General features: G+C 34.6%; 34 protein-coding genes, 1 long non-coding RNA gene, 3 other non-coding genes and 3 pseudogenes across 55 annotated transcripts; 23 read left to right on the top strand and 18 right to left on the bottom strand.

Moving 5' to 3' along the window:
- Window positions 1-3,577: 3,577 nt before the first annotated feature.
- Window positions 3,578-8,094, top strand: LOC149392808 (uncharacterized). Its single transcript, XM_089617829.1, has 4 exons — window positions 3,578-3,726; window positions 3,909-3,998; window positions 5,211-5,888; window positions 6,335-8,094. Exons 2-4 carry the CDS (start codon window positions 3,993-3,995, stop codon window positions 7,724-7,726), a joined length of 2,076 nt encoding a protein of 691 aa, XP_089473955.1. The 5' UTR covers window positions 3,578-3,726; window positions 3,909-3,992; the 3' UTR covers window positions 7,727-8,094.
- A 2,618-nt stretch (window positions 8,095-10,712) lies between these two features.
- Window positions 10,713-12,860, top strand: LOC149392807 (dynein beta chain, ciliary protein). The gene is made up of 3 exons (XM_089616539.1): window positions 10,713-11,103; window positions 11,417-11,541; window positions 12,405-12,860. Exons 1-3 carry the CDS (start codon window positions 10,899-10,901, stop codon window positions 12,675-12,677), a joined length of 603 nt encoding a protein of 200 aa, XP_089472665.1. The 5' UTR covers window positions 10,713-10,898; the 3' UTR covers window positions 12,678-12,860.
- A 658-nt stretch (window positions 12,861-13,518) lies between these two features.
- Window positions 13,519-16,555, bottom strand: LOC149392806 (mitochondrial thiamine diphosphate carrier 2-like). The gene is made up of 8 exons (XM_089616386.1): window positions 16,423-16,555; window positions 16,112-16,254; window positions 15,900-16,016; window positions 15,671-15,782; window positions 15,345-15,472; window positions 15,104-15,256; window positions 14,713-14,862; window positions 13,519-14,097 (listed from the first exon to the last, which is right to left on the bottom strand). Exons 2-8 carry the CDS (start codon window positions 16,241-16,243, stop codon window positions 13,879-13,881), a joined length of 1,011 nt encoding a protein of 336 aa, XP_089472512.1. The 5' UTR covers window positions 16,244-16,254; window positions 16,423-16,555; the 3' UTR covers window positions 13,519-13,878.
- Window positions 16,556-22,280: 5,725 nt separating this feature from the next.
- On the bottom strand, window positions 22,281-23,292 carry LOC149392805 (ADP-ribosylation factor GTPase-activating protein AGD12 pseudogene; annotated as a pseudogene).
- LOC149392804 (spermidine synthase 1) lies at window positions 22,862-26,129 on the bottom strand. 3 transcript variants are annotated; one of them, XM_089616434.1, is made up of 10 exons: window positions 25,749-26,129; window positions 25,177-25,253; window positions 24,941-25,063; window positions 24,712-24,816; window positions 24,540-24,612; window positions 24,390-24,461; window positions 24,077-24,272; window positions 23,512-23,607; window positions 23,248-23,364; window positions 22,862-22,958 (listed from the first exon to the last, which is right to left on the bottom strand). In XM_089616434.1, exons 1-9 carry the CDS (start codon window positions 25,756-25,758, stop codon window positions 23,334-23,336), a joined length of 783 nt encoding a protein of 260 aa, XP_089472560.1. In that variant the 5' UTR covers window positions 25,759-26,129; the 3' UTR covers window positions 22,862-22,958; window positions 23,248-23,333. The 3 variants fall into 3 exon arrangements, with proteins under 3 accessions (XP_089472560.1, XP_089472558.1, XP_089472559.1); XM_089616432.1 differs by lacking the exon at window positions 25,749-26,129 and having other exon boundaries at window positions 23,512-23,583; XM_089616433.1 differs by lacking the exons at window positions 22,862-22,958; window positions 23,248-23,364; window positions 25,749-26,129 and having other exon boundaries at window positions 23,521-23,599.
- A 1,963-nt stretch (window positions 26,130-28,092) lies between these two features.
- Window positions 28,093-29,121, top strand: LOC149392803 (protein SRC2-like). Its single transcript, XM_089616435.1, has one exon. It carries the CDS (start codon window positions 28,163-28,165, stop codon window positions 28,979-28,981), a length of 819 nt encoding a protein of 272 aa, XP_089472561.1. The 5' UTR covers window positions 28,093-28,162; the 3' UTR covers window positions 28,982-29,121.
- An 8,395-nt stretch (window positions 29,122-37,516) lies between these two features.
- Window positions 37,517-37,587, bottom strand: TRNAG-CCC (transfer RNA glycine (anticodon CCC)). Its single transcript has one exon. It is a non-coding gene; the product is annotated as a tRNA-Gly (tRNA).
- A 9,403-nt stretch (window positions 37,588-46,990) lies between these two features.
- LOC149392801 (flowering-promoting factor 1-like protein 3) lies at window positions 46,991-47,784 on the top strand. Its single transcript, XM_089617473.1, has one exon. It carries the CDS (start codon window positions 47,078-47,080, stop codon window positions 47,387-47,389), a length of 312 nt encoding a protein of 103 aa, XP_089473599.1. The 5' UTR covers window positions 46,991-47,077; the 3' UTR covers window positions 47,390-47,784.
- A 13,265-nt stretch (window positions 47,785-61,049) lies between these two features.
- VAMP724 (vesicle-associated membrane protein 724) lies at window positions 61,050-63,236 on the bottom strand. The gene is made up of 5 exons (XM_089617369.1): window positions 62,917-63,236; window positions 62,004-62,145; window positions 61,797-61,917; window positions 61,555-61,617; window positions 61,050-61,462 (listed from the first exon to the last, which is right to left on the bottom strand). The coding sequence occupies exons 1-5, from the start codon at window positions 63,104-63,106 to the stop codon at window positions 61,313-61,315; spliced, it is 666 nt and encodes a 221-aa protein (XP_089473495.1). The 5' UTR covers window positions 63,107-63,236; the 3' UTR covers window positions 61,050-61,312.
- A 2,951-nt stretch (window positions 63,237-66,187) lies between these two features.
- LOC149392799 (L10-interacting MYB domain-containing protein-like) lies at window positions 66,188-68,683 on the top strand. The gene is made up of 3 exons (XM_089617047.1): window positions 66,188-66,291; window positions 67,652-67,984; window positions 68,057-68,683. The coding sequence occupies exons 1-3, from the start codon at window positions 66,271-66,273 to the stop codon at window positions 68,681-68,683; spliced, it is 981 nt and encodes a 326-aa protein (XP_089473173.1). The 5' UTR covers window positions 66,188-66,270.
- A 2,071-nt stretch (window positions 68,684-70,754) lies between these two features.
- LOC149392798 (uveal autoantigen with coiled-coil/ankyrin) lies at window positions 70,755-74,103 on the top strand. Of its 2 annotated transcripts, none has more exons than XM_089616520.1 (7): window positions 70,755-70,908; window positions 70,989-71,027; window positions 71,198-71,251; window positions 71,355-71,408; window positions 72,102-72,155; window positions 72,276-72,341; window positions 73,612-74,103. In XM_089616520.1, the coding sequence occupies exons 1-7, from the start codon at window positions 70,855-70,857 to the stop codon at window positions 73,741-73,743; spliced, it is 453 nt and encodes a 150-aa protein (XP_089472646.1). In that variant the 5' UTR covers window positions 70,755-70,854; the 3' UTR covers window positions 73,744-74,103. The 2 variants fall into 2 exon arrangements, with proteins under 2 accessions (XP_089472646.1, XP_089472645.1); XM_089616519.1 differs by having other exon boundaries at window positions 73,606-74,103.
- A 5,221-nt stretch (window positions 74,104-79,324) lies between these two features.
- LOC149392797 (uncharacterized) lies at window positions 79,325-80,882 on the top strand. Its single transcript, XM_089617652.1, has 3 exons — window positions 79,325-79,477; window positions 79,584-79,659; window positions 80,043-80,882. The coding sequence occupies exons 1-3, from the start codon at window positions 79,427-79,429 to the stop codon at window positions 80,720-80,722; spliced, it is 807 nt and encodes a 268-aa protein (XP_089473778.1). The 5' UTR covers window positions 79,325-79,426; the 3' UTR covers window positions 80,723-80,882.
- A 1,740-nt stretch (window positions 80,883-82,622) lies between these two features.
- On the bottom strand, window positions 82,623-88,070 carry LOC149392796 (Protein phosphatase 2C family protein). The gene is given in 5 exon segments (XM_089617340.1): window positions 82,623-82,768; window positions 83,613-83,877; window positions 84,827-85,328; window positions 85,622-86,246; window positions 87,914-88,070. Coding segments are annotated over 4 exon segments (1,497 nt in total). The 5' UTR covers window positions 86,224-86,246; window positions 87,914-88,070; the 3' UTR covers window positions 82,623-82,640.
- A 9,937-nt stretch (window positions 88,071-98,007) lies between these two features.
- LOC149392795 (threonyl and alanyl tRNA synthetase second additional domain-containing protein) lies at window positions 98,008-100,205 on the bottom strand. Its single transcript, XM_089617230.1, has 8 exons — window positions 99,986-100,205; window positions 99,752-99,907; window positions 99,495-99,613; window positions 99,292-99,384; window positions 98,704-98,806; window positions 98,546-98,620; window positions 98,353-98,448; window positions 98,008-98,253 (listed from the first exon to the last, which is right to left on the bottom strand). Exons 1-8 carry the CDS (start codon window positions 100,070-100,072, stop codon window positions 98,194-98,196), a joined length of 789 nt encoding a protein of 262 aa, XP_089473356.1. The 5' UTR covers window positions 100,073-100,205; the 3' UTR covers window positions 98,008-98,193.
- A 106-nt stretch (window positions 100,206-100,311) lies between these two features.
- LOC149392794 (small ribosomal subunit protein eS21y) lies at window positions 100,312-101,724 on the top strand. The gene is made up of 3 exons (XM_089617844.1): window positions 100,312-100,468; window positions 100,572-100,704; window positions 101,466-101,724. The coding sequence occupies exons 1-3, from the start codon at window positions 100,419-100,421 to the stop codon at window positions 101,526-101,528; spliced, it is 246 nt and encodes an 81-aa protein (XP_089473970.1). The 5' UTR covers window positions 100,312-100,418; the 3' UTR covers window positions 101,529-101,724.
- A 3,378-nt stretch (window positions 101,725-105,102) lies between these two features.
- LOC149392793 (APO protein 2, chloroplastic-like) lies at window positions 105,103-109,574 on the top strand. Of its 3 annotated transcripts, none has more exons than XM_089616604.1 (6): window positions 105,103-105,262; window positions 105,349-105,427; window positions 106,096-106,298; window positions 106,944-107,287; window positions 108,090-108,446; window positions 108,949-109,574. In XM_089616604.1, exons 3-6 carry the CDS (start codon window positions 106,194-106,196, stop codon window positions 109,427-109,429), a joined length of 1,287 nt encoding a protein of 428 aa, XP_089472730.1. In that variant the 5' UTR covers window positions 105,103-105,262; window positions 105,349-105,427; window positions 106,096-106,193; the 3' UTR covers window positions 109,430-109,574. The 3 variants fall into 3 exon arrangements, with proteins under 3 accessions (XP_089472730.1, XP_089472728.1, XP_089472729.1); XM_089616602.1 differs by having other exon boundaries at window positions 105,349-105,440; XM_089616603.1 differs by having other exon boundaries at window positions 105,349-106,011.
- Window positions 109,575-110,026: 452 nt separating this feature from the next.
- On the bottom strand, window positions 110,027-112,437 carry LOC149392792 (small ribosomal subunit protein eS21y-like). 2 transcript variants are annotated; one of them, XM_089616605.1, is made up of 4 exons: window positions 112,308-112,437; window positions 111,841-111,934; window positions 110,982-111,114; window positions 110,027-110,360 (listed from the first exon to the last, which is right to left on the bottom strand). In XM_089616605.1, the coding sequence occupies exons 2-4, from the start codon at window positions 111,888-111,890 to the stop codon at window positions 110,295-110,297; spliced, it is 249 nt and encodes an 82-aa protein (XP_089472731.1). In that variant the 5' UTR covers window positions 111,891-111,934; window positions 112,308-112,437; the 3' UTR covers window positions 110,027-110,294. The 2 variants fall into 2 exon arrangements, with proteins under 2 accessions (XP_089472731.1, XP_089472732.1); XM_089616606.1 differs by having other exon boundaries at window positions 112,291-112,420.
- Window positions 112,438-113,477: 1,040 nt separating this feature from the next.
- On the top strand, window positions 113,478-114,098 carry LOC149392791 (rapid alkalinization factor 23 pseudogene; annotated as a pseudogene).
- Window positions 114,099-115,771: 1,673 nt separating this feature from the next.
- HSBP (heat shock factor binding protein) lies at window positions 115,772-118,278 on the bottom strand. Its single transcript, XM_089616887.1, has 5 exons — window positions 118,160-118,278; window positions 117,054-117,107; window positions 116,925-116,948; window positions 116,780-116,822; window positions 115,772-116,230 (listed from the first exon to the last, which is right to left on the bottom strand). Exons 1-5 carry the CDS (start codon window positions 118,160-118,162, stop codon window positions 116,070-116,072), a joined length of 285 nt encoding a protein of 94 aa, XP_089473013.1. The 5' UTR covers window positions 118,163-118,278; the 3' UTR covers window positions 115,772-116,069.
- Window positions 118,279-129,938: 11,660 nt separating this feature from the next.
- On the top strand, window positions 129,939-130,543 carry LOC149392789 (translocator protein homolog pseudogene; annotated as a pseudogene).
- Window positions 130,544-137,039: 6,496 nt separating this feature from the next.
- Window positions 137,040-138,923, top strand: LOC149392788 (xyloglucan 6-xylosyltransferase 2-like). Its single transcript, XM_089617033.1, has one exon. It carries the CDS (start codon window positions 137,299-137,301, stop codon window positions 138,679-138,681), a length of 1,383 nt encoding a protein of 460 aa, XP_089473159.1. The 5' UTR covers window positions 137,040-137,298; the 3' UTR covers window positions 138,682-138,923.
- A 1,961-nt stretch (window positions 138,924-140,884) lies between these two features.
- Window positions 140,885-141,544, top strand: LOC149392787 (putative xyloglucan 6-xylosyltransferase 1). Its single transcript, XM_089617046.1, has one exon. The coding sequence runs from the start codon at window positions 140,885-140,887 to the stop codon at window positions 141,320-141,322; it is 438 nt and encodes a 145-aa protein (XP_089473172.1). The 3' UTR covers window positions 141,323-141,544.
- Window positions 141,545-147,343: 5,799 nt separating this feature from the next.
- Window positions 147,344-152,246, top strand: PRMT4A (protein arginine methyltransferase 4A). 5 transcript variants are annotated; one of them, XM_089617562.1, is made up of 15 exons: window positions 147,344-147,739; window positions 148,170-148,232; window positions 148,319-148,415; window positions 148,510-148,653; window positions 148,830-148,933; window positions 149,055-149,153; window positions 149,273-149,342; window positions 149,616-149,712; window positions 149,924-149,978; window positions 150,238-150,321; window positions 150,551-150,628; window positions 150,717-150,820; window positions 151,164-151,336; window positions 151,432-151,556; window positions 151,901-152,246. In XM_089617562.1, the coding sequence occupies exons 1-15, from the start codon at window positions 147,551-147,553 to the stop codon at window positions 151,988-151,990; spliced, it is 1,572 nt and encodes a 523-aa protein (XP_089473688.1). In that variant the 5' UTR covers window positions 147,344-147,550; the 3' UTR covers window positions 151,991-152,246. The 5 variants fall into 5 exon arrangements, with proteins under 5 accessions (XP_089473688.1, XP_089473686.1, XP_089473684.1 ...); XM_089617560.1 differs by having other exon boundaries at window positions 151,426-151,556; XM_089617558.1 differs by having other exon boundaries at window positions 147,347-147,739; window positions 151,408-151,556.
- A 955-nt stretch (window positions 152,247-153,201) lies between these two features.
- Window positions 153,202-162,647, bottom strand: OVA2 (tRNA synthetase class I (I, L, M and V) family protein). Of its 2 annotated transcripts, none has more exons than XM_089617121.1 (22): window positions 162,453-162,647; window positions 160,652-160,847; window positions 160,029-160,183; window positions 159,841-159,942; window positions 159,588-159,657; window positions 159,206-159,318; window positions 158,994-159,062; window positions 158,686-158,793; window positions 158,163-158,304; window positions 157,678-157,909; window positions 157,307-157,593; window positions 157,044-157,180; window positions 156,620-156,767; window positions 156,342-156,473; window positions 156,106-156,234; window positions 155,724-155,851; window positions 155,458-155,622; window positions 155,205-155,330; window positions 154,836-154,909; window positions 154,454-154,703; window positions 153,754-153,933; window positions 153,202-153,670 (listed from the first exon to the last, which is right to left on the bottom strand). In XM_089617121.1, the coding sequence occupies exons 1-22, from the start codon at window positions 162,546-162,548 to the stop codon at window positions 153,422-153,424; spliced, it is 3,288 nt and encodes a 1,095-aa protein (XP_089473247.1). In that variant the 5' UTR covers window positions 162,549-162,647; the 3' UTR covers window positions 153,202-153,421. The 2 variants fall into 2 exon arrangements, with proteins under 2 accessions (XP_089473247.1, XP_089473248.1); XM_089617122.1 differs by having other exon boundaries at window positions 162,443-162,520.
- Window positions 162,648-162,729: 82 nt separating this feature from the next.
- Window positions 162,730-162,803, bottom strand: TRNAN-GUU (transfer RNA asparagine (anticodon GUU)). Its single transcript has one exon. It is a non-coding gene; the product is annotated as a tRNA-Asn (tRNA).
- Window positions 162,804-164,248: 1,445 nt separating this feature from the next.
- On the bottom strand, window positions 164,249-164,443 carry LOC149392783 (U2 spliceosomal RNA). Its single transcript, XR_016299960.1, has one exon. It is a non-coding gene; the product is annotated as a U2 spliceosomal RNA (small nuclear RNA).
- A 9,328-nt stretch (window positions 164,444-173,771) lies between these two features.
- Window positions 173,772-176,410, top strand: LOC149392782 (ABC subfamily C protein). The gene is made up of 4 exons (XM_089618393.1): window positions 173,772-174,969; window positions 175,082-175,176; window positions 175,612-175,791; window positions 175,880-176,410. Exons 1-4 carry the CDS (start codon window positions 173,817-173,819, stop codon window positions 176,018-176,020), a joined length of 1,569 nt encoding a protein of 522 aa, XP_089474519.1. The 5' UTR covers window positions 173,772-173,816; the 3' UTR covers window positions 176,021-176,410.
- Window positions 176,411-177,476: 1,066 nt separating this feature from the next.
- Window positions 177,477-179,162, bottom strand: LOC149392781 (ARM repeat superfamily protein). The gene is made up of 5 exons (XM_089618462.1): window positions 178,835-179,162; window positions 178,652-178,758; window positions 178,433-178,580; window positions 178,034-178,228; window positions 177,477-177,941 (listed from the first exon to the last, which is right to left on the bottom strand). The coding sequence occupies exons 1-5, from the start codon at window positions 179,048-179,050 to the stop codon at window positions 177,699-177,701; spliced, it is 909 nt and encodes a 302-aa protein (XP_089474588.1). The 5' UTR covers window positions 179,051-179,162; the 3' UTR covers window positions 177,477-177,698.
- Window positions 179,163-179,620: 458 nt separating this feature from the next.
- Window positions 179,621-185,724, bottom strand: LOC149392780 (Tetratricopeptide repeat (TPR)-like superfamily protein). Its single transcript, XM_089617811.1, has 5 exons — window positions 185,383-185,724; window positions 184,703-185,306; window positions 183,399-183,971; window positions 181,228-182,353; window positions 179,621-180,401 (listed from the first exon to the last, which is right to left on the bottom strand). The coding sequence occupies exons 1-5, from the start codon at window positions 185,408-185,410 to the stop codon at window positions 180,036-180,038; spliced, it is 2,697 nt and encodes an 898-aa protein (XP_089473937.1). The 5' UTR covers window positions 185,411-185,724; the 3' UTR covers window positions 179,621-180,035.
- A 128-nt stretch (window positions 185,725-185,852) lies between these two features.
- On the top strand, window positions 185,853-192,357 carry LOC149392779 (BTB/POZ domain-containing protein). Its single transcript, XM_089617397.1, has 12 exons — window positions 185,853-186,256; window positions 187,492-187,675; window positions 187,775-187,843; window positions 187,954-188,052; window positions 188,409-188,488; window positions 188,585-189,413; window positions 189,948-190,630; window positions 191,107-191,191; window positions 191,268-191,319; window positions 191,428-191,477; window positions 191,824-191,871; window positions 191,972-192,357. Exons 1-12 carry the CDS (start codon window positions 185,970-185,972, stop codon window positions 192,146-192,148), a joined length of 2,643 nt encoding a protein of 880 aa, XP_089473523.1. The 5' UTR covers window positions 185,853-185,969; the 3' UTR covers window positions 192,149-192,357.
- Window positions 192,358-192,796: 439 nt separating this feature from the next.
- Window positions 192,797-196,192, top strand: LOC149392778 (ubiquitin-like-specific protease ESD4). Of its 2 annotated transcripts, XR_016299862.1 has the most exons (10): window positions 192,797-193,794; window positions 194,314-194,390; window positions 194,480-194,573; window positions 194,667-194,765; window positions 194,889-194,975; window positions 195,053-195,172; window positions 195,318-195,421; window positions 195,522-195,594; window positions 195,710-195,985; window positions 196,073-196,192. XR_016299862.1 is itself a non-coding variant. In XM_089617661.1 (9 exons), exons 1-9 carry the CDS (start codon window positions 193,012-193,014, stop codon window positions 195,770-195,772), a joined length of 1,500 nt encoding a protein of 499 aa, XP_089473787.1. In that variant the 5' UTR covers window positions 192,797-193,011; the 3' UTR covers window positions 195,773-196,192. The 2 variants fall into 2 exon arrangements, 1 of the variants encoding a protein (XP_089473787.1); XM_089617661.1 differs by having other exon boundaries at window positions 195,710-196,192.
- A 547-nt stretch (window positions 196,193-196,739) lies between these two features.
- Window positions 196,740-203,530, bottom strand: LOC149392777 (kinesin motor protein-like protein). Of its 2 annotated transcripts, XR_016299719.1 has the most exons (15): window positions 203,343-203,530; window positions 203,147-203,216; window positions 202,772-203,020; window positions 201,783-201,998; window positions 201,438-201,623; window positions 201,189-201,293; window positions 200,997-201,074; window positions 200,463-200,544; window positions 200,001-200,163; window positions 199,566-199,895; window positions 198,692-198,910; window positions 198,005-198,608; window positions 197,530-197,595; window positions 197,170-197,415; window positions 196,740-197,066 (listed from the first exon to the last, which is right to left on the bottom strand). XR_016299719.1 is itself a non-coding variant. In XM_089616748.1 (14 exons), exons 3-14 carry the CDS (start codon window positions 202,961-202,963, stop codon window positions 197,233-197,235), a joined length of 2,424 nt encoding a protein of 807 aa, XP_089472874.1. In that variant the 5' UTR covers window positions 202,964-203,020; window positions 203,147-203,216; window positions 203,343-203,530; the 3' UTR covers window positions 196,740-197,232. The 2 variants fall into 2 exon arrangements, 1 of the variants encoding a protein (XP_089472874.1); XM_089616748.1 differs by having other exon boundaries at window positions 196,740-197,415.
- A 9,941-nt stretch (window positions 203,531-213,471) lies between these two features.
- LOC149392776 (translationally-controlled tumor protein homolog) lies at window positions 213,472-215,717 on the bottom strand. Its single transcript, XM_089617075.1, has 5 exons — window positions 215,566-215,717; window positions 214,933-215,006; window positions 214,234-214,362; window positions 213,964-214,121; window positions 213,472-213,873 (listed from the first exon to the last, which is right to left on the bottom strand). Exons 1-5 carry the CDS (start codon window positions 215,591-215,593, stop codon window positions 213,756-213,758), a joined length of 507 nt encoding a protein of 168 aa, XP_089473201.1. The 5' UTR covers window positions 215,594-215,717; the 3' UTR covers window positions 213,472-213,755.
- Window positions 215,718-219,645: 3,928 nt separating this feature from the next.
- LOC149392775 (binding protein) lies at window positions 219,646-226,132 on the top strand. Its single transcript, XM_089617452.1, has 9 exons — window positions 219,646-221,117; window positions 221,811-222,503; window positions 223,056-223,550; window positions 223,701-223,792; window positions 223,903-223,990; window positions 224,073-224,187; window positions 224,291-224,417; window positions 224,505-224,679; window positions 225,445-226,132. The coding sequence occupies exons 1-9, from the start codon at window positions 219,651-219,653 to the stop codon at window positions 226,084-226,086; spliced, it is 3,894 nt and encodes a 1,297-aa protein (XP_089473578.1). The 5' UTR covers window positions 219,646-219,650; the 3' UTR covers window positions 226,087-226,132.
- A 3,514-nt stretch (window positions 226,133-229,646) lies between these two features.
- LOC149392774 (DnaJ heat shock amino-terminal domain protein (DUF1977)) lies at window positions 229,647-232,425 on the top strand. Of its 3 annotated transcripts, none has more exons than XM_089618405.1 (3): window positions 229,647-229,809; window positions 230,069-231,242; window positions 232,006-232,425. In XM_089618405.1, exon 2 carries the CDS (start codon window positions 230,226-230,228, stop codon window positions 231,234-231,236), a length of 1,011 nt encoding a protein of 336 aa, XP_089474531.1. In that variant the 5' UTR covers window positions 229,647-229,809; window positions 230,069-230,225; the 3' UTR covers window positions 231,237-231,242; window positions 232,006-232,425. The 3 variants fall into 3 exon arrangements, with proteins under 3 accessions (XP_089474531.1, XP_089474530.1, XP_089474529.1); XM_089618404.1 differs by having other exon boundaries at window positions 229,698-229,809; window positions 230,147-231,242; window positions 232,009-232,425; XM_089618403.1 differs by having other exon boundaries at window positions 229,698-229,809; window positions 232,009-232,425.
- A 3,594-nt stretch (window positions 232,426-236,019) lies between these two features.
- Window positions 236,020-236,923, bottom strand: LOC149392773 (uncharacterized). The gene has a single exon (XM_089616537.1). The coding sequence runs from the start codon at window positions 236,734-236,736 to the stop codon at window positions 236,365-236,367; it is 372 nt and encodes a 123-aa protein (XP_089472663.1). The 5' UTR covers window positions 236,737-236,923; the 3' UTR covers window positions 236,020-236,364.
- Window positions 236,924-246,065: 9,142 nt separating this feature from the next.
- PRL1 (pleiotropic regulatory locus 1) lies at window positions 246,066-250,276 on the top strand. The gene is made up of 17 exons (XM_089617372.1): window positions 246,066-246,364; window positions 246,470-246,494; window positions 246,594-246,687; window positions 247,012-247,090; window positions 247,198-247,260; window positions 247,381-247,465; window positions 247,566-247,658; window positions 248,069-248,132; window positions 248,238-248,323; window positions 248,412-248,513; window positions 248,601-248,684; window positions 248,831-248,891; window positions 248,977-249,043; window positions 249,177-249,254; window positions 249,517-249,581; window positions 249,693-249,770; window positions 249,858-250,276. Exons 1-17 carry the CDS (start codon window positions 246,231-246,233, stop codon window positions 250,028-250,030), a joined length of 1,431 nt encoding a protein of 476 aa, XP_089473498.1. The 5' UTR covers window positions 246,066-246,230; the 3' UTR covers window positions 250,031-250,276.
- An 849-nt stretch (window positions 250,277-251,125) lies between these two features.
- Window positions 251,126-256,050, top strand: LOC149392771 (uncharacterized). The gene is made up of 6 exons (XM_089617041.1): window positions 251,126-251,730; window positions 252,228-253,337; window positions 253,434-253,746; window positions 253,829-254,376; window positions 255,292-255,794; window positions 255,867-256,050. Exons 1-6 carry the CDS (start codon window positions 251,467-251,469, stop codon window positions 256,048-256,050), a joined length of 2,922 nt encoding a protein of 973 aa, XP_089473167.1. The 5' UTR covers window positions 251,126-251,466.
- Window positions 256,051-256,428: 378 nt separating this feature from the next.
- On the bottom strand, window positions 256,429-257,516 carry LOC149392770 (uncharacterized). Its single transcript, XR_016299948.1, has 3 exons — window positions 257,287-257,516; window positions 256,769-256,854; window positions 256,429-256,679 (listed from the first exon to the last, which is right to left on the bottom strand). It is a non-coding gene; the product is annotated as an uncharacterized LOC149392770 (long non-coding RNA).
- A 1,502-nt stretch (window positions 257,517-259,018) lies between these two features.
- LOC149392769 (eukaryotic translation initiation factor 2 subunit gamma-like) lies at window positions 259,019-263,218 on the top strand. 3 transcript variants are annotated; one of them, XM_089617031.1, is made up of 10 exons: window positions 259,019-259,111; window positions 259,146-259,176; window positions 259,466-259,598; window positions 259,709-259,770; window positions 260,059-260,171; window positions 260,257-260,359; window positions 261,082-261,309; window positions 261,394-261,612; window positions 261,710-261,970; window positions 262,622-263,218. In XM_089617031.1, the coding sequence occupies exons 3-10, from the start codon at window positions 259,493-259,495 to the stop codon at window positions 262,922-262,924; spliced, it is 1,395 nt and encodes a 464-aa protein (XP_089473157.1). In that variant the 5' UTR covers window positions 259,019-259,111; window positions 259,146-259,176; window positions 259,466-259,492; the 3' UTR covers window positions 262,925-263,218. The 3 variants fall into 3 exon arrangements, with proteins under 3 accessions (XP_089473157.1, XP_089473158.1, XP_089473156.1); XM_089617032.1 differs by having other exon boundaries at window positions 259,033-259,111; window positions 259,475-259,598; XM_089617030.1 differs by lacking the exon at window positions 259,019-259,111 and having other exon boundaries at window positions 259,118-259,176.
- Window positions 263,219-265,361: 2,143 nt separating this feature from the next.
- On the top strand, window positions 265,362-266,551 carry LOC149392768 (phylloplanin-like). The gene is made up of 2 exons (XM_089617756.1): window positions 265,362-265,614; window positions 266,059-266,551. The coding sequence occupies exons 1-2, from the start codon at window positions 265,428-265,430 to the stop codon at window positions 266,355-266,357; spliced, it is 486 nt and encodes a 161-aa protein (XP_089473882.1). The 5' UTR covers window positions 265,362-265,427; the 3' UTR covers window positions 266,358-266,551.
- The last annotated feature ends 12,676 nt before the right edge of the window (window positions 266,552-279,227 follow it).

Here is a 279,227-nt window from a genome sequence, read left to right as displayed (position 1 = left end):
CGTAAAGTCCAAAGACTTCACCATCTCGCTTCCATCTCAAGAAGTGAGGCTCACTTGAAGCAACTTCTGTTGCAATTTTTACGCGCGCAAGTGCACGTGTCGCCCAAGTAATATAGTGAATTTAAGTACGAGTGTCGATCCCACGATGAACAAGCTTAATTAACAAACAAATCACTAGCACGAATTGAACGTAAAGGAAAGATGGAAAGATGTCACAAATTAATGACAAGTTTTAAAGCAATTAAATAACAAAATACTTAAGCAGAAGTTGTAAGCAGAAGGAGAGGCTAAGGACCAAGGCTTCACGGGTTTATTCAACGGTTTGGATACATGACTTTCACGCACAAACAATAATCACTCACTACTATTTGCTAATCATACTCACAGAATGATATTGCTAAATCTCTCTCGAGCATCTAACAACCTATGTCAGAATTAGGAAAATCTTCTCTCGATCTCAATCCCTAACAAAAACATGCATTCATAACAAGAGCATTCACACGATTCTATGACAACCTAACTATCTCTAGCCTAGGCATGCAACATAGTAATTCAAACCAAATCGCTAACAACCTAATCTTTCTCAAGCATCAAGTTGAAGTATAAAATCATGAACAAGGTAGCTAAGCTTGAACAAGCATTAAAAATGGATTTGAATTAAGCAAAGTAGTAGAGAATGAGAATTGAATTTCAATATATTAAATAATATCCATAACCGAATCCTAAACCCGCTACGCCATAGTCCTTAATGGAATTAGTTCATGGCGTAGCGAGAAAACAAAAATAAAATAAAAGAAAAGGAAGAACAAGAAAACATACTTGAAATACTAAATTGAAAATTAAAATAAGGGAGTTCAAGAGAAAAGAAAAGAATAAAACTGTGATTGGCGCCAGATTGATGAAGAACGGGTCTCCTCTTCTCTTCTATCTCTCCCAAACACTAAGAAAAACAATGAAAAAGTGCCAAAAGTCCAAAACAAAAGTTTGAGAAGTGTATTTATAGGCTTAGGTCGAAATTATGGTGTTTCCTCTAATTTTCGGAGTAGACTGGGTAACAAAACTTGATCCGACGGCCCAGATCGCTCCAGAAAACGCGTTTCCTTTCTTGGATTCGCGCACCTCGCGGCGCGCGGTACAGGGGTCGCGGCGCGAGGTAGTATTTCTCGGGAGGTCGCGTTCCGCGCTTGACGCTCGGGGATTTTCGACGCTGAAATTCTTCGACCTCGCGACGCGAGGTAAACAATCCCACACCCTCGCGGAACGCGCCAGCTGCTCGGAGATGACTCGGGAAGCTTTTTCAAACCTCGCGGCGCGCGCTAGGGAGGTCGCGGCGCGAGGTCTGGAGTCTTCTTGACTCCTTCTTCATTCTTGCCTCGTTTTTTTATCTCGAATGCCTCGATTTGTACGGATTTGCCCAGAGTATCATAGAAATCCCATTTTTGACCTGAAAACCTTCAAAACACACGAAAAACCTCAAAACTACCCAAGAACAAGCTCGGATTTAGTTGGGATAATAGGAGTTTTCTACGTACGACACGCACTTATCAACTTCGCTTCCATCTCGATAAGCGAGGCTTGCCTCCACCTTGCATGAAGCAACCCCGCTTCTGTCTCGATAAGTGAGGCTTGCTTCTACCACAACAGGACATGGCCGGCCTCAACCACGTACCTGGAAGAAGAACCCAAGTAAATGACGAATTTACCCTAACTCTCATCATCTCACTATAAATACATAAGACAAACACATTGTCAAGGGCTAACTTTTTATCTTTCTAACTAGATTATGCCAAATTTTCTACTCAACTATGTCTCTCATAAAAAACATCATTGAGACTAAAATCAAGATCAAAGAGAAATCAATGTCACTCCCTCCACTCATACAATTTCATTAAAAAAAAAGAGGAACAATCTACTATTATTATGTACAATCGCTACTAATTTTTGTTCTTGATATAAAAATAATTTTCAATATAAACAGTGTTTTTTTTATATTTTATTTATTCGATAAAATAAAATAAACGTGATAAAATAACAACCCTACTACTATTTTTTATTTTTATTTTTTATTTTTATATATAACGTGGTAAATGATACGTAGAGTTGAAGTAATAGACTCTTTAACTTCAAACATCGTCTCTGGCTAGATTTGATTAAGAAAATGTCACACTTAATATATTGCACATAATTATTTATTTACGTCAGTGATTGCAAACAATATGATTTAAATAATGTTTTTATTATTTATTTATTATTATTTTTACATGCAAGAGTTGATATATCACGCTAATATATTTATATTCCAGAAAAAATATAAAACGACTGCAACTTTAACATAATATATCCAAAATTATAAAGGATATGGAGTCAAACATACATTAAACTTTAAACCATACTTTGCCGGGCCAAATTATCAACCACATTTCTTAATATTTTTTTGTTAAGTATTGTTAACAAATCTCTTAGTTCCATAAAAATAGTAAAAAACATAAATGAATGAAACATTTACATTTATTGGATATTAGACCTTTTGATTTGTTTTCCCATTTCTTTCATGATTTTTTTAAGTGAGAACCTCGTGCATATCGAATAAAAAAATGTGAATAATATCTTATTTACATATAGAAATAAAGAAAAAAATAAGGAAAACATAACAAACTTTTGTCAATTAAAAGAGTCTTTCATACTATTCGCCAGATATCACTCGCTGATAGTTTTGAAACGGTCGTTTAATTTTTTCTAAACACGTTATTGGTAATCATAATAAGAAGTGACTCGATACAATTCACCGAACTCCGGTCATAAAGAACATATCGATAAACGCTCTTAATTCCCAAGACGAATATTAAGGGGAAATTAAAAAGGCAAAAAAATATTTAGAAGGAATTAAATCAATGTAAATTGACTAGAAAGAGATCTATTTTTTTTTTTGGTTGCAATTTTTTATTTGTTACTAAATGAGTAATGAGCCCTAAAAAAAAAACCCTACCTAACATCATATGTTTTTCTTTCTCTCTTCAATTTGAGGCCTTGTGGTTAGCCATATTGGTCACACACACGACTACACAATGACTTGGTTTTGGTTTAAAACTCACAAACAAAACAATACCCAAACTTTCACGTGGATAACAAGCTTGACATTTCTTAACAATATTTATAATAATAAATAAATAAAATTAAAAGAAAACCAATCCGGAGGTTACTTTTGTAATTTAAGATATCAAATCCAATCTGATGGAGCGAAACCCATGTTTGTTTTATTGTATCCGTACGCGCGTGACAATCGAACAAACAAAAAATCCCCCGCAACACAAAGGCTTTCGAAACGACAAATTAGCCCGAAAATTGCCCTAAACGACATGTCGTTTTCTAAAACAATGACGTTTCTTGCGAAAACAGCCCAAATGTCGGAATAAGACAGGTTATCCGAATCCCGTTACGATAGCCCAGCGCGTACAGGATTATACTAGAAGAGAATCCAAATCGCGCGTGGTTTCAACCGCCTAAGAAGAGCGTGAAGTTTATCTCTCTCAAATCCGCTATATAAAAAGGACCAGAACCCATCTTTCTCTACGTATATTATTTTCTCTCTCTCATTCTCTCTCAAAAAAAACAAAGGAACGACTTTGCCTTTTTTTTTTTCCTCTCAATATTTTTTATTTTTTTTTTCTCTCATCGAATTCTTCTTCGTATCTGCCATGAAAAAACCTCAGCTTTTGTAAAACCCAGGTACGGTTGTTAATATTTTTGCTTATTTTTGTACATGTAAATATTAGCATATAGTTTTTAATAATATCTAAAGAAAACTGTTTATGTTTGAGAGAGAGAGAGTTGTGTATATATGTGTGTATATATTATGTGTGCTGTTCACGTTTTGTTTATTTCTAATCTGTTATTTTCTTTCATCCCAGAGTTGGTTCGTTCGTTCAATCGGTGAAAAATACTCGAATACCCATTTCACGTGGCTTCGATTATTATTTTCTTTTTATATTTCCATGGAGGTATGTTTATATGTATGTACAGTTTATTTATTTCGAAAATATAATTAAAAAAATAAATCTTTATTGCTTTTATATTTTCTTTCTGTCATTTTATTTTGTGTTCTCTGTACGGCTTTTCGAGTATAGTTCTCTCTTGTGTGGTTTAACGGTTCTGAGTTGTAGTAGAAACATCGAATTTTTGTGGATCATATATATTGGAATTTTCACATTCGAACGGTGGTTTTTGTTTTTTCTTTTTCTCGTTATTTTCTTGTGGGTTTGTTTATTTTCTCTTGTAGGGTTTATTTGAAAATTAAACTGGGTGCTTATTATAATTGCGCTTTGGTTCGTGAGAGAAATGTGCTTGACGAGCTTTGGTTTTATTTTATTTTATTTTATTTATCTATTTGTCAAAGGTTTTTGCTCTTGAAATGTGTTTACTTCGATTCTGGTTTTGGGTTCTTGAAATGAATCTGGGTATAGCATGTTTTACTTGTTTTTTATTTTATATTATACTGTAACTTAATAATCTTTTTTTTCTTCTTCTTGCGTAGTTATTGATTAAAGCACTTGTAGTATGTTCTGAAAGTAAACAAATTAGTTTCTTCTGTAGAAATATAATTGCTGTTCTGTTTTTGGATTTAGTATATTATTTTTTTTCATATAAAGATTTTTTTTTTCTTTTTTTGAATCTTGTTAAAGATAGGGAGAGAAAATGTATAATTTATAATTTACTTATGCAAAAAAAAAAAAAAAAGTTTATGTACTAACCAGGCTGAATTAGTCTTATTTTTTTTGGTTCTGGGATTCGAATTTATCTTTCTCTCTTTGAATGTATTAGCATATGAGATTTCACTTTATCAGACTTATTGTTTAATGTAGTAAAAATAACAAATAATAGACTGTTTTGAGTTAGGAAGATTTCAAGAGGAAAAGAAAAAAAAAAGGTAAAGTAACAAGCTTGAATTCATAATTTCCTTTTTTAGGGCTCAGATTATTAAATGAGAGTGGCCTTTGGTTTATAGATGGATTGCTTTCATTACTATTCCTATTGAGAGATTTCATATCATAGAACAAAGCTTGAATCTTTACTTGAATGGATTTCCTTCATTACTAAAAGCTTGAATCTTTTTTCTTATGAAATCCCGCTTTGAATAGTTTCATAATTCATAAATGGATTGCCGTCATTACTAAAGCTTGAATCTTTATCTCATGAATTCGTGTTTTCGATAGATGGACTCGATAGACGACGCGAACGGCCACACAGTTTTGCTCGAGTCCGTGTCTCTCTCCGCGTCTCCCGAGAACTCCGCTTCCACGGAACTTTCCGGAAAGTCGGGGATCTACGGAGAGCCCGGGATCCTCCCGAGAGTCGGGAGCGCTTTCCAAGCCGACATACCCGATCTCGAGCCCGTGTCGAAGAGCCGAGAAAGACCCGATACGGCCTCTGCGAATTCCATACCTCTGACGTGGGTGATAGAGGAATCCGAGAACGAGGACGCGGATTTGAGGTCTCGGCGCGGCAGAGAGGCTCTCGGCTCGGAGCTAGCGGACCCGAAATCCGGGGTTTCGAAACGAGGGAGAGGATTTCGGCTCGTCCCGGGCTGCTCGGGAAACAGCGTTTGGAGCGAGATCGAGAAGGCGAGCTTTCTTCTCGGGCTGCACGTTTTCGGGAAGAACTTTGTCCTGCTCATGAGGCTGAGCGGGGTGGAGCGAATGGGAGATATAATGTCGTACTATTACGGGGATTTTTACGGGAGTGAAATGTATTTGCGGTGGCGGGGTTGTGGGAAGACTAGGGGGCGGAAGTGTAATTACGGGCAGAGAATCTTCACGGGGTCGAGGCACCAAGAGCTGCTCTCTCGTTTGCTCGTCGACGCCACCGAGGAATATCGAAACGCTATCTTGGAGGTAAATTTTTAAAATTTTGTTTTTCTTCATATATTTACTTGCAGATATATGTGACTGTGAAATGATCATGTCTTTCTGGTACTTCAGAGCTTCTCAGTTAGGATTTTTTTTTATTGAATATCAAAGAATGGTTTCACATGTGAAGAACTCTAGGAACTTTATTTTCGAATGTCTGTATTTTTATGTTATTTAGGATTAGCAAAAGAAGAATTTGATTAGAAGTTTTATTTTTCAAATCTCTGTATTTTTATGTTATTTTGTATAGGAAAAATTATCGTATTACGGCATGAATTTCTGCCTGCGTCTCGAGATCTCGTATAACCGGAATTTTTTTTGTTTTATCAATAAGACCTTCTCGATTTTAGCCAATATCTTATCACGAATAATTCCGACAACTAATAACATGTTTACTCGAATAATTTTTTTTTTTTTTTTTTTTTTCGCAGATGTCAAAGGCGTTCAGCGAGGGAAAGCTATTGATCGAAGACTACGTATTTGGCCTGGAAGGCGTGCTGGGCCTGAGCGCCCTCGTCGAGGCCGTCGGGATCGGGAAAGGGAAGCGAGACCTGATCGGAAACCCGCCGGAGTCGGCTCCCCGGACCCGCCGCGAAATCCCCGCCGGAAAACCGCTCTCCTCGCTCGCCCCGAACGAGATTCTGAGCATCTTGAAAGGGGATTTTCGGCTGAGCAAGGCCAAGGCGAGCGACATCTTCTGGGAGTCGGTCTGGCCTCGCCTCCTCGCCCGCGGCTGGCACTCCGAGCAGCCCGGGACCCACCTCGTGTACCTCCGCCCCGGGGTCGAGAAATTCTCGAGGACCGAGCTCTCCAAAGGCCGAGACTACTTCGACTCCGTGACCGACGTCCTGAGCCTCATCGCGGGCGATCCGGACCTCCTCGAGATCGACGGCTGCACCGGCGAGACCAAGCGGGACCCGCCGGAGGCCGCCGCCGACGACCGCCGGTGCTACCTGAAGCCGCCGCGGAGCAGCGGAGCTCCGACCCGGGGCGGCGGCGGCTCGGAGTTCACGGTCGTGGACACGAGCCGGGCCGTGGTGAGAGAGCTGCGAAGCTTGCCGGCCAAGGCAGCTCCGGCGAGGAAGGGCCGGTCGGAGGAGGAGGACGACGACGGCGACAGCTCCGAGGTTTTCGACGGAGACTCGGCTCCGAAGAGGGCTTTCTCGGCTCTCCTCGCTCTCCCCGCTCAGGCGAGGAAGGTTAGGAAGCTCAAGCTGGCTCGGAGAGAAGAAGGCGAGGAAGGTCTCGGCCTCGTGAAGCGGCGAAAGAAGTCGTCTTCTTCTTCGACCGGCTCTTCGGGCGTCGTCGCCGCGGTTGTTCTCGACCCTCCTCGAGAGAAGCCTCAGACGAGGACGTTCATCGACCTGAACGTCCCGGTCTACCAGAGCGTCGTCGAGATCGACGAGGTCTCGGTGATCGACGCCGCAGAAGTGACGCGAAAAGTAGAAGGGGACGAAAAAGAAGAGAGAAAGGCCGATAATCCTCCTTCTCCGCCGCCGGAGAGATCGCCGGAGAGGTCGCCGGAGAGATCGCCGGAGAGATCGGGGCGGAGGCAGAGCACGAGGAGCAGACCGCCGACGACGAAGGCGCTCGAGGCTTTCGCGTACGGATTCATGGACGAGAAGAAGAAGCGGAGAAGGAAGACAAAAGGCTCGCTCGGCGACGATGAAAACCCTCCTCGGCCCAGGAGGCGGGCCCGGACGAAAGGCCCGCTTGAGCTCGAGCCGGTCGCGGTGGATTTTCCGATGGACGAGAGCCAAAGCTCGGCGCGAAACGCCGACGACGGTGGCGAAAAGCTTCGCGTGGTTCCCGAGATGGGTTAGGGATGGTTTTTTTTTTTTTCTCGCTTGCTTGTGTTACAAGTCAGCTTTTACCGGGAGGGAATCGAGCGCCGCCGGATTCGGCGGCCGGCGATACACAGATGGAGAGGGAAAAGAGTCGAACTTTTCTGGCTCCGAAGAAAACTGACGATGAATTTGAAATCAAGTTCGAATCTTTGCTGTGTTTTTCTTTTCACATTGTAGAGTTCACCATTGCACACACAAGGCAGGTCCTGATTATTTTTTTTGTTGTCACATAAAAGAAAAAATGTCAGAAACCTGTTAAGCTATAGTTTCTAGAAGAGAAAGCATTCACATTGGTTGGTGAATATATAGATTTTTTTTAATTCTTTTTTTTTTTTTTTGGTTGTCTGTTGACTTTTAAGGAAAATTTTTACTATGGTTCTGTTGAGCCAAATAGAATATATGGTTTCTCAGAAAATATAAATATCTCATTCTTCAATTTTTCCCCTCCTAAAGATAGAACAGTTTTAACCTTGACTTGAAAATTGAAATGAAACAGCAAAATGCAGTAATATTATCAATGTATGCAAGATATTTTATTTTGTTTGAAGAGCAAGCTATAGATATAAAGCCATAAAAGAAAAAGACATACTTTCTTTCGCCAATTGTAGGCGTTTAACTAAAAAGTCAAGGAAATAATTGAAGATTCGGGGGACTCGTCTTTTTTGTTATCTTATATTATTGAGGAGCTGAGATTTATAATCTATCTTAAGTTTTATTTACTGATATGTATTAGTTTTCAATAATAACAATATTTTACATTGTTTTAAAATTAGTGATAAAAATATATCCAATAGTGTTGTGTCCTGATAAATGAACTGGTTTATCTGTTAAAAAAAAAACTAGTTTCTTTTTATATTTCTTTCCAATAAAGCTGATATATATAAATATAAGTAAACCCCGAAATATGTCACATAAATTCACACACACACACATAAGACAGGACGAGAAGAGGCAATTTGTATTACGTGTGTGTGTTTTGCATGATTTTTAGCGACCCAAAATGCCAAGAATTTGCCAATATTGTACACGAGAAAGCTTAGTTTATATGCATATGGTTTATTACATACATAGCCTTTAGCTATATATATATATATATATATATATATATATATATATATATATATATATATATATATATAATAACCAACGTTCTTCTGGACATGTCATCCTAACCGTAGTTTCTAATCACTTTTTTTCTTACTGAAAAGAAAAGGAGGGACAAAAATAGTGCATTACACTAGGGACGGAAAACTCTAAAAAAAAGTGCGAGTGTTTTATTTATTTGGTAATGGAAATCAATAGTTTTTTTCATGATGTATAGAAGATATTTTAAGTTTAACCTATGATTTTTAAGCAAATAAATAGTAAACTATATCGGGGGACCATTTGCAATTTATATACGCCAACAAGGAATTCCAGACTGCCATATTTATTGCTTCTTTATATTATATTCGTTACATCAATGGTGGTTATATAGTTATTGTGGAATTAATATATTTTGCTTCAAATAATTGTATTATATTTTTTTTCACACCAAAGCGCATATGTGTTGGAGAACTTTAACACGAGCATCTACTTCTATTTTATGGGATTAGTAAAGATGAGAAGCTTCAGTCTCGAATTTTATGAATAATAAAAATCTAATTTAATTTTATATTGTACCTCAAATTCTTATAGTTAAAAGTTCAAAATCACGCATGTTAACAAAGAAAGAGATTGGATATAGTAAACAACTTCTCTTCGATCAAATAAAAGAAGAATATGAATTCGAAGTAACGGCTAATTTTTTTTCATATAAAAAAACAATACACTATGCAATAGAACGTAATCACAAGGACTAGAAGGCAAAATAAGAGATCAATAATTGCTTATTCGAGTTCAATTACGAGATCCATGTAATTTTAGGTGACACATAAATTTGAATTGATTTTCTCTATCCAACTCGTGAAATGTGTCTCTCTTCGACCTAGAATGAGCGAGGCGGATGAGGAAACAACATTTGATTTGTTTTCATCTTCCGAGATCGAACATTCCACTAATAAAGTTTCAAATCATTTTCCGAGCTGATTGATCTTTCGACGATCTAGCCTAAAAGAAGTCTCACTCTTTTAGCGTGAATGGACTAGACCGATCAAATCTACTTCAACAGATTTGAGCCATGAGTTCAAGCACTCGATATTCGAAAATACTATTAGTCAAAAGAGACAAAATTCTAGGCCAACAAAAAGTTATTATATACGTATCTATCAATACTAATAATGAGTTTTCTAAGTAATTGAACTATAAATTGAAATAGTAAGGCACGGCACTACATAAATGATAAGAAAATAGAAAAATTATATAGGTAAATATTGTACATAACGTATCAAAGCTTTACAACTATCTTATTTAAAAATTTGGAAACATGACAATTTCATTTTCCTTAAATAACTAACTAATATATTCATTTAAAAATTGTTATGTTGTCAAAATTTTCTATTATTAACACCAACCATGATGGAGGGCATAATTATAAACGAATGATACAAAAACATATATATAAATATAAGGGCTGGACAAAGATAAGAATCTATACTACGTTGTTTATTATTATTATTGTTATTATTATTACGATATTGATGCTTTAATATTAGCAAATCATCAACAAGCACTATATGTAAAAACAGAGAATTTTGTTTTAGCATGAATTTTTTTTTTATAATCATAGTCACCTCACCACTCACTCCAATCTCCAAAATTCCAAATACGAAAGTGACAGTTTTATGTTAAATTAGTTTGTGTGATAATAAGAAAGTGATAAATGTTTTTTCACATTAAAAAAAAAAGAAAAAAAAAAAAGAAAGCAAATTACAATTTTACGATACATTTGCATCGCCGGGAGTGCCACGGAATATGAATACGTGGCAAATAAAAACCCAGCCACGTGGCAGTACATTTGGTCTCTTGGAATGAGCTATTTCTTTTCATTTTTTTTTTCCATGGTTTCTCTCGTCTTCTTCTTCTGCTTCATCTTCTTCGACAGCTCTTCTGAGAAACCCTAATTTGGAAACCGTAATCAATCTGATCACCAATGAAATTGGAGATATCATAGATACGTATACTAAGAGAGAGAAACATAGAGAGAGAGAGAGAGAGAGAGAGAGAGAAAATGGGACAAGCGTTTCGTCGAGCTTCTGGAAGAATCCGAGCCACATCAAGCTCCGATGCGACAGCGTCGAAGAACGTAGTCGATCGAAAGCCTGCGAAGAATTCGATCGCCATGGAAGAGGCTTCAAATCAAAAGCCTACAAAGAATACCGTCGCCGCAGAAGAGGCCTCCAAGATCGAACAACTCGGCGATTCCATGGATTCTGGTAATTTCAAGCTTCGATTTCAATTCTCTCTTCAATTTACTCATGAACTTTTTTATTCTTCTGAATTCGTAATCTTTTTCCATTTCTTTTCTAGGCTTCCGAATTGCTATTAATAGAATAAGAAAGAACATTATTCATTTATTTATCTCATTCTCTTGTTATTCCATTGAAATCAATATCAACTTTGAAATTCACTATAATAGTTACACAATTCGACTTATCAGTGCTTGTCATATTTCTCTATATTATGTACATAGTTGAATAACATTATCTTTGTTTCTTTTCAATGGCGGTTTGTAATCCCTGGTTTTAGATGGTACATTGGGTAGGAACACCGAAAAGGATCACGAAGAAAGAGATCCGCAATACGACGCGATGCTGAATCTCATGGTCGGCCGAATCAGAACGAAGCCCGGCGGAAAATCCGAAATGGGCGAGGTCAGCGAGTCTTTTTTTTTCTTCTACGAATGTTAATTCAAATTTCAAACACAGGATTTCACTGAGCTAGACATGATTGCTGTATCGGATTCTCTTTGCTCTGTAGTGAGTGAATTTTGATAGCCTCACTAAAAACATGGTGTCCAAGAACTATAGGCTGTTCAGGCGGATTATCGACCACTTAGTTTTGTAATGAGCTAAGAAACTCTGCTAGTCAGTTCTTCAAATATGATCTCTGAAAGAGCTAAAAATAGAACATACCTTAGCCCATCATCTCACCTGCTTTCAAATTATTGCGCAAAAATATCAGAAAAATCGTAAACCTAGACCTAACTCGTTTCTGTTTCTCTTTACCTCCATATTTTAGGACATTGAAACTCGTCTTTCGAAGTCAAACTTGTCAAATTGTTGACAAGCTTTTGTTTGTTAGAACTTATGTGGCTGGGCTTTTTTAGCCGCTTCATTTAGTTTAATTTGTTATTAAAAAAAATTAGGGTCCTACACAACCGGATCGCACCCGTAGGCGGGATTCTTTAAAAAATTAAAATAAAAATTAACCTGCAACTTTTACTAAATTTTTACGCCTAAAATTATATGATTTTAATCATATTCACCTCACCTGAATAATTTTTTCCATACCCATCCCGGGAAAAAAATTAAATCATGCCCCTTCAGACGCCACTGACTTCACCGATCAGAAAGACTTTGGTCCATTTCGATTTTTTTTTTTTTAAGAATCTTATTTGGTTCGGTCTACTCTTAGTAAAATCCAATATTTTAAATCGGTTTTAAGACCAGTTTGGGACGTCCATATTTTAATTTTTAGAGTCTTTTTCTAAGAAAATAGAAAAATCATTTTACAGGCATCTGTGGTAGAGAAGTATAGAAGACCGCTCCCAAAGCTCCGAAACACGAAACCGGATTTGAACAGATACGAAGAAATGGCCACTCCCGCGGGAACCCTAAACGTCGCTCAGCTTCGCCAAATAATTCTCCTTCACGAAGGCAAGTCGGAGGATCACGACGGTCCGATGGAAGTTCGCCAAATCGCTCAAAGATTCAGAGTCGAAGCCGAGGAGATTCAGAAGATTTTGCAGTTTGTATCACTGCCTCAAGAGAATGATAATAAAGATTGATTTTCTAACAATACCTTATCGAATAAGGACATGGCTCGTGAAGGGCTTTTGAAATTTTTGAAACCTGAGATTTGTTAGATTTGTTTCTCCTTTTTTTTGTAGGAGTGTGAGTACTAAAGTGGATGCATGTATTGTAAACATGTAAAAATATTATTTTAAGATTGTATCTTTCTTAGCATGACATTTGAGGGAATTATTTTTTTACCCTTCGGATGTGGAGAGATGGGGACATAATTTACCTTTTACTACAGATAAATTCCAATTTTCCAATTTTCGGTTTGGGAGATTTACCCGAGTAATATTATACATAGATCATGGACATAAATATCAACAATTTTGGAATTTATTGACATAATATCAATGAGGTGATTATGATTACGCTTTTTTGATTAACCTACTTTTGCTATTGACATTATTGTATAGTCCTTTATTAAATCATGATTACGCTTTTAGCTGATTTTGGGGGAGCCCTTCAATTTTACTAATATTCAGGTTTGAATCCCAAAAGCCAAGCAAGAAATAGAAGTAAGATGGAAAATTTGGAAGTACATACAAATCTATAAGAGATAATAAAGATGGAATTAATTTTGTTTTACATGCAAAGTGGAAGTAGTAGTAATTCTAACAATCTAACTTGGTGGTAATTTTACACCATCTTTATAGTAGATGTCGTGAGTTCAATCACAGAAAATGCACTTAAAATTCTTTATCCTTACCTTTCGGAGTCTCAATCACGATTTATTTTTTGTATTACTTGATCAAAAGTACCATAACCAATTTAATAAATTGGGTTGAAAATAAGATCACAAGGACTGGGAAGACAAAGAAACAAGATCACAAGGACGAGAAGTTCACAGGCATTGATGTTATTAACAAGTCCAAAATTCAAGGCGTCACATTCTGTCACCATGTCTAGTACAGACATCTATATTACATTTCAGCTATGAAACAGCTGTACTTTGATTTGATCAATAGTAAAAGCAATAGTGAGTAAAAGACAGTACACAAAAATGGATATTGTTTCTTATTGCCACCTTGAAAAAAAAAAAAAAAAAATCCAGCCACAATTCCAGTGTGTGGCCAATCTTTGAATATGAGCTCTACCTATTGACATTTACCCTTTTGTCATTCCTATCACTACATTATAATATTTGGTCTCACCAAGTAAAAATAATAATAATAATAATAAAAAAAAGAATCTTCACGTCGCAACGGATTCTAACCAGTCGGAGATGTATTCGTAAGACACGAAGGTTACGGCGCCAGCTGGCGCGGCCTTGACGGTGGACGGGACAATCCCTTTGTAGAGACCAGCCATACCTTCCGAGCGCAAGATTCTCTGTAAAGCATCGAACATGCTGCTATAATGCCGATGCTCTACCCGAGCCCCGTACCGTGGATGCCTCTGTAATCCCTCGATCTGCGGGTCCGATTATATCCATAATTAGTAACAGGGATTTAGTTTCAGACGATTATATGAAAAAAAAAATTGGGGTTCGGAAGCAATCCCAAACTAATTGACAGCTCAATGCCTTTCACTAATGATTCTCCCCTATTAAAAATTGAATATATTTCTGCAATATTTTTATTTAAAATTCGAATGCAATGTATTTCTTTTGTCAACCACGATTAATGACAAAAAATTAAACACCTATCATAAATAAGTCTTCACCGGTGTCTCGAAACAACCACATCGTTACCAAATTTGAGAAAAATGGGTCATGCTTAGATAACGAGTTATGCATTTCTTTAGATTTAATGAAGAGAGAAACAAGATTTATTTAATTAATATAAGCTCTCTACACATTTAGACATTGATAATTGGACTTGTATCCAAATTTCTACTAATTGTTACACCTGCCTCACTCCTAAAAATATCATCAAAATCGAGTTCTAAAGAGCGATGTTTATGCTAAATACAAACAAATCAAAGAATACTCAAGTATGACGGAATTTGAATTAGGTCATAGCACGCACGGTTTTACCATTGAGTTATAATGGTGTGAATGAATACATGAACTCGATTTTTTTTTACCTGGAACCTTTTCTTGACAACATCGAGTGGATGGCAGGCAAGTTTGGCACATGTTCCAGCGGCTAATCCACAGAGAAATATTTGAAAGCTTGTAAGGCCATCGTGTGTACCGGTCATACCTGAACCATAAACAGGGGATCGGTTCCAAGCCTGCATCGACCGACAAGAGTAAAACATCAAGTTTAGTTTTTCTGTCTACTTGAAACTTATCTGTACATAAAAGCAAACTAAAGAATTGTACATTAAAAACCCATACTTCGAGTCAAATCTGTAAGAGCTTAAATCTCAGTTAAACATGGAACTATTTCAACTAATCATATGAAAGGGCATGTGTTCGCTAACTAAACTACAAGATATAGGCAATATGAAGCGCTGCAAGATCAAAACTCACCATTGCCCAGCGTTTAAATGTATCGTAGGTCCCAAACTGCAAACCCGCGTACGGAACAATCTCAACCAGTGTCACAGACAATCCAGAATACAATCCTCGGAAACCTTTGGTATTAACTATATCAAGAAACGCAGACCTCATGTTGGGATACACCTGAATTTGCACACACGTTAGTCAAAAGCTTTATATAGCAAAAAAAAAAAAAAAAAAAAAAAAAAAAAAATGTCATCAAATATTGTACCTTAGGTTCTCCCTGAGAAGCCAATATAGTCCGCAAAAGATCAAACGGGTACGACCCAACAGTGGCTGCACAACCCGCTAGTCCACCGCTCAGATACGAAAGGTACGGGCTCAAAGTAATGTGGTCCTCTGTGCAAGAGAAACAAATCAACAATAAGACTAAACAAGTTCGAAAAAGGTTGAAGATCCTCACTATTATGATACCATCACACAATATTCTACTTTAGGCATTGAGGTACAGTTTATAAGTATCTCTTTTATAACAGAGTACAAATCATTCATGAATCATGATAATAGAAACATGACAGTAATCAAAATTTTAAATACCTGATTTAGAAGAACCAGAAGCCAAAGTTTTCAACTTTTGTAATACAGTAAATTGGATAGCAGTGTATGGCATAACCATAAGCAACGCAGGGACATTCCCACGCCAGAAACCCTGTGTTAAAAACCAATAATTTTCAAATAAATTACAAACAGACGGTAATAAAAACAATCATATGTGAACCAAAAAGAGGGAATAGCTAATCCAAGACATGTGTTATGTGTTATTTACCCGAAATCCTTCTTCTCTGAAGATATCTTTAGTGGCTTGAAACATTCCAGAGTATTTTGACGGTGCAGCCAAATCTCTTCGCAGCATAGCCCATGAGGTCGTAGGCTCTAGCTGAACCTGTTAGAGAAAAGGAAAAAAAAAAAAATCAATCAGCCTAAGAGATATAATCGTATCAGTAGCCAAAAGAAGGCATAAAGAAAAAAAATCTAAACCTGAAATCTGATCTTGATAACGTCAAGCGGAGAAGTGACAGTCCTAGAAATTCCTCCGGCGACCAGCCCCGCCGTGGCGTCTATCGCCGCACGCTTTAGCTGTCCAGAGCCCTCCGTTGACGACGGAATCATAGCTCTATGACCTAAAAAGAACAGCGAAACCAAATTTAGCAATCTCAGGCCGAAGCAAATCCTCACAATTTCAAGCTAGGGTTTCACGATTCGTTCACAAGAAAACTAATACAAGGTAACGCTCGTATCCTTATGATACATAATATCCATTGTAATACAGTTTTTAGAGAGAGAGAGACCTGTAGAGAGAGAATGTAGAGGGAGTTGAATGAGCCGCCATGGCCCATGGAGAGATTTATGGAGAGAGAGAGAGAGAGAGAGAGATCCGATTTTATTTTATTTTATTTTCTTTTCTTTTTGCCGCCCTGGATCGATGATTTGGGAAAGTAGAGAGAGAGACTTGGCTTTGAATTTTGTTTATTTTTTAAATTAAAATATATTATAAGATATTTTGTTCTATTTTTAATTAATATTTTGCCCTTGAAGCGTTGAGATATATACACGTGAGTGTTTCTATGTCACGCAATAAATGGTTATTTGTCTCTTCTCCCCAATTTTTTCGGTTAAAAAGGGCAAAAAGAAGTGACGGATCATGGAATGTCCATCTATACCATAAAGTTGGAGCTCAAATGAGATTTTTTTTTTTGGACAATTGATTTATCGGAAATTCCAATGAAAAAGGGAAACATCAGTCAATTTTGAGAAAAATAGAATATGTGTGGTTCGTCGTAACCCAATTTGAATAGTCAATAATTAGCATTTTTATCCGAAGTCCAAACCAACCCACTTTCTACGAAATATGATCGTTTTAGAACTAAGAATTCATTGTTGTGACATATTTTGGTCAAATTTGAACACCGAACATTAATAGAATATCTAAAAACAAGTGAAATTCGAGTTCCCTTCTTTTTGGGAAAGGAAATTTGAGTATTTTCTATAGAATGTGAATTGTGTGTCTTTTCTTATTGTTGGAGTTTGATTTTATATGTCCTCTGCAATAATTACTCGATCCCGTGTAATTTGTTGATTGTGAGAATTAGTTTACCATTAAGTATTGATCATAAATTTGACCTTGTGATCTCATCTTGTTATTCTATTAATCTCAGATTAACATTTGGTTTTTTGTAGATTTTCCGAGACGTATTTTAAAATTTATGGGTGCATCGAAGAGGGACTCGGTGTTTGATGACGAAGATCGAGAGATGGGCCGGGTAAATAAAAGTGGACATAAAAAATATAGGGAAATTGCCACAACTACTACCTATTTGATAATTTTTTTCTATTTTCCACCAAAACTTTAATTTGGACACCAATACCACTAACACCTAGGTAAAACTACTCATTTACTCTTCACTTTAAATTTTCTTATTTGGCTCTCTCTCTCTCTCTCTCTCTCTCTCTCTCTCTCTCTCTTCGCATCAGTCCCCATAAAGTCTGACTCTCTCCTCTCTCTCTTCGCGTCAGTCTGGTTTCTCTCTCTCTCTCTCTCTCTCTCTCTCTCTCTCTTATCTTTCTCGTTCTCTCTTCTCGTCAATCTCTCTCTCTCTCTCTCTCTCTCTCTCTCTCTCTCTCTTCTTTTTCACATTCTCTCTTCCCATTCTATCTCTTTCTCCCACTCTCTCGTTCTCTCTGTCCCCTCGTCGGACTGTTTTTTTTTCGATCTTTCTATTTCTCTTTCTCTTTCTCTTTCTTTACCCCAAAACCACCAGACCCAAAAAACCCAGGAGCTCGAGAACCAGCTCTCATTCTCGCACCAGCTCTCTAAAACCCGAGGACCAAAACGCCCACGAGACCCAAGGTTGCGCACAAGGTTCGTTTCGCTTTTTCCCTAAATTTTATGGTTAAAATTTTAGAATATTGTTTGGGTATGTTAAGAATCTTCAGAGTTCATTAGTTGTTGACATTAGATGTCAACAATGGACGTCAACTGTTGACATCTAATATCAACAACTGATGAGAGAAATTGACGTTTAAACTCTACAGAGTTCATCAGTTGTTGACATTAGATGTCAACAATGGACGTCAACTGTTGACATCTGAAATCAACAAATAATAAACGTTGTTAACTCTAATATTGTAAAAAAAACGCAGAAATGTAAAAAAAAAACACTCCCTTGAATCTCCGGCAACAAGCTCTGATGACTTCGAGCCCCGAAAGAGAAAATGTTCTAAAAATGAGGTAAATTTTGATGCCAGACAAAGTTGATTTTTTGTTATTATTTTTTGTGATTATAGATGTGATTTTTAATTTTTGGTTACTAAAATTGTAGTCAATTGATGCACAACTCACAGAGTTCCAAATGAGCCAGGCTGAGTACATATGGTACTTGGATACTTTTTCTAGTGAGCCTGGATCGCGTGTGATCATCAGTCTCAAAAGTGTTATGAAAGAAGTCTTTGGCAAGGAATCAAATGTCGTTTTCGTTGCCGTTTTGAGGGCTCCTGATTTACGGAAAGTCGTCATGCCGATGGAAAATCGAACTGAAAAAATGTGGAAAAGGGCAAGTGAAATGCCGTTTTCAAATGTCGTTTTCCATGGAAAACCGACGTGCCGATGGAAAACCGAACGGAAAAAATGTGGTAAAATACATTTAAAATATATATATGTAATACATACATATATTTTTAATTTTTAAACAGATATAAAGAAAATACATTATGCATGTAATATTTTTTAATAGAAAATTGTATATATATAATATTTTATAAATGTGTGCTATTAATAATATTTAATATATATAATTTATAAATGTGTGATATTATGTATTAAAATTGTCTCATAGTATATGTGATATTATATATAATAGAATTGGATACTATATATAATTTTTAAATGTGTGATATTATATATTAGACTATGTGTGATATTATCCATTTAATTGTGGACTTGAATAAGGAATTAAATGGATATGACCCATTTGCAACAAAAATTAAGGACCCAAGTTGCAACAAAAAAGTTAATTTTGGGTCAAAAGTGAAGCTTAGGCTACAAGCTGAGAACTTAATTGAGCAAGTAACCAATTCTTGCTCAATTACGTGTGTTTTCTTCTTCTTCTTCCTGTGCGCAGAAAAAAAAAATCGCCTAACAACTTCGATTTTCTCCGAAACTTTGCTGAATTTATACCTCACTGTGACGAAATGGAAGGAAAATCGCCGACCCACGCCCTTGTCGCTGGAGATTGGTCCGGGTTTAGTCGATGTGGAACTTCGTTTTTTTTTTCCTTTTCGGTCGACAGTCGCCGAAAACAGACAACATTTTGACGCTTTTATACGTGTCCGTGAACGACATGCGACGACAAACATCAAGCGAAACGGCATGTCGTTTCTTGGAATTTCGAACGACAACTATCGAAGAAACGACACATTTGACTGCCGGAGGCCGTTTAGTCACCGGCAACGACTTTCCAGCCGAATTTCCTGGAATTTCCACGGCATTTTATTCCTTGGTCTTCGGAGACGACTGGGAGACTAAGTTGAACGAAAAGGGAGATTTTATGGAAGTCGTGCCCATGGGGACACGACTGTTTATGCTGAAAAGCCAGAGAGAGGATCTCCTCTTCTAATGGAGGATGATGATTAACAAGAAATGACCCTTAACCTGAATGCTTGAAACTTCTTGATATTTATATTTGTGTATGGGGTTTTGTATGACTTGAATGCCTTAAACTTCTTAATATTTATATTTGTGTATGGGTTTTTGTATGACTTGAAAGCCTGAAACTGCTTAATATGTCTATTTACACTATGTTTTATATATCTGTAATGTTGTGACTTGAATGCCTAAGTGAAGAACTAAATTTAAATTCATCAATTAGATGTCAATAATTGATGTCAATTGTTGACATTTGATGTCAACTGTTGACGTCAATTGTTGACATCTAATGTCAATTGTTGACATCTAATATCACATCTCATGGGCGTTTGAGTATTCGAGTTTTAAAGATCGACGGCGAGAAAGAGAGAGTAGGGTTCTCAGGCGGGCATTTGGGTCCTGATTTTAGACCCCGACGGTGAGAAAGAGAACTGGTGCGGGAAAGAGAGAGGAATATTGGCGGGAACGAGAGAACGAGAGAGAGATAGAGAGAGAGAGAGAGAGAGAGAGAGAGAGAGAGAGAGAGAGAGAGCCAAATAAAAAAAATTAAAGTGAATGGTAAATGGGTAGTTTTACATAGGTGTTAGTGGTATTGGTGTCCAAATTAGGGTTTTGTTGGAAAATAGGAAAAAAATTATCAGATAGGTAGTAGTTGCGGCAATTTCCCAAAAATATAATCTGGGTTCAATACTGAGGGTAGTAGTGTATAGATGAATTATGGATGCTTGTATAAATTATAAAGATTTGTGCAAATTGTAATATATCTTTTAAAACGAATAGTGCATCTTCATATATGATTTTTATTTTTAAATGTTGAATCGATCACCGGAAATAAAAGTTAAGTGACGGAGCGCTCTCCTAAAAATGTTTCGAAGCTCTAAGAAAAATTAAGCAATCAAGGATTAAACAACCCATAATATCTTATAGGAATTTCTACACAAATAAACAGAAAAGTGCACACCAAAAGTGTACAAACATAGAATGCACAAAAATCTTCTATTGCCTAGTATATATATTATTTGAAAAAAATGTAGGAAGAAATGTTGTGCTAAATATGAGAATTTGATCATAGCGCAAATGTGTGAAATAAAACTCATGTTAGACATAAGACATAAGACATCTATGTATGTAGTCGCTAAAATTGACGCCGGAAATCAATAAATATCTTAGAAGTGGATGAGTGAAAGTTGGTTTGATTAAGTTGTAGTTAGAAATCGTTAACGTAAAGCATGTGTGATAGACCAATTTAGAAAATGACTTTTTGAAGTCTTAGGATTTAAAAAGTTAATTAATTTGATGAATGTTTTTTCTATTAAAAAAAACTATACATCGGTCGATCTATCTAGCCGATGACGACTCTTTATGGAGATGAGCTTATGTCTGTCTTATATAAGTCAAATTCGGAGACCTAAACTATTTAGGAAATACTAAGACGTATAAATATCCATGCTCATAAGTTTCTTGTGTAGGTTTTAATTTTTTATTTCTTTTGTTAACAAAAAAATTTGTGTGTAGATTTTTTGTGGAGAGGAAAGAGAATCAAAGTCCTTAAAAAAATAAATTTCAACTCTCAAAATTCACAAACATGCACGCGTGTGGTCCAGCATAGAATTTTATTTCTAAATCATAAACCATGAATAAAAATTTCTTATTGTGACGATCAAACTTGTTGCCAGGCTGTGCGATCATGAAATTTATTATACAAAACACTCTTCTATTTCCATTGAAATTGTATGATTATTCATTTTTCTACCATATACTAGTGGTGGTTACGCGCCACGCGCGAATGATCGTATATTGAACATGAGTATGTATGAAGAAATTCAAAATCGTTCTTGTAAGATAGCGTTGTAGTGAACGAAACTATGCACTTACCAACTAATTGAACATAATTGTACTTCTATATAATTGATAAACTATCAAGTAAATGAGGAGACTATAAATATCATGAACATAGTATAATTATATACTTGTCATTTTCAAGTTCAAAATGTTGGTAAACATACGTCCAACGATCGATTTTTGACATATCACAAAATCTAGATCGGCAACCGAAACATTCGGATAATACAAGAAAAAAAATTCAAGAGCAGCCCACATTCTATATCTATAATCAAAAGAGTGAATTTAAGGGCAAGTCATCCAAAAAACAGAGTTTGGTTTCGACAAAAAAGTAACACGTTAGTTGGTTTTTTTTTCTTCAATTTTTGGCTTTTTCTTGAGCTTGGTGTTCAGATTTTCACGGTTAGAAGTACCGTTCTTGGAGGAGTGGCCATCACTTTGTTGTGCCTCAGGTTGGTATGTTGTAGATATGACCTGCTCTTTCTCAACGGATTTTGGAACGGAAATGTCATTCAATTCTGTGTTTTTTGGCTGACCTGGAACATCTGCAGATTCTTCTTCGATGAGTGCAAGAGATGTTGAGATCTGACTTATTAATATCGCACGATTTTCGAACAAAGAATAGTTGATTTTTTTTTTTTTATGTGTGCACGCAAGTACTTACTACTGGTCAAGAGGCATCCACTCGAGTTCTAGCTCCATTTCTCCGGACTCGACATTCTGGAGCTTGAGGGTCAACTCCTGTTTGACTTTTCCGTCGGCGATGTTGACTGTGCTGTCCTCTTTGAGGGCATTGTCGTGAGACTTCAGACACTTCCCGATTTGCATGTTCCCAAACATACCTGCGTCTCCAAAAGCCATCGCCGAAGTAATCAAGGGCTGGAGATCGATCTCCGCCTCTCCCATTATGTCATCCGCCGAAAACGTGTCGTGATCGAAAACCCTGTGTCCACACCGAAAACCATATTGCGTTTTAAGATTGCCAGAAATGATTTTCTTCATCACCCTACAACTTTAACTATGATATGTTTTTACTGTAAGTGGTGTCTCAAATACCCGTTAATCTTGTCCTTCAGACTATTTTATCAATGAATATTGAACATCAATTTGTTCAATGGTATCTAATCACATTGTTTGTATGCATAAACAAATAATTAAGGCGCTTTAGGTAGGAACAGATTTCTCGTTAGAATAATAATTTCTTTTTCCACTACTATTTAAAAATAAATAAATAAATTTGCTTACCAACTTTAAGGCTCCGAAATGCTGAGGAACTGATAGCATGAGTTCCTCGGTCCATACTGGATTCAAATTGCCTTTGACCACGATTGTTTGAACGGTCTACAATAACAACAACACTTGATCATCACCAATTCATTTTTTTTTTTTTTGCATCAATTGATCATCTAAATGTAAAACTATGCTAAGAAGACCTTTAGGGACATCAAGCTCTGAAGCCGGAGGAGCAAACAAATCAAACTAATATTGAAATTTAATCCTAATGCAAAAATATTTCTCCAAAATGGATGTTTCTTTTTCCATGGCAATCACTAAAGGGACTTCAAATGCGGGCAGTACTTCTATTTATATGATTCTCAGGGACATGAAGACAAAAAGAGAAACAACAAACCTGTTGACCAAGAGTCAAAACAACATAAGGATCGCTGGACAGCATATCTCTGATAGCTAAACCCGTTCCTTTAACCACTTTTACCTTCAATAGTCCGATAAACTCAACCACGCGTTCCTGTCACCACGTCAAACGTAAGATCATCAAGACATAAATTTATCATCTACATAATTATCAATTAGCCTCCTATATGAGCCAGATTATTACAACTAAAGTTTTATGAGCCATAAATTTCACGATAAAAAGAAATTGCATTGTCCTTACAGATATGTCATGCTTTCAAGTCTCTGCAAAGCACTCAAGATAGTTCCATTAAGTCTGTTTCCGTGCACATTCCTGACAATCAAGCTAACTGAGACACTAACAAAATAAATTTGTAATAAAGCAATATTTTATACGGTTTTCAAACTGTATAAAATTCAGAAGCAAAAGATAGGGCTGTAATAATTATTTTTTATGTTTAACAAAAATGAAGAAATATTTTTTTTTTCAACGCACAATATTTATTAACTTTTTAAAGGAAGGAGACAAATATATAGGTAAGTCTGGCTTTCAAAAATAGAGTTTAGTCTCACTAACGGTTTTTAATAATCACTAAAGATAAAAAAAAAATAAAAAAAAACAAAAAAAAAAACAGTATTTTCAATGCACATTATTAAATAACTTCTAAAGGAAGGAGACAAATATATAGGTTTTACATAGTTTTGAATAAGTTTAGCTTTCAAAAATAGAGTTTTCAGTCTCACTAATGATTTTAATAATCACTAAGTTGCCCCTCTTCACAACCATGTAGCTTTGTCAATGTATGTATGTATGTATGTATGTATACATCGGGTAAGTAGGGACGGTGGTCCAAGCATAGTTGACCGAGCCTTTGAATGTCTGGCGACAGTTTGAGACAATGTCCTCGATGATGTGCATGTGCAGCCAAATGCTCTCGGCCTGAGTGCACACAACTCCGCCCGGTCGTAGAGCCTTCCCCACCGACTCGAAGAACGGCTTCTTGAAAAGCTCTTCCGCGGGACCTGATACGAGCCACACACAAAAAAAAAAGAAAAAGAAAAAAGATTTCAAGCCTGAATTTCAAAGCAGAGAATGCGGGTTTCGAAACGTGGTGTTGGTATTAATATTATTATTATTACCGATCGGGTCAGAAGAATCGACGATAACAGCGTCGTACGTTCCTTCCGGAACAGCTTTCAGAAACGCAACTCCTATGTTGATCCAAGAAAACACACGATTAGAAAAGGAAAAAAAAAATGGAGAGAGAGATGTAAGAAAGCGATCGTTACCATCGCCGATATGAAGGTTCACGCGCGGGTCCCCGAACCCGATGGCTACTTGAGGGAAATATTCTTTCGACACCTGAGGGGAAAAAAAAAAAAAAAAACCAGAATCAGCAAAGAATTCACTCGAAAAACTAACACTTTTTTTTGTTGTTGCATAAACAAAAGTAAAACTTACATCAACCACCATTTTATCGATTTCGCATATATCGATCTGATCCACAGAGGCGTGACGAGCCACTTCACGCAAAACCCCGCCATCTCCGCCGCCGATAACCAACACCTATAAAACGAGACCGGTTTTTTTTTTTTTAATCAGTGAGAGAGAGAGTTCATGCTATAGTTAAAACTACGATTTACATTCTCTCGCTTCCTTAGATGGTCAACCATTTGGCTTCTGAACTAACCTTCTTCGGGTCCGGAATCGAGCACAAGGGAAGGTGGGTAATCATCTCTTGGTACGCACACTCGTCTCTCTCAGTGAGCTGAATCACACCGTCCAAAACAAGAACCTTCCCGTACGAGGCCGACTGAGAAAACCAAGAGAATCGCAGCATCGGTGTCAATAACAACGAGACGTAAATAATCGGAGCGAAATCTTGTGAAACATGTTTTGTTCTTATTTATTATTATTATTATTTACCTGGAAGACCATCACATCCTGGTAGTCAGACTTTCCTCTGAATAAAATCTTCTCCATCTTCAACGAGTGAGCCTCTCCTGTGAAATTCAAAAGTATGCCAAACCATATTTTAAAAATACAATAATCTTTTTTTTTTTTTTTTTTTTTTTTTGTAAATAAAATATCACCAATAGACTCAGTTCCAACGTGATACACAGAAATCAATATGCAAAATCCAAGCTTCAAAGCATCTTAAGGTGGAATATTTAGGCAAACAAAACAACATAATTATCAGTCACAAACTCTTGCCACTAACGTAGTAAATAAAAACATAGCATAACGGTTTTGTATGCTCAATCTTGAAAACTGAGAACACCAAACCACAATAAAGATGCGATTTCGATTCATACTCAGTTATATGTGCGTATTATACAGTAAAAAAATTCAATAATCAATACGAAACCCAAGCATGTTCATATCAACAAAAAAAAATATATAAAAATCCGTGGTTTTAGAAAGGATTAAGACTTTATTTTATTTTATATTCCTTTCTCTGAAGCCAAACAAACAAGAGAAAAAGGTGAGAATCGAACCAGGCCACATTGGGCTGATCTCGGAGAACCAGCCTGGGATTACGGATGGAACGGAATCGGCGTCCAAGGGAACCGCCGGAGTAGCAGAGACTCCGTTCTCTTCCTCTTCACCGGCAAATCGGTGGACACGGCGGCGAACTCGTCGGCCATGGCTCTCTCTCTCTCTAGAAAAAAAAAACAGGAAAACCTAAAAAGTTCTGTTCGATATTAGAAAAAGAAGAATAGTGTGAAAGTATAGATGAGCTATTGAAAGGTCACACAACACACTGACACACACACATCAAGAAGTAAGATAAATGAATTTGATTTTAGAAGAACACGAATCGATGGCGTGGGTTTTTAGAAGAAGACGAATCGATGGCGTGGGTATCGAATGAAGCTGAAGAAGGAAGAGGAAAAGAAAACGCAAGGAATAGGCCAATTTTGCCACGTGTCGCGCAAAGAAGGTGGCAAATTTAGCCACGTGTCGCGCAAAGAAGGTGGCAAAGGAGTGCCACGTGGCATCCGCTGGATAGAAGTTTAAGTACCGTAGATTCTTATTATCTATGGTATGGATAACGTGTCTCATTGTCACTTTACGACAACATTGGTGAAATCCAACAAGTACCTCAAAAATATTAAAAAAACAAAAAACAAAACAAAAATTCAATAAACAACAATCTTATAAAGATTACCAGTCAAATTAACAACATTAATCCATTAAATACACACACACACACACACATATATATATATATATATATCATATGTATATATAATAATAATAATTTCGTTTGACATTGATGTGCTTCTAAAAAAAGTGTTTTTAAATTTGTTATAAAATTGTTTTCAAAAGCAGATAAATGTTTGATAAATTATTGTAAAATAACTGTAACTAATAGCAAAGAAGATTTAGGGCATGTTTGGTTGACAACAAATTAATGGAATAGAATGGAATTCATTCCTCAAACTCATCATTACATTGTTTGGTTTATTTTGAAACCCTGTAATCATGATTATTTTGAATGATGATTCAACTGATTTGATTCTTTAATAAATGGACTGAATGGATCATTACATTGTAGAATGAATATTTTTTTACCAAATTAACCTTTTCAATAATCTTTACAATTTTTTTTATCTCAATAGTTTTTCCTAAAAAAAACCAAAACCAATGTTTTTTTTTTTTTTTTTTTTTTTTCTCTTCTGAATCACTGTGTGTCTTTCGACAACTTCACTCCGCCGGGAAACTCACCCTCCTCCGCTGTAGCTTCGTTGCCCAAACCACAACACCCATAACTTAGAAAATAAAAACCTTGACACAGTTACCTTGTTGATGACTTGAGTTGAGAGAGAAGAAAATTAAACCCTAAAAAATTGAATTTTGGATTTAATTTTTTATTCCTAACCGATAGTATCACCATTGGAACCATTGACGGCATCGAAGGAGCTAAAATGTCGTTGCCAGAACCAAAGAAATTACTGGCGACGGCGAAGAAACCAAACCCTTGAGAACCGAGAGTGCCGAAACCGGTTCGTCGTCTTCGGCCGGAAACACGCAGGCGTAGCCTACCATGTGGTTGTACGACTTCCAATACCGCCGGAACCGGTTCGTCGTCTTCGGCCAGAAAAGCAAAGCCAACGTCTGGAGCGAGCCCGGAACCACCGCCGCAAACCCGAGTTTCCGATTGAGCGAGCCCAGACCCATCGACTTCCATTTTTGGTCGATGTGGCTCTGTATTTTTTTCCTGGGTATATGATATTTGAAGAAGAGGATGGTATAAGGATATTTTTGTCAATACAAACTCATTCCATTTATTTTTGTTAATGATTCAAAAATTAAACCAAACGAGTTAATAGTTTTCTCTTTACATTTCATTCTCATTCCCATTCCCATTCAACTTTTATTTTTCAACCAAACATGCTGTTTTGGTAAAATATATATTAATATTTGTAAGTAATAATGATTATATAAAATATAATTAATAATAAAAAAATTGGTATGTAAAAAATATATTAAAATAGGTATCTATTGTAAAAAATAAATTATAATTTTTGGTGATATCAAAAAAATTATTGATTAAAGATTATAAAGATAATTAAAATAAGATAATAAAAGTTAAAAAAAAAAAATACAAGTCAAAAACAAAAATAATGTCCAAAAAATTCAAAATATAATTTTTAAATTTTTAACTAAAATATTAAAAAACAATTTTCAATTTTTTTAAAAAATAGTTTAACAAACACTTTATTATAATATGATTTAACTTTTAAAAAAATCAAAAGCAAACTTAATAGATAAGTAATCGCAAAAAACAGAGCCAATGATTACATCAATTACCCTAAGAAAGAGTTTTTTTTTTTAAGTATTCATATAAGTAGATAATGCATTTTGCCTGATCTTCCGATTATTTTGTTCTTCATATTCATCTCTAATGGCGAAACGAATCAGATCTCTAGAGATAACCCTAATCTCAGCGAAAGACCTCCAAGACATAAACCTCATATCCAAAATGGACGTCTACGCCGTCATCACAATCTCCGGCGACCCAAACAACCCTCATCCAAAAGTCATCACCGGCGTCGACCGAGCCTGCGGAACCAACGCCACGTGGAACTTCGCCGCGAGCTTCGCCGTCGACGAGTCTATGATCAAATCGAACCGCCTCACGCTCTCCGTCGGCCTCGTCTGCAACCGGAGCCTCGGCGACAGGGAGATCGGCGAAGTCAACGTGCCGGTCAACGATCTCCTGAGCTCGGTCAAGGGGGATTCGAATTCGATCGCCGCGGCGGCGAAGTTCGTGAGCTACCAGGTCACGACGCCCAACGGGGCGGCGAAAGGAGAGCTCAATTTCTCCTACAAGTTCGGCGAGACGGAGATCGCCGATGAAATTCCGGTACCGGAAGAGCCGTCTTTTTCCAATTTATACCCACCTCCGGCTCCGATTGCGGGGTATAATTGTAATTATAACGAACAAGAACAGCCAGCCCAGCCTGGATATGCGACGCAGTGGTATCCGAATCCGAACCCGATTTGGCCTCCGAGTCCGGATTTGACGTATCCGTATCCGCCACGTGGCACGGAGTTCGGGTACGGTTATCCTCCGACGCAGCCGTGGAGTAACTCGGTGGGAGGGGTTTTGACAGGTGACGTGGCGTATGACGTGGCGGCTTATCATTATGATTGCAGTGGTTGTGGCTGTGATGTTCCCGGGTGTGGTTGTCAAGGTGTCGGCAGATTTGACTTTCAATAGAGTTTGACTTTTATTTAATTAATTATGTATTAGTTTAACAGTTTAGGGGTTGTTGGTTTGTTGTAACTAGGCCTAGTTGTAACTTTTAAGTTATAAGATGTCATGTGTGTATTTTTTTCATTTAGCGGTTTAAGGCTTAATCTTGTGATGGTGGTATTATCATATGTTTATTTATTTTTTTAAAACATAAAATTTACTCGGTTGACAAAAAAATTTATGTATGTTGTCTTAATTTGGACCTCGTTTCAAATGATAATTTTTATAAAACAAACCGATTAAAAAGAATAATAATAGATTCTCGCAATTGTATCAAAATAGACCTATATATTCAAATGTTAGACGAATATACTTTTCACCAAATCGTTTTATATGTATACTTTCATATAATGTGGTCTTATGCGGTTAGGTTTTGCGTTATTTTTTTTTTTATTATTTTTTTTTTAATAAGGTTTTGCGTTATTTTGTCAGGACGTTTTTTTTAAGGGAAAAAAATGAGAATTATTTTTTGAATGTTAGGTTTTTATGTCTCCTTCACATTTGTCTTATAGTAATGTCTCATATTTATATAGATTAACACTAAAAAAAAGTATTATTTTGGCCGTTTAAAAAACTAAAATGAGCTTGTGTCCTAATCTCTGTGTTTAGTGTCTATAGGCATTGTTTTATATCGATATTTGTTGTGTGGTGTTGTTTCTCGTCATTTGGTGACGTGGCTTATCGCTTGAACTCCAATTTTTTTTAAAGAGTCGAGACACCGATAAGACCGCGATAACCCAAAGAAGCACAATTCACATACGAAAATGGATTAGGCAATTGAAAATTTGAAATCCACAATAATTTTCAATCAAAGAAACCGAATGAACTTTTGAGTTGTGATCTGATTTGAGTGATTGAGGACCACAGATTAAAAAAAAAAATCAAATATTTGTTATATTATATTCCAAAGAGTCTTTTATGATGCATATGTATATAATTTTATCTAAATTATTTATTTGCATAAAATTTATGCATATCCAATTTTATAAGAATATCTAAAATATTTATTTGCATAAAATTTATGCATATCCAATTTTATAAGAACTCCTCAAAAATGAAGAAAACATACTCATATAAATATATTTTTAAAAACTTGCACATTTTTATCTTCTTTTTTTTTTTTTTGGGGGTTGTCATTGAAGACTATCATTTAGGTCTAATAATTCCATGTTTTTTGAGATACGGATCATTGTTCTGTATAACAAAAAGGAACAAAGCCATGTTTATGCACTAGCAAGGACTAGGAAAACAACCAAGTTGAACCGATTTACACCTTTGAAGAAAGCCAAACAAAAACCGGTTAAGTTTTGCATTTGATCTCCAAATTCGCCTCTTGATAACCCGAGTTTAGAAGAAATCAACATTTGTGTTTGTCCGATTAATTATAAACTAAAGAGCTACAATGGAAATTTATGGATAGAGATCCATGGTGTGAGAATACAAATGTATAATAAGATATTTTGTTCTATTTTATTTTGTGTGGTATTACTTGATTAGTTTATTTATTTTGCCTTTCAAATTTTTTTTTTTTTTTACCTTTCAATTGTGGGGCTATTTACAAGTGAAGGTGATATGTCACACAATAACTGGTTATCTGTCTCTCTCAATCTCTATTTTTCCCAATTTTTCCGTTAAAAAAGGAAAAAGAACTGCTGGATCATGGAATTGTTAAAGAATCTATTAACTTTTCAGCGAAAATAAGGATACAGTATTTTATATCTTTTTGACAGAAATAATAAAATGAATACCATAAGTAATTAAGTATACCATAAGTTGCAGCTGAAAACAGAAATTTTTTTCGAACATATACTCGTGATCGAAAAAAATCCGTTGAAAATAAGAAATATTCCAAATTTGAGAGAAAACAAATTGGATTGTTCAAATAAAAATAGAAGTGAGAAAATAAATTGGATATGTAGTTCATAGGGGGCAAATTGAATGACCAAGAACTAGTACTTTTAAGTTTTAACGTATTTTTTATATGAAATTTTAATTAGACATAGTTGTGAAATTCTTCTTTAGAAGGAAGATACATCAACATGAAAAAGTAAATGTTTTAATGCATCGAATCTCTTGGAACTCTTGCACCATTCACAACGGTTGCCTTTGATACATTTTTTTGTTTGGCCAACTGTTTATATCGAATTCCATTTTTGTTAAAAAATAAGTCCTTCCGTTAATTTTTCCTCAATTTTGTTAGTTTTTGCATCACGTGTTTCGCACATGTACTTATTCTGGGTAATTTTTATGGAATGCCCTTAGATATAATATGTATATAAGCTATGCTTGATTCAGCATTCGGGATTAAGGTTCAAAAAAATCAATTTTCCCCAAATTCTAGAATTATACTTTTATGAGACCTAAATCACCAAATCCATTATCCTCAAAATCTAGCTCAGCGAAGAACATGGAAGCCTATAGCTTGGAAGTACATGGACTAAGAGTCGAATGTCTGCAGGAAACGAAGAAGCCCAGATGAAGATTGAAAATCAAGGAACGTCGAGATGCTATTGTGGATTAGTTTGCTATGAGCGGAATTAATGGGGAATAATTAAATCCTAGAGGAAGGTTCTTTGAAGTTTTTATGTCGTTCACTTTAGGTAGAGTGGGTTAATTTGCTTGATGATGTCAACAAAATTTAATCTAAAATTATAATTTTGATTCTTGGAGAAAAATAAAAAAAAATGGTGAATTTTTACAATAGATGGACCCTAAAATGTGCGGTAGGTCACTTGAAATTATTCCTCGATTGTTGAAAAAGATAAATAAATTTGAATACATAGATTATGAGAACTTTGACTTCCATTGCGTAATATTTACTAGTACACTTAGCAAAGAGATACAAAACCTTATTATTTTATTGGTGGATGAAATATAGTTTGAAATTATTGTTATTTTTTGCTGATATATTCGGAAAAAAAATCACACAGTTTATTACACTTAGAAGACGTGATCTGTTGAATCTGAGAGAATTAAACATACCGAGAATTCTGAGTGGTTTTGATGTAATAAGAGTAGAGAGAGAATTAAATGAGAAAAGATGGAGAATGAAATAGCGAAGAAGTAAGAGCATAATTTAACAAAATAAGTAGTCATAAATTTGGATTAAAATGCAATTGATGAATTTTGGTGTATATATATATATATATATATATATATATATATATATATATATATATATATATATGTATAAACTATTTATATGGTCATGGTTTTGGATTTATCCCTTATATTTTTATTTTCTTATTCAGTAAGTTGACTTGGGTCATAAAGCCCTTTATTATATCAAGCTCAACTACAACAGGAAAGTCCAATGTTATGTTATGATATTCATTCTAAATGTAAAAAACGAATTACACTAAGAGTACCTCTAATAGGGGTGATTATGCTTAGATGGGACGCAGGTATAAAGTAGCTAAGTAGTTATTGCATTATGGACAATTTAGAGCGCCATAATTGTTAAGGCAATGATGCTCATATATGCCACCAATGCTCACTAATATTTTAAACATAAATGAACATAAATAAAGATAAAACAAATAAAAAGAAATAAAATTTAGTACAATGAAATATTATTCCCATATTATTATGATGGGCAACTTACAGATCGTTTAGAAGGTTATGGTTCTCCCATCAACATGTCCTTACTGGTTCTGTTCTACCCTTGGCCACTGATTCTCACCTCAGGTACAATTCCTAAAGGAAATCACTTTTCATTATATACTTCTATTGGTCTTTTACAACTTAGCTTATTTGTCAATGTGGGACAAACACAAAGCTAACTGATTTGTTGTTCAGCTTGTGTTCGTGTGTGATTATTTTCACTTACTCTTATTGTCTGTCAAATGGGTGACTTCATGTGACATGACGTCAAGTTATGTTTAATCCGCTTGAGGTAATAAACCATTTGCGAAATTGTTTTTGGGTTAAAAGGAACTAAAGGAAATTAAGACTTACAAAGAAGCTATGCAAGTTATGTTTTTTGTGCATTTTTTTATTAACTAAAAAATTTCCAAATCAATTTTCTCTTTTTTTATTTTATTTTTAGCTTTCCTAGTCTAGATTGGAAGCCGAATAATACTTTAAATTTGTTACCGAATCAACCAATGTATATTTATATCTTATATATTGCCCTTTTAAATTTATCACTCATCTTCTTCTTCTTCTTTTTTTTTTCTTTTTTTTTTTTTTTTTCTTTTCAAACGTACATTTGACAGGCAAATTCTCGTGCCAAATCCATACACTTGTAAAATCAAAGCTGTCACTGTCATTGTTAATACTCACTGTAGTAATATGGCCCAGTTCTAACGGGCCAAGCACGGCGTTTTCGTAACCTGCCCAAACAAAGAGCTGCCTCATTTATAAGAGGGATAATTTCACAAATGCCTAAATCAAGATGGTAGTTCCCTAAATACGTCAATTTTTTAATACTTCATACATGTATCATTTTCAGATTGCAAACAATAAAAATAAAATTATATGTAAAATAAAATTAGAGACAACAATACAAAAAAAATAGTAAAAAAATGATAAGTTAGATATTCTTGATATTTTTTATAATTGAGGTAGTAGAGTATTTTACGCATATATGAACCAAGTCTTAAGTCACTTAGGCAATGACATAAGGCCTCGAATTTTTAGTGGATAAAAGGCTAAAATATATATATATATATATATTTTTTTGTTATAACAAAAGCCTCAAATTCCTCTAATTGTTGGGAAAGAAAGTAGTACATGTTTAATTTCTTTATAATATATTTTATATATTTTTAAAAAAGTTGATTTTGTTTTCATTTTTGTGTAGCTAAGATCTCATAATGTCTAAGATCGGCCTTGATTTTACGAGAAGTGATATAGTCTTGACTACTTTTAAAGTGAGATAACTCTAAGTAATTTGTGGAACAAAGGTAAGAAGTTGGGTTCCATTGACTTTTAACAAAGGGAGATAGACAACACTAGGACTAAAATGGAGGACATTTACCTATTCCTATAAAAATGAAAAATTTACCATAATATGACTAGTCAAAGAATACCTCACCTGAGTCAAAGGAAAGAGAATTTTTTTTTTTTTCAATTCTAACCTCAAGTTGTATATTTAATTACATTCCATTTATTTTTTCGAAACATATTTATTACCTCATCAACACACTTTCCACCAACTAAAAGATTCGTTTTTTTTTCTTTCTCCACATTTCTCATCTTCTTCTCTCTCCTAAAATCACACGGCCAAAACATAATTTTTGCAACTTTCTCTCTCTTCATTTCTCTCTTTGCCAAGCCGAAACTCTCTCTTCATTCATCTCTTTGCTCGGCCGAAAAACCCATTTTCTATTCTTCTTCGTCGGGTGCCTTCCTCTCTTCCTCTCTGTTACATATCGACATGTAACTTCGTTTGGTGTTCTCTTTGGTCTAGATCTGCATGACATTCCATATTTATCAAGGTAAAGTATTGTTTTTATGTTTAAACGTTTGTTGAGTTTAGGGTTTTTGTATTAGTTTAGGTTGTCACCTAGGTTAATATGAAAAATATGGTTAAAATTGGTGTTATTAAGTTTGAATTATGAAAAACTCGGTCAAAATAGTGAATTTGAAATCTGGGTTTCGTTTGAAGAATTAGTGACAAACATGTCCCTAAAAGCTTAACAAGCAAATATAATGACAATATTGTCAATAAATCTTCAAACAAAATTTGGGTTTTGTTTAAAGATTTAGTGACGAGTTTTTCACTAAACTGTCTGTGTTTTCGAAGACAATGTTGTCACTAAATCAAAAAAATAAACCCAGTTTTAGTGACCAATATGTCACTAAAGCTACATAATTAATGACATTAATTTAACTAGACTGTGTGTTTATGGTTCTTTATGTGCAGTGATGAAATGGTATATTTGTACGTTCCTCTAGCATATCGGTCAATGACTGAGAGATGAGTATTACCATCCCGGTGGGATGTATAAAGCCATCATATCGTCGACGACCAACTATGAAGATTTCATGAAGTTATTGTTTTCGTGTTCGAGGAGAAATTTCAAACCATAAACTCATAAGCTCCAGGTTAAATACGAGATAGAAGGGGTGGTAAAATTAGTGGCAATCGACTCCGACATGAGTTTGACATGTTATTTGTATATTCGGAAAAATATATTGAATATGAACAAACTTTCACTAGTTTTGGAGATTCATCCATTGAACTTCGACCCCATTTTCAACTCTGAGCGCGTTGGGTCAACTCCAAATACCTTTGAGAATGGTTGTCCCAGAACTGAACTTGCACACCAATAAACATTTAGAGCCTACATGTCAAGAAACTCATGCACAATTTTAACCTGCAATTCATCACATCAGAATCATCACAACTGTCACTAAAGTGAAAACCATTTAAGGTTTAGTGACAAGAGTGGGGTCAGGGACAGCCAGAGAAACTCACTAAGAGGGCTAATTTGAAAAAAAAAAGTTTTCAGCGAGGTTAATTTGTAAATTTTCAGGGTAAAAAAACTGGGCCAAAAAGTGCAAAAAAAAAAAAATTGGTGGGGGAGTCACTAAATGTTCAAAAGTTTTCACTTTTAATGGCACTAATGTCAGTAAAAGCAAAACACTTGAAGATTTAGTAACAGTATTGTCACTAAATCTATGACATGTAACTATAGCTTCAAAAGTTTGGAGATTTAGAAACTGAAGTGTAACTAAAACTTGCAAATTTGAAGATTTAGTGACCAGAGTACCACTAAATCTGCAAACATATAAACATTAAGAGCTAATATGTATTAAATACATTTCATGTTTTCTAAACTCAACACATCAAAATTTCATAACATAACCAACACAACAGAATTATCGCAAACCTTCCCGTGACACTTTAGTAACAAATTTGTGACACTTTAGTCTAAACCCAATGAGGAATGTTATTCAGCCCGAGTAATTTCAGTAGGTCTGATCTAACGATCCATTCAATATGTTACAACTGTCATATAATCACACTTAATCTTATTTGTAAAAAATTAATATTCTCTTCTTTTTATAGTGTTTAGTCCAATTCACTCTGTAAGTTTGTTTAAGCGTTAAAAAAAAAGATCTGTTTAAAAATCAAGCAAACATAAAACCTTTCCCCCAACGCTATGGTCATCACAACGATCGACTTCTTCATTGTGGATGGAGGGCGAGGAATGGCACTACGAAATACGACGGGCGTGTGAAATTAATACGACTGCAATAATATACCATCATTCGGCGTTGTCCTTTCACGGACAATCTTCATCTTCTCCGGCGAGGTCTTCATTTTCGCCGGAGAGGTCTTCATCATCTCCGGCCATTTAATATGACAGCGATACAATGGCCATCGTTCGGCGTCGTCCTTTCACATGCCCATCTTCTTCTTCGCCGGCGAGGTCTTCGTAAATATTAATTAAAGTCATTTCATGAGACACGTAGACTCGTGAGTTTAGCCCGAATTAAAACATCGGGATAGTTAGCCCAAATAAAAAATGCTAACTATCCCGAGGTTTTAATTCGGGCTAAACTCACGAGTCTACGTGTCTCATGAAATGACTTTAATTAATATTTATTTTTCCGTTTGTTAATGGGAAATATCATCTTGAGATTTGTTGTGGTTTTTAGGGTTTGTATGTTTTATGGAGACACAAATTGAAGGAAAAAAAGAGCTCCGTAGGCGAAATTGGTTCAATGGTATCTTTAGGCCGTCTAGTATGTTCGTCGGCGTTTTCTGATGGTTTTGTGGTGGTAGAATAATGGAGGTTACGGTCTCCGATTGAAAAGTTGAGAAGGAGAGAAGAGAGAGAAATGGAGAAGAAGAAAGAAATGGAGTGGTGAAGTGGAAGTGACAGTTGTGGGATAGGAATGGTTTTCGAAGAAGGGAAAAAATGAAAAAGAAAAAAAAATTGCAAAAAATAAGAGGATATGAGTAATAAGGTAATAACACATTTTAGGTTCAAATGAGCGTCTTCATATGGTAAATTGTTCATTTTTATAGAAATAAATAAATGTCCCCTAAAGAGTCTTAATTGTGGCAATTTCCTTTTAACAAACTAATGACTCAGTTATGATACTATGTAGTGTTGTTGTGGTAACTAATTTGTTCTAATGGTAAACTCACACATAACTCGACGGGGAGATCTTGGACATTGCATAAATGTATGCTCTTTACATGTGGATGATTTATTTTCATTCAGCTTAATACCTCCTATAAGTTTTTGGATATTAAATTATGTAATCTTGACTAATAGTCACTTGCGTTACATTTATAATATATCATGTAGCATTGTTTTTGTGTAATACTAATAATATCCCGTGTGAATTAAAATCTTTCACTTTTTTGTCTTAGTTTCTCCTAAGACAGCATAATTGCTACTGATGCAACTTTGGAAAGGATATATATCATATTCTATATAATATCTTGTAGTGAGTCGTCATCATACTTGCTCTAAAGTACATAAAATGAAAAAAAAAAAAAAAAAAATTTCGTGAACGAAGAAAGGAGAAAAGTTCTGCGCATCCGGGGAATCGAACCCCGGTCAGTACCGTGGGAGGGTACTATGATACCACTACACCAGATGCGCTTTGTTGCAAGTAATGGATTTAAAGCAATTTGTAACCTTAAAGTTTTTTATTTCCGATAGGAGAACAAATACCCCCACCCCCCAAATTTTTTTTTTCTTTTTTCAGGATCAAGCAAAAAAGTGAAATTTATTAACTGTATTATAAACGAATTTATAACTTGGAAAAAGTATTAAAGTTTATAGATTACTATATAGAAGTAAAAAATAAAAAAAAAGGTACTATAGAGTGGGGAATATTGGTCCATTGAAAAAAAAAAATTTGTTTTGCATCCGTCGGCTAGCTAAAACATCTTTCAAAAGTCTAATAGTGATGCTATGTTTTTTTTTTATTTTTTATTTTATTTTTAATATAAACAATGAAATCAAATTTCATTTGAACAAGCTAGTGGTTTTATTTATAATCTCAATTAAGCAGCTATTTAATTCCGTACATGAGAACCAAAATTGTGTCATGCACAAGCTAATGATGTCTTTTTAATAAAAAAAAAAAATTTAGGAATAATATTATTCCGAATGATAACGGAAATCGAACAGGGATCGACGTAGACTCCTCTTGACTTGCCGTAGGAATATCAATAGTATATAGTGATGTTTACAAAGTAAAGCAGCTTGGATTGCAGGTTTTTGCCGATTCCAATTGATCTTTATAATTTATATTCATTACGAGTCATTTTCATGGGATAAACTCCTAATAATTATTATAAAGGGAATCGGTTTTTTCCTAATTTATTGTTGTGATCAAGGGAACTTATCCTTTCATTCCTAATGTTTAGTACTTTATTCTCAAAATCGACTAAAATGGACTCATTACATTGTTTTTTTTAATCAAAGTTAGGTATAATCAATCTAATAATCCATAAGCAAAATCATTCTCTAATAATTATCTTTTTATTCTATTCCCTTAATAGCAAAGTTCTCACATCTTATATCCCAGTAGAAAAATTCCCAATGATATATGCCACCCACAATTTAAAAAATATTAACCCATATGTATCCTTTTAGAACACCAATGAGTTTTTTCTTGTAGTATTATACTACAATGGAGAATAAATTCATTGATACATAGAATGGCCAAATGAAGCTTAAACTATTATTAAGAAAGAAAAAAAATGTGGGATAAGTTATACGACACGGCATTACTTCACTTAATTTAAGGGAAAAAAAACCGCTATCAATTATGGCAAAAATATATCTCAAGCTTCTCTTACACTAATTAATTGCGTGGATGATAACAAAAAATATTCCCTTTAAAGCCATTAGTTTACTAAGATTTTATGTAATAAATCTTAGAATCCGGAAGCTATACCATCATATGTGGCTTCAAAGTTAATAAAGTAAGATTTTGAGAATTACTAGAAAACTATAGCCAAACAACACTAAACGATATTGAAAATACCCTTCAAAATTGTAACATTAGATTATTATAATAATATTAACCGTACGACACAAAACTTACACAAATATAAATTTATAGCGATTTTACAAGTTCAATTCATAACTAAATAACGTATTATTCTCCTAATCTTACTAGTATCCGATCCATTTTTCCACAAGGATATTATGTAGGAATATTAACCCCATATCATTATTTCAAAAAGATCTTCGTCTGTAAAAGAGGTGGTATGTAAAAGCAAAAAACGAATAGAGAAGATCGATCAGCAGATGAATATTTCTCTCTCTCTCTCTCTCTCTCAAAACTTGGACTTTTAATCTTTGATGTCGTCGTCACCCTAAGATATGGAGACCAATAAAAAAACTCTTGACCTAAGAGACGATAATTTTTATTCTTATTTTTCTCTTCATGTTTTGTTTTTCTTTTGATTATGTTTCAATATTTTAAACTTATTAAATATAGCTTTTGTACCGTCCGATCTTTAACGGAGTGGTTTTGAATATTTCTCCAGATCTAAATCTCAAATCTAAGCTATGATTTTCTTTGGACGTAGATCTCAGTCGAGCAAGACCCCTAAAACTGCAATCAACAAGCGAATACCGATGTTTTCGTTCGTGATTCGTGTAGTAATCTTATGATGACTAATAATCTGCATAGATGGGTAACTCACATATTATTTTGTTTTGATTGTTTGTGGTTCACTTTTCATTTTCTTCATGTATAAATTTTTGAATTTCATTTGCGCTATTCTTGTAATTTAAACTTTTGAATTTTATCAATATATTATTTTGAGCGGCTTTTTATCCAACAAAAAAAAGAAGGGTATATAAAGTACTATCCAACCTTCTACAAATATAATTATTTCAGGCATCTTCAAACTATGTATATACATGTAGTTCAAATTAAAGTCGACTTAACCATATTCACGTCAATAAGATGGCTGGTTGCTTTACTTGAGGAAAGGAGAGGTTATAGTCATACACATCTGCAGAATACGTGTATATTTATATATACAGAAAAATTATTCAAAATAATTATTTGGAATTAATTGATTAACAAAATAACTAGAATTTTAAAATTTTAGCAAAATAGCTAAAATTATATTGTCCAAAAAAATTTACACTATCAATAATTTTTGTACATATGTATAGCCAATCCAAGTAAAGTACGTACTACTATAAAAAGAAATCATTAACACAATAAAAAACGTATTAACACATCGTACTTATATTTTTTTTTAGAATTTTTTTGCTATATATTTCACTAATTATTCACGAACTTTGATTCTGTTGACATATCAAAATTAAGTAGTTCATAGTTGGTTATTTAGCAAAAGAACCTTATATATATACAATATACGTTTGTTGTTCATGTGTATTTGTATATAAATTTCTTGAATTGCTTAGTTAAGTACGAATGTATGATAATAGTTGACGTGAGAATCCTCTCGCCATAACGGTCACCAACTTTCGAACAAAGCCTAATTTAAATTTATGTTTTATTGGCCTCAAATTTTCGCCGATAACATTCAAAATGATATAAAATACAAAATAGTCCTGAAGGCAGCATTAAGTTAAATGGGTTGGTATTTAACCCACTATCGTATTTTATTGAGAGATGGACAAAATTAAGAGTAAATTAGGAGTAATTTACTATATAAGGACTTTTTAGTTACGAGTTTGTCACTAATTCCGAGTTTGTCACTAATTCCAGTGATTTAGTGACAAACTCGTAACTAAAGAGTTCTAGTATAGTAAATTTTTGGATAGTAAATTTTTGGTTTTTTTTTTATTTTTATTTTTATTTTTTTATAAGTATGTAAATTGTCTCCACAAAAGTCTTAATCGTGCCAGTTTCCTTATTTTATTTAAGACGAAACCCTTACACCAACAATGAATAAGTTTCGGCCTTTGTGAGCTTGAGAGGAACAAATACAATCACACATACGGGATTCGTTTATGTTGTGTTCCCGATATTTTATGAGAGAAATAAATTTTATGGTTTTGTGAACTTTGCATGTGTGGATTTAAAGCAAAGATTTCTGACAAAGGCTGTCTATGAATGACTATGATTTTTGTTTTTCTTTTTAAACAAAATTAAAACATTGAAAGCTATGTATGTCCCAATCAATATTTAATAATAAAAAAAAAGAATTTAGGTAGTTAGCCAATTATAACGTCTGAAATTGTAATACAATTAACGTTTTGTAAATTTTAGGTAAATAGCCGCAAACAAGACGTGACATTCCTGGTTTGTCCTTTTGTAGAAATAAAATGATGAGATATTTATGTCATTTTATGCGTGTAAAGAAATGGACGTGACTATTTACCTAAAATTTACGAAACATTGACTATATAAGAATGTGAAACTGTAGATATGCATATATATTTAATGGACCCTATTTAATATTTATATATCTTAATATATTTCATCATAAAATGTTATATGAAGGGTGAAGAATATTCAATATAAACTATTTTAATTATCTACACACACAAAATTACCCTAATTATGGTGTTATAGAAACATAATAAGTGAGATATTATTAACTATATGCATCAATATCATAATAATTAGCTATAATATTTGCGTTTACGATATCTATTTAAAGCTTTAACTGAAGATTATTGGGGGACACGTTCACTTCCGCCTAACTTCGTCGATGTCTACATTTATATCTATCATATCTTATATATTTCAAGAGCATCGTTCATATTAAGATAGTTATCTAATATTATATATATATTCTTCAAAAACCCTATAATAATACGTCTGTTATAAAGTGCGCAGATGTTTTTTTTTTGTTTTTTTTTTTTATTTATATAAAAGTCATGAGCATATGACGGACCGGAGGATCATATGATTTGACAACGTGGCACGTATTAGACCTCATAGTCCATTATGTTGGAATTTTGAAGAATCAAAATTTGATGTCGGAAATGGACAGTGAAATGTGAGGTCGGAACCGTTATGTGATGCCACGTCACTCTAGTGGTGGTGGTGGGTTTTTTTTTTCTTTTTTTTTTTTTTTTCTGCAAAGTGGTGGTGGTGTTGTGAGTCATATATTGGTCGTCTAAAGAGACCGTGAAAAGTAAATTTATGTTTATTCTTTCCGTAACAAACAAAAATTTGTATATGCGTTGCATGCATTTTTCATCATTTGTCGTCATGCCTTCTATAATAACTGATGACATGATATTTATACTTATTTATGCCGTCACAATATATAATTATATATGATTTGCATTTAATATTAATATTACTAAATATATGTTTCTTAATCACCGAATAATATGTTCGCTAATACGTAACGAAATTACGCATATTTTATAGTAAGTGATATTGAAGGGATATAATTTATAATTAATTACCTGTTTTTATTTTATTTTTTATTATCGAAGAAGATTTATAAGTTAGTTTTTGAAACTTGAACCTATGTATGTTCAAATTTCAAACACGGTCGTACACATGCAAGGACGAAGCTACTCTTTGCTCAGGGAAGACTTTAGTTCCTCCTAATTTTTTTTTTTTTTTGCACTTTTTGCCTTCTTTTTATAAAATTTACATTTTTTATTTTAAAAATTTATAAATTAGTCCTCCTGAATTATTTTTTGAATATTAATCTCCCTAACATGAATACCTAGGTTCGTCCCTATACACACATGCAACGAAAATATTAGGTACCATGTGTGTGCAAATGATATAGTATATATATAATGTATACACGACAACAACGGAATTCTATAACTTTTATACACATTAGATTTAAAAATAACATATCATAAGAAGAAATACGATGAGTGCGGGTATTTAGTCAGAGACGTGTAATGGAAAGAGATACTAACTATAGAGAGGAATAATAAGACCGTGGAATGTTCAACAAGATGAGAAGATAAACTTATACAAGACGCAAAAACAAAAAAAGATCATTATCAAAGAGAAAACAGTTTAATATAAAATTATATAACATCAATAACTAAAAAAATAATTAAAAATAGTCAAAGTGATAAGTTTTTTTTTTTAGCAAAATGGTTAAAGTTACATTTTCGAAATTTTTTTGTCTAGTCCATAAAAATATTGACCCTTACATATAAATAATTTATCATTGTAAAAAGATTTATTGACAGGTGTCAAAAAATTATTGACCCAAACACTTGCACATTTATAAACAAATTAACTATATATTTCACTAATTTCATATAAACATTGTCTATTTTCAAATCTATTCGTTTAATCACTTATTTAACTACAACATACTTCATAATACTGCAAAATACCAATAACAAAAAAAAAAAAAAATCTAGCTTTGAAATTATATTAATGAGGAGTCTCAGTCATAGAGGACCATACGTGCATAAGGGTGTGGCAAAATCTAGCAATAGCAAGATCACAGTGCTGGCAAAAAGGAGAGAATGTCTGTACTTAAAGGCCTACACATTTTAAAACTTAAAAATAAATTTAAAGCTTATTTAATGGGTTTGGTTTGGCATTATAATTTAGATCAATATATCACAATTTTTTTAGGTCCTCGAATCTTCTATATGTATATATTTAATTTGTTAGTTTCTTATTACCTATTTATTATTATTTTTTGTGGACTTGCTTTGCTCTAGAAATTTGACATGTATTAGTTTGTCATTAATTTGCAGATATAGAGAGGACGAGACAAAATCCACATTCTAGGGCTTTCCCTATATCTCATGGTCTAGAGAGAACAATCCCTATAGCCTATACGACTTCATGTCATACACGCGCGCATATATATATATATATATATATATATATATATATATATATATATATCATGGCTAATAAATTTTATTGTTAAATCCGAAATATAATAATTTGGTAATGAAATTTCATATGAAATCCATTTTTTCCTCTAAAAGTAATGTTATTATGTATGTAACACATTTGAGATTCTGTCAAAATATAAGCGAGGGTTGTCAAAAAAAAAAAAGAAGAATTTTAAAGGCTAAAAAAGAATATTGTATCGTTTTTTATTTTACGGGCAATATGGCGAACCGGGCGCGGCCTTAAGAGGTTTTAAGGAAGTGGACCAATGTTGGAAATTTTAGTAGAAAACAAATAATGAAGTTGTTGTTTCAAGAGAACTTTGATTTTTCATAGAGGTGTCAAATGAGTTTCTGACCCGGACGATAATAATCACGGAGGAGCTTTTGAAACTAGAAGAACGCGAAAGTTTATAGAGGATAAACTCCTATTGAAGATTGGATCAAGGATCCAAGAAGTGAGAGTTTCCCTATACATTAAGATGATGGGTTAAAGGAGGGTGAATGGTTATGGTCATAAAAATCGCTATTTGATTTCATCAACAAAACTTTTGAAGATTTCCTTATTTTTTGTTTCATATTTGTATTTTTTATTTATGTTTTTAGTCCAAAATTATATGACTTTTCATATTTTCCCTTCTTTGAAAAAAAAATATCTTAGACAGCCCCATGAGTTCAAAGATTGGCTCCGCCACTAGTTAATACTTAATACTAACGTAGACAGGCCCTCTTCAACTTTTTTTTTCGCATATTAGCTCCCCTAAACTTGAATTCCTAGCTTCGTCCCTGAATGTAGATATGTTGCATATGTCAAACCAAAAGTGGCAATGTGGGATTAGTGACCTTGAACTCAGCATGAAATATATTTTTGATGTGACGGTGAAAAATCTTGGTTGGCTCACGGATGGAAGCAGAGCTCCTAAGTATTTATTTGGCTGTTTTTTAAGCCAAATTTTATAATTTGCATGAATAGCTTGTGTTCACACAAAGGTAGACTACTCTAAACTAGTAGTTTATATCCCACCTCTTGTGCAATATGGTTTGGTTGTTAAGGGACGTGCCTAATAGACATCTCTCTCTCTCTCTCTCTCTCTTTTTTTTAACGTTCATGTGCTTCAAATATAAATAAATCATTCTTAAATTATCTAGAAAACATAAGTTGGATCTCTACTAATATATATAAATCATGGTCGCTTTATTAGTTTGAAAATTTAATGAGGAAAAGGTCAGCGAAAAAATTCGATGAAATGGTATCTATGAATCATTATTGAAACGTGAGAGATAATAAAGAAATAAATAGTAAATTCATTAGCTAATTATAGTATTACTAAAAAACCAGAGTATAGATATAAGATTTGAATAAAATCAGATGATTTATAAGATATTTTCTCTTTATAGCTAATCATATACGTGGTTCTAAAACATGAGTTTTTTTTTCCTACATACACTGAAAATATAATGAATATGAACCAAGAAACATATGAAGATATATAATAACACTATTTAGTTATGTAGCCTAGCTTAGTATTTGGAATGAGATCTTGAGCAATTGCCTGCACATACCAATACAAACCAAGAGATCAAAGAGAGAAAAATGAAGACCATATTATATTGCATATATTACTAAATAAAACAACCCGTCCAATTAATCTCCCGAAACCACCTCAAAAGATTTTCTTTGTGTGAGGCGTGAATTTAATTTTTAAAAATGACGAAATATCTTTACTATTAAAGTTAAAAAAAATTATTTATAATTTGTATATAAATATTCTGTAATCAATTATACAATATACGTAAACATGAAAAATAGTAGAATAAAATATTCCCAAAAGTCCCAAGAAATTGATAAGAGAATCCATTTCTTTTTTAGTCTCAATCTAATCTACGCCCACAACCCCACGTACTATCTCCCTCCTTAAGCCTTTCCTTGTAGCCAATCATAAATTTTGGAAATAAACCATTCCTTTGAACTTTTCTATAGCACAAAACCAATGGGCAAGGATTAGGGAATCCCCACCATTAGTTAATATTCCAAGCCATCTAATCTTCCAAACTTAGGTCCATACATGTTTTGACCGTTATAAGTATATAGCCAGTGAAAGAAAATTACTCTTATGTGCTACATTTGTTCCTTGATAGACAACCATTTATTGTCCTTACAAATAGCCGATGGTATACGATTCTGATAGATTAGGGCTAATGTGTAAAAAAAAATCTCAAAGGGGTTAATTTATAAATTTTAAAATAAAATAAAAGAAAAAATTGAATGATTTCAGAAAGGTGAACGTAAGTAACACAAAAAAGTTAATCTTAAATTAAGTATAGAATCAACAAATGATAAGGGCACTAGAGCCAAAGATCTTATTTAGGTATTCAGATTAATTTTATTTTCATAAATATTATTCATTGTAAATGATGTAGCTGGAGTGACACAAAGTATAAATTTTGATAAATTAATGAAGCTTTTAAGAAAAACCATTAATTAATGGTTAATTTTATAAGCTTTGGAACATTTTGGTTTAACCAAGTAAAATCAAATATAAAACAATAGGCAGAAAAAATTAGGTGTTTCCATTTATGGAGTATGGATATGGAGAGCGAAACTTAGCACGTCTCTGCTCAGCAGAACAACTCTAGCTTGCGATAATTTTAAATACTTAAAACAATAATAATAACGAATGTTATAATTCCCAAACTATCCTTGCAATAAGATGAAGGAATTGGGGCAGTCATTTAAAGTTGGCAAACTAATTATTTGTACACATGGAGACACAACTCAAGTGGGATTATTAATATTATATGTTTTATGAATTTCCCTTTATCTCCAAGATATTTAGAGTTCACGTATATATTATACATCCCAAACTTTCTTTCTTTTCGTAACCCTAAAAAAAAAGACAAAACAAAGATTCCCCTAAATTGTGGGGTATTGACACTATAGGGGAATTGAAAGGAAAAAAAAAATAAAAGAAATATGGATTCCCTTATGGGTATGGCATGATATGCCCACACATAGATGATATGGTACATTGTGTCCCAAACACTCTCACCATTTATGTAACATGACAAACCTCTGTGGACCCCATTATTCACTATTTTCTTCTAAATACACCCCTTATTTATCCTTAGTATAGAATTCACACGCCTTGAACCTAACTTTCTCCTTTTTCCAACCATATAAATACCACACAATATAGCCCCTTCCTTTCCCACTTCATCCCAAGTCCTCTCTCTCTCTCTCTCTCTCTCTCTCTCTCAAAACTATAGAAAACCCTAGCTAAAAGCTAGGCAATATTGTCAATATATGTCGGGGGTTTGGGTGTTCAAGAATGGGGTGGTGAGGCTAGTTGAGAATCCGGGTACGGATTCCTTGAGAGGGAAGGTTTTGGTTCACACGCCGAGCAATGAGGTCATAACGTCTTATAGTGTGCTCGAGCACAGGCTATTGTCGCTCGGGTGGGAAAGGTACTATGACGACCCCGACCTGCTTCAGTATCACAAGCGCTCCACCGTCCACCTCATCTCTCTCCCCCGCGATTTCAACAGGTTCAAATCCATGCACATGTATGACATCGTCGTCAAAAATCGCAACTTCTTCGAAGTTCGAGACTCGTAACTATTATTACTACTACTACTACTATGTTTGTATGATAATAATAACTACATGTATGTATGTATGTATGGTGTGTCATGATGCTTTGTGTTTTATGAGGCTTTGCTTTGTTTTGATTTCTTTTGTAATTGGGTGGGTGTGAATTTGAAATAATAATGATGATTGTTTAGATGATCATATTTATAGAGAGAAAGAGAGAGGTGTTTTAATCAAGTTTAATGAGTTAAGTTAGCCTAAGATTAATTTGATCTATTACTGTTCGTTGTTGAACATGTAATATATATATATATATATATATATATATATATATATATATATATATATATTATTTCTGCATGGGTGATGTGATGTATCATATTTTGTGTAAGAAGTGTTCTGTATTTTATTTGAGTGGTGATGATATCATTGTGAATTTCGTATTTGGGTTTGTTCATTTCTCTATTCCCACATTTTATACATTTCATGGTATTAAAAACGACAGCATAAAACGTATTCTCTATATTTATACACAGAGATATTAATGTAGAATCAAATGCGTGATTATATTAAATATGGTCATAGAATGGATATAATAATCCATATATTCTTCAGGATATCAATATTATGTAAATAATATATAAATATATATATTTACCATCGAGAGATTAATACACATTTTACTCATTCAGTCATTACTTCTTAATTATTTGTTTTAAATGCATTACTTCTTATTAATGAATCACTACTTGCCACAACTTACACACTTAGCCACATATTATTGACTACAAATATAGTCACTTTTTTTTTTGTAGCAACCACAACTTGTTAATATGTAAGTTTAATTATTGAACCCAATAAGTTGTGAATAAAGTAATACAATTTTGTTACTATACTTAATGTTGTAATAATATAAGCCATGCAAATGGACGTCGTGACTAGCTAAAGTAAAATTCTTTTGATGATATAGTAAATAATATTAATTACTTCATAAATCTAAAAGCACGGGTTGTTTTGCTTTTCTTCATGCACGCACACGAAGAAAAAAGAAAAGGTATATACATTTTATTGTAAATATCATTTCTGCCATTATCATTCAAATGCTCTTTGTATATAAAAAAAAACAAAGACAGCAATAGTAATGCAATTTGAAGTCTTCAGCAATATAATGGGTGAGGTGAAAATGGTATATAATAATGGGTCATGCGACTTATTATCTGACATTTCAAAACACTTTTGTTTCTAGCTAAAGAATATATGTCACCTCAATTACTTTTTTTTTTTGAATGATTGGTGACTCGAACCTAGAGAGAGAAAAAGGGCATCAGTAGTAAACGTTGAAGAGTTGTAACGAATTTTGTTCGGATTTGGCCAAAAAGCAAAATCCAAATTTTGATCCGGTTTCAAAATTTTCCGATTTGTATATTTTTGTGTGCAGTGTCGGGAAATAAATTTTTCCGGTACTAGATTCATTTTTTAAATTTGGATCCTAGAGGATAATTAGTTAATTTTTTTTAATGAATAATATTGAGACGCAATATTTTGTTTCCGTGACGACTAAAATAATTACGGTTCAAACAGAGCAACTTTCTTGTTCAGAATGTACGCCCAAGTTTAATTAACAATCATTAAGTTTGGGTTTCCCATGTAACTCATGGTTACCCGTCATTAAACTTTTTTACTCGTAATCACTAGTAATGATTTTCATTTACCATTATACTTATTATTACTTACCATGATTTACTTGTCAATATACGGTATACCTATCAACTTTACGTTTTTTTTTTTTTTCTCATAAGTGTTTATTTATGTTGTTTTATATCTAATATTACCAACTTAAAATTGAATAACCTTAAATATTTGTATAACCGCACAACTTCAGTTTTTATTAAATCATTATAGTTTAGATTATTGACATTATTATATTTTTTTTTAATAATATAATGAATTGAACATATTAAATATAAGTTTTTATGCCTATGTTATACTGACATATTATGTTTAAAAGTTTTTTCTTTATATTTGTAGTTGAATATCAGTCGAGTCGATTTATCTATCCTACAATACGCTAGTACAATAAACAATTCACCCATCAATAATGACATCTAGTGATTTTCAAGTCTTGAAAATCATATCATAAAATAAAACATCTATTAGAAAGCAAAAGAAATGTACTTGTTGCTTAGACATGAAGCCATTATTCTATTGATCAAGAGTTAAAGTGAATCCCTCATCCATTAAAATATCATTCTTTAAATGCTGTCGTTGGAGTACCAAAAAAAAAAAAGTGGATATCCAGATTAATTAATTATGCTTTTATTCCAAACCATTTATTTTTGTTATGGTTTTGGCACATTTTGGTAAGACCAAGCAATATATATATATATATATATATATATATATATATATATATATATATATATATATATATATATGGCCAAAAGATAAGAGGCCTACCGTGCTATCTGTATAGTTGAAGAGAGAGGATACACTTATATTTTCACACCCCTCACCGAAGGGCTCAATCTAAATTATTAGTGATGCAATAATAATAATAATAAATTAAACATCTCACAAATCACAATAAAATGACATTGACAAGAGACGAAAATTTAGGTGAGTCATGTGAACTGTGAAGTGGAATGTCAATGTGGTCTCTCTTGCCATCATTTGTGCATGCAGAGAGACAAGCTTAAGTGGGATAATCTAATCTTTACGTGTGAGACAAATATAGAAATTATTACTATGTACAGAAATGGAATTGTTTTTAATGGAAATAATTCAAGCCGCCTACTCTTACCCCAAATAGAATAAACTTAGTATCAATAAATATATTGTTTTAAGCTCTGTTCAAATTAAATTATTATTTTTGTAATAAAAATATTTGCTATCAGCTTTTTAAAAAATGATGTATTGTAATGCCATCTTACTCTTTCACAATATTTGTGTGCACACGTTTTAGGTGAATAGGGTTGTGGATTGGTTTATTTAATTTAAGTATTTTTCGTGTTCATCTTCTCTTGCTTTATTTAATTATATGTTTAATACTTGTGTGAGATTCGCGACCTTGTTCATGAATTCTAGGATTGGCTTGATTTTTTAGAAAGATTAGGTTGACCGTGCAATTGAATGAGATAATCGTAGTACATTCCTATAGACTAGATATAGCTAAGTTGTTATGAACTCGTGTGAATGCTCTTAACCGTAATGTTTGTCCTGTTTTTTAAGAATTGAGATCGAGAGATGATTTTTCGGATATTGACATAGGTTATTAGATGTTCGAGAGAGATTTAGCGATATTAATACGTGAATGTGACTAGTAAAGAGAGAGAACAAAAAAAATCGTGCGTAATTATAGAAATTCCGACCATAGGAAAATTAGCGAAGCCGTCGCTCTGGCCTTCTACATATCCGTCCTTAGTCGTTCTTGAGTTCAACTCGTTTAATATTTGGTTAAACATAATTCTCGTGGAATCAAGTCGTACTTACGATTTACTACTTGAGTGACTACGTACACTTGCGTACGAAAATATCTCAACAGTGAGATTTCACAAAACATTAAAGTGTAATTTTGAAAGTTTAACTGTTAATAGTTTGAAAATTTGAGATCAAGAATATCATTGTATTTGTATATCAAGTTACCAAGGTCGGCGTTGTTATATATTAAATTTCGTAAAACACATAGACGCACACAACTCATTAATATATATATATATATATATATATATATATATATATATATATATATATATTATATATTAATATATATATATATATATATATATAGTAGTAAAAAAAAGATCATATGGACGTGAATAGATCGTGATGACATGATTTGGTGATGTTCGGTATATTTGGTAACACCTATTTGCTTAAATAATTTATTTCCCACCATTATTTTAGAAGTCTGTAAATCAGATAGAATGTAAATTTTTCAAGGAATTTTTGCTCAAGGCAAATAACAGCATTTTCATAAAAAGAAATACGTCAATCTAATAATGTCGATCGGACATGACAATAAGAAAAGAAATGTTACTTTTCCAAGTGAAAAAGATAGCCATACAAAGAAAAGAAGATATCAAAAAATAGATGGTCCTAATAAGATTGTGAGATACATATTATTACTGGAAGCCAAAATCTCTGAATTTGGCTCTATATCTTTTGGTATACATGAATTGTCCCCAAGTTGCCACTTGTATTATTTTTTAGTTTTTATTTATTTTTTTGTATACAAATACAGTGGATACGAATCGTATGACGCATCTTGCCATGTCGATTCAGGCCATAAAAGATAAATTGACCAAACTTTAATGCTTAGGCAGAGTCAAAGTCAAACCATTCATTGATTGGTTAAAATTTTGTCGGCCAGCGATCCAATTGGTCAATATCTTCCAAAATACAAGACCTTCTAGCTACTTGGTGGATGGGATGGTACTTTAAATTTTTTTTTTTTTTTTTTTTTCAGGAAGTAATTTAAGTTCCAAAATATAAGGAAACTACAAAAAGTCCTAAAACTAAATTGGCTAGACCAGCCAACACTGAAAATAGTATCGTCTTAGAAGTTAGAACCACCAAGATTTCAGCGAATGACTTAACCAGCTCGTTATTTATCTAAACATTTCTTTATTTCATATTTGGAGATAACTCCAACAAACTCAATGACAATAACATGAACAGTGATCCAAATAACAACCAGTCAATAAATATCTTTCGTCCTTTAAAAGGAGGATCACCTCCTCAACTCAAAAACCCACAAATAAAGCATAATTTTTTCGGATATCGATGCTATAATCTTTTGATTTTATTGAGATATCGGATACGAACATCAGTGACGAAGCCAGAAAAACCCATCAGGGAGGGCTAATTTGAAAAAAAAATTTCAGGGGGGGCTTGATTGTAAAAAATTTATAAAAATTGGGCCAAAAGTATAAATTTTCAAGGGAAAAAATGTAATTTTTTTAAAAAATAGGCAAAAAAGTGCAAAATTTTTTTTTTTGAGGGGGCTTAAGCCCCTGCTGAGCCTATACTGGCTCCGTCACTGCGAACATATACACTAACTTATATATTTAATAGTTATTTAAAATATCAATATTAATTTATTGATCAAAATTGACTAAGATACCAGTTACCTACATACGGAAGAGTATTTTATAAAATAATATAATTAGCATTTATATATCAGTACATAAATAATACTTATTTATCCTACTTAGGGGGAAAAAAGAGTGAGTTATAGACTGTATTCCGCACAAGAGCCATTAATAGCTCAAGCATTAAAGGAAAGAAACACATAACATTAACGAAAGAAGAGAAGCGGAAATGGGTTGCATTCCCATTACCCATCCTCCGGTTTTGGAATGTCAATGAATGATGAATAATCGTGGAAGAGGGTTTGTTTTTTCACCACTAATTTGGCTCTAGTAGTTGATATGAATCCGGATCAATCTTAGGTCGTATGAGGGTTCGCCGCAGTTCATTGCTGTGCTTATTACACACTCGGCTGCCCTTCTCTTTCCTTTATAACTAAGCTACGCGGGACCACCTACCAATAGTCTTCGGTCGGGATTAAAGGGACCGAAACCCAACGAACGTCAGATGCAAAGCGAAATTAAACAAAGAACTGGATCGACCAGATCATACATTTAAAAAGCCAAGATAAAAGTAAGTTGATAACAATTCAACGGCACAACATGAGAGCTCTTTTTTCCTTGGAATGTCCTTATAAATTAAATAAGTAAGAGGGAGAGGGAAACTGGTAAAAACGATTCCTTAACAACTAGCTTAGTCAACGGATAGATACGGTGGATAGGCCCCTTCTTCCTTTCGAACTCCCATAAAATTGAGAATATGTGATTCTCGACTTTAAACAAGATCCAAATAGCAATATTGAGGATCTTCAATAAATATATTATGTTTTTAGCAAAAAATTAAAATTGAAAATATTTATGACACGTAAATTAAAAATTGTATTAGTTATATATCGTTGCTGATTTTTTATTATTGAGAATAAAATTTAATTGAGCTCCATATCGACTTGATGTCAAGAAATACCAACTATATCTTGAAGTTAAATCTTCGTTTGTGTTAACTATAATCCCATGAGTATAATTTTTTATGAATAAATTATAATCATGCAATTATAATAGACACCGTACTCACGAGTATATTGTTTCGGAAGTAGATATATATAAAAAATCAAATTCTTGTAATGCGACAAACAATAATGAACATGTTTAACCCAACCGAACCTTATAATTAATGTGTTTTAACGTTCTATAATTCATGAACTTGGACTATAATTTCCTCTTACCTATACACTCTCTTTAGGATATACTATCTATCCGTTTTGAAAGTGATAATTGCGGACATATAATATATTACATACCTATATCTTCCCAAGAAATTCGATATTCATCAAAGTCAACGAAACTAGATAATATAAGAGTATAAAATATTAGTCCATAATTTAATTTCATGCCAAAAATATATGTATGCATGCATGTATAAATCAATTAACATGTGCTTCAAAAGCTTTTACTGGTTATTTTCGGCGGACTTTAAACACTCTATTTATTAGCTCTTGCTGATAAGAGTCTTATCGACACAAGAATATTATATATATATATATATATATATATATATATAATGTATAAAATAAGGTATACAGATATATATCCATAGTTCCATACAAGAGTGCCAGTTTGTAAAAGCCCATAATCTGTGTAAGTATGGGACGTAATTGATTTGTTTCATTGTATAGTCAGTTCCTCAAAATTGTGATATAAAATAAATAAATGCATGGGAACTTACTATCTATAAAATATACATGTACGTACGTATATATATATATAGCTAGTAATTGATGATATGATCTCCTTTAATCTTCATCTATGTTATCTCTCTCTTTTTTTTTTTCATGTTCCCTATCCAAAATATATTGGCCAAGAGAGATCCCATTTTGTCTTTCTCTTTAGCTTTGATATTTGATTGGCTTCAAAGCTTAGGTCTTGTCATAATCCATGCATTATCATCACTCACTGTTCATATAATTTCTAGTACCTTCACATATCTGTACTCCTCTGCATGGATTTTCTTATTGTACAGTTATATACTTATCTCCTTTGCCATATTTGTCAAACAAATCAATATTTTTATCTTTATCTTTTTCTCTATTTTGTATTCTCTATTTTTTCCCCCCAAAATGGGACTTTTTAATTAGTTTGACGAATAAAAACTGAATGGCCAAATTTTTAGGCATTCACATACGTATTCTTTGAATAATACCATTAGATTGACTTTATATACAAATCTGACATTTGAAAATAACCATTATATCTATATTTTTTTTTTATAAAAAATTCCTCATATGAATAAATTGATAATATATATATATATATATAAAAATTAAGCTCAACGAAAATAGTGAGTGTCTTTGTAGCTAATAAGAACCACCACCTATTGTCGATTGCGTTGACCTCTCCCGTCAGCGATTCACGTCCAAAGAAAACAAACCACATCTCAGCTTTAAGGTTTAGATCTAAAGAATGAAATTCAAAACCACTATGATAAAAAAAATCTGGTAGTACAAAAGTTAGATTCATCTCTTGATTTATTGAAACGCAAAATTAAAATAATTAAAAAAAAATCAATGGAGGCGCTCGATCAATATTAGTGTATATGACAGAGACGGACTCGTAGTGATGGGAATGACGACGACTCTCGGTATCAAAAGACGACCGCAAAGAGTCAAGAAACTCCATATATGACGATAAACTTGACGAAAATCGACAAATTAGACACGGTGAACACAAAAAGAATACCTCATAAAACGAAAACTTTCTGGTAATTAAGATTACCGGAGTCTCAAGCCCCAAAAAAGATGACAGCACTAAAAATTTTAAACCCAAATAATTTTTTTTTATTATATATATATATATATATATATATATATATGTATATTGCGGTGATTTTCCTCAAATACTATAATTATCTATTATTTAATTATAATATTTTTATAGCTCAATTTTTTTTTTGTTTTTTTTACTTTTTTTTAGCTAGGTTGCGTAAGGATCTATATGTGAACACGTTACAAATTTGGTGGCCTATAGTAAACGAAAACCTAATTTTGTATTGTAAACATTATCTTATGTAAAAAGACACCCACGACAAGTAATTTAGTGCTGTTAATTCGTGGATTATTCTACTAATAAGTCTTCAAAAACCAGTCACAAAATGTTGACTTTTCGACAATATACTGAAGCATAGGCTAGAACTAGCTAGGATGACTGCATAGTGATTATACTAGAGCTTCATACGTAGAAATTACTACAAATTTATAATATAATTTGGCTTAACAAATAGAGCGCATTGTAAATTAATAATGAGACACGTTTGCATGACCAAAATAAAGTTCAGTCCTGTTATAAAAATAAAAAAAAATAAAAATTACTCTGACGAGATGTCAGTACGTAATTAATAATTACGAAATATTGATCATATTTGCGCGTCACGTGGCCCAACTTTATGCATATAAATACTAGTTAGTCTTGCATGAATATGTATGTAATATGCTATTCTTATATATATTTAACAAAAAGTACCATTCGTATAAGAAAACGAGAATTTGTTATAAGCATATTTCTGTACCGCCATCATTGTATTTTAACATTATTAAAAAACATGCATGCACTTTTTTACACGGGCATTATCTGCAACGCCTACCATGTTTTCATGGAACTTAATTAATATAAAGGTTTCAATAATAACAATAATATATAAAAGCCTCGAAAGGTGTTTTGCAAAATATTAAAGAATTTGACAGTGATCATATTCATAGTAAGTTTGGCAAGCCGTGACTTTTGTGAGGTTTAAAAAGTTGGCGTAAGTAAAGACCCTATTGTATATATTATAATAATATATAGTTTCCCATGCGTTGTGATTCCAACAATCAAATTCTTGTTCCCACTTTTTGCTTGAACTTATTACATCAACAGAAGAAATAGACATTTAACAGCTATGAGCAATCCAGCCAAAAAAAAAAAAAAAAAGAACATATGTCTCTTTGAAATTTTAAAAATTAAAATTTGTATTATAAATTTTATCATTTTTAATCTAAAATAATTAAGTATTTTTTTTCCACACCTCTTATAAAATTTAAAATAATTTATTTAAATTAGCTATGAATCGCTTTTTCACGTTAAACTTTATTTTGTAGATCTACCAAAAAAAATTAGTATGTTAATAATATATATATATATATATATATATATATATATATATATATATATATGTTCAAAAGCATAATAACAATAATTATAATAATAACTAAAGAATTCCTCTCGACTCAAACTATTGTTAAAAAAAAAAAAAAAAATCCTAAGGAACTTCGTTGACCAGCCAATCAGAAAATAGCACGTGGAGAGCATACATACATATCTGAAGATGTGGTGTGGAAATAAAACTTAAAACGAAATAATAATAATAATAATAATAATAGAGGGTTTAGTGGTAGCTAGTTTGGTCTAACGGTAATCCCACACACACCTCGATATAGAGGTCATGAGTTCAAGCCCCCATGTGATACAGAAATACATGTCCCTTAAGATTTATTCTAAAAATGATGTAATCTTGGTCAATAGAGCCACCTACTATGTAATCTTTACCGATAGTGCCATCTGCGATTTGCACTGTTAATATATCATGTAATCTTGACCGATAGTGTCCTTACTAAAAAATAATAATAATAATAGAGGGTTTAGGTTAGGGTCTCCAATCACCATATTTATGAGAGTTGGAGACAGGGAAAATTAAATATTAGTGGTGGTTTCATTTCATGTATAGCATAGGTACCAAATTTCTACCATCTAATTACAACTTTACTTTAAGACAAAGTTAAACTTTTTCAGGCATTATTTTATATAATAATCTTTTTTGTTTATTTTTTTTTAACAATGTTAATAAGGTCTTGTAGTCTTTCATGATATTTCTTACTTAAATGCTTCATTATAGAGATTTGTAAATTATTAGTTATTTTTTAGGGGTAATTTAAATTATTAGTTATTTCCAAAATATTCATTGGGTCATTTTTTTTTATCGTTAACTTTGAATCTCTTCTTTATCCAATACATACTTTGATGCTTAAAAAAAATATTTAATACCAAACAGAATAATTATTTATTATAAAAGAGAATAATTATTCATATTAGATTAATGAATCGTTAAATCCCATTGTTAATATAATTAAACATGAATTTTGGTTAATATTATATATTAATATCTTTGTATCATTATATTGTGAATCTTATGCAAAAGCTATAACAAATCGTTGATAACAAGTTCATAGCCCTTATAACAAACAGACTAGCCTGACATTTTTTTCATAGAAACAATTTTCTGAATAATATATTACATCATAACAGTGACTATTCCGATTAATTATATAAACTATTGTAATATCTTTGGATCCAAAACTTTGAAGGCGATTTGAGATTTTGTGGCCTTCGTAATGTTTTTAAGGTTTTAGTTTACATTTGAGTGACTTAGGTTTGAATAATTTAGTTTAGGTTTTAGTTTTAAACCATAGTATTTTAGAAATATTGAAGTGTTATATTTGGAGTTGATTATTCTCTTATATAAATGATATTAAGGCTAATATTTAAAGAAAGTAAGTTAATTGGGCTCTACACTTAGTCCACCATTTATTTTTTAGTTGGTTACTACAAGTTTGTTTTCGGATAACTTTTATTATCTATTGTCGTTTGTGACACTGTTTTGTCGTTCGCAGATATAAGCGACTCATTTATTTAGTCGTTTCTTATTGCCTGTTTTAAAACTTTGATATCATCGTGATTATTTCTTTTTCGGCCAATTATATAGTATCCCAATTTAATATCTAAATATTAATCTATTTCCTCATTGTTAATTTCTTTCCCTCGGATTATAATCTTATTTTTTGCTCAATAGTCAATACACAATTCACAATTTATGAGATCTTTTGGCTCTGCAATTAGATGTCATTTTTAAATTATTGTTGTTTTTTTTTAATGCCATTTTTTTTTTAATGCCATTTTTTTTTTAATGTGATGAGCTTAGGGTTTATTATCTTGAGGTTTGGGACAAAATTGGCATCTTTTTTTTAGAGTTTACGTCCCATTATATGAGCTTGTCGCCAAAATAAAACCTAAGTTTAGTGTTTGATTGCTAACATATCCATCCACTCTGGTCGCCCCAAAGAGCTAGGAAATGTGATGATAGAAATGCAAAAGCGGAGCGAAATGAGATGAGAGATTAAATAAAATTAGGAGAATGTTTAATAAGAGGAAAATGATAATTAAGTATCAAATTGAGTCATGAATTAAAACAAATTTAAATGGCAAGAAAATTGAGGCATTAATTGACAATTTCTATATCAGCATACGAACATGTATTTTAGCATTGGATTTACTATTGATTTGGTAACAAACTTAAGGTCGAACATAAACCGCTATCACTAAAAAAAAAGGACAATTTAATCCTAATTCCGAAAACAGTTGAGGCAAGAAAAAAAAAAGGGGGGGTAGTAAGTATATCATATCTGCAGGGTCTTAGTGTTCTTACATGTTCTCACTTTCAAGTTCCAACCTATTATTGTTACACATCTGTTGGGATTTCGTATGCAAAGATAATAAAAGCGGTCGAGCAAAGATAAAAACGCAGAACTGAAAAATTAAAGAGACACAAGACTTATATCGATGTTAACAGGAATAAAAACTCTGGCTAGTCCTCGTTGAGCTCCGGCAGAGAAACTTGTCCAACACTATTATCGATCTGATTACACGTTCTTGCAATTTTAGAGTACAATCAAGAGAGTCAAATAATATGAAAAATAAACTAAAGATGAAGGCTATTGAACGGATTTATATGAGGCCCAGTGACCCTCTCAATTTTTTATATATATATTTTTGGCCCATTTTTAATTTTTTAAATTATCCTAAAAATTTACAATTTTGCCCTTTCTGGATTTTTTTTTCAAATTTGCCCCCTGGTGAGCTTTTCCAAAATGAGCAGCTACAACAAGGACATGTTGAACAACACTTAAATTTAGGCGGTTGGGCATCACATTCCAACAATATCCATCCCTCACTTGTTAAATATTGTTTAAGAAGAGTGAATTGTACAATTAGGCAGCTTTTTATGGGCCATATTGTAAATGCACTGGCTAAACCTACTAATGGTCGAGGTGATTTTTTGGCTTTTGAAGTTTCTTCTTATTTTGTTGTGCTCAACAGTCAAAACACAGTTCATATTTATTTTACATTTTTCCTTTGATTTCTACATATTTTTAGTTTTTTTCGAAGGTTGTTGATACTATTTTCTAATCAACACAAATATTGAATTCCACGTAATACTTTGTTATAAATAATGAAATGAACTTTACAACGTATATCAACGCGGACCGTCGGTGTTCATTGAAGAGTACTCCCACGGAGGCATATCGACAACTTGGTCAAATTGTAACAAAGATTACAAGAAGTTTGTAAATGCACAAAGGCACTAATAAAATTGGGAGAACAAATTGTGTCTTCCGGCTTGCCATCAAGTTGGATTTTATAAGATTCCAATCGAGATGAGATATAACCCTCCATTCCACTCATGATTATTCTTGAATGTGGATCATAAATGGAGCGCGAAAGTAGTGGAGTCCAAATTCTCGGAGATCATGCTTTGGATGGTTCATCCAGGCGTAACATGTTAACTGTTGACACGAGAAATCACCTCAAAGCAAGCTCAACAATTCTTGATGAAAAAAAATTATTTGAATTTTTTTTACGGGCCACATAATTGCATAACGAGATTAAATCCAATTCGAAAAGAAATTGACAAAATATATAAGTAATTAAAATGAATGATAATATGATCGAAAGCTGGCTCTGGGCTTTTTTATTGAATAATTGTAACGATGTAAATAGAAAAGCAATTGAAATAACGAAAGAAAGCTATAAATCACAAGAACAAGCGAGCTCAGGTCACAATGTAAACGTAGAGAATCGGTAAATAGGAAATAAGTTCGTAAAATAAACTCAAGGGTCTTGTATTTTATAGCTGCTGAGTATGATTGGCAAACACCAATTCTTCAAGGCCACGCCGCACATCAGAAGCGGTCCTTGTTGCTCGTCTGGTGGCCACGTTTCACCTTTGACCCGGTCTTGGAGAGACAGTTGTGGAATTCGTCTGTTGACGATCTGAGTTGTCTTGATTGTCAGGGAAGCCGTTGAAGGAATGCGTTGTCAAGCAAACCAAGCTAACACAAAGGCGAGCTCGGAGAGTATTGATGCGAACTGACACAAGAGGAGCTCGAGTAGGTAGTGTTTCATGATACCGAGCTAAAACTTGAAGATGGAGCTTAGCCTCATAACTATTGTGGGCTTTCATCCGAGATTAAAATTTCTCTTTGGGCTTATATTAAATTGACTATTTTGGGCCCAATAACTAACGGTACTACTCTATCCGTGAACATATTTAGCACTTCTCTCACTATTGTCATTTGATACATTATTCATTCAACTTTTTGGACGTGGTTGCCGATTCATTACATTATGCATTATCACTTCCCCACTATGCTCCATTTCAAAAAAGTAATGTCAAGTCAACACCTTTTTTATTATTATTTTTTTTTTAAGAAACATCAGGTATTATGAGATCAAACATAAAAAAGACGTAAAAACCTAAGATGTAATTAGTGCAATTTTTTTCTTCGTGTATGTCTAATAAAGAAGCCTCTATTTTTATACTTTAACAAATTGCTACTATATGAAAGCCGAAGCAAATAATATTCTACATTACCATTTTAACAAAAGAACTCTCTTTGTCCTCTCTTGACAATCACAAGCTATGAATTCAAACCTCGGAACCTCTCCAAAGTATATAAACTGAACCAACTTATCTTCTCTTCTATGGTCCAAAATTTCCGAACTAGTTTGTGCAGTCGAATCCGTGGCAAATCGAAAGCCATATCACGAGTATCAGCAACACTAAGATCCCAAACACAACCAGCTTTATCTTCATGTTCTGATACCACATTTTCCTTCTGATTTGCGTCCCTTTAGTTTTGAATTGTTGTGCCTAGAGATTTTTTTGTTATTATTAAAACTCTGTTAGATATGATAACGAGAGAAGATATATGTTTCACAGATATTTTCCGTCGCTCGACTCACCTGAGAACGAAGATCTTCGGTCTTGTCCGCGAGAACAGTAAGATTTTCCCCTCTATCAATAGCCTAACATATAAATAACATGAAAATTCATAGGAAAATTCAAATTACTTCTATGAAATTCGAAAGAAACATTTGATTATATACGAAGCCACATTTTGATGCAATTTGACATCAACAAAGAAAAGGGTAAGACAACATGCTATATAAAAAATGGTAATATGTATGACTTATAACTTTCTAACCTTATCGATATTCTCTAACATAATGCTTTTGACCTCCGAAACTTGGGCCTTCACTTTCAGCAACTTCTCTATCTCTTCGGCGTGATCGATTATATACTTCATGTGCTCCTTCATTACCGGTCTGCAAAAAAATTCAACGGCTTAAAAGAAAAAGCACCAACACCAACATTGCAAAGCTTCTTTCTTCAAGGACTAAAGCGCAAATACCCGAATTCCTTGTTGAGGCTTTTCGCAGCGGCCGTGTCTGCTTTACCACCGCCATATTTCTTCTTAAAGTCCGCTTTTATTCGTTCCAAGAACGCGATCGATATTTGCTTGCTCACAGCTTCTTTGGCCACAACACAATAAGCTGCGAAATTTCTCACATGTAAAGTTAACCGATACGCACGAAGTAATATTTGTTCGATTAATTAAAATATAAACGAAACGAAATGCAATAGTTGACATCGGACTTTTCAAGAGGTCCGTGCTCTCCCAATAGAACTCTCACTCTCACTAGTTTTCATACAATTTCCATACCTATTCTCTACTAATTTTATCTTATTATCATACTCACACTTGCTATATAAACTTTCATAAGGTCTGTGTATATTGAGATTCATACAACAACTACTAATAAAAAGAAGTTCTTAATTGAAATCCAGAACATCAACAAATAAATAAAATATCTTCACATTGAGCTAAAAAGAAGAACTGATTATTATGATAAAAAAAAATAGAGATTCTCTATTGAAATCCACAGATTGACCACAATTAAGGCTCAAAAGCCAGAACATTTTAAGTTCATAAATTTTCTCCACATTAGGAAAAAAAGAAAAGAAGAAGCTTATTTCCACAATGACTACTCATGTTGCTTATGAGAAATTAAGCTTAAAGAATTATCATAACAAGTGAAATCCAGTACTTAACCACAATCAAACCCAAAATCACGAGCATCGAGTGAACTATCTGTCACAAAAATGAGCAAGCAAAAAAGATGAAGCCTTAAACTTTTGGCATTCTAAGCTAAAATCAAAGCACAAGCAAGATCAAACTACACAGTCACGAACCAGATCCGACAGTCTCCGCGTGAAATTCGGAGGTCTCTAAACGAAAGAGAGAGAGAGAGAGAAATGGTTACCGTAACCATCGTCGACGAGGAAATTGAAGGTGTGGTGGTCGCAATTGTAGGTGAACTTGTTGTTTGAAGAAGTGAGTTTTTGGAGGCACTGAGAAGCGATCGCCGGGAAATTTCCGGTGAACTGTGTGTACTCCGACAAGATCATCGTGCCTCGAGCTACGAAGCTGTATATGAAAGCTTCTTGGCTCATTGATTCTTCTGATTTTTGGTGTAATTGATCTCTTCTGAGAGAGAGAGAGAGAGAGATTGCTCTGGTTCTACGTTAAGAGATTAACTGAAAAGCGAAGTGTTTAGAGCTATCTGAATGTAATTATTATCTTCTTTTCTTTTTCTTTTTCTTTTTCTTTTCTTTTGAATGGAGAATTACTTGTGTTGGGTTTATGCTTAATGCTTATGTCTTTATTATTTGTCTTGTTACCATAAATGAGCAATTTGTCTAATGAAATAAATTATATTAAAATCAAATTAAGGAGGGATTAAGAAAGTACACGTCATAGTGTTTATACTTTGCTCCACACAAACCACATTTTTAGGGTTTTTTTTTTTTAATTTGTATATAGTAAATATCACACTTTAAGTTGAAGTGAACTTAAAAATATTGGAGCTAAAAATAACCATGATATTTTTTTAAGGAGGTAAAGATTATTTGAAACTAGTCAAAGCAGTGTAAATCTGAACGGTAAAGATTTTTGTCACGAGTTCACGACTCACAACTCCCCCTACAAAAGCAATAAAGCCTAAAAACTATTTAAAATTGTTTCACGTGTCACGCAATGTATGGATAGTAAAAAATCGTGAGTGGTGTAAGATAGCAATACTCAAATCTGAAACAGCACTTAAATTGTATAATTTTTGCAACAACGAGATACACTAATAGCATATAGTACTGTTTTTATCAACTTTGTGTAGTGTATATAGTGTTTTTAATGTGAACGCATTTGAGACATGGGCTAGCTAGCTAGTAGCTAAGACTAGAATTCAATTTTTTAGGAAATGTTTAATTGAAGTATACATGTCATTTTCGATTTATTGGTGGCCATATGGGATCCCGCGGGACCCCGTTTCCCGTATTATTGGTATCATGTGGGAAATGGGAAAAACCCATATTATAAAATATGGTACCGGGACTTTTGTCCCGGAACCATCCGGGAAATGGGACGGAACCGGGATCCCCGTTTAGCACCGTTTAGTACCGTATTTTTTATATTGTATTTTTTTAATTGAAAATATATGAATTTTTATTTATTTTTAAATGTATTTATGATTAAAATAAAATAAAATAAATAAATATGGGAAATATGGGAATCCCGGAACCGCGAAATATGGTACCGGGAATTCCCGGTACCGTGGAAAATGGTTCCGGGATTTCCCGGTACCATTTTTTACGGTCCCGGGAGTCCCATTTCCCGCAAAATATGGGACGGGACCAGGGGATCCCATTTCCCGGGTTCCATATGGCCGTACTATAAAAGACGTTGCGTCTAAATTATACCAATTTATGATATGTACATTAATTACAAATATTAGGTCTAAAAAGTAATGCACATTTGATCATGCAAGGAAAATGCGCATTTGATCATGTATAATGAGTTCACTAGTAGACCAAAAAAAGACCAAATAATCAAATACTATTCAACGAGTCAACAACTACTACATTGCCCGGATTTTCTTCGAGTTAGGAGTTACCACTATTAATTTAGAAATTTCATACGACATAAAGGGCATTATTGGATGTATATTTATTTAAATAATCAAAATTTATAACTTACAAAATAAAGGAGTCAACAATACCCACAGTACCACGCATTTATGTCTTCCCATTCATACATAATTATTTGCACTTCTGGAAAGTGTCCACTACTATATATATCTTCCAAGTTCCAACATATACCATTTTTTTTTGCTTTGTTTTAGAAATTAACAATTTTTTTAAAAAAATATGCAAATCATTATATTAGAATGTGTAGAACACTCACAAATTAAAAATATATTTTGGTATAAGACACAAATGTATTCAAGTCGAATAAAATATATTTATTATTAATATATAATTTTTTCATTTGTAAACAATCAACATAATAATTTTTATCATATAGTAAAAATGACACATATATATCATCTGTTTTAATGAAATATCGAGTTTAACTTTTAGTTTTAAAAAATGTCGAGTTTGTACCATATGTTTAATTAAAATGATGAATTTATACCCTAAAATAAATAACAGTGTCATGAATATTCCTTTTATTGAATTTTCATTGATATTGACTATAATATTTATATCTAAACCCAATTTTACCCTTATTCATACGCACTCTATGTATAATTTATTAAAAAAATAAAACAACAATCACTGAATGATGGATAATAAAAACATAAAAATGATAAAAATCGACAGTTTATAGTCATCAAAATCACTTATGTCAAATTCAAGACTCGGAGTTAATTGCAACTGGAAAATGGAAGGAAACCATCTCTTGTAACGTATGAGTTTTATTAATCTATTTCGATTGAAGGCTATTTTTATTTCAAAATTAGGAATTTGAGATTTGGGGTACTAGTTTTAGATTTGGTTCAATTTCTTATATCAGAGTTAGCATTAATAAAAATTCAATAAAAAGAATATTTGTAGCATTGTTATTTATTTTAGAGTATAATTTCATCATTTTAATCAAATTGGACTCGACATTTTTGAAAACTAAAAGTTAAACTCGATATTGGGCGTGTTTGGTACAGATTAAATTCTCTAGTTTTTGTTTTTAGTATAAGCAAAACCGATTTTGGGTGTTTGGTAAACCTGCGGTTTTAAAAAACTTCAAAATCGCTTTTGGATTTTATACCAGATTCGGAAAAGCTACTAATCGTAGCTTTTTTTTAAAGCGTTTTTAAAACAGCAAGAGAATTACTTTAATATCCTTAGTCAATTTTTGAAATCCCTAAATTATCTCCTAAACTTTCTAACTAAAGAAACCCAGTCACAGAAGAAATAAATACACGTTAAATCTGCTTACTCATTCAGATTACACAACCGGGAATAAAAAAAAACTACCTTCTATAAAATAGCAAATATTTGAATTGATCTCTTATATACGAGATTTACTCATTCAGATTACACAGCAATAAATACCCTATACATGCGTATTTACAATTGACTAAGCTAATTTGTTCCTAAAAATGTGATACACATATTTGACTTCAGATTTGATCACGTCCAATTTAAGTATTTGGAAACAGTTGCAATTAATTACACAAACCTGTGAGGAACAACGCAGTGAAGCAAGGCGGTCTCATTTTCATCTCTGCATACATGTTTGGGGAAGAAACTGAAAAGAAAAAGAAATTGAAGACGAACTTACGATGAGTGATTCCACAAACAAGGTAAACTATTTTCCAATTCAATCCATTATGTTATCAGAAGAACTCCTTTTTTTTCAATTCATTTTTAGATAATAGACAGGAACATCAACGTTTAGTTCTAGTAAAAATAGGTGCAGTGACATAAAAAAGGTATCAATTTAGATGTTAGCCCGAAAACAGAGTCTAGTAAATTACATTTTCTGTTATGCAATTCGTTCAAACATGAAGATAGGCAGCAAATATATATATGAAACTTAATACATTTATAAATATAATGGCCTGGCCTAGCTTGAGAATTGATCAGAAATGGCAGACAAAGAGATGAATGATTTCAAGCCGGCCAACAATAAATCATGTCAAAACTCCCCTATTAATTCCTTCTCCCAATTCACCTCACACTACCTAGCTTCCACAGAAGAAGAAAAAAAAGTCCTACCCGCTAGAAAATCCAATCATAAGCTCAACACTAATCCGAGGCGTCGAGATAAGCTATGGCTATTATAAAAAAGAAAGCTCAAGAATCAAAACCCCCAAAACTACAAGCAATGAAATCTATTTTCAAATCGAACCTCGTACAACCGGAAACCCTATTTTCAAATCAAGAACCGAAACCCCCAAATCCAGAAACTATAAATTTGTATTGAAGAATAAGTTGATATCTTACCTCGATCGCTTACCTCTGCCGTCGTTTCGCCGGAGCTCTGTGTCTCACGCTCTCTAAAGCCCCGAACCCCCAGCTGACCCAAACCGGAAAACCTAGAAATGTAACAACTAAAATATCAGCTCAACAGAGTTAGCGAACTTGAAGAAAAACAGAGTGAGACCGATTGAAGAAAAAATACCTAAGGATCGCTCGCTAAGAATCGCTCGCTAAGAATCGCTCGATCGCTAGGGTTAGAATCGCTCGATCGCTCTCTCTCTCTCTAAAAAAAATGTCGATGAAGATAAGTGATGTCTCCAGTCCACCGAGTCGCTTTTTAGAATAAAATATGTTTCCTTTCTCTTACAACTTTTATTACTCTTTAGAATTAATATATTCAATTTTCTAAATTGAAAAGAAACTATTAAGAAAAAATAAAACTTATAAAAATCATTCTTAAGAAACTTATAAAAATCAATATAGGTATGTACACACCACATTTAAACCACATTTTCAAATAGATATTGATTTTTATTGAGCTTTTGATAATTTTTTCAATACTTATTTTATAATATTTTATAGCGGAGTTGATTTTTTCAATACTTATTTTCAATATAGGTATGATTTTTAGCTTTTGAAAAAAATTTCAATACTTATTTTATATAGTACAAATAATTCTTGTTTTAAAGATTATTTTATTATTTTTGTAAAAAATTATATAAATTCAATGTATACTTGTAGATGCCTGAAAATCAAGAATCACGTCCTCGAACAAAAGCAGTCTGGGATAATGATGCGGTTGAAATTTTATGCGACGTATGTATTGCGGAGATTGAAGCTGGAAATCGACCGGGAACAAGCTTCACCAAAATAGGATGGGAGAATATGGTGAAAAATATTTCCGAGAAAACACAAAGAGGTTACGATAAAGCTCAATTGAAAAATAAGCTGGAATTATTGAAAGGTGAATGGAAACTCTGGAAACAATTGATCGGAAAAGAAACTGGCCTTGGATGGAATGGTAACAATAATACCGTTGACGCAAGTGAAGAATGGTGGCGTAGTAAAATAAAGGTTTGTATCGATAATCAAATAAATTTACAAACTTCAAATTTAAATTATAACAAAGAAAAAACTTTTTTGTAGGAGAATAAAAAATTCGGAAAATTTCGCAAAGAAGGCATTTCTCCGGAGTTCGAAGATAAACTGGATACGATGTTCAAAGATATAGTTGCAACTGGAGCGTATGCATTTTCTTCTACAACTAACCCTCGTCATTACGGTGGTAGTGAGGCATTTCCTAGTGCTGACAACTTAGAAGAAAGAAGTGATGAATCGGAGGATCCTGTATGTCAGCCGAATCCTCAAAAGAGTTTGAATAATAACAACAAAAATCCCCTAGACATCAATAATTTTCCAAAGTTTAAAAAGGCTGGTGGACGGAGCAAAGTTAGTGGAGCGGCTAAATTAGCTACTCAAATCGAGCGTCTTGTGAAGGCAACAGAAGAGCGTAGCGACACCGTATATGTAGTACGCAAAGAGATGCCTGGTACTAGTATCGCTGAAGTAATGGAAGTTGTTGTGTCACTGCCTGGTATTGTAATCGGAGATCCAACGTGGCTTTTTGCGACCAAACTATTTCAGAGTCGCGAGAAGAGAGAGATGTTTGCAACGATGAAAGATCCACATATTCAAAGTTGTTGGCTCACTTACGAGTATGGTCTACTTTATGGCTCTAATCCAGGAGCAGCTCCAAATATTTCGCGCGTTTGAATTTTTAATCAATTGTATTGAATAAGTGTTCTTATACGAGAACAACATTCATTGTTTTGCATTTGTTGTTTATTTTGTTTTACTATAATAATCAAACAATACGAGAATGTTAGTCTCGTTTATATTCCTTGGTTACTTATTTTTTTAGCATAAATAATGTTTACATTGAATGTTATTTAATCTTATGATATCACATATTCGTTTTCAGGAACAAATGGATACCACATCAGATGATGAGTTCGACATTGTTGCCAAAAAGGAACATAACGAACACAATGTTCTTATACGGAAAATTGCTCATTTGATGCAAATTTATTATGATACATACGTACATAAAGTTCCTTGTATGGATTAAAAAAAAACGGGGCATATTTTTCTTCAAGAGATATTGAGGGGAAACAGAATTCGGTGCCAACGACTGTTCAGAATGGAAAAAGAGGTTTTCACAAGTTTGTGCAATAACTTGGAAACAAGTTACGGTTTCAAAGGTTCAAGACATATGACTGCATTGGAGATTTTAGGAATGACTCTAATGATTCTAGGACATGGTCTAGGAAACCGGTTAGTGCAAGAGATGTTTCAACATTCTGGTGAGACGATAAGTCGATATTTTTCGGAGACGTTGGATATATTATGTCTCATGGGAGCTGATGTCATAAAACCTGCTGATCCAGAATTTAAGAGTACTCCCAAAGAAATAGCAAACGATCCAAGATATATGCCACATTTTAAGGTATTATACTCATATTTTTGTTATTTATTTTCATCGATACTCTGTATAAATTAATTGAGATATTTGTTTTTTTTTAGGATTGCATTGGTGCTATAGATGGTGTTCATGTTCCAGCTTCTTTACCTCAAGCAGATCAAATACCGTTTATCGGTAGAAAGAAGATTCCTACTCAAAATGTTATGGCTGTATGTGATTTCAATATGAAATTCACTTTTGTGTATGCTGGTTGGGAAGGTAGCGCTCATGATTCAAGGGTATTCTCTGCCGCTCTTCGTGATACTGAGATTAACTTTCCAAAACCTTCAGAAGGTATGACTTTTATTTATTTATTTTTTATAGCTTTTTCTTGTATACAGTTTAAACTAAATCATTATATTCAACTTGATATGTCACAGGAAAGTATTATCTGGTTGACGCTGGTTATCCTAATTTGCCTGGATATCTTGGTCCGTATAAAGGTCAAACATACCATCTGGAGCATTTTCGTGCAAGAAGAACTCAACCTACTACAAGCAAAGAAATCTTCAATCGTGCACATTCTTCTCTGAGAAGCGTCATCGAGCGGAGCTTTGGAGTGTGGAAAAAAAGATGGAGAATCCTGAATGTCATGCCGAGTTATCCATTCAAAAATCAAGTAAAAATAGTTATCGCAACTATGGCACTGCATAACTATATTCGAATGCATGCAAGACAAGAGATGGATTTTGAAATATTCGACGAGACAGAGGGCGATGGCGAGGGGGATGAAAACGACACAACTGAAGATCAAGATGAAGATTGTCAGACTTCTTCGAGTAGTATGGACAAGTTAAGAGATGAGATTGCTGCAAGTTTAGTAGAAACGATAAATTTGTAGTTTACATTTTTGTCAATAATTAAAAAACTTTATATTAAAAATAAAATAAATTTGTTTCGTCCATATTTTTCTAGTTTGTAATTATAATTCATATATATGCATATAAATAAGTATATAAATAATTATTATTTAATTTATAAGACCATGTCTATTTTAGTCTTTTGCCCATAATATATTTATTTTACCAAACGCTAAATCAGCTTTTGTTACCAGCAACAACTGTTTTATAAACAGTTTACCAAACACCTGTCAGTTTTAAAAAAAAACAGTTTTTTTTAAAAACAGAAACTAAAAGCACTTTTTTAAAAAACAAAGCTGTACCAAACGGTGCCATTGTACTTCAACAAAAGATATATATGTTATTTTCTCATGAGTATACGAACAAAAAAAAAAAATAGTAAAATAAATATGAAATAACCCGCCCGATAATTATTTTTAAGATTTATATATATATATATTTTCCCGACAATACATTTAAATTTGAAGATTTTACACTAAACGGTAACAGACAAACAAACAATCAAACGCTTCAATTAAAAGCACAATCTTCTTCTTCTTCTTCTTCTTACTCTCTTCAATTCAATGGATCCCTCCGATTCCCCTCTTCCCCCTCCGATTCTTCCACGATCTACACCGGTGAGTTCTTCATTTTTCATATTTATCTTTCATTTTTTTAGTTGTTGATATATAGTTTTTTTTTTTTTTTTTTTTCGCAGAATAAGGAAACTCCGGCTTCTTTAAGCTCGAAGATCGCGGTAATTCCGTTTTTTTGTTTCTCATTCGGAATATTTTATATCACCAGTACTGTGTTTCGATGTTACGAAGTTCAACGGAAATGCATTGTATTATAGTTCTTTCTCGGTTTTATTTTTTGTTCTTAAAACCTAGATTTATTTCGGGGCGGTTTTGCTGGTTTTGGTATCAGGAATTGAGCGAATCCAGGTCGGAGTTACTTGGTAGAATTCAAGGACTGAAACAGGTTCCTAATTTTTTTATTCACATTTTTCCCCCAAATTTTGTTTGTTAAATTTACTGTCTTTTTATAATCTCTTGTAATGAAATGTGTTTATCGAATGCAATAGGACCTGCAAAGTTGGAGATCGAAATTGGACACTCAAGTGAAGGTTTACCGCGACGTAAGTATGGTTTTTGAGTTCTCTTTTTGTACTAATCAGTGATTAGCCTCGTGAAAGTTACATTTCAGTGATTAGTGATTACCTGATACCAGCTTAAGCTAGCAAGAATTGTCTTCACGAATATTGATTTTCACATTTTGGAATGTTCTGATTTGTGTTTCGAGAACAAATACCATTTGTTTTCGAACCCAAGATTATGTAACCTCTGCGTGGTTTAATGGATTTTTGAATGGATGATTGCCTTTGAGCTTTGAACATTGTGACTAAACAGATTTATCTTTTAAGATTCTGAAGCTTTGAAAATCGGTAAAAAAAATGGTGGTGGTGAGTTTTGAAATATAAACGCTGTTCCTGGTATTGTGTTAGGGCTTCAGATATCAGAGATACATAATCATGAGTAGTTAATGGAATAGTTATTACAAATCACTTAAGAGGTTAATTAGTTAATTTGAAGAGAATATCATCATGAAAATTCTGTGAGAGGACAAACTTATGGAATGTGTCGTATCGACCATTGTATTTCTTATCTTTTTTTTTCTTTTTTTTTTTTAATATCTCAAGTATTACAAAATATACAAGTAATGGTCTATAAAGATCTTGGCAACACATACAACAAACAGGCTTCTTGTGAAATTTCTTGAGCTGTAAAAGCGATTTTTTTTTATATTATATATACATATACCTATATTTCAGGAGCTTCAAGAACTCAAGAATTCACTCAACAACGAAGTGGTGATTCTCCAAACCGTAAGTCTTGCTTCGATATCTGCTTACTATCATAAAAAATAATGGTAGCTACTGATTTAGTATATAATCATAGGTGTGTGTGTGTGTGTATATAATAATCTGAGCACTCAATATATATAGGAATTTAAAGATCTGAGGACCACGCTTCAACAACAACAGGACGATGTGGAGGCCAGCCTTAGAAATGTATGGGTTTCTTGTCTGATCTCATCTAAACACTCTTTGTTTGCTTCATATTATTTCTATTTATATTATACCGAACGGATAAAAGTTGATCTACGAATAACTGATTCATCTTCCCCTAAAGTGTCTAACATGAAGTTAACACATTAACCTTGATCTTAATTTTGTTGGTTACTGGTTAACCAAAATAATTTCAGTGCATGGATTTTTTTGGCATATGGCCATATTTTTTTGGGTTATTAAGCTATATAGCCACACGGATATAGTGGATTGAGATATAGCCCACCTTTAGTTAATTTCTTGTAAATAGCCAAGTAAACTTATTAACAGATTAATAAAAGACTTATTTAACACAGTCAAACATATATTTTAGGTAGTTAATAGGCTGCCACATATGCAAGTTGGCTATTTACAAAATATTTACCAAAGGTTGGCTAATTTACAATTCTTATAGTTTAGATGACTTATGTAGCCAATTTTTTGTATTTTTTTTGGCTTTTTGGCGTAAATAGTCCCCGAACGTGCAAGAATGTGCTATTGGTCCATTGACCTATTAATTTGTAGCATTTGGTCTTTTACAAGGCCTTTAATACTGAAACAACTTAAAACATATTTAAAATGCTCCATTAGGAAAATAGCCAACTTAAACATTTGATATTGCTAAATAGCCAACGTTTGGTAAATCTTAGGTAAATAACCATTTTCATGTATTTACATATCTAAATCTTAGATAAATAGCCACCTCCATATATTAGGTCACGTCATTATTTACGGCTATTTACTTACCAAACGTTGACTATTTAGCAATGTCAAACGTTTAAATTGGATATTTTCCTAATTTTCTGTATTTAAAAACTAAACTATCTTTTTAATTTATAAAAGAGACAAACTAAATCATAAGTTTACCCTAAAAACACTAAATAGGACTTGATCAATTTTAGATTATTAGAGAATTATATACCTTTAAAAAATATAAACTAGTTATTTTAGTTTGTATACATGTTATAAGTTGCTTATATAGTAAATTTCATCAATTTGTTTTCCCGAAAAGGATCGAAAACGCTATAAATCAATAGGTCACCGAAGCTCAATGACAACTGTGCCATAAAGCCTTTTTTTAATTAAATCGTTCTTCTTCGGGTGTGTTCAGTTATTTTTAACCGGTTAAAAAATAATTAAATAAGTTTTATTATCCTTAACCTTTATATGTAAGGAATCACTAGACTTGCTTGGGTTGGAATGATATGTAGTAATGAAACTTTTGCAGCTTCAGGATGGCGCGGGAGAAGTTGAAAACCCCGGTGTGACTGCAAATGAAGAAACAAGTTTCGTCGGAGAAAATGAGTTGTCAAGCGAGAACGGAGAAGTACTCGATAACTTGTCGAGCTCGGTGGAACATCACTGAAGTATGGTTTAGGTCTGTCTATCTCCATGATATTAAAATATGCCAAGGCTTTATATTGTTATATTAGCATAAGATAAATACATGCTTTTTCAGTTCAAGCTTTTGGATTGATCCTAGTGATGACTGATGATGGGCTTTTAGTATTATCATCTTAAGAGTAAAAAAAAAAAAAAAAAATTGATGAGGTTTGAGTCAAAGTCTGATGGTGGGCTTTGACTTGGGTTGACATTGTGGCATGGTTGGTGGGTTGAGATTAAAGATCTTGGCTGCAATTTGTTGTTATTGTTATTATTATTATTTGCCCTCAATTGTGTAATTGGTAATTGGTATAATGTCATAGCAATGTCTTTCGGCCATAAATGGGTGTTTGTTTTGATGATGTGAATCGCTTTCATCATTATTTGCATTCATGACAACATTTTCCAAGAAACGTGACTTTCCCAGAAGGTAAAAAAGGGTGGTTGGTTTAATTTTTGGAGGGTAATCTAATATAGGCCTGGATTTCATATAATCTAGAAAAAGTAACTTGTAGTTTTTGGTCTCTCTCGGACGAAATACACGAGTTTAGTAAATAAATGTAATGCTAATAATTAATAATATATTTATATAAATTATATTATCTTGGTCTTTTTAAATTGCAGAGTTTATTTTCCTTTGGTACATGAACTAGAGAGAAATCTAACTCTAAATCTTTGAAGGCTTTCTTTGTTTGTTTTGAGAGAAACAACGTAAATTTGAAAAAAAAAAAAAAAAATCTTTCAAATTCCACGGTGAAAAGAAATGGCAATTAACAATGAAAGAGTTTGTCTCTATACAGGGAATTTTTGTAAGCTTTTGATTCATATTGTTTATTTGATGTATACATGCATATCCAAGACTGATCGTTCCACAGCAAAATAATAAATAAAAAGTATTAGATATATGCACAAATATTTAAAGGACACAATGAATAAGGCAACGTAAAAGTGAAAAGGAACAGAAATGGAATGTAAACTGTATCCGCCACAGAGTGATATGATGTCGTTTTCTGTACAGCCTTGGCAAAAAATGTGGTCCATAGTAAGAGGATCTTTGAGACATATTATATGCGGTAGTTGATGATATTATCCATTTTTTTAGGAATGCTATTCGGCACGTTTCACGATTTGAAACGATCCACTCACAAGTTGACACCTGGCTGTTCAGTGCCACGTGTCAACTTGTGAGTGGATCGTTTCAAATCGTGAAACGTGCCAAAAAGTATTTTCCTTTTTTTTAGAGCCCGGCACCGGTACGTGTAAAATCAAAATTTTTCTTGGATTTTTAGGAAATCTTTCCGATTTTCGTCGTTTTCCGGAGAATTCTTCCACTTTTCGGTTGCCTTTATGCAAATTCTCACTGCATTCCGACGGAAACTTACCGGTAAGTAGTCAAGTCCCGACAATTTTTAAAATCTAATGATATTTAGTGTTTTTCATGAAATTTTTTGTTAGTTTTTGATGATTTAGTTCAAATTTTTAGTTTCTAATTTTATTATTATATTTAATTGGAGTTTGTTTCCAAAAAAATTTAATTTTTTGTTACATCCGAAAATAAGGTTTAAATTTGAATGTGTTTTTGAGTTTTTTTTTTTTGTTGGAGTAGTTGTATAATATGAAATTTTATGTATAATTAGTTGATTTCTAACATCAATATTAGCATTGTTTTGATTTTGTATGTTGTATTGAATTATGTCATTAAGTTTGTGTTGAGTTTTTGTTGAACTATTGTTGTAGATTTTTTCCATTTTTATCTTATGTTATGTATCAATTTTTTAAAATATTTATTCACTACATTCCTCTCAGTAAGTACGTCATTTGACGGTATTTCTCGACGGTAACTGTAACTTCAACGGCACATTTTACTTTTTTTTTTCTCTGTATTACACGGTATACTATTGACTTATCACCAGATACCAGTAAAATCTGAGTCCCGAAACGATAACGGTAACGGTAACGGTATTTCGACCATTGGTTGGAAGACAAAACTTTCTCAAATTCCAATGGTAATTTTCATTTTAGTTTTATTTTTACGATTTTCTTTTACTATTATGTTACTCATTGTTTTTAATTTATTTTGCAGTTACCATCTCTCGTTTTGACACCGACCAAAGAAGAATTGGAGTCTTTATTTTTATTTTGCCTTGGCAGTATACTTTTTTTTTTACATTATTTATTTATTTATTTTTTTGTATTTTGAATGTTGTTATTATGTATTCTTAAGATCAGCACTACCTAATGGAATCCCCGAAAAATGAGAAACACAAATTGATCAAGAAGACGAACAAAAAAATGAGATGTTTGCCGCCTAAGTTCATCAGACTACAAAGTATTTTTAAGAAGAAAGTTTTGATAAAAAGACGAGTCACTAGAAAGGTATTGTTCAAGTATTTTAACTTTTTTTTTTTTTCTCATTTTCAATTTCAATTAATATTTATTTACAATTTACATAATTTTTGTAAGTGTTTTTAATGTATTTAGTAGGTTTCCAATAAAGTCGTCGCTAAACGTATTATTCAAGCTGCGGTTGAATGTTTTGGATCAATCAAAATGTTCAAAAAATTCAAGTTGAAAGAAACCTTGAAGTTTAATTAAGAGTTAGATCAACATTTAGAAGTTGACATTCATTTGTCTACTGAGAGTGAAGAAATGTCCCAGAGTGATTTTTGGAATTAGAAAAGTTTATGAATAACTTGTTGATGTTACTGTAGAAATTGCCTACAAGTACAATCAAATGAGAAGGATCATGACAACAATCATGAAAGTACTATAGATTCTAATAGGCTTCCGATAAGTTCATTAGTTCATTTTGTTATATATATTAGTTTACCTTTTATATTAATTTATTGATTTTGTTAGTAATTTTATGTTTTTTTTTTTAATTCTTGTGTTTTCAGTCATCAAGCAATTAAATTATATCAATCCAAAGCAATTAAATAATATTGGCGTTCGCTCCAAATTTAATTCTTCTTAAGTTATTGCCAACCGAAGACACACAGCTCTAATGATAATCTACGTAGAGCCTAGATTTTCACAACTATGTATGTTTTTCGGGTGTTTTTGCAAATTTCAGTCCAACACTAACCACTGTTGATCAAAACCCATTCTTAAAAATTAGTTGTTATTATAGATTTGTGAATCGGATTTGTCTTCTTTTTTTTTTTTTTTTTTTTTTTTTTTTTTTTGAAGGACAACTTTACCGTCAATAGAGATTGAACCCACCGTATCTATTTTAGAGGTAATGTGCAAGTACCAACTAGACTATATTAAGTACTACTGATTTGTCTAAAATTAGTAAAATAGCCAAAACGTGATGTGAATTTTTTTTAAGTGATAAATTACTTGTATAAATTGTCAAACATTTGAATGATATTATCAAAATAAATTTTGACAACGTAATTTTAATTACTTTGTTGAGAATTTGAAACTTAACTATTTCATTAATCAATTAATTTTAAACGACTATTTTGTATATTAGAACAGAAGACGTATAATACTCAAAATAACCCGTCCAACTTAACTCGGGTAATTGATCACTAAAAAGAAAATAATAATAACCCATCCCATTTCTTTTCCATGACAAAAACAATGAAATATTCTAACACGAAACGGTAAAAAACCATCAAAGGAGACCTATTTCAATTTTTTTTTATTAGTTAAAAGCTCAATCTTCTTCTTACTCTCTTCAACTCAATGGATCCCTCCGACTCACCTCTTTTCGCTCCTCGCTCCGATTCTCCAACAGTCTACACCGGTGAGTTCTTCATTTTTCATATTTTCTGTCATTTTTTTAGTTGTTAATATCTAGGTTTTTTTCCGCAGAATAAGGAAACTCCTGTTGGAATAGAAGGTATCAAAGAGCATTTAATACTTTGTGTTTGGCTGATTTGTGGCTAAGTTTTGGGTGGGGTCCACTCATCGAAATTGATTAATTTCAGTGTATTTTTATTCCTCGCTGCGATAGGTATAAGATTAAATATTTATTCGCCAAAATCAAAATTATATATTGAATGAAAAATTGATGCTCAAAGTATGTTGAAAAATATCAATATTTGTGAAAGAAAGTGAATGCTATATTAAATGAGAAATTGATGTTCAACACTTTGTTTTGTTATATTAATTAGCATCAGTTCAAGCTTTTGGATTGATCCTAGTGACAATATGGGCTTTAAGTATCATCATCTTAAAAAAAAAACAAAAAAACTGATTGGGTTTGAGTCAAAGTCTGATAATGCGCTTTGACTTGGGTTGACAAGTTGATCGAGGTTTAGGTACGCTTGGTGGGTTCAGATAAAAGATCTTGGATGCAATTAATTATTGTTATTATTATGATAATCATGATTATTATTGGCGCTCAATTGCGTTATTGGTATGATGCCATAGGCAGCAATGTCCATAAATTGGTGTTTGTTTTGATGATGTGTATGGCTTTCATTATTTGCATTCATGACAACATTTTCCAAGAAAAATAATTTTCCCAGCAGGTAAGAAAGGGTTGTTGGTTTAATTTATGGAGGATTATCTAATCTAGGCCTGGATTTCATATAATCTAGAAAAAGTAACTTGTAGTTTTTTGGTCTATCTCGGACGAAATGCCATTAATAAATAATACCCTATATTTATATCAATTATATTATTTTTGTCTTTTTAAATTTCAGAGTTAATTTCCCTTGGTACATGAACTAGAAAGAAATTTAAATTCTCTAACTCTTGGAAAGCTTTCTTTGTTTTTAGGGAAACGAGGAAAATGTAAATTGTCTTTTTTTTTTTTCCTGATTACTTGGTGAAAAGAAATGCCAATTATCAACGAGAGATTTGTCTCTTTACAGGGAATTTTATTAGTTAATATTCTTTTTTGGATTGTACGCAATTATGCATGCATATCCAGGACTGACTGTTCCACAGAAAAATAATAAATAAAAATTATTAAATGTATCCACAAATATAAAAAGAGCACAGTGAAGCAAAGAAATGGAATGTAAGGCTATGATGTGACGTCGTTTTCTGTTCAGCCTTGGCAAAAGTGTGGTCCATAGTAAGAGGATCTTTGAGACATAATGTATGTGGTGATTGATACACATAATATTTGATTCATTACAATCATAATATATTGTATATTCAGTAAGTGCTTTTGGGATATAGACATATCAATGCCGATGAAAATTTCATTAAAAAAAAATAATAATTAATCAGTATTTATCACTATTCAAATAATACATATAAATATAGAGTAGTTTTATCAACAAAAAAAAAATAGAGAATAAATATTGATAATTTGTTAACGACTTGTGTAAATGTAAATTGAAAAATTAACTATATATCATCTAGCAACTGCTTTTTTTTTTCTTTCTGTTTTTTAAACAAGATGTAAATTTCAGCTTCGAAATACTATTGTAATTTTGAGGGGAGAGAGAGAGAGAGAGGCTAAAAGTTTCTTTTGTCATTTTCATAGAATGCTTTGAATGTTTAGGCTTTGGCAATTTTCTCATCTGGTAGTAACTGTAGTACTCACTCACATTGCAGACTTTATTGGCTATTATTACTACTCTCAAGTCTCTCTCTCTCTCTCTCTCTCTCTCTCTCTCAAGTTCAAAGCAACGAGCTCTATCAATCTATTTTGAAGTACCCTCATTAATTAACATATCTCTCAAAACCTCTGATCTATCATGGCTTCAAATGCTCAAGTACCATTAGATGATCAACTTCTCAAGTACAAGGTCAAGCAAAATCTGAATGGATCTATATAATTTCGTTACAACATCATATACTATTATATATATTTTTTCACTTACTTTTTTTTTCTTTTCATTTTTGTTTCTTCAGACATGGGTTTTGAAGGTTTCCATTCACTGTGAAGGTTGCAAGAGAAAAGTCAAGAAAGTTCTCCACAAAATCAACGGTACACTTTTTAATTACTATATATCTTCTACCTTAATACATGAATATATATATATATATATATATATATATATATATAGAATATTCTTGTGATGTTGTAAGAGTATTTTCATATGTGAAACAGAAAAAAAAATTACGGCACACATTTTAGTATCTTCTACCTTAAAATTTAAAATATGAAATATATATATATATATATATGCATACACAAGTTATAAATGTGTTGCAACAAAAAAAAAAAAATTAGTTCCTAATTTTTTTTAAATAAATAAAAATTTATTAGGTGTCGCAACACTTCCATGCAAATCTCAACTTTCTAACGACATTTTTGCGTGTATATATATATATATATATATATATATATATATATATATATATATATAGGTGTTTATACGATAAGTATAGACTCGCAGCAACAAAGAGTGACAGTAACTGGAAATGTGGGCGTTGAGGCCATAATCAAGAGGATAGTCAAGATAGGAAAACATGCTGAGATTTGGCCGGAAAGTCTCGCCGGAGAACAGAAAAAAGTCCCCGGAAATTCTCAGACCAACAGAAAACAGAACCAAAGTGCTACAATGGAAGCACAGCCACAAGCCAGGACAGCTAAAAAGACTACGGAGACCGAAAAGTCAACGGATAAAGGCGAGAGTCAACGGTCAAAGGAGAGAGAAAGTTCGCCGGGGAAGAAGACTCTCGGCGAGGCGGAGAAGAAGAAGAGCGGCGTTGGAGGAGGGAGCAACAGTAAAAATAAGAAAATGAAAGGGCAAAAAAGTAATATTAGCGACGATTATATGGCGGCGGGCTCAGGGTATTGCCGTGAACCTGCAGGCACAGGATCTTGGCCTCACCTTAATCACACAGACAGTCAAAGCTATTATTCGTATACCAACGACTATTGGCCTTCCTCTCTTGTGTACGCTAATAGAAGTTACACCGCGTCACACCCTATCCGATTCCCTCAATCGTGGCCGTACACGTGTGCAAGTAGTGGTCATCAGGCGATCTACAACAGTTTGGAGATATTCAGTGACGAAAATGTAAATGGCTGTTCTATCATGTAGTTTTGTTATGTGATGATTTATTTTATTTAGGTAAGGAATATAAATTTTGGTGTGTATGTATAGTCTTCTGCTTATTAAGTAGTTTTTTGTGTTATTTGTAGGGAATTGAAATTGTTTAATTAAATTGCAAGTGTGTCTGTGACTCGTTGAACATTTTAAATTTTGCTTGGAAACAAAAGAGAGAAGTGGAAGTGGTCTTATTTTTTGTGAAATAATGATTAAAAATTGCAATATTGGAAGTTAACTAAATTAATTTCTATAAATGTTAACATACTTAATATAACTTTTGGTCTAATCAATTATATTTTCTTAGTATTTCATATTACTGAATTGAGATAGAAAGCGAATTTCATATAAAAGATATTTTATCAAATTTAATTTGCAATTGGGAAATTGGTGATATGTATTTTTTTTTATTATTCAAATATGGCTTCACTATAAACCTGAGCATTTTGTTGGGATATAAATTTTGTTTTGATTTGGCTGCAATTCTAGACATTTTTTTTAACGAAATTTTTGTTTCGGAAATCCGACTGTTATGAATAATTAGGAATCTGAAATTCCATTTCGAATAATTAGGAATTGGAAATTCCGTTCAATTCTAATGCCCAAGTTTTCTTCACTAGCTAAAACAATGTGAATAATTTCTAAAGACGTATTTTTATTGAATATTGCATGTGCTTATTTATATGATGGAAAAATAAGTTTTCTTCCATATTTTTTGTTTGAAAATGAAGTATGCTTATAAAAAAAAAACCCTAACTCAGAGATGTTAAAGGACCTAGAACACCATACCAAAATCAAATTCTCTTAAATCTTATTTTATTTATAAATTAATTTAAATATTTTTGAACCGAATACAAATGGGAGTCAGAGGCAAATTCCTTTTTCAGCTGTCGTTTCTGTGTCTTGTCGTTTATTGATGCTGTAGTTTTGCCCATGTTTACCCTTATCCTGGTCTAGTCTTGTACAGTACATTATATCACAATGTCCCATTGTTGGAACTTGGTTTTTTCTTTGAAGAATATAAATTTTGGAAATCTAAGTTGTCACACTTGTTTTTTTTTAATCCCAAACCCGGTCAGAGTCAGACTAGTGTTTGATGAGTAATATTTTGTCTCCTTAGGAAAACGATGTGATCGCTAGAAAACAAATAAACTACTGTGCATAATTCTAAAATCAAAACAGTACTATTTGATTTATTTTGCTAAATTCCAATTCTTTAAAAAATAGTTTTTTCTTTTCCATATCCGTAGTTGGATTTAAAGGCCAGTGATATTATCTGTGATTTGGGACCACCTTTGAAGACAACGCCACCATTTTTTAGTTCCGTATTTATAATTTAGAATGATAAATAATAATAATAAAAAAAAAATCCTCGTTCATAATCAGATAAAGGGCTAAGCTTTCACGCAAAAAAATAAAAATAAATGAAGGGCTAAGCTTGTGGACCAAAATCTTGAAAAGATAAACACAACTTCAGATCAGAGGGAAAAAAAAATAAAGCAAAAAGAGCACAAGCATGTTTCAATAATAGCTCAACTTTCAGAAGCTTTTGTGGAGGCAAGTGGGATCAAAATCAAACATAAATAAGTGGCAATATCAAATTTTGCATAAATATTCTGTAGACAAACACTTCTATGATTTGCCTTTGCCTTTGCCTTATTTCAACAGGGAATGTCATAACAAATGGGCATAGAGCTGATAAAAAAAAAATAATCTATGAAGAAGAAAAAAAAACCAAAAACCAAAGCATCCCAAACCAATGAATGTGCTAAGCTATGTACAATTATAGAGCCAAAAAAAAAAAAAAAAAATTGAAACCTTAAATGTTCTAAAAAAAACTGCAATAATTTTTATATGTACAGAAGAGCCTGAACTAAAAAAACAAATTTAAAACAAAATAAAAAAAATAAATTCAAATGCAAGTTGATGCCTTTGTGGTGCGATGATTGGATCCGAGGATGATGACTATGACTGTGATGTCATCGTGATACTTTCTCCTCCGACCCGCCGGGACGTCCATTAACTCTTCCATGCTGAAACCTAAAATCGACACATAAACTCGGATATTCAGATTATTGGATTTTCAAATACAAAAACCCGTCTTTATACGACACTGATGCTCGAAATGGATTATGGAACTTGGTAGTAACTAGTAAGCTCTTTAGCGCAAATAATATTCGTACTATCAAGCAAATGACATTTTGGTCCCCTAAAGCAGTTTTGGGAGCAAAATAGTCCTCAAACTTGATTTTGAAAAATCTTTTATTAAACTTAAATTTAGATTAATATATGTTTTTTTTTATTGAATTTCTTACACCTAAACAACTTCAAAGCGTATAAACAAACTTAAGTACATGATAATCTCAAGTAAATTTTTCAAAGAGTAAATATATTATGATTCGTGGCTGCGTAGAATCCGACTAACAGATTGCCTATCACAAGTATTGGTTGTGATCAATCATTTTCTCTTCAGCTCCGAAAACTCAGATAAGTCTATTCTTGATTTTGAACGACACTAATGTTCGAAGCGAATTTTTCTAAAAGAGTAAATGAAATACGGAACTTGGTAGTAGTAGTAACTAACTAGTATGCTTTTTAGTGCATATAGTCTCTGAATTATCAAAAAAATAACATTTTGGTCTACTCTACACTAATTATTTGAGCAAAACAGTCCTCAAACTTGATTCTATTGTAATTGTCCCTAATATACATATATCTTTTTATTTATTTATGAAATTCTAATACCTAAAAACTTAATACATATTAAAAAAAAAATTGTGTTGTCCATGGAACTTGGTAGTAACTAGCAAGACATTCTTGATGAACAAGACAATAAGAGAGAGAGAGATAGAGAGAGAGAGAGAGAGAGAGAGATTGTTTTTACCTGCCCGATTGGCAGCTTTAACGACAATGCGCTCGACGAGAAACTTGGCGGGATCGCCAAAAGGGTTGCGAAGGATATAGGAATGAACGAGCTCCACGGCCTCTTCGTTGCTTAAGAAATCGAACAAACCGTCGCTCCCGACAATCACAAAGCGATCGCTCTCCGAGATCTTGTGAACGTTCAACGATGGTTGAGCCGAGACGTACGGCGGGCTTTTCAGGTTCTGGACCCGAAGAATACCCATCAGCGCATCGTTCAAGATTTTCTGCTCATAGTCAAAGCCAAAGCAACAAAATTAATTTCATTTAAAATTTTATCGAAGAAGAAAAAATACATTAGCGCAAATAGTCCATGAACTATCGTGCAAGTGACATTATGGTACATAAACTATTTTTATAGTAAATCAACTATTTGATATGAGCTTAGTATATTTTGTATTGATAAACACATAATTTATGACACAATTTTCCTCATGTTATTCTCTACTATATACTTATAGGCTAATGTAACCCCTTACTTGTGTACTCATTATATTAATTCTCTTAAATCCAAGTCCTAACCTTGCACAATTTTCCTCATGCTGTTCTTTAATAACCCCTCTTATTTCAATAGGCCAATCTAACTTTAAGTATTCGTTATTAACCCGTTACTCATCTACCTAATTATAATAGTTCTCTAATATCTAGAATCCTGACACTATTAGGACTAACCAACCTCTAACACAATTTATACTGACTCCTCTCTTATTCATAGGCTAATTTAATTTGACATTGAGTATTCGACATTAACCCGTTACTTATCTACTCATTACGATAACTCCCTAATATCTAAGTCCTAACCTTGCACAATTTTCCTCATGATGTTCTATACTAACCCCTCTTATTTCAATAGGCCAATCTAACTTTAAGTATTTGTTATCAACCCGTTACTTATCTATCTAATTATAATAGTTCTCTAATATCTAAAGTCCCAACACTATTATGAGTATGACTAAATAACCTCTAACACAATTCATACTAATTCCTCTAATTTAATTTGGCATAGAGTATTCGACGCTAACCCGTTACTTATCTACTCATTACAATAACTCTCTCAAATATCTAAACTCCTAACACTATGATCGAAAAAATTAGTCTAGGAATCGAAATTCCACTCGCGTAATAGTTACACTAAGAATTTGAAGAAGGGGAAAAAAAAAAAAAAAAAGACATTACCTTTTTTAAGTAACCGACTCCGAAAGCGCGTGTGACTTTGAGCTTCCCTTTGACTTTCCCGGCGAAGATGGTGGAGGGGTCGTCGGGGTGCTCGGCCAAGACCCGGTTCCTCTCGTCCTCGTCGTCGGCCGTGTGGCTGTCGGTGAGCTGGACCGCCCTCAGCCTCCTCCGATTCCCGTCCGAGCTCGCCGCTGCCAACACGGCTCTGCTGTCTCCGAGGTTGAGAGTGTAGAGATCTTCCCCGAAGAGAAGCACCACAAGAACGCACGACCCGATCGACACCAAGTCCGGCCGCTCCTCCATCTCGCGCTCGACCATGGACAAGAACTCTTCCTCGGCCCGCCCCAAAGCCCGCTCGAGGCTCTCGAGCACCGCCGGCGACGATTCTACGATGAAATCACAAAAAGAACAACACTTTTTTTTTTTTAAGTATAACATTTCAAAAATAGCTGATATTTTACGGGTCAATTAGGAAAATCGCCGACTTAAACGTTTGACATTGCTAAATAGTCGACGTTTGGTAAATCTTACAGACGTAAATCTTAGATAAATAGCCACCTCTATATATTAGGTCACGTCATTATTTACGGCTATTTACCTAAGATTTATCAAACGTTGGCTATTTAGCAATGTCAAACGTTTAAGTTGGCTATTTTACTAATTTTTTGATATTTTGAAGGATTCATTAGAGATATAGCCTTATCAAAAATAGCCATGACAAATATTTACACGCGTAAATTGGCTGATATGTCCTATCAAAACGTTGGCTAATTAGAAATTTCTCTAGTTTTAAACATGCTATTTTCGCGATAAGGTACGAAGAAAAAAAAACGGTTACCAGAAGCAATTTCGACAGATTCATCTCCGTCTCGGCAGGCGAGGGAAGAGCCGAATTGGCGGACGAAGGTGTCGTAGAGCGTCCCGGCGAGGAAGTCGGCGGCGTCGCGGCCGTTGAAGCCGTCGTAAATCGAGCAGAAGAGCCAACCGTTCTCCTCGGAGCACACGACCTGGACTCGGTCTTCTCCGGCGGCGCCTCCGGCGACTTGGACCTCCGCGGAGCTCAGAAAGTCGCCGGAGGAGGGGCTAGAGCTGAGCTTGGCGAGGGACGGGGAGGAGAGAACCTTCCGGAAGGAGGTCGGGGAGTCGAGGCCCGGGAGGATCTCGCCGGCGATGAGGCCGTTGCAGATGTTGGTGTTCGCGAGGGTCGCGTTGGCGCTTATGGCCGCGCCGGAGAGGCACGAGAAGCTGCTCGTCCGGGGGATTCCCGGCCCGGATTCCGGCGAGTCCTCGCCGGAGTTCGGGCTTCCGATGTTGTTGTTGCTGCATTGGTAGCCGAAGCTCACTTTGAGCTCTCCTTCGGGTTTGCCCATCTCTCTCTTTGGAAGCAAAAAACACATCTCGAATGGATTAAAGATCGGAGCTTTGTTGAGGAAACAAAAAAAAATTAAGCAAACCAAAAAAGAAAGATAAAATTCGCAGATATCACGAGACAATTGCGATAAGTGAAAAAAGAGTACTTAGATTAGATCAAAGGGCTACATAAAAAAAAAACCTGTAGACATAAGAGGATTTGTATTGGAAACAGACTCAGATTAGAGGACAATATCAAAGATCGGAGCACATAGCAATAAAAAATTTAAAAAAAAAATTCAAAATCGATTAAAGATCGGAGCTTTGATGCGAAGAAGGAAAAAAAAACACTCGGATACGATTAGCAGAAGGTTTAGGGTTGAGTCTCATAAACGAAGACAAATGCTACCAGTTTTTCGTCGAGAACGAAAACATAATAAGTATAAAAACAAGTGGGACTAAAATATCGGACTTTCTTCCTCTATAATATCTCATAACATTTTCTATGCCTATTGTTATCTTGAAAATAAAGATTAGAGCTTTGACTAGATCAAAGCCCTACATGAAAAATCCGTAGACATAATAACAGGACTTCGATTTGTTAGACACTCAGAAGGACAATATTGAAATTCTGCAGACAATTTGATAAGCAACGCTTCATCGCGGAAAAACAACACGAAAATTCTGAAGGCATAACAGGACTTAGATTTGAATCTTCACCAAGAAAATAAAATACAAAATAATAAATAAATAATTAAAAAACTCAGATAAGAGTGCAACATTAAAATTTCGCAGACGTTTGTTAAACAGACAGACTCGAAGCAACAACATCAGTGACAGTAAATTATTTTTAACCTCAAAACAGATTAGGATCGGTGCTTCATTAAGAAATTTAAAAAAAAAATTCGAAGAAAATGCGCAGGCATAACCTAGCTTGGATATGAATCTAAAAATAAGACAATTACGATCAGTTCTTTGTCGAGAATTAAAACAAAAAAACAAAAAACTCAACATTAGAATCCCACAAACATCATAACATGACTTGGTTTCAGATTGTATTGATGATAACGGAAGAAAAAAAAAATTGATCAAATTCTATAGATCATTCAGCAAATTAAGGACTCTGGTTGTCAGAAAGTCACAAGGATGATTAAGCCCTTTTCTATATCTCCTTCAAAACAAAATTAGGGGTTAAATACAATTCAGAGAGCTCCAATACTAGAGCCTTTTGATAGTGATTAATATAGCCTCAATCTATCTAGTAAACTATAGAGAATTAGAGACCTCCAATACTATATCCACTCTTCATTGTATCTCCCAATAAATAAACAAATAAAACCTAACAATTCAATGAATAAATAACCCCAATAAAGCTAATCTGATAGCTATGGAACTCATAACGACCAGAAGATATAAAAGAATGAAACAGTATATTACTTGGTGCCAAAGATTATCCTTTTAAAAAAAATTAGTCTTTTCGCTCAAAACGACAAAGTATTTACAGTTAGGATTCAATCATACAGGAAAAAAAAAAAAAAAAAAGGTACAAGATATCAAATGCAAACAGAGACCTATAGCTATAAGCATATCAACAATCTAAAATATAAGCAAAACTTGTAGATGAAAATAATAATGAAAGCACAAATCAAGTTCATAACTTTAAACACCGAATGAAAAGAAGAAGACGAAAAAAAATTAAAGAAAAAGATTATTAAAAAAAAAAAAAGTTCAGCTCACCTGTGTGGTCTTCTTTCAGAGAGTCGAAAGAAAGAACACCAAGGACTTGACGAACAAACTGCGCTATAAATGTCACCGAGCTTATACAAATATTTTATTATTTATTTTATATATATTATGTAAAAGCGTATCGAGCGACTTTCCAGAGCAAAAGAGCGGATCTAAAGTGAGGGAAATTTGTTTAGTGGAGAATCTGTATCTGGGTTGTACGTGAATGAAAATAAACAATAAAATCAATTTATTTTTATTATTATTATTTTTGTAAATATGGATGGTTTAGAAAGGTCTTTCGCTCTCTTATAAGCTTAGAGGAATAACTTTTTTTTTTCGGAGTACTTTAATTTTAGATTTTATATATATATAGATAATTTTGGTTGGCTGTGTTTTTGAAACTCTCTAATTTGTTAATTTTTTTTTTCCCTTTCCTAATATGATATGGATTATTATCTCTACTTGAACAACAAACTCCTCCTTTTTCTTTGGCGTGCGAATTTTATTGCCTTTCCACTAGCTAATTCATTTATATCCTAAATTATGTATTGGTTAATTTTCAACAAGAGTTTTATAAGAAATTTTTTTTTTTTTATAAAGTCTTCACTTTCTCATCGCCGCAACACAAAATATAAAGGTGAAAAAGAAGAATGATAATATTAATTAAAAATAATAACAAAAAAAATGTATGGCCCTTGAAGTGAGCCAAACTTACAAGGCTAGTGACGTCGTTTTGCCTGGTTGGCGCCACGTCAATAAATGTTTATTTTGTCACACATTATTTGGTCATACTTGTAATTTAATTTATTTTCTATGGTTCTAATAGTATTTTTGAAATAGTATGTTGTAAATTATATTTAAAAAATTAAAAATTCAGTGAAAAAAAGCCGTGTGCGCTCGTTTGCTCGATTGGCGCATCTTAACAATCATCGATATTCTAAATGTGATTCCATAAGTAATTATTGATGTGGTATTGGGTCGTAATTAATGTATCATATTCGAAAGATTTTTCATCAAATTGATGATTGTGATCACACAAATTAATTTATGACTAAACGTTCAATATTTTTTCTTTTGTGGTAGTTTTATTATGGTTCGAATATGTTTGAACAACGTATTTGTATCAGATAATTATTTATGGAAATCCGCACGGTTGAATTACCTCCATAAGTAAACGTGTAAAACTATGGAGGGAGAATAGACCACCAAAATTTATCTATAAGACCTTACTAAATTTGTAATTACAAATATTATATGTATGCGATATTGTGATGTACTATGGAAAATTACAAGAATAGTAATTTAAAAGGGTAACATTTTCAAAATTATGGTTTTTTTAATTCCTTTTAAAAATAGTGTTCAAAATGTATAATATATATATATATATATATATATATATATATATATATTGTAATTGAATAAGTCACATCAAACATTACATTTTTATTATAGCCAACATTTAGAAAATTTAAAACAAATAACTAAAAGTGACGAGTTGGCACTTGAATCCATTGGTTAAAATATCAAATATATTTTTGCATTATTAATGATTTTCAGAAGTTAAATAGCTCACGTTATTTATTTTTCTATTTTATAGAAGTTAGTTGATCTCTCTCTCTCCAATCGTCGCCAAAGTTGTACATTAAAATCGCAAATCTAATATTCGCTATGCGCCCTATCTCCCTCCTCCAATCACCGCCGAGAGCGCGTGCTCATTGGAGGAGACAAAATCGCAACGGTTTTTCGGGTGGTGGACTGTATCACTATGTCCCTCATCATTGGCGAGAGTGTGTGCGTGTCAGAGGAGACATAATCGCCGCGGTGGAGTTCTTGAAGAGCATATAAGAGGATTTTATAGTTGAGAACGATCTCGTCGGATCTACTACGAACGGAAAGATCCCTACCGTGGTGATGGAGCGAGCTCAGCAGCGTTGAGCGTTGCGTAGCCAGATCTGGGCGCGAAGCTCTTCGTAAATCACTATAAATGTTTGTAAATCACTGTAAATTTGTTAATATTGATGATTGTGAAGAAGTTACGTTTAGAAGTTTCGAATTTGTTTTTTCTTCGTGAGAAATTTTTTCTCGATAATTTCTAAGTTTTTATTTTTTATTTTTAGAAAGAAGTGAAAGAAGAAATTTGTTGGACTTTTTGAAAATCATAACCATTTAAGTAGTAGCGTTTTTTATAATTAATATCTGATAATTATAACAATATTTAATGCCAGTTAGTTAAGGGGTAAATTAGGAACATAAAAAAATTTACCGTATTTTTCAAATACATCCAAAATTTATAGTTTATTTTGGGCTAAAAATCTAAAGCACCTAAAAAAAATTAAAAAGATAATTTTCTTTATAAATGAAACCGTAAACAATATACAAAATTAATTAAATCCTGCAATAATAAATAAATTTTAGAAAAACTCAATGACCATCGAGAGAAAATTGTTGACAATAAATTTTAAAAAATATTCTATCACATACCATCGACACCATCAGCAATATGCTTGTGTTTTATAAGATTTTTTTTTTTTTTTTTTTTTTTGGTGTTTTTGGAAATCCAGCTAGACATGGGATCGGGTCATGGTTATATATTTTCCCCACTTGGTCAAGTAGCAAGAGAAAGTTGACCGTTTAGTTATTTTCCAGCGAGGAAAGAGGAAACGTTTACAGAGAAAATAACAAATGTTGTCTGATTCCGTACGCAAAATAAAAAAAAAAAAAAAATGGCATATAATAATAATATGCTCTCTAGTCTAGACTAGGGTTTGAGAGCTTGTGGGCAACAAAGATTATTGATAATAAGCAAGTGGAGCCCTGAAATATGCAGGTTTATTTGTGGACCACATTGATACGTAGAATAGCTTAATGACTCCAATAGAGAATATTGAATCGCTTCTACTAATTACACGCCCTTCAATAAGTCTCAATCCACCTCTTTACAATGAATGGGATTTGCTATTGCCTCAAATTTCATTTTATATTTTAACTAGAAAATTGACCTTTCGTTGTTTTATCACCTTAATATCTTGCTTTTTTTATCTTCTTCTTCTTTTTTTCAATATGATTATCTGATTTACAAAATTAAAAAAAAAACAAAAACTTGTGTTATGTGATAGCTACGTAGTTAAACTAAAGATAAGCTCTTTGAAGGCTATCTTAAAACCCTCTTTTTTTTTTTCTTTTTTTGTTCTTCCATATTGACTTGTGGAAAGACAATATTCAATATAGCTTTAGTGTAACGATTCCGAAATATCTTCTGAAAGTCAACCAACAACAGTGAGTGGGATGATTCAAATATTCATTGTATGGCATAAGCACAAAACATGAAAATTTGGGTAGTTGTGGTTAAATATTGTCCATTAATTCCACGTTGAATGTTCTAGTTTTGGCAGAAAGCCATCCCTATTAAGCTCAAATATTGATGGCTTAGATTTGAACACTTACAACAAGCATATACCACACAAGAACACACAAAATCAAGCTACGATTCCCGCCATAATTCTAATTATAACAGCATAAATTATTAACCTTCCTCTAAGAATTGGCACAAAAATCCTCAAAATTTACAACAAATTACGTTTAAGTCCCCGAATTATTTTTACAGCAGGTCATTTTTTTCGCAGGCATCTTGAGGATCGTTAGGTTATTTTCCGTGAAAATTGTACGACACAAATATAATAAAAGTCCTCAAAGTTTAATATAGATCGTGAACGTTCTTGAAACTCGATTTTTACCCCCCCAAATACGTCAAATTCTAACAAGCTTCGATTAAATTTGGATTTTCAAAACCTTAATAGTCAATCAAATGCTTTGAGGACTCGAGTGAAACTCGGGGTAAAGACGTAAACTTTTGTCGCCAAATTCTCAACTTATTGTTTTGAAAATCTACTCACAGATTCAAAAGAGATGAATCTTGAACGGCAAGAAAACCAAGAACACATATCACTGCGAAAATCAAGAGACAATGAACACACAATGATTTACCTTGGTTCGACAATGGAGGGATTAGTTCTTTTCAACTGCAAAAAAAAAATTAATAAAAATTGTGCGGCCTGTTGTGGCTATGCGAATTGCATTCAATCACGCTCTTCGTCTTTTTCCCAAAAAAAAAAAGAAGCTAAATTAATCTCTTAAATCTTCCCATTTCCAACACAAAACAATTCGAAATTATAAAATAAAACAACAAAATAAAATTTACCCATTACAAAAGAGAGATCTTCAGGATTACACTATCACGCACACGAAAATAGATGAAGTGTTTATGAACCTTGGGAAAAAAAACGAGGAACGAGTTGTGAGTTTCTTAAAATGAGAGGATTTGAATTGGTAGGTCTATGAGAAGATATTGGCAAGCTAGGTTTAAACTTTAAACTAAAAAAATGATTGAGGAGAGAGGTATGAGATGAAAAAGATGGGTTCAACGATTAGACATATGGGAATGAACAATGCATATATTTTCCAAATTTTCAATATTTAGCACATAGTTTATGAATTTGGTGTTGTTTCACCAAAGTTTCTCAATTATTATTGTTCTTGATTTTTTTTTTAAGGGCATTTGTTGCCGGTGGTGATTGAACTTACGTCCTCCACTTTGGAGGGGGTGTAGAATTACCACTAGACCAAACTATGTACTACATTACATTATTGTTCTTGATTTTAATTAGGGTATTTCTATGGTACAGGGAGGGTTGAGAATCAGAAAATTATTTGTGATCTGGGTGTGAATAGTGTTTTACATCCATCAGATCATAATAAGTGGCATATTTATTGCTTCGGATTGCACCATACAATGGAATTATAATTACAAGAAATTAGGTAATCAACCAACTAAAACGTTTGGGATTGCTTTATAACCAACGTTTCACAAATTTTAAGTAAATAGCCATAAACGTGACGTGACATTTCAAGTTTTCTTTTTTATTGAAATAAAATTGTGGGTATTTACGTCAATTTACGCGTGTAAATTCATGGTCGCAACTATTTACCTAAGATTTACGAAACATTGGCTATATAGCAATATGAAACTATAAATATGGCTATATACCTAATGGATCCTTATAATTATAAAGTAGATGCGTTAATCTAACGTAAAAAGTTGATACGCGACAGTTAATAATATGACAATAGACAAAGAGCGGAAATGGGATGTGGACATTGGCTATGTTTGGCTCAGCTTATTAAGCTTGATTTTAGCTTTTTCTAAAAGTTAAATCATATTAAAGTGTTTGGTAAAATTGCTTTTTCTAAAAGCTAAAAAGTGTTTTTGAATATTTTAACTAAAAAACTAAAAGCTACAATTTGTAGCTTTTATACGTAGCTTTAGTTTTTGGTTTGTAGTTTCTCTCTCTTAACTTTTATTTTCTCTTACACTAACTTTTAATTCTAATTATCTTTATATACTTTTATCAAATAATTTTTTTGACGTCACCAAAATTTATAATTTATTTTTTACATTCTATAGACACCCACTTTGATATATTTTTTATATACCAAAATATATCTTATTATTATTATTAATTACATTTTATATAAATAATTATTACAAATAAATATTAATATATATTTTACCAAACACTAAATCAGCTTTTGTTAACAACTACAACTATTTTACAATAGTTTACCAAACACTCATCTGTTTTTTAAAACAACAGTTTTTTCGTACAGTTATTTTAAAATCACTTTTTTAAAAAGCAAAGCTATGCCAAACGCAGCCATTATCCAGATGTGTCCAACGTAATTCTTCAAATTCACCTTAGATACTCTTCGACTCGAGATGGATGGCAATTGGCAGAAGAGATTTCAGGGTGGTTCTCTGTCACTCAAAAGTGCCCATAACCCCATTCAAAAAACGGAACTCGGATCGGGAGAGGATCAGAAAGCCAATTTTTTGGCGTATGATGTGGAAGATCAAGGCCCCACCGAAGATTAAAAACTTGGTTTCGAGAGCTGTGATGGACTGCATACATAGGTGTAATTTATACCGCTTAAAATTTAACGAAAATTTAGATGTAGATTCGAAATCGTCACGTCCAAAACTCTAAAAATAGACACGAATTCTCGCGTCTGATTCCAGTCGTGTCTAAAGGTGCATATTGTTGCAGTGTAACCTCAAACGTCATGGTGACTCGGAAGAAGGTCATCTATCTAAGTCCTCTTTGCCCATCGCGAGTCCATGTTTCATGTTTTTGTGGGTTGCCCGGTCGCTAAGCACTGTTGGGTCCAAATAGGTTTGGCAAGATCGGCGATTGGTTAAATGCCATGTTCCAGACTTGGTTTGCAGATTGTCGAGCTCAAGTCATTTCAGTTTGGTGGGCAATTTAGAAAGTTCGAAATTTTGTCGTCAAATTCTTTTTCAGGCTGTATGGTATTCAAGGAGGAGAATGTTCCCCTGGTATTAAGGTCTTGCTTTCCAAGGACCTGATTGTCTGATTATGTTCATTCTTTACCTAAAAAAAAATAAAAAAAGACCAAAATTATACAAGGTTTGAATTTGCAAATCACTAATACAGTCTATAACTACGATAGGATAGTTTCAAAGTCTACATAACACGCTAACACTGTACATCAGTACCACCAATATCACTATCACCCATGCCATGCATTTTTTTTAAATAGAAAATATATCAGAGCAAAACACTTCTTGTTTCATTAGGAAGTAATTCAAATATCTATTATGTATTATCAACTCCTCTCCTTCATGTACCATGTATAATAGCTTTGACCCCCTCAATATATACACTTACTCAGCATGACGAATATATACACAAACAAACACAAAACACAGACTTTTCTTCAAGTTTTCTGTGGGAAAAAAAATATATATATTTACCATTAGCTTTCTCAATGAAAACAGCACTAGTATTGCCGTCATGGATCTTCAACGGCTCAACCTTATTGACGTGTTTCAAAAAAGCCGATGCATGTATTGGCTCGGAGCAACATTCTCTTATGGTCAAAATAAAAGACGGCCCCGAGTTCGACAGCGACAAATCGACGAAGGTCGTGAACTGGAACGCAGGCCTCGATCGTTGCTCGTGGGTCGGCGTGATCTGTGAATGGGCCTCAATCTGAGCTGGGAAGGAATCAATGGCTGAACCAAAACTTCAAGAGCAGGCTCATTCGGCCTCAGGCATCTGAAGAAGCTCGATTTGTCGTTCAAACAGTTCGTCTCGACGGTCAAGGATCGGTAATCTCACAACCCTGACCCCATCTGAATTTGTCGAACGCAGGTTTCGGAGGTCAGATTCCGAAAGAGATATCGTTGTTGACAAGCCTAGTTTCTCTAGACATGTCTAATCTAGATTTGAGCGCGTTGATCGAGAATCTATCCAAGCTTGAAGATCTGTATCGCGACGGAGTGAATATATCGGCTAGTGGAAGCGAATGGCGTCGGGCCTTATCATCTTCGTTGCCTCGGCTTCGAGTTATAAGTCTCGCCAATTGATATCTTTATTGATTCTTCGCTCACGGAGCTTTGCTCTCTTTCTGTTATCCACTTGAATAGCAACAATTTGTCTTCTCCGGTGCCCTCGGGAGTCTTTTCGAGTTTCTCGAATCTGACGTCCTTGCATCTCAGTTATTGTGGGCTGTTTGGGACATTTCCCAAAGAGATCTTTCTGCTACCAAAACTGCGAGAAATCGACATAGCGAGCAATCTGATCCTTGAAGGTTCTTTTCCGAAATTCCACAGAAACAGCGTTCCACTAATTTCTCGGGCAGCTTATCATCGTCTGTCAGTGAACTCCGAGACTTGTCCATCTTAGACCTCTCGAAGTGTCGGTTCAGTGGAACACTTCCCAAGGCCGTGGCAGAACTTAGCCGACTTGTTTCCGTGGATTAATCATTCCGTCTTTTGAGTTTTCAAGGAAACTCACTGAAGTTGTCCTCTCTCACAAAACAGTTTCAGCGGTGCAATCGCGTCGGCTCGGTCGGAAAATCTCAAGAAGCTTGTTGTTCTTGACTTGCGTGATAATCTTCTCAGCGGAAGTATCCCATACTCTCTGTTTGATCTCCCGAGTTTCAGAAGACCACTTCGTCGCCACTGGAAATCCTCGATTTGAGTAGCAACAACTTGAAAGGAAACATTCCAACGTCAATTTTTCATCTCAAAAGGCTTAACATCCTCTCTCTCTCCTCAAACAATCTCACTGGTATGGTATTCAGGGATTGAGAGTGGTGATAATAGTTGTAGCTGGTCTTTATTTTCCAGGCTCGCTTCATTATAACTCGCCTCTTGCAAAATTTTCCGAACCTAAGGAACCACCCAAAGCTAGTGACTTCAGACCTTTCGAATAACCAAAATTCACGGGGAAGTGCCTAGCTGGATTTGGGAAATCGGTAGCGGATCGCTTTTCCATATGAATATCTCCTCTAACAGTCTGTCGAGCCTTCAAGAACCTTACACCATTCCACTCTCTCTCAATAACCTTGATCTGCACAAGAACCAATTGGTGCTAGCTATATAGATTTGTCAAATAATTACTTTGATTCCGTTTCAGACAACACCGTCGAGAACCTTACACCATTCCACTCTCTCTCAATCCATATGCAATGCCACCGGAATTCAAGTTCTTGATTTGTCAAACAATAGGTTTTCGGGTACTAAACCTACAAAGAAATCACTTCACGGCCAAATTCCAGATTCATTTCCAGCAAGTTGCAGCTTAAAGACGCTTGAGCTCAACGGGTATTCAATCAAGGGTCGGGTTCCGAAGTCGATTTTCAACTGCACCGAGTTAGAAGTTCTAAATCTTGGGAACAACGACATGTCCGACGTATTCCCATGTATTTTGAATAACATATCCCCCTTGAAAGTCCTCGCTTTGCGGTCCAACAATTTGTTGGCCCAAATCCCGTCTGGAAATCAAATGAAAACGTTTTCAAAGGAGTCCTTCTCGGACAATGTCGCACTGTGCGGTTTTCCGTTAATGATCAACTGTTCGGAGAGGGCGTTACTCGGAAGCGAAATCGAATGGAGAATTGAGCTCGGGGACCGATTAGAACATAATATCGGCCGAAATAGGATTCTTTGTTGGGTTGGGAGTGCTGTTTTTCCAATGCTATTTTTCGGGAGATTCAGCCAATTCATAGATATTGAAACTGCTTTAGCTTCATATGGTGTGAAATAAATGTCATCGTTTTTTTTTCTTATATTAAGCCTTGGCCTAGTTTGTTTTCTTTCTTTTCCCTTCACTAAGATATATATACGGTTAGATTGAACATTTCTGTGATAAATAATATATATGAATAGTGTTTATATGTAATTCCTTTAAATATTATCGAAAAGTGTTTTTCTGTAACGTATATATATACATATGTATATGTTATTTTGTTCGAATTTCTGTTGGTAATTTTATCCAGTAAAGGAAATTATAGTAAAAACCGTCAGTAATGACAGGTTGGCCATGTAGACCTTGAACGAGAACTCGTTAGAGTTTTAGTTTGAACTGTTTTGACAGCGTCATTAAAGACTTGAAGACTTAGTTTGAATCGGTTAAAACTGTTAGGACTAAGCGCGTGTGTTAGTCTTGTATTTAAGGACCTATGAGCCATTCGTTTTTTATTCAAGCTGCAAATCATTGTACAGAGAGAGAGAGAGAGAGAGAGAGAGAGAGAGAGAGAGAGAGAGAGAGAGAGATGAATTGTTAGTCTGAGGATTGTTCAGAAGCCACCTCTTGTAAACCGGTGACCAAGTTCTTCACTGGAGTCAATAGATTGCTCACACCTTGACTTGGATTAAGATCCACACAGATCTGAACCAAGGACAAAATCGCTGTGTCTCTATTGTTTTCGCTGATTTTGTGTTCTTGGCGCCTGATTTTTTGGCACAGGAAATTATCTCTTGTTTGTGTTTGATTCGATTCTATCGAGTGTTTTCTGTTGCAATTCTCTAACAATGTCAATGAACGAACAGAGAGAACAATGTGGCGGCTCACTGCCTCTGCTTCAAATTCAGTTTCTTTTTTTCATTCTCATTTTGGCACTCACAAGACAAGCTCTTTAGCATTATCTGAAATGAAAACTCTAAACAGTCCTATATAATTGGTTTTCGACCATAATGCATAATCTTAGGTATAATAGTGTGTGAAACGCATTCTACCGAAGGAAATGTACAAACATTATAAGGACTATAAAATAACTGAAGTGTTATAAAAAACAGTTTCCTTTTTTAGAAAATATCAACATAACCACTTTAGATCAGTCTCATTAATATCAAGCAAGAACATTTTTTTTTACCCCGATATGTATATATACCTCGCCGATGAGCGAGGCATCAAATGATTAATGAATTATGACCCAACATTGTAAAATACCTTTGTTACTCCCTTCTTGGTTCGAATTTGGGAGACCTGAACAAGGGCATCAAATCAGATTGGCAAAACATTAGCACTATCATAAACCAAGACTAAACTTAGAAAAACCAAAGGCAAGAGAAGATAGATTGTTACCGTGACGCTTTTGATCTCAGAGAAATCCGAAACATGGGTTCCGCCACATGGGCAGCCGGGATATTCCCCGAACTTCAGAATCCGAGGCCTGCTTTCCTGCAAGAGAGAACCACAATGATAGTTGAGAAATTGAGTAAAGGAAAAAAAAATATTGTACAAAACTCGTGATCGAAATATCATAAAGACGATGAACCTTTGGGATGTAATCGGGAAGGACACCACCACACATTTCGGCAGCCACTTCATAAGGCAATACTACAGCAGAGACCTATGAAGACACATGAACAAGCATTTCAAGATCATATTTATTTATTTTTTTGGCAAAGCCATACTTAAGAGACCAAAACTCACTTTCCCTCCTCTCGATATCAATGAGTTGATCTCTTCCTCTAATTCCTTCTGCTTATTCTTTATTTCATTTTGAGAAATCACGCCTTTGTACTCAACAAATGGCCTAGCCCAAAAAAAAAAAAAAAAAAAAACTTATCAAGCATAAATAAGAGCCCGAATTTCAGAAATCTAATGTAATCTTCAAGCTATCTTGTGTTCGCTTCAAAGACCTTGTTAGGCCCAAGGTCCGTTTCACCTAAACCAGGAAAAACAGATTGGGTTCTGAATAGTAGTGCTGAGGTGATATATGCTTTGTGCTGATCAATCTGATGGAAAACTGAGCTGTGCTCATTAAGAAAGACTCCAATCCTCTCTCGAATGCTTGGGTGTCACCGATCATATCTTGTATGGAGTACACTAAATTAAAAAAGCTAATTTGATTCTCCAAAATTACTATCTATTACTGTATTTGGCTATTGTTTGTGTGTTTGGAAATTCTCAGGTCCTCCTACCAGACATCTATCAAGTTTTCAACTGGAAAATCAAATTCATAATCTCGTGTATGAAAAAGTGACTCAACATCATACACCAGAATTTCTTTGTACATACCCATCTGGGAAATGATAGCCTTTTCCGGGCTCTAAATGGCCTAACCCCACATTTCCCATACACACATCCAACAAATGCCCTGCAGAATGTAGCCTGTGAAGATAAAAGGGAAAATAAATGTTTATTTATTTATATGAATTATAATTCATAGAAGAGAGAAAAAATAAAAAAAGCAAATGTCAAAATTTGAACACTCAGAGAACCTTGAGTTTAGCTTGCGCTGAGCCTCGTCGACGAACAAGAGAACCTCTTTCCCTTTCTCAAACTTGCTCTCGGCATTCGAAACCTCGTTTGTATTCTCGATGAGCCCGTAGTGAGACACCTGATTCGATTAATTTAGCCATTTCCAATCCAATGATCGGTCAATTTTTTTCGATTTATTGTTGTTGATAATGATTTCCCATTGAAAATTAGCACGTCGATTGGAAGGGGGGGTTCGATGAATTAGGTTTCGACTTACAACGCCGTCTCTGGTTCGAACGTCTTGGACGACGAACTTGAGCTCCGAATCGCCGTCGACAATGGCGACGATGAACCCTAGATCCGCGGGCTGACCTCCGCCTTGGGGATGGAACACCGTCCGATCCAAGATCACCGCGGTTCGCTCGTCGTCGCACTTCAAGGAAAGGAAAAGCTTCAGATGAGCTTTTACTCTGTAAACAAGCTCGGAGAGAGAGAGAGAGAGAAAGATGACCTTGAAGTACGAGAGGATTGTGGCTTTGGACTTGAGTTTTGACATATCCTCGAAGTAATCGAGCCTCGTTGGGGTAGCGACATCCATGGCTTCTTCTTCCGCCGAGTCAACTCACTGGGTCAACTTGTTCGAAACTCGGATGTTCGAGAGATTCTGTTACTTGGCGCCAACGGAGAGAGAGAGAGAGAGAATCGTGTTGAATGAAAAAACCTAAAAAAATATGAATAAATAAATAAAGAAGAAACCAACGGACTTTTTGAAGTCTCACTAGTTGGGCTTTTCTTAAGCCCATTTACAGTCAATCCCACTGCTAGTATAAAAGCAAATTGTCCCAGAATCTCCGTTCTTCCAGAGAAAACCCTAGCGCTATATTTCGCCTATCATCAACGAACAACAGCATCTAGGTCGACTTTTTTTTTCTCTCTCGATCAATATGCAGAACGAAGAAGGAATCATCACCGAGCTCTACATCCCAAGGAAATGGTAGATTAACTCGATTCCGTTCTCGTCTCTCGTAGTTTGAAACAATGTTTTTTTTTTGTGCGTGTTCTGATTTTTGCCGATTAATCTGGTCCGATTCGCACAGTTCGGCGACGAACAGACTCATCACGTCGAAAGACCACGCGTCGGTGCAGATCAACGTCGGTCACCTCGATGAGAATGGTCGGTACACCAACCAGTTCTCCACCTTCGCTCTCTGCGGTTACATCCGCGCTCAGGTCCGTTTATGATCTCTCTCGTTTTCGGATGATATTGATCTTACTGTGTTTGGAATTCCTTGGCTGTTTTTTTTAAAATTAATTTTGACCTAAATTCGTGATATTGATTCTGGTCTTTGTGGATTTTACAAAGCTTTGGCTCTCTAAGACGAGGAATTAAAGTATGAATTTTTGTATCTATTCATATCTGACTAGTGTAATTCCATTAATATACTTGGCCATTGCTGAACTTAGTTGCATAGTTTTCTTGGATTGGTTGGTGTTGATTTTGCGATTTTTTTATTTATTTATATTGAACTCTTCTCTGAATGAAATTCCAAATTTTTATCCCATACACAAACATATTAGTGTAATTCCACAAGTATACTCGGCTATTGCAGAACATAGGTACTTAATTTTGATGGATGAGTTGGTATTGAGATTCTGACTTTTTTTTTATTCACTTTGAACTCTTTTCTAGTGAAATTTCTAATGTTCCGTCACACCTAGCTATATAATATTTAGCTATTTTTCTTGCTGTGTTTTCTCAAAAGCTCTATTTTTTTTTTTTTTTTTATCAGCTTCCTAGTCTTGTTTAAGTATGTTTCATGGTTTGATTGTGCTATTCAAATTGCGACTAATAAATTTGCAAATGTTTTATCCCTAACACAACACATATTAGTATATAATGTTGAGCTCTTTTCTCCACCGTGGATCTTCGAGTTCGCTTTTTCGATCGTTAGCTCAGCTTTTTTATTTCCTCTCGTGCTGTGGTGTTTCAGGGAGACGCCGATAGTGCCATTGACAGGCTGTGGCAAAAGAAGAAGGTCGAGGCCCGACAGTAGGATCAGAAGGTCTGCAATGGAGAGAGATTGTTGAATTGGGTGAAACTGAGTTTTGTTTTTTTAATTTTTAACTATTTGCTTTAGTTACCAAACACCTGAATTAGTTGCAAATCTCTTTTTTCTTTTTTGGGGTTCTGTTTGAATCATGGTTTGCTTGTAAGACAATTTATTTAGAAGCTTTTGGAGTTTCATCTTAGTTCCCCCTTTGGTTTAATCCTACCTGTTAAATGAAATTAAGTACATTCGGCTTAACGAAAAATCATTAAATGAGGAATAATCTAACTCGTTGAAAAATCATTTAAATTTTACGTCTGATACATTGTAATTTTCATCTTGACACTATTATAATGTTTTCAAGAACTCTGGCAATATAATTGCATAACTGGTAGATAGTGAGTTCTATTTCTGTAAATCTGATGGCTTTTGACGAATATGTTAAGATATTTCTTTTGCATTCGTAAATAAAAAATATCCTGTCATAAAGTTCTTCGGTGTTCATAAACAAAAATCTACCTTGTATTTCAACATTATTTTCACAATGTAAATTGGCTAATCCGTCTTGAATCCATGACAAAACAAACGCATGGAAGACCACAAATGAATTGAATAAAACAAGAGAAAATTAGTAAATTACACCAATTTTTCCGAGCATAGACTTTCTACTTCCTGAAGTGGACTAGGCTGATTAAAGTTTATATTTAGTCTTACAGATTGGACCGCGAACTCAAATTCACTATTGTCAAGAAAAGATAACACTTATTATTTCGAAATAAAATGAGTTAACACGGATTGTGCCTGAGACGAAAATACATCTACTAAATCTATCGTCAATATTTATGGAGGAGATAGATCATTTTGTGTGTAGCAATCTATTCATATAGATGACAATATTATTCCTTATAAATTGTGCTTAAATATGATTGATTGCAAGAATAACGTATTAAGAGAATTGTAATCCCGTTTCCATTCTCATTAAACAACGTGCTCTGAATTGTTTGTCAATTCACTAACCTTGTCAGTCAAGTTAAGAATGAGAATCTTCTCGAGTTCTTGAAAGTTCAATCTTAGCGGGAAAGAGCTGATTCTCGGAAAGTTCAAGGATATGTTTGGTTATCAACTCAAAAACTGTTTTTGAGTTTTCAAGAAGTGAAAATAGGAAACAAAACTGGAAAATGTGTTTGGTAAGGTGTTTTTTAAAATTTTTTTGAAGTTGTTTTGTAAAAAAGTAAAGAAAGCTGAAAACAAATAAAAGGTGTTTTTGGAAAAAAAATTTCTTCTCTTCTCTCCTCCTTCTCCTCATCTTCTCTTTTCATTCTTTCAAAAACAAAAATGAAAATTGTACGAAACACTTTTTTCAGTTTTTTCACTTTCTCAAAAACAAAAATGAAAACTGTACCAAACAGCTTTTTGAAAACAATTGCAAAATAATTTTTCAGTACAACTACAAAAATTAAAAAATAGAAAACAAAAACTTTTTGAGTTAACTACCAAACAACCTTTAATTTCAGTCTTTTGGTTTTCTATCAAATGTAAAGGGAGAATGACAAAATTAGCGTAAATATATCAGTTTAATTCTGGATTTGAGATACGTCGGTTAATGTTTTTAAGGGTCCATTAGATAAATATCTATATTTACAGTTTGATATTGCTAAATAATCAACGTTTCGTAAATCTTAGGTAAATACTCGCTTCCATTTATTAAGCCACGTCATATTTATGGCTATTTACTTAAATTTACAAAACACTGACTATATAACAATTTTAAACATTTTAGTTGACTATTTACCTAATTTTTTTATTTTTAAATTTTAAATTATCAATTAATTTAAATTTGAAAAAAAAATATGGTTTTTGCTATTGTTGGACTTCGTCTTTCATCATGACCAAGATCTCGAGGAAAACCATCTCAGGTCTATAGGGCAACCTTGAGGCCTAATTCATGTACCAAAACACCTTATAATGAGCTAAGCCATCTGAGGCTTATCCTGCAACGAATAAATACGAGCTAAGTTATTTTTGGCTTAGCCCGTGATAAGCAAAACGGTGAGCTAATGTCGGCCTAGAAGAGTGCTTTTTCTTTTGGTGTTCTTTCAGATATTTACGCATTTCACCAGTTTACCAGAAAAATCCTTTTATCCCTATATGCTTTTGGCTTAACCCGTCACGAGCTGCCTGACGAGCTAAGTAGTGTCAATCTTAGGCCATCGCATGAAGAGCCATGCGACTAAGCTCATTTTGGCCAAACTGTCAGTAGACAAAGACTTCTTCAACTTCGCCTTCGAATTGTGGTATCGAAGACTATTCAACAATCTCTCTCAATCGCTCCCCCAAATATGTAACAAGCAACGTTCATGTCACGAGCTCAAAAGAGAAGACTGGTTCAATCTCAACGTGTCCCCGATAAAATAAAAGCTTGAAAAATACTCATCAATGACTATTTATATAGACAATACGTTATAAATAAGATGATCTTCTTATTTTGGATTGGACTTCACTGATATTTTTTGGTACTGGACTTTGTCTTTCATCACGAAGAAAATCTTTGGCCCACGAGGAACATCAACCCAAGTCCATAAGGCCGACTCAAGGCCTGCTTCATGTACTCAAAGCACCTTACGATGAGCTAAGTCATCACTTCTTTCTTCTAAGTTGTCAGCACTAGGAAATGTCTCACTACCACCGTAATGGCGAGGGTTAGTTGTAGAAGAAAATGCATACGCTCCAGTTGCAACTATATCCTTGAACATCGTATCCAGTTTATCTTCGAACTCCGGAGAAACGCCTTCTTTGCGAAATTTTTATTCTCCTACAAAAAAGTTTTTTCTTTGTTATAATTTAAATTTGAAGTTTGTAAATTTATTTGATTATCGATACAAACCTTTATTTTACTACGCCACAACTCTTCACTTGCGTCAACGGTATTATTGTTACCATTCCATCCAAGGTCAGTTTCTTTTCCGATCAATTGCTTCCAGAGTTTCCATTCACCTTTCAATAACTCCAGCTTATTATTCAATTGAGCTTTATCGTAACCTCTTTGTGTTTTCTCGGAAATATTTTTCACCATATTCTCCCATCCTATTTTGGTGAAGCTTGTTCTCGGTCGATTTCCAGCTTCAATCTCCGCAATACATACGTCGCATAAAATTTCAACCGCATCATTATCCCAGACTGCTTTTGTTCGAGGACGTGATTCTTGATTTTCAGGCATCTACAAGTATACATTGAATTTATATAAATTTTTACAAAAATAATAAAATAATCTTTAAAACAGGAATTATTTGTACTATATAAAATAAGTATTGAAAAAATTTTCAAAAGCTAAAAATCATACCTATATTGAAAATAAGTATTGAAAAAATCAACTCCGCTAAAAATCATACCTATAAAATAAGTATTGAAAAAATTATCAAAAGCTCAATAAAAATTAATATCTATTTGAAAATAAGTTTCACTTAAATGTGGCGTGTACATACCTATATTGATTTTTATAAGTTTCTTAACAATGATTTTTATAAGTTTTATTTTTTCTTAATAGTTTCTTTTCAATTTAGAAAATTGAATATATTAATTCTAAAGAGTAATAAAAATTGTAAGAGAAAGGAAACATATTTTATTCTCAAAAGCAGACTCAGACTCGGTGGAGACATCACTTATCTTCATCGACATTTTTTTTTTAGAGAGAGAGAGAGAGAGAGAGAGCGATCGAGCGATTCTTAGCGAGCGATCCTTAGGTATTTTTTCTTCAATCGGTCTCACTCTGTTTTTCTTCAAGTCCGCTAACTCTGTTGAGCTGATATTTTAGTTGTTACATTTCTAGGTTTTCCGGTTTGGGTCAGCTGGGGGTTCGGGGCTTTAGAGAGCGTGAGACACAGAGCTCCGGCGAAACGACGGCAGAGGTAAGCGATCGAGGTAAGCTATCAACTTATTCTTCAATACAAATTTATAGTTTCTGGATTTGGGGGTTTCGGTTCTTGATTTGAAAATAGGGTTTCCGGTTGTACGAGGTTCGATTTGATAATAGATTTCATTGCTTGTAGTTTTGGGGGTTTTGATTCTTGAGCTTTCTTTTTTACAAAGCAAGAACAAACGTACCACAGAATGGATTTTACCTTCGTTCGACGAAGAACCCAAGAGCGATACACAAATAGATGTACAGAAACAGGCAAATAAACCCTGTGATTGTATGTGCTCAGAGTTCTAGGGTTCAAATTTAAATTATCAATCAAACAATTGTTTTGTTAAATGGGTTTTAATCAAAAAAGAAAAAGAAAAAAAAAGCCCAAATTCCTCTGGCCCATCGGTATTATGTCTGATAAAAAACGGTGTCGTTTAATTTATGATTATCTGCTCTATCAATAAAATCCATCGCTGCTCATAACAAAAATAATTAAATACGAAAATATTCTCTTACCATTTCCTTGGTTAATTTTAACACAATATACTCTGGTTCTGAATTTTTTTTTTCTGTGCTGATAACGAGGTGAGACACTGAAAAACCTTCCTTAAAAGACCAGAAAGTAAGCTGTTTTCCTTTTATTAAGAGTGTTAACTGTTGACATCACAGCTTTTCCGAAGATGAATTCGTGAATACATACTCTTTCCAAGCACGGAATCCGGTGCTTGTAGTTACTCGTTTGGCTCTGTGGCTTGTGTTGAAATCGAATGATTTTATCGTCGAAAACCATGAGTGTGTCTCTCAATATGAAGTCAGATTATTCTCTCAAGGCTAATCCGTGCCTTGGCCTTGATTTTCTTCATTCTTTTCAGGTACGCCATCATTGTTATGTTCTTTTGGTAGTTAAATTGGTGGCAAATAAATTGTGGTACAAGAAGGAAAATATAAAATTGACTATCAATATTTAGAAGTGTATTTATACTTTTTAAAATTCAAATGAATTTCGGAAAATCAATTGAAGTTACTGATGGTTGATATGTTTGGAAGACACTTGGTTTGAAGTCTAATATTGCTCTATAATTTGATGTGTTCATTTTCTTTCTTTTTTTTTTTGGCGTTCACTTGAGCTTGATTCTGATCTGTGGTATGGTTTTACTCAAGGATCTTGAGCTCATGAAGAAATAAGAAAATCCTTTAGAACCCTAGGCAAGCACATAGTTCACTGTTCATGACAAGATATAGCATTATGTCAGGACTCTATGCTAAGCAAACACTTGGTTGATTGTTAGCCTAAGAAATAGCATTACTAGTAGATGTTCGTGAACAAAGGTTGTAAGATTTCATCAATCAGGAATAACTGTATTAGTTTATGGTGACTCAGAGGTCCTCTTCGATGCTCGTTGATCTTGTATTTTAATATATTTTATCAATGAATTTCAAAGGTTTCTATCCTTTTTTTTTTCCTTTTCTTAAATAGCTCACCAATCATTTTCTTGTGTTTGCTATTTTATTTGCAGAATTTTACCAATAGGCTCAAAACACCGTCAAGGAATTCTCGGGAAAATGGTCCACTGTATGCATTGAGTATCAGATGTGATAATCCTCAGAACACCGATTTTCCTCGGTACTATGGGAAACGGGACAAAAAGCCATTTCCGGTCCCGGTGGTGGAGATGAGGCGAGCCGCGAGGGAAAGGATTAAGAAGATGAGAGGCAAGCCCAGAACTCCGATCGTGCCTCCCAGGAACGGGATGCTTGTCAAGAGCTTAATCCCGGTAGCCTATGACGTGTTCAACAACAGAATGACGATGATCAACAATCTCAAGAGGCTCTTGAAAGTTGTGCCTGTACATGCTTGCAGGTATTATACCCTATTTGACCATTTTAATCTTCATAGGCTTTTGTCGAAACCCACTCGTTGTCATAGTGTGGAACAGGAGAGTATTTTGACTTCTATGGTGGGGTCTTATTTTAGCAGAGCTGTCAAGGTTACTTCTATGGTCTTCAATGCAAATGCATGACTAGATAACTGTTAAGACTTGGGTTATTAGGTAATTAGTAGCAAGTGGGGTTATTGTAGAATAAGTAGAGAGTATGTAATAAGGCGGATTAGGAGATAAATGATATGAAAGAAGAATCTGAAAACTGTTTAGTGAAATCAATACAAAAAATATCATGGGGCGTATCAATAACACGGACCGTTTTGTAGTTTAATGCTCGACACTAATTGATCTTGGGGTCTTAAACTCTCTCGGCTTGTTTGTTGACTCTGCTTTTTCAGGCAAGTTGCATGTAGGGATGTGTAAAAAAATGGAAAAACTGTTAATGGGACCGGACCATCGGTTTAAATTGGTTTCTCTATGATCTGGTCCAGCTTTTCAAATCGGTCTTAAATGGTTTGGACTGGTTTGGTTTATTTTTTATTTGGTCCAATCCAGTCTAAAGTTTTTATTATTTCTGGTCTGGTTTATAGACTGCTTTGGGACCGGTCCAGAGCGTGTTCGTGTTAACTAACTTGCTCCTATGTTATGAATTTCGACGATTAATTTGTATCCTTTTAGTTCAAAGATCAGATATTGCATGATATATAATCACAAGTTTAGGATTATTTATCTTGTAGTATCACTTTTTTTTTTTTATCCGGTTAACTGAAATGATCGCAGGTGGTGCAACGAAGTCCACGTGGGGCCGACGGGACACCCGTTCCGGTCGTGCAGAGGGCAGAAAGCGAGCGAGAGAAACGGGCTCCACGACTGGGGGAGCGCGACCGTGGACGACGTCTTCCCTCCCGTCGAGTGCTACCACCTCTACGACCGCATGGCGAGGCGAATCCCCCACGAGCAAAGATTCTCCATCCCCAGACTCCCGGCCTTAGTCGAGCTCTGCATCCAAGCCGGCGTCGAAATCCCCGAGTTCCCCGCCAAGAGGCGCCGGAAGCCCGTGATCCGCATAAACAAGAGCGAGTTCATCGACGCCGACGAGAGCGACCTCCCCGACCTGAGCCCCGACCCGCCCGTCAGGTAAAGGTGGGCAAAACGGTTAACCGGTTAAACCTTTAACCATTTTAGATGGTTAACGGTTAAAAGGTTTAACCGGTTAACCGTGGTTTTTTTTTTTTTGTTAATAATTGATTGTTTTGGTTTACGATGTTAGTTGACGTGTGAAGCATATCAACCGGGGTAAACCATCAAATAATCGGTTAAAATTAGGGCCCATTAGATATATAGCCTTATTTACCTATCTGGTTTGCTATTTTGCCAACTTCTAGAAATTTTTTGGTAAATAGCGATAAGCCATTATTTACACGTTCAAAAAGCTTAGCAGTAACAACAAAAAGAAAATAAAAATGTGTAAATACATCAAATCTGTGGCTGTTTACCTAATATATACTAAAAGTTGGCTAAACAACAATTACGAAAGTTTAAGTGGGTTAGTTTCCTAATTTATTGTTCAAATTAACCACTTGGTTAACAACGTTTTGGTTAATTTTAACCGGATAAAATGCCCACCTTTACTGCCAAGGGCTCTGCTGGCGGAGACCCCAGAGTTGGCGGTTGTAGCTCCGGAGGGGGAAAAAGACGAGATCGCCCTCTCGGCGGAGGAGGCTCTGCGGGCGTGGACAGAGATGCGGAGAGGGGCAAAGAAGCTGATGATGGTGTACCGGGTGAGGGCGTGCGGGTACTGCCCGGAGGTCCACGTGGGGAGCGACGGGGGCCACCGGGCCCAGAACTGCGGGGCCCACAAGCACCAGCAGAGGAACGGGCAGCACGGGTGGCAGTCGGCAGTGCTGGACGACCTGGTCCCACCGCGGTACGTGTGGCACGTGCCTGACGTGGCGGGCCCGCCTCTGCAGAGGGAGCTCCGGAGCTTCTACGGGCAGGCGCCTGCGGTGGTGGAGATGTGTGTCCAGGCCGGGGCACCCATCCCCGACAAGTTCAAGGGCACCATGAGGCTCGATATCGGAATACCCGATGATCCCAAAGAAGCCGAGATGGTTGTGTGAGAATCAATTCTCACCCTGCATTTTTCAGTTTTGATCGTCAATGTTCAGCTTTTAGGACACTTTCGTTCTTGTAATTGTAACACCATTACTCTTATGAGTTCAAAAAAAAAAAAAAAAGAATCAGAATTTTTGGGTATGTGCTTCTTCACTCTGGTCAGGTATGAACTATCTCTATGCTTATTATAGGATAGTAAAAACAAGTATATTTATGTATATATATGTTACTAGTACATTGATACAATATTTATATATATATATATAATTTTCTTAGAAATAAAAGTTATATACATAATGTAATGTAGTTTCTTTATATATGTATAAAAATTGAAAAATATGTGTGTATGGATTATATGTATATATTTTTAATATATTCTGCAATATTATTTCTGTTCGGTTTTTCATCGGCATGTCGGTTTTTCATAAAAAAAAATGCACTTAAAAACGGCATCTCAATTGCTTTTTTCCACATTTTTTTCATTCGGTTTTCCATTAATCATAAAGTTCGAAACGGCGTCGAAAACGGCATTTCGAACCTCGATTCAAACCATCTTCCAGAAATTAGGAATTGTCGTGCCTCTCTGAAATTAATGATTAAAATGCAAAAAGAGAGATGTAGAAGTAATTATACTTACTGATCAATAGTTTTACTATGTGAGCAAGCTTGCGACGCAAAGTAATCCGAATAACTTGAAGAAAGATTGACAAATCACTTTAGACCAAAAAACAAAACTAAGATTCCTTAAAAAAAACATAAAAAAACGTTCTTGATAATCCCCATAATTGTGAACAGCCTAAGCTACCTGTTCAACCACTGTTTTCCTTCCTTCTCTAGCAGCTTATATGAAATTAAAAATCATGTGTTCTACTATGCTTGACGAGATTCAGCTTTCTTGTTATTCCATAGCCGGTCGATTGCACTGTCAGCATCTCCCTGTAAAGCAAGAAAGAGAGTTACTTTGCATTTAATAAAAGAGCATCATATATAAGTACGAAATACACACACCAATGTTTGGAATCTAGATTTTATGAAAATACGAGGAAAAGTGAAAATCGAAGGAAAATCAATCTTCATTATGTTATTTTGAAATTTAAAATTGCATTTCTATTGTCAAGAAATACAAAATCTCAATTTGAACTACATACTTTCCCCTCTTCAAATTTTATTTCATACGAATGTTTCTCAATCCAATCACAACGAAAATCTCTACTGGATTGGCAATTTTTTTCTTGGGTCATTAAGTTATATAGCCACGGTTATAGTGAATTGGGATATAATCCACTTTTGGTTAATTTTTTATAAATAGCCAAGTTAACTTATTGACAGATTAATAAAAGACTTATTTAACTCAGTCAAACATGTAAAAAAATGTAGTTAATAGGTTGCCACGTATGCAAGTTGGCTATTTACAAAGTATTTACCAAAGATTGGCTAATTTACAATTCATATAATTTAGGTGGCTTATGTAGCCAATTTTTTGTTTTTTCTTTCAAAAAAATTTCTAGGTTCCAAACATACCCTTGAGAAAGCTGGAATGTAGAAAGAATGACAAACCTGCGCACGAATGTAGCCACAAAGTGCGAAAGTGGAGAAGTGGCCAGTGTAGACACCGTTCTGGTCCAAATGGCCAACGTTGAGCTGTACCGAGGCGTGGTCCTTAGAAGTGATCAGCCTATTGGTTGCCGAGCTGCGATGCACCACAAGTTCAGAACTTTACGATCTCATTTCTACTCTACCGAGTCAGAAATAAACCCAAAGGGATCTAAATTCGAAAGCAGTTCATTGTTCAATAAAAAAGATCCCCAATAACCGAATCCAATTCAAGCAAAAAAAGCTCAAGTATACTGACTTATAATGATGACCTAGAATGTGCAATACTCAAACTAGCAACACTTGGAGAGACACTGAAAATCAAAGAAAGATTATAGCTCAATTGTTTGGTCAAATTGGTTCTGCACTAAATTGGAATATGATTGCTAACTCTCAACATTGCTCACTAGCACAGGAACCTCGAAAGGACAAGATTTTCCTTCTCGCTTTCAACTCCTTTATTTTATCTGTGATTCTTTATCAATGCTTACCATAATTTTAATCTATTACAGAAAAGAGAAGGGATAATACTTTTAATGCATTACTCTCCCTATCCTCAAGCCAATATCTGCTTGACACATGCACATCGAGCTTTCCTATATTTAGTTTGACGTGAGTAAATTTTCTAGATCAATTAAACCCCATGAGGACCATTTTCTGGAATAAACATCAAGCAGAAAAAAAAAAAAAAAAAAAGAGTATCGTTTCTATTATGCCCTATTACACTCGGAAACCTGAACCTGGACATATTATAGCAAAGCTTGTTGCAAACATAAAATTCTTATTCAAAACAACTGAAATTTAACTGAAAAGGGATTTATACCATTTTCTGGGAATGTAGAGCTCGGTAATAATTCCCTCTTCGTTCTGCATATTGGTGAATGATTTGGATGCGCTTTGTTAAGGACTTGTGAAATCTTTTCAACCCAAAAACAGATCACGTGAAGACAAATTTCAAGCTTAGTAGAGTGATAAAAAAAAAAAAAAATCATGTGGTAAAGAGTGAAGCAATAACGTAAATGCAAAACGATCAAAAAGTAAGAAATCACTGAATTCTACATCTAATTTCAGTTAAATTTCACATTAAATAAATTCAAATTCGCAAGATTAGGCAAAGGTATCTTTATGATTGTATGGCACGACTCCAAGGTGATGAAATCCACATACTGGAAGGTGTAAATACAAGTACTCTATTTTTCTCTCGAGTTACTATAGATAATTATATGCGACTGAGATCATTCATGTACATTTTACAAAGCAAGAACAAACGTACCACAGAATGGATTTTACCTTCGTTCGACGAAGAACCCAAGAGCGATACACAAATAGATGTACAGAAACAGGCAAATAAACCCTGTGATTGTATGTGCTCAGAGTTCTAGGGTTCAAATTTAAATTATCAATCAAACAATTGTTTTGTTAAATGGGCTTTAATTAAAAAAAAAGAAAAAAAAAAGCCCAAATTCCTCTGGCCCATCGGTAATAATAATAGTAAAAAATGTAAAATTGCAAAGGAACTCAAAACGCTGTCGACAAAGTAATTAACAAGTAAAGCCGGTCACTTTACCGTGAAGTGGCAAAACCCCGTAATTATCTCGAGAAAGCAAGGGCTTTTAGTCAACCTCATAGCCTCAGCCTTATAAAGCCTCTCCTTTCGTTTCTCTCTCTACAACCAAACAGACCCAAACTCACTCAAAGGGCAAAAGCAATGGGAAACTCAGAAAACGACGTGTCTATCGAACGCGTTTATAATGTTAGAGAGCTGTCTTATGTGGGAGTCCTAATAAGCTTTCCATGGGAAACAGTCTATTAATTGCCACGCCTAACTTGCAATATAATCAATTTTATTGAATAATATTATCGAATGAATTATTGAACGAAGCATACTATTGCATTTGGCGTGAAATTGACCTAAATTGCCTCGTGATTGTCTTTCATAAACAATTACTCTAACTTGTTTGGAAAGCACTTTCTCAAAGTCACTCTCGTCTCTCGTTATTTAACCTCTCAATGTGAACATATCTCAATCTCAAAATTAGTTGTCCAATAACTGGATTTTGTTGTCGTTATAGTAAAACATCCCATCATTATTCACACAAAAGCGCGTATCTCTTTCTCACTCGCTTCTTATCACTATTTCGTTGGTCAGATAAATCGGTACATTTTACAATAAAATGATGTGTTGTAACTTGTAACTAGTAAGTTCGAACGTATTACTTTTATTTGTAATATTAAGACTTATACCCGAAAATAATCTACATAAATATAATATAAATTAGAGTTGATCAATAATAACAATAGTAAAAAAAATGTAAAATTGCAAAGGAACTCGAACGCTGTCGACAAAGTAATTTAACAAATAAAGTCGGTCACTTTACCGCGAAGTGGCAAATCCCCGTAATTATCTCGAGAAAGCAAGGGCTTTTAGTCAACAACATAGCCTCAGCCTTATAAAGCCTCCTCTTTCGTTTCTCTCTCTACAACAACCAAACAGACCAAACTCAAAGGGCAAAAGAAATGGGAAACTCGAGAGTGAAATTAGTCGTAGCGATCTGCCTAATCCTGGCCGTCCACACGGCCACGCTGGCATCGTCCTCGGTCGTCGATTTCATCGGGGACCACTGGATCTCGACGGCGAGATCGGGGTGCTCGGCCGCAGGGGATTGCCTCATCGGTGACGTGGACTTCGAGGTGGAGATGGAAATGGACTCGGAGAGCCACCGGCGCATTTTAGCGCAGAGGAGGTACATCAGCTACGGTGCGCTGAGGAGGAACACTGTTCCGTGCTCGCGACGCGGCGCCTCGTACTACAATTGCCGGCCCGGAGCTCAGGCGAATCCTTACTCTCGCGGTTGCAGTGCCATTGCGCGCTGTAGAAGATAAACTGTTATTCAATTATTATTATTATTACTTTTATTATTATTATTATTGATTTTTTTTAATATTAATTGTTATCGCCTATTATTGTGTTATAGATATATATTTACATATATATGTGTGAGTGTGTGTACCGTAAGAATGAGAAGATGATATTTTCCCAGAGTTGGATAATTATTATTATAATATGTTTATCTTGAGATTTTTCTTTGGCTTGTTTGTGTGACTTGTGTCAATATTACATAATTAATTATCATATATTGTTTAAACAATTAATTATCATAATTTTAGATGTTCAGTATCTTTCTTTCTAGATAATTAAAAAAAAATATGATTGTTTTACTCTTGGTGATGAATAATATACACCTTGATTGTTATACATTGTTGTTCAATTTTGTAGTTAAGTATTTGAATGTCTCTTGAGTCTTGATTGATTATTCAACCCAGTTCTTCTTGGTGATGAGGAAATAATATACAGCTTGATTATTTTTAAAAACAATATCAAATATGGCTATGATGAAGAGGCCTTTGTTTTTCTTCACTTTATATTTGTCTTTTTGAAATTGTGGCTGTGATGCAAAGCAACAACTGTCATTGCTTTTCCTTTTTCTTTTCTCAAATAATAATTATGGAGAAGACAAAGAGAGACATCATATTTAAGCACTCTTTCCTTTTTTTTTTTTACATCATCTCCAATTAAAATTTTATTTTTGCAAATTCAGTTATTTATTTATTTATTACCATCACGTGGTCGTTGCGATATTATTTATTATTTTAAAATATTTGTACATCTGTTTGAAACCTTAATTTTACTAGTCGAATCGAACTACAAAAGATTTGTCTTTAGAAGAAAAAAAAAAATCTTGTTTAAAAATTACGCATGCCACAAATCTCAGATTCTTAACTCTCAACTCATACATTCCCCTTATAAATAATAATAATAATAATAATAATAATAATAATAATAATAATAATAATAATAATAAAAAACTTCTATTCCTTGTATTCATTCATAAAAAAAATTAATTATTTTTTTCCTAATTGAAATTCAATTATTCATAGTTCCAGATTCTACCCGGGGAATTAATGAACTCGCTGGACAAACGGCTTCTGAAAACGCCAAAAATCCAGCGCATATTAATAATGGCAATACACAATTGATCATAAATATAAATCATATACAGATGATAAAATAAAAATAGTTTGTAGAATCTGATTATCTGTCCACCACAATTAAAAGCAGTTATGCAAAAATACCAACTCGTAGACATTATAAAGATCTCTTCAAAGTCTCTCTCTCATCTTCAAAATCTTACATTTTCTAATCACAAACCACCTCATATGATATGCTTTATATATAGAGACACGAATTACACATTTAGGATTTCGTTTTCAGGACTACCCTACAAATGCCCATTAAGGTGCGAATAATAAATATTTTTCACCTACCTAACAGTTCTAACTACATTATTATTATTATTATTATTACATAATACACTAATGAGTAGTTACGTGAAGTAAAAACTAAAGTTATAGTCACAATTCAAATTATACACGTTCCACTATAGCCAATTTTCCTAACTTCCTTGCTTCATTTACTACACTTTTCAAACAAAATGTCAAACGAACATTTGTTTCAATAATGTAGTAATGTACATTATACCAACCATAAAATACGTGATATTATTTTATCAAAAAAAAAAAAATACGTGATATTATAGTTGTATATATCTTAATTTTTGTGGCAATTGCCATTAAATACGAATATGCTAGCTAGATAGCGGTGAGACATTATTAAATACTAAAGCATTTACCTGGTCGTTGGTTTGTCTACTTGTACAAGTCATCTAATTTGAAAGAAAAGAAAAAAACAGTGATATTGTGAAAGATTTGGGTAATATATTTATATATCTACCGGCAGTTGGCAAGATAGAAGATATAAAATCTGTGACTGTGTGTCTGTGACCCACGAAAAGACCAAAGATTTTAATCCAATAATTCAAAAGACCCACCAAAAAAAAAAAAAAAAATCTAAAAAAAAATTTCAGCTTAGATTGAGATTGGTTGATAAAATTCAAATCACAAGCCCTTGTTTTTACATATCAATCACGAAGCATTGAAGATATTATATATGCGAGATTTGCGGTGTCGTTCTTATCTTATCTTTCGTACGATTTAATGATCGGCCGGCTTGGAAGAAGGAGAGCCCTCCGATTTGAGATCCGGTCTTGGCCTCGAAGGAATCGACGGTGATGATGAACCATCCGTGCCCATCTCGGTTTTGAGATCGTTGATGCTCTGTTCCAGCTCGTCGATTCTGTTTCCCATCTCGTCGAGTTCATCGTAGTCAAGGAGATCAACAACAATGAAAAAAATGTACATATATTATAAAGTAAAATACAATTATGCTAAAACACGTAAAAGCGTGAGAATTATAGGTCATGATTTGCCAGCAGCTCAGCAGTAAAATTGTTGTTGATGATGATGATTAAAATATATATTATAAAATAGAATTATGCTCAATAGATCAATTTCGAAGCCAGCAGAAACAAGTAAAAGAGTGATAGAAGGAAAAAAAAAAAAAAAAACAGCATGAACTCTCTTACATCTATGATTTGCCAGCAAATTGGCAGTAAAAAAAAGTTGATGATGATGATGATTTACCGAAGAAGCGAAGGGAATGAAAATTCAAAATCGAAACATGATGTGCTTGACGAAATCAGATTAAGAAAGAATTCTACGAAACTGACTTAAAAAAGAGGGGACCAAATGAATCGATTTTATCGTCTTAACATGTTAGGAATCTGGATTCGAGTGAAGTGAAAATGAATACAAAACTGAAATAAGGAAAGTAGCTGCAACAAAAAAAAAACAAAAAAGGATATTCTTCGAGATGATAGAGTCTGACATTGTTTGGAACCTTGTTTGCTGTTAAAAACTCAAATATATCAGCTTTATATATATATATGCTAACTTATATTCAATCTGTAAATGAAAACAGTAAGTAAAACCTCAGAAATCTGAACTGACCATTTGTAGAAGAAGATTTTGCACCTGAAAAAAAAAAAAAAAACAGGATTAACCGCAGAAATATACTCCGATATCATTATTTGATTATTCACAACTATATGAATCCGTATTTGAAAAGAAGAGACTCACAAAAGCCGTCATGTCGGCAGTGCTTTGTTTCGAATCGTCCGCATCGTGGCCATCCTATCAAGACAAGAACGATTAAGTAACTTCGATAAAACGTACGCGATAACAAACTGGATTTTTTTTTTTTTTTGGGATTATTTGAAATAGAAACGAAAGGAAATACGATACTCAGAGAGATATCGGACTACTTTCGAGAGCTCCTTAACTCTCCCAAATGTGATATTTTCTTCCTATCTAGCTTTGTATACAATTTTCATACCCATTTCTCTATGATATTCTCTCTTATTCATAAGCTGAATAACTTCTCCAAGTATTATATATTTAGCCAACTAATTATCTCATACTATTATTATTGTACCCCAAATATGTGGCGACTTACAATGAGCCACAATTTGGGTTGATGATTGAATAACTCGTTTCCATGCTAAGCATAGCAAAGCTATTGAATTTCTGAAAAACATTCCTGGGCCCAAAAAAAAAAAAAGCCATACGAAGAACAAGCAAAACTGATTGATTTTGATTTGGCAAAACAATGCATATGAAATTGAGTGCTCGTTTTCATTTGATCACTTTGAAGCTGATCTAATAATACCGGTAACTATAGATTTCGTAGCATAAGCAGAGAAAATACATACACACTAGTACATAGGTCAAAAGAAGTGACATTTTCAAGTTTATTCTATGTTATCAGATATCATTACAATTCAGGGAAATGCTAAAAAAAAATGAACTCATTATCACTTTATAGTATTACACTGACTTTGAGCAAGTGAAGCGGAGAAGAAACATTGGATTAGATCGAATTGGGCAAGTTTTCAGTACCAATTTCATTTCATCGACAATTTTGAAACCGATTAACCCTAGATTATTACAAGCAATTGATTTCTAAACGATCTTCAGAAAGAAAAAAAAATTCTAAGCAGCTCTATACAAATATAATTAGGTTAGAAGTGCATAGGACGAGCAAGAGAAATCTCATAACCCAAAATCTAAAACCTAAAATAAGAAACAAACAATATTGATTTCCGTTCAGTTTTTTTGCAGAATTAAGGGATGCTACGATATTTACTCAAACAAAACCGAAGACTTCGAGAGGACTGAAATCTTACCATTGCCGATTCTCTTCAAATGAAAATATTTTCTTTACCGTTGTTATGGTTCTTATCTCAACTGTTCGGATTATGGTTTTTTATTTATTTATTTTTCTTTTGTTCCTTTCTCGTATGTGCTCGAAATTAATTGGGACCAAATTACGATTTCACCCCTATGGAGAAAAGCCGTATGTGCATAAAAAAAATATGGCTACATGAGATGAGATGAGAATAGAATGAGAGTATTTTTTAGAACCTATTTTGAGTCGAGTATTTGAAGTTTGAAATTTGGACACTTAATTGTTATGGTTGGTGTAAAAGACTTGGCCTTATTATGAACCATTCACTTTTGAGCTAGGCTTTCTCGGACCAAACTCGGTCATCAAGCCGATATTCGAACATTCGCGTGGAAGTCGGATCGAACTGGACACGTGTCACGAGCTGGTGAATTGAATGTCGTTGTTCGTAGATATGTCCTCCGAAGATGCGGAGCTCAGAAATCCAATATTTTTTTATAAATAGACTTATGAAATTCTAAAGTTAAATCAATTTTCTTTATACGCGCACAAACTTGGAGTTAGGACAAAATTATCCTTCCACTTCCATTTGGACGCCGCTTCCGCTCCATAACTTAAGGGATGCTTTCGGATGTAAATGACCGGTAATTTTTTGTTCAAAACCAGAAATTAAAAAAATAAATAAATAACGATATATGGAGTCATTTTCTGACTATTTGCCGTGTTGCTCATTATTCTCAACCTACAAGGAAAAAAAAATATGACGTAAATTCTCAATAGATTATTGAATTTCTGTAAAAAAAAAAAAATAGTATAGCTATTTATAATTTTTTGTACACTACACTGATTGAAAATTTTGGACAAAAATTATATTAATATTTTCATTTTGGACAAAAACTATATCTAATCACAACATGCTGTTATGGTATAGCTTTGAAATTTTTTCTCCACAAACATTGATACCTATCAATAACAATAAGTCATCATAACCTATCAATTTTTTCAATTGATTTTTTCATGACAATTTATACAAACTAAGCCACTAGTATGGCAATTAAGAAATTACCATAGTTTACCTAATTTTTGAATAACTAGCCATATTTGAATAATTTAGACAACTATTTTTTAAAAAACAATGAGTTACTTTTCTGACCTTCTATTTTTTTTTTTTTTGGTCTTAAAAATTAGTTGACTTTCTGTTTTTAAAAATAATGAATACTCTTGCCCATTTTATTGAATATACGTGCAGAGTTTATTAGCCACGAATTCTGGCAGTTATTACTTGGCAGACTTTCTTATTATATACGTACTAAATATTGTGCATATTTTTTCTTCAAAAAATACACGTATTGGAAAGCTTCAATAAAGGCAATCAGTTTTTGTTCATAGTAATTCGGATTTTGATATTTTTGAGTCGTTTGTTTGTTTAATTACATAGTATCCCGTTTGTTTGTTTTTTATGTTATTCACCATTTTTTTTTTAATTAAAAAACGCATGGTGTATATCAACTTTGTAGATGTTTGTTAAAAAAAATAGAGAATATAAACAAACAATTGCTTAAACAAATATCAGCATTTATATCAGTCAACTTTATTCGTTTAAAAATTTATATAAACAAACAATTTTGATTTTTCACAAGCAAACAATTGTTAAACGAGCAAACATTAGAGAATAAAAAATTTATATAGTTTGATAAAAATAACAATCCCATAGATCAAGAAACTATCAGCATTTATATTTTTCAGAAAAGCCTGTTTTTTATTATAAAAATAATAAATAATTCTTTTCCACATTAAATAATTTTGAGACAAATGTTGTTTATGATTGTGTGTATCATAAGTTCAATGGAAGTAAACATATGTTTCTGGTTTTGTATGTCGATGACATGCTACTTGTCACTAATGATAAATGAATGTTGCATGAAACTAATAAATTTGTATCAAATAATTTTGTGATTAAAGATCTTGATGATTCCTCTTTTGTATTCTAAATCCAGATTTACCGAGACCGTTCTCGAGGCTTACTTGGATAATCTCAAAAGAGCTACATCAATAAAGTGCTTAAAAGATTTGACATGTTTGATTGTAAACCAGGAGACCTATCGCTAAAGGAGACATATTTAGTCTCAATCAATGCCCAAAAGGTAATCTTAAGATTGAGGAGATGGAAAAGATTCTCTATGCTTCAGCAGTCGGGAGTCTAATGTATGCTCAGTTTTGTACGCGTCCAGATATTGCGTATATTGTTGGAGTTTTAGGCAGATACTTAAGCAATCTAGGTATGGATAATTGGAAAGCAGTCAAATGGATCATGAGATACTTGAAAAGAACAAAAGACCACATGCTCACATATAGGAGGTCATACCATTTGGAGATCATTGGATATTATGACTCCGACTTTGCGGGATGCCAAGACAGTAGGAGATCCACATCGTGTTATGTTTATTTGCTGGATGGTTGAGTTATATCATGGAAGAGTGTAAAACCGTCTCTTATAACTTCATCTACCATGACAGCAGAATTCGTAGCACGTTATAAGGCATCCAACCATGGCATGTGGCTGAGAAATTTTGTCACGGGGCTGCGTATTGTGGAATGAATTGAAAGGCCGCTGAAGTTATATTGTGACAATAAATCAGTCATAATGTACTCCAACAACAACAGGAGTTCAACGAAGTCGAAATATATCGACATCAACTTTTTAGTTGTTAAGGAAAGAATGCAATGTGGATAGATTTACATAGAGCATTGAGGAACAAACTCTATGATAGCGAACCCTCTTACAAATGGTTTACAACCGAAGGTCTTTATAAACATTATTCTCATATGGGTGTTCTAGAGCTTTAGTATATCTAGATTCGGTGGGAATTTGTTTCTTTGTTTATTTATGTTGTGTGTTTTATGTTTAGTGTTGTTTATAAACATACATATTTGTTGTTTCTTATCAGGTTTATGGCATTAGTTTATTACACTTTGCACATTTAGGATAAGGTTTGATCTCTTTAAAGTAGGACCGGATAAAATTGATATGGATAGATCACTTTGCATATAATTTTACCCACCAGATATTCATGATTGATCTATGTCATTTGATTATACTGATCTATGTGACAACTGATGTGTTTAGTTGTGATTGATACAACTAAAACAACTTTGATCCTATATTAATGTAATTGATGGACAAAATTGTAATATGTAGCATCTTAACCATGACAAACATTTTCTGGCATGCTAAGGTTAACATATTTATTTTATACATATGTAGTTCAGTGGGAGATTGTTAGAATAATTTTGGGACTACTATTGTTATTAAATAAATGTGTTGGGTCATTATTAATTAACTCAAAATTGATGTGGTATAATTCAGAATAAAGTTTGTGACTTAAGGATATGGTATTATGTGGATACCACGAGTGCTAATTATAATTTGATGAGAGGTCAAACTAGAAATAGACAATAGTTATTAGCAACCGTCTCTCAGATATTTATTACAACTCTAATAGAATTATGTTAGATCTCATTCACTCTCTTTCCCTCTCCATTCTCTTAATCAGTATGTGGCTGATATTTATTTTTATTATATACATTTTTTTTTATGTGGGACCACAATATGTTATGTGAGTTATGGAAGAAAAGATAGGTATGAAATGTTTGGCTTATTTGGTTTCATTATGTACCTGTTTTTCTTTCACATTTTAGATTTCTTGTCGATGTGGGACAAATAACAAGCTCACTTTTCATTGACATACACACCAATGTGAGAAGCAGTCTACTTATGTTCTCTTCCGGCAATGTCACATGTGAATACTTTTACTATAAATTTAAATGGTGATCAATTTTGTAGAGGAGTTTAGATGCACACAAACTCATCTCCGCGCATCCGTCAGGGCAGACGTGCTGGGCGTGATCAATTTATTGGGCCGAATAAATTTTAATTGGTCTTGCATGGTTTCATGAGTTTTAACCAAGCATTAAACAATGTGGTATTTGCATCTTATGTCACAAATTGGTAATCCAATTGCAAATAAGTCACACGCACAAATTTTAGAAAGTTTTAGAGGAAGATGAAATGATTTTTAATGAGTTATTGTAAAAATTCAGAAGACATGGAGTAACTAATAAAAAAATTAAATTATGAGAGAGATTAATTTGAAATTTGCACATGTGACACGAATGTAAATACGTGACACAAATGCAATTTTGACAACTTTGTGACACAAATGCAAAAACCCGACGAATTTGTGACATTGACGCAAATTTCCCTTAAACAATTATGTTTAAAAACGTTCAAATGATTTGAGCCCAACATTAAGAAGGCTTGATGAAAATTAAACATGTTTCCTAAACATTTGTAACTGGGAGCTTTAAGCTTTACGGCATATTGAAAGCCCTGTCTCCAAACAAGCATTAATTTCCTTAAATAGGACTTAATTAAGGGACATTTCCGTTTTCCTACTATTTTCAAAAATTTATCAAACTAGGACTAGTAAAAAAAACTTTACCCTAAGTCAAATGAGAGATAACAAAATTCTACCTATTATACCCTCATATTGCATAACTAATTACCAACTTACCATCTTCCCCAATAAAATCTTTTCTTTTTTCTCTTTCTTTCTCTTTTAGGAAAAATAGAGGACTCACAGTTTAGTAAATTTTTTGAAAAAGTAGAAAATTGAAAATGGGCCTTAATTTAGTCCTACTCTTGACAATTTTTCTTAAATTGTAAACAAAAATTTGAATTTCTATAAATCATAGTCTTGATCTTTATAATTTTTTGTACACTACACTATTTTTTTTACAATATTCGTCATTTCATTAATTTTATACAAAAGTTATATTCATATTTTCATTTTGGACAATAATTACCTCTAATCACGAAATGGTGTAGAGGTTCGAAATTATTTATCCACAAACATTGATGTACCTATCAAAACGTCATCGAAACCTATCAATTTTTGTCACTTGATTTTTTTTCTTTTACTACTGTAAAGAAACGAAACCTATATATATATATATATATATATATATATATATATATATATATATATATATATATATATAAACCTAGAGAAAATAGTCAAAATCTATCAATTTTTTCACTAGTTTTTCTTTCATAATTATGGAATCATATTTTTAAGTAACATAGACCATTTAAATATAGAGATTTGTAACTAACTAGGCCACTTTAAACATGTGATTTTGGATCTAGCCTATGTTTGACAATTTTTAGGGATATAGCCAAATGGCTTATGTGTTAATAATTAAGGTCTGATTTGCCCTTATTTATTAATAAATTCGTCATTTTCTCTCTCCTATTTTTTTTCAAATAATTTTTTTTGCATCAAAACTTCAAAAATTCGTATCTTTCTCATATGAACTCGAAATTGAGTGATTTCAAATCCTACAAATTCGTGGCGTCGAGATCTTCAAAAATAGACCCAATGTGTTTGATGAAAAATTATGTTTAATGCATCATATTTACATTTCCATTTTTTTTATAATTTCAAAAAATTTCCGTTATTTCCATATTTAGGGTAGATTTTTCTACATCTATGGTATTAAACATTATTTTTTATCAAACACAATGGATCTATTTTTGAAGATCTCGGCGTCACAAATCCGTAGGATTTGGAATCACTCAATTTCGAGTTCATATGAGATAGATATGGTTTTTTGAAGTTTTGATGTAAAAAAAGTGTAGGAAAAAAATTGGAGAGAGAAAATGACGAATTTATTAATAAAAAATGGTAAATAAGACCTTAATTATTGCCATATAATCATGTTGGCTATTTCCCTAAAAGTTGTGAAACATAAGCTAAAAACAAATTTCATATTTATTGATATTTATTGATGTACCTATCAAAACGTCATCGAAACCTATCAATTTTTGTCACTTGATTTTTTTTCTTTTACTACCGTAAAGAAACGAAACCTATATATATATATATATATATTCATGGTGGCTTCACGGGATGGAACTTAATGGAAGGATGGAATTCCATGTCATGTTTGTGCCTCACGGAATTCCGTGTTCCGCGTGACTGACGGAAGTGGCAGGGGCGGAAGATTGCTTAATGGAAGTGGAATTTCCGTTAAGCTTAATGGAATTCCATATTTCCATTTGCTTTCATTAAGTAATTAAAAATAAATAAATAATCAAATTTAAATGGTATATAAAAGGGACTAAACTGTTAAAAATTTAAAAGAAGGTACAAATATGTAAATTAAATATCATCTCGTCTTTAATTTTTTTTTTCTCATTGTGAAACCACGGTATTCTTTTGCCATAAGTGAAGCCTATGAATAAAACCTCCGTGGTAATGTCCACGTTTTAAAAAAAAACTACTTTAATATGTTTTTATTTTGATATGAAATTTGATATGTAATGTTTTTATTTTGTTTGTAGCAAATAAGTTATTAATAAACACGAAAAAACATTAGTTTATACAGTGATTAATGTAAGATTTTATAATTTATTTTGATATTTTAGTTTTTATTCACTTTTGATGTGAGATTTCTAATACATTAGGAGAAAAAACACTTTTAGAGAAGAAAAAAAAAACATTTCTAATATACTATATCTTTAAAAAGTTATTAATAAAGATGAAATTCAATTTACATATTAGTGCATTCTTTTAAAATTTTAACAGTTTAGTCCCTTTCATTTACATTTAAATTTGATTTTTTATTTTTTTTAATTCCTTATTGGAAATTAATGGAAATATGAATTTCCATTAAGTTTAACGGAAATTCTATTTCCAATAAGTAATGGAAGGCACCAAAATTGGAAATGGAAATACCATTTCCAATAAGCAATGGAAGGTAGCTTATTGGAAATGGAATTTCCATTTCCTTCCAATAGCCAGGATGAAATTATATATATATATATATATATATATATATATATATATATATATATATATATATATATATATAAAACCTAGAGAAAATAGTCAAAATCTATCAATTTTTTCACTAGTTTTTCTTTCATAATTATGGAATCATATTTTTAAGTAACATAGACCATTTAAATATACTTCTATTTTCACATAGTTGCAAATTGTATTTGAGGATCTTCCCAACTAAGATCTAAGCTCAAAGAAATTATATTTAGAGTTTAGATCTAAAAACCCGGAACTAAAAGCTACAATGATCAAAGATCACAATTTGAAATCTGAATGGTTGAAACATCAAAACAAAAACAAAAATATATAGTCGTATATATTAATTTTCATGTTTCCTGAGATAAATATGCATAGACTCGTATTGACATATTATATATAAGAAAATTACAAATTACTCCACGTAATACAATACGACAAGTTCAATTTTTTTTTCTTCTTAAAAATAACTAAACTATAAACTAATTAAGCTAGTTACAAGTTACAACCACTCCCATATATACACGGTCGTCTCTTATATATCCACAGCAAAATAATAATATAAGATAAAATAACAACAAAACCACCACAATATACGATCAAATTCAAACAGAAACCTAATATACATTCCTCTATATAAAGCCATCGATCAAAAATATAACTCATTTCAGAGAGAGAAAGAGAGAGAGTGAGAAATGATGATGATGAGAAGAAGCTCATTGGCCGTGCTGTTGGCTACGGTGTGCATGATCGTAGCGAATCTTCCCAAAGCAACCCTCTCATCCTCCTCCGACGTGTCGTACTCCTACTCCGGCCCCGGATCTCCACCGTCATGGCACGTGTCCCCCGGCGGCGCGTCGTCGTTCTCGTACTCCGGCACCGGCCCGATCCCGCCGGAGATCGCTCGGTTCCTTCCTCCGGGAGTCTCGATCGACATCGGACCACCCAATAATAACCAGCCGAGCCAGCCGGCGCCGTCGCGGCGCGAGGACCCCGGAAACCGCCGGAGGTGCCAGAACGCGGCGCAGTCGGAGACGTGGTGGCAGTGCGTGGCGGCGCGTAGGGCTCACGCGCGGTGCTGCAATTTCTGGAGGAGCGTGAAGAGGAACTGCCTCGCCGGAGTCCCAGATTCGGCGGCTGACCAGATTGAGCCTCGCTTGGCTAGGCATTGCTGCCAAAACAACAACTCGTGAAAAACATTTTGCACGTCATTTCATTAATTATTATTATTATTCTTTGAATCATTTGTTTTGTTTATTTTGCACTCGTATTTATATCTGCTGTTTTGCATTAGGGTTTCTTCTTCTTTAATTCAGTGTTTGCTCTAGAATTCGTAATGAAAACTATCACTCTTATTTATTGTGGTGTGTGTGTGTGTGTGCCAATATTTTTTTTTAGCTTTATACGTGTTTTTGCTAATTAAAATTAGAGAAATGGTCCTATTTGTCACTAATTTTATAATTGTTGACATCTCGGTGGCATTTTGGAAAAAATTAGTGTTTTGGTGGTAAGTGAGAAAAAATTATAAAATTGGTGACAAATGAGGCAATTTCTCTTAATATTATACTGCCGGTAGCGTAAGATATATATGTTGTAATGATTGATTTGCTTATTAACGAAATAATAGTAATAATTATAACTTGTAACACCTCTGGTTTTCAAGCTTATGAGCACAGACCTCTTAATTTGTTTTTTATTTTTTCATTTTTTGTGTCTTCACTTATGTCCTCCAATTAAAATATTGTAGCAAAGAGGCATCATCTTTAACTGATATTATATCAAAATATAGCATGACATGGATGTATAATTGCTCGGTAATGCATCAAATCAAGACACAAAATATAGCATGATATCATATTTTATTTATTATATTGATAGAGGCAAAAAAAAAAAAACTCTTAGGCAATCTGGTTTAGATGGGATTTGTGTCATGCTCGGCTAAGGCATTGCTGCTACACCAATCGCTCGGTGATTTGGCGGTCCATTCTCCGTTGTTGATTTTATTTCATTATTATTATTCTTTGAATCATTTGCTTGTTTATTTTGCACTCGTATTTATATATGCTGTTTTGCATTAGGGTTTCTTCTTCTTTAATTCAGTGTTTGCGCTAGAATTCGTAATGAAAACTATTACTTTTATTTATTGTGGTGTGTGCAAATATATATATATATATATATATATATATATATATATATATGTTTTTAGCTTTATATGTGTTTTTGCTAATTAAAATTATACATGTAGCGTAATATATATTGGAATGATTTATTTACTTATTAACGAACTAGTAGTAATAATTATAACTTATAATACCCCTAGTTTTCATGCTAAATTTGATTACATAAAAGATTTAAACTCATATTACAAGTAAATTTTTTAATGGAGACAAATCGCTCTCTCGGAAAATTAAATCAATGTTCTCATGCATGAGAGAACTTTATAGGCATTTTTAATTTATCTAACATACTCATTTATTTATAAAAAAAATTGTAATATTAGTATACTAAGGTTTTCTGTTTTTCTTTGTTTAAAAAAAAAAAAAAAAAAAAAAAAAAAAAAAAAAAAAAAAAACCCTTAGTAGTGTTAATGGCACGTATCCTACCGTCCCTACGTGTAGTATTTTCAGTTCTTTATGTGTTTTTAGAGCTGTTCATGTGAGTGTTCATCAACTAATTAGGTAGCGAATGCGTACAAAACTTTGTAGGTTAAAAAACACTAATGAAAGAGAATTAACTAATAACTAAAATTGAATACTACATAATACGTGATAGTACATATTATCTGAAAAGACTTGTAACTTAATGTTCTTGTCGTAATATTATGATCGTGCTTCTGATCTATTTTTCATCTCTTTTTTGTGAGTTTTGGTTATAAATCGTTGCGCGTAAATTTGATTTTTTTGTGCTGTTTTTATCAATGTATTCCTGTGACGAGCTATTTAATAAAAAAAAAATGACTCTTACTTTTAGTTAAATAATTAAAATTGAATTATATTTACTCTGATCTTTGATTGAGAATTTCCTGTATACCTTGTTTTAAAAAAATATCTTATAATCCTCGCTTCTTATTATTATTTCGAGAATATCTTGTGCAGTGTGTGTGTGTGTATATATATATATATATATATATATATATTTATCAAAACAATATTATTTCTTATCACACCCTTATTTTAATATTTCGAATATGCACCTCAATCTTATTTTCCAAAGACGATAGAGGAAAGAGACTTCAATGAAACGAAATAGGATTTATGTTGGTATTAATTATAATACTTGTTATAAAAGGGTAAAATATCACCGATCAGGTGATATACCGAATAACCCAATATACACCGATCAGCCAGTTATATATCGAATAGCCAATTATATGCCGATCAGATATGTTGGTGGTAACTTTGAATGAGAAACGAACAAGACTATAAGTTGAGGACCGATAATCCCTGAACAGAATCGAAAAGATCGGAGAAATCAGCGGTTGCTTAAAGACTAGTCAAAATATAATGTTTTTACAATGGTCATATAAACTCCAGATAACTGCCAATTGGTCACATAAGCCAAAGTAGTTACCAAAATAAATTCCAAACAGACGAAATGAACAGTTATTATCATAACTGTCAAAGCGTGAGTATGATCAACCCACGTTTTAGACAATCCAAACAGTATATAAGAACATCAATAAGGTGAAAAAGGGGATTTCATGATTCCGACACCCGTTATGCTTTTTATTCAATATTTATTTATTATTCTCCTTGTAACTAAATTCATCTATTATATGGATAATTCAGCCTAAATCTTCATGTAGTCGGTATAACTTATTCAGCGTATATATGTGGGTTTTCGCTATGACAAACGTTGTTTTTATTTTCTGACATCAACAACAATATGAAAGACATTTGTATCTAGATATTTAGTTTGTAGGGTATTCGAGGAGGAAGAATTTCAAATGTGAAACGTTTAAGTTAGTAATTTTGTAATTTTTCCTATCTTTAATCGGTTTGGGATTGTTTGCATAATAAACTTCGTATTTTTAAAATTAAAATAACATCCGTTTTTTCTTCCCCAAGTTACCCTACTACCCTTATTGGATAACTATGCACATGCATGGTCTCTAGCCTTATGTATTTAATTATGGTAAGTATATATTATGTCCCTATTCAAAGTGATACCTAATAACCTTATATTTTATTGACATGCCAAGAAAAGAGATTCGTAGAATTGAGGAGAGAATTAATGATTTCCCACATATGTAAATTTTTGCAAATTTTAGAAGGCAATGTATATCTTGGGCACTTGCCATATAAGAAATCGCCTCGTAAAATTGTTCTTAACTACACACATCGCTTTTACTAATTAAAAAAGAATAATTAACGCACTAATATATATATAGTAAAAAAAATTCACATTTTGAGCGAGTAATATAGGAAACTTAAATTGACATTCACACAAACAAAATTAATACTCATTAAAGAACTTCCTATCTTTGCTCCAAAACGCTAATTTCTTTCCAACCCTCAAAACCTTCCGATCCCCTTATAAAATATCAATCTCTATTTTTCTTCACTTGCTCACAATATCATACCCAAAAAAAAAAAAAAAAAAAATCACAACGATCTAATCACAAAAGTAAAGTAAAATATAATATTTTGAGTGAGTGTAATATAGGAAACTAAAATTGACATTCACACACACACAATCAATACTCATTAAATAACCTCCTATCTTTGCTCCAAAACGTTTAATTTCTTTTCAACCCTCAAAACCTTCCGATCCTACATATCAATCTCTCTTTTCCTTCACTTGCTCACCACACCATACACCAATCCAAAAAAAAAAAAATCCCAATGAACTAACCACAAAAAATTGATCCCAAAAAAAAAAAAAAAAACACACACAAAAATGACCAAAGCAATGCAAAGAGAAAGAGAAGAGAAATCCTCCTCCAAGGCAACAAGAGCCGTCCGATCCCTCATGATCGCGGTCTCGGTCCCTCTCTCGTTGACCACGGCCATGGTCTTCTTCTTCGGCTCGGGCCCACAATACCGCGCTCTAAATAACAAGCCCTTCTGGTTCCCGCCACTCTGGATCGTCCACGTGGCGTCCATGTGTTCGTCGGCCCTCACGGGCTTCGCCGCGTGGCTCTTCTGGGCCGACGGTGGGTTCCACGCGGACCGAGACGCGTTGCCTCTCTTCATAGCCCAAGTCTCGCTCAGCATCGTGTGGGCCCCACTCGTCCTCGTCATCGGATCGCCTGCGGTCGGTCTCATCGTAAGCGCCGTGCACCTGGCCACGCTGTTCGCTTGTTACCGTCGGTTTCGGCTCGTCAACCCTTTCGCCAAAGATCTCATCAAGCCTTGCCTCGTCTGGACGGCCTATCTCACGCTTCTCACTTGCAAGCTTATTACTCTTTGAAGATTTTATTTATTTATTTATTATTGTTTTGATGGCGTTATATATTATTTAGGCTTTTTTTTTTAGTTTGTAGAGTTAATTTTAGGAGTTTACATGGGATATATATTATTAATGTATGTAATTCGTGATGGAAATGGGTGAAATTTTCTTGGTCGTTATAGTTTTCTTGCAAATTTATGTGCCAGTTTTTGTAATTCTAACATGACGTTATTATAATGATAATGTGTGGTGGTTAATTAACAAGATCGATTTTTTACAAGGTAATACGATTCCACGTTTATGATTTAATATTTTTCACCGCATGATTCAAGCTTTCTTTATCTCTTGTTAATCGTATTTTCGAATTAGCATTTATAACCGTCCATGGCTCGACTTAGGGCCACACTCTATGACCGCACGTTGATTAGATTTGATAAAGTTCTTTTCTTCTCGTCGTTTTTCGTCTCGTCGAAGAGTCTCATTTGTGCCTCTCGTATTCGTCCTGCTCGTCTCGTTCTTTTGATCTTTGGGTCTTCGGGTCATTAGTCTTCGGGTCTTCGTGCTTTCGGATCTTTGAGTATTCGAGTCTTCGCGCTCTTCATCGAGTTATCGGGTTTTCGTTTCTTCGAGAGTCGTAAACCATTTGAATTTCTCTCTGAGACCTTGCCTTCTGATAGGTGCGTTAATCACGCGGAAAACTCCTATTTTCCCGACTAAATCCAAGCTTGTTCTCGAGTATTTGTGATGTTTTTTGTGTGTTTTTGAGAGACTTGTAGGTTTTAGAGGCCAATGAGGTATTAAGGAGGTTAGTAGAGCATCACGTGAAGTAACGGAGCCATTTTGAGAAGATTCGAAGACTTTTCGCCAAGTTAGAGCAAAGAAGAAATACATCGTCCTCTTGTGAACAGTTTTGAGAGTTTGAAGTAAAGATTTTGGATGATCCAATTCCATGATTGGATAGATCTCTCTCTTAGCTTTCCAACGCATATTTATTTGCAAGAATCGGACATCGGAGCTAGGAGTTATGGCCGTTACAAAATCGGTGCGCGCGGGAAGAAAAAGCGCGCGGCGCGACCCTAGGGGGTCGCGCCGCGAGGTTCCGAAAATCGCCGAAATCGATCTCCGAGCATGAAGCGCGGAACGCGAGGTCTTCCGGGATGTCAACCTCGCAGCGCGACCCTAGAACTGCGCGCCGCGAGGTCCTCCGAGACAAAAAAAGAGGAAACGCGGATTTGGAGTCGATCTGAGCCGTTGGATCACTTTTAATTGCCCAATCTGCTCCGAAAATTAAGAGAAACCCAAGGATTTTGACCTAGGCCTATAAATACACCTCTCAATCTCTTGTTTAGGGACTTTTGGCACTTTTTCATTGTTTTTCTTAGTGTTTGGGAGAGATAGAGAGAAAGAGGAGAGCCGTTCTTCATCAATTCGCGCCAATTACAGTTTTCTTCTTCTCTTTTACTCTTGAACTCCCGTATTTTAATTTTCAATTATGGTTTCTTCTACTTCTTTTTCTTTTATTTTATTTTTGTTTTCTCGCTACGTCATGAACTAATTCCATTAAGGACTATGGCGTAGCATATTTAGGATGCGGTTATGGATATGATTTAATATATTGAAATTCAATTTCCATTCTCTATTGCTTTGCTTAATTCAAATCCGTTTTTAATGCTTGATCGAGATTAGCTACCTTGTTCATGATTTTATACTTCAACTTGATGCTTGAGAAAGATTAGGTTGTTAGTGTTTTGGTTTGAATTACGATGATGCATGCCTAGGCTAGAGATAGTTAGGTTGCCATAGAATCGTGTGAATGCTCTTGATATGATTGCATGTTGTTGTTAGGGATTGAGATCGAGAGAAGATTTTCCTAATTTTGACATAGGTTGTTAGATGCTCGAGAAAGATTTAGCAATATTGTTCTGTGAGTATGGTTAGCAAAGTGTAGTGAGTTGTTTATTGATTGTGCGTCAAATTTGTGTATCCAAACCGTTGAATAAACCCGTGAAGCCTTGGTCCCTAGCCTCTCTTTCTGCTTACAACTTTTATTTGATTATTTTGTTATTTAAGTGTTTTAAAACTTGTCAATAATTTGTGACATCTTTCCATCTTTCCTTTTAGTTCAATTCGTGCTAGTTGATTTGTTTGTTAATTAAGCTTGTTCCTCGTGGGATCGACACTCGTACTTAAATTCACTATATTACTTGGGCGACACGTGCACTTGCGCGCGTAAAAATCGCAACACCTTCAACCCCTGAAACTTCTCTCAAAACCATTTGAAGGCAAGGCTCATTTGGTGGCCAAAATGAGTTGAAGACAAGACATGTTTTGTGGCCAAAACAAGTTGGCGGCAAAGCTCATTTGGTGGCCAAAATGAGTTGAATGCAAAGCTTGTTCAGTGACCAAATTGGCTTGGCGGCAATATATGTTTTTGTGGCCAAAATGAGTTGAAGGTAAGAGTCCATTTTGGTGGCCAAAATGGGTTGAAGGAAAATCTCATATTGAATGTAAGAGTACAGGTTGACTCGAGATTTGACCAAAGGGCTTTGCACCTAGGCTTGGGCTTTACATATGAGCATGCTTTGTCGTTTTTGTTCTCAAGTTTCATTTTTACCTTGTGAAAATGACGACATAACAATCTCCATGAAATAAATGACGCATCAATATATAGCTCCAACTGTCCCCCACTAAAGTTCATTGTCGTTTTTTTTTTCTTTCTCTATATATAATGATGGGCTTAATTCTTTTTTTTTTTCAAACTCAATTCATAAGAATTATTTGAGGGTTGTAAAAACATTAACCAAAACCGGCTAAACCAATAGTCGAACCGATCAAAAACTAAAACTTGATGTCACCTCATTGAACCATTTCAGTTAACTAAACGAATTTTCAAAACCAATTATTGGTTTTAAGAATTAAAATTTGTCGAGCCAAGCCGAATATATTCTAATTAATCAAGTTAAAATTTGTCCAAATGCTTGCTTTGGCTCAGAGGACGGGGGCATCATGTATTCATACTCATGTTTTTTTCCGAATCCATATTTTGTCGATTTTTTTAAAAGCTATTTGAAAGTGTGTTAAAAATAATTTGTGGAATGTTTTTTATTAGGACTTACGCTTTGAACCAAATCAACCCACTTTTCAAAATCGGTTGCGAAAATTGGATATTAGTTTTAAATAACTTAAAAGAAAAACCGGTTTAATTGTTGGTTCAAAACATAAAAGAAAAATTAAAATAAATTAATTTTTTTATATGCTTATTAAAAATAGCCAAAGCTGAACCAAATCAATTCAGTTTCACTCTTAAAAATCATATCGATTTTTTCACGAAGTGGTCATAAATCATGGTTAAGAAAAAGAAGATATATGTTTGGTTTTCGTATTAGTATATAAGGGTCATTTGTTATGCCTACATGTAGTTTTGTTATTGAGGTCATAAAGTTGTTAATAATTTGGTAGAAAAGTTGACTGGATAAAACATGAAAACACCCGAGAACCATGTGCGTTATGTATGCAATTTCTTAAACTTGTATTTAGGGATGGGAATTTGGTCCAACACGAAATACGAAACGGTTACAACACAATAGCGAATTATGATCTCAATAAAATAGGTTGATTATTAATTGGGTCGAACACGCTAGCTAACACAATTAAATAACGAGTCAAAACTCAAAACGACACAATCACAGTAAAATGATTAAAATCTAATTAACACAATTATTAAATGGTTGACACAAAATACGATTACGATCCGCACGAATATGAACAAACTAAAACGATTACGAGTAATAGCACGATAGCGATGCAACAAAGTACGAATAAAATAGTGTGCCACCACAATAAGTCATCAAACAAAAAATGGTTTCGGTTAGCTGAACCAATTTTCAAATCCAATTATCGTTTTTAACAATTTTAAATTTGTCAAGCCAAGAGCCGAATATATTTTAATTAATCAAGTTAAATTTGTCTTAATGCTTGCTCTAGCTCAAAGGATGTGCATATTCATGTTCTTAGTACGAATCCAGATTTTGTCAATTGATTTTTTTTTCTTTCAATTATCTGAAAGTGTGTTAAAAGTAATTTGGGGGAATGTTTTTGTTAAGACTTAGGATTTGAACTAAATAAACCCACTTTTCAGAAATCGGGTCTAAAAATTAGATATTGATCTTTTTTAAAAGGCATTTGATGTTTGTAGAAATTGAACTCACGACTTCCACTTTTAAGGTGGTGTAAGATATTAGTTTTGAATAACTTAATTTTGGGTAATCAATGTCATGTCTTGGACTAAACCGGTTTGACCGTTGGTCTAAAACTTAAAAAAATAAATTGAATGCACTTATAAAAGATAGTCAAAACTGAACTCAAATCAATTCAATTTCACTTGTTATAACCATACCGATTTTTTCAGGACGTGGTCATAAAGCATGGCTAAAAAAAAGAAGATTTATGTTTGGTTTTTGTATTAGTATTTAAGCATCATTTGTTATGTCTATATGAAGTCATATATTGTTGGATAATTACATGTGCGGAAAATAAACCAACCATAAATACTATCGATAATTGGTCATGCATTTTTTAGCAGAGAAATTGATAATAATAATATCGATCGCTTGTCACTAACAAAAAAATCAAACAAAACTCAAATATAAACACATTTAGTACCAAATGTGTCACAAGCTGATTTGGTATTAGATCTGTCAATATTTGAGTTTACTCAAAACAGTTAGTATTGTTGTGAATTTGTCTTTCTATTGTAATGAAAACACATATCGAAAGCTTGACATAAATTAAAGAGCCTTATCCAAAAAAGACCATCCTGTTACATGCCATTGCAACTAACTAGCGTCACTATCTTCTCCTTAAAACATGACCGCGCTCTTGTCATTTGACTGTCCCCAGCAAATTCGGCGGAGAGTTCTTGGCTGCGCGATTAAATAATATAAATAAATATTATATTCAATTGTTTAAGATACATTTATCACCAATTAAAAAAAAAGATACATTTAATTTAGATAAATTATCTCATTTGCCACAAATTTCATAACATTTTCCCATTTTCCACCAAAACATTAATTTTTTCCAATATGCCACCATCTATGTCAACAATGTTGACATCTATTTTTTCCCTTCACTATGAAATGTCAACATTGTTGACATAGATGTCAACAATGTTGACATCTCGGTGGTATTTTGAGAAAAATTAGTCTTTTAGTGAAAAATGAGAAAATGTTATGAAATTGGTAGCAAATAGGTCAATTTCTCCTTAATTTATCAAGAGGAACGGTTTTAATATAAATAAATAAATCAATAGAACGATGCATAGTTTGACTAGTAATCGATGGAAGTTCATTCGACTGCAATAATTTTGATGACGACCGGCACATTTGCTATCTCTAGAGTGCTTGTCATTCTAGCTTTAGCAATTGCTCAAAAGTGGACCATAATAAATCCCTTTTGCACCTTCTTGTTCTTTATCATAATAAAGTTGCCAAGTTTTATATATATTTATTTTATTTTATGCCTAGCACCGACAAATATAACATAAAAAAGATGTGTTAAATTAATTGAAAATAATAGAGCAAGAGAATATTTCAATTTTTTTTTATGCTTCTTCAATGTATGAGAATTCGTTAGGGTTTTTCAAAAGGGTGTTATGAGTATTTCATAACTTTAAGTCTTAACAGATAAAAAGTGAACAAGATTTATATTAGAGTATACATTTGATACATACAAATTTTTTAATGTAACATTAAGCCGTATTTATGATATACATAATAAGGGATGCAATATTTCACTGAAATACATGATATTTATGATTTTTTTTTCTTTAGTTTATTTACTGCATTATTTTAAATACTAATTATAATAAGATCTATCCACTCTTTGCTTGTAATACTTGTTCTTGTCTATCGCAGTCCGTTGGTGGGTGGGACAGCAAAAAATCCTTACATGTTTACGTCAATATGAATTGAGCTCTGAAATGAAAGCCATGTGATTTGCATAAATGCAATCCAATCCAAGAGTCTCAAAAACAAATCAATGAAAAAAAATAATAAAAAAACCAACTTAAATTATTCAGATACTAATCCAAAATTCCAAATAGAAGCAAACATACACATGCTTTGAATCTTCGCCGATCAAGTTCTGTGTTTAATTTTATTAATAAAAAAATGCGTATCATTTAAAACTGATTCATTACAGTAAGCATTCATCAAATCAAAAAATGTATACAAATAACTATGTATCCCCTAATTACTTGATTTATTCCGGGGAAAAAAAATCCCCTATTGCTTGAATATGTAATATTTTTTTTACAGTTGGAATTAAATAACCTTCCTTTTTATTTTCTGTTTTCCATATATCCCCTAATTCCGAAAAAAAAAGAACATGATTTTTTCTTATTTAAATAAAAGAAAAGAAGAACATGTACACTACACACACGACGCGTAGTTCACTCAAGTCACTCCCTCAACGTGTTACGTGCTACGTACGTGCAATAATTAGGTAATTAAACAATAAATAAAATCATGGGAAAAAAAATAAAAACAGTTGTCTTAAAATAAATAAATGAAAAAGAAAAAGGAATTGTCTGAAAACGCTCATCTCTTTCTGTATCCCATTCCCATTCCCTCCAGTCTCTTCTTCTCTGTACTTTCCTTGTTCAAAAAACTCCTCTTTCTCTATTTCTAATCTCCACCGACTCAATTCCCATTTCACCCCCAATTCTCCCACTATTTACAACTATGCCCCTCCGTCATTTCAATTAAACCGCACACCTTTCTTTGCTCATTCTCAGATCCCATCCCAGCCATCAAGAACCTTTTTTTTTCTCTTTATCCAACTCGGCTGAGTCGACTCGGACGATTCAATGCTGAGTCGGTTACTGGGCGCTCGGCGAGTCCGCCAGGTCCAGCGAGCGATACGACACGGGACGGTCTCGATCCTCTGCCTCTTCCTCACGGTGGTCGTCCTACGTGGCACGATCGGGGCCGGTAAATTCGGGACTCCGGAACAGGACTTCATCGAGATCCGGTCCCACCTCGGGTCATCGTCGTCTCGCCGCAGAGAGCCTCACCGCATGGTCCTCGAAGAGAAAAACGACGCCGAGCCGGCGAAAAACGACAACGCAGCGAAAAACGACAACAGTTACGGGACTTTCGACATCGCGAAGATCCTCGTCGACGAAGGCCCGGACGAGAAGCCCGACCCGAACCGTCCGTACAGCCTCGGCCCGAAGATCTCCGATTGGGACGAGCAGAGATCCGATTGGCTGAGCCGAAACCCTAATTTCCCCAACTTCGTCGGACCGAGCAAGCCCAGGGTTCTTCTGGTCACCGGATCGTCGCCGAAGCCGTGCGAGAATCCCGTCGGCGATCACTACCTCCTGAAATCCATCAAGAACAAGATCGACTATTGCCGAGTCCACGGGATCGAGATCTTCTACAACTTCGCTCTCTACGACGCCGAGATGGCCGGATTTTGGGCCAAGCTTCCATTGATACGGAAGCTCCTGATCTCCCACCCGGAAGTCGAGTTCCTCTGGTGGATGGACAGCGACGCGATGTTCACGGACATGGCTTTCGAGGTTCCATGGGAGAGGTACAAGGACCACAATCTCGTGATGCACGGTTGGAACGAGATGATCTACGACGAGAAGAATTGGATCGGACTCAACACAGGCTCGTTCCTCCTCAGGAACTGCCAATGGTCCCTCGACATCCTCGACGCCTGGGCTCCGATGGGACCGAAAGGGAAAGTCAGAGACGAAGCCGGAAAAATCCTGACCCGAGAGCTCAAAGGAAGACCGGTCTTCGAAGCCGACGATCAATCGGCGATGGTGTATCTCCTCAACACGGAGAGGGAAAAATGGGCTGAGAAAGTGTACCTCGAAAATCACTATTACCTCCACGGGTATTGGGGGATATTGGTGGACCGTTACGAGGAGATGATCGAGAACTACCACCCGGGTTTTGGCGACCATAGATGGCCGTTGGTGACCCATTTCGTGGGTTGCAAGCCTTGCGGGAAGTTCGGGGATTACCCGGTGGAGCGGTGCCTGAGGCAGATGGATCGAGCTTTCAATTTCGGGGACAATCAGATTCTTCAGATGTACGGTTTCGCTCACAAATCGCTGGCGAGTCGGAGCGTGAAGAGAGTTAGGAACGATACGGCGAATCCGTTGGAGGAGAGGGACGAGCTCGGGCTTCTTCACCCGGCTTTCAAGGCCGTTCATAAGGTATCGGCTTCTTGAGGAAAAAGAAGAAGAAGAAGATTTTTTTTTTTTTTTTTTTTTTTTTTTTTGGAGGGAAGGGTTATAAGTTATATATGAATTTGATGATACAGGTTAAATTTGTTATAATTTATCAATAGTGCGGGCTGTTTTTATTTTGTTTTATTATTTGTAGTTATTATTATAATTATCTTGAAGATTAAGATTGTATTGATTTTTGGAATGAAAAGAAAGGAATGGAAGATAGTCTCTTTTTGCTTAAAGAGTTACAAGAAGAAGTGTTCTTGTTTGTTGGATTTTTGGTTTCCTTTTTGGTGTGTGGCTTGCTTGAGATTCCAAAATGTGATTGGTATTCAGAAACACTTTCGATTGCTAAAACCCAGAACGAAACTCCAACAACCGTTGATTTGCCCGACATAAACATGTTTAATGGCGGAGATTGGATGACAGAAACCATGGTTGAAAGCAAATAGCGTGTTCTCCTTCGGAAACGGTACTGTCGTTAGCTGAAGATTAGCATTCGGTACGAAAATTTCTGCCAAGTTCCGTACCGAGTGCCCGGGATGAGACTCGTAATCTTGAGAAAATGGAATGAAAAAATTTCGAAATTTTGTTCCTTCGGATGCTCTTCATGAAACTATAAATTTTGTATCTTTTGATTTTGTTCATCATTCTTCTTTTTTTTTTTTTTCCCTAGTGTCAGAAGTTACTTGGGGGAAGATTCTATTTCGGTTTGGCCGAAATTTCGATTTTTATTGGCGGATTTTTTTTTTTTTTTTTTGGTGAAGGATCGAAATTTTGTTATATTAGAAGTGGAATTCCAATAAATTTGATTGGTCAATATCAAATAGGATTTTGAAGGTAGAAGTTGACCTAAAGGGATATATGGATCGTGGGCTTTAGTGCAACTCTTTGACTGGCATAGAAGCCAAAACATGATCTTTTATTTGGGAATCTTAAATAAAGAAAGCAATGCATTTTACATTTTAAATCCATCTAATTGCTTGATCACACAAGAAAGATAATGAATGAATAATTTGTATCGTACTGAATTTACTACACTACCTTTATCTCTGTAAAATATTTAGATTGAAAAAAAAAACTATAATTATAAATTTGGTCAAAGTTCTCAAAATAGCAAATCTACCCCATTCTAAGAAGATGGACCGTATACAAGTAAATTTTCACAAATTCCCATTTTCTTTTTCTGTATAAAGAAAGAGACAAATCTATGATCACTTTGTAACAATGTTTCCATAAAACTGAATAACATTCTCATTAAGTGATCCTATATTTATTTTTTTAAAGATAAAATTTACTTAAATTTACACGTAGATACAACCCTTTCACCATAATCCATTTCTTTTTAAATTGTACGGATTTCCCATTAGAAATAGAGTAAATACCCATTAATACAATATAATAACACGATAATACAAGGCACACTACATACATTGGCGGGATGTTGAAGTTTATCTAACATCAAGTACAAAAAAAAGATTAATTTCCTTAACATAATCTCTCTATCTCGTAACAGGTTCGTTACGTTCCTTTCACAAAAAAGTATGTTATTTTTAACACCCGGTACAAAATCTCTGTGTATCCGCATGCTTGGACCAATTTTTTTTTTTTTTTTTAGAAAACCTAGTTGGACGCCGCCGCCTACCCCCTTGGGTCACGGACGTCGTTCACGCGATTCAGATCCGGGGGGAGGGCGATGTTCGCGCGCAGTCGCGATGAGACGGTTCTCGTGTTATGATTGGTGGTCCGGTGGTGTCTTACCTTGACGAAGCTCGGATTCCGATTGTAGAGCCTCTCGCCTGGTCATGCCGGTCGGAACTCTCTGGAGTCGGGACGAGCCTCAGATCTGAACTTCTCTGAAGTCCAAGCGCCGTGTTCTCTGTTCTGGGTGGGCTTCAGTGGTCGCGCGTCGGAGAGCTCTCGGGCGGTCGCGGTCTCAGGCGGTGGTCGGTCGGGTTCGCTCTCGGAGTAGTGGGACAGACTCGTGCTCATCCATCGGGGAATGCTTTTGGCTCTGAGTTTGGGCGATAGATTTGGGGCTCTCCGTCCGTGGAGTTGCGGTTTGGTCCGGGCTGAGTGTGGGTGAGATACCGCTGTTTAGTTTCGTTTTGTTTTTTTAAGCTTTAGGCCTTGTTTGTTTGTTTGGTAGGAAGGATTAAATGATAGATGGATGGATTGTTTTACAAGGGAAAAGAATGGAAAAATGGGCGACGATCAATCGGCGATGGTGTATCTCCTCAACACGGAGAGGGAAAAATGGGCTGAGAAAGTTTATCTCGAGAATCACTATTACCTCCACGGGTATTGGGGGATATTGGTGGACCGTTACGAGGAGATGATCGAGAACTACCACCCGGGATTCGGCGACCATCGATGGCCGTTGGTGACCCATTTCGTGGGTTGCAAGCCCTGCGGGAAGTTCGGGGATTACCCGGTGGAGCGGTGCCTGAGGCAGATGGATCGAGCTTTCAATTTCGGGGACAATCAGATTCTTCAGATGTACGGTTTCACTCACAAATCGCTGGCGAGTCGGAGCGTGAAGAGAGTTAGGAACGATACGGCGAATCCGTTGGAGGAGAGGGACGAGCTCGGGCTTCTTCACCCGGCTTTCAAGGCCGTTCATAAGGTATCGGCTTCTTGATAATGATAAGAAGAAGATTTTTTTTTTTTTTTTTTTTTTTTGGAGGGAAGGGTTATAAGTTATATATGAATTTGATGATACAGGTTAAATTTGTTATGATTTATCAATAGTGCGGGCTGTTTTTATTTTGTTTTATTATTTGTAGTTATTATTATATAATTATCTTGAGGATTAAGATTGTATTGATTTTTGAAGGAATGGAATGAAAAGAAAGGAATGGAAGATAGTCTCTTTTTTGCTTAAAGAGTTATAAGAAGAAGTGTTCTTGTTTGTTAGATTTTTGGTTTTCCTTTTTGGTGTGGCTTGCTTGAGATTCCAAAATGTGATGGTATTCAGGAACTATAATATTAGTCAGACAAGTTTAACATTGGATTGTTCAAAATGTGAAAGGTTTTAAAAAAAAAAAAAAATCTTTTATCTTTCAATTAATGTTTTCTTTGTGCTCGGAGATTTGTCATCTTGATTATTGGTAGCAAACGGAAGTTCCGGTTCCGTTGGTGTGCTTTTGCTATGCTTTTCGGAACCGAAAGCTTCCGGTTGCTAAAACCCAGAATTCCGTCCTTGTCGAAAATGAAATTCCAGTTCTCTTTTCAGAATTCTTGCTTTCCACCCAATAGCTTTGAAAGTTACATGCACTTAAAAAAAAAAAAACGAAACTCCAACAACCGTTGATTTGCCCGACATAAACATGTTTAATGGCTGAGATTGGATGACAGAAACCGTGGTTGAAAGCAAATAGTGTGTTCAGGGCCGGTCCAAACTCACCGGGGACTCTAGGCGATTCAATATTTTGGGGCTCTATAAATATTAATAAAAATTTAAATTTTCAGGATAAAAAATTTAAATTTTTTAGAAAATAGGCCAAAAGTGTAAATTTTTAGGGTAAAAAAATATAAATTTTCTTAAAAATAAGCAAAAAGTGTAATTTTTTTTTTGGGCCCAACCTAATTAGAGGTCCAAGGCACAAGCCTTGCCCGCCTTAGGTCAGGGTCGACCCTTAGCATGTTCAGATTGCTAACGGTAATAAAGCATGACTTTTCTTCCTTTCAATTCTTGCCGCTTCCGATACTCTGTCCGAAATGTGCCTTCCGTTAGGCATTCCTTCGGAAACGGTACTGTCGTTAGCTGAAGATTAGCATTCGGTACGAAAATTTTCGCCAAGTTCTGTACCGAGTGCCCAGGATGAGATTCGTAATCTTGAGAAAATGGAATGAAAGAATTTCGAAATTTTGTTCCTTCGGACGCTCTTCATGAAACTATAAATTTTGTTATGGTGGTTCACGGAATTGAAATATCTGGTATCTTGTGATTTTGTTCATCGTTCTTTTTTTTTCCTAGTGTCAGAGGTTACTTGGGGGAAGATTCTGTTTCGGTTTGGCCGAAATTTCGATTTTTTTGTTGTTGTTGTGAAGGATCGAAATTTTGTTATATTAGAGTTTTTGAGAGAGATAATACAAAACATGATCTTTTATTTGGGAATCTTAAAGAAAGCAATGTATTTTACATTTTTAATCCATCTAATTGATTGATTACACAAGAAAGAGAATGAATGAATAATTTGTATCGTACTGAATGTGAATTTACTATACTACCTCTATCTCTGTAGAATATTTAGATTGATAAAAAAATACTACAATTATAAATTTGGTCAAAGTTTATGGTAGGTCTCAAAATAGCAAATCTACAGTATTCTAAGAAGAAGGACCGTATACAAGTTTTCACAAATTCCCATTTTCTTTTTATGTATAAAAAAGAGAGACAAATCTATGATCACTTTGTAACAATGTTGCCATAAAACTGAATACTTTGTAATTGTAACCAAAATGTCATAATAAAAGCAATAAATTTGTGAAAAACCACTCTCATAAAGTGATCCTATATCTTTTTTAAAAGATAAAATTTACTTAAATTTACATGTAGATACAACCCTTTCACCATAATCCCTTTTTTTTTTTTTTGAAAATTGTAAAGATTTTCCATTAGAAATAGAGTAAATACCCATTAATACAAGGAAAATTGACAACAATAATACCATTTACTTGTCACTTACTAAAAATAAACAAAAACTCAAATATTGACACATTTAATACCAAATCGGTCGCGAATTACAACCAGTCGTGACCAATGTGTTACAAACTCAATTTATGACCGGTTTGGTATTAGATGTGTCAATATTTGAGTTTTTGTTGATTTTTAGTAATTGACATACAATTGATATTATTGTTGTCGATTTCTCTTAATACAATATAATAACACATTAATACAAGCCACACTACATACATTGGGGGATGTTGAAGTTTATCTAACACCAAGTACAAAAAACAGATTAATTTCATTAATAACCTAATCTCTCTATCTCCTAATAGGTTCGTTACGTTCATTTCACAAAAAAATATGTTTCGTAGTATTTTTAACAGCCGGTACAAAATCTCTGTTTATCAGCATGTTTGGACCCAAAAAAATTAATCAATGTGGTAAAAAATTAAAAAAAAATTCCCTTTAACAAAAATTCGGTTCCATTTTGACAACAATCCCCTGGACATGAACATAATTATTTTACTAATTATGTTTAAATAATCGGTACATCATGTACTTTCTTATAAGTTAACATAACTACGTTAATGTATGGAAAAATGACTAGTTGACTGATCGGACAAAAAAAGAAAGAAAAAAAAAGAGAGACTTGTGAGTTGTGACTATCATATGCTTGTCGTTTTGCCAGTATAGTTGGCTACTGAACTTAACGTTGGCTACTGAACTTAACATAGAAGAGAAGCCAGAGTAGTTAGTGTCGTTTTTTTTTTCAAACACTTTCATGAACTATATAAATCAATCAAGTCGCTAAGAAAAAAAAAATCAAGTACAAAACTATGGGTTTTCCAAATGAGAAATTTCATTTTGTAGACCTAAAAACTATCAAAATATCAAGACTAGACTCATTAGTTTAGTAATATCCGAAAGTGGACTTTTAGACACTTTTCGGACAAAAATGCCCTTGCAAGTCCATATATGTATAAAAAGCATCGGATTTCATCGGATTTTGGAGGATTTCATCTGATTTTGAGCACAAATTTTGGGTTAAAAAACTTGGAAAAATCCGATGAATCTCATCGGAGATCATCGGATTTCATCGGAATCCGATGATCTCCGATGAGATTCATCGGATTTTTTCATGTGTTTTTTAGAAATTCTAACTATGAAATTTTTTCCAAAAACGATGCGAAACCCTCAAAATCGAAGCTGAACATATACCCAAATTCTAAAAAAAAAAACCGAAAGTTCTAATCCTAGCGCAACCAATTCGAATGTAACAAGAATTGTAATGAAGATGATTTGAAAATGAGAGAGAAATATGGGTTATTTGAATTTTAAGGGCATTTTTGTCAAAAAAGTGTCAAAAAGTCCAATTTCAGATATTATTAAACTAATGAGTCTAATCTTGATATGTTGATAGTTTTTAGGTATACAAAATGAAATTTCTCTTTTCAAATTCTCAAGAATGATAGCGTGTTACGTGTAGTATGAAACAATTGTGACTATTTAAATGCGACAACTGATAGTAGTAATTTGGACTCCCACCCAACTGGAATTTGTTTCACTTTGAAACTGAATCACACACAGACACTTAATTAAACGTTTAAAGTTAAACCTCTAAAAATTCCACTCTTTCACACTTAATTCGAGCCAGTTACGTTCCAAAGTCCAAACTCCTAGTCCTCAATCGGACAAAGCAGTATATGATTCATCCAATAAATGAAAAGCATTAAATTTACTATCGGGTTTGGTTGTTGACTATTGACGAAGTGGTTTTTTTTTTTGAAACTTCACAATCATGATGATTTAAATACATATTATGTAATTTCTGTTACACTGCTGCTATATTAAAAGTAATCAAAGGTGGAGCTACTTTTTCGAGTTTTTACAAATTATCATTTATCTTAAATTTTTATATTTTCAGTCCAAAATTATATATATATATATATATATATATATATATTTATATTTTTCCTTTTGAAATTTTTTTCTCATATTATTATTATTATATATAAATATAAAGGAGATGAACCCTCTCTCTCTCACATTCGTTTTATTTATTTATTTATTTTTAAACTTTTTTTAATAAGAGATTGAAGCCTAAACACAAGTAGTATTTATTCGCACCGATTTTTTTTAATCAGAAAGATAAAAATACTTTTATAAAACTTTAAATACATTTTTTTTAAACTTAAATATTTATGGACATATCTCTATATATTTCTTCTTTCAAACTAAAATATATTAATTATTCCGCAGCAACGCGCGAGACATATATTGCTTGTACTCCTTATAAAATTAAGAATAATATTTTATGAATAAAATTTGCCCCTTACTATAAATCCTAGTTCAGCCACTACAAATATCAATTACTTATTCGGATTAAATAGTTGTATTCAACAGTCTTCTTATTCCACTTTATTTACATAATACAAATACATTATATCTAAGTGAATATACACTTGCGTAGAAATGATACCAAGCTTTTGTTCCGAAAATATTCACAGAAAAAGAATTTCGGTTATGTTCTGCAATGTATCATATTTTTAAAATATTAGAGTATATTTTAATTTTAATTATTTTTTAAATTCATAAACAATATCAAAACGGGGTGTTCCATTTTCATTTAATTAAAATTTTGATACTATTGAGAATAGACACTCCGTTCTAATTAAACCCGATATTCTGGTACTATTCCAAATGATCACCGAATTTTATCAAGTTTGATTACTAAAATATATATAATAATATCTAGTGATTTTGAAATCATACACAAGTTATATTTAGACAAAAAATACTAGCGATTTTGAATTGATTTTCATCAGCGCCCGTTGATGTGAAATACATGGTGGGCCCCACATACAAGTTGATCCTGCTTGTATTTAACATCATCAATCAGTGATGCCGCTGATGTATATTAGTGTTCATCGATAAAAGCTTATTTGATAATGATAAATCAATATATCAAACTAAATATCAAGCAAACTCCTTAACAAAAATATTTATAGTTGATGAGCGAATCGATCAACTAAAATCAAGAGATCTCAAAGAATGACCTCAAACATGTATAAACCTATACTGAACAATAAATTGATAAAAGTGTTTTGTAAGACGGCTATTCCATATTTGATAGATACAAATATTTATTATAGAGGAAAAAAAAATGCAATGCAGAGCGATAGATCTATAAAGTAGTTGACTTCCACAAGAGCAATAACCGAAAATGAGCTTGGTGAATAAACTGACATGAAGCACGATTAAAACTATGTAAAACATTTGTCTTTTTTTTTTTTCCTCCAGAAAAATTATTGAATAAAAAATTAATATTTATCATTGCACATCATCTCAAAAAAATATTTAGCCTCTCCTCAAATAGAACAAAAATTTATAGGATGAGTTTCGAAACTCCCCGAGGGAAAACGCGTTTTCAAGGTTTCAAAGGGTTGTGAACTTGTGATCATTTGAATTATTAACGAGAATGTGTTATTAAATTTATACTTTCATTTTATTATTATTTTTTAATTAAATAGTGTCCTATGTTATTTTTTATTTTGTTATACAGATCAGATCTAGCGGGGTTTTTTTTTTTTTTGCTGATAAAGTGATAGTGTCCTATTATTGTTATCTTTTTTTGACAGAATTTATTTAGCAAAAAAAAAAAAATATCAATCTAAATGGAAAAGGAGTAAAAGTCTCCCACCGGCCACCACCACTCAACTTTTGTGCCCATGACACCAGCTTATAATCCGACACACAGGATCTTTCCCCACTCCGAACCCACTATCACTCGTCCAATCACAAGCTACACATCACTGGACCACTGTAAGCTTCCGTGTCAGCGACTATAAACATCCAAAAATAAAAATATCAAGAGCCACGCGCGTGACTAGTCACGTGCCTTCCCTTCCCTCGAAAAGAAAAGCCTCTTCTACAGTATCGCACTCTCACTCACACCACAGGCATTAAAACATACAGTGAGACGCATTATAAAAGCCTTCGTGGCTTTCAATTGAGATTTTTTTCGTTTCACTTTTGGCGGCTCTTAAAAATTCGAAGCACTCTCTCTAGAAAAGCCTTTTCTCCTCCGGAAAACCCTAATTTTTTCCTTGAAGCTCTCTTAGATATACAGATATATACGCCTGTATATACGCCGATTTTTTTTTACTGGAGCCTTTGACCTCGGAGAAGGCGACGATGGAGAAACATCACGAGTTTGCTCTTGCCTCAGTCTCTGAGCTCAGTTCGTCTTCTTCTTCTTCGCCGTCATCTTCGGCCGCGACTGCTCGATTCAGCGCCGATTCCGGAGTACCGGAGATTCGATTTCACCAGGAATCGGAATCGGAATCACTCGGTACATTCAATGTCGATCTCCGCACGGCTCAGGTTCGGTAGTCTTTTCGATTGAATCATTTTGTCTGATTTTCGGTTTTTTTTTTTTAATTTTTTTTTAATTTTTTAATTTTATATTTTTAGCTTGACTTTAGAGAGAGTGAAGGAGAACGTGGAAGTTGACAAGTAGGCAGATCTTTTGTGGAGAAATTGTTCGGATTCTGAGAAATTTGGGAAATAGAATATGAAATGACGTTTAAAGCATTTTAGATGTGACTGAAGAGATTAGCTGACATTTGAATAGTGGCATTGTTATTGTCTTTCGAGATCTAGTTTAGTATCACTTTTCTTTTTAATTTGTTAATTTAAATGTTTCTTATGAATTTATGATCGGCAAACCAGAATTACTTGCATTTTGTTGCATAAATAATGATTCCGAAGATTCTGATATCCTTTTCTTTGCCAATTTCTGGTGCTCGGTCAGCTGTTCAAGCTAACCTCAGTAAGCTCAGTGTGCATATCAGAAGAGGCGGGTGTAGGAAGTGAGGTAAAACCATAAATATTCTTACTGATTTTGAGAGGATTTTATTAGAAAGGTTTCAATTAATTCGTTTATTTTATCTCTTCAACAAGAAGTATTCGAGAGGATTGGCTATCCAGTTTAGAAGCGAGGCTGAGGGCAAGGCCTTCCATTCAGCGTTTGAGCAGCTAAAGAACTGTGGCGATGAAGGTGAAGATAAAAAAACTATGCTATGGAAGAATATTAATTTCTTACTGTATTTAATACGTATTTTAAAATATTATGTACTTATCACCTCTTGCAGAATCTCGGCTACCGAATGGAGGAACATCAATTTCTAAAAGCAAGTTTGATGATAAAATAGAAGAATCTTCTGCGAAAATGTACTTCCATTACTATGGGCAACTTCTACATCAGCAAAACATGCTTCAGGATTATGTAAGAACAGGTAATTTGAGTGAGATGTGGTATCTCCTTCCCTGTTTTTTGCTCTACTAATGTTTTTTAGAATTCCCAAGTGTTTTTCTTGCTGAAATAAATAATTAGGCCTAATTAAATAGTTTGAAATTATTTCTAGAGCAATATATATACACATAATTTGAGTTTTTGCTCACATTTTCTCAGGAACATATTACGCTGCCGTCATGGAAAACAAAAGTGATTTTTACGGCAAGGTGGTGGTTGATGTCGGTGCTGGTAGTGGTATTTTATCCCTATTTGCTGCTCAGGTAGAATTTTCTATATCACCTATTTTTCAAGCATACAGTTATGTCATCTTTGATTGAGAGTGTGAAACATATTTGTTCGCTTTGTTTTCTATTAGTCATCTGTTTGTTTTACTCTTTCTAGGCCGGTGCAAAACATGTATACGCTGTTGAAGCATCTGAAATGGCAGAATATGCACGCAAATTAATTGCTGGGAACCCAGAATTGAGCCAACGAATAACAGTGAGGCTTTTTTACGTTTCAACTTCTTTTGTTCTGTAGTGTATTTTGATTTATTCTATGGGGTTTTATTTTGTGTGATATTTACCTTCTCATTCGTCTGTTTGGTGGGGTATAATTAGGTCATCAAAGGTAAAGTCGAGGATGTTGAATTACCAGAGAAAGCAGATATTCTTATCTCAGAGCCAATGGGTTAGTTTTTACCCTTTCTTTTATTTTACTACTAGGCTTGCATTGATCCTTAATCAGTAGGAATACATTGTTAAGGGGTTTTGGTTTGTTTTTCTTTTATGTTTATTCTTTTTGCTTGCTTCACCTTCTTTAAGTTGCTTTACAGACCATCGATAAAAAAAATATTGATTTTTAATTCTGTGTAAAATTTGGCTTACTTTAGCTGTATTGTCTAAATTTTCTGAAACTAGAGTAATTATAATTATTTTTTTTTCCTTTCTTTCTTGGTTGTAGGAACCTTATTAGTCAATGAGAGAATGCTAGAGTCTTATGTGATTGCAAGGGATCGATTTCTTGTTCCAAGTGGAAAAATGTTTCCTACAGTTGGAAGGTAGTTTCTCAAACTGGTCTTGCTTTATTTATTTATATATTTATGTAATATTAGACTGCGTCTTTATTATAAAGCATTTTATTTTGGTCAGTTATGGTGTGTTTATGTCGTGCAAGCTACTATGAAATTTCGATATATATATATATATATACATATATATATATATTTCTCTTACTTTTTTAAGCTCATAATTTGATGATTACTTCTGTAGGATCCACATGGCGCCTTTCAGTGATGAATATCTGTTTGTTGAAATTGCGAATAAGGTGCGTATATTATCAAGGAACTTCCCTGTTTATGTCTTTATACAGCAATTTAGTCCAGTAGATCTGGTATGGGAAACTCTAATTAACCTGCCATGCTTATCTCCAATTGTTTGTTCGATCGATGTGTTTTGAATTCTGTGATAAGAATCTAGATTCAGCTTCCTAGATAATGCTTTCTCTTAACTGCTGTACCTATCGCGTTATTTGCTCAATCGTATTTTGCTACACATCTGAATAATCGTGCTATTCCTTTATGCAGGCACTTTTCTGGCAGCAGCAGAACTACTATGGCGTTGATTTGACAGCCTTGCATGGATCCGCATTTCATGGTTATTTTTCTCAGGTATGTATTGCTTGGATTTCTATTTGGATATTTGTTGAAATTTTCAGATTTGTTAAGTTTATTTATATCCGTATGTGAGTCCTAGGTGTATAGTTTATGCATTAAATTCGTGTACTCTTAATTTTTACAATGTTTCTCTCAATCGTTTCAGAAACCTTAATATAAAACATTTAAACTTCTTGGCATGAGACATCCAAGTTCTTGTTTAAAATTCATTATTGTCATACAGCCCGTCGTGGACGCTTTTGATCCGCGATTACTAGTATCTCCATCGATCTCGCACGTCCTTGACTTCACTAAAATTAAGGTATCCAAGTAATTCTCAGCTTTCTGATCCCCACAGTAATTCATGGCTATATCACTTATTTAATCGCTGCAACAATCTTTTCCTTCAGGAAGAGGAGCTATACGAGATCGATTTACCGCTACGGTTTATTGCCTCGGTGGGCACCAGAGTCCATGGACTGGCGTGCTGGTTCGACGTTTTATTCAACGGAAGGTAAATACCACACCCATAGCATATATAAACAGATAGTCACTGAATTATCTTACTTGTGGCATTTTGGTTTCCAAAACTAATTTTAATGAGCAAGTTAGTATTCAATTTATTGATCGAGGTCTAACATCTAAAGAGCTTGAATAACTTGTTTATGTTTCAAAGAGTATACTCAAACAATGCAAAAATGATTCAACTTTTAGTTGGTGTTTAAATGGATAGATTGTAATTTAACGAGTCTTTACATAGAATTAACAAGATATTTGATGACTATGTTGCTCATGAAATTAGTATATACATTAATACTTGGCCAATATTTATGTTTTTATCGCTGTTGAATCTCCAGCACTGTTCAGAGATGGCTCACCACAGGCCCGGGAGCTCCGACAACTCATTGGTACCAACTACGATGCGTTCTCTCTCAACCAATCTACGTAATGGCCGGTCAAGAAATCACCGGACGGCTCCGAATGGTCGCCCACAATGCTCAAAGCTATACCTTGTACCTAACGCTCTCCGGTAATCATTTATCCATCGAGTTCTATATATATAGAGTTCTTTTTTATTTAATTAATTATTATTCTTCATAGTTAAAATGTGGGGCCCAGGAGCAGAGCAAGGAGGGATTCTTCAAACATCGTCGTGCAAACTTGATCTGAAAGAACCTTACTACAGAATGTCGCAACCACAAGCTTATGCAATGCCCCAAGATCAGCAACCACCTCAAATACACACTCAGGTACATATGTATATATATATATATATATCATTATTACTGTTGGATTATAAAGAAATCTCCGAATACGGATTTCTCTCTTATGCCTTGAATCGTCTTTTATAGTTAGGAATCGAGAAATTTGGGCATATTATTAGATCACAAGAGCAAAATTGCCGACTATACATAGAATTTCCATTTTGTAAAAAGAAAAGTCCCCATTTCAAAGCCTTAGTGGTGAAGAATATTGTATATTATTTTTTCTATTAGACCGTGGTTTTCTTGTATAAAAAATTAGTCAGATTGTGTATTTTTTTTTTCTTTTCATGTTGTTGTCTAAGACCTTAAATAACATTGGGTTGATTTAGGATATACCAATTCAATCGCAGGAATTAGAAGATGTTGACTTGCTTGCACAAACATCTCCAAGTTCAGGTGCACAGCTTTTAACACATTGATTCATTGAGTGAATTATTTAGTTTTTTTTTTTTTCTTTTTAACATATGTTTCTAAACTTTCAAAAGTCTTTGATTTCATGATGATTTATTTGTTCTTAATTTTATATTTTTAATTTATTCGTTTCGACATGTGTTTGTAACATAGATGTTATATTATAAAGTCGGAGGTCTGTCGGTCCCGTCGGTCCGCAACCTCGTCTTTAATTTTCCCTCAATCAGTCAGTGTTCAGGGTTCGTCCCTGTAAATTGCCATCCATTATTTTCTCCTCTATTATTTTGCGTGGTTTTACAATTTTTGGACATCGTTGTTTGGTATATAAGCTCTTTTTATTTATAAGATAATACAAATGACACTGAAATATTATTTTAGATAAAATCGCTTCAGATGAGTGACTAATTATGAGCGATAATTAGAAATTGGATGGATGTATAAGAAGAAAAAAGAACTATTTTTATACATAAATCTAATTTTTGAAAAAAAAGAAATATATGAATTTTAATTGTTGTATCGAAACTTATATAAATTGTGAGCGACTATAATTAGAAATATATTTTTAACCTCAAAATATTTATATTTTTAAGTTCGGTGTTTTTTTTAAGAGTGCAACTATGATTTTGATGAGAAAGAAGTTTGAAAACATGATCACTTCACGGAAATCAGGTACTCGTTTTCTTAGCTTAAAGTTGTGGAATCATAACGTTTTATTCAGTCATAATTTAAAACACTAATTTTAGAAGCGAAACGATTTGAACACATTGTTTATGAATGAATTCGAGTGTTTATAGTGTTTAACTCTAAAGTTTCTTTATACACTATATCATACTATTATAATTTTCTTAATTTTTTCCTTGAATAAAATTTCATAATGATAATTATAATTTTTTATTTTATAAATTTGACTACCTATTATGGTTCCAAAGAATCGTAACAAAAGTAACACCCTTGCTCGCCAATTCTGTTTTTGATGCACTAACAAAAGTAGAAGTAACTTGAAGATGACGATTAGATATGACATTCATTCTATGATCCGTAGAGTGCAAATTAGCTTACTTGCGTACGGTCCAAAACCCCAATCCAAAACCCCAATTTCTTAGAAGATACCGCGTTTATCATCCATGGGCAAGAAGGTGCACAACAAATCAAATTTAATACTTTGTGCTCCAAATTATTTGTAATAAAAAATAATTGCATAATCTTTACCATATACTCCTTAGACATGAATCATTTTCTTCTATAGCAAATAAGAAATTCTCTAGCGCGGGACAAAAAATTGCAACTGGATAATTTTTTTATAAACAAATTAGTTAGTAAAGAACCATTTCATAATTAAAAAAAATCAAACAATAAATGATTTTTTTTTATTTATCTGTAAAAGAAACAAAGTTTGAGTTTAATAAATATGTTAATTTGGTTCTCCAATAGGGAGATTTTCAAGTGGCCACCGCAACGGCCGGGGATCGATGCTTGACATCAACCACGTTGAAACATCGTGAACAAAGAGTCGGGTGTTCGTCAAAAGACCCAACTTGTGTCGAGAAATTCCAACACCTCTCACACTTAGACCCCTCGGCGCGTGACACGCCGATCCACACTTTCGTGTTCTCTCCCACGAGGCATTCCCCGGAATATGGTATATTCTCCGCTGCCCCGTTTCCCACCGAAGGAAGAATAATCTCCGCCTGCGTCGAGACAAAAAAAAAAAAAAAAAATCTAAGACCTAGAGAAATAATTAAAATATAAATATTTGTTTTTTTGTATTTACCTGAGAGGTTAGGAATATGCGGTGCAATGTATCGGCTTCGTTATCCGCTTTGCTCATCTCGCTAAGCCTGGTTGCCAGGCTGGCGTCAGAAGTGCTGAGATAGACTTTGGCTTCCAAGCTCGAGCCGATCAATTTTCCGCCTCGGGCGACTTCGAGGACTCTGTTCACCTCCGTCCTCAACTGATGATCAAGAGCGAATTGGTTTATTTGTGGTTAGAAAATAGTTTTTTTTTTTTTTTTTTTTTTTAAGCAAATGGTCATCAAACTTTTGAAATACATTAGTACTTCTATATAAATATAAAACTTTATTTTGATGAAATCCGACACCTAAACTACTTAAAAACTTATTTGCAAACTTAAATTACTTATTTACAGTTTCAAAGTTTTACTGTAAAGCAGTTTTACTCTTAGCAATCTTAAGGTTGTGCAAAGTTTTTTTTTTTTTTTTGGGTATTTTTCGATATAAAATTATAAATAATTTTTTTTATTAATCAACTTAAAAACTTGATAATTTTATGAATAAAAAAAAAAGGAAAATACTAAATACATATTGCACAGTTTTAGATTGTTGAGTAAGATAAATTTTAGATTTTATTTGAAAAGATAAAAATGCTACAAATCAATTTTACTCAGAAAATTAGTTTAGGGCGAATATGTCACTAGCATTTTAGTTCAGGGACTATTTTTGTCTCGGTGTTACCTCGAGAATGTTTGCCCAGAATTGGACTTCTTCGGTGGGGAAAGAGAGCCGCTTTCGGTTCGGACTCGGCCATCTCGACTCGAAGACAAACTCGGCGACGGACCCGTCTTCTTGGGTGTACGGGAACGGGAGGTTTTGCCAGGTGTCCTCCGCCAAGTGGGGCAATATGGGAGCGATCACACGTACGATGGAAAAGAGATGCTCTGCGAGGACGGTTTGGCAGCTTCTCCTTGTGAAACTACTTGTGCCTCTATATTATTATTATTATTATTATTATTATTATTATTATTATTATTATTATTATTTTATATTACACTCTTTATTCCACACATATTTTCGATTGTAGTTTTCAACAGATTGAAAGTAGATAAAAGATATATACCCGACATATAGGCGATCTTTCGCCACATCGAAGTAGAAGTTCGAGAGATCGACGATGACAAACCGTTGGATCGCCTGTCGCAATCAACAACCATTAGGAAGAAAGCCAATAATTATATTTAATTAAATTATAATAAATTGATTTATTTTCTGCTGGAGTATTCGGAGCATCAGAAATCAAAGCCCTATTTGATAATAAGATCTTTTCTTTCAAAGATCTCAGGGATATTAATAAATCTCTTTGTGGCTTTCTGCTCTAGTTAACCGATCTTATTCGAGATTGACCGAGCATTTAGTAATTTCTCCTAAAACATAAATAAATATTATAAATTGATTAACGTTGCAGTGACTTTCTACTACAAGAAAATACCTGAAAGATCTTGAAGAACTGGTAGTTATCGTAGTTCTCATTGATGTTGTTCACGACGCTTTCTAGCTGGAATAGTGCGTGCCGATCAATCATCGGAAGCTCATCGTACGAAACCGCATAATCAGCCTGCCAAATATTATACCATATTACATAAAAGTCTAAACACGATTTTATAAAGTTTTTCGCCTTTCAATTATTATCTTTTTTTTTTTAAATTACATAATGCCAGAATACGAAGAAAAAAAAAACGTACATTCCAATCATGCAAATTTCCCAAGAGGTATCGCAAAGTCCCTCGGAGCTTCCTGTAGACATCTGAAATCTGGCGTAATACTTGAGAGCCAATCATTACATCGGTTGTGTAGTCGACACTCGAAACCCATAGCCTCATCACATCGGCTCCATAACCAGGAGCTTCCTATGAGCAAAAAGATAAAAACGAGACCTTTTTAAGCAGTCTTTTCCCACGGGAAAAAAAAAATTGTTGGTGTTAGAACGTGTCAAAATTCGAAGACCAACCTTTTGGTTTTTTCCTCCTTCTATCACGCTTTTTGGGTCCACGACGTTGCCTAAAGATTTGCTCATCTTTAGACCCTTATCGTCCAATACAAACCCGTGTGTTACAACACTGGAATACGGAGCTTGCCCTGTAATAAGATTATAATAGATTCATGTGATGTCTCACCGGATTATACTACAAAATATGATCTAGGAGTCAATCAGCCAAATGCTCTCTCAATTACGCTTGAAATTAATGGAATGTTTCAGAAAATATGATAACTAGAAGGAAAAGCATCTCAATGTAGTCAATGTTCAGATTCGGTGACAATCATTGAATGTACAAAATAATCACAAAACAAAGAGTACAAAAACAAAAAATCATGAGCATTCCTAGATTCACCTTTTGTAGCAACGCTAGTTAATAGCGAACTCTGGAACCAGCCACGGTGCTGATCTGTGCCTTCAAGATACAAATCTGCAGGAAAACTAAGTCCTTTCCTTCTTCCCAAAACTGCAGCCCATGAAGACCCTGATATAGAAAACCCGAAACAAAACTAGGTTTTATAAACAAGCTAAAGTAGGGATTTAGGAGTAGTGGTTAACATTTATCTCAACGTTAAGAGAGTTTACGAATACCTGAATCAAACCATACGTCCATTGTGTCAGTCCCTTTTACATACTCTGAAGCTTTGTCGCGATATTTTTCAGGGAGAAGATCCTCGACCTTCATATACCACCAGGCATCACTACCCTTTTCCTTTATTATAGCTACAATACAAACAAATTTAGGAGTAAAATATTATTGGTTCAATAGCTACCTAAAGAGAAACTAGACATATTTACCCTCTTGTAAAGACAATGAGACTACAAAAAATAATAGCAAAAACACGAGCTAACAAATGGTTGGTTCTTACAGTTGATATAGGCAATAGTCTCTTCATTCATTAGAGGCTCCTTAGTCAACACATGATAAAAAGCTGGGATTGGAACACCCCATGTCCTTTGACGTGAAATACACCAATCAGATCGGCTAGAAGTCATTGCAGAAATTCTGTTCACTGCCTAAATAAACAATTCCCATGCACAGAAAAAAGCAAACACAAATAAGCTATCTAGTATAAAGTACCAACAGATATTAATAAATGAATTATAACTAGCCACATGTTAGTGCAATAACAATGTACGATCATTAATCATTCGAGACAATTGGAAATAAATTAAGGACTAGAAATTGGAGAGGGCAAATAAAAGAAAAAAAAATTAGACGAGCTCCAGAAGCAAGAAAATGTCAAATTTATAGAAAGAAACGGAGAGAAATATACAGTTTATTATCAGTACCTGAGAAGGAACCCATTTAATATCACCAATTGCCTTCATGGCTTCTGGGCGGAACCCTTCGACCGATGCAAACCACTGCTCAGTTGCCCTGAATATCGTCGGCTGTTTTGTTCTCCAATCATATGGATACTTGTGTGCTTCATGGAAGAGAAAGAAAATGGCAGAGTTATTATCACAGCTTCCACAGGTTATTTTACCCTCGAGCAAAAAGGTAAAGAAACTATTGTCAGTTTGTTTAAAAGCAACTATGAGATATGACTTACGGTAAGCTTCTTCCATAAGAAGCGACAAATGCTCGTCCAGATACTTCACCACAGCAGTATTTCCATCTCCGAGGACATCAAGCCCGTTGAATTGCCCGGCTTCTTCAGTAAACTTACCCTCGTCGTCAACAGGGGAAATTAGTGGGAGTCCGTACTTCAAGCCAGTCACATAATCCTCTTGCCCGTGCCCGGGAGCCGTGTGAACGAGTCCAGTTCCCGACTCTGTTGTAATATAATCTCCTCCAACGACAACAGGGCATTCCTTGTTACTGACTGGATGAGTATACCTGAAAATCCAATCAAGAAATTTTTTTAGCTCTGTAAATTGTCGAATCATCTTTGAGCCAACATAAAGTGATAAAAGTAAGCACCTGCAGTTTTCAAGGTCAGAACCCGAGAGTGTTTTCCTGACCACAAGCTTCACACCCCATTTTGCCTCCAGAGCTGAAACAAGGTCCAGAGCCACAACAAGAAAAGGCTTCTTTTCTTCCTTCAAAAGGTTTCCGAATTTCTGTTTTTTATTTCCAGAAGACGAGGAGACGTCTTCTGAGAGTGACTGTACTTCAACTACGGCATACTGAAGCTTGGCATTCACAGCAACAGCTGTAAATCATTAGGAAAAAAAAAAAAAAAAATTATAAAGTCAAAACCATGGAGAAAATAAATTATAAAGTTAAAATCATGGAGAAAATTCCCCAGGAACTTCCAATAAATAGCTAATTTGTATCACTGGACAAGACGGGTAAACAATGGATAACACAGCCACAATTAAATCAAATTTACTTTAGTTGAATGCACTTATAACTCGGTACACCATTACATATAATGCAATTAAATCTAAAGGAATAATACCCACCAGCATTCGCGGGAATAGTCCACGGAGTTGTGGTCCAAATAGCCAATGACAGATTCGGGAGATATTCATCTAATAAGCCACCGGAGGCGCTCACCATTCTGAAACCAGCATATATGCTTCTTGAAACATGCCCCTCGGGGTACTGTATATAGCAATCCAATTGTTTTAGCAAGAAGAAGAAGAAAATGTAACTTGGTAAATAATTAGAGTGTAACAGACTGATCAAGATTTTACGATCAGCAAATGCAAAGTAGAACACCTTCATCAGAAAATGGAAAATTCCTCCTTTCTTCATAAAAAAAATGATAAATCATCGTGAATCTCAAAAGAGCTCCTATAATCTTTTATCTAGACAAATGAAAGTTCTAAAATAAAGCACAAATGCAAGAATATGTCTAACCTAAATCATAAGTATTCAAATAGCCCTAAAAGAAAACGTTATTCGATAAACAGTATATAAAATAAATAGAAACAGAAATAGGGAATTTGATGTTGGCTAACGTATTATGAATTAGTTACTTACCTCTAGCTCAGCTTCTGCAAGGGCAGTTCTCGATGAGGGACTCCAATGAACTGGTTTCCTACCTCTGTAGATATAACCTTTTAGTGCCATCTGGCCAAACACTTCGATCTACCAATTATATGAAACGGGTCAAACAAACTAGTAAAAACATAATCTCATTTGACAAGGGAAATGATTGTCGACACAAAATCGACAAATTCCGAAATTGACGTTCGTACTATCCCCTAATTTTCCATGACATGATTTGTATACAGGAAAAACCTATTCCATAAATTAACATGTAAAAGAAGCTGTATTAGCGGTAATACCTGGGCAGCTTCATATTCTGGGTCAAGGGTTAAGTAGGCATTATCCCAGTCCGCCCACACTCCATATCGCTGCAACAACATAAAAAAAACGCTTGAATTCTTTAGGAACATTTGGGAAAAAATGTATCTAAAATTTAATCAACGACTTAAAGACGAAACAGATGTGTCAACTGATCAATTAACTAAATGGGAAACAATGAAGTAAAATATACCTTGAACGATGCCATCTGATTTTTTACCGTTGCTTTGGCAAATTTAGCTGCCTTCGCTCTCAACTTTATCGGTGTGAGATCCTTTCTAGCATTTTCATCCAGAGACTGAAGAACTAATATTAAAAAATATGGACCAACATATGGTAAGGAACCATGAAATCTCATCAACAGTTGGAGCTGATGTATTAGTAGTGCATTATGATATAATATAAGCAAATTTTGAAATTTATATTGAAATTTTTTTGTTTATCTTGCAGATGAACAAAAATAAAAGTATCAATAATTATATAAAAAAAAAATATATATAGAAATATCTTATTGGATTCAAATAGAAAATTGGAATTGGAGTTTATAGCAAAGCAACATGCAAAAATATACTTGCCTTTCAACTCAATTGGTAAGCCATGGCAATCCCAACCAGGAATATACCGAACTTTATAGTTTTGAAGAAGCTGCCACAGGGGAAAAAAGATAATACATTCATTAGCTTTAAAACAACGAATCAAATATAATCTGACGGGTCAGGTTGTCACTAAGATCAAAAGACATTAACAATCATGATAACAAGTTAAAATGTTAGTTCACATGAAGCTTAAAAACAGAATTTGCAAGGCTAATAGTTATGCAGGCAATACCTTATACCGATTAATTATGTCCTTCAAAATCTTGTTTAGAGCATGTCCCATGTGAAGATCACCGTTTGCATATGGAGGACCGTCATGGAGGATAAAATTCCCCTAAACAACGTTCTCAGTAAGATTTTTATTTTTATTCTTATCTTTTATAACCAAAGTATATAACCAAATTTGAGTTAGAAACGCACCCCTGAATTTTTCTCACTAACTCTACTGAAAACTTGGTTATCATCCCATATTTTCTGAATCTCCGGTTCCCTTGTCAGCGCATTTGCTCTCATTCCAAACGCCGTCTTAGGCAAATCAACTGTATGCTTATATTTTCCATCTTCTTGAGTCGCCCCTAAATAATTGAGGCGAGGCATAAGCCTCAAATATTACATAAATTATAGATATATATCTTCAAATTCACTACCATAATTTGTCATATTTGGTTTTTAAGTTTTAAACACCACTAAAGTCAAATACTCACTTGAATCATAAAACTACATTACATTAGACTATAGATTGCTTAAACGTCAAAAGGAATGTCGGAGAAGTAAAAGAAAAACCAGAAGAAGATTTCGGAGAAGATGTCATAGAGGCAGAAGAAGAGAAGAAAAAATTTGAAGACGCAATAGTCGATTATTACAAAATTTCCTTTTTTACGTTGGGTCGTTTTTATAGAGAGGGTTTATCAAAAGCCCCCACCAAAAAAAAGCCCAAAAATTCACATAATTCGAATTTTTTTTCTTCCTGTTAACTCGAGTTCTAAACATGCACTGCTATTTTTCCTATCTCATTTTATAATAGTCACAAAACAACGACTCACCATCAGAGGCTTTCTTTGCGGCCATTACAGGACCTCCTGATCTTCTTTTTGACGAAGAAGATAAATTCTGAGTAGAACACGTACAGAATTGTGCTACACTGAAAAGGCTGAACGATCTTACTGTTGAACTCACTTTGGTATAATACAAACGGCCTGGCGTTTTCCTAAACGATGAGCAGGTTCTTTGTGGCAAAACCTGAAAGCATACAACAGAGCTCATCACTAACTTTTAACCAACAATTTTCTTGGAGACCTGAGATGTTAAGAGGAATTTAAATCAAAACAAATCTAACAACCTCAAAAACCAGTCGTGAAACTATTTTTTTTTTTTACAATTACATTTAATGCCGGGTGTTTATAGTTAAATAGCTAATTGAAATGAATGAATTTGTAATATAGTCAAAATGTGTACTAACATGTTTCAATAAAAAAAATTTATCATGTAATTTTTGAACTACTATGCCGAAAACTTGAAACTGTGGTTATTTTTTTAATCATTTAGTTACGGCTATTTTGTATATTGTCTTACAACTCTTAGGAAAGACAAAAAAAAAAAAAAAAAAAAAAAAAAAAAAAAAAAAAAAACTGATAGAACGATAGTGAAAGAGGAAGGTTCGTAGCATTTTTGAAACAAAATGTATCTACATAGGTAAAATACAGTTGCAGAAACATAGATTCTTAATCAGGTCCTCGCTAATAACTAAAATGAAGAGGAAAATCGTTGTCTGTTTTAAAATATATAAACACTAAGGACAAGTCCAGCAAAAATATATATAGTGATTCACATTGAAGCACTGTGAAGATTCATCTCTCCAAGAAAGATCATAACATCTGAAAATACTTCAACACAAATTAGAAAGGTTCAAAGAGAGAACAGAAATGAAGACATGAATTTTGACAACCCAATACATGAATGATTTTGGCGATAACCAAAAACTCATTTCCAAAAAAACAATACGTCCGAGTACGCAGTTGCTTCTATAAACTCCTGCTAATTTATATTAGCACAAATTCAAAAGAACAAAAGCAGAAAGTAAATAATTTTACCTGCAAAAGTTTATACCTAAACACAAATTAGTTAACAAAAGCACAACTAACAGCCAGAGATGTTACTCTTTACGGAATACACAAAATTAACCAATCACTCATTCTGATAGCTGAGAAACTTAAGCAGCAAAATATATATATATGAAAACTAGAGATATCAGCAATGGAAAGATCCATATGAGGCAAGAAAACAGTAATTCAAACTAGACCTACAAACAGTAATTCAATGAACACGCACAGAAATCTTATGCGAGTTCGATCACGAACTTGATTATGGTTCAGAAACAATCCAACGGCAAAACTGGACGATTCATTGATTAATTTCTTAAGCATCCTCGTAAACAATGGCTTTGAAGAGTGATTGATGAACAATCCAAAGCGGTCAAATAGAAGCAAGATAAATCCGAATCTACAAGCTCCAATTTCTCTCAACAATCCACCAAAAATAAAATGCCAGTAATCATTCGCGTTTAGCAAGAGAAACCAAGCGAAAGCAAAGTCAAACAGCTGAGCGAAAAATTCAAAGCAATAGAAATTCCAAACACAAAAAGCACCAATAGAATAAGAGACGATTTCATAAACTGGTTGCTCAAAAACACAATTCCACAGAAAATGCCTTAATCAAGTTCCACCTAGAAACCGTATCACAGTGTTCCGAGCAATCACTTCTCAAAAAAAAAAAAAAAAAAAAAAAAAAAAAAAACGAAGGAAAACGATGAAGAGAGTTTAGGAATCTATATATACATATATATACCCGAGAAGGAGATGCGTAGAGAACAGCCATGGTGGCAGAGTTTGAAGCGTGATGACTTGAAGGAGAAGAAGAAGCTAATGATTTGAAAAACGACATTTGTTTTTCTGCGTTTTCAGTGGCTGAGAAAGGAGAGACAGAGCTTCTTCTTCATTTTTGAGCTCGAGACTTCAAAGTTAAAACAACAAACTGATTTCGAGGATAATTTCACAATATACACACAGGATTTTTTTTCTTCATAATCTAGTCATGATTTTAGGAAAAAAGAAAAAGATATAATCGCTAGAAGGAGGGGTCGAACCCCCGACCTTGTGGTTAACAGCCACACGCTCTAACCAACTGAGCTATTCCAGCTGCTTGGTAAAGAAAAATGTCTCATAATAAAAATCTAATTTTCTTAATTGTGAATTTTTGTTTTTCAAGTATATTTTGTAAATTTATTAGTCATTCTATCTATCCTACAAGGGTTCACTCATTTGTTTTACTAAATAAAAATATTATTGTTACATTTTTGGGAAGTAAATTTTTGTTTTTTCTTTGAAACAATGAAGTAAAAAATATTTAATCGTAAGATATATTGATTAGTACCTACTTGATTAGTATTGGGAACTAAGACCAAACTAATGTTACCAATGAGTATACTTGTAAAGTTCTGACTTTCAGAGATGTGAGGTGAAATATTGACTTATTTCAATACTCAATATCAATAAATACACCGTTTAACAATAGGTATTTTAGAAGAAAACAATTACAAAATAAAATTAAAATGCAAAAAAAACTCATATATACATAAAGAATTGAGTACAAGATAAAATCAGTTACATAAAAATTACTACATATTAATGATCGACTTGATTTATTGCTCATTTTAGAGGAGTGGATAGAATCTTTGAAGTTACTCATTTTAGGTTTGTCACTAATCATACCACGACTTGATATGAGAATATATATACTTAGTTAAGTTTGTGATATAGCATTGTTTTTTCACCATGTCATAATGACAATCCCACGAGAAAAGGACAGCATAAGCCTGAAGACAAGGCCCAAGCCCGTAAACACAAGCCACAAGTCGGACCATGAAGGTAAGATTCGGAGCCTACGACTGAGTCCCTCAACTTGAAAACAAAGTTGAAGTCTTTGGTCCAAGTGTGAGATCGTAAACATTATGAAAAATCTGTATAAATAAAAAGACACTGCAAGTTAGTGAACTTTAGACCAATCAATCGCATATTAATTAATACATAATCGATCGAACACAAGTTGAAAATGACTCTCCTGCTCATAAATGAAATGTTCATGTAAATTACTTACTAATGAAGATCTTTAAAACAAATCTCTTTTTTCATTATTTCTTTCGATCATATCTTTAATAACGGGTACTAATGAAGATCTTTAAAACAAATCTTCTTTCTATTATTTCTTTTAGTCATATCTTGAATAGCGGTTGGTTACACCTAGAACTGAAATGGAAACCGAGCATTTTCTTATATAACAACGCCAAATCTCATCTCAATCATCATTTGTCAAGATTATTTCATCATTTGTCAGGGTCATTCGAAGTAAGCTTGAACTCGTATAGAAGTTTTGGTAAAAATGACATGACGACAAGAAATGACAAACAAGATTTACAAAACCCATCAATCCCTAAATTTAAGTCGAATTCATAAGTTACCAACTCAAATATCAGTGTAATTCGTAAGTCCAAGACCATAATTAGGTAATTATTAAATCAAGACCATAATTGTAAATCTTTACTGACGATGGGCTTATCAGCCCAATAAATCGTTAAACTGGGGTTGGAGGGGTGCGCCGGCCCAAGCAGTAGTGCAAGGCATGGGCGACGCTCGTGGGCCCCAGCAGCAAGCTACTGTGGTGGGCCCACCCCCTTAAAAAATTAATTTAATATCGTGTGGGCCATTGGCCCACATATCAGATATTAAACTGATAAGAACAGATACTACACTTGATCTTAGCCAAAAGGCCGAGAAAGGTATGATTTGCAACGCGGTTGAGTTTCCATTATATACCTCTTTTCTTCTTTCATATAATCTCTTGCTTGTCGATGTGGGACTAAAAATAAGAAGTTTCTCTTCAATAGGCAATGCGTGAACTGTGAATACTGAATATCCTTGAAAATTTGTAGAGGGTTTTAGATTCCGTCATATTGAAATGAAATCCAATACGGAAAATCAAGTAGTATTAAGTTATTAACTCTTAAGTATTAACATTATTAAATTTTACATCACATTTAAAAAAAAAAACTAAAGTATTAAAACACCATCACATTTTATTACGCAAATCAGTCTAGTTCTCTATTTTCTAAGTGCCAATAGAAGCCAAAATTTGCCAAAAAAAAAAACCCATAAAATTTTGTTAAAAATCAGCCTAGTTTTATTTTTCTAAGTGCCACCACTTATTGCTCGGTTGTTCTATTATAAAATCTAATAATCATAAATCGATAACATATTCTATATATGTATATACATATATCAAGATTTTAATTCTAAATAGCAAAACAAGTAAACCCTTCGTTGATGAGAATTTTATTTTAGCAGTGCCTGGAGTTTTGCATTATCATCTAACACATCCTTACACAGCACTAAAAGTAAAATAAAATGTCAGACTGTTAACTAGTTCATTGATAAAGCTTAAAAAGATAAAAGAGTAAAGAGTGGTGAAAATAGGAAATGGAAAAAAAAAAAAAAAAAAAAAAAGACTAACCAATAATACTAGTACATATAGTTTTGTCAAGTCTCTGAACCTATATTTTCTTCTTAAGTCTTTGTTAAATAATCTAGTATTAATATATTTGTTTATCTCTCTCTTTTTTTTTCCCCTTATACACAAATATGCAACTTCTTATACAATACTGCTCAGTAAACTTCTTGAAGGCAAAATCACAGCTGATAAAAACTACCAATCTGTATATAAGAATATAATGGAATCAACAAAACTTTACTCTATCAAAACTAAAAAATAGTACTTCGTATGAACCAAAAAAAAAAAACACTTAAAAACATCATCTCTCAATTAAGCCCAAAATCGCAATCTGAAGAACCATAGCCAGGCCAACAAATGTCGATAATTGAGCGCCGAACCCGTCCCCGAACTTCGAAAAAACCGACTCGGCATGGTTTCTTGGGACGCAAGAAACCTCGTTTTTCTTCCCACCAACTAGCCTCTTCTTCATCGAGTAGCACAAGAGCAAAAGCTCGGATCTTCCGTTCGAATCTGCATTCACCGTTGGATGATTCTCGACCAAAGAAACCCGGCCCCCGAGATTCAGATTCCGATTCCCAAGAGACTCTCCTATGCATCGCTCTATAGCCCGAGATTTATGATCAACAGAGATTTCCGAAGAAGAAGAGTGGGAAAGAACAATCGCGGCCTTTTCCCATATCGACGGTCCGAGAGAGCTCGTGATCGAGCTCACGATCGGACGGTCCTCGTCGTCCCACGTGTCCGATCGGTCGACATATAGGACAATATCGGGAGAGAATCTCTTCAGGCGGCGACGAACGGAGCTGAGTATTTTCCGGTTCGATCTCCGGTCGGATCTCAGCCCGGGAGTGTCTAGGATTCGGATCTCCAATCCGTTCACGGTCCCGACGATCTCTTCGGGGAAGATCGTGGATGGTTCGAACGCGTTCACGAGAGCCTTGTTCTCGCCGAGGATAAGGTTGATCGTCGAGCTTTTTCCGACCCCTGATCTCCCTAGAACCAATATCTTCATACACGAGCCGTTGATCTCGTTGTTTGCAATCTCTTTGTCCTCTTCGCAGCTTCTTTGAACCGCTGATTCTTCAACATCTCGATTCGAAAGACGACGAAAGCCACACGAATCAGACTCGTGTTGATCAGATTCTTCCGAAATTTCCTGTTCGGCAATGTCCGACACAGCGAAACTCTGCTCTTCGGTCGCTGGTTCTTCCAAATCCGCTTCTCTTTCCGAGTCAATAACACAGTGTTCCTCAGTTTCTATCTTCTCGAATCCTGAGTCGATTCCCGAAAATTTCGGGGTCGCAACTTCTTCTTCTTCACAAGCCTCTGAAACCCCGAGACTTTTGGTCTCGAGAGCTAGTTCATAAATCTCAGTCTCTACCTTGTTCTGGGCACACGATTTATCGAAACTTTCCTCGACTACGTTACATTCCTCAATCTCTGGCTTCAGTCTCATCTCAGTCACGTTATTTTCGCTCCCCAACAAATCAAGCTCTTCTTCTTCTTCTTCTTCTCTTGGGGCCAAATCAAACTCTTCACAATTTTCCAACAACCCAACACTAGTTTCCTCTGAACTCTTCTCAGCCAAATCATTTTCTCTCGCCACCGAATCGGACTCCTCTTCACAATGCTCTAAACTCCCAAAACCACCATCGAAACCTTCTTCTTCTTTTTCTTCTTCTTCTTCACTAGCTTCACAATCCTCATTCTTCGCCTTTGAAATATTCCCAGTCGAATCTTCCTCGCTCGCCGTCGAATCAATCTCTTCACAGCCCTCTGATAAGCTCTTAAACCCACCATCAAAACCTCCTTCGTTTAAGACCGAGTTATTAATCAGCTCTTCACGACCTTCCAACAACACAACGCTACACTCCTCGATCTTTGCCTCTGAAACCTTCGAACTCACGAAATCACCATCAAAATCTTCTACTTCTTCACTTGGGGCCAAATTACTAAACTCTCCAGGACCGTCCAACAAACCAACAACGCTACTAGGCTCATCAATCTCAGCCGTTGAACTCTTCTCAGCCAAATATCTTTCGCTCACCGCCAAATCAGACTCACCAAACCCACCATCAAAACCTTCTTCTTCTTTACTCGAGGCCAAAGTATCAATCTCCGCCATTGAACTCTTCTCAATCGAGTCTTTTTCATTTCCCACCAAACCAGACTCGTCTTCGCGACCCTTCAAACCCCCAAAACCACCATCAAAATCTCCTTCTTCTTCTTCTTCTTCTTTACTCGAACCCAAATTATCAATCTCTGCCATTGAACTCTTCTCAGTTGAGTCTTTCTCGTTTGCTACCGAATCAAAACCTTCTTCGAGTTCAAAAACCCCAACTCTCGGCGCAACACTAACTTTTCGCACCACAGAAGTAACAACAGGACTAAAGTCAAAGCCAGCACGAGAGTCAACCTCACTACTATCACTATCACTATCCCAGTTCAACTTGGCGATAGGCCTAACAAAAGGCTTCATGAAGCTATTGATATCCCTACTCGCCACTCTCTCCGCGAGCTCTTCCTCGTCCGGCTCGCCGTCGCTAGCGGTGGTGATAACACTGGAGCTCTCGGAATGGTTGTCGTTTGACTCGATTTCGGTGTCGTTTTCTTCTTCTTCTTCTCCGTCGTCGTCGAGAGTGAGAGGGGCTCGGACAGGGAGCGAAGTGGAGAGAAGGAGCGAAGAGGTTGGAAGAGAAGAAGATGAAGAAAAAGAAGAAGAAGAAGAAAAAGGCTTACGTGGAATCGTTAGGCTTCTGAGAAGATGAGACACTCGATACAGATTTGGCGGCGCTGGGTTTGAATTTGAAGATGATTCCATGGAATCTCTTTACAAGCTTTTTTTTTCAAGTACAGAGAGAGAGAGAGAGAAGGAAAAGAAAAGAAAAGAAATATTGTGGATTTTCTCTTTGGTTTGTTTTCTGTTTGGAATGGATTTTCTTTTTGTTTTTCTTTCCTCCAATGTTGTCTGTTCCGTCTGTGTGTGTGTGTTTTTTTAAAACCTATTTTTATATTTAATTTTTGTTTTTATTTTTTATGTTATAAATTGTTTGTTGGTGAAGCTATAGCCACATCTCAGTCGTGGTGAGAGGGAACGAGACGAGACAAAATCTGGAGTAGAGACTAAAATATACCACGTCACTTTAAATTTCTTTTTTTTTTAGATGATAATTTGGGTTTTTTTTTAGTGGACTACACTGCAATTGAATTTAGTGTTTGGTTGACAATTTTTGCTAAATTTCATAATTTTTTAGGATTAAATGGAATGGTGTGATGTGTAAGTTGTAACGTAGAACCTCGAGCCCCTAAAAATAAAGGGAGACATAAATTTTTTTGTCAATCTACATTTCACATCTTATATTTATTCCATACATGTTAACTTTTCTCTTGATGGACAATTTTAATTCTATAGCTAGGTCAATAGGTAATCTTGGTAAGTAAAGAGATGAATATGATCAAATTCTTTAAATTCTCAAACAAAGACAGAACTCCTAACATTGCAATTTGTTTAGATGTCTTTGTAAATCTCCGGTTTGGTTATTGATAGAGAGAATATAATCTGCCATTTCTTCAAATTTATATCATGATTTAAATTTGTGGTGTAACGTCGTTACGATTATAGAATAGATAAATAAATAAATAAAATTATATTTTTGGTATTATTTTAATGTTAGGATAGAAAAAGAGAAGATGTACCTATTACATAATTTATCAAGGCTTTTCTATTTTATTTTTTAAAATTCTATTTCAAAATTAACTAATTAAACATAAAGCAAATTTGACACATCTTTTAGTAAATGAGTTGTGAAGATACTATAACGTTCTTAATGAAATCTGTCACAAAATTACAAAATTTGAAAATGTTATAATATCCTTAATGAAATCTGTCACAAAATTATATGTCACAAAATAACGAAATTTGTCACGAAATTCGATTCGTGATCACTTGGTCACAAAATTTTATATATCATATTAGTGTTGATAATGGGATTGTTTTTAAACCCTAGCTATATTACATATATCCCAGATGAACAAGGATTGTTCTGACGCTCACGAGCCTCAAAGGATCTACGGTGAGGCTAAGACTCGATGCAATCTCTCATAGTTGATGTCTTTTCCATTTATGAGAATCTCGATCAGCCTAGCGTATTTTTGTCCCGATCGAGCCATCGTTGAGCAAATCCTCCATCAGAGACATCTTCGTCGATCTCACCAGCTCGTCTTTGGAATCCTTGTTGAGGTTGAAATTCACTAGAATCCCGCATGCCTAGATCGGCTCCAACGGTATGGGATGTGAAGTTTCCAAGGAGAGAATCAATCAATCCTACGCCGCCTCTGATCGAAAATGACCTTATCGTTGATCTGTGAGTGAAAATTCAAAGAATCTAGAGAAAATGCTCTACGAGATATGTGAATGAACTTCTTTTCATTAACCTTTCATTACAAGGTTGAATAACATTTATACAAGCAATCAGTGATTGATTAGTTGTGCTTGGAGTCCAGGTATTGAACAAGACCCTTTTCTTAACGAAAAAATAATACTATATAAGTAAATTGCGCTAAATACATAAATTATTAAATCGACTTCCTAAAGCTCTATTAAACCGTGATTGTTTTATATTTTTGGTATGGGCCTAATTTATTGTGGGACTTTTAATATTAAATTCAAGAAGTCCCTTTATATATTATCCAATTATGACAACATCTTAATCCACAACGTATTTGGAAGAAATTTTGGTGATGTACATGTTCTATTTGAATAAGATAAGACTACGAATAACTACTAGACACAAACACAAAGTGAAACTTTTCATGTTTTTCATTATATACATGTTTTTCATTCACATTTTAGGTTTATTATCGATGTGGGACATATATTCAAACACAATATACTTCTCTTACCTTCAAGCAATGTCCTCTGTGGATTAGCAAGACTAGCACAAAAACTTAAGAAATATGAGGAGGAGTATTCTTACGCATGTATGGCCATTATGGAACATTTGTACGTAATGATTGGGTGATGGGAGTCAAAGTCGATCAGCAACGTTCGAGGCCATACACAAATTCGAAGTCTACACAAAATCTGGACTACACTTGGCCAATAGCTTCCCTCCCTCAAAACGATGAACAATAGTAATATTAATGTCGTGTTACGAGAAGACACAACAGTATATTACTTACGTCAATTGTGTCTTTAACGTATGACAAGTTCAAACAGCCATAAACGGAGGCAAGAACCTTACTACTAGACATATGTATCACAATCGACTTTGGATATAAAAGATTTGGAACACATTAAGACTGCTAATGCACAGTCTGCTACGACTAGGGTAGTCTCTGTAGGCGGAATTAAGAATGCGTTTGAAGACTTTCGTTTTAATGTCGGTGGATGAAATTCATAGCTATTGTGACTGATGTGAAGATCAACGTTTTTCATGTGTATATATATATATATATATATATCTGCCCTCTCGCTTTTCACGTAAGCCCTTAAACTTGCAAATTTATCTTTGAAAATTGATTATTTTGTAGCATGGGTTGAAGCGTAATCTCGAGGTTGTTATGCCATATTAGTAAAAGTAATCGTTTATACATTTTGTAATAATATAAATGCATCACCTACAAAAATTCGTAACATTTGGAGATGCCAAATTTTAGAACCAACCAGGCCCGGCCCAAGGGGGGGCAAGGCCCAAGGCCCCCTCCAAAAAAAAGGCCCCAAAATTTCGAAAAACTTATTACTCTGGATATCATATTTTAGAACTATTTTCTGATGATACTTAAATAGTTTTTTTTTGTCCAAGAATACTTTATTTAATTATAAGAATGTCACATTTATTATTTTTCTCTTCTTGGTTTAAACTTTAAACCTTCTTCAAGTGTGATCATTACAGTATTTCCCTTATTTTTAAAATCCAATATATCAATTTTCATTCTGTTTCTAATAATATATTTTTCTATCATAAGAATACCTTATTTTCCATTTTTTCTCTCTCTTACTAATCATTGTTTTAAATAATTTTACCATATTCAAACTAAAAAATAAATGATTTCAAATTAATAAGATAAAAAAAAGGTCAACGGACAAAAAAAAAAATTACTGTCATATGGAAAAATATAATTTTTTATTTATTTTTGTTTATATATATTAATATGTAATTTTCATTTTTTTAAAAAATATTTTTAAGATGATTGCAAAAAAAAAAAAATTAGGCTTTTTTTTTTCTTTCTTCTTGCCCAAGGCCCCCAATTTAGTTGAGCCGGCTCTAAAACCAACAAATAATATTCCTATTTAGCCAATTTAAACATTTGACATTGCTAAATTACCAACGTTTGGTAAATCTTAGGTAAATAGCCGTAAATGATGACATGACCTAATATATGGAGGTGACTATTTATCTAAGATTTATGTCTTTCCATACATACAAATGATTATTTACCTAATATTTATCAAACGTTTGCTATTTAGCAATGTCAAACGTTTAAGTTGGCTATTTTCCTAATTGACCCTAATTTTATAGCTCGAGAAAAATGGTCAACTAAAAATGGATTTGATTACTTGCAATGTAATCCACATGACATGAGCAATTGCTGTATTATAATTAGTAAATAAAAACAACACATTAGTTAAGTTAATTTAAGCTAATCTAGACGAGAATAGAGACCAAAAATTTAGTAAGTACTTTTTAATGTAATATATTTATTTTTTGAACTGATTAATGTAATATTTTTAATAAGTTCGGCCATAAGACAATGATCAAATAAATACCTTTGTATATATCCAGGCTTACAACATTACATTAACAACATTTAACGGAATCAAACTTGTGCACAAAGTTACGTCTGATTACATGACTTTTCAACAGCTAGTTTATTTTCAAACTGATGCCACTAAATATATTATTCGATCATTGCATAACAACGTCCCGCAATTGAATTATCTCTTTGTTGTGATGTTAATAATAATTACCAAGGTCATTCTGATGCAACGAGGCTCTGATCCCGACGGACTGTTCACAGTCGGGTCTTCGTACGCTGTCGCTTTTGCCGACCGCGGCGACGCCACAAATTTCTGCTTTTTGTTGGAGTCTTTCTTCGAAGATCTTGGTGATATCAGCATCGATATCGTCCCTATGTCCGCGAAGGTAAAAGACTCGAAACTTGTTTGATTGGTTAGTTGTGCTTGTAGTCCAAGTATTGAATAAGACCCTTTTCTCTATTAAACCGTGATTGTTTTGGTACAAGGGACTACTAATCAAAAGGGGAGATTTCAAGAAGTCCCTTTATATGTACGTGTTGTATTTGAATAAGATAAGACTACGAATAACTATTAGACACAAACACAAAGTGAAACTTTTCATGTTTTTCAATATATACATGTTTTTCATTCACATTTTAGGTTTATTATCGATGTGGGACATATATTCAAACACAATATACTTCTCTTACCTTCAAGCAATGTCCTCTGTGGATTAGCAAGACTAGCACAAAAACTTAAGAAATATGAGGTGGAGTATTCTTACGCATGTATGGCCATCATGGAACATTTGTAATGATTGGGTGATGGGACGTCAAAGTCGATCAGCAGCGAGTTCGAGGCCAAACAAAAAGTCGAAGTCTACCCAAAATCTGGACTACACTTGGCCAAAAGCTTTCATCCCTCAAAACGATGAGCAATAGTAATATTAATGTCATGTTACGAGAGGTCACAATAGTATATTACTTACGTCAATTGTGTATTTAACGTATGAGAAGTTCAAACATCCATTTGCGCAGGCAAAAATCATACTACTAGACATGTATCGCAATCGACTTTTGGATATAAAATAATCAAAATCCATTAAGACTGCTAATGCATAGTCTGTCTGCTACGACTAGGGTAGTCTCTGCAGGCGGAATTTGAAGACTTTCGTTGTAATGTCGGTGGATGAAATTCATAGCTATTGTGACCGATGTGAAGACTTAACGTTTTTCGTGTGTGTATATATATATATATATATATATTATATATATATATATATATATATATATATATATATATATATATATATATATATATACGGCTCTCATGTAAGCCCATAAGCTTGCAAATTTATCTTTGAAAATTGATTATTCTGTAGCATGGATTGAAGAAGCCCACTTAACTACCTTGTAATCTTCAGGCGGATATGCCATATTAGTAAAAAAAAAAAAATGTAATCGTTTATACATTTTTTTAGTAATATAAATGCATCTCCTAAAAAAATTCGTGACATTTAGAGATGCCAAATTTTAGAACCAACAAATGATATCCCTTAATTTTATAGCTCGAGAAAAATGGTCAACTAAAAATGGATTTTATTACTTCCAATGTAATCCACATGACAAGAGCAATTGCTATACTATAATTAGTAAATAAGACTAATTTTTCAAACAACACATTAATTAAGTTAATTCAAGCTAATCTAGACGAGAATAGAGACCAAAAAATTAGTAAGTACTTTTTAATGTAATATATTTTTTTTATCTGATTAATGTAATATTTTTAATAAGTTCGGCCATAAGACAATGATCAAATAATAATAAATAAATAAAAGTTCCAAATGGTTAGTTGTCATGTCAAGCTTAAACCTTTGAACACTGTTTCTAAGGTTCCAACGACCTTCAATGGCGGGTTCGATTTCCCTCGCGACCAAACCACCAATCGCCACTGGCAACAAGCTCATTCTCTTCGCTTCCATTTCCGCTCCATCTCCGCCATCGAAGCCCGCCTTCGTAAAGCTCGCCAAGCGACGGCGAGGAAACACTTTGCGACCTAAAATCCTCACCAAACCCTATCCTCCGCCGCAAAACCCTAAATCTCCGGTCGAGCCTCTCGAGATTCCGGCGGAGGAACAGAGAGACGCGATTATCGCCGTCGCTCCTGCGGGATTGGGAAACGACAATGTTCTGGTCGAGGTCTCGGGGAAGAAATTCTTGGCGAGGTACGGATTATATTTGGTCGGAGCTTTTGTATTTCAGACTGTTTTAGCTGTTTGGATCATAGGAAATTCAAGCTCCGATGATGATGATAACGAACTTAATAGCCCGAGCGGTTTGAAATTGGATAAAGGAGTGTCTTTGTTGAATGAGAATAGTGACGAGATTCAGTTTGAGGAGAAAGTTGAGGAAATCAGAGCTATGGCCGCGAGAGCTCGGAAAGATGAGAAGAACAAGATCGGCGACGCGAGGTCCGGGAACAAAAGCGCGGTCGAGAGAGAGATCGGAAAACGGTTGTCGAAGCTCAGGAAGAGCTCGAAATCCGGTAGTTCCGGAATTATTATTGGATCAGGTATGAAAATGGGAAAAGATAGTTTGTTTTTCGAGAAGAAGTTTAGGTTCAAGGGTTATTCGGGCGATTTGGGAGAGAGAACCAAAGGGTTCGGAGAGGCGGTGAAGAGCGATAAGAGCATAGAAGAAATCGAAATCGTTAATGGAGAGAGTATCAATGTCGATGGAGAAACCCGGAATTCTCGGGAGAAACTCGATGGTCCGAAAGGGTTTGGAGGGTCGGTGAAGATTAATAAGAGTTCGGAGGAAATCGTTAATGGAGAGAGATTCAATGGCGACGGAGTATCCCAAAACGGAGGGATGAGATTCGAGGGTCCTAAAGGGTTTGGAGGGTCGGCGAAGAGCAAGGCGTCGAAAGGGAAAAAGAGAGAAGAGAAAGTAGCGATGGACAAGAATGGAAATCTTGGGAAGAAATCCGTGGAGGGGAAAGAAACAGCGAGAGTAAATAATAGACGAAATGAAGCGAGTCGTTCGAGAAGATCAAGAACCGGTAATTTTGTGTTCATTTAGACCCCAATTTGTTTTACGTTGTTTCCTTTTCTCTAAAATAAAAGGAAAAAAAAACTACTGTGTGTTTGAGTTAATCCCAAATTTTTTGTTAGGTGTTATTCAGGAGAGATCTTCAGAGTCGAAAACACCGAGAGATTCTAAAACCGGGGCTGATAATATGTGGTGGCTGAATCTTCATCACATCTTTGTAAGCTTCTTCATCTTTTTTTTTTTTAACCAATGTAAAGAACACACAATCAACACAAGGCTTTTTACCCTGGTTCGTTCGTAAATTAAGATTTACTCAAGCCTCTGAGATTCTTATTTGATCAAAGTGTACCAAAGATCTATCTTGGTTTAACCTCTCAAACACCTCTCACATCACTCACCAGAGATTCTTTCCCCTGCAAAGTGTAATCAGAGCTTGTTCATGAAAAGACTAAAACAAATACCTTTGTATATCCAGGCTTACAACATTACATTAACAGTATTTAACGGAATCAAACTTGTGCACAAAGTTACGTCTGATTACGAGACTTTTCAACAGCTAGTTTCTTTTCAAACTGATATTATTCGATCATTGCATAACAACGTCCCGCAATTGAATTATCTCTTTGTTATAATATTAATAATAATTACCAAGGTCATTCTGATGCAACGAGGCTCTGATCCCGACGGACCCGCCGGACTGTTCACGGTCGGATCTTCGTACGCTGTCGCTTTTGCCGATCGCGGCGACGCCACGAATTTCTGCTTTTTGTTGGAGTCTTTCTTCGAAGATCTTGGTGATGTCAGCGTCGATATCGTCCCTATGTCCGCGAAAGTAAAAGAATCAAAACTTGTCTGATTTGAGTTTTTTTTTTTTTTTTTTTTTTTAGGTTGAAACTTTAATGTATGTGTGTGATTTGTAGGAACTAGAAACGGCGATAGAGTCGGGGAAATGGAAGGTGATTGTTGTGAAGAAGGGTCAGCTTGAGATGTACGCCGGGCAGCCATTTGAGGAAGTCGAGATTGCTCTGCAAGCTTTGGTTGAAGAAGCTCGGACCGCTTGATTTGGGAAGCTTCAATGAAAATCAAAGTCAAAGTGGCCGTTCGAATTATCTGGTTGAAGGGGTTTTGGCCTGAGATAGAAAGTCACCGACGAATGCAGTTTCAGGAATTTTGAAGAGAGAAATTTTCTGATTACCATTTTTTTGTTTTTTTTTGTTTTGGTCCAGTATAATTTTGTTTTTTTTTTTTGGTCCAGTATAATTTTGTGCATGCTGTTGGCCAATTTTTGATCCTTTCTTATAGTGGAATTATCAGGAAATAATAATTAGTCTCCAAAGATGGAAATCACTACGAAACTTTGTAGTGGCCAATTTATATTTGTTAGTAAGTTCTTTAATTTAGTTGTAACCGAACAATTGCAGAAACAACCATGACATTACATTTCATTGGTATTTTAAGCATTCTCCAAAAGCAAACCAGTTTTTATAATTGTAGTGATTCCTTAGTAATTTTATGTTTGTAAGAGCATCTCCGATGTTAGAGGTGCCAACTTTTGACACTATCACCAAAATAATATTATTTAATTATATCTATTTTCAACATCATTAAGTTGGCAACTTTTAACAAAATAACTCCAATGCATTAGCTTTAAAAGTTGTCCACCATAATTCTTTTATTATTTACAATTTATTTATAATTTAGATTCATATGATAAATTTAAAAATAAATTTAATTAATTAATATAATAGATTGCACAAAAAAAATACTCATATAATAATAATTTTTTATTAAAATAACATAACATTTTTTTAGAGAAAATCATAACATTCAAAACTTAAAAAAATTAGTCTTAATAATACATCATTTCAATAAATGTTTTCTTGTACGTGTACTAGTAGTTGGGAGTACATTTACTTCGTAAAGAATAAGACAATTTTCATTAAATGCTTCTTGTACGTGAACTAGTCAATACAATTGAGATTGAAATAAAACAAAATACATAGTTGCTAGTTGGGAGTTTTATCATATTTTTTTATTAAAAAAATTAAAATTATACTAAAGTTTTTCACTTGGCATCGGTGCCAAAATAAGCAGTGACAAATTTACTTTTTTTTTTTTATACTAACTCCAATGGATAGGCAACGATAAATGTCATTCATGTCACATTTTTTCAACTAAAGTTGCCACCCATTGGAGATGCTCTAACTTGTAAGTCAATAATAGTCTTTCTTGAGAAAATGAATGTAGTCTTTATTTATTAATTTTTCAAACATTACCCAAAAGCATTCCTAGACCTTAGTTTTTTTTTTGTTTTTTTTTTTTTAAGAAATCTTTGATTTATTGATTTTTCAAACATTCCCCAAAAGCACACACTATACTTATCCTTGGTAAATTTGTGATCTGTTAGTAAAGATTTTTTTTTTTGTTAAGAAATCTTTGATTTATTGATTTTTCAAACATTCCCCAAAAGCAAACACTATACTTATCCTTGGTAACTTTCTGATCTGTTAGTAAATATATTATTTAATTTAGTGCAATTCTTGATACCAAAACATATTCTCAGGAAACCAACCAAAACATTACATTTCATTGGGTATATTACAAACATTCTTCAAATGCAAACCAGCCATGTAAAAAAAGCAACATTTACATGGACACACACACTGAAATAAAACTCGTAGACTAGTAATTATTTTTTACTTTCTGTTTAGCAATATTTCTAAACAAACTCTCTCTCTCTTAAGCCGTTGATGTGAACTTGAGAACACACTGGGCACGAATCGTTGACAAATTGGAGTGGCAAAAGTCTTGCCACGCCTCGTCATCATTCTCATCGGCTTCTCGGCTCTCCTTGAACGCACGACAAACCGACACCAAAACGCTCCTCGAAGCCACTCTCGCCTCGGGAAGCTTGTCGTTCACCAAATCCGCCGCCATTTCGACCAAGCTCACCAACCCGTAACTCTTCATCCCTTCCAGATTCTGAAATCAAAATTAAAAAAATAAATATTCCCTAATGGTTACACACATTAAGAATGCTTTTTTTATTTTATTTTTCGAGATTGCGGTTTTACCATTTTGGAGACACAATTTGAAATGGAAACCATGGCCTTGGCTCGGACTCTGAGATTGAAGTGCTTGACGTAAGCTTTGAGGCGTTGGAGAAGACTCAAGGGCTCGAAAGAGGCGACCATGGAGCTCAGAGCTCGATCAGCCTCTTCGCACACGAATTTCTTGTCTTGGCATGCTTTCAGTAGCAACTGAAGAAGCTGTGACAACAATTTTGGATTTTTTTTTAGAGTTTAATTTATAAATGATTTAATGAAATTTGCAGAGTTTCATGTAAAATTTAGTGATACAAAATAAACAGTTTGAGGACCGTTTCGCTATAAATAATAGTTCAGGGACCAAAATGAAACTTACATAATAATAAATAAAATATGTTTATGCTAGGCTGAGAGTAATTAACGAACCAAATGATCAAATGGTTCTGAGGTTGAGGATTCGAGCAATTTGTCTCCAAATGTGTTGAAGATGTCAGAGGAAGCCATGATTGAGGTCTTGCAAAGAGCGCTTCTAGGGTTCTTCATTGATTTAACCAGAACCAACAGTACTTTTTCTCTGAAAAAAATATCGTTTTTATTTGTAATTGAGCTCTATGTCCAAAAATTGGATCAAATCAAACAACTTACAAGAAAGGAAAAAGAAGATCGGAGTGATGGATAGTGAAACGCCTTGCATCATTTAGCGACCCACACAGTTTGATCCAATCCTTCGAATCCAGTCCTTCGATCAAGCTCTAAAAAAAATTTGGGGAAAAAAAAATCAGAAACGAGTCATGAATAAAATTTAGGGTTACGAAAAGAGAGACTGACCTGGATCTTCGAATCGGGATCTGGAATCGGCTCGAGGCTCTCCGAAGGAACGTAATCAATGGTCGCTTCGGGGTTTTCCGGTACGGAATTTTGGTTCTCGTCGTTGATGAGAGGCTCAGATTGTTTGCGAATCGGAACGGAGACTTTGGCTTGCTTTTTCGGCCTTTCTTGGGCGATCGGAAGAGTGTTGTCTATGGGTCTCAGAGCTGTCGCCATTGAAGAGAGTGAAGAGAAAAAGATTGAGTGAGAGAGAATCGAAGCTAGGGTTTTGAGGTTTTGAAGAATGAAGAAGAGAGAGAGATGAAAAGGAAGTTATGTTTTGCTTTGAGTTTTTAAATTGTGAAAAGCGGTAGAGAATAGAGCCGTTACGATATTCCCTTTATGTAACGTTTACATTTATTTCCACGGGGATATAAATTATTCCTTTTTAATTTTTATTTTGCTACAACTTTATAATTTTACTTCGTAGTGCTTTAATGTCCACCTAATCATATAATTGGATTGTATTTTCAACGAAATATTTTAATTTAGTTTTTTTTTTTTTTAGAGAATTTAATTTAGTTATTGGATCGTGTTCATTTATAGAAACAATCTAAACGTTGGATGGAATTCTGCAATTTTTTAGAGTAATTCATGCATAGAATATAATCACAATATCCAAATATTTGTATTGTATAAATACAAAAAGATACATACGACAAAATTAAGAATAATATGATCATTACAATAAGCTTAAGATTGCCTACTCAATCCTTTGGAAATTAAAAAAAAAAAAAAACTCTGCATCTTAATCATGTGGGTTCTACTTCTACACTACACATCAATCCTTGGAAAATTAAAAATCAAATCTAAGTAACAAGAAAACCCCAATTGTAGTATTGTTTTTTTTTTACCACATTTGGTTGTAGTGCCTTAATTTTTTTTCAACAACTATTTCCTTTTTGTGCTCAACTATTATTTCCTTTGGCTCATTCATTTCCAATCATGCTGGGTTCTACTTCTACACATCAATCCTTAAGAGGAAAAAAAAAAAAGTTCGTCGTAATTTTTTTTTCCTTCTAATTTTACTATAATTGCAGTAAATTTAAGATAAAAAGAAAACAAGCAAAATTGACAACATGCTTTTTAATTCCCAACTCATTATTTTTCATTGATCCATCAACAATCATGTTCCTCCATCTCAAATAGTTTTGGCGCCACGTCATTGCAAATCGGAAATCCGGCGGGCCCCACGGGCGGCCTCCTTCAAGACGGCGGCGACGACGGCGGCCTTCTCGAGGCAGTCGGCGCGGTGGAGGGCGTCGAGAAGGACGACGCAGGTCTTGGTGTGGATCCTGAGGCCTCTGAGGCGAGTGTCCTCGAAAAGGGCAAAAGCGTCAACGGCCCTGTCGGTGGCGCTCAGCCCCTCGATCATCGCGTTGAGGCAGGCCGAGTCCGGGACGCCGCCGCCCGAGATGAACCTCTCGAAGAGGCTGCGCGACTCCGCCACGTTGCCGGCGCGGGCCAGGCCCGAGATCATCGTCGTGTACGTCACCGCGTTCGGTTTCAGACCCAGGCTCTGCATCTCCTGCAAGTAAAAAAAAAGATCAAGTCTTTTAGCATCACGGTTGATTTTTAATCCGGTTAATCGGGGCTAACATAAAACTAACTTTTAGTAAAAGTTGAAAAATATTTTTGCAAAATATAGAAGAAAATTGAAAAACTAGATTCTTCGTAGCTATGGGAAAAAACGGTTTTTTTTTTTTTTTTTTCAAAAGCAGAATCTAAAAACGATTTTTTTTTAAAAGCAAAGCTATGCCAAACACAGTCATTAACCATTTTTTAAGAGATTTAAAGTTAAAATCGAAAATTTTTAACTGCAAGTAAAAAAGATGAAGTCTTTTAGCCTTACGATTGATTTTAATCCGGTTTAAAAAAAAAGCGCAGTTTTTAGAAAGAGTTTATCGGGGTTAACCCATTTTTAACCCGATTTTTTTTATTTTTTTATTTTTATTTTAAGGTATTTTTTATTTTTATATAAAGGCTATTAAAGTATAAATTTGGGCTATTTTGGAAATCCATAAGTTTCAATTAGCAATTCAGGTAGAATTATATGTATAAACCATTTTTTCAAGAGATTTTAGGTTAAAATAAAAAATGTAACCAATTTTTTTTAGGGTTAACAAAATTTTAAACCGAAAAAAATTTGATTTTAGGGTCATTTTTTAAGTTAATTTTAACCGGTTAATGAAGTGTTAATCAGGTTGGACCAAATTGAAATTAATTTTTTAGACTATTTTCTAAAAAAGGGTATCATATCAATTATTTTATAAAGCTTAGGTATTCATTATAGACAAAAAAAAAAATTAAACATTAAGACCTTGGTTAACCGAAATTCCAAATTTTTTTTTTACCTGCCAATACACGAAGGCCTTGTTGAACTTCCTGACTTTGCAGAACCCGTTTATGAGGATGCTATACGTGACGTGGTTTGCCGCGCAGCTCATGTCCTTCATCGAGCGAAAGCACACGAGAGCTTCGTCGATCTCCTCGGCTCTCACGAGAGCGTCGAGAAGGCAATTCCACGTGTACGCGTTCGGTTTCAGACCCTTCTGCAATAGCTCCTCCATTATCATATAAGCCTCGTCGACTCGCCCCACTTTTCCGAACCCGTCGATCAAGCTCGTGTAGATCACCAAGCTCGGCTCGAACCCTTTCGATTTCGCTTCCTCGAAGAGCACGTAAGCCTCGTCGAGCCGGCCCGCCTTGCATAGACCGTCGATCGCCGAGCCGTACGTCACCACCGTCGGATCGTTCCCGTTCCCCTTCGACTTTGACTTTTTCATCTCTTCTAGAAGCTCGCACGCCTTGTCGACCCGCCCGGACTTGCACAGCCCGTCGATCGCGGCGTTGTACACGCGCACGTCCATCGCGATCCCGCGCTCCCTCATCTCGCGGACCGCGTCTCGGGTCTCCCGCGCGAGCCCGGCTCGGACGAGGCCGTGGATCAGGATCGAGTAGCTTCGAGCGTCCGGGTCGAGTCCGCGGGACTTGATCTCCGCGAACAAGGATTTCGCTCTCTCGGCTTCCCCGGCTTTGAAGACACAGTCCATGTACGTGTTTAGGAGAGCCAGATCGGGAACGCAGCCTCGGCAGACCATTTCTTTGTACACCTTGTGACCGTCCTCTTTCCTTCCCGACCGAAAAAAGTTTCGGATCAGCGAAGTGTACACGACTGGGCTCGGGGCTCGATGATGATGATCGTCCGAGCCCAACGATGATGACAGCATTTTCTCGTAGAGCTCGTAGGCCTCGTCTACACGACCTTCTTTTCCGAGGCCGTCGACCAGAGAGCAGAAAGTGAACTCGTTCGGGGGGAAGATTTTCGTGTCCATTTCGTCGAAGATCGAGCGAGCTGCGTCGAGTCTCTGGGCTTTGCAGAGCCGGTCGATCATGATGTTTGAGGTCATCACGTTCGGGTAAAAACCCGCCTCTTGCATCGAGTTTCGGACCGCCAGAGCCGCCTCGACCTTGCCTTCCCTGGCACGCATGAAAAGTGAATATCCCGGTTAAATGTATTTCGGGTTTAGTTTTTATGACAAATTTGAAAAAAAAAAAATATGGCCTATAAGTCACGAGATTGGATTTTTTTTTTTTTGTTGCTTTCTCCTGCGGCGAAATGCACCGAAACGCTGTTTTTTTTTCTTAGCCAATACGGGTATTTTGTCAAACGATCCATGTATTCTCCAAGTTTGGACTAATTCAGACAAAAAAAAATGGATTTTGTATAAATTAGTAAAAAAAAAACTGGAAAAAATATGACTCACAAAAAACACAATGATTAAGACAAAACAAAGTCATATCGCCGCAGAAGAAAAAAAAAACCTTCCGGCTGCGGCCGGACACTGACACACTATGTTCTTAGTCAATAGGGGTATTTTTTGTCAAACGAGTCATGATTTTCTAATTTTTTCGACTCTATTGAGTAAAGAAAAAAAAAACCAATTTCATGACACACTTTTTCAAATTTCTCGTTCTTACGCAAAAAAAGTTAATTGCTGAACTCAACCAGGAAAAACAAATTAGAGTTTAAATTTTGGTTAAAAAGACACAATCGAGTAAAAGACCCAACTTCATGACTTACAAATCATATTTTTTCAAACTTCTCATCTTCCGGACGAAAAAATTCAATAAACAAACAAATGAGATTTTAGAAACAATCGGACCAATTTCGGTGAAAGGTTAGCCAAAACTAACCTAAAAACCCAATTTCAAAACTTATGAGTTCGTTCGATAAAAAAAAAAAAAAAAAACTTATGAGTTATATTTTATCAAATTCACTTTTGTAGGCGAAAAAATTCGATCACAACAAATTAGATTTTAAGAAAACAATCGGAAAAAATCCTTCCACTTGCGGCAGGGCAGGACGTTGTATTGTTCTTAGTCAGTAAAGAGTATTTAGGTGAAACGAGTCATGTTTTTCAAATAACCAATTTCGTAACTTACAAGTCATATTTTTTTTCATCAAACTTCTCATATTTCAGGCGAAAAATCAGTCCAATTTTCGGGTGAAACTTTTTTTTACCTGCACAACATGTCGATGAGGATGTTGTATGTGGGCTGATTCGGCGCGGCGTCTCTCTTCATGTCCTCGAAGAGCCTGAGAGCCTCGTCGGTCTTTCTCTTCTTTCCGAGCCCTGAGAGAATGCAATTGTAAGCGATCACGCTCGGGACGCACCCTTTTCTCCTCTGCCTCTCGAGAAGCCCGTACGCTTCCCCGAACCGCCCCGCCGACCCGAACCCCATTATCATCGTGTTGTACGCGTACGCGCACGGGACCGATCGGCCCTCGTCCATGGCCTCGAACACCTCCGCGGCCTCGTCGACCCGACCCGCCCGGCACAGAACCCCGACCATGCTCGTGTGGGTCACCTCGTCCGGGTCGAGCCCGTGGGCCCGCATCTCGTGGAAGAACTTCCACGCCATGTCCACGTGGCCCGATTTCCCGAAGCAGTCGATGCACACGTTGTAGAGCACGACGTCGGGCTCGAGCGAGTCTCTCTTCATCTCCTCGAGGAGAGAGAGAGCGGATTCGAGTTTCCCTTCCGCCGCGAAGACCCGGATCGCCGTCGTGAAGAGGTGGACGCTCAGCTCGTACCTATAGATATCCGGTTTAAAATTACCCGGTCGGTTAATTTACATTTTATCTGAGCCGTAGCTATTTAGCGAATTTCAAACTTGATTTTAAGGAGCTAGCCAGCGTTTCGTCTATTTTGGTAAATTACCCATTAAAGATAATCATGTAAATTACTATCTGATTAATGAGGCTGCGTCATCAAATATGGCTAGATTTTAAACATGCTTAAAACGTTGGTTAGATTGCAAATCCAACGTTTCAAGTGGTCTAGACCGTGGGAACCGAGCGGACAATTTTAACCCTTCGATTTAATTAAAATTAATCAAGCAAATAATCTTAACGGGCTATTTTACGGTTAACCAAAACAATCAATTATTATAAATAAAAAAAGGGGAAATGGTGGCAAAAATACTTAATGTTTAAACAAAACACTACTTATATACTCATTCTTTTTTTCCTTGGGCAAAAATACTCAAAGTTTCAAATTTAGTTACACGTAAATACTTTGCCGTTAAAATTTATGTTTGAACTCAACGGTCCGAGTAGTAACGGACCACCTATAAGATAACATGTGGTATTTTTGCTAAAAAAAAAAAAACTTAGTATTTAAGTAGTATTTTGACCAAACATCGAATATTATTACCACCATTTCCCTATAAAAAAAACGACAGTTAACCGGTTAAATCTTTAACCGTTTTGCACGGTTAATGGTTTAACGGATTAACTGTTTTTCCAAACTCTACAAGTCGTACCCGAGGTCTCTCATCTGTTGGAAGAGGTCGAGGATTAGGTCGGCTTCTCTCTGGTCGGAGAGAGCTCCGATGAGGGTCGTGTAGGCCGAGAAGGCGGGTCGGAACTTGAAGCTCCTCATCGTCTTTATCAGCTCGAAGCCTTCTCTCGGCCTCCGGTGCCGAACGCAGCTCGAGACGAGCTCGATCGTGACGTGGTTCGACGGTCCGATCCCGGCCTCGCTCATCTCTTCCAGAACCTTCTCGAACAAGCCAAAGTTCCGGGCTTTAGCCATGACCGAGAGCAGCGCGTTGTAAGCCTGTTGGCTGTGATCTCCTTTGATGTGTCGCTTCGACCACCGGAAATAATTCACGGCCGTGTTCACGTCGTTGAGTCTCCTCAAGACTCGGACGATCGTCTCGGCTTGAGGCTTCCCGAAATTCGTCAGCAAAGCTTCCTCGAGCGAGCGCTCCCATGGCTTGCTCTGCAAGGTATGGCAAATATCGTCGACGACCCATCTCGCGGTGGGTTCGGGTTTCTGCGGATCCTCGGGCGGTTCGTTCGACGAGAAAGGCTTGGAATGCTGATAGAAACTACAGAGCTTCGAGTCGAAACGGCGAAGTAAATCTGGAATTGGAAAACTCTAAATGAATAAATAGATAAAATTCCCTTGTAGAGAGATGATGAAAGACAAAATTTTTACCACTGTTCTTTCGGAGGACTGTCTTCATGTATGAACATCCGAGCTAATTACCATCCAAAAAATCTGTGATGAAAAAAGTTCTCCTCAAAATAATGAATTTCCCAGTCAGACATTTTATCGAACACCTAGAGGGCGCGCTTTTACAAGTAAGCTGATTCCAAAGGCTATTGCTGTTTCTTCAATTCCTAGGTTTTCCACGAATGGTATTTTTTGGAACGTTATTCATTCATTAAAAAGACTTGAACTTTAGAAACTGGTAACATAAATGGACAATAAGAAATGTTTAAAGAGGGAAAAGTTCGCAAACTGAAACTAAACAAAATTAGAATTTGATTGTGAGTGTGAGGTGATTGTGAATTGTGATTCAATATTTCGTTAAACCTTGCAAAATACACATCTCTTCTTTTATTTACAAAATAACCCATATCTATCTACTATTTCCCTTTTCGGCCCCAAAATTTATTAAAACGTCGCGTTATAACACCGATTCTCTGTGCTATTCCTTCTTCGACGACGACAGTTATATTATTCCCTCCGATCGTTCCAATGTCAGTATCGTAAATTACGGAGAATCGCCGAGGACGGAAATGGAAACCCAGCCTCAACCACCGCAGCAATCGCAGTACCAGTCGCCGGCGAACCGAGGCCCGCCGGGACAACAGATGATGAAGATTACGATACAGCCCTCGCAGCTCTCCGACAACGACCGTTCGAGCTCCGAGCTCCGAGCACTGGATTGTAATTTGACATCGCTCTGCGACCATATCCAGATCGAAGGCTTCAACACCGGAGCGTTTTCCGACGTGGTCGTCCTCTCCATGGGCTCAACCTACCATCTCCACCGCCTTATTCTCTCTCGCAGCCCTTACTTCAGGTTCTCCATTAATGGCGTCTCTTAGGGTTAGGTTTTCACTGTCGGAACTCGGAAGTTTATTTAGGCTTAAAATCGGATTCGTAACGAAATTAAGCAATTGTTACCTCAGGTTCTTCTGTGGACATCGTTCGGTTAACGACGATGATCGTTTCGAATTAGATTCACTGTAACTGTGAGACTAGGAGCACCTTAATTTCAAATTAATTGCTAAAATTGTGCTGCTAAAATGTCAGTAATGCTGATTTTGTGGAAATGGAAACACATGTTTAGTGTGTGATCACTGGATTTTTGTCATTTTCATGTTGATTATGTTTCTAGGGTTAGTTTCTCAATTTTTGTAGGCTGTTGGTTTCATAACGAAATCGAGCTGATTGTTACTATTTCGTTTTAGTTCTATGGGCATCATTCGAATAGCGTCAGGGCTGTCATGTTTTCACATTCACATCAGGTCTTGCAACATTAAGTCTAGCGGCGATGATTGCTTCGAATTGATTTACTGTCACTACCTAAATTTCAAATTAATTGCTGAAGTTGTGTTACTACTAGGTAAATTAGTTGTGCTGGTTTTGTGGAAATGGTTACCAATGTTAGTTGCATGATTACTGGGTTTTTGACATTTTTCATGCCGAACCTGTTGTTTTCTATGTTTTTTTTCGTGATCGTTGGAAGTTTGTAGGCTGTGGGTTTCATAACGAAAGGCATCGTTCAGTTAATTCCACGTTTTCAATTTCTTGCAACAATGATTGTTTCGAATGGATTTACTGTAACCATGACACCAGGATTACCTTAAGTGCAAATGAATTGCTATAACTGTATTAGTAATAGGTCAATTAGGGCTGTTTTTGCGGACATGGTAACCCCGGCTTATTGTATGATTACTGGAGATTTGTTGAATATGTTTTTAGGGTCAGTATCTCTATTTTTGTCGTAATTTCCGGAAGTTCTGCAGGCTGTCGGTTTCGTAATGAAATTAAGCAATTATTACTTTTTTCTTTAAATAGTTTGCTGTGCATCTTTCGATTAGCATCAGGACTTTTCTGTTTTAAATTTCGCATTTAGTCTCGTTTCAATATGATTTACCCTAACCCTGAAATACTAGGAGGACCTTAATTTCTAATAGTGCTGGTTCCGTGGAATAACCCACGTTATTGCATGATCTCTGGGGTTTTCACATTTTTCATGTTGAAATATGCTTTTCACTGCTTCCAATTTACCCGTTTTGCATCGCCTCTCAGGAACATGCTTCACGGTCCTTGGAAAGAAGCCACGGCTCCGACTGTGAACTTGCACATAGACGATAACAACGTTAATGGAGAGGCAATCGCAACGGCTCTCGCTTACCTGTACGGTCACCACCCTAAGCTTAACGACACCAACGCGTTTCGCGTTCTTGCCGCTGCTTCGTTTCTCGACCTTCAGGTTCGATGGCCATGGAATCGAGCTATTGTTTGTTCTCTTGCTAGGTTTTACTTTTGGTTGATTGTGTGTTTGGTTTGTGTACGCGACTCTTCTGTGCAGGATTTATGTGCAATATGCACGGATTTCATCATATCCGAGCTGTGGACTTCGAATTTCTTAGCTTACCAGGTTAGAAATTTGTGTGCAAGAGCTCATTCTGAAAAAAAAAATAATAATAATAAAAAAAGTGGGATGAACTTATTTGGCTCTTAAGATTGATTAAACCGTCCATGTTTCAGATATTTGCTGAGAGTCAAGACTACGGCATACATGGAGAACGTGTTCGAAATGCTTGCTGGGGTTATCTCTGTCAAAGTGGCTCCATGGAGTTGAAAGAGGTAAACATATGTGAATGGTTAAGTGGTTTGGTAGATTAATTAATTATAATCTCTACATGTCTTCTTGCTGTCATTTTTTGGCCTCTTGGGTTGTGAAACCATTGCATGAGGAAAACTGATCATTTAAGGAGATAAAAAATTCATCCTGTACCTTTTCGGCTGAGCCGTATTTTTCAATAAAGTCCGAGTTTCTTTTTAAAAAAAAAGGAGATAAAAAAGTCTTTGTCTTTCCTCTAGAAATATTAAATTCTTGGTATCATTTTACCTTCTCTTTTAATCTTTAAGATTGAAATTTATCAGGTTTTGTTTGGGAATTAATTATCAACTCTCTCTCTCTCTCTCTCTCACTTGGATAGGTCCTTCCAAAACTTTCCTCTCAAACCTTGCATGCATTACTGACATCGGATGAGTTATGGGTACCAAGTGAAGAGAAACGGTAAGCAGAATGAATACCATGTTTTCACAGATTTCTTGTCCATAAGTCGGATTAATATTAAAGCAGCTAAGACCATGTTTTCTTTTATGTCGAAAGGTACGAACTGGCTTTGTACACGTTCCTTGCAAAATGTGCTCATTGTAAACAAGAGAGTTCCGAGCACGGAAGTGACTCCGAGACAGGAATTGATTCACACTCTGATTCGTCTTGCTCAAAAGGAAAGAATCTGGTTGATGGTTTCGCTGACAAGAGATTAGAATCTGAACTAGGAAGCGTGGCTGCCAAAGGTGGCGTGGAAGGTCCTAATCGCGACATCTTCGCCGACCTCGGAGGTATCACCGTCATCCAATCAGGGGCTTCCAGTTCCAGAAAACAAGCCCACCAAATTTCAAATCCTCCGTCAAAGTTATATAATGGACACCCCTGCAACACAGTGGTCTCTTCATCGGGAAACTCTTTCTCAAACACACATACGGTGCAGACTTCTCGTTCTTACTCCGAAATTTCAGTGGGTCTCGGAGCAAGTGGACTGGTGAACCTTGGAGTGGCCCTGGAAGGTCCGTCCGATGACGGGTCGTGCTTTCACTTGAACGATAATAACGACTGGCATGCTAGGGATGACTACTCGAGAAGTTGCTCGTCGATGAACTCTTCGAGTAACGAGCTCGTAGGAAGTGACTGGCCGAGATGTGGTTTGCCTTCTATCTCGTGGGGTGGTAGGACTGTCGGTGACAGACAGCTTAAAGGCCACGCTAAAACGAACAGCGCAGTCCATGGAGAGGAATACGATGGATTTGTAAACATCTTTGAAGGGGGTTCCGTTTTGTATTGCAACATGTTCTTTGAGGCTCTTTTGACGGTTAGAAAGCAGCTTGAAGAATTGGGGTTCCCATGCAAAGCTGTTAACGACGGTCTTTGGCTGCAGGTTCGTATAACTATAGAACACTTGGTTTTCGCTTTTCTGTCTATTATTACTATTAAACTGCGATAAATTTCCACTACCCAATATGTACGTAGAAATCTTCATCCATTTTCTTCAACTATTGATATCTCGGATCAGTATAGAATCATAGACTGCTCATAGAACCCACCAGAGTGAATATAGATTCAGGAAACAGGATTATCTTATCGGACTGTAGTGCTCATTTGTCAAAGCTTTCGCATTTGAACATATGTTCCCATCCTAATTCAGTATTATTCTTTACAGGGAAGAAGCTAGGAATTTATTTTAGGGTGGCTAAAATAATTCTTTTGAGCAACATTTTTTTAATCCACAATATTTTATATAACTTTTCGAAGGAAGGAGTTAAAGATAGTTTTTCAGTTATTTTTCAGAAAGTAGGGTTTTTGGTCAAAATAGTGCAGTGTTATCACCCTCTTTTATGCCATGATAATAATATATATATATATATATATATATATATATATATATATATATATATGCCATGCTATCACACAGATGCTCCTGAGTCAGAGAGTACAAGAAATCGGTGCGGACACATGCAAAAGCTGCAGCTTCGTGAGCATGTCATGTGTTTGCAGGCAGCCATTTGGGTTCAGTAGCCACGGGGCTTCTTCTGCCTCGGGATATTACTTGCAAGAGCACGATCAGAACAACGCTCCCGACAACAACATGGGAAACGTGTTCATGGCCGAATCCGCACCGAGCGAAGGGAACGGCCCTTTCAGGCCGGCTCGATTGCACGTCAGAGTCCCGGTCGAAGGTCTCGCCGGGATCGGCCGCGGAAACAGCCTCGTACCGGCCCCGGCTTGGCCTCCCACGCGCTTCGTGTTTTCCCGAGTGCCCTTTGGGATGGGCAACAGGAATTGCCAACAACCTCCCACGAACGATGATTCCGAGGCGAGAATCGACCACGACGGGTTGAACGCTTTGGTCGGACTGAGTCAAAGCGGAAGCGGCTCGGGCGAGCAAACGGAGAGGGGTTACGAGATGGATCTTCAGAACAGGATGTCGGGAACTTCCATTTCGGCTGCTGCGCCGTGTTCGAGCGGCGTTTCTGTGCCGGTGATACAGTCGTCTCAGAATAATGGGGTTGGAGTCGAATGGGACGGTGCAAATAGTTCTTCGATATCGCTGGATACAAGAACTCCTTTGAGCCACTTCCCTCCTTTCCGATTCGGGTATGCTAATTTATTTTTCTTGTAATTAATATTCATGTGAACTTTCATACTTGATTTTATTTATTATTCCGATTGAGGGAAAATAGAAGGGAATGTAAAATAAGATGGAAACTGTATAACTAAAGAGTATATTCCCTTTTTCATAGACAATCGGGTGGAAAATGAAATTCATCCAAAGGTCTACATGTGGGGCCCACATTAGTGTCTCTTTTCTCACTACCCTTTCCTTTTCCCTCATATTTTACTCGGCTTCCAAACAAAACATGAAATTCTAATTTTCCCTTCTATTTCACCTTCAATATTCACTGCCCTCGCATTTTCCTGGTTCCAAACGGAAGCCTTAGACTTTGGCTGGATTGACTGGTGTTAGTACAAAACTATTTGCCAATCATGGGTATGGTTGTGAAAAACTATAACCCATTTTCTTTTATGTACTCCCTTGGATTTTAATTCGGCCTGAAAATGTGGCGTCGCAGGGTTCAATTTGAAGATGTGCATAGGCTAAGTGACGGTCAAGTCAAACACTCACCAGAAGTTTTTTACGCCGGTTCCTTCTGGAAGGTAAATAAGTGTCTTAAGTATTTGTGTGGTGTGTACATTATTTCTCAAATCTAAAATACTGTGATCGTATATACAGGTAAGCGTTCAAGCTTTTAACGACGAAGACCCGCAAGGCCGCCGAACACTTGGTATGGTTCCGAATCCGATCCAACAAACAATCAAAATTCGAAAAACATGCCCATATCAATCCTCTCTTTTTCCCATCATATGAAAAAGAACTGTTTTTTACATCGCAGGTCTATTTCTTCACCGGCGCAAGGCAGAGATTACCGATTCTCTTCGAAAGGTCAGCCCAAAATAACTAATTGTTACTATATATATATATATATATATATATATATATATATATATATAATGTGGAGAACTAAATATTAAGTTAGTAACGGGTTAATATAGAATACGTAAAATTACAATCATTAGTATATAATGTGGAGAACTAAATATTAAGTTAGTAACGGGTTAATATAGAATACGTAAAATTACAATCATTAGTAGAACATGCATAGGAAACATTACGAAAAAAAAAAAATTAGATCGAGGAAGAAATCGGTGAACACATTCCTTTATATTGTATGAGCAAAGAAGACATTCATCAACACGTGTTTGATTTGATTTGATCCCACAATTCTCAGGTCCACCTGTACGTGGACACTCGTGAAAAGGTCACTGCTCGTTACCAGGTACTATTTGAAGTCCAACTCGTAAGCTTTCAAGCAAAAGATCGTCTCTCATTAATTTTTTCGGGTATTTTTTTTTTCTTTCTTTATTTTTTTTTCGCAGTTGATTTGCCCGTCAAAGAGAGAAGTAATGGTTTTTGGAAGCTTCAAACAAGCGGGGACTCTATTGCCGAAAGCTCCCAAGGGTTGGGGTTGGAGAACGGCTCTTCTCTTCGACGAGCTTCACGATCTCCTCCAAAACGGGGCGTTGAGAGTCGCCGCGCTTATCCAGCTCGTATGACCAAATTTACCATACTGCCCCCGATGATAGTAAATAATAACGATTGATTTGTCCTTGTGATGATCATCAGTGAAGCAAAATCTGCTGGTACATATAATATATATTGCTTCTGGAAATTCAGAGACAATAATAAGGTGTAGCTTGAATGATTTTGACTTACAGACAAGGATAAAAGATTGGGGATTCTGAGTTTTTTTTTTTTTTTTTTTTTTGTAATTGTTATAGTTTTGTATTGTGTATATCTTATGTGGGTGATACTGAATTGTAATTACTTTGGCATATGAATCGATCACCACAAGTGTCGGCAAAAGCAGAGAACTTGTACATTTTCACTTTTTGTTATAGCTTGTACTTCTAGAAAGAAAAGAAAAAAAAAATAGAACAGAAGTAAATAACTAATCCAAGTGGGAATAGTTCTTTTTCAAAAAAAAAAAAGAGTGGGAATAGTTCCATGTTTTTTAGAAATGTTAGTGAACAATTTCGCACACTATATCGTAGTAGTGGTGCACTATAACATTAAAAGACCAACAAAAATGTTCCAATTCTTTTTTCTTTTCTTTTTTTTAATTGTTCCAATTTGTTCCTTAATTTTTAACAAAGGACAAGCGTTTTATAAAAACACGTGATGTTAATTATAACGGCGATACAACTATACAAGACACAATCTTTACATTTCCTCTGACAAAACCTCAAACAGCCAAAAATCGTAAATCCCTCTCTATCTCTCTATCTCTACCTTTCCTAAAATTTCTTGACTTCAAAACCCTAGAATTCGTTCTCCGATCAAATTCTCCGACGACATGGCTTTTCCCGACCGAAATGCGAGCTTCTAGGGTTTCAATTACCCCCTCGCTCCTCCACAGATGGGAGCTCTGACGAGCAATCGCAAGCGCGGCGACGAGTATCTGAGTTTAAACCCCGGAATTCCCTCTCCGAATTCGAATTTCCAGACCTCGGCGAAGAGAGCCAGATTTCTCTCTCCGTCTATAAATCCGACGCCGATCACCTCCAAAAGCGCCATTTCCAGACTCTCGAGGTACCCCGACGCGAAGCCACCGCTGCCGAGGCTTCACGCGCCTTGCGCGAATCTCAGGTTCGGCGCGAATCCGCGCCCGAATCGGCGGCCGAGCTTCGAGAGGGAATCGGTCTCCGACGCCGACGAGGTAATGGGAAATTTCCTCTCCTCAAATTACTTCCGGTTAAAAAACACCGCCCTCGCGGCCTGTCGGTATCTGAGAGGGGAAAAGAACTCCGCCCAGCGTCTGAGAGATGTTAGGGATTTCGACGTCGAAGAGATCGTCGTCGTTGGAGCTTCGTCGGAGGAGGAAGATGACTCTGGCGTCGAGGAAATCGTGGTCGTCGAGGACGACGTCGAGCTCGGCGATGGCAATGTGCGCCGCGGCGGCGATGATGATTCGGATACAAGAATGGAGGACCGGGCAGAGGCGTCGCCGTCGATGCTCCGGTCAGAATTTTCTGGTCTCGACTTGGAGCCAGGGATTTCGAGCGTCTCGGCGTACAAGAAGCTGATGAGAGCGGTCGAGGAACGGACTCCGAGGCTTAGGGAGTTGGGTTTCGAGATCGAAGTCAATGAGCTGAAAAGGAGTTTTTTGAAGTCTCTGCGTCCCGTGAAGAAGCCGGTTGAGGTAATGGTTGATTGTGTGCTTGTATTTTTTGGAGCTTTGGAGACTTTGAACTGGGAATTTATTGGTTCTGGAATGTTGAAGTAATTATGCTTTAGGATAAACCGCTCCTGTGTTTTTTTGTCGCTGTTTATAAAGCTTGGAGCTTTTTCGGCTTTAGGTTAAGAATTTATTGGTTCTGAAAATTATTGAAGTAATTATGCTTTAGGAAATACTGGGGCTCTCATTTTTTTTCCTGTTTAAAGCTTGGAGCTTTTGAGGCTTTAGAATAGGAATATATTGGTTCTGAAATGTTGAAGTAATTATGCTTAAGGAAATACCGCTCCCGTATTTTTTTGCTGTTTAAAGCTTGGGGCTTTTGAAGATTTGAAAGTATTTGATTTAATTATGTTTTAGGAAATACCATGCTTCATAGTGTACTAGTGTTTTTCCGGATGTAAAGCTTGGATTTTTTTTTTTTTGAGCTGTTAGATGATGAATTTATTTGTTTTGATTTTTTTTTCTTTCCCCTTTTATGTTTAGGAAATACCACGAGAGCCCTTTATCCCTCTTACTAAGGACGAGGAAACCGAAGTTAAGCGAGCATTTTCGGCTAATCGGTATGTTTGTTGATGACTAGATTTTTTTTTTATAGGAAAAAAATAAGTATCTTTGTGAAATCCTAATATTTGGAATTCCATCCATTTAGGAGGAAGGTTTTGGTTGCTCACGAGAACTCGAATATCGAGATCACAGGCCAAGTATTGCAATGCCTTAGGCCCGGAGCTTGGTTGAATGATGAGGTGAAGTATATATATATGTTTTTTTTTGGATTTCGGTTCGATCTTGTCATTTTGCGTGTGTTTGTCTCTCAAGCACTTCAGATATATTAACAGGTTATTAATGTCTACCTTGAGTTGCTGAAAGAGAGAGAGAAAAGAGATCCAAAATCGTTTCTAAAATGTCATTTCTTCAGCACATTTTTCTACAAGAAGGTTGGTTACTCGTATTTCACCTTTCCATATAATTTGTTTTGTTAGCTTGTGTTTCCAAATTTTGTATTGCTACTACTTTGACTAGCCCGAATGTGGATTTCATAAACTAATTTTATTGTCTAGTTAATTGGAGGTGGATATAATTACAAGTCTGTGAAAAGATGGACTACTCAGAGAAAGCTAGGATATAGCCTCGCCGATTGTGATAAAGTAAGTTCCGCTCTGATCATTTTTATTTTATTTTATTTGATGTAGCTAACCACTTAATACTGTTCTTAAATACTCAGATTTTTGTCCCTGTCCACAAAGAGATTCATTGGTGCTTAGCGGTTATCGATAAAAAAGATGAGAAATTTCAGTACCTTGATTCGCTCGGTGGAAGGGATAACTCAGTGATGAAAGCTCTGGTGCGCATCACCATCCTTCTCTTTTTTTTACCCGTTTTAGGGAGTCATTTTATTATTATTTTTGTTAAAACTGATGTATTTATGTTAAAAAAAAATGTGAAATTTAACAACTTGGTCAAACCTGTTTTCTTGTATCGTTTTCCAGGAGAAGTACTATGCTGATGAAGTCAGGGATAAGTGTGGGAAAGAAATCGACTTGAGTTCTTGGAAACATGAATTCGTTGAAGACCTTCCCGAGCAACAGAATGGGTAAGACAATTCTTCAGAAAATCAACTTTGTACAATGACGATACTTTTAAGTTTTAACTAATATTATCATTTTTTTTTTTTTTTTTTACAATATGAGCAGGTTTGATTGTGGTGTGTTCATGATCAAATATGCTGACTTTTATAGTAGAGGCTCGAGGCTTTGTTTCAGTCAGGTATTCGTGTTTTCCATTTTTTTTTTTACCAACATTTGATATTATATAGTTCAAATAAGCATATACTGAATATACCAATTATTAAAACTCAAGCGAATTTTTCTTGTCCTCGTAGGAACACATGCCTTACTTCCGGTTGAGAACGGCAAAGGAAATTCTGAGACTAAGAGCTGAATAGATCATTGCTTTTATTGATTCATAAAAGCCAAGCAAAGACACGGTATAGCTCTCAGTGATTAGGAAAGTTAGCAATTAGTTTTACTTTTTGAGATATTATTTTTTTTAGTTGTGAAGATGTTAGGCATATTCAACAGAGGATGAGATGTGTCTGACTTTAATGAAGACTGACTGTACTCGTCCTGATTCCTCAACTGTGTCTCCCCGAGTTTCGGTAATGCCATCTTCGAAGTTTTGAATCCTAGTTATTTTCAACAGTTTATTGGAGGGTTGATAATTTTTTTTTTTCTTTCTTTTCTAGCTTAAGCTTTGGTATACGACCTCTCTCCTCAGTTTGGCATTGTTTTGTTAATATTAACAATTCTGCTGTAAAGAAATAGTATGTACGTCATGTTTCATGTAATTGTTTCCTCTTGTGGAATGATTGTTGCAAACTTAGCGAGGGGTGAGAAAAATCACAAAATTTGCAAGGAAAAAAGGAAAATTGAATTCTCCAGTTTAAATATTTGTAACTTATAGCTTGATAAAAATATTACTTTGCTAAGCTGTTGGCCTGCTTTATGCAAGCCTTTATGAAAAAAAAAATGTTTTTCATTTTTGAAAACAAATTGAAGAGTGGAGATGTTTCCTAAATAAAACTGAATGTAATCTATGTAAAAAAAAATCTTCCAATTCTATGTAAAAAAAAATTATACCAATCCTATGAATAATTTATTTTTATAAAAAACATGAAATTTTCCTGAATTTACTTATATGTCCAATTATCCAGCGTCATAACCAAAAGAAAGAAAGAAAACCTTCGGAAAAAGATTACATCAGTCTCCGTTATGATAGCTGTTTGTTTCATTAGATATCAAGATTCAAGACAAATCAACTGTATACAAATTAAATCAAGTGTGTCCAAAACCATACCAAGGTTGGAAATATGAGGTATGAAAAACAACTGTTTTTTTTTTTTTTTGCTCGAATGAAAGACAACTGTTGAAATCATATCTATTGATTTTCCTTTCTTTTCCTAAACAGAAAAAAAGAAGAAAAAAAAAACATGTGAAATCGAATATTCCCCAGTCACCCATATATTTAAACAACCTGAGCGAGTGTATAATACACACACACAACCCATGAATCTTGGCAAAGACCCACCACCAGACCTTAAAACCCAATTACAGCAATAACTAACAAGATTACATCAACAACAACACTCTTTCCGGAGAAAGATCAAAGTAAAACAAAAAAAAGCCCTGATGTGGTGACTCTTCCCTAACAGCCCTCACTCACCCGAGAAGATGGCTTTCCTGTGCACGACAAATAAGTCCCCGATATAAAATGAAACAAAAAAAATATATGTATAAAAATAAATAAATAAACGATATGTGTGGTGTGACGAGAAATTATTACGAAACGAGAAACGACACGACGCCATCGGTACAAGAGAATACACGGAAAAACGTTCGGGTCAGCTCAGCGAGGCCCTCTTTTGCGAGTTAAAATCTCCTGTTCTTTGAGCCTGTGCTGAAACCTTGCGAGGCGAGCTTGGAGGCTGACGAGACCCGCGGCTTTTCGAGAGAGAACGAAGCTCAACTGAGTCACGTAATTGTCGATCAGGCTTCCCGGCTGGTCCACTTCTGCCAAGAGTTTCATTTCCTGATAATGACACACTCACAAAACCATTTTAGTAAAAAAAAAAAGGAAGGACCGATAAACTTGTATCATAAATAAATAAACAAGCGAAAGAAAGAAAGCGAGGAATGGACTTACTTCGCGAACAATCTCCATTGTATCCTCTATCTCTTTTCTATGAGCAGCAATCAGAGCCTCTTCTTCCTACACCATCCAATAAGATTACACAAATATGAGACAACACTACAAACCGATTTTTTTTTTTCCTTTTTTTTCGTATGGGAAACTGATAGAGATCGGAATTTGGTTAATCTTAATTTAAATTTTCTGGGTTAATATCAATCTTATGGGTCTTTTTCAGTTAACAGTTACCTCGAGCAACTTTTTAGAAATATTAATATCAGCATTAATAAAAACGTCTTCTTTTTTTGTTTCTAGTAGAGTTAATTTTCTGGGTTATTATCAACCTTAGGGGTTAGCTGTTTGGTTAACAATTAACCTCAAAAGTAACTTTTTTTTATAGGCGAAGTCTAATTATTGAAAAAATTACAAACTTATATGCGGTTAAAATGACCATTTTTAATTGCTAAAAACAGCAACATTGAAGACTGACCTCGAGTATGGCATTGATATTTCCATCTGGAGCTTCCTGTTCGTATTGTCTATACGTAGCATTACTCGAGTTATAATTGCCAGTCTGATGACTCTTAGAACTTGTAGTGACATCAGATCCGACACTATCTTTCTTCTGCCAATTCCCGGCCTTTTCCGACTTTTCCTCTTTAGACATTTTTCTGCGAGGCGGCGATACCTTTTGTACCTTATCTTCCGTATCGACCGAGTTGTTGTATGAATAGGAATGGGTTTTTTTGCTATTAGCATCGGCATAAGTGTTTTTCGTTTCGAACCGCTCTCTATCTGATGCTGAGCTGGCAGCCATTGTTTTTTCCTCTCTCCCGTTGGATTGGTAACTAGAGGGCATACTTCCAGACTGCCTATCATAGTCAGAAGCGGAGTTGTACGAAGGGTTGTCCTTTTCCACAACCCTTCTACTCATTTCAGCTACTGATCTCACTTCTTGGCGTAACGGCTCAAAAACCTCCTCCGATTCGGCTGAAACAACCTGTGATGGTACTGATGGTACGTCTCTATTACTCGGCGGTAAATTCGGAGCCTGGTCCTTCTTGGGATTACCGCTCTTGGATAGACTTTTCACCCTGTTCCAGTGGATCATATTTAATTCTCAGAAAAATATAACACACTACGTGAGAGAGAGAGAGAGACTGTGCGTGCAATTTACCTGTCGGCATATCTCAAGGTGTTGAGTGTATGTTCACATGATCCCGCGTTGGGCGATATACAAGAGATCATAACCGTCCTCGAATTTCCGACAAACGAGTCACGAAGCACTTCAGTTAGTTTGCTTCCACGAAACGGTATGTGTATTTGGTCATTGTCCAACGCGCGAATACACTCCTTGAGAGCCAAAAGGCTCTTGTTAATTTCAGCGCCTTCAATTCTGCATTGAGATTATTAATTAGTTAAATCAACCAAATCGAGAAGAACTTCGGCGATAAAAGAACTAAGATGAGATTCTGTAATCACAGCACCATTCTAGCAGGTCTAGTCCATATAACTTGAAAGATGTTGATACATATTGATATTATTTATATTCACTGAGCAAAACAGAAATTTTGATAGGTCCGTCCTCTCCCAAACAGAAATTTCTTTCAAATACCCCTTTCTATATTAATCCCTCTAGTTTATAAGCTAAAAGCCTTCTAAGTATTATATATTTAACCCTAATTATCTTATACCCTCAATATCTAGTTCCTAACAGATTTCAGCAAATAATCACATATATAATGGGCGTCATGTGTATTTCTGTTCATCAACTTAAAAAAATCGCTTTTCCAACTATCCGTATCTCAGATTTCTTAAACAGAAAATTACAAGCACTCCCAAAAAAACTAAATGCGTTAATAAATAGCTGATAGATGTATACGGATGATTAAATTGAGGGTTTTTTTTCCCTGAACCTATTTGACCTAAGCAACCCCTTTTCCTGGTCCTATATTAGTAACATTTTATAATAAACTCCTTCTCAACCAATTTAGATGAGTCGAATTGGAAAAGTAATACAGGGAAAAAGAATATCATATTTAAGTTCATACCTTGTTTGTCGATCATTATCAGTGGTGTCTGCACCTCTTTCACTACCAGCGAGATCAATGAAAGAGATTTTCCCCACCACTCTAGCGTTTCTAGAATCATTTTCATCAACTTTTCTCCTTGTATCTTTTACTTCATTATGCTTTTTAACAACAAGCTGTAAGATAGCATGTGACCTTGAAGACTCCTCATTGGCTCCAGTGGACCCCGTGCTTCTAGAAGAATTACCCCGCTCGATGTACTCTTTGACTACTTGAACATCGGACACTTCAAACTCTTGCAAACCAACAATACAAACTTGCTGTCTTCCGTCTTCTCTCATACACAGTTTTCTGTTTAAAAGCAGCAAACTCAGTTATTCGCAAAAAACTTACAGGAAAAAAAAGCACGCAAGAAAGAGAACGAATTCACTTGAAAAAAGAAAAAGAAATACTAACTTTCTGTCACTGAGAAGATCATACAGCTTCCCACCATAGATTTCAAAGTAACTAAGCCATAGTTTGAACTTCTGATTGCGATAGACTGGCTGATGCAACAATCTAACAAGGTCTTCCGCGGCCCTGAGAGGTAATGGTTGCATCGTATACGTTTTACCACTTCCTACACGGAAGATATTGTTAGCATTTCTAATTTCACACAAATCTGAAAGAGATCTAGCATCGAACACAGTGAGACCGAAAGACCATAGGCAGAGTTATGCTTAGGACTAGAATATCAATTTTCTTTTTCAGTATTGTTTTATTATTAAAATATTATTTTTTCATTTTACATTAAAAAAAATAAGATTAAACCCCCTTAAAAAAGAAATTTCATCTAGCCCCCCTAAAATTTATGTCTAGCTCCGTCCCTGCATGAGAGTGAAGGGATTAAGAAAGATAAATGGGAAAAAAGAAGAGTACCTGTCTGGCCATAAGCAAAGCATGTAGCTTTTGTTCGTTCAAATATGATCGGTATAATCGGCTGAACAGTAGCACGGTAAACCTGCTCCGAAAACCATGCAACAAGGTCAAGTCAACTTATCTAAGTAACAAGTAAAGAAGATATATGTGCTGGGATGAGAAGAAATACAGGAACAGAAAGTGATTGAATCAATTTAGAAAATCCAAAATCCTATGCCCCTCTACAACAAACTGATACGAACAAATAGTTTTGTATTAATTGGCAGTATAATCGAAAGGAAATACAACAGCAATATCGGACATCCGAAGGTCCATGCTCTCCAATTTCTTCCTCACTCTGATTCCTCATACCATTTCCGAACCCACTTCTATGCTACTCCCTCTTAATTATAGGCTAAATAATCTTGAAGTATTACATATAATCCCTCAATATCTACTTCCTGACACAAACAGTGCAATACTAACTAGATCTGTTTATAGAAAGTTGATTAAAATATATCCAATTATCAAATTAATCAGTGATGTGCGTTTTACCTCGTCATTGCTGACATACTCGTCAAGGACAGCGTCAAAACAAAACTCATGCTTCTCCACATAAGCAGTCAAGTCCACCTATATCGCCACGGCATAAACAGAAAAGGCAGAAGAAATAAACAGTCACATACCGGAATTCGAGGAGTAATTATTCATTCAAGAAACCAAAGTTGGTTAAAAAGAAGAATGTACCTTTAGCTTGGGTTCATGTACACTTAAATAGGCATTGCCATTAACATCTACAACATCCTGCTCTTTCCGAGAAAGCTCCTTCTTGTTCAACGGTCTTTTCCGAACCTAAGACATGTAAAACAGGTACATATGCAGACTAAGGACCAACATGATTCTAACCACACTACTCCCAGTCAAAAACTAATATTCTACTTCTAAGCAGCCACTAGATTGCGGAACATTTAAGTGATATCATCATACGAAACATACCACAACTTTGATCTTTGCAACATTGTTTTCCCTTGTGGTCTCTTTTTCAGTTGTCTGATATGAGACAGAAGTCTCAGAGGGCTGCGCTCTTTGCTGACTTCCAGTTGCCAGATTCAAATCCTTGTCAAACGATCTAGTGCCACTCGGAATGAACGGAGAGGGGTCAAAGGGCTCTGACATGACATGCTGTACAATGTAAGTCAAGACCAATAAATTAAATAGTAAAAAGAAGACGAAAAAATTAGTTTGAAAAAATATGTAATGAGCTCTGTATATAAATGGTAATGAAGGATATCATAAATCTTCTAAACATATGAATGCAAAATACTGTAAAAAGAACCATACATCGGACAGAAGTTCTGTATCATCCATTGCGTGAAGGTCCAACAGCCCAGCTCCAAAATCTCCTCTGAATTCCGGAGAATAAAACCCATCAGCCGCTCCACTTGAACTTTGGGCAGTAGGCGTATATGGCTCAGAACCAGATTCTCCGTTAAAATTGAGATTCCTCATGAGCTTGAAAAGCCTTTGTTTTTCTTCAGCAGACTGCGCTCCATAACCCTGCAACAAAATCGTATTTTTTTCAATACAAAACAACAATTTACAATTTATCCAAATAAGACCTTTCACCTAGAAGATCCAACACCAATTCTCATAAAGCTCTCCGTTAACCTTGAACAATTACGTAAAGAACCATTTGCGAATTAGGAGAAAAAATATGTATGTACTATAAATTAGGTGGGCTCTTGTGACAATGATTTTTTTTATAACCGTGGTATCCGGGTTAGACCCGACTAAAATCAACGAGGCCCTGGCATTATCAACTGGGAGACTGTTCCCAGTGGCCCCAATTATTGCGTCCGCGGGGAATCCAAGTTCCAACCCCAATTGTTACAATGAAATTCAATCACACATTATGCAAAAAAAAAAAAAAAAAAAAAATCAAAAAAAAAAAAAAAAAAAACGCATTAGTCGATGAATATGCGATAAATATCCCAAGTAGTGTAAGGGTGAATACTAAGATGTGTGGAAGACACACAATGCCCCGAGTTCAATTCCCTAATGACACAAAAACTTGGGTCCCCCGGTCAAAAGAACTGCCACGGCCTCGTGGCTTAGTCGGGTAAACTCCAGACATATCCACAGATATCAAAAAGGGAAAAAAAGAATAATAATAATAATAATAACTGAATATGCTATAAACACTTCATGCGTCAAAATTAATCGCAGCAATTTAAATCTATAGCATGCTACAAAGTGCAAAAGAAATTCATACCCAAAAAAAGAAAAACAGAATAGATTCATATATGATAATAACAAAATAAACGGCGAACCTGCATGAGAAGGTTGGGAAGGAGGCGATTGTCAACGCCGGAGGAAGCCATGGGAGAGGCGAGATGCTGCAAGCCGGCGGACTGGAGCCAGCGAGCCATGACAGCATCGCCGGCGTCGGCATTTCCGGCGGTGGCATGATCGTAAATAGCAGTCGCCGCGGCGGCATTGCTCTGCTGCATCTGCCCGCCCATGTGGCGCTGCGAACGTCTTTGAGGAGCCAATTTTCAAGATCTGTACACACGCAACCACTTCGCACACAAACCAACATTTTAAAAAAAATTAAATAAATAAATAAATAAAGTTGAATGAATCAGAAGCAAACAAATTTGCATTATCTATTTCTGAAAAATCAACGATGATCCATGAGCACTCACAATGCGTCGAATAAGTTGAATTCAAAACGGGACTCGAAGACCAGGACTCGAAAAAAAACCGATTCTCAATCTGCAGAAATAATCACAATATAACAAAACCTCGATTAAACAATATAACAATAACGGAAGCGAAAGAAGAAGGAGAAGAACCATGGCTGTCAACGAGAGAGGAAAGAACATTGACGATCCAACGTACCAGATTGTCCCGAACCAAACGGAAGGAAAAATCATCAGCGGAGGGATCGAGATCTGTGGTGGCGATAATCGGAATCGGAATCGGATATCAGATCGACGACGAAATTGACTAAAGGAAACCCTAGAAAATGGCTCTCTTCAAAATGAAAAATTGTTAGCGATGATGACTTGTTATTTCGGGCTCCACAGGAAGAGTGTATATAGAATGTAATAAAATAAAAATAAAAAATTAATAACAATAATTTGTTTATATTGCCTGAATAAATGTTTACTCCAAGGTATATAGTGAGTGTTGTTCATTATTGATATTTTCATTAGAAAATTAAAGTAGCAGTGTTTTTAAAAGGGAGCCCGAGCAAAATAGCAAAGTCAAACGTTGTAATTGTCAAAATAGTCAATTTTTGGTTTATTTTTAATGTGTAGCCAAATATACCACATTAACAGTAAAAAATATAAATTTGTCATTCATTTAAATAATATCAAATCAAAATATTTGGAAGATTCCCGCGTCCAAAAAAGAAATAAATGAAATTGGAATCACGTGAATAAATGCCAACTAAAACAGATCCACCGTGATAAATGCATATCTAATAAATCCACCTTGATAAATGTTTATCTTTCAAACACGCAACCAAACCTACACCGCACGAGAAAAAATTCAAAAACAAAGTCAAACAAAAAAATTTGAAGCGAGACCGGCGATTGAAATTAACAGATATTAACATGATTGAAAACAAGAATTAACAGAAATTAACATGATTGAAAACAAGATCTTTAACAGGATTGAAAACAAGAATTAACATAAATTAACAAGAATTAACACCAGATCGTCAACAACAATTAACAAGAATTAACAGAAATTAACATGATTGAAAACAAGATCTTTAATTCCTGTACAGATATCAAACATAAAAACAGATAACAAAAACCTATAAATCGTTCAATACCTGATTCAATACCTTGGGGTTTGGTGCTTCCATGACACGAGTGATGGTCATTGGTGAAGGTGACCTCTCGGCCGTGAACACCTGGGTGGACAACGGCGCGGCACCGGTGGCGTCGACGGCCACGGCGGGGGCAGGGGGAATGCGCTCTCCGGAGATCAAGATAAGTCTTCCCTTCTCATCGAGGTTGTGGGCTCAGGCGATGCTCCTCCGGGCGACTGGGCCTTTCCCGGCGTGGCCGGCGGTGCGGCCGACCAGGCTCTGTAGGCAGCCGAGCCCGCCCAGGGTGTTGGCGCGCGGGATCGCCGAGGAGGGAGCCCCCAACCAGGATAGGCCCAGCGCTGGGACGGCTGGGACGCCGGCGAGCGAGGCCGGTGTTGCGCACGAGACGGGGCGCGCTATCGCGCACGGGACTAAGTGTTTGGCTGGGCGTGAGGGAAAAGTCTCTTCAAATCTGAACATGTATATTTTCTATGATTAAACGTGGAAATTCAGTTAAATAAGCATTAAAAGTGGATCATTGGTTGACTTTCTCATTTTGATTCTTTCGGTTTATATAAAACCAACGTTAAAAAAAAGGCAGTTTAGGTAGAAAAAACATGTCTGATTTGCCAGCTCACCCATATTGGCTATTCTGCAAAAGTTTTTCAAAGGTTGGCTATTTTGCAATCTAAACGTTTGGACATAGCTAGTTCGTCTAATTTTTCATTTTAAAATAGTGGTCGTTTAAATTCATTCAAATATAATATTTTTTTTTAAACGGTAAATAATTCTTGATATTATTTACTTACAAATAGAAATGTAAGAACTAAAGAGAATTAAATAGGTTATTTAAAAAAAAAAAAAAAAAAAAAAAAAAAAAAAAAAAAGTTAAATAGATATGGTTCGACACTTTCTCAAATACGATCACTACAAGAACTCCAAAACCATCGAAATCTACCTGAAAAACATCGAGATATTACGAGATATCCTGGATATAGTTTTAATTTACTTAAAACCATCGTAAGGTTACAAAAAATAAAAATCAGAATCATTTAATTTAGGGACTAAATAGCCAAAAGTTCTTAAACTATAATGATTATTTATTAAAAAAATATATGAAATATTCGATTGACTACATTCAATACATTATTACTAAAAATATTTTTATAATTCTATGAAATAAAATAATATAATTTCAAATCTACAAGTGGGATGCATAGTACAAAGGAATTTATAAATCAGACTATTGATCCCTTTTTTTATATATATATATAAAAAAAATAAAAAAATAAAAAAAACTATTGATTCATATATAATTTTGTTTTCCTTCTTAAACATCATATTTAAAATAAAGCATAAGATGAAAAAAAATTATAATCCAAATTTTAAAATAATAACAAGGAACTGTAATCAGTCGACCCATCTTTATTAGAGTTTTTTTTCATTTTTCATTTGTTCCTTTATGTTTCAATGAACAATATATAATGTGCCATTTTTACCGTTAAGTCTTTGATCGATGTGATTTTTATTTCCGTTCTTTACATATGGATTTAGATTTGATGTACGCATTATTTTTTATGAGCGTGGATCTTAATCAGAGAACACCTCAAAAAATATAACATGTAACAAGCGAATGCATAAGTTTATGTTAGTGGCATGTATATTCTCCAAGTTGAATGGTAAATTCTAGAATGTTGTAACATTAATTTACCGTATCTAACATAGGACAAATATGCAGAGCGTTGATTTTAAATTATTTTATGGATTACATAACATAGTCATAAAAGGAAAAGAATGTAGTGAAGTCAAATATAGCCAAGCTCTTTTCTTTAAAAAAAAAAAACTAAAAATCAATTGAGACGCTATATTTTGTGAGAGATTCGACATAATTATTATAACTTTGATGTGTTTTTTTTACCAAAGTTAACTAAATTGTTTTTTCCTACATTACTAAATTTGTCACAAAATCCCATAAACTTGTCATAGAATTCCATTTTTATGACAAATTTATTTAGAATATTTTTGGGCAGTGTAGATTTCTGGCTATTTTCAAACTTGAAATTGCAAAATAGTCATTGTTTGGATAATTATTATTTATTAACCACACAACATTATTTCCTATTGGATAAAGACTGAATTACCTTTTAATTTAAATTTCGTACAGAGCATTAATTCATAATGAAAAAACGAAAATAAAGAACAAAAATTAATGATGCGATTAATAAGGATACACGTAACCAATTACACAATTTAAAAAGGAAAATCAAAATATATAAACCATTCAACACATTAAAATCGTAGAAAAATTTCTTGGAGAAGATAAAAGCCACATATAAATGATAATTAACAATAATTAATTATGTACAAAACCATAAAAATATTGACGAAAAGAGATATACAAATGCTTATTAACACAAATTAACGATTATTTACTGTGAAGAACATAGAATCTTGAGACTAGTACCTTATTAACGATTATTATTGATTATTAACCGTTATTACTAATTATTACTACGAATATTTGAAGAAAAAACAGAAAATAAAAGAATGCAAAGTAATTTTCTTTAAATCTGAAAGTTTTTTTGTAACTCGTAAGCTTTTTTTCTTATGAACTTCGAAATTTACTAAAAATAGCTTATTTATAATTTAATATAATTAAGTCATGCTGACCTTGTGAATAATATAAATTGTAACTGAATCCCTATTAAAAAGGAAGCTTATTCATGTATCTCAATAGAAAATCTAATTGTGTATCTAAAAAAACGTGTAAAAGAAATGTGTGCATCAAATGGTAACCAATCATATAAAAAAGGAAAAGGAGTAAAAAATTAATTAATAATTATTAAACAACACAAGTAACAGTAATAATAATAATAATAATAACCGCATGTTTGAAACTGAACCGATTAATTAAAAAAGGATAAAAACAAATTTTAACGTACCATAATCAAAGTCACGTAAGCATAATGACTAAATCAAAAAAATCTCAAACGTGTGACAAAATGAAATTTTTATGTTTGAAGAGGCTTAGTGAGTTACAAATCTCTATATTTTTTTTTTGGTGATAGGTTTGGTAATATATGTGTAAAAAACAGTATTATATATATTGTAAAAACCATACATAATTATATGGTGATATTTGATGAAGCGGGATTCGCTTTACATGTCAAGCTGTCAAGGGGTCGAAAACTTAATTCCTAACCTATTTTGATTTGCATGGTAAGGAAAAGGAAGGGACTCGGGTCACGAGATTTTAAGGATACTAACATAATAATGCGCGAAATTTTATTTGATAATTGATAAAAATAAAAATACAACGGCTATGTGAAAACAAAGACGTGATTTAGGAACGAGAACTTTGAGAAAAATATTTAATGTTTCTCTTGATTGCAGTTGTGCGTGCAACTTTTAGAAATCGAGGTTCTATTTACAGTCGGTCTCACGTCTCATGTCTTCCACCATCGTTGATACCACGTCCCATTGTCACTGGATCATGTGACACCGAGCATTGAATTAATTGGTATTCCCACTCAATGTGAAGGTAACGTCTCTTTTGACTATGTAACCTACTCCTGTAATTATGCTACGTACGGAATATGACTCGTTTCACGTCTTGTCTGCATAACTTGTCAAGGCTTCTGATGTCACATCGCTAGAGCTTTTGAGGAACCAATCACCGAGGTGAGATGTCTGTCACCTTTTTGCATGCTGATATTCACCATGGGTTCACCGAGGTGTGATCTTCTTAGAGACGTTGCAGACGTGAAACAACCAAATGTTGTTCCTCGGGCCTTTAAAGCCCAAATAACGTTAGTTTTGTAGTGGGCCTAAACTCCTTAAGCCCATGTGCAAGACTTAATCCGGATAGGACGAAGTCCCACATCAATAATATTCATGTCCAAAATTTATTTTTTAACTAAGGGTTCATATTGTACAAATTCTACAACGAGTATAGTCTATAGTGTACCAAGAGTACGAACTTGCCAAAGTTAAAGATTAAAAATGGAAACTATATTCCACATGACAGAAAACGGTGTAATTTTGCTGAGCAAATACATTGCACAAAAATATTTAAAAAAAAAAAAAAAAAAAAAAAAAAAAGTAGTGAACGTGCCATTGAAAAATGCATGGAAATGGTCGGCAAAGTGAATGCGTAACACGACGAAGAAAAAAGACACATGCCCTCTTTATACACAAGTCAACCTTAATTACCAAATAAACCCGTTTACGTTTTATTTATTTATTGATTCATTTTTCATTTCCCAATTTAGATTTCAAAACCCGCACTACCACCAAAAAATAAAAAATTATTGAACCCCTTATAACATAATATATGGAACGTACATGGCACATGCAAGTGTATATTAGCCCAGGAAGGTAAAAATAAAATGAATAAAATTAAATAAAAGATATATGTTTTCTTTGGATTCTCGAGGGTGCGAGTGAGAAGGAACAAATTGCATGTGAAAGCCATAAACTTGTTGGGTTAAAAAAGACCACTTTCTCTGGTTTCGGAAGTGGGTGTTTTTTTGCCGTTTTGCCATATAATAAATTGGCTCTGAAAAATATATACTTTTTTTTATAAAAATAAAATTGGTCCACAAAAAACCAAACAGCTCATATCTACAAGAGAATAGAATAATCATGCATTATGTAGCAAGTAATATGTACAATTTTGAGAGTTATGACCTGCAAATCTCTTAGAAAACTGGCAGAGAAAAAGCCGTGACAATGGTGACACTTTAGAGTAGTTCTAAATTATAATAATTATTTTGTTCAGAGTTTTTTATGATTAAATATAAGTGTTTGAGTAGTTTTTGTAAAAGCATTTTCATAGAAAAAATTGAGAATTACTTTATTAAATTGATTACTTTTTAAAAACCGCAGAAGTTCATTCATCCGTCGACATTTTTACCACTACCTTATTTAAATAGGGAAAATTGTAATAATTTAATTACCTTCCATCCACTGACGAGATATCACGATCGACTTCCAAAAAATTAATAATACACAACAACACAACACAATAATTGGACAAACAGTGTATGACTTTATAATTATTGATAATGTTAACTCAAAAACTTGGTTGTAAAAAATAAATATTTCAATTTTTTCCAAATTAATAACGTATATTTATGAGTATTATTGGGTTTAATGATACAAATACCATGTGATCGTAGAATGATGATACGCACGGTGTGTTATAGAATATATATACATACATATATATATATATATGTATAAGAATATTGTTTATTTAACTCCACACATTCAAAATTCCAAAAAGGATACTTAATTTAATCATTTAAATATATATATATATATATATATATATATATATATAAGAATATTGTTTATTTAACTCCACACATTCAAAATTCCAAAAAGGATACTTAATTTAATCATTTAAATATATATATATATATAAGAATATTGTTTATTTAACTCCACACATTCAAAATTCCAAAAAGGATACTTAATTTAATCATTTAACTAGTTTAAAGCCTCTCACTTTTCTAACTTTAGCCTCAAAATGCGAAAGAAAATATATTATTTTAGGGGTATATGTTCCACTTATGACATGTTACTTTATTTTCATCAACTCCAATTTGTCTTTTATTTATTTATATTTTTTTTTATCTTATAATGCTAATAAATTTTGTAAGAATGTCATAGTAAAAAAAGGTTTTTTTTTTTATCGTAGTATGTATGTGTGTGTATGTATATATATTATATATATATATATATATATATATATATATATTCTATTATTTTTTTATGCGTTCTAAATTGTTCCTAACTATTATCATATCTTATAGTACACTTCTTTTGAATATGGCATTGCTTTAACTTAAAGAATGCCTGTGTGGTTGAGATCTGACTATCACAAGTGCTAATTTGAATTAAAGTCCCATCATTTGTATTTTGAAGATCAAATATTTAGCTTTCACATCCTTTGTAGTTGCACTCATACACAAACACAAGTTTGATGATACATATTAATAGTATTTTATAATTATTGAGCTCCTGGTAGACCCCCTATGGCTAGTTAGAGCATCTTTAAATATCAGTTAGGCTTCACTTACCCCTTATGATTTTTGAGCTACATCCATTTATACAAAAATATCCATTAATGATAAGTCAATACTCATATTTGCTTAAGTAAGTCTCATATATCAACATCATCCGATAACAATTCAATAAACTTTCATTAGGTCCACTAATTTTTGTATAGCTAATTTGCTCCATGAAATCAATAGCTAAAAAGTGAAACAACGGTTAAGCTAAAGATGCTCTAATATACTATATGATTTTATAAATGACTTTAACAGTTTAACTATGTTATGCAAGCAAATGTGGGGTTTAAAATTTTAAATTTTAAAATAAGGTAAAGTTGAGGAAAGAGAGAGATGGAAGAAAATGTCAAGTGTCATAGAGTGGTTCACGTGAAGCTATGAATGGGAAATGAAGCATTAATTTTCATAATTAAAATATCTTCCTTGCCACTTCTCTTATAGAAAATAAAAATAATAATAATACGCGAAAGTACTCATGTACTATGATATGAAGTTCACTTAATACGTGTTCCAGTATTGAGTCCTTTAAAACTTAACTAGACAAAAAAAAATTTGGTGCAAACCAAAGAAATAGTCGGAGATGCATTTACTATCGCGTTCGAATATCACATTGCCACAAATTTAATCAAGTATAAATATTGTATGGGAAATTGACATATCTTTAAAAAAAATTATATATAAAAAAATGGAACATTTATGATCAACGTAATCACATAATTGAGTATTTTATAACCACAAATCGATTATAAATGTGTTTTTTTATGAATAAAAAAAATGTCCAAATTCACTCATAAATAAAACATTTTCCATCAAGTAATTAAATTAAAAAGAGATAATTCAAAAACTATGACCAAACAATTTTTATTTTTTTTTTACCAAAAATGCAATATATGCTTCTAATTACAAAATTATGACTATAAGTTAAATATATAAACTTGTTTATCGACAAACATGTAAATAAAAATATGTGTTTAATAGATTTTTGTCAAAAAAAAAGTTTAAATGGTCATATAGTTTTGAAATTTTCCAAAAATAATTTTTTTTTTGCCGAAAAGCCTAGTCCAATAAGCATGTGCGCTACAAGAACCCAATATGAATTGAAGTAGTTACCTGAGGTAGCTACTAATTAAAATTTATAGCTAATATATTAGATCGTAGTTTTTACTTCTATAAATATCAAATATTAGTTGTGATTTCTATATTTTATCCTCATCCTTTGTTCGACGAAGTCGGGACTAGTGGAATTTTAAAAATACGGGAGATTTGTGGCATCCATCACAACTTGAAATAGGTTTTGGTGTCTTTATCCATATAAGTTTTACAATACCGCAAAGACTTGTTATGGTTATAATCTTTCCTTACACACATTTAATTGTATAATATAACTTCTAGTTCTCATATACGTTATGGTTGTTCGTTAAATAGTCATGTTATTTGGGCCAAAAAAAAAAAAAAAAAAGTCATGGTTATGGGCCTTATGGCATTATTTATAGGAAATTTAAAGATATTGTATCCGCTTGGCGTTGAAGTGCTTTAAAAAAAAAGTGTTTTTAGATTATGTTAGAAAAAATTATGTTTTTAAAAGCAGATAGATGTTTGGTAAACTAACATAAAATTGTTATAGCTATTAGCATAAATATCTTTAGTGTTTGGTAAAATATGTATTAATATTTGTAATTAATAGTTATTTATATAAAATGTAATTAATAATAATAATAAGATATTCTTAGGTATATACAAAAATATTAAAGTGAGTGTCTATAGATTATAAAAAATAAAATATAAATTTTTGTGACATCAAAAAAATTATTTGATAAAATAATATAAAGAGAATTACAATATAAAGTTAAAGTAAGAGAATAAGAGAGTTAAGAAATATAAAATATAAGCCAGCAACAAAAGTTTCGTACAAAAACTTCAAAATATAATTTTTACATTTTTTTGTTTAAACATTGGAAAACACTTTTCAACTTAAAAAAATAAAAATAAAAATTTACCAAACATTTAAATACGATTTTTTTTTATATAAAAGACTAGAAACATGCTTAATAAGCAATGTCAAACAGTGCCATTAAATTAAATACGATTTTTTTTTTATATAATTTTTTTGGCAATGTTTTGATTATTCGGGTCTGATCCTCTTTTTTTTTCACTTCTTCTCGGGCTGTATTGACTCTGAAAATGCAGTGTAACAAAATCCAAGTAACTCGTAGCTTAGCAAAGTTGTTTCATTTTTTTGTTCGGAAGTTGTTTCCATTTATTTGGTTGTACTTGTAATACATGTAATGATTTAAGATTATAATTTTTTCCCCTAGTTGTACCTTTTTTTTTATTTTATCCAATCTGATTGTACTTGTAATAAATGTTTATCACTTACTGTTACCTGCGGCTAAGTGTCGAAGTATACAGATTATCATTATCGATTAGTAAACCGTTACCGTTGAAGTAAACCACTAAAAAAATATTTTCGTGGGATATTTTCTAACTAGTTTTGGAAACAAGTAAATTCCCACAAAACATACATATTATAAAATGTTCAATTCATACCTAATGACAATATACACAACTTCACATACACACATACATAATAGAATTCACATCGCAAAGTTACAAAATAGAGTTAACAAGCCAAACTGAATGAAGTTCAAACACAATGTCTACACTCAAATCACTAATCGAAATGTACGGGGTTGATTGTTCTATATTAGGCAATACTCATACCAAGTCATTATCTGAGCATATGTCATAATGAAAATCTCCACACGACGATTGTAGTTATACTACTATATTGATGACATATGAACTTAAATTCTTCAAAAATAAAAAATAGAAAACACCATAACTTTGGCCTAAAACTAAACCATATTCCATAATTATGAGTCAAATTTGCGGCATTTGCGGTAAATTTAAAATTGAACTAATGTATATGTTTTTTAGAAGAATTGAACTTATATTTTGAACGGTAAATTTGTGATTTTTTTGCGAAATATACTCGAATCGTTACCTCGGTATTTAACACCTTGCCTGTAATAAGTACTACATATAATGATTTAAAATACGGCAGTGAAACTATATATAGTACACTCACTCCAAAATAATTCAAGCTTATACGTGAGACAGCCGAAACTAATTCTGCAAAAATAGTACATAAATGAAACAACGTCTTTCAACCGAAACACCACAATCACATAATCATCTCGACAATAAATTAGAGACAGAAAAATAGTTGGAACCAGAAAATGTCGCTGAAAACAACACGTAGACTGACATAAAGCCTAACGAGACACACACACCATAGCGAGAGTACCAAAACTTAGAAATTAATTTATATTAAAAAAAAAAAGGACAACCTCACAAAGATAAATAACTAAAAAAAAGCCTATAGCAAAGTTTGACCATGCGTTGACTTTCCTAGCACTTGACCTCCTTGAGTCCATGGCCGAAGTACAGAAACGTCGGGTCCGTGGCTCCTTCCTTGTAGTAAGCAAAAACCATACCACAATCGTCGCCCATGCTCTCTCCGACAAAGCTGAGAAAAAAAAAAGTTGGTCAATAATCCATAATCGCCAACAAAACACAAACAAATAATGAAAATAAAAACTGATTAAGAACACCATACAATTGAAGGTCTTTGATCTTCCCGAGCAGGTATTTCGTCGCTCCCTCGACGCTCTTCTTGAACTCCGATTGCTGCTCCGGCGAGAGCTTGGCAGTCAAGTTCTTGATGTATTTCTTCACCCACGCGACAAACTGCTTCTTGTCGAACGGTGGTTGCTCCTGCAAAAGAAACACGCGTTCCCGTTCAGCAAACAATTTACGTATTTAATTTTATTTATATAGAGAATGGAAAGAGAGAAGAAGAAAAAAGAGCTGTGATTGAACGGAATACCTGAAGCCTGAAAGTGTCGACAATGTCGACGACCTTCACAGCCTGGTCATCGACGCCCTCGTCATCACCGCCTCCTTCGGCGGAAGGGTTGGCACCAATGTCCACGTCGAGCGCTCCTTGAACAACCCACTGAACATAAATAGCGATGAGAGTCATTGACGAGCAACGATTAGCGATTCATATAAATATATGCTAATATCCACTCTCTCAAGTTTTGGAACCACCAACACGGAATAAAAAAACAGCTTTTATAAGTTTTTACCAAAGACAAGAGAACTAATTACCAAACAGATTCGCAATAAATAAATAAAAACAGCCGGTACAATGTTTATTTAAGTTCCGTCATTTTTTAACATTAAGGTTTCCTAAAAGGCCCAAAAATTAGCAATTACACAAGTTTTTCGTAATTCAGAACAGCCTCCACTGAGGCTAGTTCTGAGCCGAAATTTTTTGAGGCGTAAAGTCACCAACAGCGTTGCCACTTAAGCCTCGTATAGTCGGTGAACCTCAGAACCGGCTTTTTAAACAATGACGATTAGTTCTTGAATTGATTATAGTCATATTATGAAGAGTAAAACAAAGTGTTCGAGTTATATCATCACCACCCCCAAGGAAGGTTAAGCTTGGTTATACTCATTGTAAAAGTACATAGAAAATAGCTTTAAATAGAAAAGTAAAAAAAGAATAAAAACTACAGACCTTGCCTTGAACCTCCCAGAGGCCTCCGTTCTCGATTTCAGTGTAGGGGAACGAGTCCGAGAGAAGCTCATCACCTAAACACCATTGATGGATAGTAAATCAGACTTGATTTAAGAACAGACGAGTATATACATACCAGATATTCACATGTAATTGAAGTATGAATAAGCTTTTGATCTAATATAATCTTAGCAGCAAAAGATATTCAAGCATAAAAAATTTGATTTCCACAAGCTATTCGTTAAACCCTAGGAAACTGTGTATTATCTTAAGTTCAATAAAATCACAAAAAAAAAAAAAAAAAAAACTAAACACATGAAGATACACATGCAAATTAAACAATAACCAGAAGTGAGCTAAACCTAAACCTAAATCAGCGAACTTTTTTTTTCTTTATCAAACGGAACAATAAAAAAAATTGTGCGCGAATCGATGGATTAGCCAGCGGAAAAATCAGATCTCGGAACCAAAAAAAACAAACGAATTAGGTCTACATCGATTTAGATCGAATCTCAAGTTATCTCAGATCGATTCGCAAGTTATTTCAAACCGAATCAAATTGAAATTGATTAACACAGCGGAATTCGATAGGAATGTCGATCGATCGAGAAGAGATTTGTTGGGGAAACTCACCGGACAAGAGGTCTGTGTATACCAACATGATTGGTTGTCTCTCTCTCTAGGATTGAATCGGCGAATAGATTGGGCGAGAACGAGAGAGAGAGCAAAAGAGGGTCTGGAAAAGGAGTCGAAGCTAGTATTTATGGACGAGGGTTTGGGAAGAGGAACGATTTGTTTATTTATTTATTTATTTATTTCCGATTGAGGACTTATATTTATTCGAAATTCCTTTCAGGTCCCTTTTCCAATTATTCGTAACTCCACTTTCCCTTTATCTATTTTTATTTATTGTAGTCAATAATCTAAATACGAATTTTTTAGAGAATAAACGAATCTTTGCAATGAATATGAAGACCATGTGACATGCCCTTAAAAAAGGAAATAAAAAATAGTTGGATTTTCAGAATACGACTATCGACGACTTGAGTAGTACCTTTTTATTATATTAGGGACTTTCTTTAATCTAATTCATAGTTTTAAAAAAATAATTACTTTAGAGTTTCGGCTCTCAAATAGTTGAATTTTATCGTAAAATTTATTTTAAAAATTACAGGGTAAATCATTATGGTAGAATAAAAATAAAATTATCAAACTTAAATTTTATCATGATTTAATTAATATATTTTATAAGGTGGATGATTTTTTTTTAAATCCGATTAGCATTATCTGTACAGATTAATAATTTTTCTGTACAAGATAATATTCGGAAAGTTACAGAACTTTTCGTTTGAATATGGCAATTCCTTGGATACCTCTACTTTTCAATATTTCAAATATCTTTAAATTTAAATTTTCAGATCATTTTTTCATTATGTTTAATGAAATTTTCATTGAATGAAATGAAGAAGAAAAAACTGTATGAAAATTTATAAAAAATGAAGTATTTTCGGAATAAGAACGAGAAACGAGATATGCGTGTTTTAAGGCTCAGTTAATTTCCAGGCAGCCAGTCCAACCCAATGCCAATATACTATACGGCCCAGCCTAGTATAAAGTATAAACCAGATCAGATTTGGGTATATCAACTTCTTTCAATTAAATATAAATAAAAAAATTATAACTTTAAAATATATGTGACAATATTGGCAAATTTGATACATATGATAAGTTTTAGACTGTATTTAGTCTATCCCATCATAAAAATTATGAAAACTAGTCCTTCCACAAATAGATTATTCACATTTGGCTTTCTAAAAAGATCCTTATTTATAAAAATAAAAAAAAATAAAAAATAAAAAAAGCAAAATAAAAAATTCCTTCAAAGCTTTAGTCGGATAAATTACAAAAATTTATTTCTAAAATATTGGTATTTTTTAAAAGGCATAGTAGATTTCTAGCCCAAAATAAACTATAAATTTTAGATGAAGTCAACATTTGCAAACGTTTTGAAAAATAGTCAAACAGTATGATATGATACATACATTTGACTTTACAATTAAACCCGATATAATGAAGAAGAAAAAACGAAAAATAATTTTTAAACATCGGCAATCAATGACAAGTGTTATTGATTCCAAATTTCTAGAACATTCACCAACTGAACAACGACCTTCGCATTTGTAGTTCAAAAAACCATTTCATCTTTTTCCTTCAGTGATTATTTTCAAATGAACACGCAAACTCACTGATTATTTGAGCACCGAAAGATTCAGAATCATAGCAACTGTAAAAACAAAAGAAGAGGACGAAGAGTGCTAGGTTTATTGTAAAAATGAGTTGCTCGCCAGTAAGTGTTATTTCTCAAACCTTAAAAGGAAGATGACGCTCGAGTTCGCGAGGAAAATTTCTATAAATTTCAAGTTATTTCCATGAAATTTCTAGAATTTTCAAGTTCTTCGGAGAGAGTACTTGAAATCTTTGAGGCACGCGGCCCTGAATGAAAATCATGAAGAAGATCACTAATTAACGCAAATTAACAGACATTTGCAGATGATTCAAAGAAAACAAATGAACCCATACATGATTTTTCGAAGAAGAAGGGGAAGATAAAATTAGTTTAGGTCTTTACTTACCCAAAACATAAACTTCATTTTTAGACCGGTGGTGAAGACCACCTCCCGTTGGTGATCGGAAAATGTACCGATGGGTGGACTTCTTATCCTGCGGAATTCCAAAACAGTAAATAGCAAATGTCATCCGACACAATGAGAATCACTCAATTTTGAGTTCATATAAGGAATATATGAAATTTTGAAGTTTTGAATAAAAGATAGTCTGAGTGTACATAATGAAGTTTTGAAAACGCATGAGGGGGGGGGGGGGGAGAGAGAGAGAGAGAGAGAGAGAGAGAGAGAGAGAGAGAGAGAGAGAGAGAGAGAGAGAGAGAAAGATAGGTTATTCGGATATTAATTATAACACTACAGATTATATTTGGTATTTTACAAACATAAAATTGGTCCACTCGTCACTTTGGCTATTTGTTTATAAATTTTCAAATATTGACTATATACAAACTGTGATGTTTCATAAGACATAGTAAGTTATAAAATTATTTTTAAATCCTCTAAAAATAGTGTTTTTCAAACCGTAAATACTTATTGGAGATTAAATAAAATTAATTAAAGCACAAAACAATAAACAATTATTTAAAAAGAATTAATTGCTAACACTTAAGATAGATGCCTACATTGTTAATCACGCTCACACATATAAAAATAAATTACTATGATATTATCATTATCATTATAATTTAAATTAGTCGATGACGTCATCCCCACATTCGAGCCCCTTACTTGTAGTCGAGTTCCTTGCTTCTGATATTGCTCCACGTACGGCTCTTTTGAAAACTCAATACCCATTTTTTCATGATTTCAATTTGATCCAAAACACGTGGCAAAGTACAACCCTCGATAATATAGTATGTTCATCATCATCCTCTCATACGGGGTTTATCATCTCCCCTAGTCTTGGTTCAACAACAAGGAGTGCGAGGTTTTCTCTACCATTTGGATCATTGGTATGAAAAACTCATAACTCCCTTGTTCACGGCAGTGAGTTTATGCTGGTTCGTCTTATTCCAAAATCGACGGGGCTTTGGCTTTGTGAGTTCCACATTGATCACAACTCTTCTCGTCTAAGACATGACTGCACCTAGGGCAAATATGAAGTGGATGTCGACGCACGTGAGAAACATCAATATGAATGTCAATAAAACTATTTATGAGTATGGCTCAGGAACGAGGTTTGAATATGTTGTTTCTGATAATACAAGAAGTGCCATCGGGGCATTTTACAATCGAGTGTTGAACCGGTTCAATGCAGTAGTGGTGGAATTGCTCGCCCTATGTGAAAGCTTTTTGTTAGCTAAACCCAAGGCTTATCGGTGGACATTGCTGAAATCGATGTCCCTCTATAATTAAGGCTATGTCGCAGTAACTCCTCCATTCACATCGAAGCCTTCGTCTCTTGAACATCAACGGTCTATTTTGCTAAAACCCATGTATCGCCGATTCTCTTTAGCCTTACGAGGGTAATAAAGCGATCACATCTTCTAGCTAGTTCCTCTTGTAATTTCACAACACTATTTGTTAGCTCTCTAGGTACCCGCTTTATAATAAACTTATCGGCGTATGATTGCATCTTTATGACAAAGCGTATGATTTATTTAAAATATTAAACGCGGCTCAATATTATAAATTAGCGTTTATATCAAGATTTGAGCAAATTGGACTCGGCACAACAAATAATTACACCCAATGGTAAAAGCATTGAATGAAGCCTTACAAATAAGGTTTAATTAAAAAAATTCATTAAGGAATGTCGATTTTTCATTAGACATTTATCATTTTACGTTGAGTTAGATATTTTTCATTTAAATTAAGCATAAAATTTTCCGGCTTCCAACTATTATAAAAAACCAATCCTTCTATTTTTTTTCCTTCATATTTATCCGTCGTCGTATCGCCGTGCTTTAGAGTTCGTTAATAGCATTAGCTCAAGTAACGACCAGGGACAAAATTGCCCAAATTATAAACAAATTAATTATTTTTTAATTTCCCGGTACATATTTATTTGCCACGTCACACAAAGTTTAGGCGGGAAATCTCTAAAACTTGAAAGACCTGTCCCATTTTGTCATTTTGAAACGAGAAGCAGCCATGGAAGAAGCCATTTTCAGAATCGTCTGTGAGCTCGAAGACTCTCGAAACTCTCAACCCTCGCCTCCGATCTCCGATTCCTCTCTCTCCGACCTCGAATCTCTCACCTCTGATGGCGGCGACGGAGATTCGCACCCGATCCACCGCCTCTACGACGAGCTCTCGTCGAAATCCCTATCTCCGTCGAGCCTCGTCAGCATCATTTCCTCCGCCATGGATTCCGGTTCGCCGAGTCACGCGGTATCGGCCTCCAAGGTATATCTCGCCTTGATTCTGTGCCCTAACTCTCCAGTGTTCACTCTGTTCACTCCCATGGCTTTTCTCTCTCTCCTCCGCTCGGTCCGGAGGTACCTGAAGAACCGGCCGGAGAGAAACTCCGGCGGATCTGAGAGCTCCGCGGCGGCGCCGAATCCGAAGATGCGAGGCCGTAAGAAGAAGCGCCCTCGGAGCGATCAGGATGAGGCCGAGGGTGAGTTTGATGTTAGGGTTTTGTTTTCGGTGCTAGAAAGATTGGAGCTTGCAATGGAATTCATTCACTTGGACAGGTTTCCGGATAGTTTGAAGGCATTGGTTCAGACCGTGGCCGAAATTCCAGCAATGGCGACCGAGGTTTGCCCTAATCTGAGCAACTACAACAGATTAGTCGGATTCTGTTCCAAGATTTTGATTCAGGTTCTCAGGCCCGAGCACGGAGAAGAGGCAAACACCGCGTCCGAGGTTTTCAAGTGCTTGTCGCCGATGATTCTTCAGCCCAAATCCCAGGCAAGGACGTTCGCTCTCGAATTCGTTACGGTCAAGATCGCAAATGCGGCGAAACGGTCCGAGGGCGTAAAGAAGGCAATGATCAATCTCCCCAAGTATTTGGTTTTGAAAGCTCCGGAGAAGTCCGAGCCTCGGGCTTTGGCAGTGGAGTCGATAATGGAGATAATTCGAGTACTCGAATCCGACGACCAGGTTAGGTTCGTGGAACACGTGCTTAAGATGACCCAGGGAAAATCGACCATAAGATTACTGGCTACTGATTTAATCCCGACCCTCATTACGTCGCTGAGAGATCCGTTAGACTTGGAATCGGAGACCGAGAGCGAGGCGAGAGATTCTTGGGGCGTGAAGTGTCTCGAGGCTCTGATTCAGCGATGCTCGGATTCGGTGGCGGGGATTAGGGCACGGGCTCTGTCGAATCTGGCCCAAACCGCGGGTTTTCTGTCCGGCGATTCTCGGAGTCGGGAAATTTTGAAGGAGGTAACGGAGATTCGGAACGTCGAAGAGGGCTTGGTGAACGTGCTTTTGAGGGAACGGTGCGCCGATGAGAAGGCAGCGGTGAGAAAGTCGGCGCTTCTTCTGGTTGCGAAGCTGACGGCCTTATTCGGGAGCGGATTTCACGGAGGCTTGTTGAAGACTATGGGAATGTCGTGTTCGGACCCGCTTGTTAGTATCAGAAAAGCTGCGATTCAAGCCCTGTCAGAGGTTTGTTTTATTCTCTTTTTCTCGGTGTTTGTTATGCCGTTTATCTATATGGCAGTAGTGCATAGAAAAGTGAGTACTTTTATGTTAGGAACTAGATATATTCAGAGCAAGGACGTCTTGAATGTTCAAAATCGTTCCTCGTAACTTTTATATTTTCAGAAATACAACAAATAAATACCACTAAAATTTCATCTACCTGGGCTATCAGTCCTTGCCGTTTTGTTTTTAAAAACTGGGTTGGTCAGAAGAAAGAAAATAAACTGATATCGAACTTCTTTCACCTACTATTTTTGTTCATTACTTATTATGATGCTCTACAGCAGATATAGTGCTGATTATAAATTAAAATAAAGTGAATTTAAAACGAACCAAATTAGATTCTAAGGTATACCATGATTAACAGTCTCAATATAGAGTTTTTCAAACTAGGTAGATATTAGTTTTTCTAAGATACTCATTACAGGTCAAATCAATATCACTTTCTTACTTTCATGTTGTCTCGGTTTGCTGTTGAAATCGATGCAATATCTATTCTTTTGTTGATCTTCGAGTGGAAACATATGATCTAAAATCGGAATACTGACAGTTTTTTCACATATACCCCTTAATCAAGTTTAGTAATTCTGCTTCTGATCAATTTTATTTATACATGCCAACGCGTTTCTTGATCCCACGTTGGAAATATGTTTCTAGGCCTTCAGAAAATCTTCAGACGAAAGCGTGACGACAGAGTGGCTACACTCTATTCCTCGGCTGATATCCGACAACGAGACGAGTATACAAGAGGAATGTGAGAACCTATTTCTCGAACTGGTGTTGGAGCGGATATGTAAATCTGGATCCATCGGTTCGGCTCTCAACGAAGAGAGCTTCGAAGCAGAGTTCAACTCGTTGCTCCCCGAAGGCGTTTCGTGTCTACTGAGAGCGATCTGCGACGGAGAAGTGATACCATGGGTGAGGAAAATCTGCACAAGCCTGGGAAAGAAGAAGAAGTTGAAGCAAAGATTTTCCGTGGCGCTTCAAGATATTATACGGACGTCCGAGACTCTTTGGTTGAAGCATTGTATGGCGATAGAGAAGTGGACCGCCCCGCCCGGTGCTTGGTTCCTTCTCTCCGAGGTGTCGGGTTTTCTCGCGAAATCCGTGGATTGGCAATTCCTCACACACCATTGGCAACTCCTAGACAAGGACGGGGATGCTAAAGGGGTCGGCTTTCCCGAAGAGGAAGAAGATATCGAGTCCAATTCGGTTTCTTGGGCCGGCGATCGCGTGTTTTTATTGCAAACGATCTCCAACGTATCCCTCGAGCTGCCCGCCGAGCCCGCTGCAGAACTAGCTCATAATTTGTATCAGAGACTAGACGAGTTCAACATGCATTCTACCGAGGTAATCTCACTCCGTTCTTGCTTGTTTAACGCGTTTGATACGAAGCTGCTTTTCATCTCGACTTTTCTAGTTTTAGCCTCTCTGTTTGATCCCGAGATTGGCCGAGTGCGATGTAGTTTGTATTTTGCTTCATTCTAGACGAAGCTTTCTTTTTCTTCTTCCTTTTTTTTTATAAATTTGTCAGTTTCTAAAAATAATGTATTAATTGAACTATAAACGAAGTCAGATACAATAGTCGATATCGGACATTCGACAAGTCCATGCTCTCCCACTAGGAATTGACTGAATCTTCGGGTAATTCTAGAGACCGGGGTTCTCCAGATTTTTTTCTCAAGAATTCTTCACAAATGATTCAGTACATCCCATGTGATTCCCTTCTATTTAAAATGTAATACAACAACTGATAATACTATATCTAACAGAATCTCTTCCTCGCACTAGTCTCATACAATTTCCCTCCCTTATTCATAAGCTAACTAACTTGAACATATCCTCGATATCCGAGTTCGTAGCAACGTTCATCCGAGATAATTCTTGCACTTGCTATGTCAGGTTAAAGCTCACGTAAAAGCGCTGAAAACGCTATGCAAGCAAAAGGCTTCTACTCCAGAGGAGGCCGAGAAACTCGTCGCGAAATGGCTGGACCAGCTTCTCTCTAAAGCTTCGGGGATCTTGGAAAAGTTCATCTCAGACAGTTCGGAAGCAAGCAAAAGACAGAGCTTTTCAACACCTTCCAGAAGTGGGACCAAAAAGAGAAACAGAGCAAAGGCCGTGTCGAGGTCGCTGTCACGAGCGATCACAGCCGTCTATACAATCGGGTCTTTGGTGATCCACTATCCCACGGCTGATATGACGGCCATCGTTCCTCTCTTACACACCATTGTCACTTCCGGGAATTCCGACCCTAAATTGAACAAACTACCCGGTGCTGGCTCGTCTTTCGTGAACACAGCGCCGTCTCTTTACATTCAAGCATGGCTCGCCTTAGGGAAGATTTGCCTCGCGGATGAGAAGCTTGCTAAGAGATATATTCCTATCTTCGTACAGGTTCGTTCGCGGTCTTGATAAACTTATATATATGTATCACAAACGTGTAAAACGGTTCAAGTTATGGTTTGCTTGTATGGAAAGAAAACTAAACATTTTATACTCTAGATATTACTTGCCTATTGAGATATTACTTGGTCTCACTCGCAGGAGCTTCAAAATAGTGACAGTGCAGCCCTTAGAAACAATCTGGTTGTAATAATGGCCGATTTCTGTATTCACCACACAGCTTTAGTTGATTGGTGAGCAAGGAAAGCCAATATCTAATGTCAAAATCCAAATTGTCTCTAGCTAAGAACTGCTTCGAGTTTTTCCTATGCTTCTTCTAACTAGTTATCTTTGGAGTGAACAGTCATATAACCAAGATTACCAAATGTCTCCGCGACCCATGCGAGCTGGTGAGAAGACAGACATTCACACTGCTTTCAAGATTATTACAGGTATGGATGTCATTTTTTTTTTTTTTTTTGTAAATTGATTAAGCTCGGGGAAGAAATGAATTTACGTTTGTCATGTCTTAAGAGGGACTATGTGAAGTGGAGAGGAGTGTTGTTCCTGAGATTTCTTCTCTCGCTGGTCGACGAATCGGAGAAGATAAGGCAACTCGCCGATTTCCTATTCGGGAATATTTTGAAAGGTCCGAAACCTTTTTTCTTGATAAACTTGTGCATTCAACGAAAGCGGTTTCTGAATTTTCAACTCTTACATTTTTTTTCTTTCTTCTTCTTCTTCTTCTTCAGTCAAGGCTCCGCTTCTGGCGTATAACAGCTTCATAGAAGCCATCTTTGTTCTGAACGACTGTCACGCCCACAGTGGACACACCGACTCGCGCGGCTCTCGATCAGAGAATCGACTTTTTTCCATCAGGTCAGTGGGTCTATTTTCGAATACTACGATCACTAAAAAGATAAAAAAAAAATGGACTGTTATCGATATCACGTCTTGTTTGCGCAGAGGGAACGATGAGAGAGCAAGGTCTAAAAGAATGCACATATACGTTTCGTTGCTGAAGCAAATGGCTCCGGAGCATCTCTTGGCCACGTTTGCCAAGCTGTGCGCCGAGATTCTCGCTGCAGCCTCTGATGGCGCGTTGAACATCGATGATATCACCGGAAAATCGGTTCTTCAGGTAAAAAAACTCTTTCATGCCTGTGTTTTTATTGAAATGCTCAATCGTACCTTGTTCTGAAGTCAGTTTCTATTTATTGTAAAATTAACTGTATGCTTTATAATTTGTTAAAAAAAATTATCCCACATTTTGATTTGACTTTTTTTTTGTATGTTACTTAAATGAAAAAATTACATTTGTTCCGGATTTTTTTTAAAAGGATCAAGAGCTGCCATTAAGGCGAATTAGACTTAAATCTGAAGAGAGGATCGTGATAGACTTAAAAATGCACGGTATGAACATAAAAACTCCGGGATAGGATAGGAATGGCATTCTCACATAAAAAAAGCATTTACTATAAATTTAACTAATGATCGAGAACTGTCATTTAGGTGAATTAACAGAGACAATTCAACCTAAATTCAACTAATGATCGAGAACTGTCATTTAGGTGAACTGTCACAATAAAAATGCAGGGCTATGTATATGAACCAAAAAAACTCAGGACAGAAATGATATTTTCCCTTTTTTTTTTTGGTCCATTAGGTATATAGTCATATTTACAGTTTCGCATTACTATATAGCTAACGTTTCATGTATTTACACGTGCAAATTGACGTAAATACCCCATCATTTTATTTCAATGAAAAGACAAATCAAGAATGTCATGTCATCTTTATGACTATTTACCTAACATTTACGAAACGTTGGCTATATAGCAATCCCAAACGTTTTAGCTTGGCTAATTACCCAATTTTTTTTTTTTTTTTTTTTGGACATGATCAGGACACTTTCCAGATCCTATCCTGCAAAGAGATCAGACTCTCGTCTTCTCGCGGGCCGTCCTCCTCGGACCCCGCTGACATCATCGAGGAAGAATCGGACGGCCGAGGATCATCCACGTCGTCGTCGGCGGCGAGAGGGCGGGCCATAACTCAGGCCGTGAAAAAGGGTCTGATCCAAAACACGATCCCGATCTTCATCGAGCTGAAGCGGCTTCTAGAAGGGAAAAACAGCCCGCTGGTGGGCCCGCTTATGGAGTGCCTACGTGTCCTCTTAAGGGACTACAAGAGCGAGATCGACGACATCCTCGTCACCGACAAGCAGCTCCAGAGAGAGCTCCTCTACGACATGTCCAAGTTCGAGGCTGCCAAGTCATCGTCGTCCAACCTGGCGGCAGCGCGTTCGCCAGCTGGCAATGTCGACGTGGCTGCTGAGCTGGCGGCGGAGGCCACGGTGAGGTCGGTGCTGAAGGAGGTCAACTCCGGGATTCTGTCTCCTCCGCTGAGCAATGGCAAGTTGCCGAAGCTCAAGACTCCCGGCGGGAGCCGAGTCAACGCCTCGTCATCGTCGCGGGTTGACCGGCGGACCGAGCTTTTGGAGTCTCTGAGAAGGCGACCGAACTTTGATTCCGACGGAGAGAATTAGACACCCGGTTTTTAGGCGAGAATGTATTCGTTTTTCTTTATACGTATATATTGCGAGGGAAAAAAAGAGAGATGAAACAATTAACATTCTATCACGCAAGTGAACGTATTTATTAGTGGGAATTACCGCCGTCATCTTTTGAAACTTGTTTCAAAATCGTCGTTATTTTTTATTTCTATATAAATTTGTTGATTCGCTCGCGAATGTTAGATTATAGCTTCTAAGATCTATTAATTCAAAGAATATTAGGAATTAAGCATCTAAAACTTGTCGATTCAAACGAATGATGGCCTTTAAAATTTGGAATTGGTGAAACGACTTCCTCCATAATGGTCGGATTCCGCCCTTGGCCGAGACCAGTGACGGAGCCAGAAATGTAAATTAGGGGCTAATGTCTAAGAAAAATTTCAGGAGATTAATTTATAAATTTTTAAGGTAAATAAATTTTTTTTTTAAATAAGCAAAAGTATAAAAAAAAAATTAAAATTGAGTCTATGAAATTTTCTCTGAAAAAATAAATTAAGATAACATTTATTATTATGTAAACATAATGTGAGAGGATTACAAAATAGCTATGCAAAATCAAGGATTAAATCTCGTGCGAGATGTCGTGCTCTGCCGAGGTGCGGTAGCGAGTTGTGAATAACTCGCTAAATGAGTTAAATCTCGCAATTCTCGCCTAAACACATTAAAATTTAAATTGAATTTTTTTTTTTTGCTTTTATTGGGCCCTTCAGCAAGGCCCATTTGCTTATAAATTCGAAGCCCAATTATTTTAGTAATTGTTTCGCACTTGCTTAAGCTACTTAGAGCATCTTTAATGGTCATTTGCTTAGCAATTTGAGGGATTTGCTAGTAAATAGCAAAAGTTTTAAGCTACTTGCTTACCATTGTTTTGCATATTAGCTATTGATTTAGCTTAGCAAATTAGCTCTATAGAGCAAATTGCTTAACCATTCGCTTAGCAAAAAATGGGTCCCATTTTTTTTCAACCAATGAGAACTATGTATCTTGATAAGCTAAAATGACATTTAGCTTACCATTAAAGATGCTCTTATAGTTGTTCTTCAACTAATAAAAAGAGCATTTTGTTTCCCATGAGACTTTTTTTTTTTCATCAGTCTAAAACATGCCAAGCAATATACACATACACGTTGCTTTTATTTTCATCCTATGCTTTTAATGCACGTTAACACTTAATTGTTAGTCCAACACATTATATATTACAATAAGGTCACTGTAGTTTAATAACCAACAAAAATATTCATGTTTTAGAAATAACCAACGTTTATAAATTTTTGGAAAAAATAACCAAACAGTGTATGTAATATAAGTGATAGTTAATAAAAATTACTTTTATGACCTTAACTTTTTAAATTCGTCACTTTATCTCTTTCTTGGTTTTGAATTCGTCACTTTCTCTCTCCTATTTTTTTTCATACATTTTTTTTAATAAAAACTTTAAAAATCCATATATATCTCATATGAATTCGAAATTGAGTGATTTCAAATCCTACGGATTCGTGGCGCCGAGATCTTCAAAAATAGATCCATTGTGTTTGATGAAAAATCATGTTTAATGCGTCATGTTTACGTGTGTTTGTAATGACTTTTCCAAAAATATTCAATAAATTTCCATTTGTTTCCTGATGATTTCCGAAAATTTTCAGTTATTTCCATATCTAAGGCAGTAACGTGATTTTTCTACATCTATGACATTAAAAATTATTTTTCATCCAAACTTGTCACGGGCTTAGTTGTTGGACTAAAACCGTGCGGCCTTAGCTCGCTGGACGGGCTAAGTCAGCCTGGAAAATTGGGCGAAGAAAGGGAGGGTCGGTCGGGAAGCGAGAGTGAAAAGTGGTCATAAGAGAAATTGGTATTATATGGTGAATACAAAGAATGTTCGAATGCTTTCTGATGCCCTTCGAAATGAGAATGGCCTCCCTATTTATAGGGAGAGTTACAAGAGAAGAATTAAGAGAAAAGTACAAGAATGCCCCTTCTTTGCATGTTCCCTATGAGATACATTGAACCTAGACACATTCTAGATGGTTCTTGAGTCTGAGTGACTTGAGAGACCTTCTAGAAGGTGGTTTGGGCGAAATTCCCCTTGGGCCTTGCAGCTTGTTGGGCCCAAATGTGTCTTGGATCAAAACCTCCGTAGGGAATGAGGGCTCCATTGGGTCTGATTGGTCACGTGGCCCAGCTAACTTTATTGGGCCGTGACATCCTCCATAGGGTTGGTCCGTAGGATTTGGAATCACCCAATTTCGAGTTCATATGAGATATATATGGATTTTTGAAGTTTGGATGAAAAAAAATGTTTGAAAAAAGTATGAGAGAGAAAGTGATGAATTCAAAACCAAGAGAGAGAGAGAGAGAGAGAGAGAGTGACGAATCTAGAAAAAAAAAACATCTAAATTGATTTAAGGACACTTTTGAAATTTTAACTCATCACATCAACTGTCACCTCATACATTTGATTATTTTCTCATAACTTTCTAAACGTTGGTTAAATCTCAAACGTTAAGATTAAGATGACTTATTTAGTTACAAATTTCTTACTATAAACATATATTGCCATATATACATCTAGCTATTACTCCATATAATATTTATTTATTTATTTATTTTTTTGCAATTATACATGAAGTATAAGTAAATTAAAAAGACACCCTATATATGTTTATTTGAAAATTTTCTTTTTCTACATTGCCATGTAATTTCTTTTTTAATTGTCGAGAAAAGTAAATGTAAATTTTATGTAATTAATTTTATTTTGAATTTTTATATATGAAATATATAGTGGTAATGAAAATACGATGTGATGAAAATATGGATTTGTAAATTTATGTGTACGAAATTTTATGTTTTTAAGTTTATGTTATGTACGAAAATTCTACGTTTAAATTTATATCTGATTTTTTTATGTATACATGAGAATTAAAACTTATTTTTTTAAAATTTTATTTGTTCAAATATATCATGTGATATATATATATATATATATATATATATATATATATATATTTTGAGGTATATCATGCCGTACGAGATATCTGGAGTACGAGATATCTTGAACGTTTATGATTGTTTTAAATTGGAGGGTGTTATTGACAAGTTTACTAAGGAGAAATTTCATTTTATAGACCTACAAGTTAACAAAATATCGGGAATAGACCTCACACTTTAAAAATATCTAAAAATGGACTTTTGTCCCAATTTCGGACACAAATATCCTTTTGAATAAATACACTAATTTCACTTTCACTTTCTATCTTTTCAATCCCTATTTCGGTCTTTCATGCTCGATTCCGACGAGATATAACTAAATTCAATGAGATATGAGGGAATCTGACGAGCTATGATCACATAAAATGACAAAATTTTATGCGAATTTGACTTTTTTCCGCGTAAAATGTCCAAAGTATGAATTTTATCGTATAGCATCGTACATTATCGTACGACGTCAACCCATGGCAGAATTAAAAAAAAAAAAAACAAACTACACGTGGGAAATTGACGTGGCACATTCTGATTAGGTGGTGTGACAAGTCCATTTTAATGCGATGTCGCACCGTATATCAACCCAGCTCGAGTCTCTTGCTCTTTTTTCTTTTCGTTTTTTTTTTTTTTTTGTTCTTTCTTCCTCACAACTCACACAACTCAGTCCTTATTTGGTCCTGAACTCTCAAAACTCGATCGTTCTTTTTTCCGCTGGTAAATCCTCTCTAACTCTGATTATTCTCATTCGATTTTTTTTTTATTATTTATTTATATATCATTACTCTACTCTTTCCGAATCCGCGAAAGTCTATCTGAAAATATCGTACGTATTTGTGATTATATAATTAATCGGAGAAACCAATTTTGTTCGACTTAGCTTATCCTCAAACCCTAATCTGTTTGTATTGTGACTGCGATGGCGGAATTAGGTTTGTATCTGACTGGATTTGCTTTTTTTTTTTTTCCGAACTAGGAAGCCTTAAGCTGAACCGAACCGAAATGAATTGAACGATCGAGAAATTCGTATCTGAATTACTACAATTTTTTTTAGAGGTTCATAGTTGGAGATTTTTTGAGGATATTCATGGTTGCGATTTCTGTCTGAGAAAAAAAAAACTCAAAACTCATCAATGGAGGGTAACAAGGACGAAGCACTGAGATGCGTTAGCATCGCCGAAGAGGCGATCGTTTCGGGGAACAAACCACGCGCGTTGAAATTCATCAAGATCGCTCAACGCCTCAATGCTGATTTGCCGATCTCCGAGCTCCTGGTTCGATGCGAGAGCATCGATTCGGGTAATTCCCGTCCTGATGGATCAGAAAAGTCGAAAAATTCAGGCGCCGAGTCTCGGCCGATAAACGGAGACCGTGGATTCACTGAAGAACACGTCCGTTTGATCGGCCGAATCAGGAGGAACAAGGACTACTACGAAGTCCTCGGAGTCGAGAAGAGTTGCTCGGTCGACGAGATCAGAAAAGCCTATCGAAAGCTCTCTCTGAAAGTCCATCCCGACAAGAACAAGGCTCCCGGGTCCGAGGAGGCTTTCAAAAAAGTCAGCAAAGCCTTCAAGTGCCTGAGTGAAGAGGATTCGAGACGAGACTACGACCGGATCGGATTCGCCGACGATTTCGAGCTCAATCAACAACAAAACAACAGGCCTCGGAGGAGACACAGAGGATCCGAGATCGACCCGGACGAGATTTTCCGGGCATTTTTCGGCCATAGCAACGCGTTCCGATCGGGCCACGTTTATCGGGCCGGGCCTTCGAGACGGGAAGATATCCCGGCCCACGGTGACGGAGCAAACTTCGTGATGATCGTTCCGTTCCTGATAATCATCGCGATGATCGCTTATCTCTCGTTCTCGGTGCCCGAGTATTCCCTTCAAAGGAACTTCGAGTATCAGCATTTGAGGACCACGGAGAGTCACGGGGTCGAGTTTTTCGTAAAGACGCCGTTTTTCGACGATAAGTTTCCGCCGGGAAGTCGCGGGCGAGCCGATATCGAGGACGGTGTGATCAGAGATCACAAGAATATGCTCTTGCGGTATTGTCAGGTCGAGCTTCAGAGGCGGCGCTGGAACAGGAATATTCCCACTCCTCATTGCGATAAGCTGAGGAATCTCGGAGTGGTAGCTTGAAAAAAGGTAAAAGAAAAAGGCTTTGTGGTTTATGAGCAAAATAGGCTTGGTTATTGTTATTATTATTTTTATATTTTTTTAATGTTTTTTTAGGTTTTTTTTACTAGCACAAGTAGTCGTGAATCATGATGTGTTGCATTCTGGTCGATAAACTGTTTTTATGAGCAGAATTTTCTCAAAACTAGTATTTTTTTATGCATTTTTTTTGGGTGAATTAGAAAAATAGCTAAATTAAACGTTTGATATTGTTAAATTGCCAACGTTTGGTAAATCTTAGGTAAATAGTCATTTTCATGTATTTACAGACGTAAATCTTATATAAATAGTCACCTTCATATATTAGATCACGTCATTATTTACTGTTATTTATCTAAGATTTATCAAACATTGACTATTTAGTAAAATCAAACGTTTAAGTCGGCTATTTTCCTAATTTTTATATGAAATACAAATACCAGAGCAATTAGAACATAATTATGAACTTAACAAAATGTATATATATTTTTTTTCCCTGGGTTTGGGTCGTCTATGATTATTCTTAAATGTCAAAAACTATTCTAAACCGAAAGTGCTGTTTATAAATCGGGAAGCTAAAGTACTTCCTTTTCTGTGAGATTTTTCTTTTGCATGATTGTATAGATAATGAAACAAAACTGCTTGGTTTCATTTTCAGATTGAAATGTTACATGTTCCTATAGTTGATCTTTTTTTTTTTTTTTGAAGTGCTATAGTTGATCTTTTCAAACCATTTATTTTTCAAACACAAAAGCAGGAAATGAGAAGGGGGTTACATATTGGCTAGCACACAAACTCTGCTCGATTTGAAGTCAACTCTCGAGCATTGACGGCTGAGTTAACTGTTTGACTCGGGGTTTTTTCTCTTCTCCAAGTCAACCCTCGAACGTGATTCGGGACGGTGGTGCTAAGAGGGACTATTCAACTCCTGATCAGCATTTTTGTCCACAAGAAAACCGAGTTGAATTAGCATGAAATATAAACACAAGCTTATTATACAACCTGACATGAAATTTTCTGATATGATCTGTTTTTCTTCTTCTTCTCTTTCGTAGTTTATATAGCTCCGACGTTCGTTTCGTTTCATTTATGTTCGTAATTTTTAAGAAGATATAACTCTGTTACTCAGTCCTGGATCATATAAGTGAATTCGTACCAGGGGTATTGGTTTTTTTGCATAAATTTGTGGATTCTGAAAATAACACAATTTTTTGTGGTAAGGTTTTTATTTATATATTTATTTATTATCATATAATGTTTCTGTAGAACAGGGTTGAAACTAAGAGATGGCAAACTAATTGAATAGTAGCTTATCAAAGAGTATAAGATTTGGCTCCAAATCTCATGTAGGGAAAGAGATGTCGAAAATTCTTAGTCATGGACTTTTTTCTTTTCCTTCATCTAAATGTTTGATGCTCGTCGTTCCACTGTAAAAAATAACATATTAAATAGTTATTGGAGCATATCAGCATATAGATAATAGTTTCTAAGATAAAATGGCATTAAATATCTCTTCTTCCGTGGTAGTACAATTTTATGTCTTTTTAGTTTTTTCTTCTTTATGTTTTTCTCTTAGTAATATAATAATGTCTCACGTTTACAAAGATTTGAAATGGGACATAGAATCCTATCGCTAAAAAAATGGGATATAAAAAGCTACCATTCAAAAAAAAGGACGGGCAAAGACATTGTTTTAATTAAATAAGTTCAATAACTTCTAGAGTAATAACGTTTACACAGATTTGAAAGGGGACGTAGATCTATAGCTAAAAAAATGGGATATAAAAAGCTACCATTAAAAAGAAAAGGACGGGCAAAGACATTGTTTTAATTAAATAAGTTCAATAACTTCTAGAGCAGCAAGAAAAAAATTGGGATTTTGATTTTGAAAAGTTCTTTAATAAACTAGAAATAACGAAGGAATATCAATTAAGAAAAAAAATTAGTTAAGGGATCGTTCGCAGTACGGGACAATTATTTATAACGTCGGTTTGACAATGTCTTCAAAACTATCGCAAAAAATCAATACATCCGATCGATAAACACCGCATACCGGTGATAGTACCTAATTAGAATTTGTTGCGATAACTGACTCTCGTCGCTAACAAGTCAGAGAACATGAGTCATTGATTTAATTCGATAGAAGCATTACAATTTGAAAATAAGATGAACATAACAATATAAATTCAATATGCTTGATCTAATTCATTATGGTTACCATTTTTCACTTAAATTATCTAACCCCTCACAAGAGTCATAATTTTAGATGTGCTCAAATTACTAAGATATAAAATAATTACATGTTAAGAACCTAACAAAACAATAAAATAAATATAAATAATTCTACTTTTGTGATCAAGTTAAATAGAAACATGAAGAACAAATATCGGTTACAAGAATAAAAACAAGTCTAATAAATAGAAAATCCATGTACAAATTCTAACTCAAAATTATAAACTCATGTCACCGATTTGACATCACGTGTAACTGTTTGGAAAACTAGCTAGACATGAGTCACATGACTATAAAACAATAAAAATCCATGATTAAAGAGAAAGGGAAGATAAAAAAAAATTAAGATCAGTGAAGATCAAATGACTATGGTGTGTATATTAACTACACTTCTAGTAAAAGCTCGTGCGTCCAAAACTCTATCTCAAGCTCTAAAACTCTCTAAAAGTCAAACTAAATCTTCTCTAAGTTGAAATCATTTTGCTCTATCACCATGATAATCAAAGTTTTGTAATTTTGCACATAGAGTTTTGATTCGATATTCAATTTTTATAAATAAATACATTTAAAATTTTATGAAAATAAATGAAAATGATCACGAAATAAGAAATTAAGCATTTATCAATCTCATATTCTTACGTACCCCCAAAGATTAAATTAAAATTATCTGGAGATATTATCTAATTCCACTAGTTGCACTGAAATAGTGCTTCTAATTAAACTCCGATTATTTAAACCTAGATTCATGATCCATCTTAAATTACTAATTAATGTAATTGAGATTTTGTTGAGAGTTAGTTGTACTGAGTGTTATGCTCACTGCCCTTCACATGATTTCACATAACCAAGTTCGATTAAAATAAATAAATCTACAGTATTGTATGTGATCGCACATGATTAGTGATATAAATCCCACCCACTATGATACACATGCTTATAATGGTACATTATTGAGAATTTTTCCCGGTTTTTATTTTATTTTATTTCAATCATGGTTAAGAGGGCAATATTTTCAAGAAGATTAAATAAGATGTAGATGTACTACCTATTTATTGAATTTATATACACGTATAAATTAGACTTAAGTGATTCCTAACTTAGTAAACAAGCAATCCCACAAACGGTCTCCTAACAATTAAATCCAAGAGAGCGACATATATCCGTTATTTAATTTTAATTTAATGTTTGTGTTATAAGTACAAGTTTTTTTTTTTTTTTCTTCATCAACGTAAAAATCTATCCTTTTAACAAAGGGTTGTATTTCGATGAAGTTTCAGATCGAGTGTGTCGAAATACGAACGGCTATGGAGCTGAAGATGTGATCATCCTTATACTATAGATAGCTCTCTATAACTTTAAAAAGGGATCCAATTAATTTTTTTTTTTTTTTTTTTTATATATACGTACACACGGGTATTATTATCTCATCTCTTATTTCTTGTAATCCGAAGCTCGTTGTAATAATAATCATACATATTCGTTTTCATTTTTTTCTTACCATACGTATATGAGTTAACATCCTTTTTTATTTCTTATATCTCATAGATTGTGATACTTTGTTATCAGTTTTTTCCTTCAAGAATTTCGTTATTTATTTCTAAAGGGTCTTCAAATAGAGTCGCTCATGTCATTGGGATGGCATCTTATTTAATCCTGGCCGTATTTTTGAGGACCCAGAGGCTGTTCCCCGTTTTCATCCTTTAATTTGTGAGGAATTTTCAATATATAATGATGTTTCTCCTTTATTCAAAAAAAGAAATTCCTCAAATACCTACACAATAAGTTAGAAGGAAATTGGAGGGAAAGAGGAGAGTGATCAGCACGTGCGCACGTGCATGGAGAGCAAAAGGAATGCATGGAAAGTCCCAAAAGATTAAAAAAAAATAGTAATAATCATAAGATATGGTTATTCTAGCAAGAAAGTGTATATGTTGGTAATAATAAATAATGACGATATGAAGTTATACTTAAAAAATCAATGGATTAATCGTAATTATTCACTTATCACTAGTAATATTAGTGACAAGTGTATAGTAATTGAGAATTATAACATTAGTAAAATAATCCTTTTATGATAATAAATCAAGACAGTGTGCAATTACAAATAATTTGTACGACTTTTAAACATACACTAAAAAATTCAATAAATCATTCAGTTATCTCTAGATATATTTATTAAAACTGTAGATATTAACCGAGGATTATATATAACATTAATAAAAACAGCTGTAAATAATATATATACATATATATATATATATATATATATTATTATCACGCCGGTTCCTCAAAGCAGCGACACTGGGCTCCTCCATTGCCAATTTTTTCAAAAATCAATAAATAAAAATAATGAGAAGACTATACTGCTGTGATAATTATTTAATTTTAACCACATATATATTAGAAATGCAATCGAATACATTTAAATTTTAAACTCCGCAATATATATATACGATAGTATTTCTAATATATATATATATATATATATATATATATATATATATATTAAACTCCGAAATATTAAAAAAAAAAAAAAAAAAAAAAAAAAAAACTCCGAAAGTATCACTGTTCATTAAATATACGGTCTATGGGATATTAAGGACACAAGGGTAGTTATGGAATTTCGTATTGGAATAGTCATTAGTCAACGTACAACTAACTCATCAGCCTTCCTATCACTCTTTTCACCCACTACTTCATGTCCTTATACGTCATTTCACATCAATTTACATAAATTTCAAACCTAATTATTATATTAAATAAAAAAAACATAATTATTTCATGTACGTACAATGAAAGTAACCCGTTCAAAAAAGAAAAAACTTTCAGATCCACCGGAAAACGCACCGTTTTCGAAGCAGAGTCGCCGGAATCATCTGAATCAGTCGTCGGAATCATCGCCTCCTCCGAAGATCGAGATCCGATTATAAAGGAGGAAGAGAAGGACGATGAGGAAGATCGCGACGCCGACGGGAGATCCGGAGGCACGGTGGATCGTGTCAGGCTCGCCGGCGGTGAAAATTCCGGCGAAGATCGAACCGCCGTGGTCGGAGGAGAGAAACTGGATCGTCAAGAGGAGAACGACTGGAAGGAGAAGAAGTCCGATTGGGCTGAGAAGCTCGGTAATGGCGTCGGTCACGGCTTCGCCTCCGTCGCCGAGAAGGAACGGAACGAGGACGATGATCACGACCACGGCGGCGAAGATTATTCCGTGCGGCGGAGCTCCGATCGGACGGTCCTGGTTCACTATCATGGCGGTTTTATTTTTATTTCTTTTTCTTTTAGGGCTTAGAATTGAAATGAAATATGAATATGAAATGTGTGTTTGTTTTAGTGTCCTATATAGTGAGAGTGTGTAGAGCTTTTTGAGTGATTGCTTTTTTGAGCTTTTACAAACATTTATTTATATTTCGAGAATAATAATGGCAATGATTTCAAATGTCACATGTAAACAATGTATAGTTTTTATTTTAAATGAAAAAAAAAATTACGCGTGAAGTCATGAACGTGTTAGGAAAGAATAATGCCTTATATATTGTTTTGATGTGGAAATTTATATAGAATAGTCAAATTTATCTATTGACTTGACTACAAAGTGATGCTTTCATTATGTAAAACAAAGAATTAATGACATTTTTGACCCCTCGTCTTTGACCTCTTTAACACCTTGGTCCCTGATTAAAAAACTCTGCAATCTTGACCCATTATGATCAGTCAATTTTCATATTTGGTACTTCTGTTAATTTTTAGTCAAAATTGACGGATACTCATCACGTGCAAGTCACGCGTGCGAATTGTGGAGGGTAATTATGTCTCACCTATATTTCATTTCATTTCCTTTAATTTAAGAATTTCAGAGTAAATAAAGGAACAAAAATGCTTACCTGTGTGGGTAAAGGCGGGCTTTGAATCCTCCGCCACTCTCCGAACGCTCTGCCGTTTCCCTTCCGCCGACCGTCGAAGCTCCAGAACGACAGCTCCAACGCGTGGCTCGCCAGCACGTACACCCTCCCCGCCAGACTGTTGTGTTTCACAGTCATCTACGGCGCTCCACTTCTTCATCTTCTTCTTGATCTGGTTGTGTTCTTCGGCCAATCGTCGTCCACGTAAGCATCGCCGTCAAGATCGTCGCCGTCGGACGCGTCGAAGTCCTCCCCAAAATCTCCTTCGACCAGTCTTCGGTCATCAAGATCGTTGTGCGCGGCTTGGAGCGGGATGTAGCGACGCCATTGATGAGTTGTGAAGTTCACAAAAAAAAGGATTTCTTTGCAGCAACAATGGCGTCCTCTCTCGCGACGACCTCGGCTGTGACCAAAGCCGCCACTCCGACTCACTCCAACGACGCTAATTTCAATTCAAGAAAGTTCAGATCCAGAGAAGTTGACCTAGCGCCGCCATTGACGTCTGAATCCGATATTGACCTCGCTCTGGCCCACCTTCGCGCCGTCGATCCCCTCCTCCGAGCCCTAATCGAAGCTCACCAACCTCCGAGCACAACTCGATCCTCGAACCTGGCTGAGAGCGCAATGAAAGATGAGCACGCCGCCACCACGCACCCGCCGTCGGGAACGCACCGACTCCGGATCCACGCGCCGGCCTCCAAACCAGACTGTTGTTGTTTGTTCTTACTGTTCACTTATCCCAAGCTTCAAAGCAGAGTCTGCAGAGAGAGAAAGAAAGACCACAACTTTACAATCAGATGTCGATGAATCTAATCCAGAGTGTGAAATACTGAGGAATTTGAGCTCAATCACAGTAGATCTGTCTTGGCTTGGGGTTTCAGACTTTTTTATTTATTTATTTTAGGAATTCATAATTATACGCTAGGGGGACGGAGATAAGAAAATTTAACAAATTCACATCGATCAACAAAACACTGAGGGACGACGAGCTGCGATCAATTCTGGGGAAGCTTGAGAGCGATCAGGACAAGGAAGCGTTCGGTCTGGTCTGCAAGCGGTGGCTTCAGCTGCAGAGCGCCGAGAAGAAGAAGCTCTCTGTTCGCGCCGGACCTCACATGCTCCGCTGCATCGCCGCCAGGTTCTTCGGCCTCCACGAGCTCGACCTCTCTCAGTCCGTCTCTCGCTCTTTCTACCCCGGCGTCACCGACTCCGATCTCGCCGTCATCGCCGACGGTTTCGCCTCCCTCAGAGTCCTCAATTTGCTGACTCTTCCTTTTTTTTTTTTTTTAACAAAAGTTAAAATTAAAAACAAATAAATTGTATAGATGAGAATGGCATTTTAATAACTTTACTCTTTTCATTCGACACGTAAGCATTTTCTGTCTATTTTGACACCAAAAGTAACAAAAGGATTATAATTGAAAATTGGCTGATCATAATGGGTCAAGATTGCGGCGTTTTTTAATCAGGGACCAAGGTGTTAAAGAGGTCAAAGACGAGGGGCCAAAAATATCATTAATTCTAAAACAAACAATCATATTTAACCTTTTCTTTTTCGTTTAGAATTGAGGAAATGTTTGTGGATTTGTGTTTGAGATAGTTTTTCTTTTAAAAAAATGTTTTTAGATTTTGTTTTTGAAAAAAATTGGTTTTTTTCAAAAAGCTACGAAATTTTTTAGTTTTTCAATTTTCTTCTATTTTTTATAAAAATACTTTTTAATTTTTATTAAAAGCTATTTTTACCAAATACTTTAAAATAATTGGACTTATAAAAAAAACTAAAATCAGGCTTAATAAACTAAGCCAAACATAGCTACTGTCTATTATCAACTTTCAGGAATAATGGCAATGATTTCAATGTTACATCTAATTTCACATGTATTATATGCAAAAATTCAGAATAGCAAATTTAGAAAAATTCTATAAACTTGGATTAAAAAAATAAAAATCAGAGTGAAAATTATAATTTTTAAAAGTTTGGGACAATTAGACCAATAACTCATCTTCATTTTAAAAAATAGTTATAGTTTTATTTTGTTAAAACAATAACTCATTAGCCAGTAATAAATTAAATTAACTAAAAAATTAATTTAATTTATTGCGAGTTAATGGACTATTTTTTAATAATTAGAAATTTGATTAGTTGTAACAAATTTAAAAGGCGCATTTGAATAAAAATTGCAATTTAAAAAAAAAACATGTCACCGAAAGCAGAAAAATGTTGATATACAGAGTTGGGCACGGTAAAAGTTGAGACAAGATAACTATTGATTTTATTTATTTATTTTCTGAAAACTTTATTTTATTTAGTTTTCATGTTTACCTCCAATATTGTTATCTATAAAATCATAGTTACAATTGTAGCCTGATTTATCGTATCTCAATCTTTGAGAAAAAAAAATAGTCAATTTCGTCTATTAATTTGACTGAAAAATCATATTTTGGGTAAATTACTAAAAACAATATTATAAAATATAAGTTAGGGGTTTTGAACTAGAGAGATGTTTCTTTGTGGTTGTCTGCAATGGATGACGGTGGGACCAACGGTTTACTATTTTTTTACGCGTGAACGTCTTATTCGATAGAGGGTAAAATAATGGCTTATTTGTTTTTTCATGTGGAAATTGATATAGAATAGTCAGTTTCGCCCATTGATTCTTGAGTGAATTTAACAATCGCGTTTTAAGTAAATTACGTAAAACATCTGTATTAAAATTATGTCGTGTTGTTTATTGCATGATATCAATCAATGTTATTTTTATATTTTAGTGTAAAATATTAGTTGATGAGAGAGAGATTATAATACAAAACATTATTTAGAAAATATTTCTACTATCGTTAGGGACAGATTTAGTTAAGGCGCGTGGGAATACAGCCACCCTCAAATTTTCTTTTTTACACTTTTTTTCTAGTTTCAATTTTTCTTTTCCTTTTTACCCTTAAAATTTATAAATTAGCCCTTTGATTTTATTTTGTTTGCATATTAGTCCATTTAATTTACATTTTTAGCTCCTTCCATGATTATAATGTCACTATACTTCATAACCCATCTTTGTATAATCGCAAACTAATATAATTTAGAGATGCTTTGTTATTATTATATTATTATTTACTTTTGTTGGGTATTATTATTGTTATTGTGATTTCTCTTTCACCTTCTCTTTTCAGCCGTAGGTAGGAAGAGACAAAAGTCGATGCCGGTCTCTGTTATGTATTCATGACATTTATGATACACCAAATACAAATTAATACTGTTTTAAAAAAAAATACAAATTAATACTCTCTAAATTAAATATCAATTGCAGAGCCGGCTCGACATATACGGGACCTTGGGCAACAAGCAAATTAAAGGGCCTTAAAATATCATAAGTTAAAAGAATTAGAAATTATACATAACCAAATAATGATAAATTAAATCATAAAAATGAAGTTACATCTTAATAAATATTTCATAGTAGTCATATCTAATCTGTATTCTAGGATAAAACTCAATTTCACAATTAAATACTAATTAGTGATCAGTTGAAAATAAGAATACGAAACTAAAATTAAAAATTATAATATAAAAAACAATAGAAAAAAATTAGGAGATAAAGAATGATAAAGTTGAAATTGCTTAATATAGATATAATTAGTATGTCTATCCTTCAATATACTAATGTTGTAATTTCTGTTTACTTTAATTATGCATAAAGTACCAAGAAAACCACAATACTATTGACATTCATTAATCAAACAAAAACTCATTGACAGATTCGAATGTTTTAAGTTGAGAATTCCATTTAAATTAGGATATTAGTACACAACTACATATGTATAAATATAATAACTTTTAATTTTTTTTAAGTGGGGCCTAGTGAATGGTGGGGGCCTTGGGCAATTGCCCCTTTTGCCCTCCCCTTGAGCCGGTCCTTTGCTTTAAAAAAATAGAAATGAAAATATCATATGTATCTCCTATGTTTAATCGAAATGATGTCATTATTCAGATTATTATTTATAACATATTTATACTTTATAAAAATGTATTGAATCAAATATAACTCTTTTTATAATTTTTAATTGAATTTATTATTAAAAATATATATTAAATGCACACAATACCTTTAATAAGATTTTCTATTTATTTTTCATTTTTATAAAAAAAAATATCTCCATTTAATTTTCATTTTATTAAAAAAAGCGATAACGATAACCTTGGAGTTTTGTGGATTTGTCGAAAAAGAAACAAAAATGCGTAAAAGTTATTTGATACGATTTCTTTCTGTCTCCACACTATATTTTTAATTTTATTTATTTATTTATAATCAAAGAATCACAAAATGGTAGATATTCATTAATATATTTTATTTTCTTCTTAAAATAAAAAATAAATATGTGATATCATTTAGGATAAATAAGTCAAAAGCCAATAAAATTTTAGTTTAAATGATATATTTGATATTTAAATGAGTTTCAAAGTATAACTATGATATGAGTAATAATTTGAAGGGATAGATATGAAAATTGTGAGAATAATCGCAATGTTTCGATTAAATATAGGGAATATATATGATATTATTTATAGAACCAATAGTATTATCATGATATTGAGAAGAAGAAAAAAAAAACGGTGGGAGTGGGACCAAGCTAAATATAGGGCACTGTAGTTTAATAGTCGACATAAATATTCATGTTTTGGAAATAACCAACGTTTGCAAATTTTTTTAAAAAAATAGTCAAACAACTTAGGTGACATAAATGATAGCTAATAAAAATTACTTTTATGACTTTAACTTTTTAAATTCGTCACTTTCTCTCTCCTGGTTTTAAATTTGTCACTTTCTCTCTCCTACTTTTTTTCATACATTTTTTTTTTCATAAAAACTTAAAAAATTCATATTTATCTCATACGAACACGAAATTAAGTGATTCCAAATCCTACGGATTTATGGCACCGAGATCTTCAAAATAGATCCACTGTGTTTGATGAAAAATCATGTTTAATGCGTCATGTTTACGTGTGTTTCTAATGACTTTTATTTCCGAAAATTTTCAGTTATTTCCATACCTAAGACAGTAACATAATTTTTCTACATCTATGACATTAAAAATTATTTTTCATCCAACACAATGAGTTTATTTTTGAAGATCTCGGCGCCAAGAATCCGTAGGATTTGGAATCACTCAATTTCGAGTTCATATGATAGATATGGATTTTTGAAGTTTTGATGAAAAATAATGTTTGTAAAAAAGTAAGAGAGGGAAAACGACGAATTCAAAACAAAGAGAGATAGAAAGTGATGAATTTTGAAAAAAAAAAAAAAACCGCTAAATTGATTTAGGGATATATTTGAAATTTTAGTTCATTATCCCAACTGCCACCTCATACATTTGGCTATTTTCTTATAAATTTTCAAATATTAAAGATTAAGATGATTTAGTTATTTATAAATTTCCTAAATATATACAAGCGCGTAGATGCTATCGCATGGAAATGTAATTAATGATAAAAGGTACAATCAATGTTTGAATTCCATGCAATTCTTTCCATTTATACGATAAATTAATGACTTGTGGTCCACAATGCGAAAATGACTCGCTTGTCATTTATACTTTTCATTATTATTTCCACGCGAATAAATAACTATGTTCGTCTCTAGCAAATAGAACATGAATTCTTTTTTTTACTGGTGAGTATTACTTATCTTCAAGTTTTTTTTGTTTTTTTTATTTATTTTAAACTGTACTTATCTTCAAGTTCAAGTAATACATTTGTAAACGTAAAAAGAAGCAAGGAACTATTTGATGGCAAAGTCAAACATATTAATATTAATTAGACAAGCGTGTCATGTTTCCGGACAATTTATTTTAATTTTCTATTTTTTTTTTACCAAACCCAAGTGTATTCGTTGTTTCCAATTTTTTTTTTTTAGGAAAAGTCACATAGACTAATTCATTAAAGGCTTATTCGCCAGAATGGTATCCCACAGAAGGGGAGGTACAGTGTTAGGCCACAAAATGTAGGTACTGAAGTTTAAAGCATATTTGTTTGGTTGAATTAGTTTATTCCATTATTATAGTCCGAATCTTTACATTGACCTTGCCATCGCGAAAATAATAGGTACTTGCTAATACGAAGAATATATCGAAAGCGGTACTATTTGATGTTTTTTCTTTATCTAACTTAATATGGGAGACTGATTAAATCGAGTTAAGTTCTGATTTTAACATGTATTTGATTTGCTTCATTAAGGATTTCGGGACATGATTTCCAAAAACTCTAAGAGAACTATACTCACTTTGAATACGAGTCTTAAACACAGTCTCTCATAACCCAGTTTTTTGACTCATAATTTTATGACCGTTGATAATATAGATAAGGTGAAGGTTCCGATGCGGTAGAAGAAGTTGAAGACCAACGCCGGACACATATTCCTTGACTTATAGGCTAATGAGGTCTCACAAACCAGGGACAAGCCTATTATGCTAAAGTTTGTAAACATGTAATCGTAAATTACATCTCATAATTTATGTTCTTATATATATATATATATATATATATATATATATTTTTAAAGTATACACTTCATATATGGGTTGCTATTATGCTCAAAGTTCGTGAACTAAAATTGAAAATTTTATCGGAATCGAACTCTAATCTCTCACTCAAAATATGAAAAATTGATAATGCAATAATATATAATATATATATATATATATACATATATATATATATGACGAATCATCTTTCACTCAAAATTTGACAAATTGATAATGTAATATATAATATGAATAGAGAAATAATAGAAGAATCTTGTTGACCGCAATACGATATTATTCAAAGAAATAATAGATAGTGATACTCGAATATCAAAAAATATTTTTCGAAGGTACGAGCTTCTATCAATAGTCTATGATATACCTTTAAGCTAACATTTACTATATAGAAGATCTAGACGTCACCATTTAATCGATCTTCTCAAGTTAGTGCTCTACGTGTAGCTTCCTTCATCGATCGTACAAAATACGTAGTTTGTAACAGCTCTAAGTTTGAAGAAATCTAGTATCATAACCCGAAGCTTTGGATCAAGGTTCGTAATCGCGAGTTTGGAAAACGTGGCCGAGCTCGATATTAGCATCAAATTGGGACTAACGGTCCTCTCGTGTTTTGAATCATGGGCCAAGTTCCACATTTGTTAGACAAGACTTCGATAATTCGAGGCCAAAACTATAATAAGAGTTACGATGTTCTACATGTCAACAAATGAGTTTAAACTATAGTAAGAGTGCATCCAATATACGTAATAGAATAGTGTCACGTGCGGCATCCGTGAACAATATTTTCTTAATGTCATTGGTTTAAACCCTTTCACCACAAATAAGATAAAGAAAAGCCCGAAAACTAAGGGCGACTATTTTTCAACATGTGTACATATCATATACTCTCTTTTCCATGTTCAACATTTTCTCATGAGAGTCGAAAAAGCCTTATCAGACTTTGGTTTCTCAATATATCCTATCATGTGCTAGTTTGTGCCTACTTATCAGTCACGTTGTTGGTTGGTGAAAAGAGCTCGTTATTGTATCATTTGTTTCAATTTGTTTGCTTGCATTGGTTTCTTTTCGTTATTAAAATTTTAACGTCAATCTCGACCATGAATCAACTTACATTGATAATGTTTAGCTTAGGGTCGTTGGCGATACAATGATACAACAATATGTGGGTATTAAAGATAAATAATAACTTCGAATAAATGCAAAGGCAATGACATACATTTAAGTGCATTCATTTTTCGAAACAATATAAGTTTATGTCAACGTCATGCCTAAAATGCCTAAAATGATAGTAGTGCAGCTTTAAGAATATTATTGTGTTGGTGTGAGAAGTCGCCTCAAGCTCTGTCAGGGTATTCATTATTTGCATTTGTTTCTTTATGTCCTTGCAATTGTACCTTCTTTAGTTTTTATTTTATTTTATTTTTTTGTTATAAAAGGCTCCTCAATGTAATATATTGATAAAAACAAAAGGTTTAGATCACAAGAATAGCCCAAACGAAATTCAAAAATTTATACATGAAGAAGATGAAATGTGGATCACAAACAATCATAAATACAATAGAATAACCCATTGGTTACCCGTCTATGCAGGTAACCAGTCATTGTCAAATTACTATACGAATCACGAGCGAAAACGCCGATTTTCACCCGTCGCAGATTACAGTTCTAAGGTTCTTGCAATTGTACTATTAGGATTGACCTATGTTAACTTGCATGATTTTCATTTACTCTTATTACAAGCCGTCTGTAAAACAATTTTAATTTTAATTTTTTTTTTTTTTTTTTTGTGTGTGTGTGTGGATATAGTCCAATTACCAATGAATGCTTAAGTTAGTGTTGTATTGTCCATCTTTTATGAGAATAGGTTTTAATGTCGCTTTCGTATTTTTCTCACAATCATGCCCGGATTTGCATATAAGTTAACACTAAAACGAGGCTTTAATTTAGAAACAAGTATAAAATACTACCGCTAAAAAAAAAATAGGATTCACATCCAAATCCCCACAAACCTGACAGGAAAACGACAACACATTAAGCAAACGACAGCAATAACAAAGTTTGGTCCGTGACTATTCTGGGCTAACACGATCATAAGCCCAATTCTCTTTATTTTATGGGCTCAAAGTTCGAATTGAGAACATCCGAACAAAATTCCGAGATTCTGCGTCTCTCTTCTTCCTCTCTGTCGTTCTCTCTCTCAGAGGCTCTCAGCGAGAACTGGAAAGCAAGACAAAAAAAAAAAAAAGGAGCGAAGAAACTCAGAGAGCCAAAACCCTAACTTCTCATCCGAAGAAGAAGAAGAAGGAAAATGCCCGGGCCCGCCGAGGTGATGGAGCCCGTGGAGCCACAGTCGCTGAAGAAGCTGAGCTTCAAGTCTCTCAAACGAGCCCTAGACCTATTCTCTCCAGTCCATGGAAGTTTAGCTCCTCCCGATCCCGAAAGGTACGGTTTCTAGGGTTTCCTCTGAGATGTTAGCGTATCGGAGATGAAATTTTGATATTCGAGACTGGAGACTGATTTGCGACTTCGTTTTTGTGTTTTTTGCAGTAAGAAGATTCGAGTTAGCTACAAGGTCAGTTGTTTGAATTCTCGTGGATTTTATTTTATTTTGTTTGTGATTCGTAGTGTTGGTGATTTTGACTGAAAACAAGTTTGAATTATACGTTTATAGATAAACGCAGAGTATGGAGGCGCTAAAAGTAGTGCTGGCCAACCTCGATCGGCGACCAAGTCGGCGGGTTCTTCCAATGTTCTTGCTCTTCCTGGTAAGTTTTTGTTTGGAACCTTGAAAAAAAAATCCAAGGGAAATGAAACGAGAACACATCCTAGGATTTTTTTGTTTTAGTTTTTTTGGTGGAAAATAAGTTGAAACTGAAAATCCAAGCACATATGCACATGTGGTGGACATATGTGTTAGTCTCTCCTTTCCGGATAACTTCAAATTTTCGTAAAATTTGGGTTCCAAACACAACCTAAATTAGTTGTTTTAATCTTTGATTAAAGGGTTTGCAATTTTTGTTGTTGTTTTTGTATTTAATTGATTTAGTCTTTTTTATTTTCATTTTTCTGAACATTCTGCGATCTTCTAGGCCCCGAGGGCTCGAAAGATACTAAATCAGGAGGAGCTCAAAATGCATTGGTACTTGGCCCTTCTGCCCCAAAAACATCGTGCGTGCTCTCTCTATTCCTTCTTTAATAGCCATGAATTTGGAAGTTTATTAGTTTTCATATTTAGTGTGTGTAAGATAATATATAGGGTTCTTTGTCATTTTCAGGAACGACGTGGGAGTTTCAGGTGGTAGTACTGCAATTGTAGCTTCTAAAGGGTTGCCACAGAGGTTGATTGCTTTTTTATTCTTCATCTCGCAACCACAGTGTTTTGCGTTATATTATATATATATGCCATATTCTGTTTTTATGCATGTTACTAATTTTTTTTCTTCTTCTTTTTCTTATAGGAATATGTCGACTTCGGCCCTAATCGAGAGGATTCCTAGCAAATGGCCTCGTCCTCAATGGCGTGCACCGTGGAAGAACTATCGGGTGAGAATGGGTTTATCACTCCTTTCGATCTTTGCTTGGCTGGCTATACTTTCTTCTTGGTTAATATGCTTGTGTGTAATTCTCAACTCAATTGTGTCAGGTGATCAGTGGCCACTTGGGATGGGTGAGATCCGTTGCATTTGATCCCAGCAACTCGTGGTTCTGCACTGGCTCTGCTGATAGAACAATCAAGGTATCGAATTTTTTGAACTATTAGCATCGAGTCTTTCTGTACTAAAGTGTTTTTTTGCCAAAGACTCAATTTGACAATATTTTGACATTTTTGAATGTTCTATAATTTTTACTTTTAAGGGTGTGTGGAAAATAGAGAGAGGAAAACGAAATCCCTCGTATTTTCCTTGTATTGTTTAGATGGAGGGAAAAAAGAAAGGAAAAAATAATTGGGAGAGAAAAGGTATGACTAATGAGTGGATTCCATTTTCCACAGAAAACTTTGTTTGGGTAGAAAAAAATGGGATCCATCCAAAATTTTACATGTGGGACCCGCGATCAATTTCCCGTATGATAATTCCAAGTTTCCTCATCTCTCTCTGCGAGATTTAATTCTATTCTGAACTCTGCCTTCTGAATTTGGTTGATTAGATATGGGATGTAGGGTCTGGAAGGCTTAAACTTACACTGACCGGACATATCGAACAAGTACGCGGTGAGTTTTTTTATAAAGTAACTTGTTTCTGATGCTATAGTCTGTTTTATTTTAGATTCAAGCATTTAGCTAGTTAATTGAGCAATTTATTTGTTTCATCCTCAGGACTCGCTGTCAGTGACAAGCATACATATATGTTCTCAGCCGGTGATGACAAGCAAGTTAAATGTTGGGACCTCGAACAGAACAAAGTAAGAGTCGAATCTTTGAATGAGTTGTCCTTGCTTATTCCACAACTTCTCTGCAATATTCACTTTATTTATCATTTGTGCAAAATAGGTTATCCGGTCGTACCATGGGCATTTAAGTGGTGTTTACTGCTTGGCTCTTCATCCCACTATCGATGTTCTTTTAACTGGAGGACGTGATTCCGTTTGTCGGGTATGTTCTCTTTCTCTCTCTCTCTCTCTCTCTCTCTCTCTGGACCTAGTTCATATACCTATAATTCAATTGGATTGTTGTTTTCAGATATGGGATATCCGTAGCAAGATGCAAATTCACGCCCTGTCTGGGCACGAGAACACAGTTTGCTCTGTCTTCACACGGCCAACTGTATGAAGATCCTTTTCCTTTTTTGCAATTTGTTCCGAATCTCTTTTCCTTGGTGTCCCTGTTTTAAGTTAATGAAAATGAATGGTCTTACCTGTATTGACATACTTTCACTCTTGCCATTATTCTAACTGAAATATCTTTTTCAGGATCCTCAAGTAATAACAGGCTCGCACGACTCTACCATCAAGTTTTGGGATCTTAGATATGGTAACAATAGTTTTTTAAGCTGAATGACTCTTTTTTTTATTATTATTTATTTATTTTTTAATGTCTCTTTTTTCTGATTTTGTAGGGAAAACCATGGCGACACTCACACACCATAAGAAATCAGTCCGGGCAATGGCACAACATCCCAAAGAGTAGGTCCTTAAGATTCCGTGTGTTTAGTTTTGTAATTAGGGGATTGGAGAGATTACTAAACCAGCGTGGGTTCTATTAGGGATTAATCCTGAAATTTCATTGAAACTTTTCTGTGTGATTTTCTTTTTCCAGGAATTGCTTTGCTTCTGCATCAGCTGACAACATAAAGAAATTCAACCTTCCAAAGGGTGAATTTTTACACAATATGCTGTGAGTACTTCTTAACCATTTACTTTTTTTTTTCTTTTCAATATATGTTTAGTTATTACGTATGAAGTTGCAAAAACTGCTGAGAATCTTTCTGTTACTGCTTGCCAGACAAATGTAAGCCTCTCCTAGAGAAAAAATAAACTCATTTTTTTGTGTGTAATTAATTAATATGGTGTTGTTGGTAAGTCTTTTCTAATATGATATACTTATTATAAGACTATTACGTAAGACAATGAAATACTTGCATAATTTTTTTTGCCAGGTCTCAACAAAAAACAATTATAAATGCAATGGCCGTCAACGACGATGGTGTTATGGTAACAGGAGGTAATAATTAGGATTGACGACTCAGTTCGAAATAGCCTGCGAGAAAGAAAAAAAAAATTAAAAACAAAGTATCGAAATGTTTTTAACTCTCTGACTACGAATTTATTGAAGGCGACAATGGCAGTATGTGGTTCTGGGATTGGAAGAGTGGTCACAATTTCCAGCAATCTCAGACAATCGTACAACCCGGTAAATTTCTCGTCTTACAAAAAATAAACTAGCATTTGACTCTCGAAGTCAGTCATGAATTGTATCTATATATCTATCTATCTACAGGCTCGCTGGACAGTGAAGCGGGTATCTACGCTCTGTCGTACGATATCACTGGCTCGAGACTCATTTCTTGCGAAGCCGACAAGACGATAAAGATGTGGAAAGAAGACGAAAACGCCACTCCTGAAACTCACCCTCTCAACTTCAAGCCCCCAAAAGACATCAGGCGGTTCTAGAGACGAGTTTGTTCGCCTGTCATTTTTTTTTTTTTGGTCGTATCACTAATCAGTTTTGCTTACAATGTATTTCAATTGGAAATGAAGTCACAATTCTTTTGTCACTGTACTGAGATAAGAAGCTAGTATCTCTTTGATTATGGATGAACATGAATAGCGGTGTATGTACTTGATTCATGAACGTAGAAAAAAATGTTGCATGAATTAATCACAAAGATATGTTATTACGTTTATATTTCATATGCATTAGCTAGCTCATTATGAGAAATGATGTCTTTTAGTCATGTGAAATAGTTCTAAAGCTTTTGTGAAGCGAAGACCATTTATGAATGCATTTCATTTCGACCATTTATGCCTAATGCGAAGTCTCTTTTTTTTTAACATCATCTATTTTTTTTTTCTTGACCCTCTTCCTCGCTCGCACTTATTTCCTATTTCTATTTTCCCTTTTTTTTCTTTGCAATAAAATCTTAGCCACCCATGCTTTAAGATCGATCATTTTTTTTTTGGAATATATATTACTCTCAGCGATTTCTCGGATAAATTTTCCAGATTTGGAATCAGCTCGAGCAGTGACAATTTTTTTTTTAGCTAATTTTTGGATATGTTATACATATGCTTTTGACATATTACCAAATAAGAAGACGAAAACGCAACATGAGAAACTCATTATATACCTCTTTTACTTCTCTTATTTTTGTTCTCTCGTAAGTGTGGGACTTGTAAGTATACAAATGCGAAGGCAATTCTCTCCAAAAAATAGCGCAAAAAGTAATTATCAAAATAACAAGAAACTTAAATGGAAACGATAAGAAGAGAAATTATTTATGACAATTTATATTGAATTTGTAAGTATACAAATGCGAAGACAATTTTCTCAAAAAAATAGCACAAAAAGAAATTATCAAAATAACGAGAAACTTAAATGGGAACGTTAAGAAGAGTATTTATTTATGACAATTTATCTTGAAGATGCGGTGCTTAGCAAAATACCTTATCCCCTGACGGCTTAATGGTCGTCTTCATTTTCAGATTTTCACATATTTTTGGCCGAATTTGCGTGCATAATATAAAGGGAAATTGCCACAACTACTACCAAAACAATAACTTTTTCCAATTTCCCACCAAAACCATAATTTGGCCAAAAATGCCACTAAATCAATTGTACAACTACCCTTTTACCCTTCACTTAAATTTTTCTTACAACCCACACCAACTCTCCCTCATATCCTATATCACTCATTTTTTTCGCTCATTCCCATTCCCGCTCATATTTCTCCCTCGTTTTCTCCTCAAATTCTCTCTCTCCTCTTCTCTTCCTAAAACCGCCTAGTTCTCCTCATTTCCCGTCTAACTGTCGTCATTCCCACTTCTCCTCTGTCGCGATCTCGCTCTCTCACCCAACCCCCAAATCCTAACTCTAAACAGTCCAGGAAATGGACGACGATAACGACTTTCAATCACTCAAACAACCTCGGAAAAAACAAAATGAAGTTGTTAGACGGAGTCACCGGAAAAAGACGAAGGCGCCGGAGGAGTCGCCGTCTTCACCCAAACCGTCCCGGAAAAGAAAAACAACAACTTCACCCAAACCGGTGAAGAGTTCGGCGAAGAAACCTCGGCGTGGGAAGGTGAAGCCCATGCATGTCACGTCTGATGCCGAGGAAGAAGAGCAACCCCCCAAGTCCGCCAATATTCAGGTTAGTTTGGGGGTTTTCGGTTGATTTGTTGTTGATTGATGGACCTTGATTGATTTGGGGATAGACTTGATTTAATTTCGGTTTAGTTTTGGTTAACTAGTTTTGGGTTATCTCGGTTTGCATTGGGTTATCTCGGTTTTGTTATGGTTTGATTGAAGAGATATTGATGTTGAATGAATATTGTTGTTTTTGAACTAATTGTTGACATTGATGTCAACAATAGACGTCTATTGTTGGCATTGATGTCAACTGTTGACATCTAGATGTCAACAATTGACGTCTATTGTTGACATTGATGTCAACTGTTGATGTCAGTTGTTGACATCTATACGTCAACAAATGGTATGAATATTGAATATAGATGTCAACAATTGCCATCAACAATTGACATCAATATTGAATATAGGTCAACAACTGGTATCAATTGTTGACCTATAGATGTCAACAACTGAAGGTTGTGTTTTGATTTTCTCATTCTTTTTTGTAATGGTTTTCAGGGATGGGAGAGGTTTGTCCCCGAAGGGGAAATAGTGGACCATAATTTCAGTTTTTATGGTTCACTAGATAAATTTGAAGAAGCCGCTGACATGACAGCGGAGGAGACGGCTCTTTTCCAAGAGTCTTGCTTCGGCCAGTTTCTGAAGCTTCCAAAGATCAACAGGTCGTCAAAGATAATCAACCACTTGTTGATGAGGGTCGGTCAGTATGAAGGGCAGGCGAGTGAGGATGCGATCTTCATTGAGCTCGGGGGTGAACCTCGGGCTTTTACCATCCACCATTTCGCAGAGATCACGGGTCTTCGTATAGTCGACAACTACGAAGCTGTCAACTATACGGAAATTGTTGAAGACGGATTGTTCACGAGCGTCTTCAACAACGGGACATACAAGACTCGTGCCGTCCTAACCTCGCAGCTCAAAGAAAGCAAGGGTTGGCAAAATCCGACAAAGCGGGTGAAGCTCTTGCTTCTCCATTTTCTCATCAACGTTCTTCTCGCTTCTGCACCGCATACCAACATCCCAGACTGGGCGTACGTGAAGTTGGTAGAAGACCTAGACCAATTTAACTCTCATTCGTGGGGTAACGTGGTCTGGAAGTTCTTCTTGGAATGTGCCAGGAAGTACATAAAGAACGTCTCCTTGAAGTCAGCCTCTAAGGGAAAGATCAACTTCCCTTCATTTCTGTATCCATTACAGATATGGGCGTTTGAAACAATGCCAGTGCTCACGTCTCTCTCTTATTGCGAGAAAGTTTCAGAGACGGCATCTCCACTGATGCGTCGGTGGAAATCGGTGACACATGTTGTTGACAACAAATTCCAACACATCGATTTCCAATCCGATGATTTGGAATTCAAACCTCTGGGCGACGAGGAGTACATCGTGAGAAAGAACACGACGACTAAGCCACTGCCGATGGTACTAATTTCTCATTCCCTATTTTTTAATCAATTTAATACGATATTTGTCAACTATACAAATGTCAACAATAGATGTCCATTATTCGTAACAATTTTTGACATTTTGTTACAGGCACGGGTTGAGTCATGTGGACAAACATCCCATCCGTCGACAACAGCTCATTCAAGACTGAGCCAAGATTCTGAGGTATGTCAATTGAACACTGGCTCGGTTGTTATCTATAGCACTATTTGTTGATTTCCTTCAAGTATGAATAACATTTCTAACATCTTTTTAACACAGGCTCGGTTGAAAAATGTGGAAGACACAGTCAACCACATGAAGGGTGAATGGAGCTTATTCCGGATGGAGATGAGACAAAGTTTTCATGAATTCACCAAGAGTGTGAATGATCAATTGTTGGAGCTGTCCAACAAGAATTCTAAAGATAATCAACCAGAGGACAACGAGGAGGAAGAAGACCAAGAACAAGAAGAAGAAGAAGAAGAAGAAGAAGAAAAAGAAGGAGGAGGAAAAGAAGAAGAAGAAAGAGAAGAAGAAGGAGAAGAAAAAGAAGAAGAAGAAAAAGAAAACGAGAAAGAAAAAGAAATAGATGGTACGTACATTATGTCAATAAATGCAATTATTGACTATAATTGTTGACATTGTTGTTAACTGATACTCCTATTTCTTGTTAGATTCATCCCAAAATCTAACTGAATCACAAGCCAGATCGCACCTTCTACGACTGGATTGCGAGCAGTTTGAGAGAGAGATGTACGACGACAGCCAACTGATTTACATTGGCTCAGTTCCTGAGGGCAAAACCTTGGGGGATATGGATGATGAGATCAACGCTACAAAGGACAAGGAGAATCGGGAATCATGGGAGATCGTTCCGATAAACATAGACGATTCACCGAGAAGACCTGTCCGAATGACGAGATCTCCGGAGAAATACACTCCGACTCCTATCCCAAGGCCGTACTTGAAGTTCACAAAAAACATCGATCGCCCGATGAAGAACCTTCTCACTGGTCAGTTCGATTCAACGTCTCTTGTGGACGTACTCGTAATGGAGACTTGGCTTAAGATCGGCTTGAGGAAGAAGAAGCACGATGAAGGCTTATGGTATGTGAAAAGGGAAGATCATTTACCATGGAGATGGGATTTCACAGAGGTAGAAGTCAGGTCAAAGACTTTCTTTTACACCCTTTGGACCGAAGAAGAATGGTTGTGCGATCAGGTATGACTACTACTATCTACTTACTTTTCATATAACAAGATTGATGTCTGTTGACAATAGATGTCAACAATAGACGTCTATTGTTGACATCTAAATGTCAACAGTTGACATCAATGTCAACAATAGACGTCAATTGTTGACATCTAGATGTCAACAGTTGACATCAATGTGAACAATAGACGTCTATTGTTCACATCTAGATGTCAACAGTTGACATCAATGTCAACAATAGACGTCAATTGTTGACATTTAGATGTCAACACATCAATTGTTGACATCTAGATGTCAACAATTGACGTCTATTGTTGACATCTAGACGTCAACAGTTGACATCAATGTCAACAATAGACGTCAATTGTTGACATCTAGACGTCAACAGTTGACATCAATGTCAACAATAGACGTCAATTGTTGACATCTAGACGTCTAGACGTCAACAGTTGACATCAATGTCAACAATAGACGTCTATTGTTGACATCTAGACGTCAACAGTTGACATCAATGTCAACAATAGACGTCTATTGTTGACATTTAGATGTCAACACATCAGTTGTTGACATCTAGATGTCAACAATTGACGTCTATTGTCGACATCTAGACGTCAACAGTTGACATCAATGTCAACAATAGACGTCAATTGTTGACATCTAGACGTCAACAGTTGACATCAATGTCAACAATAGACGTCTATTGTTGACATCTAGACGTCAACAGTTGACATCAATGTCAACAATAGACGTCTATTGTTGACATCTAGACGTCAACAGTTGACATCAATGTCAACAATAGACGTCTATTGTTGACATCTAGATGTTAACAATTGACATCTATTGTTGATTTCTATTGTTGTATGTTTTTTTTACAATTGATCTTATATTATATTAATATCCCTCACCTTTTCATTGTTTTTGCAGCATGTAGATGTTGTGTCGTACTACCTGAGGAAGAAGAGAATGACAGGTGAGTTGAAAGAATCGTTCACAATAATGAACAGTTTCTTTCATAAATACTGCATCCAAGGGTACGAAGCATGGCTCAACTGTGAAGATAAAGATAGGTTTGATTGGACAAACCAGTCCCGAATCCATGACTACATTACAGCCACCAACAAGTCCTTGAAGCATTCTTCTCCCTGGGTGGACGTCGGGGTAGTTTACCTTCCCGTATGCTTCACAGATAGGTCACATTGGCTTCTTCTAGCTGTGACGATTCGGGAACGTTCTATCATGATCTACGACTCGATGTCCGGGAACAAGCATCACCGACAAATGGTAACGGCCCACGTACAAAAAATTGCTGAATTTCTCCCGTTAGTTCTTTGTTCTGTTGGTGCGTTTGACGGGCTGGGGATTAAAGACACAAGTTCGTCGAAGTTCAAAGTCGGAACTTACACGAACATGCCTCAACAGAATAATGGGTACGTCTTGCTATTATAGAATATCATATTATTGAACATTCAAGATGTCTAATTACAAATTTTTAAAAACAGCGGCGATTGTGGAATGTTTGTTATAAAGGCCATGGAGTTTTTGACTCACGGGTATGATCTATCGGAAATCCGACAAGACGACATGGCCATGTATCGACAAAAGATCACAATTGATCTATACAGACACGGGGCGGTTAAAATAGCAACAAAAGTGGGTTCAGACATTGAAATGGATGATGATTAAGAAACTTTTTATTTTGGTTGGTTAAATTATGACATTATTTAAGTACTAGTTTGTTCATATAATAGACATGTACTAGATTATGTACTCTTATGTCTATTTTTGTATTATGTCTAGTTTGTGCATCACCTAGATTATATCTATTTTTGTAGTTCATGTACTAGATTATGTACTCTTATGTCAAACATTTGTTGTCAATGACTAGATTGTTCATATATAAAACATAGTGTAAATAGACATATTAAGCAGTTTCAGGCATTCAAGTCATACAACAATCCATACATAAATATCACGAAGTTTAGACCAATGATGTGGGGAATTCATCGGCAGAGTCATTTCTTGTTAATCCTCATCCTCCTATAGTAGAGAAGTTCCTCTCTCTGGATTTTCAGCATAAACACTCGTGTCCCCTTGGGCACGACTTCCATAAAATCTCCTTTTTTCTTCAACTGAGTCTCCCAGTCGTCTCCGAGGATTTCTTTCATAACACTTTCGAGACACATGATCGGACCCGATTCAGTCTCACTACGAAATGTATCCAAGTACCATATGTACTCAACCTCGCTCATTTGAAACTCCGTGAGTTGTGCATCACCGAGTTCCGATCCGCTTGCCTTATTAACATCAATTGACTACAATCCCTTTTAGTAATTGTCTACAATTATAGGTATGAATGTCTACAATCATAATAATAACTGATTTGATTGGCATCAAAATGTACCTCATTTTTAGAACATTTTCTCTTTCGGGGCTCGAAGTCGTCATAGGTTGTCACCGGAGATTCAATGGAGTGTTTTCCTGACATTTCTGCATAATTTGGACAATATTAGAGTAAAAAACGTTCATTAGTTGTTGACATCAGATGTCAATAGTTGACGTCCATTGTTGACATCTAATGTCAACAAATTGACATCTAAACTCTACAAAGTTCATCAGTTGTTGACATTAGATGTCAACAATTGACGTCCATTGTTGACATCTAATGTCAACAAATTGACATCTAAACTCTACAGAGTTCATCAGTTGTTGACATTAGATGTCAACAATTGACGTCTAATGTCAACAACTGATGAACTCTGTAGAGTTAAATTACCCAAATAATATCCTAAAATCCTAACCACAAAGTTCATCCAAACAATATCCTAAAGGTATCCTAAAATCTAAACAACTGATGAACTCTGAAGATTCTTAACATACCCAAACAATATCCCAAAAAATATCCTAAAAAGCGAAACGAACCTTGTGCGCGACCTGATCTTGGACTAAATCTGGAGTTTGAGTCTCGTCGGCGTTTGGGTCCTCGGGTTTTAGAGAGTTGGTGCGAGAAAGAGAGCTGGTCCTCGGGCACCTGGGTTTCTTGGGTCTGGTGGCTTTGGGTCCTCGTCGGCGTTTGGGTCCTCGAGTTTTAGAGAGTTGGTGCGAGAAAGAGACCTGGTCCTCGGGCACCTGGGTTTCTTGGGTCCTCGGGAAAAGACTGACGCGAAGAGAGAGAGAGATAGAGAGAGAGAGAAGAGAGAGTAAGAGGAAGAGATTGACAGGAAGAGAGAGAGAGAGAAAGAGTCATGGAAGGGATTAAGGGATTATGAGATATGAGCGGGTTGTAAGAAAGAGTCTGAGAGTTGGTGTGGGTTGTAAGAAAAATTTAAGGGAAGGGTAAAAGGGTAGTTGTACATTGGGATTAGTGGCATTTTTGGCCAAATTATGGTTTTGGTGGGAAATTGGAAAAAGTTAGTGATTTGGTAGTAGATAGGGCAATTTCCCTAATATAAAACAAGATTAGAGTTTCTACAAAAAATAAAAATATAAACATGTTACTTTTCCCCAATGACTTAGCTTGGGTGGTAAGACCTCCTGCATGTGAGGTGACCTCAGCGAGAGGACGATGGTTCAATCCCTAAAAAACGCAATATTGACGTTTGAAGATTAGATCTTGTAATTTGTGCTTAAATGTTCAATGTAATTTGATGATATGATATAAAATTGAATTATTAAAAAAAAAAGTTACTTCAAAAATTGACCTCCAATAAAACTATCGTAGCTTTCCACACCTTTTTGTTGACATACTTTGACGGATTTATCTCTTGATTTGTTGACTTCTGCAATAGGTAACCCTGAATTGGCGGCTCATTTTTGTCTTAGTGTCACAAAGACGCTTCTTTGTGTCACATATTTCGTCGATCTAACTACGCATACGGGCCGGTAGATGTAACTTGCTTGTCTCATAGTCTATTACCATGAAATCGTAGATGTAGCGCATCCCGTTCAAGTCCGTTACTTCTTGTTGTGACAAATATTTAGTCATTCCCAATCATCTTGGGCTCGGATTTCTAAAATTCGTAGTCTCCAAATCTTAATCATTCATGTTAAACTCCTATGCTTGAAGAAAAAAATTTAAATGGTTAGAAAAAATGTTTACTAAAATGTTATTTTAGTAGAATATCTACTAAAATCTTGATTTTTTTTTCTTTAAAAACTAATAATCTTATATGAAGAAACTCGTCATGACGGTCATAACTTGTCATGAAAGAGTATTAATTTTGCTAAAAATCAATTTTTCTACATATTAGTAAAAAAAAAAAATCCAAGTCCATTTCTAAAAACAAAAAGAATAAAGAGATAGAGAGAAAAATGAAAATTTTAAAAGTGTTTATAAAAGTGCACTATTTAAAAAATAGCGGCAATTTTAATTTCTTTATAAAATATAATTTATTTTCTATATAAATAAAATTATAAACAGTAAATAAAATTAAAAATCCCAAAAAATAGTAAACGAATAAAAAACCACAAAATATCAAGAGAAATAATTACTTGCAAACTTGAAACACGCTACTCCTGCAATAAAGTACAATCAAACGGTTAAGAGAAGCAATTATTACGAGAAAGAAAATTGCAGCATCGGTCCAAAATGTGGCTGAAGTTGGGCCTTAAAGAACAAACCTTCAGTCACTTAGTCTCATATTCACCAAAAAAAAAAAAAAAAAAAAACTCAGTTTCTAATATCCCTAGCTAGCGGCGATTGTTCTCTCCCCTCTCTCAGCTTTCGACTCAGACTCTCTCTCTCTCTCTCTCTCTCTCTCTCTCTCTCTCTCTCTCTCTCTTCATTTCCTGAGTTTTGTTCATTCTAGTAAGGTAATAGCTGTTATTTTTCCTCGCTTTCTCTCAATATCTGAATTTGTCTTGTGGATTTAATATTTTTGATTTCGTGTTCGTGTTTACGGAGAGATTTGTTTTTGTTGAATTGTATGAAGTTTTATTCGAGTTTTATGGTTATTGTTTCAATAAATTTCCAGATACCTTTAATTTTAGGGTTGGATTTGTCGGCGATATTTTTATTTTTTGTCCATCTAGGGCTTGAGGTTTTGATATCGGAAGTACTTTTTGTTCTTGTTCTTGTTCGCTTATTGATCTTGTGCTTTAGCGAGTGAAGTAACCTAAAAGAGCAAAGATGTCGAGAAAGGGTTTAATGGAGCAAGACCAGAGTAAACTGGATGTAAATACGTTGCATCCACTTTCTCCTGAAGTTATTTCTCGCCAGGCCACTATTAATATCGGTATATATAATCATATTACTATTCTTTGAATTCATTGGCCAGTTCATATTGTAAAGGACTGCCTTTTTTTGATTGATTTAGGAAGTCTGGATTTTGATTTGTGTTATCAGGTACAATCGGTCATGTGGCTCATGGAAAATCAACTGTGGTGAAAGCTATATCCGGCGTCCAGGTTCGATTTAATTTTGCAATGCCTTTCGATTCACATGTTAATGTTTTTTTTTCTTTCTTTAATAACGTTCTTTCGCGACATAGAGAAAATAAGTTGTTGTGTCAACAAAAAGCTTTAAAAATACTAGAGGTTAGCTCAAGGATGGAGTGTGGGTTTACATGTTAAAAGATTTTATAATAAAGCAGTCTTTATTATTTACTTTCGATATCTTGAAATCAGAGTAAAATGTTAATTTGAACTCGATTATGTTTTGAATAACAATTTTTGTTTCGTTCTCCATATTTACAGACCGTTCGGTTTAAGAATGAGTTGGAACGTAATATCACAATCAAGCTCGGGTACGCAAATGCCAAGATTTACAAATGTGAAGATGAGCGGTGCCCTCGACCTATGTGCTACAAGTGGGTACACGAAAAGTTTGCTATTAATATTTTGTTTTCCCTTAATTCTTGGCTTTCAATCTTCTGACTCAAAATATTCTTGCAGGGCCTATGGAAGTGGAAAGGAAGACAATCCGTTATGTGATGTTCCTGGATTCGAGAATTGTAGGATGAAATTACTGAGGCACGTTTCTTTTGTCGATTGCCCGGTAAGGTTATGCCGTCCCTTTCCTCTTTCCGATTGCCCAAAGAATCCCGTCTATAACACTTTTGCTCGGTGATTTTCATACCAGCCTCTCAGAAATTACGTGATCCTTTTTGAGTTACTCTTAAAAAAAACTGTATTTTTTGAGGCTTGAAATCGACAACTTGTGTGAAAGAAAATCATTGTCTGTTGCTGCATAACATATCATTCTGTGTGGTGTATTGACACTCGACCAGCAACTAGAAGCTGACTTGTGTTACATACTTCGCAATTAGGGGTTTTTAATAACGAAATTATGTGCTTTTAATTAAGAAATTTTGGTTTTTAAATTTTGCAACTAGTATTTTTAACTATGCATTTATTTATTGTTAACTGTATTAACTAATTTGGAAATCAGGGTTTTATTATGTAAGGTGATTATTCTGAAATTGTCCCTACACCTAACTGAAAATTGGTCTTTTTATTTTTATTTTTTATTCATGAAGTAGCCTCCAACAATTAACTTAATCTCTCTAAAAAATGAGAATAGATCGAAATCCTAGGTCGTATCAACTTGCTGCATCTTTTATTTCTTTCTTTATATTGTGGAAATATATGTTCATCAATTAACTTTCTTTCTTTCTTTCTTTCTTTCTTTTCTCTCTTTCTATTTTGGAAATATATGTTCATCAATTAACTTTCTTTCTTTCTTTCCTTCTTTCTTTCTTTCTTTGCGGTTATGTAAAGGGTCACGATATTCTCATGGCTACCATGCTTAACGGAGCTGCGATCATGGACGGTGCGTTGCTTCTCATTGCTGCCAATGAGAGCTGTCCTCAGCCACAGACCTCTGAGCACTTGGCTGCTGTTGAAATTATGCGTCTTCAACACATTATCATTCTTCAGAATAAAGTTGATCTCATCCAAGAGAACGTTGCTATCAACCAGCAGGAAGCAATTCAGAAGTTTATCACGGTAACTTTATCTGAATGAGTAAATTATTTATTTATTTGTTAATTTTTTTTCCCTTTTTCTAAACATTGTTTTTTTGGCTACCAGGGAACTGTGGCTGATGCTGCACCGGTAGTACCGATTTCTGCCCAGCTGAAGTACAACATTGACGTTGTGTGCGAGTATATCGTGAAGAAAATTCCTATCCCAGAAAGGAATTTCATATCGCCTCCAAATATGATTGTCATTCGTTCATTTGATGTTAACAAGCCTGGTTTTGAGGTTAACGATGTTAAGGGAGGTGTTGCTGGTGGAAGTATTCTCAGGGTATTTTCTCTTTAGAATCACTCTGGCTCAAAAGTACCCTTAGTTTGATGATGTGCTCTTCATTGTTTAACCCCCTTTTTTTCTCTCTTTCCGATAGGGTGTTCTGAGAGTGAATCAATTCATCGAGGTCCGTCCCGGGATCGTTCTTAAGGATGAAAATGGGAACATGAAATGCACGCCGATATACTCGAGAATAGTTTCGCTCTTCGCCGAGCAAAATGAGCTCCAGTACGCTGTGCCCGGAGGTCTTATCGGTGTCGGCACAACAATGGACCCAACTCTGACTCGTGCCGATAGATTGGTGGGACAAGTCCTCGGCGAAGTCGGATCGCTCCCCGAGATCTTCGTCGAACTCGAGGTATCTTGTTCATAAACAGACTTGGTAAAAATCAGACTTCCAACAATTCTAATTCTACCCTTAAATCAAACAAAAATTGAAAATCTGAAAATCGTGAAACTAATTCAGTCTAAAAAATGATTTCCCCCTAATCCTCCCTATCTGGTCTTTAATTGGTGGGCATTTATACTTCAAGATTTAGGAAAATATAACAAAAAATTAGCCAAACAAGCCACCGAAAGTCTAAGAATTGCTAGATAGCCAACTTTTTGTAAATTTTTTGTAAATAGCCACCTCAACTTATTTACGGCACTAAAAAAGACAAAAATATCCAAAAACATTCCCGCTTATTTTGGGTGTTTTTTTTTTAGTGCCGTAAATAAGTTAAGGTGGCTATTTACAGAAAATTTACAAAATGTTGACTATTATACAAAATGCTATAAGTCAAATGTCTATATAACTAAAAGACCCAAAATATAATTCTTTTCACCTATTTTTATCAAGTTTAACCAGTAAAAATTGGGTCTAAAACTGGGACTAAACCTGACCCGACTGTTCCAAAACTGTTTCCTCTTGTTTTCATCAATTTTCTTATTCGGTTACAATTCCTGTATTCTCTAATATCAGAAAAAGTGACGGGCGGGTGATTATTAATTTGTGAAATGTTTATAGGTGAACTTTTTCCTTCTGAGGCGGCTTCTGGGAGTGAGGACGAAGGGGACGGAGAGGCAAGGAAAGGTGTCGAAGCTTGCCAAGGCAGAGATTCTGATGTTGAACATCGGGTCCATGTCCACCGGAGCGAGGGTCGTGGCTGTGAGGAACGATCTCGCGAAGCTCCACCTTACTTCCCCCGTGTGCACGAGCAGAGGAGAGAAGATCGCGCTGAGTCGCCGCGTCGAGAAGCATTGGCGTCTCATTGGCTGGGGTCAGATTCAGGCCGGGACCACCATCGACGTTCCTCCGTGCCCCATCTGAACTTGAAGACGACCCGGAACGAAAAAAGAAAAGAAAAAGAAAAAAGAAAAGAAGAGAGAGAGTGAAATATGTGGGAAGGAAAAAAGTTGTTAGGAACCATTTTTTTAAGATGGAGAAGAAAACATGTGATGGATTAGTAGTGCTGGTTTTTTTCTTTTTTGTTGTGGGATCTGTAGTTTACTTGGCTATTTTGACACTTAGTGCCGATTCTAATTGTTTTTTTTTTTGTTTGTATGGAGGTTTTGGTCTAAAAGGAGTATTTGTGATCTCGTAATGATTTTTGAAAATTCGTTTGATGAGTTGGACAAAATAAAAATGAGCTTTCCAGTTGGTATGTGATCAATGTGGTGGGTGTTTCTCCTTTGGAAAGAGAGAACAACTCGTGACATTAAAAAAGAGTTATTTGAGGGATAAAGTTTGACTAAAATGTGTTAATGTTAATCACCTATAGAAGTTATTGGGAGTATGGAAATGCTTGATATCAGTAACCATGTATAGAAATGAAAGATTTGCTGTAGTTTATATCGCTAAATTTTTATTTTTAAAATAATGATTTGTTTTAAATCTTAAAAAAAAAATACCATTATTAAGTTTGAAATTGAAGGTTATTTGATGATAATTTGTGTTTATTGTTGGATTGTACATGTCAAATTCACTTCTCAATGCTTGTTGTCCTAATCTCCCTATTTTTTGTGGTCTTAGTCTTTGGTGAACTTATTTCACGGTTTAGAAGAATGCTTGATAGTATTATGGAACTTTGTCTTCAGTTCTGCTTGAGCATTGAAAACCAAGAAAACGGTGGAACTAAGACACATCACTGAGGTACATATGTTCTGGCCGAACCAAATATTACTCGTTCTTTTTTAAGACTTTTTCATTATTTGGTCTTTAGCACAAACTGATTTTTCAAATTCCGATATGCACTGTTGAATATGTTCGCTCTTTTACTTGGTCGTTGTGTTAAATAAATCAGTGCTGAAATTCCAATATGCATTGTTGAATTTATTTTCGTGTGCGTTTATGTCGCGGCTGTTTCCGACTTTTGTTGTAGTGCGATAATTAATAGTGTCATTTTTATTTTACAAACTACATGTTCATACAAAATTATTGGCGTGAAGATTGTTAAGATATGTATGGACTTGGGTTTGTAGAGCTATATATTATATGTATGGACGCATCTATATAACAAAACAAATATCTAGGCAAAAAGCATTTTGGTCTACGAATTAGCAACTTACCATACACGATATACCAATTGACCATGATGATCTAAGTGCGCGTGTTTATAAAAAGGGATTAAAGCTATGCATATTTGCTATATAAATGGCTGGCTTATCGTAATTATAAAAGAGTGATATATACATCCACTTTCTAGAAATTGATCCAACTAGAAAGAATTGCCCACCGTGCATATGCAACACTATTTAATATTAGGTTTCTTAATATTATTGTCTATTTACTATTTTTTTTTCATAAAAATTGTGTTTGTCAACTTATCAAATTCAAATGGACGTACTTACTTTGGATGGGAAAGTAACGGGTATATCAAAAAGAGAATCGATTGCCTCTTAATATATATTGTAATAATTCATCATATCTCAAAAGGAAAAATGCGATCAAATATTTAGTTTTAGATTAGTACAAATCCTTATATATTATTAAGTGTCATGTAAAAACTAATTGATAATGAGAAAAAAATCTCATATCTTTATAAAAAAAAATTATTTCTCATTTTTTTTGTAATGCCCCTTAAAACGATGATTCTTTGATGGATGGCTTATTATCTTAGGTCGAATCTTAAAAATCGATCAAATACTCATTTGAGTTATATTTGAACCATGATAAAATCATCTGGCATGACAACTAATGGAGTTCTTCAAATATTTTATAAAGTGGCGTGAAGTCAAGTTACATGTCAAAACTCAAAACTAATAGATGATGAAAAAAAAAGTAACATCTTTATACTTTTTTTATTATTATTTAATTCTCATTCTTTTTTTTACTGTCCCTCAAGAGACGATTTTTTTATTAACGAATGACTTATGGTTGAATCTAAACAAAAATGGTTCTAATACTCTGTTTTCTAAACTATGATTATCATAAAATTAAATGACATCACGAAATCAATTGACGATAAAACAAATTTAACTTAAAACTTTATAAACTTTTCCTAACATAATTAAACTATCGGAATTAACAAATTTTTTATTTTGATAGTTATATGAGACTAATTAGTGATAGTTTTTGTGACTCGATGTTTTTTTTCATAATCTGGCATATATGATTAAAAATACGACGTGATAAAAAGTCACCCTAGTTTTTAGATTATAGCTCAAATCAACGACTAGAATTACACACAACTTGACACACCAAGTAGCGACCGCTATAAATAGATCGTGCTTCAAGCTCTGAATCTACACACTGTGAAATCAAGTTTTCCCTTTTCTTTTTCGTTTCTCAGTTTTAGGGCCGTGAGAGAAATTAAGAAACTCATACACTAGTAATGGCGATGAAAGTATCAACGATTGTGATCGTAGCGTTGCTTTTGATCACTGGCATTTCTGTAGCTCCAATAGCCAAAGCCCAACTAGGGTTCTTTCTCAGCTTGCTTCGTGTACAAGGAATAGTATATTGCAGTACCAACGGTAGTCTCAACGGCACTACTAATTCTACTGCACTAGTTTTCTCTAGTAAGTCATCCATCATTCAATTCGAAGTTTTAATATATTTTGCATGCAAATATCTTTTCTTTATATATTTTGTACAATTAATTATTTTTTAAAATTTTATCCTGCTTGTGCATAATTAGAACAAAGAATTAATGCCTTATCCTTGATTAATTTGTAATTTATATATTTGGTTTTAATGAGGCCATTCCTCTTAATACATATTCCTTTCTAGGGCATTGGAGAGCCATCGAATTCTCAAATCGGAATTCACTAGTTATAAAAAAAAACGGCCTTTTCTGATATTGTCGCTTCAATTTTAACTTTGCGCAACATAAATATATGTAATGCGAGTTTTAGTTAATCTATGACAAACGTATTTGGTTAATATATGAATAGATAATCATAACACACATTTAAAAAATTAAATCATTGGAAGAATTAATATTTTATTGGTTAATTTCGTAGACGCGGTTGTACAAATCCAATGTGCGAATGGGAGCGCCGTGGTGTCTAGTGGCATGACAAACTCGTCAGGGGTATTTTCGATATTTCTCGACCCCATAACCACCGTGATCATATCAACCCTTTTGCAAGATTGTAAGCTTGTGGTTACGACGCCTTTGTCCACTTGCGACGCTGCTTTGCCCTCCGTCGGAGCTCTCGTCTCAGCTCTGAGTCCTCTCGGGACCACACTTCTCGGTCTCCTCAACATTTCCAACCTTGGTCCTAGTGGCTTTGTTTTCACCCAAAACCTCAACGCCTAGCTATAGCTACATAATATATATGGTTATTATGTGTGTGTGTGAGACAATATATATAGATAAATATCGTCTAATTTAGCTGCTTGAGTCTTGTACGATTAAGTACTCTCGAGAATAAATAAATTGGTCGCTCTCATCTTGCTTGTCATGGATATATTTATGCTATTAAGTACTATTTTTTTTATTTATTGTTTTCGTGGTTCTTGAATTTGTTCCGTAGCGCTATTTGTTTAGGACTGAAACCATAGATGTTTAAGTAACGAAGCATCAATGATATTAAGAAGACATTTGACAAACTTGCTCTTCCTGATTATTGACACTTGTAAAATAGCTACTGGCTACTGATATTAAGAAGACATTGTAAACTATATATCTGAGTCATCTGACACACTCAGAACAGCTTATGGAGGCAAGAGCTTTTTTATTTTAATTATTATTTATATATTTAATTTTACTTAAAAAAAAGAGATGATAAATTGAGAAGGAAAAAAAAAGTTAAGAGAGAAAGAGGTGATTAAAGTGAGTATGTAGCGAACTAGGTCAAGGATTTCTTGTCTTTAATTGGACTAATTAATACTATCATACAATGATAATAAATATAATAGCTGAGGTGAGTATTATGGATGAAATAGTGTATGGTATTTGTAATTTCATTATAAGGATGAAATAGTAAGTAATTATAATGAATAAAAATGAAACTAAGTATTTATCCTCTTTCAACTTATTGCTAGTATACTAAATTTTGTAATTTTGACTAATAGTATCACATGCATTTGTACTGCTGATATATCATGTAATTTTGTCCAATAATATTGACATTTCTATAAAAAAGAAGATGAAACTAATAATTAATACTATAGATCATTCTCTAACAGTGTAGGGTTAAGAACTTCAAAAGGTAAACTTAACAATATCAAATATATTATATTTACCAAAGAATTTTTTTATATACATATGGAGATGAAATATCCATTTTGAATGGGAAGGATCTAATTTACCAGATAAAAAAGGAAGTTCCGAAATATTAGGTGTCAATGCGCTTTTTTGATCAACATTCATGAGACACGTGTCGAGAGGCGAGCTTGCGACGTATCGATCTTGGGTTGTAGGCATCGAATCTCCTATGGCTCCGAATGGATCGTAATGGGTCAGGGATATCTCGTGACGTTACGACTGTGGTTGAGACCTTTGGGGACTCGACGTGGGTGGTGTGGTTTGTCGTGATCTTCCTTTTCCTTAGCTGAAATAGAAGACGCAAATGGTGATATATAATGAAATGTTCCCCTTACTAAGTGAAGAACATGAGAATTGAATTTCTCAAGTTCTTTGACACCTTTTTAGAGAGAATGTAATGTGGCATAATTTCAGCCTTTGTTTGTAAAAAGAAATATGAGAGAGAGAGAGAGAATAATTCTTCTTCAATTCTAGAGAGAAATGAAGTAGATCATTCATCTTTGTTGTTTTTCTGAATCAAAGGTGAGGGATGTGGAGTAACTCTAAGCATTATTTTGCGGGTATGTGCTGAGTGAATTTTTAGAGAGAGAAAGAGAGAGAGAGAGAGAGAAGTTAGAGAGAGAAGTTGTAGTATTTGTCTTCTCTTAGAATTGGTTGTTTCTTTTGCTCTTGGATGAGTAGAGTATTTATAGGAGTTTTGTTTCTTGGGCTCCAAGACTCCTTGAGGTTGCTTGTGGAGTTGGTTGAAAATAATTCCCTTGGGGGGGTCGAGAGCTTTTTTGGGGGGCCGGGAGTTCTTCTTGGGGGTCAAGAACTCCTTTGAGGGGTCGGGAGTTCCTCTTGGGGAGTCGAGAAGTTCCTCTTAGGGGTCGAGAACTCTTTTGGGGGGTCAAGAGTTCCGCTGGGGAGTCGGGAGTTCCTCTTGGGGGTCAAGAACTCCTTTGGGGGGTCCGGAGTTCCTCTTGGGGAGTCGAGAAGTTCCTCTTAGGGGTTGGGAGTTTCTTTTGTTGTTTTTTTAGGGACATGGTTTTTTGGTCATTTCGCCCGTTTTTAATGTCATTTTTTCCGTATGAAAAATGACGGCATAACATTAGGTAAGACCACGTCTATATAAATACAAACGAAAATTGACTTAAGATTTACGGAAGGGTGGCTACCTAAGATTTACGAAATGTCACATCATTTTTTTGGCTATTTACCTAAGATTTACGAAAGAGTGGTTATATAGCAATCTCAAACGTAATAAGTGACTACTTACCTAATTTTTTGTTATACATTTTACATTTTTACTTTTGCGAAACCTTGATCAGGATTATTCTAATTTTTATTTTTACAAAGAAAAGATCACTTATATTATATCATAATAAATAAATGTCCGTACAGACCTCATAACATCCTCCAAAGAGCAGGAACTTCAAGGGAAGCCCATTGACACACCAAGTGAGGAGTACCGTTTAGATGTTCCAAGGCACTAAAATAAATTCAGTATAAATTTTCATACAAACAAGCATATCATAGAGAATTAGTTCAAACACGGGTATAACACGCTAGTGCGGATAGCCACTTCGTCGTGCTAAGCGCTCCATATAACGGTTCTCGGACATACGTCGACTCTATTTTTTTTGTAGAACTTAAAGTTAGAGAGATTTGTCTTCACACTTGTACTTATTCAAAGTCCCACATTCACAAGAGAATATATAGTTAAGACAAGTGAAAGAGGTATAAATAATGTAAAGCAACTTTTTAAAATACTCATTCTTTGTTGGGCCATATGGTTAAGGTATGTAATGCATATGGGTATGTAACCTCACCGAAATGACAAGGTCTGTTCGGTGACATAAAACTCGCTCCCTCGTCATCAGCTTCGATGCTCGTTTTTCAACAACGACACAAGTCCCTACTCTAAAACTCCATAACCATCTTCTTCTTCCGCGATCCAACATAAACAGTACTACTACTGCCTCGCTTATTTTGAACCAATTTTATGCGTTTACAAATAATAATAATTAATTGACGATTTTTGTCCGATTCCAAAGGAGATAGTCTTTATGAGACCTTTTAAGACTGGTTCCTAAGGCAACAATGAATCAGACAGTCTCTTTATGTTCCGGCAAGCATTGTAATCAGAATGAATAAATATATCTAGTGAGATCCAAGTTCTATAAGATTGTTTAAACTGAAAAAATTAGGAAAATAGTCAACTTAAAGGTTTGACATTGTTAAATGGTCAACGTTTGATAAATCTTAGGTAAATAACTACTTTCAGACGTAAATCTTAGGTAAATAGTCAACGCTTGATATATGAAAGTGCTATTTACCTAAGAATACCAAACGTTGGCTATTTACCAATGTCAAACGTTTAAATTGACTATTTTTCTATTGGACCCTCGTTTAAATGTATAATTTAATATTCTGACCAATAGAATAAGGCTACGTTGACTTCCGTTAAAACTTATACACGGTGCTTTCATATAAGAGCATTCTAAAGGTTTTGCCCAAAGAGACATGTGGACCTTGCATGTTGCATGAGAGTATATGCACCAAGTAATGCTATCAATGTATTTATTTAATAAGTTCGCAACTCCACTTACAAGTTTTTATTACTTTATTTAAGGTGTTCAGAAGTAAAAAAAAAAAATCTTCTAAATAAATGATGCAGTTGCAGCTGGTTTTTTTATTTATTTTTTATTTTTAATGAACTGTATTGTTTAATTACTGTTCTTATTATTTTGTTTTGTGGAAAAAATGGGATAAAAATAGAGCGACGTCTAAAATATTATTACGTCTATTGGATACATTGTGTGTGTAAGTGTGTTGCGCATGTTTCTCCATTTATAATAATCCAGGCAACAAATTTTAAGCTGATTTTGATTTATTAACTGCAGTTGAGAGATTTTTTTTTCTTTCACTAAACAAAGTTTTGGTCTAAGAAATTTTTCTAAAGATCATGAAGAAGTTTTTGTTTGTAAAATACGATAGTTTTGTGACATGCACTAACACACTTGTCAATAAACAGTATCTCGATATAATTAGACCATCGATCTCAGTATTTCAATAATTAATCGTTGATTAAGTAATGGTGATTTTGATCGTCCACTTAAAAAAAATTCTCCAGACGACGCTACAGTTTCTCTTAATCAGTGCATTTTCTTTGTTTTGGATATGTGTACCCTTCATTCCAATTGTCGCTTTCAAAGGCATGGTCGTAAAAAGCCACCAAGTTGAACTTGAACTCTTTTCAAGATTGCGTTGAAAAACTTATTAAAGGCTAGCTATTACTTATAAAGGGGTGGCTTTGAATATCATATCTAATAGCTTTAATATCATTTCTTTATTTATTTATTTATTTTTATCTTTTTGCTACAAAGGCATGCATGGGAAAGTACTTCAAAAGGAGACGCTTTATAGTGCATGTATAAAGCTGATTAGGAAATTAAAGCTGATTCTCACAAACATCATGGAAGGATTACACAACAAAACTGCTTGACTATGATACATTAGTAAGTGGTCGAACTTATAATACTATTTTAAGTTTCTCATTCAATTACATTACATATATAACATTTAGTACAGCCTACTGTTTTTTTTAGGGCCTGTAAAAAAATAGGATAGAAATTGCTACAATTGCTATAATTTAAGAGGCAAAAATAAAATTTATCCTTTATATTATACTAATTAAGTTTATCAAAAGGGAAAGTACATTCGAGGCTTTTCAAGTCCTTAGGTACATTTTAGCAAAACTTGTTTGATCATTATTTTTACTTCACTAATTTTAAATAAAATAAATGACAGATTAAAACGAGCAGGGAAATTATAAAAAGAACACTTTTTAAATATAACATGAGAAAAAACTATTTTTAAATGCGAAATAATTATTTTTCTTTTAAATTAAAGGGTCAAGCGGCTATATAGCCAAATAAAACTTAAACTTTTGCAAAATAGCTATAGTTTGCCAACTATAAGTAAATTAGCCAAAGTAAGATTAATCTAAACTGGATTAAATTTAATCCCAACGAACTATAAAGACAGAATGTAAGTTTTATGAATGCTGGATTAAAATTAATCGAGGCAGGATTAAAAGTCGCAGTACTCTCAATTGACTATTTTGCTATACCTAATGAAACTATGGCTATTTTGCAGAAGTCATAGTTTGAATTGGCTACTTCATACCATTTTTCCTAAATTAAATTGTAAAAACAGTAAACAAGTTTTTTTTTTGTTTTTTTTTTAGTATTGTAAACAATAAACAAGTAAACATAAAACGCTAAACACAAAACAGTAAAAAAAAAGTTTTAAAAAATGTAAACATTAAGAAAGAAAAAAAAAAGTGATTGTTTACAATTTAAAAAATAGCTATTTTCGAAGCGGACATAAAAAGTTTTTTTGCTTCAGTGTTCGTTTTTCAACAACGAATTCCTTTGACCGATATGGGAGAGACGTCAATCACTACTCATACCTGCCATAAACAACTTCTTCTTCAACCCCACTGCAACAACCCCTACAAGTACTATTACTCTTATATCGACTCAATTTTATGCATATTTACAAATTATAATTTAGTAATCAATCAATTAACGCGCTCTCAGATTCCAATGCAGATGCTCTTTACAACTGATTCCTTAGGCGACGACGAATCATTGTTCAAGTCTTTTTTACCTTTCGAACACCGCTATATTCAGAATGCATAATTATACCAAGGTGAGCGCTTCGTGTTCTATAAGATTGTTTATGTAATCTTTACCTAATTTTTGATATCTTGTGTGCACGTGTAAAAAAGCCAGTTGAGGATTTGTTGCATTTCATCGGAAACATGGTTCAGATCAAACGGCCTTCCAAGCAGCTTTGGAGGATTGTATGTCATCCTGGCCACAGATTCGAACTACACTCCCCAAATACTCGTGTCTTGTATGTGGGGATATTAAGGATGACATATGTTTCTTCTTCTATAAAACCACTCCTCATGGTAACCATTCTGTGAAGAAGGGTGCAATGCCACATAAGCAGGGACATATCAAGCTTGACAATTAGAGGAGTAACCCACAAACCTTATAAAGAGCCCAGGATCGTAACACCCAGTCGATGTTGGACTATCTTTGATACACCCCCTCACGCGCACAGGCACGGGCACACATCGGCACAGGCACTGGAAGAGGCCCGATCAGGTAGCCCATAACCGAGAATGGCCCCCGCTCTGATACCATCTTAAATGTGTGAGGTTCCATCTAAAACCAAGCTTGGCAATTAGAGGAGTAACCCACAAACCTTATAAAGAGCACAGGATCGTAACACCCAGTCGATGTGGGACTATCCTTGATACTTTATAATAATCTCTTGTAATCGCTTGCATTAGTCAAGACTTTGATTCATTGTGTATTCATGAGATTCTGAGAGAAGAGAGTGAGAGAGAGAAAAAAAAAGAATCACAAGCAAGGGCTTGGTGATCTAGAGTGTTTGTCTCGACGGTGATCGAGTGATCTTCTTGTAATCTCCGATTGAATATAGTGGAAGCAAATAGGGAAATCTCATCCCTGACTGGATTAGGATCCGAGTTGGATCTGAACCAGGATAAAATCTGGTTGTGTTTTTTTCATTTATCGTTTGTTTCCCGGTTTACTTGCATCGCAAGTCTTGTCTGTGTGTTTCAATTGTTCATCTGGTTTCGGGTTTTAGAGATTTTATTCAACACATTCATTCATCAAAACTCTATATAACTATAGCAATCAGTCTTTAATGTGTACTTTATATATCTAATCTTTTTTTGGTATCTAGATCGGACAAAGCATGGTTTGGCATCTGCAATATCTAATCACTTTCTCAAGAGATCTGGCAATGTCGTTGATGCTACCAAATTCCTAGAGGTAGCTCTTCTCGTTGATTTTTTTTTTTCTTATTTGTAGTACCATTTATCATCACGATACATGTTTTCTTAGCTTTAAATATTTATTTGTTACATATCCTTTGTTTTTTTTTTTTTACTGCAGATCGCCGATTCGCCGATCAAATATTTGATATTTTTCGTATTTATGCCGATCGGAATGGTCTCTAGATGAATTATTTAATCATGTTCGAAGGCTACTCACAGGAGGTACGTAGCTTGATTAGTGTACGCTATAATTCGACATTGTAATTGCTAATTGCAAAACTAAATCTTGAAACTTGCGCTTACTTTTTTTTTTCTCCAGGTGGCTGAAGAAACAAAATAGCACAAAGACAAACCATCCACCATTTATTAAAGATATATATTTATCTTTTTAATTCTTTTTAGGGAAACTTCTTTTATTTTATGTTGTTGCAATTATTTGTGCGCCAAGTATTGTTACGAGTGAATGTTCATATTTACAAGTACTTTTCTTTCATCTTAATGAATGTTACTGTTTTAAGTTTTATAATTTTATTTTAAATCAGCTGTGTTCTTTAACTGTTCTTGTTTTTCTGGAAAAAATAGGATTACAATAAAAATAAATACTTATAAAGAAGAAGCAGTTGACAGTTGACGTCACTCTTAACGGCAACTTCTACCACATGGTATATCATCAAATATAGTACAAAATTTTCTCTAATCACACTGCAAATACAACACTATATTTTATTGTGTGTACATTATCACGTCAATTTTGGTGTGTTACTGTATCACACGACAAAAAGAAAAGAAAATTTTTTATATTATTTTAGCTTTAGTTATTATCAACTCCACTACTAAATCAACTTTATTGTATTATTTTATTGATTTTAATAATATAGTAGTGAATGATAATACTTTTAGTGTGAAATTTAGTGTTGTAATTGGAGTTCAAAATAAATTTGGTCGTAAAAAACAAAAAACAAAAAACAAATAGTGTGATTTCAACACAAAACTTAATGTTAGGGTTGGAGTTGCCATAATTAAACCTGGCCTAACGGTAGCGGGACGGGACGGAATCCCCGCTACCGTTAGGCACAGTAACGGGAGCGGGACTCCCGTTACTGTTGACGGACGGGACTACTGATAACTCGCCGTACGGTGTCGACATTCTTTTAGAATAATTTTGGGACTACTGATGTCAGTAAATAAATGTGTTGGATCATTATTAATTAAGTAAAAAATGTTGCTATTATATGAATACCATAAGTGTCAATTCTAAATTGACGAGGGGCCAAATTAAAAATAGGCAATAGTTATTAGTAACTGTCTGACAGTTATTAATAACATGTATGATCACTTATTGCAATACGTATTTTTTCTAGCATCCCATCAACAAGAATACTTCAGACTATTGGCAAACTGCAATTAGAAGACCATCACCTTTTGTGCATTCAATCTCACGAATTCGGGTACGCTTCCGCTAATAAGATCTATGATTTTATTTCCCTTTAATTGAATTGAGATTAAATTAGGGATTTAAATCCTGACACATTCCGATTCGGTTTGTGATTGTGACACATTCGTTACCTTCCAATCTATTCTAAGTCGGGAATTTGATCGAACACTTGACAGGTATGTTGTTCCAAGTAGGAGTGTTCATCAAAACCGCCAAACCGAACAACTCGATCATCCAAACCAAACCGCACTCTTATTTAAACCGCCCCATTAAAACCCGATGAAGTTTGGGTTGTAACCAACCCAAACCGCATTTGTTTCGGGTTGGTTTGGTTTTTTATAGTCATGAGATTGAGTTGAACCAAACCAACCCGATAGTGTTAATTCTTTTATTTTTTTTAAGATTGCAAATATTTTATATGTACTATTGTTAAAAAAAATATTATTATTTTAATAATATTATAATTAAATAAAAAATACTCAATATTATACTTTATTATTTGCGACTACATGAAAATTTGGTAATTAAAAATATGCTTAATTTTTATTTTAATACGTAATTTTTTTAAAGATAAGTAAAATTTTGATTTTATTTGACAAAACGTTCTAGATATAATATACATATATGATTTTCATTCGAGTTATAAAGTCGTTTGTCGAGAATTATAATCCGAAAAAACCAACCCAAACCAATCCGATTATTTTTGGGTTGATTTGGTTTGGTTTTACCTTTCAATCGGGTTGGTTTGAGTTTTAAAATTAAAAAATTAGTTGTAGCGGTTCGGGTTGATAGAACATGAAAAAACCGACTAACTCAACCTGATTACACCCCTAGTTCCAGGTTATGGAGCTTGAGACTTTGAGATTTTTTTTTTCTCCGACGAGTAGGAGCCCCCGATGGTGGAGCTTGCACGTTTTCTGATGGAATGCGGAGCCGGGACGGAGACAATGGTTGTTGAAGGAAAGTCGAGGCTTCGGGGCTGTGAATGGCGGTGTTCTAATCTTTTGTTGGTATATTGAGTGCAATTCTTTGTCTTATTAATGTTGATAAATTCCGAATCGGAATCCAAAATGTCAATGTTTGTGCGTGCGTTTGGTGTTTAAAGAGAGAAATAAAAAAAAAAGAATTTTTTTAAAAAGAAAAATGATCTTTGACGATTTTACCCTTGTTTTTTTTATGAATCTGTTGAGTATTAAGACGGAAAGACTAAATTTGCTACGAACATGAAATTCGAGGTAAACAATTGACAAAAAAAAGATTGGGGGCATGCGGTGACTCGTGCAATAGTACAGGGCTTCCGTGTAATTAACTCTTTATATAATTATTTAAGCGTAAGAGCGAATAAACATTTAAAATGCAGATCAATGCATATCATACTATTTCTTGATATATTGTAAGTTTTTAATGTCCATTTGGTTTGCTCTTTAGTATGATCTCCCAGATAATTTGAACTCGTCTCAAACGAGAGAACCTTGTTTATATGTAATAAATAGTTGATAACTCTTTCTAACGCGTTTCTACCTCATTATTACTTCCCATAGTTTAGCTAATTTACTCTTCACACCCACAAGGTTACCTAAGCTTAAACCATCCAAGTCATACATACACTTCTCTGTTTCAAACGACACTTGTATATAACTTGGAATTATTTATCTCAAAACATATAGTTTTGTCCAAAAACATAGCAGAAGTAAAACTGATTCTTTTCCATAGACTTAGACAGACTATAGCATGAAAAGAAAAAGGGGAAAAAAAAACTATTTAGTTTATTTAAACAAGAGTTAATCATTTCTTTAAAAAGGAAAAAAAATTAAATTTTCAAGATATAAAATTTCTAGTCCTAAAAAAATGCTTGTTTATTTGAGATTTTTTGGCCCATAGACCGCTGGAGGCAATGAGATCCTGTTTAGGTTTCATATTTTGGCACTCGGTGAGTTTTAAAAAAAGAATACCTCAAAACTATTATTTTATATTTTTTTTCTTTCGTATTTTATTTTAAATACATAACATGTGAGCTTAAGCCCATTGCATCATTATTGTTAATGAAAACTTAAGCTTGTCTTTGTATTTATATCTGATTTCTTCAACGTATGTACATTATTTTTTCCATGTGGGACTTTTATTTAAATGGATTATTTCTCACATTTTTTTTTATCTTTTAATTACATGTGTTGAAACCATACCAACGTAAATTTTCTACATTTTTATTATATTTTGTAGGATCCATTAGACCTATAATCTTATTTATATTTTTAGTTTGTCATTTAGCTAATATTTAGTAAGTTTTTGAAAAATTTCCATATTTACAATATTTTTTTTATTTCATATGAACAATATTTATACATATTTACATTTTTCTCTAATTATAACGGTTAATTTGCTAATTATTTGTATTGTTTATTTAACCAATATGATTCTTTTTAGAATTTTGTAACTAATTAAGTTATTACAAATAACACGTTTTGGATAACCAACGTTTGCATATTTTTCAAAAACTAGCCAAACAACATAGGTGATATAAGTGTTAATTAATAAAAATTATTTGTATGACCTTAATTGTTTAAATTCGTCAATTTTTCTCTCATTTGGTTTTAAATTCGTCACTTTCTCTCTCTTAATTTTTTTCAAACATTTTTTTTCATCAAAATTTTAAAAATCCATATCTATCTCATATGAACTCAAAATTGAGTGATTCCAAATCCTACGGATTTGTGGCGCTGAGATCTTCAAAAATAGACTCATTGTGTTGGATGAAAAATAATTTTTGATGCCATAGATGTAGAAAAATTACGTTACTGCCTTAGATATAGAAATAAATTAAAATTTTTGGAAATCATCTGGAAATAAATGGAAATTTATCGAATATTTCTGGAAAAATCATTGCAAACACACGTAAACATGATTTTTCATCAAACATAATGAATCTGTTTTTGAAGATCTCGGCGCCACGAATCCGTAAGACTTGGAATCACTCAATTTTGAGTTCAAATGAGATAGATTTGGATTTTTGAAGTTTTTATGAAGAAAATATAGGAAAGAAAGTAAGAGAGAGAAAATAACGAATTCACGAATTTAAAAAAATAAGGTCATGAAAGCAATTTTTATTAGTTATCACTTATGCCACTTAAGCTGTTTTTTTTTTTTTTTTACAAATTACAAATAAATATTAAAATAAATTTTGTGAATGCATGTATTATTCTAAATATAATATTTTTTATTACGAGATGTATTATTATTATTAAATGGCGGTTTTGATCATTCCCTAATTTTTTTTTTCTCTAAACGACACTACAACTTCTCTTAATCTGTGCATTGTCTTGGTTGTGGATATGTGTATTACACATATCCACAATAGTAAAAATCCACCAAGTTGAACTGTAACTATATATATAAGATTGCGTTGAAAAACTAATTGAGAGCTAGCTATTACTCATCAAGGAATGTATTACATTTTTAGGTTAGGATAGATAGAAATTGGATTTGAGAATTGAGGAAAACTAACTCTCATCTTGAATGATTGAGAGTGAAAATGTTTATTCCAATCTTGATGAGAAATGTACAAGTATAAGGTTTTATATAGCCACGAGACATTAAGGAAATAAAGGAAAATACAATGAAAGAAATAAAGGAAAACAACATGTCGTACTTATCGTTTAATAGACATAAACGACAACTATGAAATATTTGATCTCTAATAGAATGAGCTTTGAATATTATATCTAATAGCTTCAATATCATTGCTTCATTTTACATATATAAATATATATATATATATATATATATATATATATATATATATATATATATATTTGCTATACAGGCATGCATGGGAATATATTTACATGCATGATAGTACGTAAATGAAGGATCGACCGTGCTGAGCATAAATTTCTAGATTGTTGAGAATTCTAGACCAAACCTTTATCTAATAGACTAATATGTCTTAAAGAACAAATGGTGTGAGAGTTACCAATAATAGGTGAGACTTTAGTAAGCTTCCTTGTGAGCGTGATATGTAGTTCTATGGGTTGAATTATTTACCGAATATCGTCACAAAGTACTCAGCTTTACGCCAATATTGTCACAAAGTGATCACAGATGTATTCAAGTTAAATAAAAAATTTTGCTTGGATATTCTGGTAGATATAACAATTTCGCTTATGAAAATGTCAACAATTGTGTTTGTCATGCTATAATCACTGCAATGACAGTACGTAGCTTCAATAGCCAAAGGTTATTTTTTCAGCTTGCTTCGCATACAAGGAACAATATTTTGCAGTCAAACGGTACTATCATCGGCATACTAATTCTACCGCAGTTTTTATATCATATATTAACACCATAACTGTTACAATCATTTATGCAACTTGTTATGAATTTATATTGAATACTGTTGGAATAGAAGAGGCCCAACACTTATTCATCTGGGCCAAGCCCATTCCTCAAGCACAACATCAGCAGGGTATAAAAGAAAAAACCCTAGACAGAGTACGCATTCAACATATTTACTCTCTCTCTCTATGCGGCTCTCTCTCTCTAAACCTTTCGCAGCCTCTCGCTGTTCTTCTCTTTCTTGAGCACTTCCGATCGTTGTCTTGATCGTCGAGTCCCAGCAAGGTTC

This window comes from Urtica dioica, chromosome 6, assembly GCF_054948205.1.
Source record: "Urtica dioica subsp. dioica isolate 48M chromosome 6, U.dioica_male_clone48M_v1_H2, whole genome shotgun sequence".
Classification (NCBI taxonomy): Eukaryota; Viridiplantae; Streptophyta; class Magnoliopsida; order Rosales; family Urticaceae; genus Urtica; species Urtica dioica.
This window is presented reverse-complemented; position numbering and strand designations above follow the sequence as displayed.

Excerpts from the sequence above, each read along its gene's own strand:
- LOC149392808 (XM_089617829.1), top strand. Across the intron at positions 5,889-6,334 it reads ATCGAAACGCTATCTTGGAG|ATGTCAAAGGCGTTCAGCGA; the intron begins GTAAATTTTTAA and ends TTTTTTTCGCAG.
- LOC149392807 (XM_089616539.1), top strand. The coding sequence starts at position 10,899 with ATGGGACAAGCGTTTCGTCGAGCTTCTGGAAGAATCCGAGCCACATCA. Across the intron at positions 11,104-11,416 it reads CGGCGATTCCATGGATTCTG|ATGGTACATTGGGTAGGAAC; the intron begins GTAATTTCAAGC and ends CCCTGGTTTTAG. Across the intron at positions 11,542-12,404 it reads GAAAATCCGAAATGGGCGAG|GCATCTGTGGTAGAGAAGTA; the intron begins GTCAGCGAGTCT and ends ATCATTTTACAG.
- LOC149392806 (XM_089616386.1), bottom strand. The coding sequence starts at position 16,243 with ATGATTCCGTCGTCAACGGAGGGCTCTGGACAGCTAAAGCGTGCGGCG. Across the intron at positions 15,473-15,670 it reads TTCTGGTTCTTCTAAATCAG|AGGACCACATTACTTTGAGC; the intron begins GTATTTAAAATT and ends TCTCTTGCACAG. Across the intron at positions 14,098-14,712 it reads TTGTCAAGAAAAGGTTCCAG|ATCGAGGGATTACAGAGGCA; the intron begins GTAAAAAAAAAT and ends TCGGACCCGCAG.
- LOC149392804 (XM_089616434.1), bottom strand. Across the intron at positions 24,817-24,940 it reads CGATTCCGGACCCGAAGAAG|GTGTTGGTTATCGGCGGCGG; the intron begins GTTAGTTCAGAA and ends CTCGTTTTATAG. Across the intron at positions 24,273-24,389 it reads CGATTCTTCTGACCCGATCG|GTCCCGCGGAAGAGCTTTTC; the intron begins GTAATAATAATA and ends GGCTCGTATCAG.
- LOC149392803 (XM_089616435.1), top strand. The coding sequence starts at position 28,163 with ATGGCGAAACGAATCAGATCTCTAGAGATAACCCTAATCTCAGCGAAA.
- LOC149392801 (XM_089617473.1), top strand. The coding sequence starts at position 47,078 with ATGTCGGGGGTTTGGGTGTTCAAGAATGGGGTGGTGAGGCTAGTTGAG.
- VAMP724 (XM_089617369.1), bottom strand. The coding sequence starts at position 63,106 with ATGAGCCAAGAAGCTTTCATATACAGCTTCGTAGCTCGAGGCACGATG. Across the intron at positions 61,618-61,796 it reads TGTTAGAGAATATCGATAAG|GCTATTGATAGAGGGGAAAA; the intron begins GTTAGAAAGTTA and ends TTTATATGTTAG. Across the intron at positions 61,463-61,554 it reads CCGAAGATCTTCGTTCTCAG|GCACAACAATTCAAAACTAA; the intron begins GTGAGTCGAGCG and ends AAAAATCTCTAG.
- LOC149392799 (XM_089617047.1), top strand. The coding sequence starts at position 66,271 with ATGAGTGATTCCACAAACAAG. Across the intron at positions 66,292-67,651 it reads TGAGTGATTCCACAAACAAG|ATGCCTGAAAATCAAGAATC; the intron begins GTAAACTATTTT and ends GTATACTTGTAG. Across the intron at positions 67,985-68,056 it reads GGTGGCGTAGTAAAATAAAG|GAGAATAAAAAATTCGGAAA; the intron begins GTTTGTATCGAT and ends ACTTTTTTGTAG.
- LOC149392798 (XM_089616519.1), top strand. The coding sequence starts at position 70,855 with ATGGATCCCTCCGATTCCCCTCTTCCCCCTCCGATTCTTCCACGATCT. Across the intron at positions 72,156-72,275 it reads AAGTGGTGATTCTCCAAACC|GAATTTAAAGATCTGAGGAC; the intron begins GTAAGTCTTGCT and ends CAATATATATAG. Across the intron at positions 72,342-73,605 it reads TGGAGGCCAGCCTTAGAAAT|CTTCAGGATGGCGCGGGAGA; the intron begins GTATGGGTTTCT and ends AAACTTTTGCAG.
- LOC149392797 (XM_089617652.1), top strand. The coding sequence starts at position 79,427 with ATGGCTTCAAATGCTCAAGTACCATTAGATGATCAACTTCTCAAGTAC. Across the intron at positions 79,478-79,583 it reads ATCAACTTCTCAAGTACAAG|ACATGGGTTTTGAAGGTTTC; the intron begins GTCAAGCAAAAT and ends TTGTTTCTTCAG. Across the intron at positions 79,660-80,042 it reads AGTTCTCCACAAAATCAACG|GTGTTTATACGATAAGTATA; the intron begins GTACACTTTTTA and ends ATATATATATAG.
- LOC149392795 (XM_089617230.1), bottom strand. The coding sequence starts at position 100,072 with ATGGATGTCGCTACCCCAACGAGGCTCGATTACTTCGAGGATATGTCA. Across the intron at positions 99,385-99,494 it reads CAGCGCAAGCTAAACTCAAG|GCTACATTCTGCAGGGCATT; the intron begins GTTCTCTGAGTG and ends TTATCTTCACAG. Across the intron at positions 98,807-99,291 it reads GGCTATCATTTCCCAGATGG|GCCATTTGTTGAGTACAAAG; the intron begins GTATGTACAAAG and ends TTTTTGGGCTAG.
- LOC149392794 (XM_089617844.1), top strand. The coding sequence starts at position 100,419 with ATGCAGAACGAAGAAGGAATCATCACCGAGCTCTACATCCCAAGGAAA. Across the intron at positions 100,469-100,571 it reads CTCTACATCCCAAGGAAATG|TTCGGCGACGAACAGACTCA; the intron begins GTAGATTAACTC and ends CGATTCGCACAG. Across the intron at positions 100,705-101,465 it reads GCGGTTACATCCGCGCTCAG|GGAGACGCCGATAGTGCCAT; the intron begins GTCCGTTTATGA and ends GTGGTGTTTCAG.
- LOC149392793 (XM_089616604.1), top strand. The coding sequence starts at position 106,194 with ATGATTTTATCGTCGAAAACCATGAGTGTGTCTCTCAATATGAAGTCA. Across the intron at positions 107,288-108,089 it reads GTGCCTGTACATGCTTGCAG|GTGGTGCAACGAAGTCCACG; the intron begins GTATTATACCCT and ends AAATGATCGCAG. Across the intron at positions 108,447-108,948 it reads AGCCCCGACCCGCCCGTCAG|GGCTCTGCTGGCGGAGACCC; the intron begins GTAAAGGTGGGC and ends TTTACTGCCAAG.
- LOC149392792 (XM_089616605.1), bottom strand. The coding sequence starts at position 111,890 with ATGCAGAACGAAGAGGGAATTATTACCGAGCTCTACATTCCCAGAAAA. Across the intron at positions 111,115-111,840 it reads CTCTACATTCCCAGAAAATG|CTCGGCAACCAATAGGCTGA; the intron begins GTATAAATCCCT and ends GGTGCATCGCAG. Across the intron at positions 110,361-110,981 it reads GTGGCTACATTCGTGCGCAG|GGAGATGCTGACAGTGCAAT; the intron begins GTTTGTCATTCT and ends CTTGCTTTACAG.
- HSBP (XM_089616887.1), bottom strand. Across the intron at positions 116,823-116,924 it reads AAAATCTTCTTCTACAAATG|CAAACAAGGTTCCAAACAAT; the intron begins GTCAGTTCAGAT and ends AGTTTTTAACAG. Across the intron at positions 116,231-116,779 it reads AGACTCTATCATCTCGAAGA|TCGACGAGATGGGAAACAGA; the intron begins ATATCCTTTTTT and ends ACTACGATGAAC.
- LOC149392788 (XM_089617033.1), top strand. The coding sequence starts at position 137,299 with ATGCTGAGTCGGTTACTGGGCGCTCGGCGAGTCCGCCAGGTCCAGCGA.
- LOC149392787 (XM_089617046.1), top strand. The coding sequence starts at position 140,885 with ATGGGCGACGATCAATCGGCGATGGTGTATCTCCTCAACACGGAGAGG.
- PRMT4A (XM_089617558.1), top strand. The coding sequence starts at position 147,551 with ATGGAGAAACATCACGAGTTTGCTCTTGCCTCAGTCTCTGAGCTCAGT. Across the intron at positions 148,233-148,318 it reads AGGCGGGTGTAGGAAGTGAG|AAGTATTCGAGAGGATTGGC; the intron begins GTAAAACCATAA and ends CTCTTCAACAAG. Across the intron at positions 148,934-149,054 it reads TATCCCTATTTGCTGCTCAG|GCCGGTGCAAAACATGTATA; the intron begins GTAGAATTTTCT and ends TACTCTTTCTAG.
- OVA2 (XM_089617121.1), bottom strand. The coding sequence starts at position 162,548 with ATGTCGTTTTTCAAATCATTAGCTTCTTCTTCTCCTTCAAGTCATCAC. Across the intron at positions 159,943-160,028 it reads TTAGTGAGAAAAATTCAGGG|GGGAATTTTATCCTCCATGA; the intron begins GTGCGTTTCTAA and ends AACGTTGTTTAG. Across the intron at positions 158,794-158,993 it reads CAGAATATGAAGCTGCCCAG|ATCGAAGTGTTTGGCCAGAT; the intron begins GTATTACCGCTA and ends TATAATTGGTAG.
- LOC149392782 (XM_089618393.1), top strand. The coding sequence starts at position 173,817 with ATGGCGGGTTCGATTTCCCTCGCGACCAAACCACCAATCGCCACTGGC. Across the intron at positions 174,970-175,081 it reads TTCGAGAAGATCAAGAACCG|GTGTTATTCAGGAGAGATCT; the intron begins GTAATTTTGTGT and ends ATTTTTTGTTAG. Across the intron at positions 175,792-175,879 it reads TCGTCCCTATGTCCGCGAAA|GAACTAGAAACGGCGATAGA; the intron begins GTAAAAGAATCA and ends TGTGATTTGTAG.
- LOC149392781 (XM_089618462.1), bottom strand. The coding sequence starts at position 179,050 with ATGGCGACAGCTCTGAGACCCATAGACAACACTCTTCCGATCGCCCAA. Across the intron at positions 178,229-178,432 it reads CAGAACCATTTGATCATTTG|CTTCTTCAGTTGCTACTGAA; the intron begins GTTCGTTAATTA and ends TTGTTGTCACAG. Across the intron at positions 177,942-178,033 it reads CAAATTGTGTCTCCAAAATG|AATCTGGAAGGGATGAAGAG; the intron begins GTAAAACCGCAA and ends TTTTGATTTCAG.
- LOC149392780 (XM_089617811.1), bottom strand. The coding sequence starts at position 185,410 with ATGAAGACAGTCCTCCGAAAGAACAGTG. Across the intron at positions 185,307-185,382 it reads AGTCCTCCGAAAGAACAGTG|ATTTACTTCGCCGTTTCGAC; the intron begins GTAAAAATTTTG and ends TTCCAATTCCAG. Across the intron at positions 180,402-181,227 it reads AGGCCTTCGTGTATTGGCAG|GAGATGCAGAGCCTGGGTCT; the intron begins GTAAAAAAAAAA and ends TTTTACTTGCAG.
- LOC149392779 (XM_089617397.1), top strand. The coding sequence starts at position 185,970 with ATGGAAACCCAGCCTCAACCACCGCAGCAATCGCAGTACCAGTCGCCG. Across the intron at positions 186,257-187,491 it reads TCTCGCAGCCCTTACTTCAG|GAACATGCTTCACGGTCCTT; the intron begins GTTCTCCATTAA and ends ATCGCCTCTCAG. Across the intron at positions 190,631-191,106 it reads TTCCCTCCTTTCCGATTCGG|GGTTCAATTTGAAGATGTGC; the intron begins GTATGCTAATTT and ends GTGGCGTCGCAG.
- LOC149392778 (XM_089617661.1), top strand. The coding sequence starts at position 193,012 with ATGGGAGCTCTGACGAGCAATCGCAAGCGCGGCGACGAGTATCTGAGT. Across the intron at positions 194,766-194,888 it reads GCACATTTTTCTACAAGAAG|TTAATTGGAGGTGGATATAA; the intron begins GTTGGTTACTCG and ends TTTATTGTCTAG. Across the intron at positions 195,173-195,317 it reads ACTCAGTGATGAAAGCTCTG|GAGAAGTACTATGCTGATGA; the intron begins GTGCGCATCACC and ends ATCGTTTTCCAG.
- LOC149392777 (XM_089616748.1), bottom strand. The coding sequence starts at position 202,963 with ATGGGCGGGCAGATGCAGCAGAGCAATGCCGCCGCGGCGACTGCTATT. Across the intron at positions 201,624-201,782 it reads ATACAGAACTTCTGTCCGAT|CATGTCATGTCAGAGCCCTT; the intron begins GTATGGTTCTTT and ends TACATTGTACAG. Across the intron at positions 197,596-198,004 it reads ATATCAATGCCATACTCGAG|GAAGAAGAGGCTCTGATTGC; the intron begins GTCAGTCTTCAA and ends TGGATGGTGTAG.
- LOC149392776 (XM_089617075.1), bottom strand. The coding sequence starts at position 215,593 with ATGTTGGTATACACAGACCTCTTGTCCG. Across the intron at positions 214,122-214,233 it reads TCGACACTTTCAGGCTTCAG|GAGCAACCACCGTTCGACAA; the intron begins GTATTCCGTTCA and ends TTTCTTTTGCAG. Across the intron at positions 213,874-213,963 it reads AAGATCAAAGACCTTCAATT|CTTTGTCGGAGAGAGCATGG; the intron begins GTATGGTGTTCT and ends TTTTTTTCTCAG.
- LOC149392775 (XM_089617452.1), top strand. The coding sequence starts at position 219,651 with ATGGAAGAAGCCATTTTCAGAATCGTCTGTGAGCTCGAAGACTCTCGA. Across the intron at positions 222,504-223,055 it reads TCAACATGCATTCTACCGAG|GTTAAAGCTCACGTAAAAGC; the intron begins GTAATCTCACTC and ends TTGCTATGTCAG. Across the intron at positions 224,680-225,444 it reads CCGGAAAATCGGTTCTTCAG|GACACTTTCCAGATCCTATC; the intron begins GTAAAAAAACTC and ends GGACATGATCAG.
- LOC149392774 (XM_089618405.1), top strand. The coding sequence starts at position 230,226 with ATGGAGGGTAACAAGGACGAAGCACTGAGATGCGTTAGCATCGCCGAA.
- LOC149392773 (XM_089616537.1), bottom strand. The coding sequence starts at position 236,736 with ATGATAGTGAACCAGGACCGTCCGATCGGAGCTCCGCCGCACGGAATA.
- PRL1 (XM_089617372.1), top strand. The coding sequence starts at position 246,231 with ATGCCCGGGCCCGCCGAGGTGATGGAGCCCGTGGAGCCACAGTCGCTG. Across the intron at positions 247,091-247,197 it reads CCTTCTGCCCCAAAAACATC|GAACGACGTGGGAGTTTCAG; the intron begins GTGCGTGCTCTC and ends TGTCATTTTCAG. Across the intron at positions 249,582-249,692 it reads TGGTGTTATGGTAACAGGAG|GCGACAATGGCAGTATGTGG; the intron begins GTAATAATTAGG and ends AATTTATTGAAG.
- LOC149392771 (XM_089617041.1), top strand. The coding sequence starts at position 251,467 with ATGGACGACGATAACGACTTTCAATCACTCAAACAACCTCGGAAAAAA. Across the intron at positions 253,338-253,433 it reads GACTGAGCCAAGATTCTGAG|GCTCGGTTGAAAAATGTGGA; the intron begins GTATGTCAATTG and ends TTTTTAACACAG. Across the intron at positions 255,795-255,866 it reads ATGCCTCAACAGAATAATGG|CGGCGATTGTGGAATGTTTG; the intron begins GTACGTCTTGCT and ends TTTTAAAAACAG.
- LOC149392769 (XM_089617031.1), top strand. The coding sequence starts at position 259,493 with ATGTCGAGAAAGGGTTTAATGGAGCAAGACCAGAGTAAACTGGATGTA. Across the intron at positions 260,172-260,256 it reads CCTCGACCTATGTGCTACAA|GGCCTATGGAAGTGGAAAGG; the intron begins GTGGGTACACGA and ends ATATTCTTGCAG. Across the intron at positions 261,971-262,621 it reads AGATCTTCGTCGAACTCGAG|GTGAACTTTTTCCTTCTGAG; the intron begins GTATCTTGTTCA and ends AAATGTTTATAG.
- LOC149392768 (XM_089617756.1), top strand. The coding sequence starts at position 265,428 with ATGGCGATGAAAGTATCAACGATTGTGATCGTAGCGTTGCTTTTGATC. Across the intron at positions 265,615-266,058 it reads TACTGCACTAGTTTTCTCTA|ACGCGGTTGTACAAATCCAA; the intron begins GTAAGTCATCCA and ends TTAATTTCGTAG.